Source organism: Oncorhynchus mykiss, chromosome 2, assembly GCF_057628025.1.
Source record: "Oncorhynchus mykiss isolate SJ-2025 chromosome 2, ASM5762802v1, whole genome shotgun sequence".
Lineage (NCBI taxonomy): Eukaryota > Metazoa > Chordata > Actinopteri > Salmoniformes > Salmonidae > Oncorhynchus > Oncorhynchus mykiss.
The window spans coordinates 45,339,796-45,628,153 of record NC_143023.1 but is presented as its reverse complement, the minus strand read 5'-3'; the positions used below and the strand labels follow the sequence as shown (position 1 = coordinate 45,628,153).

The 288,358-nt window shown below is 42.1% G+C and overlaps 5 protein-coding genes across 31 annotated transcripts; 4 read left to right on the top strand and 1 right to left on the bottom strand.

The window, feature by feature from the left end:
• Positions 1 to 40,063: 40,063 nt before the first annotated feature.
• On the top strand, positions 40,064 to 44,755 carry LOC149985118 (uncharacterized). Its single transcript, XM_090200967.1, has one exon. It carries the CDS (start codon positions 42,185 to 42,187, stop codon positions 44,138 to 44,140), a length of 1,956 nt encoding a protein of 651 aa, XP_090057093.1. The 5' UTR covers positions 40,064 to 42,184; the 3' UTR covers positions 44,141 to 44,755.
• A 6,935-nt stretch (positions 44,756 to 51,690) lies between these two features.
• ldha (lactate dehydrogenase A4) lies at positions 51,691 to 74,263 on the top strand. Its single transcript, XM_021564046.3, has 8 exons — positions 51,691 to 51,794; positions 65,969 to 66,094; positions 70,088 to 70,205; positions 70,455 to 70,628; positions 70,971 to 71,144; positions 71,281 to 71,398; positions 73,096 to 73,219; positions 73,791 to 74,263. Exons 2-8 carry the CDS (start codon positions 65,969 to 65,971, stop codon positions 73,953 to 73,955), a joined length of 999 nt encoding a protein of 332 aa, XP_021419721.1. The 5' UTR covers positions 51,691 to 51,794; the 3' UTR covers positions 73,956 to 74,263.
• A 440-nt stretch (positions 74,264 to 74,703) lies between these two features.
• On the bottom strand, positions 74,704 to 99,756 carry tsg101a (tumor susceptibility 101a). Its single transcript, XM_021564034.3, has 10 exons — positions 99,066 to 99,756; positions 98,634 to 98,721; positions 98,453 to 98,518; positions 98,090 to 98,253; positions 93,397 to 93,523; positions 92,676 to 92,733; positions 92,301 to 92,395; positions 82,903 to 83,105; positions 77,554 to 77,793; positions 74,704 to 77,367 (listed from the first exon to the last, which is right to left on the bottom strand). The coding sequence occupies exons 1-10, from the start codon at positions 99,105 to 99,107 to the stop codon at positions 77,278 to 77,280; spliced, it is 1,173 nt and encodes a 390-aa protein (XP_021419709.1). The 5' UTR covers positions 99,108 to 99,756; the 3' UTR covers positions 74,704 to 77,277.
• LOC110490556 (alanine and arginine rich domain containing protein) lies at positions 99,740 to 256,951 on the top strand. 26 transcript variants are annotated; one of them, XM_090200810.1, is made up of 45 exons: positions 155,433 to 155,552; positions 156,844 to 157,158; positions 159,425 to 159,539; positions 177,862 to 178,035; positions 178,618 to 178,724; positions 180,849 to 180,986; positions 183,856 to 184,007; positions 184,224 to 184,250; positions 184,689 to 184,725; positions 184,901 to 184,973; positions 185,062 to 185,122; positions 185,205 to 185,404; positions 188,585 to 188,774; positions 190,486 to 190,547; positions 190,644 to 190,731; positions 199,673 to 199,722; positions 199,812 to 199,890; positions 200,011 to 200,055; positions 205,913 to 206,215; positions 206,363 to 206,467; positions 206,576 to 206,652; positions 207,796 to 208,800; positions 210,894 to 211,138; positions 211,757 to 211,957; positions 212,269 to 212,299; positions 218,536 to 218,677; positions 219,010 to 219,223; positions 219,451 to 219,634; positions 222,889 to 223,035; positions 224,482 to 225,265; positions 227,337 to 227,521; positions 228,309 to 228,461; positions 229,056 to 229,231; positions 231,073 to 231,166; positions 231,573 to 231,599; positions 232,119 to 232,196; positions 232,472 to 232,606; positions 233,236 to 233,348; positions 234,443 to 234,587; positions 235,203 to 235,358; positions 235,541 to 235,675; positions 237,208 to 237,443; positions 243,596 to 243,839; positions 246,819 to 246,864; positions 253,388 to 256,951. In XM_090200810.1, the coding sequence occupies exons 2-45, from the start codon at positions 156,956 to 156,958 to the stop codon at positions 253,543 to 253,545; spliced, it is 7,320 nt and encodes a 2,439-aa protein (XP_090056936.1). In that variant the 5' UTR covers positions 155,433 to 155,552; positions 156,844 to 156,955; the 3' UTR covers positions 253,546 to 256,951. The 26 variants fall into 26 exon arrangements, 24 of the variants coding, with proteins under 24 accessions (XP_090056959.1, XP_090056992.1, XP_090057027.1 ...); XM_090200814.1 differs by having other exon boundaries at positions 155,523 to 156,399; XM_090200833.1 differs by lacking the exons at positions 155,433 to 155,552; positions 207,796 to 208,800 and adding an exon at positions 99,740 to 100,083.
• A 7,335-nt stretch (positions 256,952 to 264,286) lies between these two features.
• LOC149985117 (uncharacterized) lies at positions 264,287 to 269,020 on the top strand. Of its 2 annotated transcripts, none has more exons than XM_090200803.1 (4): positions 264,287 to 264,988; positions 265,367 to 265,456; positions 265,969 to 266,095; positions 267,225 to 269,020. In XM_090200803.1, the coding sequence occupies exons 1-4, from the start codon at positions 264,976 to 264,978 to the stop codon at positions 267,499 to 267,501; spliced, it is 507 nt and encodes a 168-aa protein (XP_090056929.1). In that variant the 5' UTR covers positions 264,287 to 264,975; the 3' UTR covers positions 267,502 to 269,020. The 2 variants fall into 2 exon arrangements, with proteins under 2 accessions (XP_090056929.1, XP_090056928.1); XM_090200802.1 differs by having other exon boundaries at positions 264,770 to 264,988; positions 265,954 to 266,095.
• Positions 269,021 to 288,358: the final 19,338 nt, after the last annotated feature.

The window sequence follows — 288,358 nt, the reverse complement described above, 5'->3', positions numbered from 1 at the left end:
GAAACCCAAGAGCATATTTAGATGAGGAGACTGGGATGAAGTAACCATGGTTTTTATTGAAACACAGGGGAAGATGGAGTGCAGGCCAGGGGAGGCTCGGGAAGGTTGCAGGAAGCCAGGTGCGGAGGCTAAGGCTAGACCGAGAGGAGTTGGGACGGGGTAAGCAGGTCCAGAGGGGAATCCAAGGGAGCAGTAGAGTGGGGAATCCAGGGCAGAGTAGCAGGATGTGGGACTGGAGACAGGGACCATAGTCAGAATGGGCAGAACTGTAGGGGAGAGGAAAACCGTGTCAGGCTAGGAAAACAGGCACAAAAGGATAACAGGATCTAAATAGTAACAAATGGCTACAAATGTAGACTGACTGAGCAGAGATTACGATCTGGCAGTGTGGAAGTGGCAGGACTGAGTATTTGTAGAGGTCTTGATTATGGAACAGTTTGCAGCTGGTGGGGATCTTCTCTGACTCCAGCACACCTGTCTCCGCCCACACAATCATACACAGAGAGAGAGCGAGAGGGGGAGAGGGAGAGGGAGAGGGAGAGAGCACTGGGGAGTGGAGGCAGGTCAAGGAGACACGGGATGAGCAGTAGAGGGCGTGGCAGGAGCAATTCTAACAATGAATACATTTAGTATAGTTTCATTTTAAAAGGATAACTTTTTTATGTTTCTACTGTTTTTATTTTTATGAAATTTCACTAAGGAGTATGGTTCTCTCCTCCCTCCTCTGAAGAGCCTCCACTGGTCTATATATTTTCCCTGTTTGTAAATGTACATTCCAACTGTGTCGGTATGTGCTAAGTTGAGGGTCTTGAATTTGTGTGATAGACTCAACTGTCATTCTAAATTTGGGTTGAATAAGTTATCAATAGTTCTTATGATGATTCGAAAAGGCGAGAAGGGAGGGAGTACAATGTGAGGGGAGGGTGCACTACTCGGATCTATTAAGTCTGGAGATGGTTTCCTCTCAGGAAACCTTATCTTTTCGTGTCCTCCAAGAGGGAGGTTATTAGAGAAACCACTCGAAGGTAGCTTGGGCTAACCATGATGGGGACATTGATAGTAGGGGTTTTCTTTTACCGTGTCATCAGAATCCTGATGTTTAAGCGCATCAATACATATGGCTTTCTGGATGATACAGTACAATTAATTACATAGAAGGCTTATAGTTTGTGTCTTGTTTTGATACCTGAGGATGAGGATGAAAGAGACTGGCATGGAGAATATCATCCCAATAGCATAGAACATAATGGATGGGCGGTTCTTGCCCCAATCATATATACAGTACATCAAGTGTGTTGTGAAATTCTTAAACATGTATTTTCTCTCTTCCCTGTTCAAGTCAATATGCTTTCTAGGTGTCGAGGAACATGAGGGATCATAATTCCAGATGAGGGATTGTTAGAAATTGACAAATTGACTTTAGCATGTTTTAGTATGTTTCTAATGATATCAGTGGCCTAGCAGTAGTGACAAACATGAGTTAGATGTAATGAGTTATGTGCATATGTATTTGAGGCCGGAGGCAAAGTACATAGGGTTTGAGACAGAATGTTTGCATAAAGCAGGGGCAAAAATATACAATCTTTTGAGGGGACAATTACGTTAAATTTTCTCAAGGGCAATTCCTGAGGGGACAGGAAGCCTACGTTGCCTACGTTGTAATATGTTAAATTTAATATTGAGGAACCATAATTACTACTACTGGATAATTGATAGGTACAGTAGTTAACTGAAGGGCTGTCCCAACTTGTTCCAATCATTATAATAATACTACTACTAATAATAGTTATAGCAGTGTTCCTTATCAGTTCAGTATGTATGCAGGTATTTGTATTTACAACCAGCAATACCAAGAAAGGCCAACAGGTGGCAATGGATGGGTGCAGTTTTCGTAAATACATTGAACATGGTGTGATCTCATCTAAAATAATCTCTATTGAGAACCATCACAAAGTTGTTCTCCATATTGAACTGTCCTTTTTATTTGACTTTTTCTGATAAATGTATATAGTCATTAAATATGTGCCACTGGCTTGAGTGTACTACAATAGCTTTACAAGAACAAAAAGCTGCAAATAAGTACTGTTCTAAAACTGAAAGAACTACTTCAATGAATGACCCAAATAAATCAACCAAAATGTCCTTCAAAAAGACGTATTTATTGTTCAGTCAGTGTCTCAAATCTTCAAACAGCAGGTATGGACAAGCATGTCACACAAATATGCAATTTTAAATAAAATAACAAAATAAATAATTAGTAAGTGTACTGTCATGCACTAAACACGGAAAACTACTAAACAAAATAACAAATATCCTACTATACACCAGGGGTTCTCAAACAGGGGTCTGTGGACCCTTAGGGTCAATGGTGTAATTGCAAGGGGTCCGTGAAATAAAAAAGTGTAATGAACGTATTCAGCACCACGACGATTCCAGTAAATTTACACATAATAGGGGGCGGAGGTCCCAGAGTCCCACTCAAAACGTTGCCCACCTTGCCTCAAAATATGCAGGGGTTCCAGTACCCAAAAAAGGTTAAGAACCACTGCTATACAGACTACTGAACAAAAGAACCAAACATATGTTTGCGGGTTTTAATGGAACCAACAAATTGCTGGCAGATATTTTCCCTCTTGAGACTGTCCAGCCTGTCTTTATGTACATTACAGACAACTACCCGGTTCAGTTTCTCTTGGCCCATGCTACCCCGTAGACCAAGTCTTTAACCTGCGGTGTGCACTGAAACTCCTCTCAGCCTCACATGAATACACTGGCACCACAAACAAAATTCTGAACAGCACCTCAACTTGGAATCTATGTTCAGCTCAGGGTGCTGTTCTAGAGACTCATTCAACTCCCCCGTGAGAATCGCTCTTTCCAACTTTTGCAAGAAGTTAGACTGTCCTGGTCAAAAAGGTCGCCAAACTGAACCTCCACACCATCCAACACCTTAAAAAATTCTGCCCTATAGTGATCCACTGCTTTACAAGCAAATCGTCTTGAGTGTGTCCCAATGGATTCAATGGATTCAATGGAGTTAATGCAACCGTTAAGTTTTCAATTTTTTCTTATTTTTTACAGAAAAAGCATAATCTGAGTACGGCGCTCAGAGCCCAATCCAGCCAGAGAAATATCCACCATTTTGGAGTCAACAGACGTTAGAAATAACACCATAAATATTCACTTACCTTTGATGATCTTCATCAGAAGGCACTCCCAGGAATCCCAGTTCCACAAAAAAATTACTGATTGTTCCATAAAGTTCCATAAAGTCCATAATTTGTGTCCAAATAGCCACTTGTTGTTAGCGTGTTCAGCCCAGTAATCCATCTTCATGAGGCACAGGCACTTCGTCCAGACAAAAACTCGAAAAGTTCCATTACAGTCCTTTAGAAACATGTGAAACGATGTATGGAATCAATCTTTCGGATGTTTTTAACATAAAACATCAATAATGTTCCAACCGGAGAATTAATTTGTCTGAAGAAAAGCACTGGAACGAGAGGTAACTCTGTCGGGAGTGCGCGTCATGAGACCAAGGCACTATGCCAGACCACTGACTCAAAGAGGTCTCATGAGCCCCTCCTCTATAGTAGAATCCTCATTCAAGTTTCTAAAGACGGTTGACATCAAGTGGAAGCCGTAGAAAGTGCAACTTTAACCATATCCCACTGTGTATTCAGTCGGCCAAGCTTTGAAAAACTACAATCCTCAGGTGTCCCACTTCCTGGTTGGATTTTTCTCAGGTTTTCGCCTGCCATATGAGTTCTGTTATACTCACAGACATCATTCAAACAGTTTTAGAAACGTCAGAGTGTTTTCTATTAAATACTACTAATAATATGCATATATTAGCATCTGGGACAGAGTAGGGGGCAGTTCACTCTGGGCACGCTATTCATCCAAAAGTTAAAATGCTGCCCCCTATCACAAAATAGTTTTAATCAATGTTGTTGTTTTCTCATACAGGGCAAGGTAGCTTTCGTCATTTCTCTTGCCCCTAAGAGATGACCGCACACACTCAACTGCAGCCTGCATACCAGAGACAGTCTGAGTTGTCTTCTGTAGTGAAATGTTTAGGCATTCAAGCTCTCCAAGAACAGCAGAAGCAAGTGTGAGGCCCAACGCAGTCTTGCCTTTGCTGAAGTGCTCAAATAAGCCACTGGCAGATGAAGCTGTCTTGGTGGCAGTTTTCATCATCTCCTCTAGGCTGATATTGATTCAAACATGCTCTTAAACTTTCCTGACTGGCCATAGAGGACACCTAACTGATGGACCCAAGAAATGGAATCCCGGATCAGTGGCTGAGCAGCCAGCCTGTGTAACCAGATTTACACAGTGTGCTCCACAATGTACATAGAGGGCTAATGGCTGCTGCCTCCTCACAATTGCCTGTGCACCTATGTATTTTCCTGCCATGCTTGAGGCACCATCGTAACTTTGCCCACGTAAGCCAGACATGGGCAAATTGAGCCTCAACAACACATCAGTTGCCATTTTTGCAATGCCCTTGCCTGTTGTCTCCGACACCCTGTATAGCCCAATAATCTCCTCGTGAGGGACAAGGTCATAGTAACGCAGGCAGACACGCTCCTGTTCAGCACCAGAGACATCTTGAGTATCTCAGATCCAATATGCCTCGAATGACTGTATTGGCCATAATGTTAAGAATTTCATTCTGTGCTTTGGGGCCTGTGTACATTGTGGTACGCTCTGTTACTCATCCTCTTCTGCCCTAAGTTTCAAAAGCTGGTATAAATTCCCACTGTCATCCCGTGTGGCCTCTAAAGGCTTGTCCCTGTCTTACTACATGCCACACTGAACTAACAATTTTCATCAAGCAATGCCTTATGTCCTCCTGCTGTTTGCCCCATGTGCTGGATAACTGGGCACTAATTGGATTTAGCTGGTGTGCTGTTAAAGTTACAAAGTGGTGGTGGGTTTGACAGTTTTGATGTGCTGTGAATTTTTCAATGGCTTTTCTCCAGTTTCTAAATCCTGCACTAATGAAGGCAGCATCTGCTCTTTGGCCAAAAGATGACTGTCTTGAAAACCCTTCACTACAGTGAAAACACAACACTCCTTTTATTGATGGATTATAATGTAGCCAAGGGAAATCGTGAAACCACCTCTCTTGAAACGTCAACACTCTGTTGGCAAGAGTTTGCGGTTCTATAAATTGTGGGTGTGGATGATATGGTTTTGTGCCATCACTGAGGTAACTGGACAATGCTGTGCCACTGTCCCCTATACGGGTGCTGCTGGCAACAAGGTTGACACCTGGTCCTGCCGTGGCTGTGACACTGTCCTCAGAAGTCTCTCTCCCTGGCTCTTTCCCTTTCTTCACCCTCACTGACTCACAGTCTGTCTCCTAGAAAATAAATAAGGTGTTTGCCATACTCCTAACTACCGGTACCCAAAACTACACAATTAATCACAACAGCAATACCATTACCTTAAACAAATCTTAGTTCAGTGACCAGTTTAAATTGAGATTGGGAGTATCCATGGCATTTTCCAATTATGTTCCTATTTTACAAATCTAAATAAAGAGAGAACCTTTCATAATGTTGCCGAACAAAGATTCAACAAACTTACCTGAGACTGTGTCTGCCAGTCTGTGTGTCATCTGTTGCCTTCTCTGCCTAATGACATCATTGTGAAACATTTCCATTAGCATTTCACTTCTTTCTTATGAACATTTTATCAACTAGCCTTTGAGATATTAGGCTACTAGGGTTCTTACTTTGCATTTTGGTGTACTAAAAAAATACCCTGATGTCCGTATTCTTTTCTGCCATTTTCTACCTGGCTGACCGCACGCACGCGCATGCACACACACACACACACACGGCAGCCTAGTGGTTAGAGTGTTGGACTAGTAACCTGAAGGTTGCAAGTTCAAACCCCCAAAAATACCCTGATGTCCGTATTCTTTTCTGCCATTTTCTACCTGGCTGACCGCACGCACGCACGCACGCACGCACACGGCAGCCTAGTGGTTAGAGTAACCTGAAGGTTGCAAGTTCAAACCCCCGAAGGTACAAATCTGTCATTCTGCCCCTGAACAGGCAAGTTAACCCACTGTTCCTAGTCCGTCATTGAAAATAAGAATTTCTTCTTAACTGACTTACCTGGTTAAATTAAATAAATAAAATAAACACACACACACACACACAGTGGGCAGGTTATTTACAGTAGGAAATTGGCTTATGTTATCTATTATCTTCTATCATTCTATCATGACATTGGCCTGGGGGATAGGTTTATGACAGTCATTAATACCTCTTCCCCACTTTTTCCTCTCTCTAACCTACTGAGTTTACATAAAAATAAAAAAAACTTGGTTAACATAGAGATTCTGGGAACATCAGTAGGTGGGGGGAAATGACCTATATTCTGGTAATCTGAACAATTGAACATATGCGGTGGTACTTAATGAATATGATGTCAGTTCGGTTGTCATCTGAGACATTCTCATCAATGATAAGATGACATAAACTCTACAGTGGAAAGATAAGATAGGGCTGCTCAATCAGTGGCCCTCCCCTGTGAAGGGACAAGGGCTATAAAACTTTTCAAGCACACCATCCTCTCCCTTCCTAAATAAGCCCTTGACGACAACATAACTTCTTGTTCCGAGGATATGAGGCCGACAGTCCTATGTCAGAATGGTTCAGATAATAACTACAGAACGAAGCCAACATCAGCAAGAGCTTTGGTTGAGAATGGTATGAATTTTGAACTCTTATTCACTACAGAAGTGATGCCTCCTAGCTGTTGAGTTAGCGACCGCAGCTGCAAACGCAGGTTAGGAAGGAACAGACAGAGTATCCCGTATATCACACAATGACGTTACTACAACGTATCCAATTGACAACCAGAGACATTCTTCAAAGGACAGAGGACTCGGTTTGGCAACACGGCCTTCCATCTACCACCAACCTACTGAAGCGCAGCTCAGAGTAAATATTTATTGCATTTTCCTTTTCCAAATGGGCGGTAATTTAGAATGCATAAGATACTGTATTTACGATAGCACAGCTTCGCCTTTGTTCCTGTCTTCCCGCTCTTTCAATCAACCCAGCCCCTTTTCCTTTGTGTAACAAGCTGTCATATCTGTTCCGCCTGCTAGGGACGTTTTTCTTTATGAAGTAATTTCAAGTTATCAAGTTATGATTAATTGTGTGTATGTGAATTCTGTGTGATCAGTTAGGTATTTAGTAAATAAATAATTAAACCCAATTTTGTTTTGGTGATTCAACTTGTTAGCCAGGGTTCTTGCAGATAACCAAGAATGTACAACTTTCAGATGAGACTGAAGTAAGATGAAGGTTAATGTTGACTGCTATTGATGTAAAATATTACTAGGTCTTTAAGAGTTTATTCGGAAGATAACAGCTCTATAAATATTATTTTGTGGTGCCCGACTCTCTAGCTTTTCTACATTGACATGATTAGCTCAATCAGGTGAAATTAATTACGGATAAATTATTTTATAGAATAGCATGTCATATCACTTAATCCAGCATAGCCAAAGACACGACACTAGTCAGCTAGCAAATGTGAAACGGATTGCAGTGACAAGCGTTGACAGCTGTACGAGTTTACCATTTACACAACGTATGCTGCAACCTTTTGTAATTTTAATATAGTTTATGTGTTATATTGGCTGGCTTCCAACAATAGCTGAATTTGCAGACTTAGCGAGCACCAATTCTGTTTCTGTGGTGTTTGCTATAAAATTTGCTATCGTCACTTTACTCCACGATCGGCACACATGCGCTTCGAAGTCCCCTAGCAACAATTTAGCTTTTGCAACGAGACCATTAAAGATATTTAAGACACTGGTAGAAGAGCGTGTAGTTCTGTTCAGTTTGGAGTTCAGTTTATCGCTAACCTTATCACAGGGATTTTGAAGCACTACAGCTGCATGCTAATCTTGGAATAAACTGACGATAGATAGCAAAGATTCCATCTTTGACGACCCCACATAAATGGAATAGGTACTAGCTAGCTTGCTAGCTAATGTTTGCTCGCTAGCTCTGCAAATTCAGCTATCGTGTGTGTGAACCCTCCCAATATAAAACAAAATCACTATGGTGCGATTGATTGGATTAACCTCACGTTAGTTGCGTGCATTGAGTGCCTTTCAGATGGTAGACACGAACCCTCTGTTACCTTGCCAGCTAAGGAATACTACCTTGCAATGCTAGCTTCTCTCATTGACTAAAATAGCTGCAAACACTGGTTGATGTTACGGTAGCTAGCTAGCAAACATCAGCCAACCGCTAGCTAACATAGCGAGTGACCTGTAATTTAATCCAACAAAAATTAATACTGGTGATGGTTATAAATGTGTTTTCTTGTATTGAGTTGTAGAAGTAAAGACATGTCTAACATATCCTTTGTTTGAACTATTTACTGGTCAGCCACCAACAACAGACTCAGTACCTGCATCATGTGCCACTGCTGAGGGCTGAGGGGGTGGGAGGCAGTAGATGAGGTTTCTTCAATTCCCACATACAGTGCCTTGCGAAAGTATTCGGCCCCCTTGAACTTTGCTACCTTTTGCCACATTTCAGGCTTCAAACATAAAGATATAAAACTGTATTTTTTTGTGAAGAATCAACAACAAGTGGGACACAATCATGAAGTTGAACGACATTTATTGGATATTTCAAACTTTTTTAACAAATCAAAAACTGAAAAATTGGGCGTGCAAAATTATTCAGCCCCTTTACTTTCAGTGCAGCAAACTCTCTCTAGAAGTTCAGTGAGGATCTCTGAATGATCCAATGTTGACCTAAATGACTAATGATGATAAATACAATCCACCTGTGTGTAATCAAGTCTCCGTATAAATGCACCTGCACTGTGATAGTCTCAGAGGTCCGTTAAAAGCGCAGAGAGCATCATGAAGAACAAGGAACACACCAGGCAGGTCCGAGATACTGTTGTGAAGAAGTTTAAAGCTGGATTTGGATACAAAAAGATTTCCCAAGCTTTAAACATCCCAAGGAGCACTGTGCAAGTGATAATATTGAAATGGAAGGAGTATCAGACCACTGCAAATCTACCAAGACCTGGCCGTCCCTCTAAACTTTCAGCTCATACAAGGAGAAGACTGATCAGAGATGCAGCCAAGAGGCCCATGATCACTCTGGATGAACTGCAGAGATCTACAGCTGAGGTGGGAGACTCTGTCCATAGGACAACAATCAGTCGTATATTGCACAAATCTGGCCTTTATGGAAGAGTGGCAAGAAGAAAGCCATTTCTTAAAGATATCCATAAAAAGTGTCGTTTAAAGTTTGCCACAAGCCACCTGGGAGACACACCAAACATGTGGAAGAAGGTGCTCTGGTCAGATGAAACCAAAATTGAACTTTTTGGCAACAATGCAAAACGTTATGTTTGGCGTAAAAGCAACACAGCTCATCACCCTGAACACACCATCCCCACTGTCAAACATGGTGGTGGCAGCATCATGGTTTGGGCCTGCTGTTCTTCAGCAGGGACAGGGAAGATGGGTAAAATTGATGGGAAGATGGATGGAGCCAAATACAGGACCATTCTGGAAGAGTCTGCAAAAGACCTGAGACTGGGACGGAGATTTGTCTTCCAACAAGACAATGATCCAAAACATAAAACAAAATCTACAATGGAATGGTTCAAAAATAAACATATCCAGGTGTTAGAATGGCCTAGTCAAAGTCCAGACCTGAATCAAATTGAGAATCTGTGGAAAGAACTGAAAACTGCTGTTCACAAATTCTCTCCATCCAACCTCACTGAGCTCGAGCTGTTTTGCAAGGAGGAATGGGAAAAAATGTCAGTCTCTCGATGTGCAAAACTGATAGAGACATACCCCAAGCGACTTACAGCTGTAATCGCAGCAAAAGGTGGCGCTGCAAAGTATTAACTTAAGGGGGCTGAATAATTTTGCACGCCCAATTTTTCAGTTTTTGATTTTAAAAAAAAGTTTGAAATATCCAATAAATGTCGTTCCACTTCATGATTGTGTCCCACTTGTTGTTGATTCTTCACAAAAAAATACAGTTTTATATCTTTATGTTTGAAGCCTGAAATGTGGCAAAAGGTCGCAAAGTTCAAGGGGGCCGAATACTTTCGCAAGGCACTGTAACATGCTGAGACAGCGACCATGTGTCACGACTTTCGCCGAAGTCGGTTCCTCTCCTTTTTTTTTGTTTTTTTTGTAACCTTTATTTAACTAGGCAAGTCAGTTAAGAACAAATTCTTATTTTTCAATGACGGCCTAGGAACAGTGGGTTAACTGCCTGTTCAGGGGCAGAACGACAGATTTGTACCTTGTCAGCTCGGGGGTTTGAACTTGCAACCTTCCTTGTTCGGGCGGCGCTCGGCGGTCGACGCTGCCGGTCTTCTAGCCATCGCCGATCCACTTTTCATTTTCCATTGGTTTTGTCTTTGTTTCCCACACACCTGATTGTCATTTCGCAATTACTGGTCATGTATTTAACCCTCTGTTTCCCCCATGTCTTTGTGTGTGGTTGTTTGCTTTTCAGGTCGGTACATTTCCGGCTGTTTTTCTCCGGGTGCTGTTTACACCCGTGCTTTGTGGCAACCATTATTGTTCGCACATTGGTATTTTTCCTTTGTGATATTTCTTAAGTAAAGTGAGTTGTTCACTCATCTCTGCTCTCCTGCGCCTGACTTCATGCACCAGCTACACCCACCCCCTGACACCATGTACAATTTAAAAGTGGAGAATGCTTGAAAAGCTATTGAATATAAGGATGTCCTCTCACAGAGCACTAAAATGGAACAAGTTCTTTATCGTGGTACCAGAGATCAAATGCTTTGCACGTATATGCATATTTATGTTGCAATAGTTTAAGGGGGGGGGGCTAGGGTCAGTCTGTTATATTTGGAGAATTTCTCCTGTCTTATCCGGTGTCCTGTGTTAATTTAATTATGCTCTCTGTAATTCTCTCTCTTTTTCTCTCCCTCTCTTTTGCTCTTTCTCTTTTCCTTCCTTAATTCTTTATTTAATTCTCTCTCTCGGAGGACCTGAGCCCTAGGACCATGCCTCAAGACTACCTGGCCTGATGACGCCTTGCTGTCCCCAGTCCACCTGGTCATGCTGCTGCTCAAGTTTCAACTGTTCTGCCTGCGGCTGTGGAACCCTAACCTGTTCACCGGACGTTATACCTGTCCCAGACCTGCTGTTTTCAACTCTCTAGAGACAGCAGGAGCGATAGAGATACTCAGAATGATCGGCTATGAAAAGCCCACTCCTGAGGTGATGACCTGTTGCACCCTCTACAACCACTGTGATTATTATTATTTGACCCTGCTGGTCATCTATGAACATTTGAACATCTTGGTAATGTTCTGTTGTAATCTCCACCTGGCACAGCCAGAAGAGGACTGGCTACCCCTCATAGCCTGGTTCCTCTCTAGGTTTCTTCCTAGTTTAAGGGTTTTCTAGGGAGTTTTTCCTAGCCACCGTGCTTCTACACCTGTATCTCTTGCTGTTTGGGGTTTTAGGCTGGGTTTCTGTACAGCACTTTGTGACATCAGCAAATGCAGCTAGCTAGTTCAACCTACTGAAACACCATGCTCAAACAGAGTTATGCTATGTTAGCTAGCTGGCTATGACTATCCAACACAACACTGGATCTCTTCCAAGTCAAGGGAACCTTTTGGTTTCACAAATTTATTGCCACAGGGCCCGCCAATGTAAAAGCTTATTGACTGTACACTGTAAAGTTATTGCGAGATTGCAGTGGGTTTACTAACGCGTTAGTTCTATTAGCTATGCTGACTATGACGGTACATTAGCAAATATGATGACAACGATGTAGGCTGTGTGTAGTGGTTTGGCTCGGAAAGGTTGATTCACGTGATCAGGGGTGCTATCATTCCGCTGATTCTGTTGAAAAAAAATCTTAAACAGAAGCAAACTGAACAAAATGGCGATAAACATACCTGAATTTGTTCAATAGAAACTCTTGTTTGCAACTGTAGCAACTAATGATTACACCCTAGATCAGTTAGATGCAGGCAAGAGTGTACAAGGGGTCAGTCCATGTTTCACTGTCTGTCACCTCAAATGTGTCTCTCGATCTATGTGCACCTACATTGTAAACTTTCATTCATAGGCTAGTTTGTAGCAACCTCATGATGGGTATAGGGGACATTTGAGAGTCATTTTAGTAGCCTAAACTTATCACTGTTACATTGAACTGGGTGAATGGAATATGAATGACAGTCATCCAATATGCTCTACTAGAAATAAAAACATTTAAAATATATAAAAAGCTGTGCTCATGAAAAGAAAACCGTCCTCCCTCATCTTAAACGGCACTGACCGTCACTTGAGGCTACCGAGTGGCGCAGCGGTCTAAGGCACTGCATCTCAGTGCTAGAGGCACTGGGATTTTGATTTTTTTTATACTTTTTTAGTTAGTAAATTCCAACATGTCAGACATTCCAATATGTAACTTGCAGTCATGTTGCAATTATTAAAATATATACAGTACCAGTCAAAAGTTTGGACACACCTACTAATTCAAGTGTTTTTCTTTATTTCTATTTCTTAACTAACTTGCCAAGTTAAAAGTTTTAAAAAATGTTAAAAAAACATGCATATATGAGAAGTTCAGCTCAGGCGTGCTACCGAGTGGTTAAGGTTATGGCTTAGGGTTAGAAAACAAAAACATACTCAAACAAAACCATGCTTATTCAAACTTGGGGCATACCTGATCTGAAAGAACTGACTAGGTGAAAGCCAACCAAATTAGGAGCTTCCACCATGTATACTGAACAAAAAATAAATGCAACATGCAACAATATAAATTATTTTACTGAGTTACATTTCATATAAGGAAATCAGTTAATTGAAATTAATTCATAAGGCCCTAATCTATGGATTTCAGAAGGGGCGCAGCCATGGGTGGGCTTGGGAGGGCATATGGCCCACCCACTTGGGAGCCAGGCCCAGACAATCAGAATGAGTTTTTCCCCACAAAATGACTTTATTACAGACAGAAATACTCCTCAGTTTCATCAGCTGTCTGGGTGGCTGGTCTCAGACGATCCCACATGTGAAGAAGCCGGATGTGGAGGTCCTGGGCAGGCGTGGTTACACATGATCTGCGCTTGTGTGGCCGGTAGGACGTACTGCCAAATTCTCTAAAATTATGTTGGAGGTAGCTTATGGAAACAGCTCTGTTGGACATTCCTGCAGTCAGCATGCCAATTTACGCTCTCTGAAAACTTGAGACATCTGTGTTATTGTGTTGTGTGACACAACTGCACATTTTAGAGTGGACTTTTACTGTCACCAGTACAAGGTGCACCTCTGTAATGATCATGCTGTTTAATGTAACTACCCATCCCGGATCTGGGAAAATTGTCATCAACTGACAAGTAATATAACGCAACGGACAAAAAATCTTACTAGAAAATATTCATATTCATGAAATCACAAGTGAAATATATTCAAACACGCCTTTTGTTAATCACCCTGTCATCTCAGATTGAAAATATGCTTTACAGCCAAAGCAAGACAAGCATTTGTGTAAGTTTATCGATAGCCTAGAATAGCATTATGCCTAGCTACCAGCAGGCAATCTGGTCACAAAAATCAGAAAAGCAATCAAATTAAGTCGTTTACCTTTACCTGATGAGCTTTGGATGTTTTCACTCACGAGGCTCCCAGTTAGATAGCAAATGTTATTTTTTTCCAGAAAAATTATGTTTGTAGCCAAAGATAGCTCCATTAGTTAACCTCTTTGATCTCTAGGGGCGCTATTTCATTTTTGGATAAAAAACGTTCCCGTTTTAAGCGCGATATTTTGTCACGAAAAGATGCTCGACTATGCATATTCTTGACAGTTTTTGAAAGAAAACACTGAAGTTTCAGAATCTGCAAAGATATTGTCTGTAAGTGCCCCAGAACTCATTCTACATGCGAAACCAAGATGATGCGTCAACCAGGAAATGAGCAGAATTTCTGAAGCTCTGTTTTCCATTGTCTCCTTATATGGCTGTGATTGCGCAAGGAATGAGCCTACACTTTCTGTCATTCCCCCAAGGTGTTAGCAGCATTGTGACGTATTTGTAGGCATATCATTGGAAGATTGACCATAAGAGACTACATTTTCCAAGTGTCCGCCTGGTGTCCTGCGTGGAATTCGGTGCGCAATTGCCAGCTGCTTGTACTTTTCCATTTGATTGAGGCGAGAAACCATGCTTCCACGAACGATATATCATTGAAGAGATATGTGAAAAACACCTTGAGGATTGATTCTAAACAACGTTTGCCATGTTTTCAGTCGATATTATGGAGTTAATTTGGAAAAAAGTTCGCGTTTTGAGGACTGAATTTTCGGGTTTTTTTGGTAGCCAAATGTGATGAATAAAACGGAGCTATTTCTAATACACAAAGAATATTTTTGGAGAAACTGAGCATCTGCTATCTAACTGAGAGTATCCTCATTGAAAACATCAGAAGTTCTTCAAAGGTAAATTATTTTATTTGAAGGCTTTTATGTTTTTGTTGAAATGTTGCGTGCTGGATGCTAACGCTAATGCTAACGCTAAATGCTACGCTAGCTAGCTACTTTTACACAAATTATTGTTTTCCTATGGTTGAGAAGCATATTTTGAAAATCTGAGATGACAGTGTTGTTTACAAAAGGCTAAGCTTGAGAGATGGCATATTTATTTCATTTCATTTGCGATTTTCATGAATAGTTAACGTTGCGTTATGGTAATGAGCTTGAGTCTGTATTCCTGATACCGGATCCGGGATGGGGAGATCAGAGAGGTTAACGTTTGACTGAGAAAACGACTGGAAATTGAGGTCACAACAACGCAGAAAAATATTCCAAATTAGCTCCATAATATCGACAGAAACATGGCAAACGTGGTTTATAATCAATCCTCAAGGTGTTTTTCAAATATCTATTCGATAATTTATCAACCGGGACAGAGCTTTTTTCAGTAAGACCGGGTGGAAAAATGGCTACCTCTGTCTTTTGCACGAGAAATACACAGAGCCATCAGGTGGACACTGACGCAATGTTGTCGCTAAGGCTCATTTTTCAAAATAAAAGCCTGAAACTATGTCTTGTGATACTAGACACATTAAGGAAGCCATAGAAAAAGGAATCTCGTTGATATCCCATTCACTGCTCAATAGGGAAGCATAGGAAGGGACTCTTATTTGGAAACCGCTGCGTTCCTGATTGGATTTTTCTAATTCTTTTGCCTTCAATTTCAGTTCTGTTATACTCACAGACAATATCTTTACAGTTCTGGAAACTGTAGAGTGTTTTCTATCCTAAGCTGTCAATTATATGCTTATTCTATTTTCTGGTCCTGAAAAATAGCCTGTTTACTTTGGGAACGTTATTTTTCCAAAAAAAAAAAAAATGGCCCCTAGATTCAACAGGTTATTAATCAACTTCTTGATATGCCACACCTTTCAGGTGGATGAAAAATGCTCACTAACAGGGATGTAAACAAATTTGTGCACAATGTTTAAGAAAAATATGTTTTTTGTGCATATGGAACATTTCTGGGATCTTTTATTTCAGCTCAGGAAACCTACATGTTGCATTTATGTTTTAGTTCAGTATATATTGTTTTCACGTCTCATATTCTGACTCTGTGTCCTGCGTCCCGCAACCAAACAATCATGTCCCACATTTTATCAACAAATTCAAACTCCACCAATTTAGAATTTGGGGGGGGATTTGTTCCATATTTCAATCAGACATTCCAACATGTATCTTGTAGTCATGTTGCACTTATTAAAATATATACAGTACCAGTCAAACGTTTGGACACACCTACTCATTTAAGGGTTTTTCTTTATTTATACTATTTTCTACATTGTAGAATAATATTGAAGACATCGAAACTATGAAATAACACATATGGAATCATGTACTAACCAAAAAGGAAATAACCAAAGGAAAATGTGAGATTTGCACACTATTAGCAATCAGGGCTCAGGCTAAGACCCAGATGCAGACATAGAAGGCAGATAGTATGAGTCTCAGATCTATTATAGTTCAAGGGGCAGGCAAAAGGTTGTAATCCAAATCAGAGTCAAGCTGTCATAGGACAGCGGGCAGGATCAGGGTCAAGGCAGGCAAAAAGTTCAGAACTGGGAAGACTAAGAAATAAAACTAGAGCACCGGAAACACTCTGGTAGGGCTTGAAGGACAAGACGAACTGGTAACATACAAAAAGAAAACGCAGGTATAAATACACAGGGGATAATGAGGGGAGATGGGAGACACCTGATGGGAGGATGGAGACCAGCACAAAGACAGGCGAAACAGATCAGGGTGTGACAGTACACCCCTCTAGGGACGCCACCTGGCATCCTAACTGGGCGCATACCTGGTTGACCGGGGTGCCGGTGGTGGAACTCAGCGATGAGGGCTGGGTCCAGGATGTCCCTAGCGGGGACCTAGCACCTCTCTTCCGTTCCATAACCCTCCCAGTCAACCAGGTACTGGAATCCCCTGCCCCGCGGTCTAACCTTCACTGTGTATGCCGGTTGGCAGTCAATGAGACGGGGGAGAGGGGTGGGCCTTGAAACATGAGACAAAGGGCTGTGAGACAGGTTTAATCCTAGACACATGAAAAGTGGGATATAATCGGAGAGTGCGGGGCAACAGAAGGCGAACAGCAGAAGGGCTAAGGACCTTAGAGATGGGAAAAAGTTCAGATAAAATGGGGGGAAAGTTTGCGGGACTCCACCAGGAGGGGCAGATCCCGAGTGGACAGCCATACCCTCTGCCCAAGACGGTAGCAGGGAGCAGGGTTCCGGCGGCGGTCCGCCTGTCGTCGATACCTGGAGGTGGTCTTGAGAATCGAAGCACGGGCTCTCTTCCAGGTACGGTGACAGCGACAAACGAACATCTGGGCAGAAGGTATGCTGACCTCTTCCTCTTGCTCTGGGAGGACCGGGGGCTGATATCCGAGGGAACACTCAAAAGGCGAGAGACCCGTAGCAGAACAGGGAAGGGAGTTGTGAATATATTCCACCCACACAAGTTGCTGGCTCCAGGTGGTGGGATTGGTGGAGATGAGACAGCGAAGAGTCATCTGTAGGTCCTGATTGGCTCGCTTCGACTGGACATTAGACTGGAGATGAAAATCAGAAGACAGGCTGGCTGACAACCCAATGAGGGTGCAGAACGCCTTCCAGACCGGAGAGCATGTCAACCGGCAATCCATGGATCCGGAAAATGTGCTGCACCATGAGCCTGGCCGTCTCCTTAGCTGATGGCAACGTAGGAAGGGGAATAAAATAAGCGGCTTTGGAAAACCTGTCCATCACCATATAGATGGCGTTGTTACCATCTGACGGATGGAGGCCATTGACGAAGTCCAAGGATATATGGGACCACTGGCGTTGAGGGACAGGGAGTGATTGAGTCTTGTCCTGCACACACACAATACAGGCAGCAACGAATGCAGAGATGTCAGGAACCATGGTGGGCCACCAAAAACGTTGACAGACGAAAGCCATGGTCCAACGGGTGCCAGGATGACAGGTGAGTCTCGAGGAATGGAAACTGGGAACACTGTGCTTTGTGAGACCAGATTCTTGATTACCCATATGATAGCAGCCGCTAGACAGGAAGTAAGGAGGATGGTCTCGGGATCCGATGGTGTAGTAGCGGGGCTGTACAGGCGTGAGAGTACGTCGGGCTTCACATTATTTGACCCCGGGCGGTAGGAGATAGTGAAATAGAAACAAGTGAATAACAGGGCCCATCTCGCCTGCCTGGAGTTGAGGTGCTTGGCAGTGCAGAGATATTCCAGGTTCTTATGGTCCGTCCACACCAAGAATGGCTGGTCAACCCCTTCTAGCCAGTGCTTCCACTCCTCCAATGCCATCTTGACAGCAATTCATTCTCGATTTCCCACATCCTAGTTCCTCTCAGCGGGGTTTAAGGCGATGAGAAAGGAAGGCGCAGGAATGCAGCTTCCTGTCCTGGGCAGAATGCTGGGAACTCCACCACGAACTGATGGGACGGGTCCAGATGGATTAAGATGGGGGCTGTTGTGAATCTCTGCTTGAGGTCTGAGAACGCCCGGTCAGCTTCTGGAGAGCATATGAACGTAAACTTGGGAGAAGTGAATGCAGAGAGGGGGGAAGCAAAGATGCTGTAACCCCAGACAAAACGATGGTAGAAATAGGCAAACCCCAGGAAACATTGCAGCTGCACTCTGGATATGGGTTGAGGCCAATCCACCACCGCTCTCACCTTGTCAGGGTCCAACTGAATGTTCCCTGCAGCAATTATGTATCGTAGGAAGGAGATGGTGGAGCGATGGAACTCACATTTATCTGCCTTCATGAAAACTGGTTCTCCATGAGATACTTGAGGACCTGTAGGACATGGAGGACTTGCCGGTGAGCTAACCGGGAATAGATGAGGATGACGTTGAGGTAGACAAACACAAATCAGTTTAACTTGTCTCACGTCATTGATCAGGGCCTGGGACACTGCGAGAGCGTTGGTCAGTCCAAACGGCATCACCAGGTACTCGTAGTGCCCGCTAGCCTTGTTGATCTACCCACCGTGTCCAATTTCCAAAAGGCTTTACAGCGAAAGCACAACATATGATTATGTTAGGTCAGAGCCTAGTCACAAAAACACAGCCATTTTTCCAGCCAAAGAGAGGAGTCACAAAAAGCAGAAATAGAGATAAAATTAATCACTAACCTTTGATGATCTTCATCAGATGACACTGATAGGACATCATGTTATACAATACATGTATGTTTTGTTCGATAAAGTGCATATTTATATCCAAAAATCTCAGTTTACATTGGTGCGTTACGTTCAGTAATGTTTTGCTCCAAAACATCCGGTGATTTTGCAGAGAGCCACATCAATTTACAGAAATACTAATAATAAACATTGATAAAAGATACAAGTGTTATTAACAGAATTAAATATATACTTCTCCTTAACTTATTGGTGACAGGAGGCAGTATTTTCACGTCCGGATGAAATGCATGCCCAAATTCAACTGCCTGCTACTCATCCCCAGAAGATAAGATATGCATGTTATTAGTATTATTTGGATGGAAAACACTCTGTCGTTTCTAAAACTGTTTGAATCATGTCTGTGAGTATAACAGAAATTATTTATCAGTGAAACCACGAGGACAAACCATTCAGATGTTTTTTTTTTGAGGTCACTCTCTTTTCAAGGTGTTTTCATTGGGAATCCAGATTTCTAATGGACCTTCTTGATGTTCCTATCGCTTCCAGTGGATGTCAACAGTCTTTAGAAATTGGTTGAGGTTTTTCCTTTGTGTAATGAAGAAGTACGGCCATCTTAAACGAGGGTAACTTGAAGTGTACTGTTAGATAGAGGTGCGTGACCAGAAAGCTAGCTATAGTTTGTTTTCCTACTGTATTGAACACAGATCATCCTGTCTTCAATTTTATCGATTATTTACGTAAAAAAATACCTAAAGTTGTATTACAAAAGTAGTTTGAAATGTTTTGGCAAAGTTTACAGGTAACTTTTGAGATATTTTGTAGTCACATTGCGGAAGTTGGAACCGGTGTTTAACTGGATCAAATGCGCCAAATAAATGGACATTTTGTATATATATCGAGCAAAAGGACCATTTGTGATGTTTATGGGACATATTGGAGTGCCAACAAAAGAAGCTCAGAGGTAAGGCATGAATTATATTTTATTTCTGTGTTTTGTGTCGCGCCTGCAGTGTTGAAATATGCTTCTCTCTCTTTGTTTACAGAGGTGCTATCCTCAGATAATAGCATCATTTGCTTTCGCCGAAAAGCCTTTCTGAAATCTGACATGTTGACTGGATTCACAACAAGTGTAGCTTTAATTTGCTATCTTACATGTGTGATTTCAAGAAAGTTAGATTTTATAGTAATTTATTTGAATCTGCATTTTCACTGGCTTTTGGCCAGGTGGGACGAGTCCCACATATTACAGAGAGGTTAATGCAACTGCTGTGTCAGATTTTTTTTTTACTTTACAGAAAAAACACCCCATGCAATAATCTGAGTACGGCGCTCAGGCAACAAATCAAGCCAAACAGATATCCGCCATGTTGGAGTCAACAGAAGTCAAAAATAGCATTATAAATATTCACTTACCTTTGATGATCTTGATCAGAATTCACTCCCAGGAATCCCAGGTCCAAAATAAATGTTTGATTTGTTCAATAAAGTTAATCTTTATGTCCAAATACCTCCCTTTTGTTCGCGCGTTTAGCCCAGTATTCCAAATTCATGACGCGCAATCACTAGGAGCAGACGAAAAAGTCAAAAAGTCCCGTTATCGTCCGTAGAAACATGTCAAACAAAGTATAGAATCAATCTTTAGGATGTTTTTAACATCAATCTTCAATAATGTTTCAACCTGAGAATTCCTTTGTCTTCAGAAATGCAATGGAACTCAAGCTAACTCTCACGTGAACGCGCGTGGCCAGCTCGTGGCACTCTGCCAGACCACTGACCCAAAGAGCCTTCATTCCCCCCTCCTTCACAGTAGAAGCATCAAACAAGGTTCTAAAGGCTGTTGACATGTAGTGGAAGCCTTAGGAAGTGCAATTTGACCCCATAGGCACTGTATTCGATAGGCCAAGAGTTGAAAAATTACAAATCTTAGATTTCCCACTTCCTGGATGGATTTTTCTCAGGTTTTGCCTGCCATATGAGTTCTGTTATATTCACAGACATCATTCAAACAGTTTTGGAAACGTCAGAGTGTTTTCTATCCAAATATACTAATAATATGCATATATTAGCAACTGGGACTGAGTAGCAGGCAGTTTACTCTGGGCATGCTTTTCATCCAAACGTGAAAATGCTGCCCCCTATCCCAAACAGGTTAACCGTAATGTTATTGAGACCCCGGAAGTTGATACAGGGACGCAGGGTCTTATCATTCTTCTCCACAAAGAACAATCCTGTGCCGACGTGGGAGGAAGATGGATTCATAATCCCTGCTGTGAGAGAGTCCTCAATATACCCTTCCATCGCTTTGGTCTCCGGACCTAACAGGGAACAAAGTTGCCCCCGAGTCGGTGCCTGGGAGAAGCACAGTTGTAGGGCCGATGCGGCGGAAGAGATGTGGCTCGGGCAGAGGTGAAAACCTCCTGTAAATCCTGGTACTCCACAGGAACGGCAGAGAGATCCAAGGTTTTTCCCAATCCAGTAGGGAGACATCCCAGGGCAGGCAATGAGCATGGCAAAACAGGCTCCAACCCATGATGGACCCCATAGTCCAGTAAATAAGGGGATTGTACCTCTGGAGCCATGAAAACCCTAAAACCATAGGTACATGAGGAGACTCCAGGAGCAGAAACTGCATGGATTTACTGTGGTTGCCTGACACTTGCAGGTGGATGGGAACCGTACTATGGTTATAGAGCGTCCATCCAGTGCTCTAGAGCGCCCATCCAGTGCTCTAGAGTGCCCATCCAGTGCTTTACGTCCATCGGAATGGAAAGGGGATGGGTGGAGATGCCCATCTCCAACACCAGGGTAATGTCCATAAAGCGCTCGTTGGGCCAGAGTCATTAAGCACTTGGATGGATTTTGACTGGCCTCCCCACAACAGGGTAGCATAGAGGTGGTTACCAGTAGTAAGGGATTGGAAAAAATCCCTGTATGTCTCACCAATGTACTCATACCTACTGATGAGCCTGGTCTTTTTAATGGGCAGGTAGATGATAAATGTCCAGTAGTGCCACAATACAGACAGCTCTTGGTGTTTAGTCTGCATAAGCACTCAGCTGGAGACAATCTAACCCTGCCAAATTGCATAGGCTCTGGAGGAGTCGGCAGCCCTCGGTGATTCCCGAGAGAACTCGGGTGACGTTGGATTCATTCGGAAATGTAGACTTCTGGGTTTTCCAGGATTTCTCGGAGGCGAGGTGAGAATTGAGAACGAGCGAGGGCGACAGGGAACAGATTCACTCGCCCTCCAACATTCCTGTAGCCACCCATCAATCCAGATCGTCAAGGCTATGAGGGAATCGAGGTCCATGGGCAGCTCCTTAATCACTTCCAATAATCCGTGAAGGAACATGTGGAACAAGGCTTCCGGATTCCATGTACCCTCAGCCGCCAACGTGCGAAAATCCACTGCGTAGTCTGCCAAACTACGGGAGTCTTTACGTAGCTGGAGCAGCTTACGAACAGCCTCGCTCCCGGACAACAGAGAGTTGAACCCATTATGCACCTGTTAGGAATATAATGAATAAATGACTGAACAATATTCTCATTTTAAATGGAACTGTAACAAAGTAAACTTATACTCTGTTTTATTATATCTGATTAACAATATGAGTTCATAAGAAGGGATTGTGTGACACGGACAAGGAGTAATTAAATATAACGAACACCATTCCAAAACTAGTCTGGAGAGGAGTGGGTTAAGTAAGCAGATAGGGTCGTTAACCTCTTGCGACGAGCAATCTCGTATCCGGGAGCGTAATCATAGCCTCAAACGCATTAGCATAACGCAGCGGACATAAATACCCTTAGAAACTTTTCCTATTCATGAAAATCGCAAATGAAATGAAATAAATATATTCAAACACAAGCTTAGCCTTTTGTTAACAACACAGTCATCTCAGATTTTCAAAATATGCGTTACAGCCAACGCTAGACAAGCATTTGTGTAAGTTTATCATGGCATAATGCTATGTTCTGCTGGCAGCATGCAACATTTTCACGAAAATAAGAAAAGCAACCAAATTAAATCATTTACCTTTGAAGAACTTCAGATGCTTTCACTCAGGAGACTCCCAGTTAGATAGCAAATGTTCCTTTTTTTCCAAAAATATTATTTCTGTAGGCGAAATAACTCCCGTTTCTTCATCATGCTTGGCTGAGAAATCGACCGGAAATGCTGCAACTATAACGCCAAACTTTTTTCAAAATTTGCTCCATAATATCGACAGAAACACGGCAAACGTTGTTTAGGATCCATCCTCAAGGTGTTTTTAACATATATATTCGATAATATATCCGTCGAGGCAATTGGTTTCTCATAAGAAGAGATTGGAAAAATGGCTACCTCAGTATTTTACGCAAGATTTTCTGCGGGAGACACCATGTGACCACATGCTATATATGGTCCCTTACGGCCATTCTTCAATGGAAATGCCTAAAAAGACGTCACAATGCTGTAGATACCTTGGGGAATACGTGGAAAACGTAAGCTCATTCGTAGCTCATTCACAGCCATATAAGGAGTCATTGGCATGAGGCGGTTTCAAAAAATGCGGCAGTACCTGGTTGGATTTTTATCTGCCTGTAACATCAGTTCTGTGACACTCACAGACAATATCTTTGCAGTTTTGGAAACGTCAGAGTGTTTTCTTTCCAAAGCTGTCAATTATATGCATAGTCAAGCATCTTTTCGTGACAAAATATCTTGTTTAAAACGGGAACGTTTTTCATCCAAAATTTTAGCGCCTACAAATGCATAACTGGTTAACCTATGGTTGAACCGACAAAACTGAGCTCTGAGGTGTTTTAGATAAGGCAGTGAGTGCATTTCTAGGTTCTCTGTTAATTAGAACTGTCAGCTAAGTGGTGGTCAATAATGGTGAGCGGTCAAAAGTTAATTTAGTTGTGCTGTGTGTCCTGTGTATGTGCTAGTGGGTCAGAATGGACTTTTAAAGTTCCTTTGTCTTGGTCGAGAGGAGGAGATTCATTCTAGAAGCAATGAAATGACCTCATGTTATTGTATGTAAACTGTTGCTCGTGGTAACGTGGGAGCACGCTCCGAGAATAAATTCTGTTACCTTTTATTGATAAGACTGGTCTCCGTCTATTTTATGCAAACAAGAATCTTACAAATTCTCATCAAATAGATTAAGGAAATTCAATTAATGAAAACATATTGGAATAACTAAATTACAGTAACAGTACCTCCGCAACGAACTCCTCCAGACTGAGGCAAATGGCAGACTGATGCTCCCACACCGCTGTAGCCCAGGCGAGTGTCCTCCCGAACATCAGCTTTATGAGGTACGCTATATTCGAGTGGCCAGGGGGGATGAAGAAGGCTGCAGCTCGAAGATGAGGGAGCACTGGGAGAGAAAGGCCAGGGAGGTTCCAGAATTCAAAGCGTAGCGCTCAAGGTTCTTGGGACACCGGGGTAGGCTGGGAAGAAGCGTCGCTAGTGGCGTTGTTGCTGAGAGTCTGGGGATTGCTTGTGTGGCTTGCTGCCTAGTAGGGAATTCGAGGAATTGCTCCAGCAATGTATTGAACGCATGGTCATGGCATTCTGCCAGAGTATGGAGTCCCTACATAAGCATTGTAGTGACTCTTCGTGTCTTCCAATTGTGGCTCCTTGTTGGGAGACAGTGTTGTGGAGCTGGTCTGAGTCTGCTGTGTCAGTCATGGCCAGTTCGTACTATCACGGCTCAGGCAAAGCCAGATGTATGCACAGGAGGTAGATAGTACGAGTCTCAGATTTTATTATAGTTCAAGGGGCAGGCAAAAAGTAAGTCAAGGCAGGCACATGTTTGTAATTCAAATCAGACAGGCATAGGATGGCAGGCAGTTGGTAGATCAAGACAGGAAATGGGTCATAATCCAAATCAGGCAGGTACAGGACAGCGAGCAGGATCAGGGTCAGGAGAGGCAGAAAGGTCAGAACTGGGAAGATTAAGAAAATAAAAAACTAGAGCACAGGGAATACCCTGGTAGACAAACTGGCAACAGACAAACAGAAAACGCGGGTATAAATACACAGGGGATAATGAGGAGAGATGGGAGACACCTGGTGGGGGGTGGAGACCAGCACAAAGACAGGTGCAACAGATCAGGGTTTGACACTGGCATTCTCTCAACCAGCTTCATGAGGTAGTCACCTGGAATGCATTTCAACAAACAGGTGTGCCAGTCCATCAATACTTTAAGATATAAAGGTCAGTCAATGTGTAACATTTTTGCAGTCGCAAAAAACAATACATTCTATGAAGAAACTGGCTCTGATGAGGACCGCCACAGGAAAGGAAGATCCAGAGTTACCTCTGCTGCAGAGGATAAGTTCATGAGAAGTACCAGCCTCAGAAATCGGCAATTAACTGCCCCTCAGATTGCAACCCAAATAAATGCTTCACAGAGTTCAAGAAACAGACACATCTCAACATCAAATGTTCAGAGGAGACTGTGTGAATCAGGCATTCATGGTTGAATTGCTGCAAAGAAACCACTACTAACGGACATCAATATGAAGAAGAGACTTGTTTGACCCAAGAAACACGATCAATGAACATTAGACCTGGTAGAAATCTGTCATATGGTCTGATGAGTCCAAATATGAGATCTTTGGTTCCAACCGCTGTGTTTTTGTGAGACATGATCTCCGCATGAACGGATGATCTCTGCATTGGTGATTCCCACTGAGAAGCATGGAGGAGGTGTAATAGTGTGGGGGTGCTTTGCTAGTGACACTGTCTGTGATTTATTTGGAATTCAAGGCAGACTTAATCATTATGGCTCCCACGTCTCATCTGGTTTGGGCTTAGTGGGACTATCATTTGTTTTTTAACAGGACAATAACCCAACACACCTCCAGGCTGTGTCAGGGCTATTTGACCAAGAAGGAGAGTGATGGAGTGCTGCATCAGATGATCTGGCCTCAACAATCACCCGACCTCAGCCCATTTGAGATGGTTTGGTATGAGTTGGACCGCAGAGTGAAGGAAAAGCAGCCAAGTGCTCAGCATATGTGGGAACTCTTTCAAGACGGTTGGAAAAGCATTCCAGGTGACTACCACCTGAAGCTGGTTGAGAGAATGCCAAGATTGTGCATAGCTGTCATCAAGGCAAAGGGTGGCAACTTTGTTATTGCTAATGACTAATGACAAAACCTTCAGAACCTTCAATATTAATAATTACTATATGATTTGAAGAGTCTTCTATCAGTACCGTCCAAGCTCATTTCCGGTTTGAAGTTCAATGTCCGATTATGAGTTCATGTTAAAGTAACTATAGGCACGGGCAGAGGTTAGTGTAAAATACAATATTATTATATTATGCCATGGCATAGATGGACAGCAGTGATAACTGCCCATTAGAAATGCACCTAACCAGGGTCCATTGACTGAAATCTTGAAAGGATTTCTCTCTTTAATTTGCAGTATACACTTTTCGCTATGTTGGAAGGGATCAGTCTAGACCAGTTAGTGTTTTTGTTCAAATGAAGATAGGTAGAAACTGCAAAACTGTTCTGACTATGAGAGGTGATCAAATGTTATTGTCAGGTGGTGGGTAACTGGTGCAGTGAATCAGGCGCAGGAGAGCAGAGATGAGTGTACAAGGTATTTAATTCCACGACAGCACCAGTATACAGACAATACTCAAGGTGCGGCGAAATACCGGTCAATACATAACCCGGCAAACAATAACCAGCCGTCAAGAACCGACATGGACAATCAATAAACACTGTTACAGGAATTATATTCCTCTATGTTTTAATACCCAATTAAAATTAAACACTGTCAATTCATAAACATTTGTAAGACTCTTATTTGTATAAAATGGACAGAGACCAGTCTTAAAAGTCAACCAGCAGCGTTTATTCTCGAGAGTACAGCACATGATACATTTTATCACAGGTTATAAACTGAAAATGACGTCATTAGTTTTAGTACTAGCCCGTCTCATCTCCGCTCCAGTACAATGGCTGTATGGTTCTCAAGCTTTCTCACATCGTCTCTCCCTATTAAGATAATTTATGAACAGAGTGAAGGTCTGCCTGTGTAAATAAGCATTCTAGCCAGTCTGGCTATAAGTTAATTAATTTCTACCAAGGAACAGACAGTCATTGTTCTAATTCTTGATTATATTTACACACATTATATTCAGTACTAGGATTATAAAGAAATGTCATACATATACAGTAATATAATAGTATTCTGATTAGTCAGTCCTGATTAAAATGTATACATAATTAGTCATTATTGATAAAAAATTCCCTTAACAAACACGCACAATAACAGAGAAACAGAGGGTTAAATAATGAACATGTAATTGGGGAATAGAAACCAGGTGTGTAGAAAATAAAGACAAAACAAATGGAAAATGAAAAGTGGATCGACGATGGCTAAAAGACCGGTGACGTCGACCGCCGAATGCCGCCCGAACAAGGAGAGGGACCGACTTCGGCAGAAGTCGTGACAGTTATCTTAGTAAATACAGTGCCTTGCGAAAGTATTCGGCCCCCTTGAACTTTGCGACCATTTGTCACATTTCAGGCTTCAAACAAAGATATAAAACTCTATTTTTTTGTGAAGAATCAACAACAAGTGGGACACAATCATGAAGTGGAACGACATTTATTGGATATTTCAAACTTTTTTAACAAATCAAAAACTGAAAAATTGGGCGTGCAAAATTATTCAGCCCCTTTACTTTCAGTGCAGCAAACTCTCTCCAGAAGTTCAGTGAGGATCTCTGAATGATCCAATGTTGACCTAAATGACTAATGATGATAAATATAATCCACCTGTGTGTAATCAAGTCTCCGTAAAAATGCACCTGCACAGTGATAGTCTCAGAGGTCGGTTAAAAGCGCAGAGAGCATCAGGAAGAACAAGGAACACACCAGGCAGGTCCGAGATACTGTTGTGAAGAAGTTTAAAGCCGGATTTGGATACAAAAATATTTCCCACGCTTTAAACATCCCAAGGAGCACTGTGCAAGCGATAATATTGAAATGGAAGGAGTATCAGACCACTGCAAATCTACCAAGACCTGGCCGTCCCTCTAAACTTTCAGCTCATACAAGGAGAAGACTGATCAGAGATGCAGCCAAGAGGCCCATGATCACTCTGGATGAACTGCAGAGATCTACAGCTGAGGTGGGAGACTCTGTCCATAGGACAACAATCAGTTGTATATTGCACAAATCTGGCCTTTATGGAAGAGTGGCAAGAAGAAAGCCATTTCTTAAAGATATCCATAAAAAGTGTTGTTTAAAGTTTGCCACGAGCCACCTGGGAGACACACCAAACATGTGGAAGAAGGTGCTCTGGTCAGATGAAACCAAAATTGAACTTTTTGGCAACAATGCAAAACGTTATGTTTGGCGTAAAAGCAACACAGCTCATCACCCTGAACACACCATCACCACTGTCAAACATGGTGGTGGCAGCATCATGGTTTGGGCCTGCTTTTCTTCAGCAGGGACAGGGAAGATGGTTAAAATTGATGGGAAGAAGGATGGAGCCAAATACAGGACCATTCTGGAAGAAAACCTGATGGAGTCTCCAAAAGACGTGAGACTGGGACGGAGATTTGTCTTCCAACAAGACAATGATCCAAAACATAAAGCAAAATCTACAATGGAATGGTTCAAAAATAAACATATCCAGGTGTTAGAATGGCCAAGTCAAAGTCCAGACCTGAATCCAATCGAGAATCTGTGGAAAGAACTGAAAACTGCTGGTCACAAATGCTCTCCATCCAACCTCACTGAGCTCGAGCTGTTTTGCAAGGAGGAATGGGAAAAAAATTCAGTCTCTCGAAGTGCAAAACTGATAGACATACCCCAAGCGACTTACAGCTGTAATCGCAGCAAAAGGTGGCGCTACAAAGTATTAACTTAAGGGGGCTGAATAATTTTGCACGCCCAATTTTTCAGTTTTTGATTTGTTAAAAAAGTTTGAAATATCCAATAAATGTCGTTCCACTTCATGATTGTGTCTCACTTGTTGTTGATTCTTCACAAAAAAATACAGTTTTCTATCTTTATGTTTGAAGCCTGAAATGTGGCAAAAGGTCGCAAAGTTCAAGGGGGCCGAATACTTTCGCAAGGCACTGTATCCACCTGTTTCTGGTCCTGTGTGGCTCAGTTGGGAAGAGCATTACACTGGCTACAGCCAGCTAATTTAAGAGCTGCTTCATGGCTTGAACTGGGCCAGGGGAACGTGTTAATAAAAAATATATAAAAAAAAAAAACTAAGTGCAGAATTTACTCTTAAGGCAGTTTTAACTTTCTGTACTTCAGCATGACACCAATTGTAGCCTTGAATTTTCCTGATACCAGGGCCACGTTCAGTTGACAAACGTTGCAGAAAGAAATTACATGAATAGAGCCGACATGATTCCTTGGTTTACATGTCAGAGGCATGTTCGATCTACATTACATACTTATATCTGAACATTCGAAAAAACATTGTGTCCTACTGAATGCGCGTTTTCATTTTTCTGTGGTGTGGCATTGTCTGTGAATGCATATGCCTCACTTACCAAGCACATAAATAATTAGCAACATGCAAATGAGTTGTGTGGGCCAAAAACTTCAGTTGTTGTGCTGATGATGGAGACATCCACATGCCAATACCCTACTGGGTTTCTTGCATAACCAGTATTTTTGAAATTGAACTGCCTTATGTTACACATATTTTGTACTGCTTGATACTAGATTTGCTACAACAATACATTTGTTGCTTGACTTAACTCTTAGGGAGATACAAGACCTCTTGGCGAGGCAGTGACGGATGATATTTTTTATGAATCCTTGGAGATAAATCAAAACTTCAAGTCGCTGAGCAGAGATGCTGGGAGATTTTAGTATTTTCTCAGTTCCATAATGTGGCCTAAACAGCTACCCTGGGGAATTCCTGATTCTAACTGGATTATATTTGAAAGGCTTCCATTAAAGAACACCCTCTGTGTTCTGTGAGACAAGTAACTCTGTATCCACATTATAGCAGGGGGTGTAAAGCGATAACACATAAGTTTTTCCAGCAGCAGACTATGATCGATATGTCAAAATCTGCACTGAAGTCTAACAAGACAGCTCCCACAATCACTTTATCATCAATTTCTCTCAGCCAATCACCAGTCATTTGTGTAAGCTTGTTGAGTGTCCTTACCTATAAGCATGCTGACATGCTGTTGTCAATTTGTTTACTGTGAAATAGCATTGTATCTGGTCAAACACTATTTTTTCCAGAAGTTTTCTAATGGTTGGTAACAGGCTGATTAGTCGGCTATTTGAGTCAGTAAAAGGGGCTTTACTCTTCTTGTGTAGCGGAATGACTTTAGTTTCCCTCCAGGCCTGAGGGCACACGCTCTCTAGTAGACTTAAATTGAAGATGTGGCAAATAGGACTGGCAATATCGTCTGCTTTTATCCTCAGTAATTTTCCATCCAGAATGTCAGACCCCCGTGGATTGTCATTGTTGATAGACAAAAATATTTTTTTCATCTCTTCCACACTGACTTTACGGAATTCAAAAGTACAATTCTTGTCTTCATAATTTGGTCCGATATACTTGGATGTGTAGTGTCAGCGTTTGTTGCTGACATGTCATCCCTAAGGAAGAGTCTTGGTGGTTCTAAACATCTTCCATTTATGATGGCGGCCACTGTGTTCCTGGGGACCTTCAATGCTGCAGACATTTTTTTGGTTCCCTTCCCCAGATCTGTGCCTCGACACAATCCTGTCTCTGAGCTCTACGGACAATTCCTTCAACCTCATGGCTTGGTTTTTGCTCTGACATGCACTTTCAACTGTGAGACCTTATATAGACAGGTTTGTGCCTTTCCAAAACATGTCCAATCAATTGAATTTACCACAGGTGGACTCCAATCAATTTGAAGAAACATCTCAAGGATGATCAATGGAAACAGGATGCACCTGAGCTCACTTTCGAGTCTCATAGCAAAGGGTCTGAATACTTATGTTAATAAGGTACTTCTTGTTTTATTTTAAATACAGGACAACAACCTTAAGCATACTGCTAAAGCAACACTCAAGTGGTTTAAGGGGAAACATTTAAATGTTGTGGAATGGCCTAGTCAAAGCCCAGACCTCAATCCAATTGAGAATCTTTGGTAGGACTTCATAAAGATTGCTGTAGACCAGCGTAACCCATCCAACTTGAAGGAGCTGCAGTAGTTTGCCTTGAAGAATGGGCAAAAATCCCCGTGGCTAGATGTGTCAAGCTTATAGAGACATACCCTAATAGACTTGCATCTGCAAAAGGTGCCTCTCAAAGTTTTGACTTTGGGGTTGTGAATAGTTATGCACACTCAAGTTTTCAGTTTTTAAAATCTTATTTCTTGTCTGTTTCACAATGAAAAATATATTGCATCTTCAAAGTGGTAGGCATGTTGAATAAATCAAATGATACAAACCCCCCCAAAATCTATTTTAATTCCAGGTGGTAACAAAATAGGAAAAATGCCAATAGGGTGAATACTTTCACAAGCCACTCTACATTAGCTTACATACATTGTGTTTACCAATGCCCCTGGTATAATGTACATTTGGTAAAGCATTATGCTGACTCAGCACACAACGGGATTAGCTGAGCTGGGCTGGGGTCATTTAACTTCTTGACACTACCCATCCCTTAACCTCTTGAAACTAGGGGGCACTATTTTCATTTTTGGAAAAATAACATTCACAAAGTAAACGGGCTATTTTTCAGGACCAGATAAAAAAACACTTAAGTTTCCAAAACTGTAAAAAATATTGTCTGTGAGTATAACAGAACTGATATTGTAGGCAAATGCCTGAGAAAAATCCAATCAGGAAGTGACTCTTATTTAGAAACCTTTGCGTTCCTATGCGTCCCTATTGAGCAGTGAAAGGGATATCAACCAGATTCCTTTTTCTATGACTTCCCTAATGTGTCTAGTGTCAGAAGACAGTTTCAGGCTTTTATTTTGAAAAATGAGCGTGAGCGACAACATTGCGTCAGAGGTCAGCTGGTGGCTCTCAGAGTGATATGTGCGTAATAGACTAATGCGGCCATTGTTTCTCTCGCTCCTACTAAGAAGCCAACTGACCCGGTTGATATATTACCGAATAGATATTTGAAAAACACCTTGAACAAAAAATAGCGGAGTCCTTGCAAAACAAGTTTTATACTTATGTTTAACAAAAATTGGTTATGTTTTATTTAAACTAACAAACTGAATGTGTCCAGTATACAGGGTTCAGCTGCGCACTCTCCTGACGTCTGACTTCAGATGGTTGTGTGTCAGAAGCATAAAACTTTAAATTCAGTCCAAATCTTCAGATTATTATATCAAGTGGCATCATGTACTGTATATAGAAAACAGGAGTGGCCCCAGACAGAGCCCCGTGGGACCCTTTGAGTGATAGGGGCAGGGTTGGATTTGTAATTGCCAAGTGTCACAAATACCTTGTCTGTGAGTCAGATAGGTGCGAAACTAGGTGTGCCAGAGAATCCAAGCGTGTACAGTACCAGTACTGTATCATTCAAAAGTTTGGACACACCTACACATTCCATGGTTTTCTACATTGCGAAATAAACATTTTTTTTTAATCCAAGACGTCAAAACTATGAAACTGTGTTAAGTTTGTCTTGAAGCGTGACGTCGGTGTCCGTGACATGGCTGGTTTTATTTTTGTAGTCCGTGATTTCCTGTAGACCCTGCCACATACGTCTCGTGTCTGAGCCATTGGATTGCGACTCCACTTTGTCCCCGTACCGGCATTTTGCTTGTTTGATTGCCTTGCGGAAGCAATAACATACCTACTAGGATACAACATCTCCAATGCACTTCCAAATAAACTCATTCACTGATTCAGCATATAGGTCGATGTTGTTCTCTAAGGCTGACCGGAACATATCCCAGTCCGCGTGATCCAAACAATCTTGAAGCGTGGATTCCGATTCGTCAGACCAGCATTGAATGGTTCTGGTCACCGATACATCCTGTTTGAGTTTCTGCCTTTAAGACAGTAGGAGCAAGATGGCGGTGTTTTTGGATTTGCCGAAAGGGAGGGCGGAGTAGGTCTTTGTATGCATCAGAGTAGAAGTGATCAAGTGTATTACCCCCACACGTAGTACAATCATTATGCTGATAGAATTTAGGTGGCCTTGTTCTAAAATTTGCTTTCTTAAAATCCCCAGCTACAATAAATGCAGCCTCAGGATATATGGTTTCCAGTTTACATAGAGTCCAGTGAAGTTCCTTGAAGGCCGTCTTGGTGTCTGCTTGAGTGGGAATATACACAGATGTGACGATAACTGACAAGAATTCTCTTGGGAGGTAATATGGCCTGCATTTGATTGCAAGTAATTCTAGATGAGGTGAGCAGAAGGACTTGAGTTTCTGTATGTTGTTATGACTTCACCATGAGTCATTAATCATGAAGCATACACCCCCGCCCTTCCTCTTTAGAGGGAGGTGTTTATCTCTATCGGCACGATGCATGGAGAAGCCCGGTGGCTGAACCATTTCTGACATGTTCCGAGAGAGCCATGTTTCTGTGAAACAAAGAATGTTACAATCTCTGATGTCTATCTGGAAGGCAGCACTTGCTCGAATTTCGTCTACCTTGTTGTCAAGAGTCTGGACATTTGTGAGTAGTATACTCGGGACCGGTGGGCGATGTGCACATCAATGGAACCTGACCAGGAGGCCGCTCCGTCTGCGGCGCCGTTGTTTTGGGTCAGCTTCTGGGATTAGATCCATTGTCCTGGGTGGTGGTCCAAACAGAGATCTGCTTCAGGAAAGACGTATTCCTGGTTGTGATGTTGGTAAGTTGACGTCGCTATTATATCCAATAGTTCCTCTCGGCTGTATGTAATAAGACTTAAGATTTCCTGGGGTGAAAATGTAAGAAATATTACTTAAAAAAACGAAATACTGCATAGTTTCCTTAGGACTCGAAGCAAGGCGACCATCTCTGTCTGCGCCATCTTCCAATTGAGGTTGGCATTTTGTGGAGGCCACGTCATCTGATGCAGCACTCCATCACTCTCCTTCTTGGTGAAATAGCCCTTACACAGCTAGGAGGTGTGTTGGTCATTGTCCTGTTGAAAAGCAAATGATAGTGGGACTAAACACAAACCAGATGTGACGCGCTGGTCACGCGCATTTCACATGAGAGGTATCTCCCGTTCCTTTGGTTTTCTGAAAACAAAGGAATTCTCCGGTTGGAATATTATTGAAGATTTATGTTAAAAACATCCTAAAGATTGATTCCATACATCGTTTGACAAGTTTCTACGGGCTGTAACGGAACTTTTTGACATTTCGTCTGCAACTAGTGAACACGCTTTGTGAGTTTTGATTTGTTTACCAAATGCGCTAACAAAATTAGTAGCTATTTGGACATAAATGATGGACATTATCGAAGAAAACAAATATTTATTGTGGAACTGGGAGTGCATTCTGATGAAGATCATCAAAGGTAAGTGAATATTTAAAATGTTATTTCTGACTTCTGTTGACTTCAACATGGCGGATATATGTATTTGTTTGTCTTAACGCCTTACTCAGATTATTGCATGGTTTGCTTTTTCCGTAAAGCTTTTTTGAAATCTGACACAGCGGTTGCATTAAGGAGAAGTATATCTATATTTCCATGTATGAAACATTTTCATCAACATTTATAATGAGTATTTCTGTAAATTGATGTGGCTCTCTGAAAAGTCACCGGATGTTTTTGGAACTACTGAACATAATGCGCCAATGTATACTGAGATTTTTGGATATCAATATGAACTTTACCAAACAAAACATACATGTATTGTGTAACACGAAGTCCTATGAGTGTCATCTGATGAAGATCATCAAAGGTTAGTTATTAATTCTCTCTCTATTTCTGCTTTTTGTGACTCCACTCTTTGGCTGGAAAAATGGCTGTGTTTTATTGTGACTTGGCTCTGACCTAACATAATAATTTGTGATGCATTCGATGTAAAGCCTATTTGAAATCGGACACTGTGGTGGGATTAACAACAAGATGACCTTTAAAATGGTATAAGATACTTGTATGTTTGAAGACTTTCAATTATGAAATTTCTGTTGTTTTGAATTTGGCGCCCTGCACATTCACTGGCTGTTGTCATATCGATCCCGTTAATGGGATTTCAGCCCTAAGAAGTTTAATTGAAATGCATTCCATGTGACTACCTCATGAAACTGGTTGAGAGAATGCCATGAGTGTGAAAAGCTGTCATTAAAGAGGGGTGGCTAATTTGAAGAATCTCAAATAAAATCTATTTTGATTTGTTTAACACTTTTTGGGGTACTACATATACAGTTGAAGTCGGAAGTTTACATACAATCGTGTTTGGCCATAATGACCATCGTTATGTTTGGAGGAAAATGGGGGATGCTTGCAAGCCGGAGAACAACCGTGAAGCACGGTGGTGGCAGCATCATGTTGTGGGGGTGCTTTGCTGCAGAAGGGACTGGTGCACTTCACAAAATAGATGGCATCATGAGGTAGGAAAATTATGTGGATATATTGAAGCAACATCTCAAGACAGCAGTCAGGAAGTTAAAGCTTGGTCGCAAATGGGTATTCCAAATGGATGACCCCAAGCATACTTCCAAAGTTATGGAAAATGGCTTAAGGTTAACAAAGTTAAGATTTTGGAGTGGCCATCACAAAGCCCTGACCTAAATCCCATAGAAAATGTGTGGGAAGAACATTTTGTGTGTGGGAAGAGTTTTAATACATCTAGCAATCTGAAGATTTATGTTAAAAACAAAAAAAAATTGGGCGGCGGACACACACAGGAGAGAGATCATTTAGTTGTAATCAATGTGGGAAGAGATTAAGATTAAGATTAAGTTACTCAGTTACAACAGCTCTGTCAGGAGGAATGGGCCAAAATAAACCCAACTTATTGTGGGAAGCTTGTGGAAGGCTACCTGAAACATTTGACCCAAGTTAAACAATTTAAAGGAAATGCTACCAAATACTAATTGAGTGTATGTTAACTTCTGCTCCACTGGGAATGTGATGATAGAAATTAAAGCTGAAATAAATCATTCTCTCTACTTTTATTCTGACATTTCACATTCTTAAAATACAGTGGTCATCCTAACTGACCTAAAACAGGGAATTTTTACTAGGATTAAATGTCAGGAATTGGGAAAAACTGTGTTTAATTAATAAATCCTGTTATGGATGATGCAAATATTTCGCAGCTTTTTTTTTTTTTAAATCGCGCAACATTTCAAAGTCCTTCTACTCATGCCAGGAATATAGTATATGCATATGATAAGTATGTGTGGATAGAAAACACTCTGAAGTTTCTAAAACTGGTTAAATCGGGTCTGTGGCTATAACAGAACGTGTTTAGGAGTAAAAATCCCTGGTAAAACTGTTTACCAAAAACAAAACAAAAATATTCGTCCGCCATTCAATGAATTGTTTAAGACGAGAGAAAATATATGCGAACCCCCGAACCCCCAATGTCACCATTGCTATCAATATCAGAATCATTTATCCCTGGTTACAACACGAATAGACCCCTCCCTTCTTCTGACGCACCACAGTATGTTGTGAAACTGAAAAAATGGACGATGTTTTCCAGACTTGCTGCTATCGAATACAGATCGCCCCGTGATCAATTTGATACATCATTTACGTTTATTAATACCTAAAGTTGGTTTAGAAACGTCGTTTGAAGTGATTTGTAAAAGTTTATAGGCGACTTTTGTAATTTTAAAAAGTGACGTTGCGTCTTGTAAATGGACTTTTTGCAGCATCAGACTGGCCTTCAGCAAATGACATTTTGGGTATACAATGACGGATTTAAATCGGGAAAAAGACCCAATTGTGATGTTTATGGGACATATAGGAGTGCCAACAAAGAAGCTCGTCCAAGGTAATGAATGTTTTATATTTTATTTCTGCGTTTTGGGTAGCGCCGGCTACCGCAAAATCTGTTGTTTACGTGTCGTGCTGGTATTTTGGGGGGTGCATGCTATCAGATAATAGCTTCTCATGCTTTCGCCGAAAAGCATTTTACAAATCTGACTTGGTGGCTAGATTCACAACGAGTGTAGCTTTAATTCAGTACCTGGCATGTGTGTTTTAATGAAAGTTTGAGATTTAACGAGTACTAAGTAAAGTACTATAGGTGGCGCTCTGAAATTTCCGCTGAGCTATCCCTGTGCAGGGATCACCTCCATAAGAAGTTTAAATGTATTTTCCTAAGGTGTATGTAAACATCCAACTTCAACTGTACAGTATGTATTATTTAATAATTTGATGTCTTCACTATCATTCTATAATGTAGAAAACAGTACAACTAAACGAAAACCCTTGTATCTAAACTTTTGACTGGTACTGTTCGCAATATAATAGTTCAGTTAAAACATGTACATGCTTTGCAAGAACAATTTCCCTAATAATCATATTTAAATGGACACCTATGAACTCATGCTACCTTATGGCACTCTGATAAAGGTAGAAAATCGTCAATCAAAAAAACTTTATACCACAGCAACCATGTTATTTTTGGGAAGTGTATTTGATTCTGAGTTGGACATAATAGTTTTCACATACAAACTTTATAAGACACAAAAATTCAGTTGTTTCGAACTCACTTCACTCACACAAAAGAGGAAGGCTTGAGCTACCGGTGCTGGCACATGCGCAGATCAAATACACAGGTGAATCGAAAGATTGCTTAGAAATGTCCTAATAATTCGAAAGAATTCTCAGGCCTCAATTTAAAATAAGCAGAGTAAGTTTACGTGACTATTGCATAATCTGCCTACTGCCATAATCAGTTTAATATCAAATTGTTCCTGTTCATGTAAACGTACGCTGTGTCAAGGCAGCTGTCATGTCCAGAAGTAAATGGCTACTACTGTCTCATTCAAGTGCCATTAGCAAGTCATCTGTTCTGTGCCGTGCTTGGAAGACAAACTGGAAGGGTTAACCTAGATTGTTGGTGTAGTTACTGTGTTCTGTAGCTGTGTTGAGACCACACATTCAAGGACCTTTGATAGAAAGTGCAGGTAGGAGGGAATAAGGCACAGGGCCGAAGTTAGTAATTTATGATTTTGGTAATAGTTGAGAAGAATGAGGCTGGAGTCCTGTGGGATTATCGTCCAAGGGGCAGGTAGTTGACCTAATATTTTTTTTACAATTTCAGGGACAGATGTTGAGGTTGTCAATGAGAATTTGGTGAAACTGCAGCTAGGAGGCTCAGTATGAAGCAAAGGGGTCGATTGTACAGTGCAATAGATCCCCTTTGATTTTGAATTGGAAAAATTCAAGAAAACCGTTACATTGCTCAATGGAGAGGTTAAAGGAGGAGTTGTCTCGGGGTTGAACAAATGTCTTGACAACAAAAAAAATCTTGATAAAGGCATTTTCATTATTTGAAGAGTGCCTTGGTCCTATTTGTTTTTTTGAATACTAAAAGTGTATTTTAGAAAAAGCAGACATGATGTCAACTGCATTTGCAAGCAAATGTCACAAGGGGGAGATATTGAGTTAGATTAGACTCCCTCCCATCCCTGGAAGGAGGTGGTGAACTATTAATCATACAGGTGGCAGAGGATGCGTTGATGAGCTTTCCCTCCCCACAGTCAGTTATCTTAAACATCTCACCTCTCATATCATTACACCTCAAACTAATTTGTAGAGAAACTGGAATTAAAGCCAGACCCAAGTCAATGGCTATCCAAGCAGAAGATAATCCCCTTTAAATGTTATTTTGTTGTGTTGACAACCAAACACAATTCAATATCACTTTTGAAATACAATAACTAGCATATTAACCATTCAACAAGTTAATACATTATTTGTTGGATTCAAGTCTCCAACCCAACCAAAAGTGAAAGAATGGGGGTAGCCTAGTGGTTAGAGCATTGGACTAAAAACTGAAAGGTTGCAAGATCAAATCCCCGAGCTAACAAGGTAAAAAATCTGTTGTTATGCCCCTGAACAAGGCAGTTAACCCACTGTTCCTAGGCTGTTATTGAAAATAAGAAAAAATGTGTTCTTGGCTGAGTTAAATAATGGGATGTGGCTCAGGTGGAAATATTCAAGCAGTGCCCATGAGATGATAAAATGACTGAGGTGAAGTGCTGATGGTTAGCTTTAATTTGAGGGTATGTTCATCCATATCAGGAGAACTGAAAGTATTGGGACATATTCACTTATATACAGTATGTATTAAAGTAGTCAAAAGGTTTGCAAATCAATTGTAGCATTTTGCAGTCACTTTTATTGTAAGTAAGAATAGAATGTTTCCGAACACTTTTACACTGAACAAAAATATAGCTTCTGAGCATTTCTCCTTTGCCACCTGACAGCTGTGGCATATCAAGAAGCTGATTAAACAGCATTATCATTACACAGGTGCACCTTATGCTGGAGGCAATGAAAGGACCCTCTAAAATGTGCAGTTTTGTCACACAACACAATGCGACAGATGTCATACATTTTGAAAGAGCGTGCAATTGCCATGCTGACTGCAGGATTGTCCACCAAAGCTGTTGCCAGATAATTGAATGTTAATGCCGCCTCTGTTGATTTAGAGCAGTGGTTCCCGAACTTTTTATAGTCCCGTACCCCTTCAAACATTCAACCTCCAGCTGCATACCCCCTCTAGCACCAGGGTCAGCGCACTTTCAAATGTTGTTTTTTGCCATCATTGTAAGCCTGCCACACACATACTATACTATACATTTATTAAACATAAGAATGAGTGTGAGTTTTTGTCACAACCCGGCTCGTGGGAAGTGACAAATAGCTCCTATAGTACCAAGGCACAAATAATAATAATCAACAACTTTGCTCTTTATTTAGCCATCTTATATATAAAACCTTATTTGTTCACCAAACATTGTGAATAACTCACCACAGGTTAATGAGAAGGGAGTGCTTGAAAGGATGCACATAACTCTGCAATGTTGGATTGTATTGGAGAGAGTCTCAGTCTTAAATCATTTCCCACACATAGTCTGTGCCTGTATTTAGTTTTCATGCAAGTTATGGCCGAGAATCCACTCTTACATAGGTACGTGGTTGCAAAGGGCAACAGTGTCTTAACGCGATTTGCCAAGGCAAGAAACTGAGTGCATCTCTATACAGAAATCAGGCAGTGGCTTCTGATCAGATTCAATTTTCACAGAACCACTTGTTGCAATTTCGATGAGGTTCTCTTGTTCAGATATCGGTAAGTGGACTGGAGGCAGGGCATGAAAGGGATAACGAATCCAGTTGTTTGTGCCGTCCATTTCGGGAAAGTACATGCGTATGTAACAGGGTTATATTGGTGATTCCCCTTGCCACTTTATTGTTAAGCCAATGGGTTTTTGGTTTGAGTTTGTTTTGCCTTCACCTACTCAACATGGCATCTTATTGGCTGGTTTGCGTAGCTTGCTTACGAGGGGGGATGTTCCAGTTAGAATCGTCCCAGTGAACAAGCACCAAACCAGCGTGCGTGAGTGCAGAGTTGGATGGTGAGACGTGCATTGCATGACGTGCAATTTTGTGTCGTTCTTATCAGAATAAAGCTACATGACTGGTGCTACATGTTGGAGTTCCGTGTCGATGACTGATTGTACACAACGCAAGACGAGTACTGTTACAGTGGTGCCGTGACCGTTCTTCTGGATCGGATCATCCTTCGCTGGATTTCCATCTCAGAACTTTGCCGTGGTTGCCGTTGAAGAATCAGATAAGACGTTGCTGGTGCAGTTTATGGCGATATCGCATTTCGCCACAAGAGGGCGCCACTATAATGTTTTATTATCGAAATTGATGAACTTTTGTGTTACTTGTTTAATAGCAATTCTAATGTATATCTGATATAAGTAGGGTGAGTTTTACCAGTGTACTAGATATAGGTTAGATTTTGACGTGAGGTTTAAAATATATATATATATATACATGTTTTGCTATTTACATTTTTATTAGGGTGTTGATTTCCCATTGTTAAAATGGAAGGTGTTGGGAGAGGTAGGGGTTTCCTGTCATTTAATCTATCACCATCTGTTGGTAGGGGTTCAGCCAAAATTCCAGTTACTTCTACACCTATGCCCAAACTGGAGGGTTTTGATGATAGGTTACCCATGGACACGCCCAAGGATGTGTATGAAAGAGTTTTGCCAAATACAGGGAGTGGGGAGGTCTCCATGGATTTGATAGCAGACATAGTACAGCAGATTGGTCATTCCATTGGGGAGAACATTGCCTCCTGTTTGGAGTCAAAGGCAATTGATGGGCATGTTGGGGACAATGTTATGGGGAGTGTATGCAGCTCGAGGGGTATGGATGTGTCAGGCCTGAACCTGGTATTGAAGTCTGATATCAGGGAACCGGTGTACTTTCGGGGGGATGGCTCTGAAAAGTGCACAGTGCATGAGTGGGAGGATATGGTAATGGTTTACATGCGTAAGAGGGGCGTGTCTGTGATGGACCAAGCAGTTGAGGTTATGGGCAGGCTTATGGGAAGGGGCCGCGATGTTGTTAAAGTTGGCATACGCAGCAATCCCTCCATTGATTTATCTAAAGGCCCGAGTCCCATCTTTGACATACTGAAACAACATTTTAGTGACACTGTTTTTTCAAGCATGCCCCTTGCTGACTTTTATGCCACATTACCTCTGACTGATGAACAACCATTTGAATATTGGATCAGACTGAACAGGGCTATGGAGGTTGCTGAAGATTGTCTAAAGAGACAAGGAAAAAGTGTTGAAGACCCATCTCGTGAGCTCACAGTCATGTTTATCAGACATTGCCCTAATGCTGAACTGTCGCTTATCTTTAAGTGCAAGCCATTACAGCAGTGGACTGCTGCAGATGTTCATGAGAGGCTGGATGAATACAGGAGGGAGCGGAGGTACTCTCACTTATCTAAGTTGACCCCAGCCATCGCAACAATGAAGCAGGAAGTTGGTGCTGTCATGCCGATCACCATGCCTGCTGTGAGAACCCACATGGAAGTACCCAATACGTTGCCTGACCCAGCCCAGACTATTCAGGGCTCAGCTGAGCCGATGGAACGTATCCTTGCAATGCTGGAGCGTGTGCTGGAGCAGAGGCCACAACAGTCTGACCGTAAGTTCCAAAAAGGGAATAGGAGCAAAGTGAAGTCTAATGGGCCATGTAACGTGTGCGGGGATGCTGGACATGATACTTACTTTCACTGCAGGGCCAATCACCTCTGCTTTCTTTGTCATGTAGCTGGCCACGCACGCTCTCAGTGCCCCAAGGCCGCAGCTCTGAGCACAGCTGGTGGAGTCCCTACAGTAATCACTGCTCAGCTTCTGGAAAACTAGTAGGCCTGCATGTAGAAGGGGAGAGTGTTGGGCCTTTTGTAGAGTCCCCATCAGTGAGAGCTGTTGATTTGGAGTCTGTATATAAAAGTGTTTGTGACGAAATGGAGACTGAGAAGAGTATCATAATGCAGAACACACAGAGACTTACCCCGTATGATGATTTATTCTATGCCAAGGTAGGAGGAGAAGTAGAAGTGAGAGCTATGCTTGACAGTGGATCCATGGCTTGTACCTTGAGCTCTAGTGTCTTACCTGAACTGTTGCATGCAGGAGTGTTGAAAAGTCCATCATTGAGTCCTACAGAGGTAGTCTTGGTTGGTTGTGGTGGGTTGAAGACGAGGCCTTTGGGAGTATGTGAGCTGGAGATGGAGGTGTACGGATGTAGAGTTGCTGTGCCTACACTGGTGGTGGAAGGCCAGAGTGATGACCTCATCTTGGGCAGCAATCTCCTAAAGCACTTGATTCGCCACCTGAAGACGGATGGAGATCTCTGGAAGAGGGTTTATACTCCTGTGTGTGACGGGGGTGAGGAGAGCAAGCTAATCGATATGATGGCTAATGTGGAGAGATGGAGAGACAGTGAAGTACCTGACAAAGTTGGAACTGTGAGACTAAAAGGGGCTGTGACTCTAGAGCCTATGCAGGAGCACTTAGTCTGGGGCAGACTACGAAACACTCAGAGTCTATCTGCTGGCAGTGCTGTTGTCATTGAGCCCAGCAGTTCAAGGTCAACACCAAGGTCAATACTGGTAGGGAGGACAGTAGCTCTATTGCGGGGGGATGGGTGGCTCCCTGTTAGAGTGATAAACCCTTCTCAGAAGACAGTGACATTGAGACGAAACGCCACTTTAGCCAATGTCTTTCCTTGCATGGCTCTAGAGGACTTTGACTGTTCGTGTGTGAATGATGATTCATCAGCAGTTTTCCAGCAGCAAGTGCAGAGAACGGCTGATATACTCACTGACTGCCAAGATGACTTGACACTGACTGACGGTTCCAGTCAACTTCACGATACTGACGGACCTGACAGTTCAAGCGATCCTGAGGTCTTACGTGACTTAGGTTTGACTGATATTGATGTCTCCTCCTGTCAAGCGTCTCCTGCTGGTAAGAAGAAACTCATCCAGCTCATAGCTGAGTACCAGTCTATTTTTTCCAGGCACAAGTTGGATTGTGGAAAAGCTTCCGGATGTCTTCACCGCATTCAACTGAGTGATGAGAAACCCTTTCGGATGCCCTACCGACACCTTTCACCAAATAATTATGAGAAGCTCAAACAAGCATTGAATGAGATGGAAGAACGTGATATCATAAGGAAGTCAAGTAGTGAGTTCGCCTCTCCCCTTGTCCTTGTATGGAAGAAGTCTGGAGACCTGAGACTCTGTACTGATTTTCGTTTGCTCAATGCTCGCACCATCAAAGACGCCCACCCACTCCCTCACCAGGCTGACGCGCTGGCTGCGTTAGGTGGAAATGCCTTTTTCTCGACAATGGACCTCACCTACTACAATGTGGAAGTGCATGAGGATGACCGGAGATTCACAGCTTTTACGTCGCCATTTGGATTGTACGAATATAATCGAATGCCTCAGGGGTTATGTAATAGTCTGGCAACCTTTATGAGGATGATGCTAAACATCTTTGGGGATCAGAACTTTCTTAGCCTGCTGTGTTACCTTGACGATGTCTTGGTCTATGCGCCCACTGAAGATCTGGCTATACAGCGCCTGGAAATGGTTTTTGAGCGTCTCAAGGCTCACAACCTGAAGTTGGCGCCAAAAAAGTGTAACTTTCTGCAGAGGTCTGTGAAGTTTCTGGGGCATATCATTAGTGCGGATGGTGTAGCTACAGACCCTGAGAAGGTGAGGGCCATTACAGGAGTAACAGAAGCTGATCTGATGAAAGATGGCACTGACATTCCATCTCAGAAGAAATTGAGGTCATTCCTTGGGATGGTGGTGTATTATCAACAGTTCATTGAAGGTTGCTCGACCATTGCAAAGCCTCTCTTTGGATTGACTACTGGACACAAGGCTCCACGCTGGAAAAAGAAGTGAAGCTCACCTGTCAGGAAGTTGACGGCTGCCGACTGGACAACAGAATGCAGACAGGCCTTATTCCAGCTAAAGCAAGCCTTACTGGACCAGGTTTTGTTGGCCCACCCCAACTTCGAAAAACCCTTTCTACTCTCGGTGGATGCATCCAGCAATGGCTTAGGTGCTGTGCTATCTCAGGTGCAGGAACTACAGTGAGACCTATAGCCTTCGCGAGCAAGTCCCTCAGTTATGCACAGTTGAGGTATCCTGCGCACAGGCTTGAGTTCTTTGCCATGAAATGGGCTATCTGTGACAAGTTCCACCACTGGCTACGGGGACAGCAGTTCACGGTATGGACGGATAATAATCCCTTGACATACATTCTGACCAAAGCAAAGCTTGATGCTTGTGAACAGAGATGGGTCGCCAAGCTGGCACCGTACGAGTTTGACATCAAGTACATCCCTGGAAAAATAAATGTTGTTGCAGATGCTTTGAGCAGAGAGCCCTTTGTACGACCCAGTGCACTCCATCGCCTGACAAGGGTTCCGTACGAGACCTTACTAGCTGAAGCCGACGCTGTGCGCACAGACAGAGTGTTTCGCTGGTCCAGCCACCCCTTTGACAAAGCCTCTGACTCCAACGAAGTGGTCATTAGCTGTCAGGCTACTGTTGACCCCCCATCTGGTGCTTTATCAAGACATGAAGTTGCAGCTGTTCTTCATTCACACAGGTGCTGGGTGGGGGAAGTGTGCTCACATGCACTGCTGTTGCCACAGCTCCCACAGGCTGTTATGCCATCAGAGCAGACCGATGTCGATGTTCTGCCACACGACCTACTGATGAGTAAGCAGCGTGATGACAACGTGATCAGCAAAGTCATCTTCTTTGTGGAGAGGGGGAGAAGACCATCCCGGAGAGAGCGTGCCCATGAGAGTGTTGAGGTTTTGTGTCTTCTCAGAAGTTGGGACAAGTTGACCATGAAGATGGGTGTACTGTATCGTGTTTCGAAGAATGTGGTTACAAAGAGGAAAATGTATCCGTATGTGGTTCCTGCCTCCATGAAAGCAATGGTGTTGAAGGGTGTCCATGATGAAGCTGGCCACCAGGGCCAACAGAGAACAGTCTACCTGACAAGACAGAGGTTCTTCTGGCATGGCCTGGAAAGGGAGGTAAAAGCTTATGTGAAGTGCTGCAGGAGATGCGTGGTGAGCAAGACTCCTGATCCGGAAGCAAGATCTCCTCTTGAGAGCATAATAACAACTGAGCCTCTTGAACTAGTGTGCATAGACTTCTGGTCTGCAGAAGATTCTTCAAACAAATCCTTGGATGTGCTCGTTGTTACTGACCACTTTACCAAATTGGCTCATGCCTTCTTGTGTCCGAACCAGTCTGCTAAGTCAGTAGCTCATCAGTTGTGGAACAACTATTTCTGTGTCTACGGGATGCCTCAACGTATACACTCAGACCAGGGAGCCAACTTTGAGAGCGCTTTAATAGCCGAACTGTTGAGTGTTGCAGGCGTTCAGAAGTCTCACACCACGCCGTACCATCCGATGGGGAACGGGTCCTGCGAAAGGATGAATAGGACTTTGGGAAATATGATCCGGGCACTGCCAACGAGAGCAAAGCACAGATGGCCTCAGGCGCTGAAGTCCCTTACGTTTGCATACAATTGTACAATCCACGAGACCACAGGCTTTGCCCCTTTCCTGCTAATGTTTGGGAGGACGCCAAGACTGCCTGTTGACATAGTCTTTGGCTCTGTCATAGAGAACCCAGAAGTTGTCGACTATGACCAGTTTGTTCAGTCTTTGAGGAGAGATCTGAAAGAAGCCATGAATGCAGCACAAGCATCTGCAGCGAAGCAGTTGAAGAAGCATGCTGACCTTTATGACAGAAGAGTCAGAGGAGCACCAGTGGAGATTGGGGATCGAGTATTGCTGGCTAACAAGGGGGAGCGGGGAAAGCGGAAGCTCGCTGACCATTGGGAGGATACTGTCACTGGATTGAATGCTGAAAGTCACACCTTTAAGATTCAGAACAGCTCCACTGGACGGGAGAAGACGGTACATCGCAACCTGATAATGCCAGTCAACTTTCTTCCTCTTCCCCATGCTGCTGTTGAGGAGGGAACAGACATGTCTGGATTAACAGAGTCTGAGGACATGAATGACAGCCTTGTGGTCTCAGCTGCCATGGACACTGCAGTGGATGATGGTGCTGAGTACAGAACCAGAGTGTGGGTGTCAGAGTTGTCTTCTGAAGGTACAGGTGACACAAGCTTGGAGGGTGATGTGCGATCCTTGGATGCTCAGGATATTCCACCTTTGGATTCCGTGGATGATATACTGCAGCTGGAAGGTCTGCCTCGATCAGAGAGTCTTCAAGAATCTGACCGAGACTGTAACAGTGTAGTGAGTGAGCTAATTGACCAGTCTGCTTACGATATCTGTACTGGCCTACCAAACGCAGACCATTCCTTACCTGATAAGTTACGTACTGACTGTGTTGACGGACACACTATTGCAACAGTACACAACACTGTTACCCCTTATACAGTTGAAGGTAGTTGGGATCATATTAGGTCAAGGGCAGGAAGGCTAGTTAAACCAGTGTCAAGACTGATTGAGATTATGAATCAGCAGAAAGTTAGCTCTTGAAGGTTAAATATGTGAATAGAGGGTCAATGGTATTGACATCTTTTATTTGTTTTGCTTTTACATCATTGTGACCATGATTAGAGGTTGCAGGATGGTAATGTGACGGATATGATAAAGTCTCTTATGGTGGTTTATTTTATTACTTGGATGTTTTAAAGTCACCGAGTGTACTTAACATGTGACAGGCATGTTTACCTATGAGGGCTAAGGGGTTTGATCAACTGCTTTTCACTCTAATTCTCAAGGAGAATAGTCTAATGACTGGAATATTTAGTGACTGATTTCAAGCAGGGTCTGCATCCTTGATATACACAGCTTTACCTTTTAGTTTTCTCTATTAGGTATATATATATATTCTCTATTAGGTATATATATATATATATATATATATATATATATATATATATATTTTTTTTTTTTTTTTTTTTTTTTCTTCTCTGGATTATTCTGTACATATGTTGAGTGTCTCCGTATCTGGTATGTTTGCACAGTGCCGTTTTGTATTTTGTTATTTTTCTTGGCAAGTGGAATTCAGTAAGGGGGAGTGTAACAGGGTTATATTGGTTTTTCCCCTTGCCACTTTATTGTTAAGCCAATGGGTTTTTGGTTTGAGTTTGTTTTGCCTTCACCTACTCAACATGGCATCTTATTGGCTGGTTTGCGTAGCTTGCTTACGAGGGGGGATGTTCCAGTTAGAATCATCCCAGTGAACAAGCACCAAACCAGCGTGCGTGAGTGCAGAGTTGTATGGTGAGACGTGCATTGCATGACGTGCAATTTTGTGTCGTTCTTATCAGAATAAAGCTACATGACTGGTGCTACATGTTGGAGTTCCGTGTCGATGACTGATTGTACACAACGCAAGACGAGTACTGTTACACGTAATTGCGCACACAGATTACTCAGGTGCGTCGCTATATCACATTTGACATTGACCGTAAGCTTGAGTTCAATTGCACAAAAAAAAAATCATACAATGATGGAAAGACCGGTGTTAATAATTTGCAAATAAATTCATAAAAAATCCTACAATGTGATTTTCTGGATTTTGTTTTCTAATTTTGTCTGTCATAGTTGAAGTGTACCTATGATGAAAATTACAGGCCTCTCTCCTCTTTTTAAGTGGGAGAACTTGCACAATTGGTGGCTGACTAAATACTTTTTTGCCCCACTGTATAACACTTGTATTTTCATCAACATTTATGGTGAGTATTTCTGTAAATTGATGTGGCTCTCTGCAAAATCACCAGATGTTTTGGAACTAGTGAACATTACGCCAATGTCAACTCAGATTTTTGGATATAAATATGAACTTTATCGAACAAAACATACATGTATTGTGTAACATGAAGTCCTATGAGTGTCATCTGATGAAGATCATCAAAGGTTAGTGATTTTCTCTATTTCTGCTTTTTGTGACTCCTCTCTTTGGCTGGAAAAATGGCTGTGTATTTCTGTGACTTGGCTCTGACCTAAAAATCTTTTGGTTTGCTTTCGCTGTGAAGCCTTTTTGAAATCGGACACTGTGGCTGGATTAACGAGAAATGTATCTTTAAAATGTTGTAAAATACTTGTATGCTTGAGGAATTTTAATTATGAGATTTCTGTTGTTTTGAAATTTGCGCCCTGCACTTTCACTGGCTGTTGTTGAGGTGGGATGCTACCATCCCGAATATCCCAGAGGGGTTAACTAAGTTTTCACTGTAGTGTCCAAAACGTCTTTCAAGCTGTCAGGCATTCCCTTGGCATCAAGAGCCTCTCCGTGGATGCTGCAGTGTACCCAAGTGGCGTCAGGAGCAACTGCTTGCACACAGGTTACCACTCAACTATGTCTCCCTGTCATGACTTTTGCGCCATCAGTACAGATACCAACACATATTGACCTCCAATGTCCATTTGATGTCACAAAGCTATTCAGTAGTTTAAAAATATCCTCTCCTGTTGTCCTGTGGTTTGCAGAAGAGGATGTTTTCCTTAATTGACACCCCATAAAGGTAATGGACATGTGACAGGCCTGGCACAGCTCCTGGTATGTCTGTTGACTCATTCAGCTGTAACGCATAGAATTCACTGGCTTGTATGCAAAGCAGTAATTGTTTCAAAACATCGCCTGCCATGTCACAGATGCGTCATGAAACAGTGTTGTTTGATGAAGACGTTGTCTGCATAATTTTTGGGGGCCTTTTCCCCCAGCATTATCCCAGCCGTATCCGTGGCAGCAGGAAGAATTAAGTCCTCCACAATAGTATGAGGATTGCCTGTCCTAGCCACTCAGTAGCTCACCATATAAGACGCCGCTTCTTATTAACGGTATCTGTTGCTTTTATACATCTTACTACTTTATTCTCGCTCAAAAAACTCCTGTTGCTTATTTTTCAAGTGATCATGTTTCATTTCCGAAATGTCTGCACAAGAGTGAAGGTTTCCGCGAGAGAGTAACGGTTAATGTGATTGGATGTTAATTATTTGACTAGGCTACCTGTATTTGACATTGTGTTATTATACTTATTTCAATTTTTTGGACAGTGAAACGAGGCAACTGAGGCGAGAAAAAAACCTCACCCAAATGTATAGCCCCATTGGAAAATGTAAATGTACCGTTTGAAAATGTGAAAAAAATAAACATATAACTTTTAACCTAACCTACTTACCACGACCACAGAACTACTGACCACAACAACTACTGACCACAAAGACAAAACCATAACTATTGACCACAGATACTGAAAACGACTGACCATAACTACTGACCACACACCTACTGACCAAAACTACTGACCAATACTACCAACCACAACTGCCGCCACAACTATCGACCACAACTATCGACCAAAACGAATGACAATGGCATTTTACATTATAAAGTTATTCAAATAATATAATTAAAGTACAACTTTTTAAACTTCTTCCACTACTTGCAACAATAATTTTAAAGAGCTTTAGCAAGCCCCACAACTTTGCTTGTAAACTTACCATCTTGTTATTATTATTATTAAGCACTCAACTTTAAGCTAAAATCGCAGTGCAAACTTTACAATTAGACTGGTCTGGGTTAAGTTGCTTGTAATATACTTTTTGATATATTTGATAAAAAAGGACCAAAAAACATTTGAACTTAAAATGATACATCTTCTTTCACTTTATAAGCTGAAAAAATTGATTTATTTTAAGATGGTCATACTATGGATCATTTAGCTATTTGACTTTGAATTGTAGTACCCCATTTGGGTATCAAAACAAAAAAACATTTTCCAAATTAATTGAATTTGGATGTTACTACTGTACTCCAAAGAAACACATTGAAAAGCACATTAATAAATGGCAAAAAAAGAAAGTAAAAAAATACATGACAAATAAGATATTTAACTGTCTGTCCTATATCTAGGAGATATACAAAAACGCAGGAAGTACCAGTCAAAAGTTTGGACACTCCTACTCATTCAAGGGTTTTTCTTTATTTTTACATGTTTTTACATTGTAGAATAATAGTGAAGATATCAAAACTATGAAATAACACATATGAAATCATGTAGTAACCAAAAAAGTGTTAAATCAATCACAACTACTGACAACACAACAACAGACCACACATATATTGACTACAACTACTGACCACAACCCGCAACTACTGACCACAACCACATAACTACTGACCACAACTAATTACCACAACCACAACTACTGAACACCAATTACTGGCCATAACTACTGACCACACAACCACTTACCACAACCACAAAACTGTTGGCAACTCAACTACTGAACAAGCAACTAGTGATCATAACTACACAATTACTGACCACAGCTGCTGACTACAACTGCTGACCACACCCACACAATTAGGTAGAACAAAAGATGAGTTCTCCTAATCCTGTGTTGACTACAGACCTTTTTTTCCCCAGAGTTTGTCCAAAAACCCTACAGAAACGCCATTAATTTCCACATCGGCTTTGTCCAACTAAGTATTGTGGAGTTAGTGTCTACAATTTTTTATTTATTTAATTTATTAAGGATCCCCATTAGTTGCTGCCAAGGCAGTCCAAACAACTTCTTGGGGTCCAAACAAATTAAGGTAAAAATGACAATTAAATAAAACATTAGATATTGCATTATCACACCACCACATATGTAAAATACAACATCTGTAATACCAACTTACATACATGTGTGTAGAGTGTGTGTCCTGATGTGTGTGCATATGATTGTTTGTGTGTGTGTCCGCTCACAGTCCGCATTGTTCTATAAGGTGTAGTTTTATCCGTTTTTTTTTTAAATAAAAAAAATCTGTGGTAAACACAGGATTAGGAGGTCTTATCTTTTGTTCTACCTAATTGTATGGTTGTGGTCAGTAGTTGTGTGGTCTGTGTTAATCCAAAAACATAATTCATTTCCACATAGGCTTTGTCCAACTAAGAATGGCGGAGTTAGTGCCTAAAAATTGTTTTATTTTTATTAAGAGTCCCTATTAGCTGCTGCATTTTTTCCAGTATATGCTTTACATTGTTCTATAAGGTGTAGTTTTACAACAAAAAAATATCCGAATTTACTGCTTGCATGAGTTACTTGATGTGGAATAGAGTTCCATGTAGTCATGTCGCTGTGTACTACTGTGCGTTTTTCAGAGTCCGTTCTGAACTTGGGGACTGTGAAGAGACCCTTAGTGGCATGTACGGTATGCATTGGTGTCTGAGCTTTGTGCTAGTCGTTGGTGAGCCTGCCCACAGCTGACCCCACCCCGTTCCTTGTGCCACAGTGAGTGGCTTCTCCATCCCATAGCACATTCGCTCTGCATGGACATGACATTTAACACGAGACACCCGGGACCCTCCCAGTGTGTCATGTAATCACGCAGCGTTTACCGTGCACCGCTCTGCTGCTTAAATACCGGGAACCTCCCTCACACACACCAGTGCCATAGAAAAGCTGCATCCAGCCAGGGAAGAGGCCAGCCAAAGACATTCCAACTCGCATTTCAGTGTTGTTTCCACGTCACTTTCACGAAACCTTACAAGGTGAGACATCGGATTTTGTGATCAAGTAGGCCTAATGGGAAAACGTCAGACAAGATGTTATTTGTTTTGGCGAAATTTGGGGAATAATGGCCTGCAGTAGTTGGTTTATGAAGTGAAATATAAAAGTTTTATAAGGGCATGATCAATGGTCATGTTTTACAGCTGATAGGTTTACGGTGACTTGAGGTTGACTAGGTGGACTTGAACTTGAGAAGTATACTCTGCTTACTTATTGCTACAATGTTAAGTGATGGAGATGCCTTGTGCTCACAGAGAGGGGTGTGTCACATTTATCAATTAGCTAGCAGTTTCTTAAGCATATTCAGTGATTGGTTTCTAGGAAGCAGATGATTGAAAACTAGATTATCACAAATTGTTGTAAAAGTAGGCATACACATTTCCTCCAGTTGCGCAAGTCTTTGAATGTGGAAAGAGTGTGAGAATATGAGGCTCTTGATACAGAGCATTACATGTTTGCCAGACTTTTGTGATTTGTCTTTACGGTGGTTCATTTGGGCAACTTCAGTCTGGTCATAACCAGCGAAAAGGTTAGATGTACAGTAATATTGGTAATTATGGTACCCTAGAGGCAATGTATATCACTCTGAATAGTCTACTGCTCTACCTCAATCTGTATGCAGCCTGTTGCTGTATTAAGCATTTTAATTGTTTATGCTAAACATTTTGAATAAGACTAGTAATAGGCCTTAGACCTAGTAAATATTGATCAAAGGATACATTTGTGAAATGGCCAACTAGGCTACTGTCTAATAGTACAACATGTCCTTATTATGGAAGGTCTTAATTATTATCCAGCTTATTTTGCCAATATTTCTAAGCTCTGTACATTTCCACCTATCCACTAAAGTTGACAAATATAACATATATTACTAATTTGCTAAATTGTTTTATTTCATCTGGGACTGCCACAAACTGACAGATATGAAGAGCTTGCTATATATTTTCAGACAATAAAAAAAGGACTAGATTGTGCCAAGAGCCATGCCCATCTGAGTTGCAATGCATCTTGGTAATGTTAGTTTATTAGCTTTCCTGCACAAGACCACTTTGTTTGATGTGTGTATCCTTAAATCATAGTTCTGCACTGAGTTTATGCCAGACATTGTTTTATAACTTTACTTGGGTAATTAAATAATGGTAGCCATGGAATGTATCCTTTTAAAGAACTCTAGCATCCACGCCATGTTTGGCTTGAAAAATGAGCAAAGAATTTAGCAAGAGCACAAACAGATTTGGGACCCGGCTAAAAATGTTGTCTCTGTTCGAATATGCTAAAATGCATTTTTCCTTCTTTCCTCCAATCCTTACAAAAGTAACTGATCTAACATGATTTTATAGGAATGATATCAAGACTATTTGAACTGGGCCAGTCTCTCATTGCTTTCATGTCAACAAGCGGCGTCATATAGTCTTGTCAGGTGTCTTTTATGACCCACAGCAGAAAAACAAATTAGAGGCTGGGAGATAGGCAAGACTTTGACCCAGATGTTTGGAGCAACAGATTGACAGTCGTCAGACTCTGAGTCAGAACTGGCACACTGTGGCCTGGGGTGGTTCAGTGGGCTAAGCCGCTGCCTCTGGATAACATGTACTGTGCAGTGTACTAGCATTATGAGCATGAGTTTGAATCTCACACAGCACTTTTTCTCTCCTCCTATCTACTTTGCTCTCTATCCAAGAAACACAGAAAAACACAAAGGGAGTGGGAATATCCCACTCCTTAATGACCGGCACTGCCTGAAGACGAGTTCATAAATTACATTTTAATTTGTCGCATACACACTTAGCAGGTGTTATCGCAGGTGCAGCGACAAGCTTAGGTTCCTAGCCCCTATCAATCAATGCAGTAAATGTCAAATAAGCACACAATAATAACAATTTTAATAAAATCAAACATTTAGTACAGTAGTCCACTTGATGTGGATAAATAATATGTCAACCTTATTAAAGTGACCAGTGTTTAGTCCCCAAGGTGCAGGGTAGAGTACCCGATGGTAGCCGGCTAGTGACAGTGGCAAAGTGGCAGAGTACAGTCGTGGCCAAATAGTTTTGAGAATGGCACAAATATTAATTTCCAAAGTTTGCTGCTTAAGTGTCTTTAGATATTGTTGTCAGATGTTACTATGGAATACTGAAGTATAATTACAAGCATTTCACAAGTGTCAAAGGCTTTTATTGACAATTACATGAAGTTGATGCAAAGAGTCAATATTTGCAGTGTTGACCCTTCTTTTTCAAGACCTCTGCAATCTGCCCTGGCATGCTGTCAATTAACTTCTGGGCCACATCCTGATTGATGGCAGCCCATTCTTGCATAATTAATGCTTGGAGTTCATAAGAATTTGTGGGTTTTTGTTTGTCCACCCGCCTCTTAAGGATTGACCACAAGTTCTCAATGGGATTAAGGTCTGGGGAGTTTCCTGGCCATGAACCCAAAATATCAATGTTTTGTTCCCCGAGCTACTTAGTTATCACTTTTGCCTTATGGCAAGGTGCTCCATCATGCTGGAAAAGGCATTGTTCGTCACCAAACTGTTCCTGGATGGCTGGGAGAAGTTGCTCTCGGGAATGTGTTGATACCATTATTCATGGCTGTGTTCTTAGGCAAAATTGTGAGTGAGCCCACTCCCTTGGCTGAGAAGCAACCCCACACATGAATGGTCTCAGGATGCTTTACTGTTGGCATGACACAGGACTGATGGTAGCCCTCACCTTGCCTTCTCCGGACAAGCTTTTATCCGGATGCCCCAAACAATCGGAAAGGGGATTCATCAGAGAAAATGACATAACCCCAGTCCTCAGCAGTTCAATCCCTGTACCTTTTGCAGAATATCAGTCTGTCCCTGATGTTTTTCCTGGAGAGAAGTGGCTTCTTTGCTGCCCTTCTTCACACCAGGCCATCCTCCAAAAGTCTTCACTGTGTGTGCAGATGCACTCACACCTGCCTGCTGCTATTCCTGAGCAAGCTCTGTAGTGGTGGTGCCCCGATCCCACAGCTGAATCAACTTTAGGAGACGGTCCTGGCGTTTGCTGGACTTTCTTGGGCGCCATGAAGCCTTCTTCACAACAATTGAACCGCTTTCCTTGAAGTTCTTGATGATCCGATAAATGGTTGATTTAGGTGCAATCTTACTGGCAGCAATATCCTTGCCTGTGAAGCCCTTTATGTGCACGTGTTTCCTTGCAGGTAACCACAGTCGACAGAGGAAGAACAATGATTCCAAGCACCACCCTCCTTTTGAAGCTTCCAGTCTGTTATTCGAACTCAGCATGACAGAGTGATCTCCAGCCTTGTCCTTGTCAACACTCACACCTGTGTTAACGAGAGAATCACTGACATCAGCTGGTCCTTTTGTGGCAGGGCTGAAATGCAGTGGAAATGTTTTTTGGGGATTCAGTTCATTTGCATGGCAAAGAGGGACTTTGCAATTAATTGTAATTCATCTAATCACTCTTCATAACATTCTGGAGTATATGCAAATTGCCATCATACAAACTGAGGCAGCAGACTTTGTGAAAATTAATATTTGTGTCATTCTCAAAACTTTTGGCCACGGCTGTAGGGTACTGGGCAGAGGGCAGGGTACTGGGCGGAGGCCGTCTAGTGGTGGCTGTTTAACAGTCTGATGGTCTGGGGACAGAATCTGTTTATCAGTCTCTTGTTCCCAGCTTGAATGCACCTGTACTGTGAACAGGCTGTGACTCGGGTGGCTAAGGTCCTTAATAATCTTCTTAGACTTCTTACCATATGGGTGACATATGACCTATAACACGAGTATTCAAACCCATGGGCCTTGAGGGTCAGAGCACATGAATGACCTACTGTGAACATCTGCTGCGACACTTGACACCAATTGGAGCTCGCTGAGTGCTCACTGGCATGTTGGTTGGGTTTTCAAGTGCTCTTGTTACCAGCCACATGCGAGCGACAGTGGCTATGAGATTGTCCCAAATGGTACCCTATTTTCTACATAGTGAACTACTTTTGACAAGAGCCATATGGGCCCTCGTCAGAAGTAGTGCACTATATAGGAAATAGGGTGCCATTTGGGAAATATTCTCATTTTCAAGTAAAGTGAATGTCACAGTATACTGTACCGCGATATATGATAATGTCATCGTGCAACGGTCCTTCACCAGAGGAAGATCAGACCTGAATACCCCCGGCTCATTCGACGAGTAGTGAATTAATAGTATGGTAACAGGTGTGATGGCTTCAAGATTTGAACTTAGACTGATGGTGAAGTTTGGTGCCAGCACATGGATACCCCATACTCTCTCTTCCCCCTCCCTCTCTTGTCCACTTTCTCTCTCGTACAGTACCACTTTCAGTTATTAAAGCTCTAAGTATTATTTTTACTACTGGATACACCTCTTCTCCAATGGGTAATGTTATGTCGACATCAACACTTTGTGCAACACTAAGCAATGTAGAAACAGGAACTTATCTTAAATGCCTATTCTTTTGAAAGTACTGTTTTTCCAAATTGCACCAAGTAATAGCTAAATGGCACCCTGTAGTTACTCTTTTATAAAGCTTCTATTGTAGTGGGCATTTTCATGTTATAAAGAAGCAGGACACAAAATGGCTACCTATATTGCTCAATGATTTCACAGCCACAGAATCTACTGTGTTTTGGTATTAGACTCTCTCCCTTTATATCCACTCTGTAGTCTCTGATATAGGCCTAATCGTGTGCTCCGTGCTGACAAAGAAACAACCAGCCCCTCCAGTGTGTGAGCTCAGTCCTCAGATCTCCAACATAATCTAGGTAGAATCAAGACTTCCAAGGCAGCTGTCTAGGTCTCTTCCTTTTTTCAATATTTCCTAACGACATGCCACTGGCTTTGCTCTGCCCCCGCATGGAGAGAAGGAGAACTATGTTTTTTGACCGTTTCAACATTTGAATTTGCTTTTGCTCAGGAATATTTTCTGTGATAATTAAGATCTGTACATGCCTGTGTCCATATTCACACAATGCTGGAGTGGCTAAGTCATCAAGAACCAGGAAGAATAAATAGTGCCCATGATGCAATCGCCACCCCATAACAGTGAGCCTAGGCAACCAGAAACAGGTCCAGGCAGAGGGTGAGAGACAGATAAGCATTGCTATGGAGACCCAGCATCGCTGTCGGTCGAACGGAAGATGAGGATTGAATGATGGCCTGCAGAGTTGGGCAAAATAACTTACTGTTCGCAACCAAGACATTTTAAATATGATAAAAGGAAAGTCATTGAGTTGAAAATGCCTTGTTACTAAACAATGTGGGGATGCTAACTCCATAGAAAATATAAAAAAGCTCATGCTTTTATTTTTTTAAAGCTAACAATATCCAATTCATAGTAGCCTCTGAAATGACAGAATCTAAGGACTAAAAATACAAAATGAATATATACACTACCGGTCAAACATTTTTGAACACCTACTCATTCAAGGGTTGTTTTTATTTTTACTAGTTTCTACATTGTAGAATAAGTGAAGACATCAAAACTATGAAATAACATATATCGAATCATGTACTAACCAAAAAAAAGTGTTAAACAAATATATTTTATATTTGATATTCTTCAAATAGCCTCCCTTTGCCTTGGCAGCTTTGCACACTCTTGGCATTCTCTTAACGAGCTTCATGAGGTGGTCACCTAGAATGCATTTCAATTAACAGGTGTGCCTTCTTAAATGTAAATTTGTGGAATGTCTTTCCTTCTTAATGTGTTTGAGCCAATCAGTTGTGTTGTGACAAGGTAGGTGTGGTGTACAGAGGATAGCCATAATTGGCAAAAGACCAATGTGACCATATTTATGGCAAGAAGAGCTCAAATAAGAAAAGAGAAACTTGAATGTTTCTTCAAGTGCAGTTGCAAAAACCATCAATGAATGGTTATTGATGCTATGATGAAACTGGCTCTCATGAGGACCACCACAGGAAAGGAAGACCTAGAGTTAACTCTGCTGCAGAGAATAATTTCATTAGAGTTAACAGCCTCAGCAATTGCAGCCCAAGTAAATGCTTCACAGAGTTCAAGTAACAGACACATCTCAACATCAACTGTTCAAAGGAGACTGCATGAATCAGCCCTTAATGGTCAAATTGCTGCATAGAAACCACCACTAAAGGACACCAATAAGAAGAAGAGACTTGCTTGGGCCAAGAAACACATGCAATGGAAATTAGACTGGTGGAAATGTGTCCTTTGGTCTAGAGTCCAAATTGGAGATTTTTGCATCCAACCGCCATGTCTTTGTGAGACACTGTGTGGGTTAATGGATGATCTCCGCATGTGTATTTCCCACCGTAAAGCGTGGAGGTGGTGGTGTTATGGTGTGGGGGTGATTGGCTGGTTACACGGTCTGTGATTTATTTTTGAATTCAAGGCACACTTAACCAGCATGGCTACCACAGCATTCTGCAGCGATACGCCATCCCATCTGGTTTGGGCTTAGAGGGACAATCATTTGTTTTTCAACAGGACAATGACCCAACACACCTCCAGGCTGTGCAAGGGCTATTTGACCAAGAAGGAGAGTGATGGAGTGCTGCATCAGATGATCTGGCCTCCACAATCCCCCAACCTCAACCCAATTGTGATTGTTTGGGATGAGTTGGACCATAGAGTGAAGGAAAAGCAGCCAACACTTGAGTGTGAAAACCTAGCAGCATTGCAGTTCTTGACACAAACAAGATCACCTGCCACTCCTATTTGCCACATCTTCAATTTAAGCCTACTAGAGAGTTCGTCTCCTCAGGCCTGGAGGGAAGCAAAAGTCACCTAACAATAGTAAAGTCCACCTTACTGGCTCAAACAGCCGACCAATCAGCCTGTTACCAACCCTTAGTAAACTTTTGGGAAAAATTGTGTTTTACCAGATACTGTAAAACATACTGATACCACAGTAGCTAAGATGGGGAGAAGTCTGTCCATAATAAAGCGCAGCTCTGCCTTTTAACAACACTATCAACAAGGCAGGTCCTAAAGGCCCTAGTTTTGTCACACCTGGACTACTGTTCAGTAGTCGGGTCAGCTGCCACAAAGAGAGACTAATGAAAATTACAACTGGCTCAGAACAGGGCAGCACGGCTGGCCAGTAAATGTACACAGGGAGCTAACATTAATGATATGCAAGTCAATCTCTCATGACTCAAAGTGGAGGAGAGATCGACTTCATCACTACTTATTTTTGTAAAAAAGTGTTGACTAGCTGAATGCACCAAGCTGTCTGTTTAAACTACTAGCAAACAGCTCAGACACCCATGCATACCACACAAGACATGCCACCAGAGGTCTCTTCACAATCCCCAAGTCCAGAACAGACCAGTGGTGGAAAGTACTTAAGTAAAAATACTTTAAAGTACTACTTAAGTAGTTTGTTGGGGTATCTATACTTTACTACTTATATTCTTGACAACTTTTACTTCACTACATTACTAAAGAAAATATTATACTTTTTACTCCTTACATTTTCTCTGACACCCGAAAGTACTAGCTACATTTTGAATGCTTACAGGACAGGAAAATTGTCTAATTCACACACTTATCAAGAGAACATCCCTGGTCATCCCTAATGCCTCCGATTTGGCAGACTCACTAAACACAAACGCTTAGTTTGTTACTGATGTCTGAGTGTTGAAGTGTGCCCCTGTCTATCCGTAAATTTAAAAAACAAGAAAAGCACTGCTTAATATAAGGAATTAAAAAATTATTTATACTTGTATTTTTGATAGTTAAGTAAATTTTAAACCGAATACTTTTAGACGTTTACTCAAGTAGTATTTTACTCTGTGACTTTCACTTTAACTTGAGTCATTTTCTATGAAGGTATCTTTACTTTTACTTAAATATGACAAGTGGGTACTTTTTCCACCACTGGAACAGACTATGGGAGGCACACAGTACTACATAGAGCCATGACTACATGGAACTCTATTCCACATCAGGTAACTGATGCAAGCAGTAGAATCAGATTTAAAAACCGATAAAAAAAACATCTTATGGAACAGCGGGACTGTTGAAGAGAGACACACACACACACACAGGTACAGACACACACAGGCGCTAGCACGCAGACTCAACACACACATAGTAACATTTTTGTATGGTGGTATTATACATTTTGTATTGTATATTTGAAGTGGCGTAATAACGTTATAGTATGTACTGTTTAATCTTTTATTTTATGTGTAATGAAAGTGCCTTAATGTGTTTGGACCCCAGGAAGAGTAGCTGCTGCCTTGGCAGTAACTAATGGGGATCCCTAAAACAAATACTGCCATACCACTTAAATATTTTGTCTTGCCCATTCACCCACTGAGGCTTAAAAATCCTTTAACCTGTCTCCTCCCCTTCATCTACACGGATTGAAATGGATTTAACAGGTGACATCAATAAGGGATCATCGCTTTCACCTTCATTGACCTGGTCAGTCTAATTCATGGAAAGATATTGTCAGTGTATAACACCATATTAAGGTGTGGGACGTTCACTGTATTAAATGAACAAAGCAAGTCTATTTCGCTCCAGCAGCTGGCATATTATGTCCGTTAACAATTCACCTGTGGGAACATAGCTGCTATCAACAACCGACAACAGAAAGAGTTGCCCACTACTATCCGAGAGATTGTTCGTGAGGAAAGTGCCTCTGCCCTAAACTTGCAATTAAGCCAGTAAATGAATCGCTTGCACTGCTCACTTCTAAAGTGGATACCTACTCAACAAAAGTGGAAAGTTTGGAGACAGCGGCAAATGTGACCGAGTGGTGACTCCATGACCTGGAAATTATTCTCCTAAAAAATTCACCAGAATTACTCAAATCATTCCTGTAAATTCAGTATTCCCGTCACAGGACTTGAAACTGGTGTGGAGGCGGGAATCTTTTCTATGAACTGTTTGGCAGTAGAAGTTTGGTCCAATGCCACTGATAAACATTGCACAACGCACAGGTCCTCTCTATAACCTATCCCAGTGTTTGATTGTACTTATCCACAGTTTAAGTCAAAATGCAAAGTGTTCACCTTGCAGCAGAATCGACGGCTCTGACCTATGTGGAGAAGAGGATTAGCATCTACCTAGATTTGAGTGCCGAACTGTTGAAATAGAGGGCGACTTACAACGAGGTGAGATCCCAGCTACACAAGCTAAACCTGAGATGCGGCTTCATCCACTCTGCAAAATGTATTTTCATCTTTCAGAATACAACACACACACTTTCAACTGCCAATGAGGCTCAAGACTTTTGAGAATCACATCAAGCCCATCACACAAGGGGACGAGCCGACAGATCTAGGTTAACCCCAGTTTGACTGGCTCAATATTCAGGTATGCTATCTATGCACAATCACACAGCCTAGCCTATGGAAGTGATGCTGCCCTCAGCATAAGACAATTATGAAGACACCCCATCAATTGGGTAAAAGGAACACTGTTATTTTTATCGTTATTATTATTGCTGAAATTGGCCTTTGTTTTCATTATATTGCCTATGGTCCAGGACCTTTAGACAATGATGACACCACGCCAATTACTGAACAATGGACATTATATTGATGTGTCATACAGACTGGTGTTGCTTCCTTGTGGGTCTACAGTGCATTGCATCCCTATATGGGCTAAATATAGGGATGCAAAGCTATTCCATTACTATTTTTATTGTACTACTGTTAAGGATAGATGTCCAGTCCCATATGGTCTTCCACACAATTCTTTTTTTATATTAATGGTTGTCCCCCTCCATTTACACTTCATAAGGGAAGGGGGGAATGGTTAACATGGAAGGGTTTCTGGGTGGGGAACGACTAATGTGTGAGTTTCCCTGTGGGTCCTGTTTTTTGTTTCACATCCATGGGCTTATTAACACTAAAGATAACATTTACATCATTAATAATACATTATACATATTTTTTTAAATGGCACCGCCAGCTATTATCTCTTGGAATTTGAAAGGCCTTAATAGTTTGATCAAATATTCCATCAGTCTTGATATCCTAGCAAGAAACCATATTAATATAGCAATGGTCCAAGAAACACACCTGTTCCAAAAGGACACACATAGAAGAAACCATTTGTACAAACTGGCTGCTTTTTCATCAGCCACAATCAAAACTAAAGCTGTAATCATAATGATATATAAGTTACTCAAAATCACCATCTTGGGTAAAAGTGAAAACCACGAAAGCAGAACCACTTTCCTTAAATGTATCCATAATGGAAAGGGTAGCACCATGGTGTAGCTGGAGGAGAGCTAATTTCCATCCTCCTCTGGGTACAATGACTTCAATGCAAAACCTAGGAGGCTCATGGTTCTCACCCACTTCCATAGACTTACTCAGTAATTATGACATCTTCTGGAGGAGGTCCTCCAACCTATCAGAGATCTTGCAGCATGAGTTGACATGTTGTCCATCCAATCAAAGGATCAGAGGATGATTCAAGTACTAAAAGCATAAGCTACAGCTATATAGCACTGCAGTGTATAAAATGTGGTGAGTAATCCACGCTTCAAGATTGTTCTGATCATGCAGACTGGGATATGTTCCGGGTAGCCTCCGAGAATGACATTGACGTATATACTGATATGGTGACTGAGTTTATCAGGAAGTGTATAGGATATGTTGTACACACTGTGCCTACCCTAAAACCTACCCTAACCAGAAACCATGGATAAATGGCAGCATTTGCACAAAACTGTAATCGTGAACCATCACATTTAACCATGGCAAGGTGACTGGGAATGTGGCCAAATACAAACAGTGTCAGTTTCGAGACAAAAAGTCAGTATAGAGACAAAGCGGAGCCGCAATTCATGGGCTCAGACACGAGACATATGTGGCAGGGCCTACAGACAATCACTGACAACAATGGGAAAACCAGCCACACCGACGTCCTGCTTCCGGACAAGCTAAACACCTTTTTTGCCAGCTTTGAGGATAACACAGTGCCACAGACTCGGCCCGCTACCCAATGACTGTGGGCTCTCCTATGTGGTTGACGTGAGTAAAACATTTAAGTGTGTTAACACTCGCAAGGCTGGCGGCCCAGACGGCATTGCTAGCCGCGTCCTCAGTCATGCGCAGACCAGCTGGCTGGAGTGTTTGCGGACATATTCAATCTCTTCCCAAACCAGTCTGCTGTCCCCACATGCTTCAAGATATCCACCATTGTTCCTGTACCCTAGAAAGCAACGGTAACTGATCTAAATTACTATCTTCCCATAGCATTCACTTCTGTCATCCTGAAGTGCTTTGAAAGATTAGTCAAGGATCATATCACCTCTACCTTACCTGACACCCTAGACCCACTTCAATTTGCTTATCGTCCCAATAGATCCACAGACGATGCAATCCCCATCGCACACTGCCATATCCCATCTGGACAAGGGGAATACCTATGTAAGAATGCTGTTCATTGACCATAGCTCAGCATTCAACACCATAGTACCCTCCAAGCTCATCATTAAGCTTGAGGGCCCTGGGTCTGAACCCCGCCCTGTGCAACTGGGTCCTGGACTTCCTGACAGGCTGCCTCCATGTGGTGAAGGTATGAAACAACACCTCTACTTCCCTGATCCTCAACACTTGGGCCCCACAAGGATGAGTGCTCAGCCCCCTCCTGTACTCCCTGTTCACCCATGACTGAGTGGCCACGCACGCCTCAAATCAAATGTATTTATATTGCCCTTCTTACATCAGCTGATATATCAAAGTGATGTACAGAAACCCAGCCTAAAACCCCAAACAGAAAACAATGCAGGTGTAGAAGCACGGTGGCTAGGAAAAACTCCCTAGAAAGGCCAAAACCTGAGGAAACAGGTTATGAGGGGTGGCCAGTCCTCTTCTGGCTGTGCCAGGTGGAGATTATAATAGAACACGGCCAAGATGTTCAAATGTTCATAAATGACCAGCATGGTCAAATAATAGTAATCAATAAACAGGTCAGGGTTCCATAGCCGCAGGCAGAACAGTTGAAACTGGAGCAGCAGCACAGCCAGTTGGACTGGGGACAACAAGGAGTCATCATGCCAGGTAGTCCTGAGGCATGGTCCTCCGAGAGAGAGAAAGAAAGAAAGAGAATTAGAGAGAGAGCATACTTAAATTCACACAGGACCCCGGATAAGACAGGAGAAATACTCCAGATATAACAGACTGACCCTAGCCCCCCGACACAAACTACTGCAGCAGACACTGCAGGAGACACTGTGGCCCCATCCGATGATACCACCGGACAGGGCCAAACAGGCAGGATATAACCCCACCCACTTTGCCAAAGCACAGCCCCCACACCACTAGAGGGATATCTTCAACCACCAACTTAACATCCTGAGACAAGGCCGAGTATAGCCCACAAAGATCTCAGCCACGGCACAACCCAAGGGGGGGGCGCCAACCCAGACAGGAAGACCACGTCACTGACTAAACCCACTCAAGTGACGCACCCCTCCTAGGGATGGCATGGAAGAGCACCAGTAAGCCAGTGACTCAGCCCCTGTAATAGGGTTAGAGGCAGAGAATCCCAGTGGAGAGAGGGGAACCGGCCAGGCAGAGACAGCAAGGGTGGTTCGTTGCTCCAGTGCCTTTCCGTTCACCTTCACACTCCTGGGTCAGACTACACTCAATCATAGGACCTACTGAAGGGATGAGTCTTCAATAATACTTAAAGGTTGAGATCGAGTCTGCGTCTCTCACAAGGGTAGGCAGACCATTCCATAAAAATGGAGCTCTATAGGAGAAAGACCTGCCTCCAGCTGTTTGCTTAGAAATTCTAGGGACAATCATCAAGTTAGCAAACATCACAACAGTAGTAGGCCTGAATGCCAACAATGACGAGACAGCCTACAGGGAGGAGGTGAGGAGAATAACCTCTCACACAATGTCAACAAAACAAAGGAGCTGATCGTGGATTTCAGTAAACAGCAGAAGGAGCAGCCCCTATCCACATCCATGTACTGGTGTTCTCTGGACGTTTTGGAGATGGCAATGAATAGTGATGAATTCAAAAACGGCACTCTGATGATTGGCAGGGGAACCAATGCGTTCCAGAAATTTGCTTTTGGGGAGGTGATTTGACACCCCTGGCAGCTGCGGCAATAGTCTTCCATGGCCTTTAAATGGTTTAACTTGGGTTAAATGTATTGGGTAGCCTTCCACAAGCTTCTCACAATAAGTTGGGTGAATTTTGGCCCATTCCTCCTGACAGAGCTGGTCAGGTTTGTAGGCCTCCTTGCTCGCACACACCTTTTCAGTTCTGCCCACAAATATTCTATAGGATTGAGGTCAGGGCTTTGTGATGGCCACTCCAATACCTTGATTTTGTTGTCCTTAAGCCATTTTGCCACAACTTTGGAAGTATGCTTGGGGTCATTGTCCATTTGGAAGACCCATTTGCGATCAAGCTTTAACTTCCTGACTGATGTCTTCGGACGTTGCTTCAATATATACACATAATTTTCCTTCCTCATGTTGCCATCTATTTTGTGAAGTGCACCAGTCCCTCCTGCAGCAAAGCACCCCGACAACATGATGTTGCCACCCCCGTGCTTCATGGTTGGGATGGTGTTCTTCGGCTTGCAAGCCTCCCCCTTATTCCTCCGAACATAACAATGGTCATTATGGCCAAACAGTTCTATTTTTGTTTCATCAGACCAGAGGACATTTCTCCAAAAAGTAGTCTTTGTCCCCATGTGCAAACCGTACTCTGGCTTTTTTTCATGGCGGATTGGAGCAGTGGCTTCTTCCTTGCTTAGCGGCCTTTCAGGTTATGTCGATATAGGACTCGTTTTACTATGGATATAGATAATTTTGTAACTGTTTCTGCCAGCATCTTCAAGGTCCTTTGCTGTTGTTCTGGTCTTTCTACGAACTGAGGTACTCAAACTGCTTTACATAGTAAGGGGGAAACTCACCTTACCCACCACCATGATGATGCACACAACCATTTTGTGCCAGAATGCTCACCACACATTAGCTAGCATGGTGAAGAGGCGTGGAGTGATATACATTACACCAATGAAAAAAAATGAGTTGTATTAGCAGTTATTCGTATTAGCAGTAGAGAAAAGTAGGTACCAGAGCACAGTGCTGTTTCTTGCTCTGAGAGGATGTACTGAAGGAAAACTGAGGGGATCAGACTGACCCTCTCTCTTCCTTTTTATGTCTCTCAGATGACCACTAAGGAGAAGCTGATCACCCATGTGTTGGCTGGTGAGCCCGTTGGCTCCCGAAGCAAGGTGACAGTGGTTGGCGTCGGCATGGTTGGCATGGCCTCCGCAGTCAGCGTCCTGCTCAAGGTAAGACCGATGGAGGGGGTAAGGTGTGATCAGGGTTGAGTATGTGACTTTGTAAATGTAATCCGTTACAATTACTCGTGTCCCAAATGTTGATCAGTAACATACCTTTTGGATTACACAAATTCAGTAACGTAATCTGATTACTTTTAGATTACTTTCCCTTACGAGGCATTAGAAGAATACAATAATGAATATTACCAATTGAATCACATCTATTGCAGGATAAATCAGTGTTAGAGTTTACATAGCTGGCCATAAATGGATGTTGCATATTAATTTATGGGTTGGTTATGTAGGCTTATTTTAACCCATTGCTTTCTACTACAGATAATATGATTAGGCAATATTTTTACATAAAAAAAATTGTCAGATTTTCAGTCATTCCAATGACTTTGATATCACTTGATCTTTAAGAATAGGTCTTGGAAATATTGAAATATAGATTTGCCATAAGCCAACAATTAAGAACTAAGATCTGACTTCCACAGAGCGGAGTTTTGTCAGCTAAGGGCTTATTAGCCTACTCTGTTAATTTTTTTTGTCATGGAGGACTGATTGGGCTCATTGCTTAAAGTTGAAAAATAAATGCTGCTCTCATGGAATGGCATGCTTTAATTAAGAACTACCGAAAAGTGCAATTTGCACATAAAAATGTATTGATGTCATATGCTGCATTTGCTATAGGCCTATTTTTGACATTTTTTTTGGTGACACTTTGATGTTGCGATAATTTGCAGGTGTTTAAGTCTTTGCAAAAGTGTTTGAGCATGTTATGTTAGGCCTACGGACATATTTTCTTTGAATCATCATGAAATTAGATTGAGCAATTAAAGCCCCACTCGTGGTCTTCTTAAATGAAACTCATTTTTGACAGTATGGAGCACAATATCACAGAGAAGTTTAGAAGAGAGGAACTCCCTGTGATTCACAGCAATGTGCTAGGTAGATAGCAATAATGACTGAATTTGGGGATGATTTTTTGTTGTTATTTAGCCTGGAAGTCACAGAGACCACGGTGTCTTTTGCAGATGAGCCCTGCATGAACACATTAATAAACCACAATTACTCTATAAATATCTATATAATTAAATTACACAATACATGAAAATCATACACAAAACATGAAAACAAGATAAAATCATATAAAACAAACATTCTTCAGTAAAAAGGCCCTCTAATATCTGCCTGGATTACCCAAGAGGCACCAACACCACCAACTTTAAAAGGTCAGACACACCCTTGGGACTGTTAATTGTTTGCATACCGACAGTACTTACGTACCTCTGGACAGAGTGTTAGCAGTCAATCTCTTTAGTTTTCTCAGAGCAAGACTTTTGAAGTCATCAGCCACGCAGACTTGCTAAAATACTTCAAACCAGAATGTGGCAGCATTGTTTGGCAATGCATTTCGGTTCATATTGCTCATGGTCTAGATTCCAAACTATCTGCGCTGTTGTTGCTATTTTGTAGAAAACCCTTGTTGATACTCGTCAGATGGCCACAGCTACATAACTTTAAAAAGAAAAGGAGAGCCGCACACACTAGGAGCTCTGACGCAATAATTTAATAACCTAATAACCAACTTTTCAACAGACAAGCTGTCTTCATCACGGTATAACAACAAACCCTGCAGGTCACTAGTTTATATAGTTTCAAAGGACACACAGGTGTCTGTAATCATGGCCGGGTGTGGCTTGATATCACTGGTTAATTTACAAATAAAAATAGAACATGTAAAAAACATGAATGGATACCATACGATCACAGATACAATTCGGCTACATAGGCCTACAAACATTTACAATGAATAGCAAAATCACAATAATCACAAGAATGGCTTCAGATCAAAGTCTACATTGAGACCGAAGGGAGCAAGGGTCTTTAAATTAAAGATCCAGGCAGCCTCTCGTTTTTACAATTAATTGTCAAGGTCACCCCCTAGAAAGGGTGAGGTGTTCGATGCCGATATAACGTAGGGACAAAATAGAGTGGTTCGCTTCCAAAAAGTAGGCCGCAACTGGATACGTTGAGTTTTTGCACCTAATGGTGCTACGATGCTCAGAGATTCTTACTTTTAATTTGCGCTTCATTTTACCCATATAGCGTTGCACTCCATGTCTGAAATGAACTGTATATTTTATTTGATTAAATATTGTGGTAAAATGGAGTGGATTTGTAGGGCCAGTTTCCCCAGACACAGATTAAGCCTTGTCAGGGACTAACAAGCAGTTTCTGTGAAATTGCTTTTAGGCTAAGATTTAGCCTTCATCTTGTGTCTGGGAATCCTGCCGCTTAATTACAGTGCCTTGCGAAAGTATTCGGCCCCCTTGAACTTTGCGACCTTTTGCCACATTTCAGGCTTCAAACATAAAGATATAAAACTGTATTTTTTTGTGAAGAATCAACAACAAGTGGGACACAATCATGAAGTGGAACGACATTTATTGGATATTTCAAACTTTTTTAACAAATCAAAAACTGAAAAATTGGGCGTGCAAAATTATTCAGCCCCCTTAAGTTAATACTTTGTAGCTCCACCTTTTGCTGCGATTACAGCTGTAAGTTGCTTGGGGTATGTCTCTATCAGTTTTGCACATCGAGAGACTGACATTTTTTCCCATTCCTCCTTGCAAAACAGCTCGAGCTCAGTGAGGTTGGATGGAGAGCATTTGTGAACAGCAGTTTTCAGTTCTTTCCACAGATTCTCGATTGGATTCAGGTCTGGACTTTGACTTGGCCTTTCTAACACCTGGATATGTTTATTTTTGAACCATTCCATTGTAGATTTTGCTTTATGTTTTGGAGCATTGTCTTGTTGGAAGACAAATCTCCGTCCCAGTCTCAGGTCTTTTGCAGACTCCATCAGGTTTTCTTCCAGAATGGTCCTGTATTTGGCTCCATCCATCTTCCCATCAATTTTAACCATCTTCCCTGTCCCTGCTGAAGAAATGCAGGCCCAAACCTTGATGCTGCCACCACCATGTTTGACAGTGGGTATGGTGTGTTCAGGGTGATGAGCTGTGTTGCTTTTACGCCAAACATAACGTTTTGCATTGTTGCCAAAAAGTTCAATTTTGGTTTCATCTGACCAGAGCACCTTCTTCCACATGTTTGGTGTGTCTCCCAGGTGGCTTGTGGCAAACTTTAAACAACACTTTTTATGGATATCTTTAAGAAATGGCTTTCTTCTTGCCACTCTTCCATAAAGGCCAGATTTGTGCAATATACGACTGATTGTTGTCCTATGGACAGAGTCTCCCACCTCAGCTGTAGATCTCTGCAGTTCATCCAGAGTGATCATGGGCCTCTTGGCTGCATCTCTGATCAGTCTTCTTCTTGTATGAGCTGAAAGTTTAGAGGGACGGCCAGGTCTTGGTAGATTTGCAGTGGTCTGATACTCCTTCCATTTCAATATTATCGCTTGCACAGTGCTCCTTGGGATGTTTAAAGCTTGGGAAATCTTTTTGTATCCAAATCCGGCTTTAAACTTCTTCACAACAGTATCTCGGACCTGCCTGGTGTGTTCCTTGTTCTTCATGATGCTCTCTGCACTTTTAACGGACCTCTGAGACTATCACAGTGCAGGTGCATTTATACGGAGACTTGATTACACACAGGTGGATTGTATTTATCATCATTAGTCATTTAGGTCAACATTGGATCATTCAGAGATCCTCACTGAACTTCTGGAGAGAGTTTGCTGCACTGAAAGTAAAGGGGCTGAATAATTTTGCATGCCCAATTTTTCAGTTTTTGATTTGTTAAAAAAGTTTGAAATATCCAATAAATGTCGTTCCACTTCATGATTGTGTCCCACTTGTTGTTGATTCTTCACAAAAAAATACAGTTTTATATCTTTATGTTTGAAGCCTGAAATGTGGCAAAAGGTCGCAAAGTTCAAGGGGGCCGAATACTTTCACAAGGCACTGTATATCCATATCCTTTTCTATATGGATTATATTCCTGAACCCTAACAAGCCTTGTGTTGACCAGGACCTGTGCGATGAGCTGTGCCTGATTGATGTGATGGAGGAAAAGCTGAAGGGTGAGGTCATGGACCTGCAGCATGGCAGCCTCTTCTGCAAGACCCACAAGATCGTGGGCGATAAGGGTGAGTGAGGAGTCATACACTTATGCGCACACACTAACACACACACACGCACAAATTAGTTGTGCACACACACAAAGACACAAACACACATATGCACAAACAAGTTGTGCACACACACTGATTTGTTGTGGAGGTGCTCAGAACCCTAGGTTGTATTTGTGTGTGTTTAATGTGCATCTTACCTTGAGTTGCCCACTGTTATATAATCAATCCCTGGTTACATTGTGTGTGTGTCCTCCCCCACTCCAGACTACAGTACAACCGCCCATTCCAAGGTGGTGGTGGTCACCGCCGGTGCTCGTCAGCAGGAGGGCGAGAGTCGTCTGAACCTGGTGCAGCGTAACGTCAACATCTTCAAGTTCATCATCCCCCAGATCGTCAAGTACAGCCCCAACGCTATCCTGCTGGTCGTCTCCAACCCCGGTACAAGAGGAGGCCGGGAGGGAGGGAGTAATTTGGTTGAACATGATCTAGTGACTTGATCATTACTCTAGAATTGTGCGAAGTCATTGACAGGTTTGAATTAGATGTTAGTGCTGGCCTGCTCACTCCATAGCTCTCCAGGGCCAGGTTACATTATCAGGAACAACTGCATGGTCTTTTTGCATACAACTACAGTCCATACTCCAATTAGCAAAGTCAATGCTGGCTTCATACATATGAAAATGTAATTTAAGGGGTATGGTTAGGGTTTGTTTTCTTATCTCAAATTGTGATAACATTTGTAACCCCCCCTTTCTCCTTTCTCTCCTCTGTCTATCCCAGTTGACATCCTGACCTACGTGGCCTGGAAGCTGAGCGGTTTCCCCCGTCACCGCGTCATCGGTTCCGGCACCAACCTGGACTCCGGTCGTTTCCGCCACCTTATGGGCGAGAAGCTGCACCTTCACCCCTCCAGTTGCCACGGCTGGATCATTGGAGAGCACGGAGACTCCAGTGGTATGTTGGCTATGGCTTCAAATCCACTCCGGAACCGTCTCTATGTCCATACCATATTATGGAAAACCTTCATGGACATTGGTATCTATGACAGAAAGGTAACTGACTGGATACCTGTCTCTTTTCTTACTCCCAGTGCCCGTATGGAGTGGCGTGAATGTTGCTGGTGTTTCCCTGAAAGGCCTAAACCCACACATGGGCACAGACGCAGACAAGGAGGACTGGAAGCATCTCCACAAGATGGTGGTCGATGGGTGAGTCTTATAAAACACACATCGCTATCTGTTCAATTACACTACATTACCAAACGTATGTGGACACCTGCTCGTCAAACATCTCAATCCAAAATAATGGGCATTAATATACATTTGGTGGCCCGTTTGCTGATATGACAGCTTTCACTCTTCTGGGAAGGCTTTCCACAAGATGTTGGAACATTGCGGCAGGGACTTGCTTCCATTCAGCCACAAGAGCGTTAGTGAGGTCAGGCAGCAGATGTTGGACGATTAGCCCAGGGTCGCAGTCTAAGTCAGGGCTCTGTGCCACCCAGTCAAGTCCTTCCACACCGATCTCGACAAACCATTTCTGTATGGACCTTGCTTTGTGCACGGGGGCATTGTCATGGTGAAACATGAAAGGGCCATACTCAAACTGTTGCCAGAAAGTTGGAAGCACAGAATTGTCTAGAATGTCATATGCTGTAGTGTTAAGATTTCCCTTCACTGGAAATAAGGGGCCTAGCCTGAGCCATGAAAAACAGCTCCAGACCATTATTCGTCCTCCACCAAACTGTACAGTTGGCACTATGCATTGGGGCAGGTAGCATTCTCCTGGCATCCGCCAAATCCGTCGGACTGCTAGATGGTGAAGCGTGATTCATCACTCCAGAGAACGTATTTCCAATGCTCCTGAGTCCAATGGCGGCGAGCTTTACAACACTCCAGCCAACGCTTGGCATTGCGCATGGTGATCTTAGGTTTGTGTGTGGCTGCTCGGCTATGGATAGCCATTTCATGAAGCTCCCGACGAACAGTTCTTGTGTTGACATTGCTTCCAGAGGCAGTTTGGAACTGGGTAGTCCGTGTTGCAACCGAGGACACAATTTTTTACACACTATGCGCTTCAGCACTCATCGGTCCCACTCTGTGAGTGTGTGTGGCCTACCACTTCGCGGCTGAGCCGTTGTTGCTCTTAGATGTTTTCACTTCACAATAACAGCACTTACAGTTGACCAGGGCAGCTTTAGCAGGGCAGAATCTCTTATGGAGATAGCATTGCTGGCTGTGTGCTCGATTTTTGTCATCAACAGGTGTGCCTGAAATAGCCAAATCCACTAATTTGAAGGGGTGTCCACATACTTGTACATATATAATGTACATCTGTCGAGGATCGTTTTAAAAAGGAAAATTACCATTTCTTATTGGACAAGTTCCGATAGATACCCCTCCTTCCCCACCGAAAAATATATTATATTTTCAGAATTAGGCCTAATTGGAAACTGGTCCTTAGAGTTTGACTCCAAATGAATCAATAAATAACAATAATGGAAGTAGAGAATAAATTACTTCACTCCCAATCAAATCCGATAGAGTTTGGAGGAATGAGGATGGAATTTGGCCCTAGGCTAAGAGCCAAAAACATACTGGAACTAGCCCAGTAAGTACTGACTACGCCATTGTGTTACATCTTTACCTGGCATCTAGGTCTAAAGCAGATAAGTTGATATGTAATGCTGCAGACTGTAAAGGTATAACTATTAATTACAAGTTAGTACAAGTAATTCACAACCCACTTTAACTAGTTTCAAGGGAATTTGTCCCTGCTGTTTTCTAAATGTATTTTCCTGTAGTAGTTCTTAGCATTCACAATAGGAAAACCTATGCACTTTTCCTACGAAATTACATTTGAAATGTGTTAAACTCTTCTCCTCGTGTCTCTCTCTGTCATATAGTGCCTATGAGGTCATCAAGCTGAAGGGTTACACCTCCTGGGCTATCGGCATGTCTGTCGCTGACCTGGTTGAGAGCATCCTGAAGAACCTTCACAAAGTTCACCCTGTGTCCACCCTGGTCCAGGTAAGAAGTCCATCAGCCATGCTCTACATGTGCCTTGATACCAAACATTTACATTTTATAGCAGTCTTATCCAGGGTGACTTACAGCGAGTGCATTAATTTAGATACTACCATACTACTCATAGCTAAGAGTGTGCTGAATCCATAACACTCCTGGTGGTTCCAATCAGGGGGAAAATACAGTAGAGTAAATGGTATAATATATTACCAAACAGGTCTAAGAGGGTTTAAAGAAGATCGATGGATCTTTGGTTGTTGTAGCATAGCAGTGGGTGAACTCAACTTGAATGAAAAACACAGCCAGCACTCACAAATAAAGTATTTATATGAATGTTTTTCAAGAAAACTATTTGCTACACTGTATACCTAATGTGTGTTATGACTGAAGAGATAAGGATTAAGTTGGCTCTTCTTTACACATAAATACAGACATATCTGATAGCTTTATTTGGGCCAACCATAGTCAAAACAGGTCAAGGTCACAGATGTATGGACTTGACACACACACTAATATTACACCAGTCCACCTGTGATCCATCCCTAATCAGACTCTCTTCTTCCCTCCCTCTCAGGGGATGCACGGTGTGAAAGATGAGGTGTTCCTCAGTGTGCCATGCGTGCTGGGCAACAGTGGTCTGACCGACGTCATCCACATGACCCTGAAGCCCGAGGAAGAGAAGCAACTAATCAACAGCGCCGAGACCCTGTGGGGCGTACAGAAAGAGCTCACATTGTAAAGCGGAGGGTTAATTTTATCAGCAATGAGACAATACTCAATCACCTATTTTTCCCAGACTAAAACCAATGATAATGAGATGTCCTGAAACTATGACAAATGCAAATTACTTTTCATTTTAGTCTACGAAAATGTGACAAGACTTCCACGTGAGGCTATAATGGACATTCATGGTCGACTGATAAGTTACTTATCAGGACGAAATTACAACAAAAAAAACGTTGTAAAGAGCCCCCTGTGCCATCTGGATATACTTACGATACGATTTACTCCAACCAAATAAAACTACCAGGATAATGAAACAACCAATCTGTTTTCTCTCTCCGTGTGTGCGCATGCTATGCCTGTATGGTAGTTGTGTTTACATGTTAGAATTGCATCCGATTCAGTTGTTTGAGGCAGGGTTTTACACATTCGCAGATTAGAGATCTCATTCAATGAGGTGAAATGGAGGTCCCTGGTCTTCCTCTCAACTGAGGTCAGAGGGTGGGATATCAACGATAGGGTCCATATTATGACATAGCAGAACTAAACTGTAGAACTAAAACATGACAGTCTCTTTGCATACAACAAGCATCGGCTGCTCTAGGTTATCAAGTCAGAAAAGTTAGACCAATGTTTGACTTGTCAATGGTCAGCCTTACGAGGCGAATGATTTTTTTGGGAGGGGTGGCTCCGCACAACAGTGTGAAAAGGGTACACGTGTTTTAGATCTACACCATCACCAAAGTGAACCCCCACAGGAGTAATTTTTGGCAAACCAGACTAGTTTTATTGTGCTGATTTACATAAAATTCTACAGATAAAAAGAACAGATGGTCTATTGTTGAAAATGAAAGTAATCTGAAAAAAAACTACAGCATATCATACAATTCAAAGTGCATTTAGTAAAAGCTCATTTAAAAAGAGACCTGTCTACATACATTTCTGATTAGTAAAAAAAAGAAAAAAGAAAAAAAAAACTTCACTTGTTTCTAATTAACAACCTTTATATAAACCGAAAGGGTAAAGACATTGATCTCTTAGAACAGCTGAAAACTTGAAAGAAAACAGAAAATAAACAACTAAGCGAAGCAAGAGAAAAACATTAACATTTTCCTTTTGACGCCTTTGAATAGAAACACGTTAAGTGACACATTCAAACATGAACATACAGACACTGTACAGGGGCTTAGGGGAGTCTTGAGAAACAATGGACATGATCGACTGACCATCATGGTTCTGCTCATTAGGCACCAAACAGAAGAACGGACTATAATTTTCCTTCTCCGTTGCGAAACTTTGAAAACGTTGTTTATTGAGTGTCATAATAAGCACGACACAGCTCAAGACTGAAGGATCATCCTAAACAGCTAACGTGGAAAGCCGTTTCTCAATTGTTCCAGATGCCAATGGGAGCAATAGACAGAATAGCCGAGATAAAGAGTAGGGGGAATGTGAGCACAAGCCAGGGTCACCTGCTCACATCATTCAGCATTGATGCAGTTGGATATGGAACAAATGGCTGCCATTATTCATTTTTTTTAATACAAAAAAATATAATTCAAATTGTACCTCTAAAGGTTTCCAAACAGTTTTGTGCCAACATGAACCCTGCTTTGAGAAAGTATGCTCCGACTAGATGAACCCTTGTCATTTTCTAAAAGTTTGAGTCTAGGGATGTAACAATTCACTGACGCGCATCGGTCCTTGGTTCAAATGTTAAAGACACTTGTGCATCGGTCTGCGGGATTCCAAAGCAATCCAAATTAAGCATCCATCATACATTGGTCAGAAAACCGATTCAAATCGCAAGTTCACAATTTTTGTTTTTACTCCATATTGTTTTATACCAAAAATACCTCTTATCTGTTGTGACAATTGATGCTGCCTCTCCTTCAGTTCAGTAGCCTATCAAACTTTTATGCATGTAACTGCGTATGTGCTGTCATATAACTGTGGCATAGTGCGAGAGACAACTGATCATGCCAACAAAAGGCAGGCCTATCCCTGTTCTAATAGGATACATCTGCGCACACCTTCAGCACTCAGATGCTTGCACAATGGCTTTTACAATGTCAAATCATAGGCTTTATTAGTTGAGTGACAACCAATGTAATTTGCTGGGTCATTGTTACAAGAACATTGTGCTTTACCGGAGTTGTGTAGCCTCTCACATGTGAGTTGTGGACAACTCACATCCAACTGTTGATTGGGGTTTTCATTCAGATTGTATTTCAATTGTTCAGGTTTTGGTAATTTTGCTTTCAACAGTCGGTGTATTTGGTCATTTTTAAACAAAGAAGGTAACTTCATAATGGACAGCAATCATTTTTGCAATCAATGGTCCAATAAATTTGCTTTTTAGACAGGGTAAAATCCAAAACTGCATTATCTTAATTGGCTAAATGCTATGTTCATTTCTAAAGACACATATTGACATAGTACTTACTAGCTCAAACATTTTCTTAAAAAATGACAAGTTAATCAGTGGGTGATGGTGATTTCTGATAAAGTGGGGGGGGGGGGGTACAAAAAGCAGAAATTGCCTTCCATCCCTAATCTGATAGTGGGGTAGTAGATGCTCAGTCTTCCCTATTGCTCAGCTCAGGTGCCTACACACACACACACACACACATCGACTAACACACACACACACACACACAGCCACTCAGCTTAGAGAAGTCATCCCAACAGCAGCAGATATATCTTTAAAATAGAAAATGAAATGTGTTCATGCAAAACATTTGTGCATTGAAGCATATCGTATCTAACCAAATCACATTAATTCGCTCACCTAATCAAAAGGAATCTTTTAAAACAAAAAGGCATCATTCCTGTAGCGTATCAGTGCCCATGTATCTAGAATCTTTCATGAAAGGAGAGATGCACATCCCTAGTTGAGACGTATATTTATATCAGAGTGTAAGCTTTCCTTTACAGTGAGACAAGTAGCACAAACTCACACCAGCAACTGTCACACAATGTCAGAGCACATACTCTCACACCTCTCCTTTGATACCACTCCAACATTGTGACTATGGAAGCATATGGCTGCCAATATTAATAAAAAAAATAAAAAATAAATGCAAGAATCAATGTTGGCAGACATTTGCTCCATATCAAACTGCATATTTTCCACATTAGTTATCCAAAAAGATGCATGTTTAGGAGATGTTCAAAACAAAACAGATTTGTTAGCTCTTTTCATACAATTTTAGGGCACGTCTTTTAGAGAGAAGAGGACAGACCGAGAGAGAGAGACAAAAAGACAGATATAAAGAGGAGGACCTGTACAGAAGGAGAGACTGGGAGAAAGGGAGTGTGTATGGGTGTCCGCGGGGTCAGTAGAGGTCACTAAGGCCGGCGGTCTTGCGGGCTTTCTGCATGAGGGCTCGCAGCTGGAACTGCTTTCGGGAGAGCAGACGCACATGCTGTAACAGGAGAGAAAGATAGGGAGACAGCGCGTTAGAGAAGACATACAAGGGCACAATGCCTAGTTGTGATGATCTTTATGAAAAGGTGTGCGTGCAGTGTGTGGTTTATTTGAGTGAGTTCACCTGTGTGTTTTTGTATGCGTGTGTCCATGCATGTCTGCATGCGTGTTTCCCAACCCTCACCTTGAGGAACACTTCCAGGTCTATGACCCCGCGGCGCAGCGCCTCTCCCAGGTAGAAGATGGTGTCCTCAATGGCATTCTCCTCAGCGTACAGGTTGAGGATCTGCTTGTAGAGTGGCGCCGTGGGCACGATTACATCATCGATGTCGTTGTTCTCCGACTGGTTCTCCATCTTCTCCAGGGCCTCGCTCAGCTCCTCGTCCTTACGCTTCAGTAGGTCAATGTTCCTGTCCACCTCCGCCTTCAAAAAAACACAAGACGAATAAACACATGAACAGTACACCCCCACCTCCCAATGTTCCATTCCACCAAATAATTAAGCTCTGAAGACAGGTAATACTTGAGAGAACTTGGGGACTCACAGGTTAAACTTAATAGAACTGGGGTGAAGAGGGGAGAGGCAGAATAATGAAATTAGAATGACTTATTAGAATGATTATATTTCTATGGACAGAATATTAGTTAGAAAGAGATAATTTTTTAAATTTTTTAAAATTTATTTCACCTTTATTTAACCAGGTAGGCAAGTTGAGAACAAGTTCTCATTTACAATTGCGACCTGGCCAAGATAAAGCAAAGCAGTTCGACACATACAACGACACAGAGTTACACATGGAGTAAAACAAACATACAGTCAATAATACAGTATAAACAAGTCTATATACGATGTGAGCAAATGAGGTGAGATAAGGGAGGTAAAGGCAAAAAGGCCATGGTGGCAAAGTAGATACAATATAGCAAGTAAAACACTGGAATGGTAGATTTGCAATGGGAGAATGTGCAAAGTAGAAGTAAAAATAATGGGGGTGCAAAGGAGCAAAATAAATAAATAAATTAAATACAGTAGGGAAAGAGGTAGTTGTTTGGGCTAAATTATAGGTGGGCTATGTACAGGTGCAGTAATCTGTGAGCTGCTCTGACAGTTGGTGCTTAAAGCTAGTGAGGGAGATAAGTGTTTCCAGTTTCAGAGATTTTTGTAGTTCGTTCAAGTCATTGGCAGCAGAGAACTGGAAGGAGAGGCGGCCAAAGAAAGAACTGGTTTTGGGGGTGACTAGAGAGACATACCTGCTGGAGCGTGTGCTACAGGTGGGAGATGCAATGGTGACCAGCGAGCTGAGATAAGGGGGGACTTTACCTAGCAGGGTCTTGTAGATGACATGGAGCCAGTGGGTTTGGCGACGAGTATGAAGCGAGGGCCAGCCAACGAGAGCGTACAGGTCGCAATGGTGGGTAGTATATGGGGCTTTGGTGACAAAACGGATTGCACTGTGATAGACTGCATCCAATTTGTTGAGTAGGGTATTGGAGGCTATTTTGTAAATGACATCGCCAAAGTCGAGGATTGGTAGGATGGTCAGTTTTACAAGGGTATGTTTGGCAGCATGAGTGAAGGATGCTTTGTTGCGAAATAGGAAGCCAATTCTAGATTTAACTTTGGATTGGAGATGTTTGATATGGGTCTGGAAGGAGAGTTTACAGTCTAACCAGACACCTAAGTATTTGTAGTTGTCCACGTATTCTAAGTCAGAGCCGTCCAGAGTAGTAATGTTGGACAGGCGGGTAGGTACAGGTAGCGATCGGTTGAAGAGCATGCATTTAGTTTTACTTGTATTTAAGAGCAATTGGAGGCCACGGAAGGAGAGTTGTATGGCATTGAAGCTTGCCTGGAGGGTTGTTAACACAGTGTCCAAAGAAGGGCCAGAAGTATACAGAATGGTGTCGTCTGCGTAGAGGTGGATCAGAGACTCACCATCAGCAAGAGTGACCTCATTGATGTATACAGAGAAGAGAGTCGGTCCAAGAATTGAACCCTGTGGCACCCCCATAGAGACTGCCAGAGGTCCGGACAGCAGACCCTCCGATTTGACACACTGAACTCTATCAAAGAAGTAGTTGGTGAACCAGGCGAGGCAATCATTTGAGAAACCAAGGCTGTCGAGTCTGCCGATGAGGATGTGGTGATTGACAGAGTCGAAAGCCTTGGCCAGATCAATGAATACGGCTGCACAGTAATGTTTCTTATCGATGGCGGTTAAGATATCATTTAGGACCTTGAGCGTGGCTGAGGTGCATGACCAGCTCTGAAACCAGATTGCATAGCAGAGAAGGTATGGTGAGATTCGAAATGGTCGGTAATCTGTTTGTTGACTTGGCTTTCGAAGACCTTAGAAAGGCATGGTAGGATAGATATAGGTCTGTAGCAGTTTGGGTCAAGAGTGTCACCCCCTTTGAAGAGGAGGATGACCGCAGCTGCTTTCCAATCTTTGGGAATCTCAGACGACACGAAAGAGAGGTTGAACAGGCTAGTAATAGGGGTGGCAACAATTTTGGCAGATAATTTTAGAAAGAAAGGGTCCAGATTGTCTAGCCCGGCTGATTTGTAGGGGTCCAGATTTTGCAGCTCATTCAGAACATCAGCTGAGCAGATTTGGGAGAAGGAGAAATGGGGAAGGCTTGGGCGAGTTGTTGTGGGGGGTGCAGTGCTGTTGACCGGGGTAGGAGTAGCCAGGTGGAAAGCATGGCCAGCCATAGAAAAATGCTTATTGAAATTCTCAATTATGGTGGATTTATCAGTGGTGACAGTGTTTCCTATCTTCAGTGCAGTGGGCAGCTGGGAGGAGGGGTTCTTATTCTACATGGACTTTACAGTGTCCCAGAACTTTTTTGAGTTAGTGTTGCAGGAAGCAAATTTCTGCTTGAAAAAGCTAGCCTTGGCTTTTCTAACTGCCTGTGTATAATGGTTTCTAGCTTCCCTGAACATCTGCATATCACGGGGGCTGTTCGATGCTAATGCAGAACGCCATAGGATGTTTTTGTGTTGGTTAAGGGCAGTCAGGTCTGGGGAGAACCAAGGGCTATATCTGTTCCTGGTTCAAAATTTCTTGAATGGGGCATGTTTATTTAAGATGGTTAGGAAGGCATTTAAAAAAAATATCCAGGCATCCTCTACTGACGGGATGAGATCAATATCCTTCCAGGATACCCCGGCCAGGTCGATTAGAAAGGCCTGCTCGCTGAAGTGTTTCAGGGAGCGTTTTACAGTGATGAGTGGAGGTCGTTTGACCGCTGACCCATTACGGATGCAGGCAATGAGGCAGTGATCGCTGAGATCTTGGTTGAAAACAGCAGAGGTGTATTTAGAGGGCAAGATGGTTAGGATGATATCTATGAGGGTGCCCGTGTTTAAGGCTTTGGGGAGGTACCTGGTAGGTTCATTGATAATTTGTGTGAGGTTGAGGGCATCAAGTTTAGATTGTAGGATGGCTGGGGTGTTAAGCATGTTCCAGTTTAGGTCACCTAGCAGCACAAGCTCTGAAGATAGATGGGGGGCAATCAGTTCACATATGGTGTCCAGAGCACAGCTGGGGGCAGAGGGTGGTCTATAGCAGGCGGCAACAGTGAGAGACTTGTTTTTAGAGAGGTGGATTTTTAAAAGTAGAAGTTCAAATTGTTTGGGTACAGACCTGGATAGTAGGACAGAACTCTGCAGGCTATCATTGCAGTAGATTGCAACACCGCCCCCTTTGGCAGTTCTATCTTGTCTGAAAATGTTGTAGTTTGGAATTAAAATGTCTGAATTTTTGGTGGTCTTCCTAAGCCAGGATTCAGACACAGCTAGAACATCCGGGTTGGCAGAGTGTGCTAAAGCAGTGAATAGAACAAACTTAGGGAGGAGGCTTCTAATGTTAACATGCATGAAACCAAGGCTATTACGGTTACAGAAGTCGTCAAAAGAGAGTGCCTGGGGAATAGGAGTGGAGCTAGGCACTGCAGGGCCTGGATTCACCTCTACATCGCCAGAGGAACAGAGTAGGAGTAGAATAAGGGTGCGGCTAAAAGCGATAAGAATTGGTCGTTTAGAACGTCTGGAACAGAGAGTAAAAGGAGGTTTCTGGGGGCGATAAAATAGCATCAAGGTATAATGTACAGACAAAGGTAAGGTAGGATGTGAATACAGTGGAGGTAAACCTAGGTATTGAGTGATGAAGAGAGAGATATTGTCTCTAGAAACATCATTGAAACCAGGAGATGTCATTGCATGTGTGGGTGGTGGAACTAATAGGTTGGATAAGGTATAATGAGCAGGACTAGAGGCTCTACAGTGAAATAAGCCAATAAACACTAACCAGAACAGCAATGGACAAGGCATATTGACATTAAGGAGAGGCATGCTCAGTCGAGTGATCAGAAGGGTCCAGTGAGTGGAGAGGTTGGTTGGGGGTCACGGCGATTTAGACAGCTAAATCGGTAGCAAGCTAGCATAGGAGCAAGCTAGCATAGAATTGAGGTCTGTTATTAGCCAACTTGCGTTCCATCAGTAGATTAGTGGGTTTCCGTGTGGTAGAGGGGATTAATCCAAATCACACAACAACAACAAAAATAAAAACACTAGATATAGTTATAGAGGCCCAAGAAGAAAAATAAATAAATAAAAATAAATAAAATAAAAATTGTCCGATTGTCTATTCAGATAGCAGCCGATAAGATAGCCAACGGCTAGCAGGCCGCAGATGGGCGCCCAGGCAACGTTGCGCCGGAGGAGCCAGCCGGACAATTCCCTGGGGTAGACAACGTCGGCAGTCCAACTGTGAAGGCCCGGTGGGGCTCCACGTAGGCAGCAAAACGGGGTCCGGATAGGTGACTGCAGCCCAGGAGTAATTGATGGAACTCTTCAGCTGGCTAGCTCCGGAACAATTGATGTTAGCTCCGGAATCGACGAAAGCCGATAGTCACACGGATAGCAGCTAGCTAGCTGTGAGATCCAGGTATGGATGTCCAGAGCCAGTGGCCGAAATCCGGTATGTTCCGTTCCGAGCCGCGCTGCACCGCGCCGTACAAAACTGGTGATAGATTCTCGAGCCAAAGGACAGCCGATGACCACAAACCGTGGTTAGCTGAGTACTAACGATTAGCCAGTAAATAAGCTAACTAGCTTCTGAACCAGCTTCAGAGTAGCTTCTGGACCAGCTTCTGGCTAGCTCCCGGCTAGCTTCTGGCTAATTTCTGGCTAGCCTCTCGGAGGATTACAGATCTGAGGTAAATAATACTTTTTTATATAAATATAAATTGGTGAAGCGGATTGCAGGAGAGTGTTCTGAAGATGAGTTTTTGGAAAATTAAAAATGTATGTGAAAAAAAAGTTGTAAATATATCTATATATTTATATACACGACAGGACGAGGACAAAAATGCATCTGAACTGCTATGCCATCTTGGGAATGAAGAGAATGAGCAAAGAGGGAATGAAAGAGCGAAAGACAGAGCGAGGAATAGAAAAGGACCTAGAGTCAAAGAGGAAAGAGAGAACAGAAGTGAAATGTGTCTAATATATCCCTATATCCTCCCTCACCACTTCCTGGTCTAGCCGTGAGACCATTTCCTCCAGTTTCTGGTGTCCTTTCTTCAGGTCCTCCTCGGTCCTCTTCAGCGCGTCCAACTCGGCTTGCGCCCGGTCCATCTCCTCCTTCATCCTCCAACGAAGCTTGTCGCTCACCGCCGAGATCAGCGACGCACGGATGGTGTCCTCGCCAATGGTACCATCCCTACTGGGGCCTGGAGGAGGAGAATGATTATATTTAGATTAATATTTTTTAAAAATTTAACAGCCTGTATTGGCACAATTAAACTTACATAGCAAGTTCAAATGCAAATAAAAGGAGGAGAGGGATGGACAGGGAGGAGAGAAGAGTAAACTAGCAAGACGCTACACTAGAAAATCTGTTCCACACACTATATTTGATCATTTATGCAAAAAGACATTTGCTTTTACACAGCATTTACAATCCTTGCATCACAGTGTCCTTGTTCGTGATCTTATATGACCCTTATGATTTCAGACAAACAATGGCGGAGGAAGTTGGGATGCATCATCTCCAGGATGTTCATTTCTCAAATGTATATGGAATGACACCAGCAACATTTTACAGAAAGTTATAAAAACATGTTTCAATGCCAATGAGTTCATGTTATTGTGTTGCTACTACCCTAAAAAAAGCTGAAAGACAAAACTGAGGACATATTTAAAAAAGATCTTGAAAAATCTTTTTAGCTTCGCTTTTCCTTAGGGTGCTTTTTAGTCATTCAGTTGTCATTCTTGTTTTTTTTTGTTTTTTTTTATCTTAAGTTTGTTGTAGTAAATATTTCAGCTTTCATTTCCATTGTTTTTTTCCTGTAAAGCACATTGCGTTGCTTCCATGCCTGAAATGTGCTGTATAAATAAAGCTTGATTTGATACAGGTGATGGTCTGCCATTAAAGTGTATGGAGGTTATTTTCCTCATAAAACAATCCACAGTGTCAAAGCATTCCACCTAGCAGTCTTATACTCACTATATAACATATGAAAACTGACTGTAGTTGTGGAATTTTCCATGGTATTTTCTTTCATGTAAACAAACTGTTTGCCCGAACTTTAGTCTAGCATTTGAGGAAGTAGTAGAAATCTGCTGAAAAGAGAGATGCCTAGATATCATTGCTCTGTACAATATTAGAACTAGCAGGCTGGAGTCAGCAATGTGAATGTATGATTAATCTCATAGTGAACCTCAAAATTGATCAAGTATGTTGCGCAGCGAGAGTTGAGTGGGGGTGAACGGATTCGGTTCAGTCAGTTCCAGAGTTGCCATGTTGGCGGTTTCCCCAAAAATTGGGCTACTTTGAAAACTGTTGCAGGTGAAAATGACGGTTCCAGATATTTGGGCTACTTCTAAAGTTAACCACGGCCTCCATGACATTTCTCTTTCAAAAAAGGTAGATTAATTTCACCGTTACCTGCTGCAGCTAACTATCAAGCAGTGAGGCAGGCTGTTGCGGAACCAGTGCTGGCAGGGAGGGAGGGCCAGAAGGATGTGCGTTTGTGTGTTGAGAGAGCGCTGTAGGCAGCTGAGTCAGTGGAGAGCAGCACCAGCATGCACACACTTCATGACAAGTGATGTGATATCAATGAATAGCACTAGCTAGCTACATCTTTCTCCCTCGTGATAACTCCTCGTTGCGAAACATTCAACTAAAAAATAAGCATTTCAACTAAAAAATTCAACTAAAAAATAAGCATCTAGTGTGTGTATATTATTTTTTTCCCTTTCTTTCCCCATTTGGGGGGGGGGGACGCTAGTTTTCAGGCCTTGTGGCCAGGTTGAGTGGTCATTGGGCTGTACATTTTTGCTAGACTTGGCAAAACTGGTCAGTTCAGTCAGTCATCCTAATGAGCCCTCCCCAGCTAGCTAGATTATGCTTGTGGCTAGAAACTTCAGTGAGAATTTTAAACTTTTCTGCCAAAGTTTTTATCAGAGTAATTGTTAGTGCTCGGCAAGTGGGAGCGAAGGACACTTCAAGCCGGCAACACAACACGCAGCGCAAACTCTCCCCATTGAGCAGTAGACTATATCACGGTGACATTGACATGTTCACTACAAACATTACAAGTTATTTAGTGTGTGAGCTGCTGTCCTACTCAAAATAATAGGGCTCATCAAAATAGGGCTCATCAGGACAACTGACTAAACCGCATCCATTAGTCTACACTTGCCTCTCAGCTGCGCGACGCACATCAATTTGGGCACCAGGAGTGTCCATATAGCCTCTCCTCTTTCACCCCTCCTCTTTTCCCCTCTACCCCTGGTCTAAATAAAGTAGTAGGACAACATTTCCATAAGACACTGATATTTATAGTGAAGTGTATGAGTAAACTGGTCATAGAATAGCACATAAGGGAAATGTCAACCCAGAGGTTAAAAATAGCTGTGTCTGTGCTGAGGGGGTTGGGACCACCACACCACTTGACCTTTCGTCACCAGAGTCTGGTTACGGGGCGACATTTCAGAGGCGACCAGGCAGTGAGGTCACAGAGGGGAACAGACCCCAGCCAGAATGCTAGAGGTCAGGGTCAATTAAAGGTCAACAGAATGGCAGGCAGTATATGCTTAATAAAAACCTATTTGAAACAAGCCATTACACTTTGTTTATAAAATAAATAAAATAAAGATATGCCTATCTTGTCCTTGTCTGTTGGCTTTTCTGCAAAATCAAAAATTCAATTCGGATCCCATTTCGATGGTCTAAACCACTCTAATACCAATGGTCTTTTCCCGAAATAGTTGCATCAAATCAAAACCTTCTACTGCGGTCATTTGAAGGCAGTGGCATTAGCGTATGTTCTTCAAAGAGAGGATGCACTAATTAAATAAATAATGGAGCCTAAGCTACTGAAAACAGGCCTTTTACGAGATGAAATCATGACAGGAGGGTTTGATTCTTATTATAGAGATGGAGTCCAGACATGCTACTTTCACACGCACACCCCGTAAAATGACTCATCATTCAGCGTGTCGGACACAAGAGATAATATTTACTCTTCCCTTAAAACGTATTAAAAAACCTAGACCTACCTTAGGCTTTCCAAAAGTAGGCCATAAGAACGAATTGATAAGGAAAGTATGAAGGGGAGAGACAGCTATGCAATATTTGAAGGTGAAATTGACAATCATTCAAATGGATACAAAATACACACATGTCCATAGCCTATTTATTAACGTTGATTAGTCTATAAATTAAGAAAATATACTGTAGTTCTGAACGTACAACACAACTGCTGACTACTGTTGTCAGCTGTTTTGGTAAATCGTTGAGGTCTGTTGTCGTGTTGGTGGTTCAGTAGTTTGTCATTTGGAGTGTTCTGCACATTTTAAAGTTGGTTTGGAGTGTGTTTCTTAAAAAGTAAATGTACGTACAGCAGTTTCAAAAATTGCATATTTTGGTCACCATAGACCTCCATGTAAAAATAGTTTTGCATGTTTAAGTGCTTATATTTTTAAAAAAGTATTATGTATCAAAAACAAAAATGTAAGCAACTCAAGTTAGACCTCTGCATGTTATAAAGTTGTAAGGGTAGGTTGAGTAAAAGCTGTAGGAGTAGTGTGGGAATAATACATTGAAGAAAAATATATACGCAACATGTTTCATGAGCTGAAATAAAAGATCCCCAAAAAATGTAATGAGCGCTAAAAGCTTATTTCTCAAAATGTGGTCACATACATGTTAGTGAGCATTTGTCCTTTGCCAAGATAATCCAACCCCCACCGGTGTGATTAGCATCGCTGAGGGTTTAGAGCTTAAGGTAGTCAGCTCGTACAAGTATGGCTAGGCAGTACACTGTCCTCTCAACTAATATCCAAGCTGCAGGTTAAGGTTAAATCTAGACTTGGTTTCCACTATTGTGATCGCTCCTTTCACCCCTGCTACGAATCTAACCCCGATTCAGACGACCATCCTACGCATGCTAGATTACAGAGACATAATTTATACATTGCCTTCAGAAAGTACTCACACCCCTTGACTTTCACATTTTGCTACGTTACAGCCTTATTCTAAAATTGATTAAATTGTGTTTTCCTCAATCTATACACAACATCCAATAATGACAAAGCAAAAACAGGTTTTTAGAACTTTTTGCAAATTTCTAAAATTAAAAAACTATCACATTTACATAGGTATTCTGACCCTGTACCTCAGTACTTTGTTGAAGCACCTTTAGCGGAGATTACAGCTTTAAGTCTTCTTGGGTATGACGGTTGGCATACCTGTATTTGGGGTGTTTCTCCCATTCTTCTCTGCAGATCCTCTCTAACTCAGTCAAGTTGGATGGGGAGCGTCGCTGCACAGCTATTTTCAGGTCTCTCCAGAGATGGTCGATCGGGTTCAAGTCCGGGCTCTGGCCGGGCCACTCAAGGACATTCAGAGACTTGTCCCTTAGTCACTCCTGCATTGTCTTGGCTGTGTGCTTATGTTTATTGTACTGTTGGAAGGTGAACCTTCGCCCCAGACTGAGGTCCTGAGCAGGTTTTCGTCAAGGATCTCTCTGTACTTTACTCCGTTCGTCTTTCCCTCGATCCTGACTAGTCTCCCATTCCCTACCGCTGAAAAACATACCCACAGCATGATGCTGCCACCACCGTGCTTCACCATAGGGATGTTGCCAGATTTCCCCCAGACGTGACGCTTGGCATTCAGGCTCGAAGAGACCAGAGAATCTTGTTTCTCATGGTCAGAGTCCTTTAGGCACCTTTTGGCAAACTCCAAGCGGGCTGTTGTGTGCCTTTTACTGAGGAGTGGCTTCCATCTGGCCTCTCCACAATAAAGGCCTGATTGGTGGAGTGCTGCAGAGATGGGAGAATCTTCCAGAACCTACCATCTCCACAGAGGAACTCTAGAGCTCTGTCAGAGTGACCATCGGGTTCTTGGTCACCTCCCTGACCAAGGCCCTTATCCCCCGATTGTGCAGTTTGGCCGGGCGGCCAGCTTAAGCAAAGGGTCTGAATACTTGTGTACATGAGGTGTTTTTTACTTTAATACATTTGCAAAAAAAACAAAAAAATAACTTATCGCTTCATCATTATGGAGTATTGTGTTTAGACCGATGAGGAAAATAAGGCAGTAACAAAATGTGGAAAAGGTCAAAGGGTCTGAATACTTTTTGAATGCACTGTATATCTTGATTACTTAAGTATTCAACCCTCTGAGCCAATACATGTTAGGCTTACCTTTGGCAGTGATTATAGCTGTGAGTCTGTCTTGGTCAGTCTCTAAGAGCTTTGCACAACTGAACTGTACAATAACAGCATATCCTTTAAAAATAATTCAAGCTCTGTCAAGTGGGTTGTTGATCATTGCTAGACAGCCATTTTCACGTCTCGCCATAGATTTAAGACGATTCAAGTCAAAACTGTAACTAGGCCACTCAGGAACATTCAATGTGAACGTGTATATTTGGCTCCATTACATTTATTTTCATCCCAAAATAAAAAAACACTGTCATTGCCGATGACAAGCATAACCATAACATGATGCAGCCACCACCTTGCTTGAAAATATGAAGAGTGCTACTCATTAGTGCCTTACTGCAAACATGCTGCATGTTTGGAATACTGTTATGCTGTATAGGTGACCTTTTCACTGTCATTTCGGTTAGTATTGTGGAGTAACTACAATGTTATTGATCGATCCTCAGTTCTCTCCTATCACAGCCATTCAACTCTGTAACTGTTTTAAAGGCACCATTGGCCTCATGTTGAAATCCCTGAGAGTTCCTCTCCGGCAACTAGTATTCCCGCGTGGCGCAGCGGTCTAATGCACTGCATCACAGTACTAGACTCGCTACTACAGACCATAGGGCAGCACACAACTGGCCCAGAGTCGTTCGAGTTAGGGGAGGGTTTGGCCAGGGTAGGTCGTCATTGTAAATCATTTTTCTTAACCGACTTGTCTAGCTAAAAACATTGAATAAAAAATAAGTTAGGAATGACGTCTGAAGCTTGTAATGACTGGGGCTATTGATACACCATCCAAAGCGTAATTAATAACTTCAACATGCTCAAAGGGATATTCAATGCCTCTAGTTTTTTTTACTCCTTTACCAATAGGTGCCCTTTGCAAAGCATTGGAAAACCACCCTGGTCTTTGTGCTGGAATCTGTGTTTGAAATTCACTGCTCGGCTAAGGGACGTTACAGATGATTACACAGCTGATTCAAATAATCAACTCATCATCAAGCTTTGATTATTTGAATCAGCTGTCTAGTGCTAGAGAAAAGAAAAAAAACATGCTCCCAGGACCGAGTTTGGGAAACACTGCCTTATAGGACACATCAATGCACTCTATACCCCTTTGTCAACTGGCCATCTCTGTATACCCAGGGGAAGACCCACTGGTTGATATTTATAAAAAACATCTTAGGCCTCACTCCCCCCTATCTGAGATACCTACAACAAACCTCAACTTCCACATACAACACCCGTTCTGCCAGTCACATTCTGTTAAAGGTACCCAAAGTACACACATCCCTCTTTTCAGTTTGCTGCAGCTAGTGACTGGAAGGACCTTCAAAAAAAACCCTGTCCAATGTGAGTGTTTTATCTCCATCTCTACATTCAAAGATTCAAATCATGGACACTCTTCCTTACACTTGAGGCTGCTTCACCTGATTGTTGTCTACCTTTTTTTCCCTTTGTGCTGTTGTCTGTGCCTAACATTGTTTGTACCATGTTTGTGCTGCTGCCATGTGTTACTACAGTGTTGTCATGTTGTTACCACCATGTTATGTGGCCATGTTGTATTACTGCCATGTTGTGTTGTCTAAGGTCTGTTGTGGTGTCTATCATAATGTGTGTTTTGTCCTAAATGTTTTATCTCAGCCCCCATCCCTGCCGTTTGCCTCTTGGTAGGCAGTCATTGTATATAATAATAAATTGTCTAGTTAAAGACTACATACAAAAAGTCAAATAAAAACAAGTCCCTGGAATCGAACCCACTATCCTGGCATTGCAAGTGCCATGCTCTACCAAATGAACTACAGAGGATCACCATATGGGTAGTTGACAAGTGCACACTTCAGGAAAAACTGTAGACAATTGAGATGCATAGCCAGAAGTGAGTTCAAACCCTCCAAGAGCCCAAACATATAAATAATGTACTGTTCTCTACATTACTATACTAAACTATTGTTGTCTGTAGAGATAGCCTTGAATTGTACATTTTGTCTCATACAATCATTGGATCCTGTAGGTGCTGGGTAGAGCGATGAAGGGGAGACGGTCATGACCCCGTCAGATCTTTTGGAAGAACGCCCAGAATATGCTATAAGTTAAGAATGGAGACGGTGCCCGTCACATGTAGGAACCAACCCTATGGACCATGCTTAATGTAGCTTTTTTTGTATAGCCGTATATAAGAGAACGGAACTGCCCCGGGAGAGCTCCTGACAGACGTGTTCCTCTTGATGCTTAAAGTTTGTTGGAACCTCTCCGGCTTGCTGATAAAAAAAGGATAAATTTAATATTGTCAGGGGTATCTGGTGGCAATTTCCACAACACTATTGGTAATAGTTCAGGTGGGCCTTCTTGCTTCAGCAAACAAAGGAAAGGAGGGGTGCTCAACAACGACAAAAATCACGAGAAGGCCTTATCAAGACAAACTTCCAAAAGGACTAAATTGAGGCAGAAAGGAGTTGGAGCACTCAAAATGTATACTCTACCTTACTGGGCTGAACTATACTCTACTGTATTGTACTTTACTGAACTATTCTGTACTGAACTATACTTACTGCACTCTACTAGAGTGTACTTGTTGTTTCCCCATTTTAAAAACTTGGTCTGAGTCTCAGAATGTCTGTCTGGGGCTGGATCTAAAGGGTTTCGGTCTTGACTTCATCTCTGGTACTCACATCAATTCTATACTTTTGAATCCATCTGGGTAGTGGACAACCGCACACTTCAGGAAACATTATAGATTATTGAGATGCATGGCCAGCAGGGGGCTCTATTCCCTTCAAGAGCGACTTGAAAGGTCAAGCCCAACCTAACTAAATTTCATTGGCTCACAGCGGTCATGACGTTTAAGATATTAACTTGATTTATAATGAATTTAAAGATCCTGGTCTATAAATGCTGTATAACAAGTTTGAGAAATTACAACTTTTTCAAAATGCCAGATCCATCATGGTGATGTCATCAGTCCTAAATGCAAATGTATTCATTGGGTAGAGTGGAACCTGTTTCAAATTCAGAGACTAGGTCAAATGAGAAGGTAGGGCAGACTTTTTTTAAATGAAATGTTCATTAATAATAATGTTTACAATTATAATAGGTTTCCAGTCAAATGTTCCCTAATTTTTTGGGCCACTGAACAAATTAAGCAGAAACTTGAACATTGTGAGAATTTTGTGCAACTTCCGGCGCAGGTTTAGAGTGAACCTTACAGTTGTGGCTATTTGTGCAGAACATAGGCCTACCAGCAAAGCCAACGGAGCAAATCCCATAACATGTTCAAATAGTTTTGATTTCTATGATATAGCCATGTCTAACAGTAGCCTATATGTGGTGTTCAATGCAGGCCTACATTGCATGAGACTAAACTTCTTTACATTATGAAGGGCTTGACATGAATGATTTGTTACTATTTAACACTATGTGCCAAATAGGTTAGTGTAAATTGCATTGTATGATGCAAGAAACCACTTTCGAAAATAAAATGTATTATTACTATACAGAGAATAAGACAAAGTAGGCTACCGTAAGTAGGCTAGCCTGTCTCAAAATTCAACACTGCCCCTTTAATTAAGACATATGCTTTTTACCTGAATGGCTTTTCAAAGACTGCTGAAAATGTAGCCCTACATGTTTTGTGCTCTTGCAGGAAGCACATTCACTCATGGGTGATTGAAAGACCGCTCATGAGCTACCCCCTCCAATAGAATTCTACTCCGTTGTGCACTGGCTCTGCCTGCAACAAAACCAGACTCAATCTTGCAAAGTTAGATTTGTTTTGGTTTGTTGCATTGAAAAGGGGCTGATATAATGCTGATTCGATCACAGAAAAAACACTGATCTATACAGTGCAAACCAATGGGGCGAACTCAGTGAAGTTCAATCTCCTGCGTCTCTGCGCAGCATTGCATAGGGAATACCTAATAAGTCATTGAAGTATGCAGTATGCTTCACAAGCTTATTCATAAAAAATAATTCAATGGTTATTGTCAGGACGGTCTTCATCCATAACCTTCGGTTACACTTCACAGACCTAAAATTGCTATACAAGGCAGTGTTAGGACTTCATAATGGTGTCCAATATTGTGTATAGAAAACGTTTGTGATTCTCCTAGGGGTGTGTGCATTTTTCCCTTTGATACTTCAATAGCTCCGATTAAGCCAGGCCTTGAGATTACAATATCCAGAAGGCAATGCCGTGTGATACATACCCACAGTGGAGGCAGGAATCTGGGAAGTGTAGTGTGTAGTGCCAGCTGTGGCAGGATACGAGTTTGCACTAGGGTACTGGTACCCTGGATAGCCACTGGAGAGAAAAAAACAAACCATGCATCATCAACCAACAGCCATCTGTTAATCAAAGCTGTAAATCTTTTGAACTATATGGGGCACTGTAAGAGAAGGAACAGCTTCATTCATTTGTTCATTGAGTGTGATGATTCCACCAGACAGACATGCTTATGTGGCTGTGTTGCTTATGTAAACCCAAAGACAAACATGTCAGAACTGGTTTGATGAGATTGAGAGGGACTGGCTGAGAGAGGCAGTGTCAGAGGAAATTGTGGCCTTGAAGACAGACATCTTACCCAGGGGTGGGGTTTGGTCCGTACGGGGAGAGCGCTGGCATACCTGGCATGTAGGATGCTATGGATGGGAGGGAGGGATTGACAGTGTGAGGGTCATATTACATTGGACATGTCATCTCAGTTATCCATCTTTCACAATGTGCGTGGATACCATCTGGAGTCCAATAGGAGGTACTGCACGTGTTTGCAAGAACGATTCAGGGCAACATTTTAGTAGTGCAGAAGAATTACAAAGTGCAAAAATGACCATAAACCTCATAATCTGGAGGCATAATTAAATTTGAAACATTTAACAATGTTCGAGACGATGTATTGCTCAGTTAAAACTCTAGTTCAATAGTCGCTTGCTTATAATGCAGTTAAAGAAATGTTTGAATTTCAATTACAATGCAAGATGACGTTAAGTGTTTTTGCACTATGAAAATGGCGCCCAAAGTCTCACGTATTATATGGAGAAACAGAGTTCATGTTTATGCAGATACAAAATTCCCATTATTACAATGACCAACCTATCCATACAGTGAAAATAACTGACTAATGCTATCCATACTGCAGTGTTCCAAAAATGATTCCTTGAAGACACCCAGACGTTTCACAATTATGTTGTAGGCCTGAACTAGCACACCCGATTCAACTAGTCGAGGGCTTGATTAGTTGACAAGTTGAAACAGGAATGCTAGGTCTGGAATACAAACAATGTCAGACTGAACGGGTAACTTACGGTTGGGGGGTCCTGCAGCCTGGAAGGCCTGGTAGGGGGCCTGTGTGGTGGGGCGGGAGAATACGGGGGGCTCCTCCCCAAACACCACGATCATCACCTGGATCAGACCATACAGGTCCGACTGGGGCTGGGAGGAAGAGAAATCAACAGAACTTTATTGTCCACATGGAGATGGACAACTGTGACAGGCTTCACCTCATACAGATAACAGCGTGATGAAATGAGCTCATGTTAAGTAGGGCTAACATTCCCCCTAGTGGCACTAACCTTGATGGCACCAGCCCAAAAATATTTTTTTATCACAAACAACTAAATTGGATGTTCTACATCCACAACAATACTTACACCACATCGGGAGACAACTTTTGAGGTCTGGAAATTATTTAGAAATGTAGATTTTGGGGCTTAGTTTAATTCCAGTGTGCACCTAGCAAGATGCTGCTGTCAAGCAGAGTTTTTGTGATATTCTGCCAGGTAAGCATATCCTACTTTGTAGTCAACATTTTATTAAGGTTTTTGGGAAAGCCTTTTCATCTACACAAAGTGGTAAACGAGCGCACCGCACATAGACAGGGGAAATTCTTGTTGCCTCCTCAGGAAGTTGCAGGAAATACAAATAACTCATGCATTTTGTTCATGTCTTACCTTGAGCAAATTAATAAATGTTGAATACATTTAGTTGATTCCCTACTTAGTTCAATACGTTTGAATATTGTTGAATTCCATTTTAAAATGTCTGGATTCCATCCGTGTTCTCTGCATCACAGATTTTATAGGGCCCTAGATTGTGACACCCCAAAACATATTTTTCTGTGTCACACAAAATACATTTGACTCATCTTAGAAAGTCATTCACAATACTTTATTAAGAAGGACGCTAACCGTTACATCGAAAATACATTTGATGCTAATCGATCTATAGGTTAATTTGCATGATTTGGGGGAATTTAATTGCCGCATGTATATTTCTGTTAGTCCTCATGCATTTTATTTCACACATACACAGAGCCTAGTTTGAGGACCAGAATAGCCTACCACATGTCAGACAGTGCAAGAGTATCTCCTCAAAAAGCCTCTAGGCCACTGGAGTGAAACCTGCTTTTGTAAGCCCAGTCATTGCGCAACAAATAACAATGCAAAACACAATTGCATGTTAAAAACTTGTGGCCACGATTTCTCAATCTCAACTCAAAGCACGCCGTTCATTCGGCATTCGAAACCGTGCCAATATCATCCAAACACCGGCTTTGAGGGCATTATCACTTTCATACAACAATTTATTCATGCCATTTCATCCTTCCATGCGATATAGTCCCGACACAAATCTGAGGTTGCTGCCCAAGCCGGCTGGTAGTTGTCTATCGGTTCGGTTGCCAAAGACGCGACTCAGTCTTTCAGTTCTGTATCTATGGACAAGACCCAGTCTAAAATGTTCCATTGCCATACTGGCTGGCAACGTTCTCATAGTCACGACAAACAATGCAGCCAGAATAACAGCGAAGTGGCTGCATTTGCAGTTGTTCAAGCAGATTTCAAGTGACATTTATTTGGATGCATCCATAACAATGAACTAATGAGGCGCGATTTCGCCAGGCACAGATACTGTGCTCTCGTCAGGACACTGTTGTTCATAGGAGCTACCCAAAGACACAGCTAACACAATCACTTCAAACTAAAGCTGGAAAGACAGCAAACATGCTGCATTTCATTTTGATTTTCCTGTTATTTTCTATTGACATTTCTTTGTATACACCCAGAAAAATAATGCCTGCTGATTAATTATTTCAATTGGATGAGAAATGCTGCCTGGCTGTCTGCCTATTCTCGACTCCCGCCACATTCATTACTATGGACAGCTGGAGTTCAAATTGCAATATTGAAACAGTGTTGCTGAGATAGACTGCAAGGTTTATACAAATTTTTGCTGTTGAAAACTAAATGTTAGTCTAAAAGAAATGTGAGATAATGTCTAGATGCTCAAGAGTTCAAGTTTATAAATTGCCTGGCTGGGCTGATGAGACAGTGGATTGCGCAGTAAGAGGGAACCGAGAAAATAGGCTTTTCAAAGTCAGATTTAGCCTGTGGTAACTTCTGGAATAAACACTGGCTGGAATGGTGTTTTAACCAATCAGCATCCAGGATTAGACCCACCCGTTGTATAATAGGCTATAGCCTTTTGACTGTAATAAGATATGCAACAATAGCAAGCCTGTTTCTATTAAGCTCGCAATGAAAAATGCCCAGCCCTTGTATGTATACTATCATAGAGGAAGAGACAAAGTGAGAGGTTTCACTCTCGCCAAAATCTGTCCAAAATAAGTCCAATGTGTTTCTATGGGCTTATTTTGGGCCTGCCTTCGCGCCTTGGGACGACTCGCATTGTTAGGGCGGAAACATATGCATCTCGTCATTATATACAGATCTCAGAGTACTTTCTGTTGGTCACATCATTTTACTGTCTAGGAAAAATGTAGCCGTTTGTTGACGGGTTAATGAGGGTAAGTTAGTCGGCAGCAAAATGTACATTCTAAGAAGTGTAATAGACTTCGGACATGATATTCAATAAAAACATTACATTAACACGTGTCGAACTCATTCCACGGATGGCCGGGCGTCTGCAGATTACTAGGCCCTCCATTGAATGAGTTTGACACCCTTGATCTAAAAAGTCCAAGCAGGAATGCAAGGTTCCAAATATTTGTATATGTAAACCTAATCCAGTGATTGTCATGAATTTTCAGTTGACAATTAGGCTATTTTTGTTACTGTCAAAACAGGGCACGTAAAATCTTTACGTGCACTAATATTATGTATAGGTCAAATTCAATTGGTACTAGTTCAGCACCCAAGGAAGTGGAAACGCAAAACACATTAGCTAGATCGCTAACTCAAAATATAACACCTACTGCTAGTGGCCATGTATTAATCTAAGAGTAAATGTAACATCTCCCAAAAACTTTGCAATGAAGCCGAGTGCACTCACGATGGACGATGCGCAAATTTGTGAGCTCCGTACTTCAAACCCATATCAGATATGTTTAGAAAAAGTGTAACTACAGAACACTGAGACCCTCCTCTCTTTAATATAGACAACTAGTTGCTTCCAAAGCTGTGTTTCCCCACAATTGCATTTTTAAATGTTATACAATCACGAGGGGTAAACAAGGGGGGGTGAGAGAGTGCGAGGGGCTCGCTCATTACAGCAGCCGGCCCCAGCGAAACAGGTAGGCACACAGCGGCAGGTCAGAAACTCATTACAGGAATCATGAGGATAATGCACTTTTACTGTTTAACAAATTCGGTTTGGTTTTATCCTCCCCCCCAAAATGGGAAGTTTCAAGGTAACCAGGTAGAATGTGCAGCTCGCACCAGTGCAACCAGTTTTAAAAAGTAATGGGGGGGGGGAATAGTTACATATCACAATATTATTTTGGGACGACGTTGTATCGATATTTATTCAAAGTATCGCTTTGCTACTGTAGGTGGCGTTAGCTAGCGCTAGTCGGTTATACCTGTTCAATCTTTTTAAATAGTGAGCCAACATGTTTTCAGCACTTTTATTTCTCTGACTGACCAAAACACGTATAGAGAGCAGTATGTTTGGAACATCAAATCGCAATATCGAATTGCAATACATATAGAATTGTGAGAATCGCAATACACATCGGCACCCAAGTATCGTGATATCGTAACGGGAGGTCACTGGAAAGTCCCAGCCCAAACTAAAAAATGGAACTTGCACAGCCAAGTTAAAGGGTTGAAAAACGTGACTAAATGGCCACAGTCTGGAGCCCTGTCAAAGGGGCAATCTGCGATAGCTACAAAAAAAATGTTAGGCATTTAAATGAATGATATACCCTTCGATTCTTTAAGAACATAATGTATATAACTCATGCTCCCAAGTGGCGCAGCGGTAAAAGGCACGGCATCTCAGTGCAAGAGGCATCAATAGTCCCTGGTTTGAATCCAGGCTGAATCCCATCCAGGCGTGATTGGGAGTCCCATTGTACGCCGCCCAATTGGCCCTGCGTCGTCCAGGTTTGGCCTTCATTGTAAATAAGAATTTGCTCTTAACTGACTTGCCTAGTTAAATAAAGGTTACATTTTAAAAAATGAGCTTAGTTCAACTGTCATACCCCATCACAAACCAAAATATGATAACTAGTTTTACTCCAATGTTTGTAAACAATGTAATTGTAAACAAACACTGTATAGCCTCAAACTATAATTTTGATATCATGGATGTTGTATCCAGTCCTTGCATCCAGTGGACGGTTTATGAATTTGAGTGGTTACAATTGTGTGCCAATTGGACCAGCGTTGTCTGGGTTAGGGTTTGCCCGGAGTAGGCAGTCATTGTAAATAAGAATTTCTTCCTAACAGACTTACCTAGTTAAATAAAGGTTAAATAAATCAATACTCAAGCCCCATCCCTCAGTTTTTGCCCAAAACAGTGGTGGGGTGGACTATTATTGTTTGAACTGTATATTGCCCCTTTAAAGCAGTCCAACATTAATTTTGTTTACTTAATCCATATTATCTGTGTGAAATCCATCAGAAACTAGGTACAGAGACATTGGTTCAGTAATAAATGAAGAGTAATACAGTGTGCGTCGCAAAAAAATTCACATGCAGAAAAACAGAGGTATAATATAGCCAATGCTAAAATACTGGAGACAACGCTGTTACTGACATGTTTCCACTCGTGCAGATAGGGCAGGTAGATCTTGCCGTTGGCATCAATGTGTTTGCCAGTCTTGATCATCATGGCACTGGTGGGCTTCACAAAACAGATGGGAGGGTTGTATGGGTAGGTGTCCAGCAGCCATAGACACACTGGGATGTTATATATGTTTCCTAGAAGACAAAATTGCTCAAATACTTTAATAGACAAAATCATAGAACACAACAGGAAAGGTTTTGCAACAGACAATGGAAATGTGTGTTTCTTATTGAACAAGTCCAGGTAGTTCCTCTCTGTTTGGTGCCTATGAACACAACCCTTGTCATTACTTTTTTGTCAGATGATAGTGACATACACCCAAACTTAGCCTACCTCTGTAGCTGACTGGCACTGTTCCTGTTAAGCTCACCAGAGTTCTAGTGGAGCCATCATTGAAAACTGAGGACAGAAAATATCACTCAATAAAACAAATCAGACAAGCATACAATAACACATATATCATGTTTTGTGATATGGGCCACTGCGGTGACCCATGTACTGTACACGTTCTTACCATATGAATCCATAACAGGTTTCAGGTCCTTGTACTGGGAGATGACGTTGGTTATCTCACGAACAGTCAGGTCCCTGTATTTGTATTGCTGAACAGTGGACATGGTGATTAATATTGCTGAATGTCAATGTCTTAACACTGATTGGTTCAGCCAGGTACCTAAGGTTAGTTAGTTAACGTTAGTTATCTGGCTAGAAAACACTAGCTAGTTAACGTTATCTAACTATAAGCATACGTTATCAAACATAAGTTATAAATCAGGTCTAACTGTCTAACACTAACACTAGTTATTTGGTAACCGAGATAGTTATCGTTAGACAAATATTTGTAGAGTTGGCTAACATTAGCTAGTTAGCGCGCTTAGCTAGCTGAAAGGCTAACAATGTTAATAAAAACAATTGTTAGCTAACGTTAGGTAAAATCGATGCTTACCTTGAGCATTTTCTTCAATGCGCCTTCGTTGACAACTGCCATGATTGATGGTGTAATATGATGTACTTCAGATGAACTACCTAGGTTTAGCTAACTACTGTAACGTTAACGTTGTTTATTTGAAAACGACAACTTGCTAGCGTGAGCTGGCCCTCGGCGTATGATTCCGGTCAAAGAAAATACTAATTTCGACACGAAGAGTAGCGTGTATAATTGTTATGTTTAGCTAAACGTTACCTGTTTAAAATATATATTTCTGAAGACACAAAGGTAATGCAATAATCAGTAAGCAGTAATGCAATACCGATGAGATTCAAGGATCACTGCTATGAGCAACAGCGTCTCGTCAGCAACAATTAAAAAAAGTACTTCCGGGTCTTCTTCTTCGATGAGGTTTAACGGCGGTTCACATCCAATAAATGTTGCATTACCGCCACCAACTAGACTGGGGCATTGTTGTATCTTCTTGTCTGAAGAAAACAAAGGCTCTTTAACAACGGCCCTTTAAAACCTGTTATGGATGATGCGAATTTTCGCAGCTTCTTGTTAAAAATCGACCTAAAATAAATGAGGACCCCCTGTAAACGCCTACAGCTTCCACACGATGTCGCCATTGCTGTCATTTTCTGATTTATTTATCCTTGGTTACAACACGAATAAGCCCTTCCTTTCTTGAGGCGCACCACAGTATGTTGTGAAACTGAAAAAATGGACGATGATTTCCAGACTTGCTGCTATCGAATACAGATCGCCCCGTGATCAATTTGATACATCATTAACGTTTATTAATACCTAAAGTTGGTTTAGAAAAGTCGTTTGAAGTGATTTGTAAAAGTTTATAGGCGACTTTTGTAATTTTATAAAGTGACGTTGCGTCTTGTAAATGGGCTTTTTGCAGTATCAGACTGGCCTTCAGCAAATGACATTTTGGGTATACAATGACGGATTTAATCGGGAAAAAGACCCAATTGTGATGTTATGGGACATATAGGAGTGCCAACAAAGAAGCTCGTCCAAGGTAATGAATGTTTTATATTTTATTTCTGCGTTTTGGGTAGCGCCGGCTACCGCAAAATCTGTTGTTTACTGTGCTGGTATTTTGGGGGGTGCATGCTATCAGATAATGCTTTCGCCAAAAAGCATTTTACAAATCTGACTCGGTGGCTAGATTCACAACGAGTGTAGCTTTAATTCAGTACCTTGCATGTGTATTTTTATGAAAGTTTGAGATTTATCGAGTACTATACTCGAGTACTATAGGTGGCGCTCTGAAATTTCCGCTGAGCTGTCCCTGTGCAGGGACCACCTCCGTAACAAGTTAAAACATACAGTACTAGTCTAAAGTTTGGACATACCTACTCATTCAAGGGTTTTCTTTATTTTTGCTATTTTCTACATTGTAGAATAACAGTGAATACATCAAAACTATGAAATAACAAAATAATGTAGTAACCAAAAAAGTGTTAAACAAATCAAAATATAACATATATTTTAGATTCTTCAAAGTAGCCACCTTTTGCCTTGATGCCAGCTTTGCACACTCTTGCACACTCTCAACCAGCTTCACCCGGAATGCTTTTCCAAAAGTCTTGAAGTTCTCACATATGCTGAGCACTTGTTGGTTGATTTTCCTTCACTCTGCAACTCATCCCAAACCATCTCAATTTGTTCCGGGACAATATTGCAACTACTACCTGGGCGAAGTGGCTACTCTTAGAAAGCAAGTAGCAAACATACACAAGCTACTGGGGAATCCACGCCCGCCTAGTTTTTATTTTTCTTCCAACCCAGTAGCCGGACGCCGCTCTGGTCTGGTGGAAGTGTCCCCACCTTGTCGGCTCTCCACAGCCGACTTGCCGGTGCTCAGCAGGGTTCCATCCCCGAAGGAGTCTCCCACTTCTCTGGAGAACCGAGCTGTTCTCGACCCAACCAATCAGCCATGGAGATATGTCACTTGCCGTGGAAGTCGAAGACAGCGTCCTCTGGCAATGAGGGTCTCCTTGGAGATGCTGAGCCTTGACCTGACACAGACCAGAAACAGCTTTGCCGCCCTGGATCCAGAGGTTCAAGCACCTTATTCCTTGGGGGCTTCCCATTCACGATCGGATCCAGAGGTACCTGCGTCTTTGTCCTCTGTTCTGTCTCTCTCTCCGGTGGCTTCGACCTCAGGTTCAGATCTTTGGAGCTCCCACCATCATCAGACCATGAGGCTGCCTGAGAGACCGGCCCATTCAACATTGCCAGCTGTCATCATAGGCAGCTCTACGGTGAGAAACATCCCGGTTCCCAAGGCAAAAACCCTGTGATTAGCAAGGAGCACGAGTACAGGGCATAACAAGGCTGCCATTGTTCGACTGTTCTACTACAGATGCCGGGAGCTGACAATGTCGTAGTCCATGTGCGGTCAAACAACATCAGGAGGGCTAGCTCGGAACATCTGAAAATTGATTTTGAAGAACTTATTTTAGCATTAAAAGACTCAAAAAAACTGCCAATCATTTCAGGTCCTGTACCATTGTTGGGCCGCTGGTGTGAAAGATTCAGCAGGCTACTGGCCATACATATCTGGCTTAAATATTATTGTAGCTCTGCTGGAGTCACTTTAATAGATAACTTTGACATCTTCTGGAAACAGAGGATACTCTACAGGAATGACAGAGTCCATCCAAATCTTCTTGGCTACTGGATTATCCAAGACTGCTTTGAAACAATTACTTATCAATGACCCAAGACCAGCTCAGCTATTCCCTACCATTGTGACAATGAGTTGTAATAACGCTGCATTAAATGTACATTATCCTAGGGGTGTTTCAGACACAATATAAGTTAATTAATTTATGTCCACCCAGTAGCGTAGCTTAATCATGACGGGCCCAGGTGCCCCAAAAAATGACGGGCCCCTATCACCACCTATATTTCCCTTAAAATTAAAATATTTTTGTTGGATAAGGCTGTGTATTAATATTACTAAGCATTGTAACAGCAGAGCAGAACCTAATCTACGGGCACATTTGAAGCTGTTACCAGAGAAGCCGCAATATAGCCAATACATTGTTCTCATTCTACCTGGCTTTGGTTCATTTGGTTAAAAGAACAACAACTGGCTAGATAATGATGGATTAACTGAATTGAATGAAGAGAATCTCCCAAGAGTCTCCCAAGATGGCATAGCAGTTCAGACGTATTTTTGTCCTCGTCCTGTCGTGTCCCGTATATATATATATTTACAACTGTTTTTTTCACATACATTTTTTAATTTCCAAAAACTCATCTTCAGAACACTCTCCTGCAATCCGCTTCACCAATTTATATTTATATAAAAAAGTATTATTTACCTCAGATCTGTGATCCTCCGAGAGGCTAGCCAGAAATTAGCCAGAAGCTAGCCGGGAGCTAGCCAGAAGCTGGCCCAGAAGCTACTCTGAAGCTGGTTCAGCGGCTAGTTCAGAAGCTAGTTAGCTTATTTACTGGCTAATCGTTGGTACTCAGCTGACCACGGTTTGTGGTAATCGGCTGTGGTCATCGGCTGTCCTTTGGCTCGAGAATCTATCGCCAGTTTTGTACGGCGCGGTGCAGCGCAGCGCGGCTCGGAGCGGAACATATCGGACCAATTTTTCTCTCCATGTCCCTGGATTTCGGCCGCTGGCTCTGGACGTCCATGCCTGGATCTCGCAGCTAGCTAGCTGCTATCCGTGTGACTATAGGCTTTCGTTGATTCCGGAGCTAACATCAATTGTTCCGGAGCTAGCCAGCTGAAGAGTTCCATCAATTACTCCTGGGCTGCAGTCACCTATCCGGACCCGTTTTGCTGCCTACGCGGAGCCCCACCGGGCCTTCACGGCTAGACTGCCGACGTTGTCTACTCGAGGGAACTGTCCGGCTGGCTCCTCCGGCGCAACGTTGCCTGGGCGCCCATCTGCGGCCTGCTAGCCGTTGGCTATCTTATCGGCTGCTATCTGAATAGACAATCTGACAATTTTTATTTTATTTTTATTTATTTATTTATTTTTCTTATTGGGCCTCTATAACTATATCTATTGTTTTTATTTTTGTTGTTGTTGTGTGATTTGGATTCATCCCCTCTACCACACGGAAACCCACTAATCTACTGACGGAACGCAAGAGTTGGCTAGTAACATAACTTATGCTAGCTTGCTCCTATGCTAGCTTGCTACCGATTTAGCTGTCTAAATCGCCGTGACCCCCAACCAACCTCTCCACTCACTGGACCCTTTTGATCACTCGACTGAGCATGCCTCTCCTTCATGTCAATATGCCTTGTCCATTGCTGTTCTGGTTAGTGTTTATTGGCTTATTTCACTGTAGAGCCTCTAGTCCTGCTCATTATACCTTATCCAACCTATTAGTTCCACCACCCACACATGCAATGACATCTCCTGGTTTCAATGATGTTTCTAGAGACAATATCTCTCTCTTCATCACTCAATACCTAGGTTTACCTCCACTGTATTCACATCCTACCTTACCTTTGTCTGTACATTATACCTTGATGCTATTTTATCGCCCCCAGAAACCTCCTTTTACTCTCTGTTCCAGACGTTCTAAACGACCAATTCTTATCGCTTTTAGCCGCACCCTTATTCTACTCCTACTCTGTTCATCTGGCGATGTAGAGGTGAATCCAGGCCCTGCAGTGCCTAGCTCCACTCCTATTCCCCAGGTGCTCTCTTTTGATGACTTCTGTAACCGTAATAGCCTTGGTTTCATGCATGTTAACATTAGAAGCCTCCTCCCTAAGTTTGTTCTATTCACTGCTTTAGCACACTCTGCCAACCCGGATGTTCTAGCTGTGTCTGAATCCTGGCTTAGGAAGACCACCAAAAATTCAGACATTTTAATTCCAAACTACAACATTTTCAGACAAGATAGAACTGCCAAAGGGGGCGGTGTTGCAATCTACTGCAAAGATAGCCTGCAGAGTTCTGTCCTACTATCCAGGTCTGTACCCAAACAATTTGAACTTCTACTTTTAAAAATCCACCTCTCTAAAAACAAGTCTCTCACCGTTGCCGCCTGCTATAGACCACCCTCTGCCCCCAGCTGTGCTCTGGACACCATATGTGAACTGATTGCCCCCCATCTATCTTCAGAGCTTGTGCTGCTAGGCGACCTAAACTGGAACATGCTTAACACCCCAGACATCCTACAATCTAAACTTGATGCCCTCAACCTCACACAAATTATCAATGAACCTACCAGGTACCTCCCCAAAGCCTTAAACACGGGCACCCTCATAGATATCATCCTAACCAACTTGCCCTCTAAATACACCTCTGCTGTTTTCAACCAAGATCTCAGCGATCACTGCCTCATTGCCTGCATCCGTAATGGGTCAGCGGTCAAACGACCTCCACTCATCACTGTAAAACGCTCCCTGAAACACTTCAGCGAGCAGGCCTTTCTAATCGACCTGGCCGGGGTATCCTGGAAGGATATTGATCTCATCCCGTCAGTAGAGGATGCCTGGATATTTTTTTTAAATGCCTTCCTAACCATCTTAAATAAACATGGCCCATTCAAGAAATTTAGAACCAGGAATAGATATAGCCCTTGGTTCTCCCCAGACCTGACTGCCCTTAACCAACAAAAAAACATCCTATGGCGTTCTGCATTAGCATCGAACAGCCCCCGTGATATGCAGATGTTCAGGGAAGCTAGAAACCATTATACACAGGCAGTTAGAAAAGCCAAGGCTAGCTTTTTCAAGCAGAAATTTGCTTCCTGCAACACTAACTCAAAAAAGTTCTGGGACACTGTAAAGTCCATGTAGAATAAGAACCCCTCCTCCCAGCTGCCCACTGCACTGAAGATAGGAAACACTGTCACCACTGATAAATCCACCATAATTGAGAATTTCAATAAGCATTTTTCTATGGCTGGCCATGCTTTCCACCTGGCTACTCCTACCCCGGTCAACAGCACTGCACCCCCCACAACAACTCGCCCAAGCCTTCCCCATTTCTCCTTCTCCCAAATCTGCTCAGCTGATGTTCTGAATGAGCTGCAAAATCTGGACCCCTACAAATCAGCCGGGCTAGACAATCTGGACCCTTTCTTTCTAAAATTATCTGCCAAAATTGTTGCCACCCCTATTACTAGCCTGTTCAACCTCTCTTTCGTGTCGTCTGAGATTCCCAAAGATTGGAAAGCAGCTGCGGTCATCCCCCTCTTCAAAGGGGTTACACTCTTGACCCAAACTGCTACAGACCTATATCTATCCTACCATGCCTTTCTAAGGTCTTCGAAAGCCAAGTCAACAAACAGATTACCGACCATTTCGAATCTCACCATACCTTCTCTGCTATGCAATCTGGTTTCAGAGCTGGTCATGGGTGCACCTCAGCCACACTCAAGGTCCTAAATGATATCTTAACCGTCATCGATAAGAAACATTACTGTGCAGCCGTATTCATTGATCTGGCCAAGGCTTTCGACTCTGTCAATCACCACATCCTCATCGGCAGACTCGACAGCCTTGGTTTCTCAAATGATTGCCTCGCCTGGTTCACCAACTACTTCTCTGATAGAGTTCAGTGTGTCAAATCGGAGGGTCTGCTGTCCGGACCTCTGGCAGTCTATGGGGGTGCCACAGGGTTCAATTCTTGGACCGACTCTCTTCTCTGTATACATCAATGAGGTCGCTCTTGCTGCTGGTGAGTCTCTGATCCACCTCTACGCAGACGACACCATTCTGTATACTTCTGGCCCTTCTTTGGACACTGTGTTAACAACCCTCCAGGCAAGCTTCAATGCCATACAACTCTCCTTCCGTGGCCTCCAATTGCTCTTAAATACAAGTAAAACTAAATGCATGCTCTTCAACCGATCGCTACCTGTACCTACCCGCCTGTCCAACATTACTACTCTGGACGGCTCTGACTTAGAATACGTGGACAACTACAAATACTTAGGTGTCTGGTTAGACTGTAAACTCTCCTTCCAGACCCATATCAAACATCTCCAATCCAAAGTTAAATCTAGAATTGGCTTCCTATTTCGCAACAAAGCATCCTTCACTCATGCTGCCAAACATACCCTTGTAAAACTGACCATCCTACCAATCCTCGACTTTGGCGATGTCATTTACAAAATAGCCTCCAATACCCTACTCAACAAATTGGATGCAGTCTATCACAGTGCAATCCGTTTTGTCACCAAAGCCCCATATACTACCCACCATTGCGACCTGTACGCTCTCGTTGGCTGGCCCTCGCTTCATACTCGTCGCCAAACCCACTGGCTCCATGTCATCTACAAGACCCTGCTAGGTAAAGTCCCCCCTTATCTCAGCTCGCTGGTCACCATTGCATCTCCCACCTGTAGCACACGCTCCAGCAGGTATATCTCTCTAGTCACCCCCAAAACCAATTCTTTCTTTGGCCGCCTCTCCTTCCAGTTCTCTGCTGCCAATGACTGGAACAAACTACAAAAATCTCTGAAACTGGAAACACTTATCTCCCTCACTAGCTTTAAGCACCAACTGTCAGAGCAACTCACAGATGACTGCACCTGTACATAGCCCACCTATAATTTAGCCCAAACAACTACCTCTTTCCCTACTGTATTTAATTTATTTATTTATTTTGCTCCTTTGCACCCCCATTATTTTTATTTCTACTTTGCACATTCTCCCATTGCAAATCTACCATTCCAGTGTTTTACTTGCTATATTGTATCTACTTTGCCACCATGGCCTTTTTGCCTTTACCTCCCTTATCTCACCTCATTTGCTCACATTGTATATAGACTTGTTTATACTGTATTATTGACTGTATGTTTGTTTTACTCCATGTGTAACTCTGTGTCGTTGTATGTGTCGAACTGCTTTGCTTTATCTTGGCCATGTCGCAATTGTAAATGAGAACTTGTTCTCAACTTGCCTACCTGGTTAAATAAAGGTGAAATAAATAAAAATAAATAAACATTCAGCACCATGGACGGCGGTCAGAAATTAACCTGTATAAATCGATCAGCACCACAGAAAGCACAAAGCGGTCAAAAAACACCCTATTTTAGCTGCAAATAATAGGTAATAGCCAATATTATAAAACACAAATATATAGATCAATCTCTTGACAGAAATACAGCTAATGACCCAGTACATGCTCTCTGTAGTTATGCACGGCGGCAAAACTAACATATCGGTATTTTACATGATCTGCTGCCGCAGAGGCCTATAGCAAAAACACCAGCAAATCAATCAAGTAGAGCAATCAAACAGATTGCTTAAATGGCAGAATGCATTTTAAAAGTATATGATGCGTATGTGCTTACTATTATTCTTATAACCCAGTTAAACATGTAGGCTATGATGACAATGAAATGGCTCAGCAACCGTGCACCAGAACATGGTTTCCAAAGAGTGATCGATTATAGTCGTAGATTGACAAGCAATGTAAATTCATCTCAATAAAGCTTGATTTATATAGGCTGTCTGGGTAGCCTGCCCTGTAAAAAATCTAAGCTTACTCACTCATTTGATTGGCATTCGACAGGCCTTGCACTCTGCAAAGTCATTGACCTTGGCATTCAAATCCATGGTGCAGGCCCTGGTATTTTCAATGGACAGAATGGCCAAACCACTCAGTCTCTCCTGTCCCATGCTGCTCCTCAGGTATGATTTAATTATTTTCCTTTTGGAAAAGGAGCACTCTGCACTGGATACCGTTACAGGCAGAGTCATAAAAAGGAGCATCGCTGTAACAACTTCTCCAAATATAGCAGTGATTGAATTGTAATCCACAATAAGCATCTTGGCCAAGTCTCTCACTGTAATGTGCTTTGCTATTTCCTTCTTAAAACAGACCCTGAAAGAGAGTAATTGGCCAGGGAAGCTTGCTGATATATCTTTTCTGTAATGGTGGCCACGTAGAGTGCATCATCATCTGCATTGGCCAGGGTAGTGGGATGGATGGAGTCAAAAAGACTTGATGTTGCCAGCAGACTTTTAAATCTGTTTGACAGCTGGTGGATAATGATGTCAAGGTTCGCATTAAAGACGTTGATTCTAAAACTTCTCTCCCCATCAGACAGTCGCTCGTCGTCGCCTCATCAAAATGACACCTCCCGTTCCTTCTCGGAGTGTCTTCAAATGCATTCTGAACTCCCCATTTGTCGGCAAGGGTCTTCGCAGTGTCTTTGGTCTTCTCAAAATCCTGTCGGAATCCGGACAGGACCTCTATCATTTCATTGAGTAGGCTAAACACTCTGTGCAGGTCTGTGTCTTTGGCCTGTAACATTTTGGAGATGACGTTCACATTTTCTAAAACCTTAGTCTGCAGGAAGACAAAAAATATATATATACAAATTTTCCTTTTTCTTTTTCAGTGCTGCTGCATCATTCCTCTCGTCCTTCTTGTCACTTAAAAGCACAATGAGGGCCTTCATTACGCCCACGTATCTGTATCTCAGGGCGGCAAGGGACTCATATCTACAGTAGATGACCAGCATGTGGACACAGTCGTTTTAGAGTTACATTTTCTTTTTCTGATGCAAAATGAAATATACCACTCAACATTGACCATCTCTTTATGCTATGCCCGAAGAAGGTGTATAACAGTTCAACAGTATCATAAAACTGTTTAATCTCTGGCACATTTTTGACAGAGTCGTTGAGAGCCAGGTTAATATTGTGCGCTGCGCAATGCCTCTCATGTTAGCAGCTCCATCATACACCTGCCCACAACATTTTGAAATATCCAGTCCATTATCCTCTATTCTGGCCAGGATTTTATGTAGAAGCTCAGCTGCTGATGTGACAGCAGTCTCCAAAAATCCCCAAAACGACTCTGTGATGGTCAGATCTGTGGCGACATTATTTGCGTCCCTTATCACTCTCACATAGCGATAATCTTGGCTTAACTGGTCTACTTTGAATACATCCGGTGTGTTGTCCATAATAATAGAAAAAAATGGAGCTGCCTGCATCTCTCCCTGAATGTCACACTTCACTCGCTTGGCTAAGATATAAATCAGCTCATTTTGGATTTGAGGTCTGAGATAGTTAATTAACGGATCCTGCAGTGTTCTAAAAGTTCTTTCAGAACTGGGTCGTAAAATGACAGCAGTTCAATTGCCCTGACAAAATTCCCACTGTTGGCCTGACCCAGCTTTTCACGGTGCCCTCTGAACACCAAATTACATGATGCAAGTGTGAGAGTTACATTAACTATGCGCTCCAACACCTGTCGCCAGAAATTTGCTGCGTTACGCATGCCTCTCTCCATTTCTGCATCATTAGTGCCATTGAGCTTCCATTGCTCATATACAAAACAGGCACCCATGTGAATCTGGGATGTATCATGACATGCTATTTTGGGTGTTAGATGGCGCCAATCTCTCACCCCATTCACCCACGCATCAGGGAAGAAAGGGGCACTCCAATCTCCGAACAGCCAGCAAGGCAATCTAGCTTGGCCGAATAACATAGCCATGTACGTGGTAATTTGATTCCAGCCTTGGTTGTAGTGGTGTAATGCTACTTGGAAAAACACCGCCTTCCGTCATCTCTTGGGAATGGGCTAGTAGGCTCACACAAGCCTAATGCAATAACGTGCAGTTTAACTTTGGCATCCACATTTGTTGCATAATGCCCCCTGTCAGTTGGATAGGTAAAAAGGCTGTTTGTCCCACTTCCACTTCCTGAGCCGCCATGATTCTAGCCTCGCCTTGCTCCTCTTCCTCCCCGCCCGGCCCGTGGATAGCTTGTCCGGCTTTGCTTGTGTTCAGGGTCGTATCCGCCGATACCTGACAACCTGTATCCTCCTCTGTCAAAGTTGCTTCTTCTGGCATGACGGAACAGCTTGGCCTTGGCTCACCTGAGCCGCTAAAAGCTACTGCTGGCGATGATAAACCTACATCCTCTTCTGGTCCCACCACATTGCTTGTGCTAGCAATGGCTGCACTTGAACTGCATTTGAAAAAGGAATCTAATTTTACTAATTTTGATACCTCCTTTGCTTTCTCATTTTTGGCCTTCCTCTTTTTGGCCTTCCACTTTCGTGTTGATACATTGTTGTAATTTTCTATTCTTGACTTTCTCTCTTTATTTTGTTCTCGGCCGTTGTCTCTTGATAGCTAGCTCAACTGTTGCTTAAAACGATGACAGAAACAACAACGGTTTGGAGAGTATTTGCACAATGAATCCAATAATGTATTTTATTATCTTAACATGGTATTGAAACCATTGATTAATATGATTTATTTAGCAAATTAAATTGATTTATTGTCATCGGTACTCTAAAATATCATGCTGACTTATGTAGTGGCAAAAAAACATTTTGTTGGTGAAACCATCAGTGGGATAATTTATCATATAGCCTACGTTAAAGAAAGATCTTCTCATCAAACCATAGACGTAATGGACCCGTGTCAACAATTAATGCTTGGGCATGGTGGGGCAGTATTCAAATAACATATGGGGCCCGCGGCTCCACAGATCCAGGCCCAACACTGGGCCATGTACATAACGGGCCCTGGTGCAACCACACCGGCTGAAGCTACGCCACTGTGTCCACCTAATTGCCCTAAATACCTTTGTTAGTCCTACAGCTATTGGATGCAGTAATCATGAGCTTATGAACCAGGGTTACACTGTTAGCACCTGAAATGAAATTTTGGGTAAAATAGCCAACTCGACTCCATCATTCATTGAATCAGATTGTCACATCTGCTCCTGCAACGTCCTCTACTACTCATCCTGTGTCTCCTTGACCTGCCGCCACTCCCCCAGTACTCTCTCCCTCTCCCTCTCCCTCTCCCTCTCCCTTTCCCTCTCCCTCTCCCTCTCCCTCTCCCTCTCCCTCTCCCTCTCCCTCTCCCTCTCTCTCTGTGTGTGATTGTGTTGGCAGAGAAAGGTGTGCTGGAATCAGAGCAGATCCCCAACAGCTGCAATCTGTTCCATAATCAAGACCTCTACAAATACTCAGCGATGCCACTTCCACGCTGCCAGATCGTAATCTCTGCTCAGTCAGTCTACACTTCTAGCCGTTTGTTACTAGTCATATCCTGTTGTGCCTGTTGTCCTTGCCTGACACTGTTTTCCTCTCCACTAAATTTCTGCCCGCTCTGACTCTGGTCCCTTCCAAGGCAGCAGCTACTCTTCCTGGGGTCTGGCAAAATTAAGACGGTTAAGAATTAAAAAAATATTCATTACAGAATTCACAACACGCTATGTGCGTGCCCTCAGGCACATACTCCACTACCACATACATAATTTGCAAATAAATTCATTACAAATCCTACAATGTGATTTTCTGGAGAAAAAAAAATAATTTTGTCTGTCATAGTTGAAGTGTACCTATGATGAAAATTACTACAGGCCTCTAATCTTTTTAAGTGGGAGAACTTGCACAATTGGTGGCTGACTAAATACTTTTTTGCCCCACTGTATCTACAAAGGCAAAATCCATGTTTACGAGTGTGTATAGTGCATATCTTAACACGTGTGTGTGTGTGTGTGCATGTGTCTGTGCCTATGTTTGTGTTACTTCACAGATCCCGCTGTTCCATAAGGTGTATTTTTGCCTGCTTTTTAAATCTGATTCTACTGCTTGCATCAGTTCCCTGATGTGGAATAGAGTTCCATGTGGTCATGGCCCTATGTAGTACTGTGCGCCTCCCATAGTCTGTTCTAGACTTGGGGACTGTGAAGAGACCTCCGGTGGCATGTCTTATGGGGTATGCATGGGTGAACGAGCTGTGTGCTAGTAATTTAAACAGACAGTTCGGAACCTTCAGCTTGTCAACACCTCTTTAAAAACAAATAATAAGGAAGTCAATCTCTCTTCCACTTTGAGCTATGAGAGATTGACATGCATGTCATTAATGTTATCTCTCAGTGTACTTTTAAGGGCCGGCTGTGCTACCCTGTTCTGATCCAACTGAAATTTTCCCAAGTCTTTCTTTGTGGCACCTGACCACATGACTGTACAGTAGTCCAGGTGCGACAAATCCAGGGCCTGTAGGACCTTCATTGTTTATAGTGTTGTTAAGTAGAGCAGCGCTTTATTATGGACAGACTTCTCCCCATCTTAGCTACTGTTGTGTCAATATGTTTTGACCATGACAGTTTACAATCCAGGGTTACTCCAAGCAGTCACCTCAACTTGCTCAATTTCCACATTATTCATTACGAGATGTAGTTGAGGTTTAGGATTTAGTGAATGATTTGCCCCAAATACAATGCTTTAGGTTTTGTAAAAATGTAGAACTAACTTATTCCTTGCTACCCATTCCGAAACCAACAGCAGGTCTTTGTTAAGTGTTGTAGTCATTTCAGTCGCTGTAGTAGCTGACGTGTATAGTGTTGAGTCATCAGCATACATAGACACACTGGCCTTACTCACAGCCAGTGGCATGTTATTGGTAAAGACTGAAAAAGCAATGGGCCTAAACAGCTACCCTGGGGAATTCCTGCTTCTATCTGGATTATATTTGAGAGGCTTCCATTAAAGAACGCCCTCTGTGTTATGTTAGACAAGTAACTCTTGATCCACAATATAGCATGTGGTATAAAGTTATAACACAAGTTTTTCCAGCAGCAGACTATGATCGATAATGTCAAAAGCTACACTGAAGTCTAACAAGACAGCCACCCGAAATCATTTGATCAATTTATCTCAGCCAATCAGTCATTTGTGTAAGTGCCATGCTTGTTGACGGTCCTTCCCTATATGCGTTCTGAAAGTCTGTTGTCAATTTGTTTACTGTGAAATAGCATTGTATCTGGTCAAACACAATTTTTTCCAGAAGTTTACTAAGGGTTGGTAACAGCTATTTGCACCAGTAAGGGAGGCTTTACTATTCTTGGATAGCGGAACGACTAGCTTCCCTCCAGGCCTGAGGGCACACACTTTTTACTAGGCTTAAATTGAAGATGTGGCAAATAGGAGTGGCAATATTGTCCGCTATTATCCTCAATAATTTTCCATCCAGATTGTCAGACTCCGGTGGCTTGTCATTGTTGATAGACAATAATTTTCTCACCTCTTCCACCCTGACTTTACGAAATTAAAAAGTATATTTCTTTCATAGTTTGGCAAGATATACTTGGATGTGTATTGTCAGCTTTTGTTGCTGACATGTCATACCTAAGTTTGTTAATCGTGCCAAAGAAAGTCATTAAAGTAGTTGGCAATATCAGTGTGTTTTTTGATAAATGATCCATCTTTGTTAAGCTGAGTGGAACTCAAGAGCAGACTCAGATGAGGAGACTGGGACGAGGTAACCAAGATATTTATTGAAACACAGGGAGGAGATGGAGTGCAGATCGGGGGAAGCTCTAACGGGTTGCTGGAAACCAGGTGCGGAGGCTGGAGCGAGAAGGGTTGAGAGGGTTAGCAGGTCCAGAGAGGAATCCAAAGGAGTAGTAGAGCGGGGAATCCAGGACAGAGTAGCAGGATGATAAGATGTGGGACTGGAGATTTCTCATCTTTCCTGACCAAGCAAGTCTCTTATTATTATTGGTGTCCTTTAGTAGTGGTTTCTTTGCAGCAATTTGACCATGAAGGCCTGATTCATGCAGTCTCCTCTGAACAGTTGATGTTGAGATGTGTCTGTTATTTGAACTCTGTGAAGCATTAATTTGGGCTCCAATTTCTGAGGCTGGTAACTCTAATGGACTTATCCTCTGCAGCAGAGGTAACTATGGTTCTTCCTTTCCTGTTGCGATCTTCATGAGAGCCAATTTCATCATAGCGCTTGATGGTTTTTGTGACTGCACTTGAAGACACTTTCAAAGTTCTTGAAATTGTTCGGATTGTCTGACCTTCATGTCTCAAAGTAATGATGGACTGTCATCTCTTTCTGGTACTGTATATAAATATAAATAACAACAATAGTTATTTGTTTAGTCTGAAACTGTATTCTCTGTCTGTCACACCCTGGTCTTTTTCACCTGTCTTTGTGCTTGTCTTCACCCCGCTCAAGGTGTCTCCCATCTTCCCCATTATCCCCAGTGTATTTATACCTGTGTTCTCTGTTTGTCTGTTGCCAGTTCGTTTTGTTCGTCAAGCCTACCAGCGTTTTCCCCCTTGCTCCTGTCTTTGTTCGAGTTCCTGTTTTGTAGTTTCCCAGTTTTGACCACTCTGCCTGCCATGTCCCCAAGACTGCCTGCTGTTCTTTACTTTATGGACTCTGATCTGGATTACTGGCCTCTGCCTGCCCTTGACCTGTCATTTTTCCTGTTCTAGTAATAAAATGTTGTTACTTCGACACTGTCTGCATATGGGTCTTCATCTGAAATGTGATACTGTCATGTGTGCCAACTGGAGCTGCTTCTTTTTGTTTTCAGCTGAGATGAAAACAAGAGATTCCGTTCTGCACACCACTGATGTCCTGTTTGTGGCAATTCTTGCAATTCTCCTTCGACCTCTCTCATCAACGAGCTGTTTTCACCCACAGGATTGCCGCTGACTGGATGTTTTTTATTTGTCATTCTCGCGAAACCCTAGACACAGTCGTTTGTGAAAAGCGCAGGAGGGCGGCCATTTCTGAAATACCGGATCTGCTTAACTCACTTGTTTTGACAATTTTAATGTTCAATCGAACAGTAACTGAATGCCTCGATTCCTATCTGCCTGCTTTATATAGCAAGCCACGACCATGTGACTCTGTCAGTAGGAGCGATAAATTGTCGCGAAAAGGTGATATACCTTATTTGTCACGCCCTGACCTTAGATAGCCTTTTTATGTCTCTATTTTGTTTGGTCAGGGTGTGATTTGGGGTTGGCATTCTATGTTTTTGTTTTCTATGATTTTGTATTTCTAAGTTTTGGCCGGGTATGGTTCTCAATCAGGGACAGCTGTCTATCGTTGTCTCCGATTGGGAACCATACTTAGGTAGCCCTTTTCCCTCCTTTCAGTGTGGGAAGTTAACTTTGTTTGTGGCACTAATGCCCTGTAAGCCTCACGGTTGTTTTTGTATTGTTTATTGTTTTTGTCGGCATCATCCTAATAAAAATAATTGTACGCTGCACCTTGGTCCACTTCCTTTGACGGCCGTGACATTATTTTCCAAAAAGATTGAAGATGTATCTGATGATTTAATCATTAAATTTGCTTCCTTTATAGGAATAAGGCATGACTTTCAATAAAAGAAAAACAGAAAACAAATCATTCAGTCGACCAGTTACATTCGACCATACCAGTTATAGATTATGGTGAATGTTTATATGAATGCAGCTGCTACTGTATTGAAGCCATTGGACACTGTTTGATGAGTAAGCAATTGCTAAATGTTATACATATTTTGATATAGTATTTACTGTTTCAAATGTAGTACAGATATAGGATCTTAATATGATCACTCTTTTACTGCGGAGAGGTTTCCTGCACAACAGGAAATGCAGTTGAGCTGATTGATTTACATAAATTCACAAAAAACATGCAATAACACATGGTTATATTAACAGAATTGCACTTTTCATGTAGCCTAATTTTAACCAGCTAATAGCCTAACAACTGATAAAACAAGATTATGGACAAAATGTTCAAATCCCGTTGCTGTGACAATACTGGTCAAATTAAGATCATACATCTGTAATTAGTAATTTGATCATAATAGTTGTTACATTGCTAACCCTGCTGCTATTTTGGAGCAGGTCTCTCTTGTCAAATAGATTTTTATCTCAATAAGACATTAAAGGTTGAATAAGAAGACAGCACTTTTATCATGCGAGAATGATGGAGGCCAAATAGACTTGAGACACATGAATTTAATGTTAGCATTTACAATGAATAGGATGGACTGTCCTTAATACATTTTAACTTTATCTAACTGATTCTAACAATAATCACAGTATACAGTGCATTCGGGAAGATGGATGAGGATTTGTATTTATTTAATCAATTTTAAAGTAAGGCTGTAACATAACAACATTTGGAAAAGGTCAAGGGGTCTGAATACTTTCCGAATGCACTGTATACATATGCAGTAGATAGACCATACAATGATTGTGATAGCACAGTGACACTCAATTTTATCACCACATGTAAGAATAATCCCAAAATCTTAAAATGGTTGTCACCACCACTGCCATAGTTACACTGATAATGGCTATCATTTTCTGTTTATATAATTTTATTTATTCATAACATGTCAATGCCTAAAAGTTAGATAGCATCAGAAAGACAACAATTCCCTCTACACGGCAACAGTAGAGCACCAAAGCCAGGACAACTGATTGGTTGCAGTATCTGATAAACCTTATGACCTGCCTGCCACCACTTGCTGAAAAGATTGACCATCTTCTCTGCTCAGGTATAGTAGTCCATACATACAGTACAGGTAAAATAAAAATTGGTCTGAGGATAGGATAGCGTCTTATGGATATAGGGATAGTTATAACCTATCACAAAAAAAACCAAGTGTTTCCACGTTGGAGTCGTGGCCCTACTTTCGAGTACTACTTGTTTTTCAGGCCCAGATCTCAGTGTGTTGAACCTTGCTTCCACACCCTGACAGGTCGGGTGTGACCATGATCAGCATCGTGGATCTCCCTTATCTAACTGGACCAGGGACACTAATGAAGCTGTAATGGTACAACATAGGGCCTTGCTATCAGTTTCCAGACAGAAATAACCTGACTTGAGTCAGTATGTGAGTGAGTGTTTTTGTGTACTGCTTTCTCTCTATGTATTATGTTGTACAAATTTTACAGCATATGATTTCAGATTCTGCCCCAGTCAGATCTTTGCCACCTATTCCTTGTTTTAAAGGGAACCTTTATACCAAACTCCCTAGAAATTGGAATATATTAAATTGAAGAGTAAAATATATAGTGAGAGCAATGTGGTACCTTTGTTATGTTGATAACCTGTGTGTGATAAACAGCGGCTGAATGTGTGTGAATGAGTAATACTTACAAGTAGCCTGGATCAGACTAAACAGGTCACACTCAGTCTGGCACAGAAAAGGGGATAATAAAGGGAAGGGAACAAAACTAGACTGAACTCTGCGCACAAGTGAAACAATGGTCAGCACAGTGTTCAGTCTGCTTCAACCGGGCTAATGTAGCACAATACAAAAGGAAGAAGAGGCATACAGAAAGCAACGCAGAGAAATGTCCACAGCGAACAGTGAGCAGTCTTATTTTACTTTTAATTTTTTTGTAAAAGTAAAACTCAGGGACCTAACAGTGGATAGGCGCTTTATAATCTACTCTTAGAAAAAAGGGTTATTCGGCTGTCCCCAAAGGATAACCCTTTTTGGTTACAGTTAGAACTCTTTTGGTTGCCATGTAGAACCGTCTGTGTAAAGGGTTCTACATGGAACTCCAAATGGTTCTATCTGGAACCCAAAAGGGTTCTTCATAGGCTTATTATTTTGTCAGCAAACAGACTATACAGGTTTTTCATTTACCAGTAAATCTATATTTCCTTATTATAACATGGCTAACATCATAGGATGACAATAAAATTGTTTTTTGCTCAATAATCTACTCTTGTAGAATCTGGCAGCAAATCCATTTTAGAATGGGAACTACTGGGCTCTATATTGTAATGTCATTTTATACAGTGGGTTGGTCTAATCCTGAATGCTGATTGGTTAAAACAGCCTATTCCACAAATGACCACTGTCTTAATCTATGATGTTAAAATTACTATTTACTCTGTTCTATCTGACTGTGCAATTGACTGTCTTATCTGCCCAGCCAAGCAATTTGTAAACTTGATCTCCACTATTAAAAGCATCTAGACATTATATCAAAAATTAAATCCATCACTATTACCCCTACCAGAAATCCAATGTAAATCCAAATATTATGAAAATATTGTCAGATTAACCTAATGAATTCTACATGACGTTTGACTGAAAAAGTGTGTTAGCATACTCAAAATCAAACTCTCAGTCATCTCTTTTTCCCTTCTGACAAAAATATCTAAAGACACTGAAGCAGCAAACTTTGTGAAAATTAATATTTGTGTCATTCTCAAACCTTTTTGCCACGACTGTATATTTAATACTTGATGTTTGCAAAAATAAAAATTCTAAATTCAAATGAAATGTTGTCATTATTTGAAAGGGGCTCATTAATGTTATATCGTACATTTTGCTACAGGTTTGGATTTGAAAGCTTCAGTTGTTGAACGCTTTAACAGAACTTTGAAGGAGAGGATGTGGAAATATTTTACAGCTCATAACAAACATAGATATATCAATATAGTTCAAGATTTAGTAAAGGGTTACAACTACAGCTACCAAAAGAGTATACGGATGAAGCCCATATACTCTTCTGAAAACTCTTTTCAAGTCTTTAAAAATCTGTATGGTTTGTTCCCCCTTCGTCTTAAGAAAAAAATGGATTTTATATTCATAGTGGGGGACTTGGTACGTATATCCAAGTTGAGGGGTGTTTTCGATAAAAAATATCTCTGGCCACGGTCCAATATATAAATATTTCTGGCCACGATCCAACCAGCAGACCATGAAAAGGTTTTCGACCTCGTCTCGTGCCTCACCGGGAAAGCACTGGAGTGGGCCAGCGCCGTGTGTGGAGGGTAAGATGCGGCGCTGGACCATTTTGAGGAGTTTACCTGCCGTTTCTGGTCAATTTTCAACCACCCACCCGAGGGCAGAGCGGCGGGTGAGCGTCTCTATCATCTGAGGCAGGAGACGAGGAGCGCGCAGGAGTTTGCTCTGGAGTTTAGGACCCTGGCTGCCGGCCCTGATCGACCATTACCACTACAGTCTACGCAAGGAAGTCAGTCAGGAGCTGGCCTGCAGAGACACCACCCTCACCTTCGACCAGCTGGTGGACCTGTCCATCCGGCTGGACAACATGCTGGCTATTCGTGGACGTCCAGATCGGCGCCTAGTGGTTCCATCCTCCCGCACCCCCTCTCTGATGTCCATGGAGCTGGGAGGGATGGTGCGCAGGGAGACCGGAGGGGGCTCCCGCTCGTGCACCATCTGTGGCCGCAGAGGGCACACTGCTGGTCGGTGCCGGGTTGGTTCCTCTGGGAATCGAGGCAGCAGCCAGGGCGCTCTTGCGTTACCCCAGGTGAGTCGGCACCATTCTCACCCAGAGCCCTCTGTCGCACATATATTTGTGTCTGTCACTTTTCCTGATTTTTTTCCCCTCGTTCCCAGCTTAAGGCGCTAGTAGATTCAGGCGCGGCTGGGAATTTCATTGATAAAGTGTTATCTCATAGTTTAGGGGCCCCTGTTGTTCCCGTGGATGTACCTTTCCCTATTCACGCCTTAGATAGTCGACCAATAGGGTCAGGGCTTATCAGGGAGACCACCACTCCTTTGAGTATGGTGACGCGGGGGGGGTCACATGGAGTCTTTTCCTTATTGACTCTCCTGCTTATCCAATGGTGCTAGGCCTACCCTGGTTAGCTTACCATAACCCCACTATTCCTTGGTCACAGAGGGCTCTCACGGGGTGGTCGCAAGAGTGCTTAGGTAGGTGTTTAGGGGTTTTCGTTGGTGCTACTTCGGTGGAAAGTCCAGACCAGGTCTCCACCTTGCGCATCCCCCAAGAATATGCCGATTTGGCTCTCGCATTCTGTAAAAAGAAAGCAACTCAATTACCACCCCATCGACGGGGGGATTGTGCGATAGATCTCCTGGTAGACACTGCACTTCCCAGGAGTCACATGTATCCCCTGTCGCAAGCGGAGACGGTGGCTATTGAGACATATGTCTCTGAATCCCTGTGTCAGGGGTACATTCAGTCCTCCACTTCACCAGTCTCCTCAAGTTTATTTTTTGTGAAGAAGAAGGATGGAGGTCTGCGCCCGTGCATTGATTATCAAGGTCTAAAACATATCACGGTGAGGTACAGTTACCTCTTATTGCCACAGCGATTGAGTCAATGCACGGGGCGCGCTTCTTCACTAAACTGGATTTCAGGAGTGCGTACAACCTGGTGCGTATCCGAGAGGGAGACGAGTGGAAGAAGGCATTTAGTACCACCTCAGGACATTATGAGTACCTCGTCATGCCGTATGGGTTGATGAATGCTCCATCAGTCTTCCAATCCTTTGTAGACGAGATTCTCAGGGACCTGCACGGGCAGGGTGTAGTGGTGTATATCGACATTCTGATATACTCCGCTACACGCACCGAGCATGTGTCCCTGGTGCACAAGGTGCTTGGTCACCTGTTAACCTGTATGTCAAGGCTGAGAAATGCTTGTTCTTTCAACAGTCTGTCTCCTTACTAGGGCATCGCATTTCCACGTCAGGAGTGGAGATGGAGAGTGACGCATTGCAACTGTGCGTAATTGGCCGACTCCCACCACGGTGAAGGAGATGGTCAGGTAGCTCCCATTACCTCACTGCTGAAGGGTGCCCCGGTGCGCTTGCATTGGTCAGCTGGGGCGGACAGGGATTTTAGGCACTTGATGGCTCTGTTAACCTCGGCTCCTGTGTTGGCACATCCAGATCCCTCTTTGGTCTTCATAGTGGAGGTGGATGCCTCCGAGGCTGGGATAGGAGCTGTGCTTTCTCAGCGCTCGGTTATGCCACTGAAACTTCGCCCCTGTGCCTTCTTCTCTAAGAAGCTCAGCCCGACGTAGCGGAACTATGATGTGTGGGACCGGGAGCTGTTGGCTGTCGTTAAAGATTTGAAGGTGTGGAGACATTGGCTAGAGGGGGCTAAACACCCCTTTCTCATCTGGACTGACCACCACAATCTGGAATACATCCGGGCAGCGAGGAGAATGAATCCTCGTCAGGCAAGGTGGGCCATGTTTTTCACCCGTTTTGTGTTTACACTCTCTTACAGACTAGGCTCCCAGAACTTCAAGGCAGACGCACTGTCCCGGCTGTATGACAGAGAGGAGAGGTCCATGGATCCCACTCCCATACTCCCAGCCTCGTGCTTGGTGGTGCCTGTACCAAGAGGTACTGGAGCTGGACGCGGAGCTGGACTCGGAAATTGAGCGGGCGTCACGTGCAGAGCCCACTCCCCATCAGTGTCCAGCTGGGCGTCTGTATGTTCCATCTGCTGTCCGCGATCGGCTGATCTATTGGGCCCACACGTCACCCTCCTCTGGTCATCCTGGGATCGGTCGGACAGTGCGCTGTATTAGTGGGAGGTACTGGTGGCCCACTTTAGAAAGAGATGTAAGGGTTTATGTTTCCTCCTGCTCAGTGTGCGGCCAGTGCAAGGCTTCTAGACACCTGCCTAGAGGTAAGTTACAACCCTTACCCGTTCCACAACGGCCGTGGTCGCACCTGTCGGTGGATTTTATAACCGATCTTCCACCTTCACAGGGTAACACCACGATCCTGGTCGTTGTGGATCGTTTCTCTAAGTCCTGTCGTCTCCTCCCTTTGCCCGGTCCCCCTACGGCCCTACAAACTGCGGAGGCCCTGTTTACACACGTCTTCCGGAACTACGGGGTGCCTGAGGATATATTGTCTGATCGTGGTCCCCAATTTACGTCAAGGGTCTGGAAGGCGTTCATGGAACGTCTGGGGGTCCCTGTCAGCCTTACCTCGGGTTTTCACCCTTAGAGTAACGGGCAGGTAGAGAGAGTTAACCAGGATGTGGGTAGGTCTTATTGCCAGGACCGGCCGGGGGAGTGGGCGCCGTTCGTGCCCTGGGCAGAGATGGCCCAGAACTCGCTCCGCCACTCCTCCACTAACCTTTCTCCATTTCAGCGTGTATTGGTGTATCAGCCGGTTCTGGCTCCATGGCATCAGAGTCAGACAGAGGCTCCTGTGGTGGATGACTGGTTCCAGCATGCGGAGGAAACATGGGACGCTGCCCACGTCCACCCAGAAAGTTGGCGCAGACCGTCACCGCAGTGAGGCCCCGGTGCGAACACGGCCTCACTGTGGTGACGGTCTGCGCCAACTTTCTGGGTGGACGTGGGCAGCGTCCCATGTTTCCTCCGCACGCTGGAACCAGTCATCCACATATCCCAGAGAAGTTAAACCACCCTGGCTCTTGACCTGAAACCTTCCCCTCCACCTGCCCTGCCAGAGGCTGGGTCCGTGGTTTGTGGGGCCATTTAAAGTCCCGAGGCTAGTGAACGAGGTATGTTATAGGTTAGAGCTTCCCCCCAATTACCGTATTAACCCCTCGTTCCATGTGTCTCCCCTCAGGTCGGTGGTGGCTTGCCCGACCCAGGAGGCTAAGGTGAGGGAGGTTCTTCCGCCCTCTCTGGATATTGAGGGGGTCCCAGCGTACTCCGTTCGATCAATCCTGGATTCGAGACGTTGGCGAGGGGCCTTCAGTACCTCGTGGACTGGGAGGGGTATGGTCCGGAGGAGAGATGCTGGGTTCCGGTGGAGGACGTGTTAGATCCTTCCCTGCTACGAGAGTTCCACCGTCTCCATCCGGATCGCCCTGCGCCTCGTCCTCCGGGTCGTCCTCGAGGCCGGTGTCGATGCGCTGCTGGAGCAGCGTGTCGGGGGGGGGGGTACTGTCACGACTTCGACGTCACCGGTCTTCTAGCCATCATTGATCTATGTATCATTTTCCATTGGTTTTGTCTGGTCTTCTTACACACCTGGTTCCAATCCCATTCATTATATGTTGTGTATTTAACCCTCTGTTTCCCCTCATGTCCTTGTCAGAGATTGTTTATTGCTTTGTTCATGTTTTATGGATTGGTGTGTGACTTGTTTCACTTTTTTTTATTATGGACTTTGGTTTTGGAGTTTGTGTTTTGAGTTATCCACTTTAGACCCACCAAAACCTCTCTACATATCTAATATATTATTAGTATTATATATATATATATATTTTTTAAATAAATATAATACAAATAAATTAAAATGGTTATGGAACACAACCACCATCTTGACCCTAACCGATATGTCTCATACTATGTTCATTAAGTGGGTAATGGGTTACCCGGCTGTCACAGATCCCCGACCATGTACGGTTCGGGGATAGGAGGCATATTTCGTAACCTCTTTAGGATGGTTTTACCGTTTATGAAAAGAGGCCTCAGCATAGCCAAACCACATTTAAAATCAGCGGCTAAAAATATTGTGAGGTTGTAGCCAATGCTAAGACCAGAAGGGCGTCATTAGATGCCGAGTATCATATGCTGTTGTCTCGAAGACCAAAAAAGAGACCTCAGGGTATAAGACGAAGGCCAGCCCGTAAAAAGCAGGAGTTTAACCGTTAAAAGAAACTCAGTAAGTCAAAGATGAGGTAAAGTGAGGAGGTCTGGACCAAAAATGGCAAAAATAATATTCGGAGGTATTTTCTAAAAGAACAAGCAACATGGCTCTTTTACACCGCATGTTCTCTGAAGCCTTAAAGACAGAGCTCGATCTTTTCACGGCCCCTTTAACCCAATTTTCAATAGAGAGGTTCAGTTATGTGGAGATAGCCCCACTCTCTGCCATTACAGAAAACGGTCCTATATAATTTTTCATACCAGTCCACGGTGACAACTCTCTGGACCTCAACAACACCTTATTGCATTTACGTCTCAAAGTGACCAAAAGAGATAGTACTAATATTGCAAACGATGCCAAAGTGAGTCTCATTAACTTCTTGGTAACAGGGGGCAGTATTTTCACGTCTGGATGAAATTCATGCCCAAATTCAACTGCCTGCTACTAGTAGATTTGGATAGACAACACTCTGAAGTTTCTAAAACTGTTTGAATCATGTCTGTGAGTATAACAGAACTTAAACCCCGAGGACAACCACAGAAACCCAGAGGACAAACCATTCAGTTTTTTTTTTAGGTCACTCTCTTTTCAATGGGTTTTCATTAGAAATCCAGATTTCTAAGGTACCTTCTTGCAGTTTATATCGCTTCCACTGGATGTCAATAGTCTTTAGAAATTGGTTGAGGTTTTTTCTTTGTGTAATGAAGAAGTACGGCAATCTTGAACGAGGGTAACTTGAAGTGTGCTGTTAGATAGAGGCGCATGCCCAGAAAGCATGCTACAGTTTGTTTTCCTCCTGTATTGAACACAGATCATCCTGTCTTCAATTTTATTGATTATTTACGTTAAAAAATACCTATTGTATTACATAAGTAGTTTTGTTTTGGCAATGTTTTGGCAAAGTTTACAGGTAACTTTTGAGATATTTTGTAGTCACGTTGTGCAAGTTGGAACTGGTGTTTTTCTGGATCAAACGTGCCAAAGAAATGAACATTTTGGATATATATCGATATATTAATCGAACAAAAGGACCATTTGTGATGTTTATGGGACATATTGGAGTGCCAACAAAATAAGCTTGTCAAAGGTAAGGCATGAATTATATTTTATTTCTGTGTTTTGTGTCGCAACTGCAGGGTTGAAATATGTTTTTCTCTCTTTGTTTACGGAGGTGCTATCCTCAGATAATAGCATTGTTTGCTTTCGCCGAAAAGCCTTTTTGAAATCTGATATGTTGGCTGGATTCACAACAAGTGTAGCTTTACTTTGGTATCTTACATGTGTGATTTCATGAAAGTTAGATTTTTATAGTAATTTATTTGAATTTGGCGCTCTGCATTTTCACTGGCTTTTGGCCAGGTGGGACGCTAGCATCCCACATATCCCAGAGAGGTTAAACCACCCAGATAGTTGCTACGTGGGGGGTTCCAATCACCTTGTTTGCTTACATAGACCACAGAGTCTGTGTCGTGGTAAAGAACCCGCCTCTGAAGCTGCTCCATGAGGGCGTACAGTTCAAGTCGGCCATATGCCGTGGTAAATGCTGCAAGAAACACATTTACATTACCCGGGGGTAGAACCCACTTCTTGTTACGTCTCCATTGCACCAGGGCAATGTCTTGATGAATGAACATTTTGAAATTTCGCATCGGTACGAAAAAAACATATTCCAAAAGTCTTGATCTACGTTGTTAGCATATTGCTTTCCTGGGAAAGCTTCCCCCAAAGATAGTTTAAGTACAATTTCGACACATTTCTTTTTGTTTTGTTGACCTCTAATCTGTCTGGGTCAAGAAGTATGCCTTCTCTGTCGTGATAGTCTTGAATATACTTGACTTTGCTCTCTTGATCTGTGACCGATGCAGGATAGCCTGAAGCCATTTGCTTGCATCTCAAGAAGGTCTTGATGTACTCTTTAAAAAGAGTGTCTGATTTCCTGGAAAAGTTCCACACTTCAAAGATTTTGGCCACGCAATACCCCATCTCTAGAGCCTTAGAGAATTCAACTGTGACCCATACACCTGTCAGGGCTCTTTCTTGATCTGAGTGATCACAAGGCTTTTCCTGGTTGTTGTTTTCACTGCAGGTGCGTCAAAGGGGAAAGAAAAGTTTTCCTTGAGGTCCCTTGTAAGGCAACACTTGTATAAACAAACGCCTAGGAGGGTAGACAGTTGCTTTGATCAGACCAAAATAGTTTTGGGGTAAGTCAAAGTCGCGGTGAATAATTTCAGGATATCCCATAGGATAGCATGAAGAACTCATTACATGAAGATAAAGGGATGTATAATCTACATATCCTATTGTCTCGTTGGGTTGCGCTACATACCGCAATGTCAAAGCATTGGTAGGGCCTACATACAAGGCCTGTCATGGTTCCGAGGGTTCTGGTGTGTTAAAGCTGGAAAGGAAAGCTTGAACATGAGGATCAGACTTTTTGAGTGCAATCCATACATGCTCCCACATCACATTCACTTTTAACCCGTAAGTGGCCTGTAAAGATTCCAATTTATCTTGGAACTCTTGGAACATTTTCCCCAAAGTCTTTTGGGTTAGGACACACATGGCCTGGGGCACAAAGCAAGATTTACAACTGTGGAAGAAACAATCATTGTACTCAAACACGGTCTCAACACCGTCAATCTGTGTCTATCCATCTACGTGATAAGCCCCAAATGCCTTCTCACTCCTATTCAAAGCATGTTGGGCCAAGTACTCCAACCATTGAATGGACCCACTAGAGTATGACTTGAATTGGCGTTGGTCGTTGTCCGGCGATGGAATAGCTATAGATGCTGCAGGTAAAAAGTGTGTACGATAGGTTTTCACGCCAATTCAATAGTTGTACAACTCCAGGGGTCAATGCCGGCATCTTTGATTACCTCTTCTCTGAATCTGAATCTGAAGCATCCTTCACGAAGTATAACCACATCGTTGTCACAGTATGACTCCATCTCTTTGTGGAAATCAAAGGTGCAATGACATACTGTCTCATACCATGTCATGAATCTCTCTCGCTCTTTGGGAGACATTTGATTCCACCCGTACATTTCGGGGCTAGGATAAGATCCAATATAATGTAGATTCTCCTCAGATGTGAAGAAATGAGGAAACCACCCTTTCACAGAGTTTTCAAAACCCAAGGCCTCATGCATTTGAGCCAATCTCATGGGTAAGAAACTTAAACTGTCAATGTATCTCTGGTTGAAGGCGGGGTCTACAAAACACAAGATTTTACTACATTGAGCTATGACACTGGGTGCAACGCCTTGTTTTATCAGAGGGTTCAAAAGAAGATTGGAGTCATAGGCTGTAGAATTGTGAGCTATAAACGTTAAGTTTCTGTACTGGGGTTTTCTGAAGTGTTTTAGAAATAGTAGTGCACAATTGGGCCCCTCTGCCGACCACTTTTCACCCTTGAAAGTCATGGTAGATACAAAAATAGGCAAATGAACACCTGATTGCTGATTAGTCTCAAAATCATAGAACACATATTTCTCTGAATGTTCATCTTCAGCCAAGGGCTGAATACAACACTCGTGTGGCACTTCTTGTCTATTTTAAGGTTGTAATTGCAATGGCATTTTGGACATTTCTTGTTAATGTCACAACTGCTTACAGATTTACATGCCTTGGGGTGCCCTGTCTCAATTTTGTGTTTTTCGTAGCAGTAGGCCCGAACGACATGTGCGTTGACAATCCGCACAGGGTGTTAGGTTTAAGGGTTGCATCGGACATGTTTCATCCAGACATACTGAACAGTTATAACGACAAGAGCACCCTCCTTTTGGGTGTAGCCTGTATGACATGATGGCGCTCCTAAAAACGCGGTGATGTTGGTAATAGCATAATAATGGGTGTTTTGCACATAAAAGCACAGAATCTGAGGATGAGGTTGTGGGTTGTTCTGGAATTTCAAGAGAGCTGCATTAGCTCTACTGTGGTACAAAACCACAATCTTGATGTTCAGAAATTTTTCAAATTTGACTATGTCAGAGAAAGCCACAGCATCCTGTATACCTAGACCCACTGCATTGAATGTTTATGAGATATGCCCTTTTATTGCTTATGATTTCTGATTGCATGACATTATCAAGTTTCCTTCTCTGACCCCCTCCACCTAAGGGTTGATGTACTATTTGTACTATGAGCTCGAGGCTCCTATCAGCTAGGATGGATTATTTAGATTGAACAAGTTGTTCCAGAAGGGCTATAAATTGTTCAAGATCTGCTGTGCCATTGGGTAAAACAAGAGATACAGTGTTTTGCATGCTATCTCCACAAATTTCAAGCTGTAAGACATCACGAGGTTCGGCAAAATCTGTTGCCCTGTCTAACAGTTCGTTCAGAGTATCCAAGATCATCACAGAAAAAAACTGCATAATCAAGGTTCTGATTCAGCCATGTGAAATTAAAAAACTGTCGAATCTGTATTGCTGAATTTATTTCGGTACCCAACCCGAACACTTCTATCAAGACCATCGCCCCTCTGATTTATTATACAATTGTCAAATTCCTCAAAAACATTGTATTGTGGTTCAGACTCCTTGGATATGGGAGTTAAAGTAGGTGTGTGTGGGTGGTCTGCTGTCAAAGATCTTGTGCTCTAATTCATTTGTTTAATTAAGGATATGAGTTTGGTGGGGATCTGTGATAACAGGTTTTCATCTGTTGGCCCTGCCTCATTCATTTGATTAATTAAGGATATGAGTTTGGTGGGGATCTGTGATAACAGGTTTTCATCTGTCGGAGTTATGGGAGATGTCGCCCAAGTCTCATTCATTTGGTTAATTAAGGATAGGAGTTCTTCTGGGATCTGTGATAACAGGTTTCCAAGTGTCTGAATTATGGGATCTGTCACCCCGGTCTCAATCATTTGGTTAATTGAGGATGTGTGTTCTTGTGGTATTCTGGAAGGATCCATTTTACATATAGATTTTAGCGCTTGTATTTGCGTTTTTTAATCAGATTGTTGTTTAACAAATTAGGCATTGTTCTATGCCAGAAGGATAATCTTGACTGTATTGCCGCTTGAGTAAAGCCACCATACGTTTGTGTAGCAAGACCTTTCTGGATTTTAGAGCCCTGTAAAAGGCTGTGAGAATCCTATCTTGTTCTATTTCAGGATCTGGTGTTTCTACCTCAGAATTGGCTCTATCAATGTGGCTGGCCACAACAGCAAATTTTCTAGCTCAGAATTGTCATTTAAAGCGTTGAAATCATCCCGTTTCAGTGTTTTACTGTGCATGTCCTGGGCGCCGAATTCCTCCACGAACACATGCTCTCGATGTGTTGGGCCTTCTGTGCCGGTATACGCCGGGGAGTCTGAAAGAAAATATTCATACAAATTAGGGTATTAAAAATAAATTATTTTAGATAAAAATTTCAAATACATTTCAGATATAATACTATATATTAACAATATATACATAGTTAAATTACCTCTGCTTTTTGACGCAGGCTGTTCTGTGGAATTATGGATACTGGGGGTTCTAGAATATTTTCACATGGCTTTACATATTCTTCCGGGCGTGTATCGTTGAAGTCTGAAAAAAAAACATTATTTGACATTGTTTTAACATATTCTATCAAAAAATGTATAACTAATAAAAAATATATAACTAATAACAAATGTATACTGGGGTCATACCGTATCCATAGAGCTCCTATTCTTGAATCCGTACGTTTTCAGCCCAGTAGCCCTTCTCGGGCCGGGGTGATTCTGCGCAATGCACTTGGACCACAGTTGTGCGGAGTCGTGAAGGACTGTGATGCGTCGTAAATGCTAGATTATGGCGCGATTGGCTTGAGGTTCCTGGGGGTGTATAACTACCGGTTACAGCCGTGGTTCTTGGAGTGTTTGGAATTCTGGAAAAAACGTTTGTACAAAATGGCAGAATACTGTCTGTTTCATCCATAATGCATCAAGTATCCTTGCTGGGGGGCTGTATGCTGTAAACACAAGATTGTCTTTTAAAATAGGGTACACACTTTTTTGTTTTTAATAATGTATAAATATTATTATGGATTTTATTTTTGGACTTACGTCGAAAATAGCGTGATGGGGACGGGCTTCATAAAGAAGACATGGTCTCGGTTTGAACCTCGGAATTCTCATCTAATGTTGGATGATCCAAATCAATTATTCCCGGTAGCAACTGCGTAAATGACGGGTATCCTATAGACGTTAGATAATATTAACATATATTTATACGAAATATATACATTTTAACTTGTAAAAATACGTGCAATTGTCATAAATACATACCTGAAAAATCGATGTCCACCCGTTTTAGAATATCTGTAAAAACATATATAACACCGGTTTAATATTAGAGAGAGAGAGAGAGTTCCCAACAGGACATTCATTTGGTAAGATCAAACAATTCCCTGAAACTACCTAACGCACCCAAAAGCGAAAATATTAATATCCTCACCTTCGAAATTCTCCATATAGGCTTGCAAAAATGCAGGAAAATAGTTTTCAGCTGGGCCTCTGTGCCCTGACTGAGACAAAGTATGGAATGAATTTACAGAGCGATGGGTAAGTTTAGTGTTTTTCGGGCGACATCCTATTTGCAAAAATGAACCAATAGTAACGGTGTTGTTTAGAAATAAACATTGTTTTTCAACCTTGGGGGGGGCTGTCTAGACCTATTATATGCAGGGATGGCGGCATTGCCTTTTGCTTCCTACATCCTCCTGGCATATAACACCTGCTGTTTTTGGTGACACCCAGTATGCATAATGAACTGTTAGTACCGGTGCTGATTAGAAATAACATTGTTTTTAAAACTTAGGGGATGTCTAGACCGTTTATATTGGGGCTGTGGGGTTTGACTTTTGAGCCCCCACATCCTCTGGGGGGGGGGAATACATTTTATTTTGAGAGGCTTGAGTGCTAATGACACGAAAGTGCCTACCTGGTTTCAAACACCCCCATGCAGACACACACCCTCGAAAAACCCATTGTTTTTGAAACACACGCACACGCCCGCACACGCACACACGCAAGCACACGCACACACACCCGTCTTTCCTGAAAGCCTTTTTTTCTGAGAGAGGGAGCGTGATATTCCAGGACTTAAAGGTGAGATGCAATTTTGAAACCAGTACAGACCTTTTAAAACATGCTATAATTAGTACAAAAATTGTACTATTCCTTTCCTGACATCCATCCGTTTCCAATTCACCATCGTCAAGACAGGCTCTCTTGCTCGCTAGATGTCCAACACCTTCCACATTCCGTAAGTTTTCATTCCATGGATAGATCAAACATTGTGCATGTAGACCCTAGGTATGTCTTAAGGATAGAAGTGCCCAGTGGCGTAATCGTTCACGATTTTGGTAATGATTTCCTGCTTTTCATCATGGCCATAAATATGTAATAATCGGCCCACTTAAAGCTAAAGACAGGCATAAAATAGTTCACATCCTTGCAGGCTTTGGAAAATACATATGAACTAACTGATTTTGTAGCATTTGAACTATCATATTGTTCACAAGCTAAAAATTGTCACTTTGGAGTCGGGGCAATACACCATTGAATAGATTCTTATGGCTTTCAAATCAACGCGCCCACACACCACCTCTTCCAACGTGTAGCCGGGCAGGGATGTACAACTCAGGGCGTGTTCGATCTGACATAGCGCTAGCCGTATCTTAAGCCATTCTCTCATACGCAGCGCAGGAGAAAAACTCCCGGATTTTGCTTGATAAAGGGGACTGGGGCCGCGGTCTGTGAAAATCTTCACAGTTGAATACTCCGGTTGGAATATGTTAGCCATATGTCCATCACTCATATCCAAAACTCCTTTAAAACATTCAGGGGCCTCACATAAACTGTCCTTGATGCTTTTGTCATTGGGTTCTTGACACTAGGCACAAAGTACACCCAGAATTGGCCTAGGAGACATGTCTAATTTTCGGTTTAATGTTCTGGGTTTATTTTTAATTTCTTGTTTAGTGTTCTGGGGCGCTTGTGGTGTTCTGGGGCTTATTTATGCCTCACAAATACCCCCGGACATTCCTGTTTCATAGACAACAGCCCTAAGGTCACTAAAACAGGGTGTGGGCCATACTCTTTGAAATGTTCAAACGAGGTCCCTACACATCAATCCTCATGACAGCTTCAAAGGAACAGATGAAATACAGTGCCTTGCGAAAGTATTCGGCCCCCTTGAACTTTGCGACCTTTTGCCACATTTCAGGCTTCAAACATAAAGATATAAAACTGTATTTCTTTGTGAAGAATCAACAACAAGTGGGACACAATCATGAAGTGGAACGACATTTATTGGATATTTCAAACTTTTTTAACAAATCAAAAACTGAAAAATTGGGCGTGCAAAATTTATTCAGCCCCCTTAAGTTAATACTTTTTAGCGCCACCTTTTGCTGCGATTACAGCTGTAAGTCGCTTGGGGTATGTCTCTATCAGTTTTGCACATCGAGAGACTGACATTTTTTCCCATTCCTCCTTGCAAAACAGCTCGAGCTCAGTGAGGTTGGATGGAGAGCATTTGTGAACAGCATTTTTTCAATTCTTTCCACAGATTCTCGATTGGATTCAGGTCTGGACTTTGACTTGGCCATTCTAACACCTGGATATGTTTATTTTTGAACCATTCCATTGTAGATTTTGCTTTATGTTTTGGATCATTGTCTTGTTGGAAGACAAATCTCCGTCCCAGTCTCAGGTCTTTTGCAGACTCCATCAGGTTTTCTTCCAGAATGGTCCTGTATTTGGCACCATCCATCTTCCCATCAATTTTAACCATCTTCCCTGTCCCTGCTGAAGAAAAGCAGGCCCAAACCATGATGCTGCCACCACCATGTTTGACAGTGGGGATGGTGTGTTCAGGGTGATGAGCTGTGTTGCTTTTACGCCAAACATAATGTTTTGCATTGTTGCCAAAAAGTTCAATTTTGGTTTCATCTGACCAGAGCACCTTCTTCCACATGTTTGGTGTGTCTCCCAGGTGGCTTGTGGCAAACTTTAAACAACACTTTTTATGGATATCTTTAAGAAATGGCTTTCTTCTTGCCACTCTTCCATAAAGGCCAGATTTGTGCAATATACGACTGATTGTTGTCCTATGGACAGAGTCTCCCACCTCAGCTGTAGATCTCTGCAGTTCATCCAGAGTGATCATGGGCCTCTTGGCTGCATCTCTGATCAGTCTTCTCCTTGTATGAGCTGAAAGTTTAGAGGGACGGCCAGGTCTTGGTAGATTTGCAGTGGTCTGATACTCCTTCCATTTCAATATTATCGCTTGCACAGTGCTCCTTGGGATGTTTAAAGCTTGGGACATTTTTTTGTATCCAAATCCGGCTTTAAACTTCTTCACAACAGTATCTCGGACCTGCCTGGTGTGTGCCTTGTTCTTCATGATGCTCTCTGCGCTTTTAACGGACCTCTGAGACTATCAGAGTGCAGGTGCATTTATACGGAGACTTGATTACACACAGGTGGATTGTATTTATCATCATTAGTCATTTAGGTCAACATTGGATCATTCAGAGATCCTCACTGAACTTCTGGAGAGAGTTTGCTGCACTGAAAGTAAAGGGGCTGAATAATTTTGCACGCCCAATTTTTCAGTTTTTGAATTGTTAAAAAAGTTTGAAATATCCAATAAATGTCGTTCCACTTCATGATTGTGTCCCACTTGTTGTTGATTCTTCACAACAAAAATACAGTTTTATATCTTTATGTTTGAAGCCTGAAATGTGGCAAAAGGTCGCAAAGTTCAAGGGGGCCGAATACTTTCGCAAGGCACTGTATATGCATAAATCAACACTCCCTCTAAAGTGTGAGAACGGGAACGAAAGGATGCCCATATATGGGAACTCCCTATGAATTCCCGTGATAACTTCCTGCCAGGATGCCCATATATGGTTAAACACACGTGACCCATGACAAAGGTTCATAAATCACACATTTGACGTGTGCCGTCTACTGAATTCTCTCTCGTGTCAAACCCTTTGGATAAATCTAAAAGCATGCCAGGAGCATATGCATTGTTGTTCAGGGCTATAAAGATTTTATCCACAAGTTGCAAAAGATCCATATCTGTGGTATAGTTTTTACGAAAACCATATTGGTGCTCATATAGTATACAGTGTTGATTTAAACGTTTCGTCATTCTCTTATACACCAATTATTCTAGGATTTTAGAAAGAATATGGTATTACAGATATTGGGTGATAATTTATAAAAGATCTGGGATCCCCAGATCTGCAGATGGGATAACTTTGGCAATTTTCACATTTTAGGAATAATACCAATTTATATTGATTTGGTGAAGATATACGTTAGAGACTCAGTAATCAAGGAAGAAACACTGCTTTCACCAAAGAGGCACCAATCTCATCATGACCTGCTGGTGATATCTTTAAGTTACCAATTACCTCCATCACCTCCATTACATCAGGAGGATAAAACTGAAGCAGAAAAGGGCAATGTCCCTTAATGTAATTTCCACAAAATTTCTATAGGATTGAGGTCAGGGCGTTGTGATGGCCACTCCAATACCTTGATTTTGTTGTCCTTAAGCCATTTTGACACAACTTAGGAAGTATGCTTGGGGTCATTATTCATTTGGAAGACCCATTTGCGACCATGCTTTAACTTTAACTGATGTCTTGAGATGTTGCTTCAATATATCCACATAATTTTCCTTTCTCATGAAGCCATCTATTTTGTGAAGTGCACCAGTCCCTCCTGCAGCAAAGCACCCCCACAACATGATGCTGCCACCCCCGAGCTTCACGGTTGGGATGGTGTTCTTCGGCTTGCAAGTGTTGGGGAATAATCAGAATTGGTTGGTAACATAGGTAAGATGTTTTATATTCATCATATGTTTGTAAGTTACTTCTCATCAAGAATGTTATTTTTGTATAATACTGTGGCAGGGTTGCAGTATCTGTTCTATGTCAAGACTAAGTTGCATGGGCCGCAGAGAGGGGAGAGGTCAAGGTGTCATCATGTGTAAACATATCTTTTGCTCCACTGTGTCTGTGTGCCAGTCACGCTCTACTTTTCCCATCGGGGAGAGGAGGATGGCAGTGTCTGGAATCATTCTATGCTCCCCGTGAGCTTGTCCAGGATTGGTTGTATTTAGAATTGGTTGTATCTAAATGACAATTTGATATATATGCCTGTTGATATGGAGGATTGGTTTATGGTTCTGGGTTTGAGTAAGGAGACAAAGCTGAACGATTTATTATGTCTATGCTGTCTGACTATGTGTGTTTTTTGCTATTAAAGGATCTCAGTTGCAATGTAGAGGGGGCTCTCAGAGAATTCATTGATAGACACTGAATTGATCTGAGAGTCACAGGGTTGTGATAGAGCTCATATAATTAAAGATGGACTTTGATAACTAACTCTGACTTGTGTTGTGGTTTGCTCCCATGATTTGGTAAATAGAGGAAATTTCCACAACATTTGGCGACGAGGAGGGGATGTGAATCTTCACTCGGTGACCGTTCTTACGATTTAGGTAAATAAATTGTGTACGAGGGATCCCCTAAACTTGGGATCTCAAGGGAAACCACACTTTGGGAACTAAGCAGATGGACCAACCTTTGATCTAAGAGGAAGCGAGCCGAGTGGATACCACATCTCGAACTGAGTTTTTTTAAAAGAAAAAGGTGAGCGAACCACACACAGATTTGAAGTCAAGTTTTTTAATTATGCCTGTTACGTATACTCTGAGCCTAAATTCCTTTGTAAGGAAGGCACCTTGGCGGCGTAAGCAGGGCCGAATCAGAGGAGAGTAATCTGGGGGTTTTGTGGACTCAAAAGATACTCTGCACTGTCCGGTTGCCAGTGACCAAGAGCCCTCCTGACACTGAATTGATCACAGTGGGGATTTGGTGAGGTCGTCTGTCGGGGTGAGGGGCCAGGGGGACTGTGTGTTCTAGGTGAAACACGGCACTTGGTGAAGCCCTATTGGAAGAAGGACCTCATTCTGTGCGTCTGTGTGATTTGTCTAAGTGACCCTCAGATGTGGTGAATTCCAATTATTTTAAATGTGCTAGCCAGGTATGCCCTGGGTTACTCTGTGTGAGTATTTTGTTATAGGATCACTAGGTAATAGTTGTCGGACCGTTCTGTGTGAGCGGGGTAGGGTTGACTCTGTGTGGGCAAACCTTTTTTCTGATGTTCTTTGTGGACGTCTGACCAGTTCTATGTGAACATCTGACCAATCCTGTGTGGATGATCCTGAAAGTTCTGTGTGAGTACCTAAGATTTCTTAAGTTTTATATGGATTCTGTGAATTATTTGAAATGATGATAAATTGTATGTGTGTATAATCAATTACTAGAGATTTGATCAAGTAATGCTGAGAATGATTAGATACAATTTAAACCACCCATTTGTAGACATACGTAGGTTTTGAGTTGATATCTTAAATGGATAATTTGATAAAGATTAAGTTTTTAAGCACTATTAAAATAATCTACAAAATCTGGGAAATTGAGCTCTAGAAACTGATTAGAGTGTGTCCACTTTTGGTTATCATACCCTAACGATGTAACGATAAAACGCATATTGGATTATCTCCGTCTGGGTGAAACATTTGAAATTTAACTGCCCTTAAGGTCTGAACATGTTATATTTTTTCTTCCCAGTATGAGAGAAGTTGCGGGATATATAAAAATAAAGTTAAAGATAATTTGAGGGATGCTCGATGTAATTTATAATGTCGTACAAAGCCTAAGGTTTTCCATCAAACTAATTATCATTGCGTGATTAATGTGATGTAGTGAAGTAATTGAAATACGTTGCATAAGTAAACATAATCTACTTTTATTAAAAGGCGCAATATCTGTTTCTTAGTCATTAACTGTCGATTTTATTCTTTGATTGCTAATAAATTCATTTGGAATTTGAGAATCATAGCTGGAGTAACGTTTGCACTATCAAAATTGGGCTATTATTCTTCTGGGAATTACCGATTGTGACTTGTTTTGATTTTACTTAGAAATTGGGTTTATATGCGGAGAATCTTAGTTTTTCGCAATAGCATTCGTGGTTCAGTGGTAGAATTTACACCTGCAATGCGGGAGGCCCGGGTTCCAATCCCAGTCATTGCGCTGGTTGAATTCTGAGTTTTTGATTGTAAATAATCTATTTGAATGTTTTGCCTGGAAAGTTATGGTCGCTAGTGTTTGTATAAGGGATAAATTGAACGTTTTCAATAGATTGTTTAGGTTAAATCGATAGACTAATTCAACTTAAAATAATAATGAAGCGAATTCTGATGAAAGACGATGTCTGTTCAATAAATTATCTGCTGGAATAATGTATTGAGAATTGGGTCGTATTTAAATTACTGTATCAATAGAGAAGACAGTTACCTAAGTTAAAGAAATTCTGAATAATAGCGGGGAGAGAATGGCAATAGAAAGTGGTTACCGAAATGTTTTTCATTCTTATAGATTGACTGACGCATGTTATAATTTTGGCGCTGCGTGTGTTATTTTTAAAGAAATAGGATACATTTCATAAGTGGGCAGAGCAAAGAGAAGAGGAAGTTATAAAGTTGGGTTTTTAATCTTACGATAGAGGTAAGGAAAAACATTGACATGAGAGGGGTTATATATTTTTGCCCAACTGGGGGAAAAAGAAATAGGAAAGTTGGGCTGAAAGTATGGAAGAGAGTTAGTTGCTATGTTGGCTACTAATTGTCAGGGAAAGTTGCTGGAGGCAGGTAGATTGTTGTAGAATAACGTAAATTTGCGTTATTAGTTTGAATATACAATAACCTTACTCTAATTGTTTTGACCGTTGTTCAGGTAAAAACAATATCTGTATTTCTAGCAACTGATTCGCTAGGTGGGCATCATAGATTTGTGGGAGACTGGATGTCTGAATCATAAAACATCGTAAGAATAGATTCTGATGGTTATTGATTCTTGGTTTGATTGTTTAAGTAACACCAGTTAATTTGAGCAGGAAAGTTCATGTAGTCTAACATTATAGTATGTTTCCATTATGTGGAACAATGTCAGGTCATTAAAGGTGATTGCTGGATTGAATAGTATGAGAGCCTGTTGACAGAAGACTGAATGGGTATGAATGTTGAAAAGCAAGCTTGGGCCAAACTAGTAAACTAGTATGTTAAGTGGGGGAGTATCGTAGATTTTAATTATAGTGTTGTTACCGCAATAGTCAAAAACAATTCATATGTTTTGGGAAATTAGCTAGGTTAAATTTGGTATTTGAATTCCTTTATTATTTGCTTTTTAAAAGAAAGGTTGGAATCAAGTATGATGCCTTGGCACTTAAAATCAGATACCACCAGGAGCTTTTTCCATCAGTAGTTGTTTTTTGAGGAACATGCAGACTGTTTCATTTTATTGAGATGTAAACATGAGTCTCTGAGCAATTTTGTCATCTGAATCATTATAGTAGTGAGTTCTTGTGTGTGTTATTTGCTTGAATTTATCACTGTATCATCTGCATACATTGGAACTTCAGACCCTGTACAGACTAAAGGAAGATCATTAATGGATGTGCTGAACAGTATTGACTTTTTGTGGATATCAGTGGGGGGGGAAAAAAAAAAGTGTATTTTTATTTTTACGATGATGAGACGGCACCGATTTTTGAAAGATGTTAGATGTGTTTAAAAAAATCAGGATTGGTTTTTACTAAATTTATATCAACAGGTTGAAATTATTAGGTTGCTGATTAAAAGTTTTTTTAGGAGTTGATTTAACTTAATTAAACATTGTATCATACATATACATTGATGTTGATTAAAACTTATGATTAATGATTTGAGATACAGTGGAATTATCATTAGGTTTGGTTTATAGTTTCACGTTTGAGTATCTGAATCGATGTAGTGTAATGAATACTAAGTGTTTTTGTGTTTTCTCCGGGAAATGGATATTTCACTGTCTCTCTCTGGAATGTTTCCAGGGACTATACTCTGGGGGAGAGTGAGTGAAATTGAGGCCATAAACTACCACATTGGGATTTTAATGAGTTTTTATTTTCTGACTTTTCATTACACACGCAAATTCTTTCGATAAAGGAATGTTCTGGGAACTTGGAAATACAAAAATGTTGGAACTTGTTGATTATTGTTTGCAAATTGTTTTATATAGTGAAAAACACTGCTTTGAAGGGTTTTGTATGACCTATGACCTTCTGATGACTTTCCGTTGTGGCTTGATCACCCGCATTGGAAAGCCATTTGGATAATGAATATATGGTCATTTGTAATACTGCTTTCAAAATAATTTGTGTAATTGGTAAATATGTTTCTTAGCCATATTTGTAATTTGGACCACTGTGAAGGGCATTGCTTTTAACTAAGGGTATGCTGCTTTAATTCTATTTTCCTATGACCATAGGGGTTAAATAATTTTTCTTTGTGGAGTTTTTTTTCAGTTTAGTGATTTTAATTTGATTAGGTTAGCTGAAATTTTGTTTTACATTACTCTCATACGGAGAGATGTGTGTAAAACATGGGGGAGGATCCAGTTTTTTGAGGGTTTGAATTGAAGTTATACAACTTAAGTGATATGTGAAGGAGTGTATTGTATTGTTATTATTACCTATTCCCGAGGGGTATAGGTCTAACTTCTTGATCCTTGGCTCTACGATGGAGTTGACAGTGAGATGGGGAGTATAAACCAATTTGAAAGAATAGTTTCAATAGAATGTTTTGATATTCTCTGTGAAATATGTTTAGATATGTGTGTTAAGAATAATTGGTAAAAGTAATAATTTATCATGTAGTTAATGAACTGAACTGAACTAAACTGTTGTTCTGATCTGTTCTTTCGAGGTTATCATGAAAAGTGACATCAGATGGTATCTTAATGCATGGAAGAGATAATTGGACCATATGGTGTGTGTACCTCAAAACCCCCTCTAACTGGCTGAAGAAGAGTGATAAAGGCGTTGAAGGCTTTCCAAGCCACTTCTACCGAGAGAAAAGAACCAAGCCAGAAATTGGTGTACAGTCTCAGATCTAAGCTAATCTAAGGGGGGGTTGGTCAACTGTGCCATTAAAATTGTTTATACTTTTGTGGTATCAGGTTGATTGAAGAGGTCTACACCATGTAAATTGTAGTAATTTAGATTAAGAATGCATTGAGATACTGATCTGTATTATAATCATGATTAAAAAAGTTAATAGTAGAATTATGGGATAATTATACTGTATGTAAATCTGCTAATATTGATGTGTGTTAAATTGAGGTTTTTACTTTGAGTGATAAGACAAATTTGAATCACTGAGGAATGCTATTCTAAATATTGGTTTGATAAATAGTTGGGTTGTTACTTATGATTTGGAATATGAATGATTTCAATGACCTATTCCCTATTCCTGACTATATCTCTGATAGTGGGGAACCTAATTCTAAGCATGAGGATTTAGAGGGATGACTGTCCTATAGGTTGTTATGATGCCTGTGTTTAGACTGGGTTCTCTTGTAATTTTGGGAGCATTTATATGTTTTGTTATTTTCATTTTTACTCAACAAATGTATTATTCTATATGTTAGTAAGGTGCCATGTTACTATTCTGATTCTTCAGAAGGGACTGAGTCCCTTGAGAGGGGAATGTTGGGGAATAATCAGAATTGGTTGGTAACATAGGTAAGATGTTTTATATTCATCATATGTTTGTAAGTTACTTCTCATCAAGAATGTTATTTTTGTATAATACTGTGGCAGGGTTGCAGTATCTGTTCTATGTCAAGACTAAGTTGCATGGGCCGCAGAGAGGGGAGAGGTCAAGGTGTCATCATGTGTAAACATATCTTTTGCTCCACTGTGTCTGTGTGCCAGTCACGCCCTACTTTTCCCATCGGGGAGAGGAGGATGGCAGTGTCTGGAATCATTCTATGCTCCCCGTGAGCTTGTCCAGGATTGGTTGTATTTAGAATTGGTTGTATCTAAATGACAATTTGATATATATGCCTGTTGATATGGAGGATTGGTTTATGGTTCTGGGTTTGAGTAAGGAGACAAAGCTGAACAATTTATTATGTCTATGCTGTCTGACTATGTGTGTTTTTTGCTATTAAAGGATCTCAGTTGCAATGTAGAGGGGGCTGTCAGAGAATTCATTGATAGACACTGAATTGATCTGAGAGTCACAGGGTTGTGATAGAGCTCATATAATTAAAGATGGACTTTGATAACTAACTCTGACTTGTGTTGTGATTTGCTCCCATGATTTGGTAAATAGAGGAAATTTCCACGACACAAGCCTCCCCCTTTTTCCTCCAAACATAACAATGGTGATTATGGCCAAAAAGTTCTATATTTGTTTCATCAGACCAGAGGACATTTCTCCAAAAAGTATGATCTTTGTCCACATGTGCAGTTGCAAACTGTAGTCTAGCTTATTTATGGCAGTTTGGGAGCAGTGGCTTCTTCCTTGCTGAGCGGCTTTTCAGGTTATGTCGATATAGGACTCGTTTCACTGTGGATATAGATACTTTTGTACCTGTTTCCTCCAGCATCTTCACAAGGTTGTTTGCTGTTGTTCTGGGATTGATTTGCACTTTTCGCACTAAAGTACGTTCATCTCTAGGAGACAGAACGCGTCTCCTTCCTGAGTGTTATGACGGCTGCATGGTCCCATGGTGTTTATACTTGTGTACTATTGTTTGTACAGATGAACGTGGTACCTTCAGGCGTTTGGTAATTGCTCCCAAGGATGAACCATACTTGTGGAGGTCCACAATTTATTTTCTGAGGTCTTGGCTAATTTCTTTATATTTTCCCATGATGTCAAGCAAATAGACACTGAGTTTGAAGGTAGGTCTTGAAATACATCCACAGGTACACCTCCAATTGACTCAAATGATGTCAATTAGCCTATCAGAAGCTTCTAAAGCCATGACATCATTTTCTGTAATTTTCCAAGCAGTTTAAAGACACAGTCAGCTTAGTGTATGTAAACTTTTGTCCCCCTGGAATTGTGATACAGTGAATTATAAGTGAAATAATCTGTCTGTAAACAATTGTTGGAAAAATGACTTGTGTCATGCACAAAGTAGATGTCCGTACCAACTTGACAAAACTATAGTTTGTTAACAAGAATGACTTGTGGTTGTTGAAAAACGAGTTTTAATGAATCCAACCTAAGTGTATGTGAACTTCCGACTTCTTTTTTCAACAATAAATTGAGATGGGATGGTTGTAGAAGTATTTTTCATTATTCAACAGTTGATTGATGATTTTACAAGTTTACCTAATATTATTTGAGGATTCATGGAATTTGTTAGTAAAAGATATTGTTGGGGATATCAAAAGTGAGTTTGTTCTTATACTTTTTGTAATTTACAGAATTCAGAGGAGAGTGATTTGAGAGAATTTTTTTATACAACCTTTTAGACAGGTTCTGGAAACCTTGGTTTCTGCTGTTTATGGGATTTAACTAAGGGAAAGTAGTGGTGAAATACAGAATTGAAAGATGTGAGAAAAATCTGGTGAGCAGACTCCACATCAGCCTGATTATAAACATTTTCCCATGAAATAGCATCAATCAACATCTTAAAGCACTCACAATTACTTTTGTTAAATATTCTACCCTTAATGCTACTAATCATTCCCATCTGTTAATGTCCAGCTGCCAAGGAAAGTTGGAAAATTGAAAACTGGTCAAATGTCAGTATAAAGTATAACTGTATTAGCCACATTATTCAAATCATTTGTACAAATATTATCAGTAAGGGTGTCAGATGAACTGGTCACTCTTGTTTGTCTCTTCAGTCAACCATGTTTCTGAAAGAGCAACAATGGAAAATTCATGATTGAGAGAAGACAGATAATGAACAAGGTTGTAATGATTTTTAGGAAGACAATGTTCAAATGAAAGGAAGAAAATAAGCTTGTCTTGGAATTAGATAAGCTGCTATACAGGTCGTTAAATTGCTTAACATTATAGTTATCTCTGGTAAATCTTAGGAAATTTGAATTTGGATCAACACAATCATTATATTTATAATTTGCTTCATTAATATCTAATGGGTTAAAGACCATGTTATCAGGGTTGATCGTGCTCAACTAAGAGAGATACACAGTGGAACGGAAACATAGAAGTGAAGGTGTCATGTACTGTCATGTTGTGTCTTGTCTCTGTCCTTTCCCTTCACCCTGTCTCCCTCTGCTGGTCGTTGTTAGGTTACCTTTTCTCCCCCGCTTTCCCCCAGCTGTTCCTTGTCTCCTCTAACTACCCATTCACCCCGTTTCCCACCTGTTCCCTTTTTCCCTCTGATTAGGTCCCTATATCTCTCTCTGTTTCTGTTCCTGTCCTTGTCGGATTCTTGTTTGTTGTGTTTCATGCCTGAGCCAGACTATCGTCATGTTTGCTGTAACCTTGTCCTGTCCTGTCGGAATCTGCCGGTCTATCTGAGCCTACCTATGTTTGGTTATTAAAGAAGCTCTGTTTAAGTTAGTTCGCTTTTGGGTCCTCATTCACTCACCATAACAGAAGAATCCGACCAAGAATGGACCCAGCGACTTCGGATCCTCTCCACTCAGCCGTCGGGATCCAGGGAGCGATGCTAGGCAGACACGAGCAGGAAGTGTCTGCTGCTCGACATGCCGTTGAGACCCTGGCCACCCAAGTCTCCAACCTCACAGAACAGGTTCACCATCTCCGCCTCGATCCACCGGCCACTTCCAGGGCTTTCGAATCTCCGGAGCCCAGAATCAATAACCCGCCGTGTTACTCTGGGGAGCCCACTGAATGCCGCTCGTTCCTCACCCAGTGTGATATTGTGTTTTCTCTCCAGCCCAACACTTACTCCAGGAGCACTGCTCGTGTCGCCTACGTCATATCTCTCCTTATTGGACGGGCTCGTGAGTGGGGCACGGCAATCTGGGAGGCAAGGGCTGAGTGTACTAACCAGTATCAAGACTTTAAGGAGGAGATGATACGGGTTTTTGATCGATCTGTTTTTGGGGAGGAGGCTTCCAGGGCCCTGTCTTCCCTATGTCAAGGCAATCGATCCATAACAGACTACTCTATTGAGTTTCGCACTCTTGCTGTCTCCAGTGGCTGGAACGAGCCGGCCTTGCTCGCTCGTCTTCTGGAGGGTTTCCGCGCAGAGGTAAAGGATGAGATTCTCTCCCGGGAGGTTCCTTCCAGCGTGGATTCCTTGATTGAACTCGCTATTCGCATTGAGCGACGGGTTGATCTTCGTCACCGAGCTCGTGGAAAGGAGCTTGCGCTCTCCGTCGCCTCCCTCTCCGCATCACTACCATCTTCCTCTGCCGGCTCGGGTGCTGAGCCCATGCAGCTGGGAGGTATCCGCATCTCGACTAAGGAGAGGGAACGGAGAATCACCAACCGCCTCTGTCTCTATTGCGGTTCCGCTGGTCATTTTGTCACTTCATGTCCAGTAAAAGGCCAGAGCTCGTCAGTAAGCGGAGGGCTACTGGTGAGCGCTACTACTCCTGTCTCTCCTTCAAGATCCTGCACTACCTTGTCGGTCCATCTACGCTGGACCGGTTCGTCAGCTTCCTGCAGTGCCTTAATAGACTCTGGGGCGGAGGGCTGTTTTATGGACGAGACCTGGGCTCGGGAACATGACATTCCTCTCAGACAGTTAAAGGAGCCCACGGCCTTGTTCGCCCTGGATGGTAGTCCTCTCCCCAGGATTCAGCGTGAGACGCTACCTTTAACCCTCACTGTTTCTGGTAATCATAGTGAAACCATTTCTTTTTTAATTTTTCGTTCACCTTTTACACCTGTTGTTTTGGGCCATCCCTGGCTAGTTTGTCATAATCCTTCCATTAATTGGTCTAGTAATTCTATCCTCTCCTGGAACGTCTCTTGTCATGTGAAATGTTTAATGTCTGCTATCCCTCCTGTTTCCTCTGTCTCTTCTTCACAGGAGGAGCCTGGTGATTTGACAGGGGTGCCGGAGGAATATCACGATCTGCGCACGGTGTTCAGTCGGTCCAGGGCCACTTCTCTTCCTCCACACCGGTCGTATGATTGTAGTATTGATCTCCTTCCGGGAACCACCCCCCCCCGGGGTAGACTATACTCTCTGTCGGCTCCCGAACGTAAGGCTCTCGAAGATTATTTGTCTGTAGCTCTTGACGCCGGTACCATAGTCCCCTCCTCCTCTCCCGCCGGAGCGGGGTTTTTTTTTGTCAAGAAGAAGGACGGGTCTCTGCGCCCCTGCATAGATTATCGAGGGCTGAATGACATAACAGTGAAGAATCGTTATCCGCTTCCTCTTATGTCTTCAGCCTTCGAGATCCTGCAGGGAGCCAGGTTTTTCACTAAGTTGGACCTTCGTAACGCTTACCATCTCGTGCGCATCAGGGAGGGGGACGAGTGGAAGACGGCGTTTAACACTCCGTTAGGGCACTTTGAATACCGGGTTCTTCCTTTCGGCCTCGCTAACGCTCCAGCTGTCTTTCAGGCATTAGTCAATGATGTCCTGAGAGACATGCTGAACATCTTTGTTTTCGTTTACCTTGACGATATCCTGATTTTTTTCACCGTCACTCCAGATTCATGTTCAGCACGTTCGACGTGTCCTCCAGCGCCTTTTAGAGAATTGTCTTTTTGTGAAGGCTGAGAAGTGCACTTTTCATGCCTCCTCCGTCACATTTCTCGGTTCTGTTATTTCCGCTGAAGGCATTAAGATGGATCCCGCTAAGGTCCAAGCTGTCATTGATTGGCCCGTCCCTAAGTCACGCGTCGAGCTGCAGCGCTTTCTCGGCTTCGCGAACTTCTATCGTCGTTTCATCCGTAATTTCGGTCAGGTGGCAGCTCCTCTCACAGCCCTTACTTCTGTCAAGACGTGCTTTAAGTGGTCCGTTTCCGCCCAGGGAGCTTTTGATCTCCTCAAGAATCGTTTTACATCCGCTCCTATCCTTGTTACACCTGACGTCTCTAGACAGTTCGTTGTCGAGGTTGACGCGTCAGAGGTGGGCGTGGGAGCCATCCTTTCTCAGCGCTCCCTCTCTGACGACAAGGTCCACCCATGCGCGTATTTTTCTCATCGCCTGTCGCCGTCGGAACGTAACTATGATGTGGGTAACCGCGAACTGCTCGCCATCCGGTTAGCCCTAGGCGAATGGCGACAGTGGTTGGAGGGGGCGACCGTTCCTTTTGTCGTTTGGACTGACCATAGGAACCTTGAGTACATCCGTTCTGCCAAACGACTTAATGCGCGTCAGGCGCGTTGGGCGCTGTTTTTCGCTCGTTTCGAGTTCGTGATTTCTTATCGTCCGGGCTCTAAGAACACCAAGCCTGATGCTTTGTCTCGTCTCTTCAGTTCTTCAGTAGCCTCCACTGACCCCGAGGGGATTCTCCCTGAGGGGCGTGTTGTCGGGTTGACTGTCTGGGGAATTGAGAGGCAGGTAAAACAAGCGCTCACTCACACTCCGTCGCCGCGCGCTTGTCCTAGGAACCTTCTTTTCGTTCCCGTTCCTACTCGTCTGGCCGTTCTTCAGTGGGCTCACTCTGCCAAGTTAGCCGGCCACCCTGGCGTTCGGGGTACGCTTGCTTCCATTCGCCAGCGTTTTTGGTGGCCCACCCGGGAGCATGACACGCGTCGTTTCGTGGCTGCTTGTTCGGTCTGCGCGCAGACTAAGTCCGGTAACTCTCCTCCTGCCGGCCGTCTCAGGCCGCTTCCTATTCCCTCTCGACCGTGGTCTCACATCGCCTTTGATTTTGTCACCGGACTGCCTTCGTCAGCGGGGAAGACTGTTATTCTTACGGTTGTCGATAGGTTCTCTAAGGCGGCTCATTTCATTCCCCTTGCTAAGCTTCCTTCTGCTAAAGAGACGGCACAAATCATCATCGAGAATGTTTTCAGAATTCATGGCCTTCCGTCAGACGTCGTTTCGGACAGAGGTCCGCAATTCACGTCTCAATTTTGGAGGGAGTTTTGCCGTTTGATTGGGGCTTCCGTCAGTCTCTCTTCCGGCTTTCACCCCCAGTCTAACGGTCAAGCAGAACGGGCCAATCAGACTATTGGTCGCATCTTACGCAGTCTTTCTTTTCGTAACCCTGCGTCTTGGTCAGAACAGCTCCCCTGGGCAGAATACGCCCACAACTCGCTTCCTTCGTCTGCGACCGGGCTATCTCCTTTTCAGAGTATCCTCGGGTACCAGCCTCCGCTGTTCTCATCTCAGTTCGCCGAGTCCAGCGTCCCCTCCGCTCAGGCTTTTGTCCAACGTTGCGAGCGCACCTGGAAGAGGGTCAGGTCTGCACTTTGCCGTTATAGGACGCAGACTGTGAGGGCTGCTAATAAGCGTAGAACTAAGAGTCCTAGATATTGTCGCGGTCAGAGAGTTTGGCTCTCCACTCAGAACCTTCCCCTTAAGACGGCTTCTCGCAAGTTGACCCCGCGGTTCATTGGTCCGTTCCGTATTTCTCGGGTCATTAATCCTGTCGCAGTTCGACTTCTTCTTCCGCGATACCTTCGTCGCGTCCACCCGGTCTTCCATGTCTCCTGCATCAAGCCCGTCCTTCGCGCCCCCGCTCGTCTTCCCCCCCCCCCCCCCATCCTTGTCGAGGGCGCACCCATCTACAGGGTCCGTAGAATTTTGGACATGCGTCCTCGGGGCCGTGGTCACCAGTACCTCGTAGATTGGGAGGGGTACGGTCCTGAGGACAGGAGTTGGGTTCCCTCTCGGGACGTGCTGGACCGTGCGCTGATCGAGGATTTCCTCCGTTGCCGCCAGGTTTCCTCCTCGAGTGCGCCAGGAGGCGCTCGGTGAGTGGGGGGGTACTGTCATGTACTGTCATGTTGTGTCTTGTCTCTGTCCTTTCCCTTCACCCTGTCTCCCTCTGCTGGTCGTTGTTAGGTTACCTTTTCTCCCCCGCTTTCCCCCAGCTGTTCCTTGTCTCCTCTAACTACCCATTCACCCCGTTTCCCACCTGTTCCCTTTTTCCCTCTGATTAGGTCCCTATATCTCTCTCTGTTTCTGTTCCTGTCCTTGTCGGATTCTTGTTTGTTGTGTTTCATGCCTGAGCCAGACTATCGTCATGTTTGCTGTAACCTTGTCCTGTCCTGTCGGAATCTGCCGGTCTATCTGAGCCTACCTATGTTTGGTTATTAAAGAAGCTCTGTTTAAGTTAGTTCGCTTTTGGGTCCTCATTCACTCACCATAACAGAAGGCCTCACGTGTCCAATACAACCATATATTTTGTTTGTTTTATCAATAGGGGTACACTTCCTATTGAATGCACATTGACACAGTCCACGTAATACCACTGAAGACTTCAGAGGGTTATGACATTTAGAGCAATGTTTTGTGAAATGCATGAGCAGCATAGAATAAATCTGTGTTTCAAATAATTTGACTATAGCGGAGTCACTTGCCATAGGGCTATGAGAGGGGGGTGAACGACCAGCTGATCATACTTCAGGGATGCAATGTTCCCTTTTTTCCTTCTTCATTTAGTCGTGGCAGCAGTTCTTTTATTTTGAGGCGTACCTTTTTGGAGAAATATTCATTGATTAAGATTTTGGTTACCTTCAGGCGTTTGGCTTTCCTGAGAATCTCCTCCTTGTCTTTGAACCTGAACAGTTTTACCGCGTCTTTCTTTTACCCAACACAGTTAAGCCAATACCAGAAGGGCGTTCTACAATACTTTGAGCGCTCTCCAAGTCCGGAAGTGAATATCACGTAGCGCAAAATTTTTGTCACTGATTAATAACAGTTGCCCTTGTATTTCATGATTGAAAAATATAAAAACATAATGTCGTGGACCGAGCTAGCCATTAACGTCCCTTAACGCTCAAGGACAGATTCAACGGCTGGAGCATAGAGTTTTCGACTGAATGATTAAATAAAAAATATTTGACAAATTATGAACAATAAGTAAATGCTTTTATCTGATAATAGACTACTTATGATAATATAACAACTTCAAATACCGTGCTAGTGATGTTAAGTAGCCTAGGTTAACTTACCTGACCTTCAATTGAGGGAATTCAGCAGAGTTTTCTGAGACATTTTTACAACCCATTGCAACTCTGAAAATAAATACATCGGCAAATGTTACCAAACATTATAATAATAAGCCGGCATTACGATAGGCAGCTAGTTGTAAATGACACTTTCCATCCTTGCATCTTTCTTTTTTACCAACGCAGTTATGACAACACATTTACATCCTTACCTTGGAAGGTCACTGTCTTTGCGCTGATCGCCTGTGAGTGAGACAACTCTAGAAGGCCAATGGGAGAGTAGTAGAACGCCCCTCTGAATAACGGGGTGTAGTTTTGGCGTAACTGCGTTGGGAAAAAGAAAGATGCAGTTTTACCACTATAGATCTGGGCCGTCCATCAGAAAGATGCAGTTTTACCGCTATAGAACTGGGCCGTCCATCGAGGAAGAATGTGCCATTCCTATAAGCCATTCCAATGAGCCTTCTCCATCTCGATGAGTTTAGGGTCCAGCTTGAATTGATCTGCCAGGAGTTTCTTGGCCTTGGCTTCTGTGACAAGTTTCAGTCTTTAATTCCCAATTCCATCTCCCCAATTCCATGCGAAATCCTCAGACATGGTTTTGAATGACTGATTTTTGCTCGTCCTCCTCAGACTGCTCAAATTCCATTACAGCCTTGAACAGATAATCAACCATTCTGTTGGTAGAATCTATAAAGAGTTTCAGGACTTGAAGTAATTTTCCTGCAGATCTAATAAATCTTTATGTAACTATTTGTTGAGTAGTTCATGGAGTGTAGTGCTTGATAAGTATTCTTCGTCCGCATTGAGCTTTGCAGTTTTTGTTGTTGTCTAGTAGCCATTCTACAAGTTTATTGTGAGCTAAAATTAGTTCACACCCGCCTCCAGAACACAAGCTCCGCCAGCGGCAAACATACACAAACAACACACACTTGATGACACATGCACCAGTATGATAAACAGAGAGAAAGTGGAGAACTTGCTCACTGTATGGGGATCCTGGCGGCACATTACTAAACTAGTGGGAGATTACCAACTCCCAAGTTAGTGCTGTGTATACAAGCAATATGCGGGGGCAGTAAGTCAAAACACCAGTCAAAGATGCTTGAGAGAGACAGTGGTAGGAGCATTCGCTTACCCATGGAACGAGCACCATGTGTGAGCGTGTTGTGATCACCACCACCTCATACATGTCAAGAAAATGTTTTTTAATTTAAAATCCATTGGTGACCTATGGTGTGGTGCTACATAATGTGGACTTTACTCAGGGTAGATTCAGGGTTTTTGGAGTCAAACCCAAGGTCATGCTCCTATTCCACCAGACTGTTATATAGAGCTTTCTATTATATGGCATTTTAGCCTGGTTAGTGAAATTATCAGTTAGTTTAAAATTACTGTCCAGACATCAATGAATATGATGGGTGCGAACAATCATGGGACAGCCAAATAAAATAATCTCAGACCCATCCTATGTACTCCACCCAAAGTTTCAACTTCTTTTCTCAGGCAGATGCAACAGTTTCTCAATGTAAGCTGGACAGATAGTTAGTAATACTCCTAAACAGCAATAAGTAGGGAGAGACAATGTGCAATGTGATAAGGACATGTGCAGTATATACTTAAGCAATAAGGCATGAAGGGGTTGTCACGTTCTGACCTTTATTTCCTTTGTTTTGTCATTATTTAGTATTGTCAGGGTACAGCTGTTAGCCGTGGTATATTGGCCATATACCACAAACCCTGAGGTACATAATTGTGATTATAAACTGGTTACCAATGCAATTAGAGCAGTAAAAATAAATGTTTTGTCATACCTGTGCTATGTCAGTCAATCAGCATTCAGGGCTTGAACCACCCAGTTTATAAACATGCATATATGATATAAATCATGATTTGGTGGGCTATATATGTTAAGGACATATCTGGTGCAAAGCATCACTTCTCACATTCTACTTTTTTTAGATTGTCCTTGCCAACTAAACTTAATATCACCTATTCCGTTAAGCTAAAGAAAGGTAAACAATCCTGAAGCACAGGTATTACATAAAGTAAATTAATAATAGAGGGAGTCAAAAACACACAAATATTTATCCCGCTCCGATTGTGTGGTCATGTGGTGTATAACCAGGACTCCCAAAACAGTGCTTGCAGTTGAAATAATCAGGTTTTATTCCCTATTCTTTGATATTCTAAACTTTGGTGAAAGGTGAATTGGAACAATAATCAAAATACCATTTGCCTTTAGGGCTTGAATATCAGCTATATGAGACATCACCCTCTCACTGGGGAGGCCCGAAAGCCTCCTCTACCAAATCCTACTTCTGCCTCTGAATCCTCACCATGTTGTCCTCTACTATATAAACTTAATGATGACAATGTCCCTCTTCTGGCCAAAGTGGTTACAGCGGTCCTCTGTTAAGTTCCAGGCTGGGTCCATGAGGAAGATGAGAGGCAAATGTGAGGTTGACTTTAGGCCCACCTCCCAAGTTTTAAATGAAAGCTGCTTTTTCAATGGGCTGGTGGGTGTGTCTCTCTGGAACTCCTTTCTCTTCTTTCTTATACTGCCATCCAGACGTTCAAACTTGAAATCATCTTCCCTAGAGACCAACCAGACACAGAGAGGAAGAGATTTACAGACAGTGGAAGGAAGTGAGAGAAAAAAAAGACGAGCTATGTCCATATACAATAATTTAAATGTGTTTTATGTGTATGTTACCGAAGTGGGACCTCCGGTAGAGTGAGGAAGTGAACTGAGAGACACGCAGACTTGAGGGTGCCGTCCTCATGGTGTAGTCTGAGTTCCATGTGGCTCAGTTGGTAAAGTGTTGCACTTGTAACACAAGGATTGCGGGTTTGATTCCCACGGGGTGATGCGGTAGCCCAAAAAAGGACTCTGATGACATCTCCTTTGCTGGATCAGCACACACTGTCACCACCGGCTCCGCCTCTTGAGTGGGGGCCGGATAGCTGGCTCTATGAGATGCCTTGCATTCGGGCACTGCCCCAAGAAGGGGGAGAGAGCGGGCCATCAACGGAAGGAAGAAAAGCTAAACTAGCAGTAGAATTTGAATGGGTTAAACTGATGCGAGAGTTGGGGATAGAGGATGCATCTGTCATTAGTAATGTTTCACAGTAACATGTCAAACTGACCCTTTACAGAAAAAGCTTGCCACAAGGTTAGAATATGACTCAGTGCTAAAACTGACCTGGTCCCGAAAAGAGCATAAAAGGCGAATGCCTTCCTTAAGAGGGCATGATAGTGCTACTTGACTTGCAGACAGCTCGTGATACTTCAACTATCATCAACCTAAAAGGTAATATCTGACTTTCATACTCTAGAACAATTGTATCTCTTGACTTCTGATTTCTGAATGAGACATACTGAGACAACTACCCTCCACACTCCTTGTGCTGAGTACATCCACCTTCTAACCGGAGTGGATAAATAGCATCAGTGGTATTGGGTCTTGATCTCGAACAGTTCACTTCACTAATCAGTAAATCATAGTACAACTTCTAGTAGGAGAAACAGATACATATCTGACTTTCGTACTCTAGAACAAGTGTATCTCTTGACTTCTGATTTCTGAACGAGACATACTGAGACAACTACCCTCCACGCTCCTCGTGCTGAATACATCCACCTCCTAACCAAAGTGGATAAATAGCATCAGTGGTGTTATACGTTTTTTTTTTGTCTCGAACCGTTCTCTTCGCTAATCAGTAAATCATAGTTGTAATGGCATTCTTCCTCCTCTTCTGAGGAGGAGTAGCGAGAAGGATCGGAGGACCAATGCGCAGTGTGGTAAGTGTCCATGACGTTTATTTTAAGACATAAACTGAACACTATGAAATACAAAACAATAAACGTGAACATGAACGAAACCGAAACAGTACCGTGTGGCAACAAACACTCACACGGAAACAAACACCCACCAACCAAAAGTGAAACCCAGGCTACCTAAGTATGATTCTCAATCAGAAACAACTAACGACACCTGCCTCTGATTGAAAACCATACCAGGCTGAACTCAAAACCCCAACATAGAAAAACACACATAGACTGCCCACCCCAACTCACGCCCTGACCATACTAAATAAAGACAAAACAAAGGAAATAAAGGTCAGAACGTGACAATAGTACAAACTTCTAGTAGGAGAAACAGATACTGAGTGATTGGATAAACCTCTAGAGCAATTGTAAGTGGAAGAACATACTCTTTGGGAACCAACCAGGTCAGCCTACGCTAAGTTAATTAACCACTTGTTGTAATAAGGCATTAATAGTAGTAATAGTAGTAAGTGTTTTGATGATTGTTGATGTTATATATATTAAGGACTAAAAAGAAACTGTAATGACGTGTACAACTGTGAATTGCAAACATTAAATAAAAATTTGAAACTAGACCCAAAACCCTAGGGGAGAGAACACCTCTGACAGTCCCAGTCTAGGCGAACAAGTATTTTTTCTACACTAAAGACAATATGATGGTTTGGACAGAATAATCATGTTATTGTAACAGGTATCCTCTATATTAATACTCAAGTAGTATTAGTCGACGGACATAGACTGTAAATCATAACCAAGGTATAGCTTGCGTGAGTCTAGATATGAGCATACAAAGGGAAAGAGAAAGTAAAACAAGAGGTACTCTAAGTCTGATTGATATTATCTAAGATCCCGAAACACGCCTAACGGCATCACATAAGGCCAATCTCCGAATAAAAGGGCAGGATACATAACCAGGTCAGTCCGCCCCGCCGGGTGACATAAGAACTTGAGTGAGACGACTTGTATCACTCTCGACGGGGGTACCTTAACGGTCCTATAGCAAAATGCCCTACCGCGACAGGGGGACCAGTATGAAAATGTATGCATTCCCTGCTGTAAGTTGCTCTAAAAGGAGTGTTATATCAGCATTGTCTCCAGATGACTATTCATGAATGAGCCTAATAGCATAGCATCTTTTTTTCTCATGTTTTTTCTTATGTAATGTCAAATTACAGTACAAAAACAGTTCAATAACAAAAACATAGGACATCACTACAAGTATATTTTCTCTCTAGAAATATAAAATAACATTAATGTAAAGCAAATGAACAAAAACACTAAATAAAAATCATTAGACATAGTATTACCAGTGACAACAGTGTTTTTAAAGTACTTCAAATAAAATAAACAGAAAAATGTCAGGAGAGTAGCAGAGCATCTCTCTCTTGAATACAGGAGGTTGATGTCAACAACCATGATCAAATATTCAAAAAAAAGATAACAATAATGAGATTAATACAATGGTGGGTCTAATCCTGAATGCTGTTTGGTTAAAACCGCATTCCAGACAGTGTCTATTCCACAAGTTACCGTCTGCTAAATTTAGGACGTTAAAATGTCTATTTACTTTATTGCATCTGATCCACTGTCTCATCAGCCCATTTAAAAAATACTTGATCTCCACGATAAAAAGCATCTAGAAATTATCTCACATTTCTTTTAGACTAACATTTAGTATTCAACAGTGGAGTTTTGTAGTAAACTTGCTGTCCAGCTCTCCGACATTTGCAACATTGTTTCAATATTTAAATTCGATCTCCAGCTGTCCCATAGTAATGAACTTGTTGGAAGAGACAGATAGGCAGCTTTCTCATCCAATTGAAATCATCATTTTGATGGATATATACAAAGAAATGTCAATTGAAAAAAAGATAAAAATGAAACGAAATGCAGCTAGTTTGCAGTCTTTCCAGCTTCAGTATGAAATTATTGTGTTACAGTAGATGTGTTGTTGGCTAGCTGTTAGTTAGATTTGCGTCAATTTGAATCTGGTATCAGGATAAATATGACAATGAGTCACCGATTGTATACTATGTATTTTTTATTAGCTAAGCAATAAGTGGTAAATGCAATTTTCGTATATACGGGCACTCTGTCCCACCTCGCAGGGCAAACAGAGAACTGACTTGTTCTTGACAAAGATATTATAAATATACCCTGACAGAAATAGTTCCTGCTTCCGAGCCGGCCTGTCAGAGTAGAGACTGGGCGTGGTTTAAACTCACCCAGCCTATCGTTGATTGTTGGCGCAGAGGCTGGTCCCAGCCCCCTAAGCGCTTCAGTTGATAGATGTAACTGTTGCTGTGAAGAATATCTATGCTCTCATGCTCGATACCGTTATCTCGCACCTGGCTCCTGTTATCTAACAAAAGACCGTTTGTTCTCGCAACACTACGTTCTGAATGTGCCCCCCCAACTCATTGCACAGGTCCTGTCTTCATGTTATTCTGTATTTTTCCATCATGAGAAAGGCCCATGGCCCTGAAACTGTTAACAATGTTTCAAGTCAGCTATGTTGCAAAACACATACATACATCCACACAAGCCAACAGCAGATAATATTCAATCACATATATGGTAACGGGCTATAGTGCATAACACAGAATCCTCATATAGCTCATCTGAGCAAAAGTGTTCTGACAAGAGAGCACATTTTCTATGCTTAGCGAAATTGCGCCTCAATTAGCTCATTATTATAGATGTATCCAAATAAATGTCCCTAGAAAACAGTTTAAACAAATGCAGCTATTTTGTTGTTATTCTGGCTGCACTGTTTGACGTGACTGTAAATTAGTCATAGTTGGCTCGTTATGGCAATGGAACGTTTTGATTGAACGACTGAGTCACATCCATATTCTCAGAACGACTGGGACTGGGACTCCACTCTGGCAACTGAACCGATAAAACGATTGACCAGCCGATTTGGGTAGTAACCCCAGATTTTCATCGGGAATATACTGTAAGGAAACAGTCTCGAACCCTCCACCGTCTAGACCTAAATCCAGCGCGCTATCGACTGTGCCACAATAGCATGCTCGAGCGGCAGAGTCGATATCCGCGTTTATAAACCCAGGGTCGATACAATATCTTGTGGAAGGATTAAATAATATGAATAAATTAATCAAAATAAAGTTTTTAATTAAAATATGTGAACCATTATTTCAATATGTTGGTAACCCGTTGTATAAAAGTGATAATGCCCTCGAAGCCGGTGTTTGGAGGATATATTGGCCCGGTAAGAACACTGGGCATTATCAACAAAACAGAAAGAAAGGCGGGATCTAGAAAGCCATCCGTGCTGCTTTGTGGACGAGGACTCTCATTGTTAGGGCGGAGAGACACGTAAATGTTGTTAGTTTATCCATAATCTTTGGTGCTTCTGCTCATTTAGGCGACACGATCTCGATAAACAGGCGCATTGGTAGAGCATCTATCTGACATCACACACTCACGAATGCTCAACCAATCACCCGACGAGAAACTATGTCAACAAACATGGGTATTCATGATTTTGTACAGTAGGTGGCGTTGTTTACAACTTTCAGTTGGCTGCGGTCCGCCAACCCGATCCCGAAGAAGAAGCAGCTGGCAGCAGGAGCGATCAACAGGTCAGCTAGCTAGCTATCTAAATTAGACCTATTTTCTGCATGTACATTTTGTAGTAAAATTTATTATAGCTACCATGCGACAGCCAAGATAGCGCACAGGGCATTCTGCTAACTAAATACACATTAGCTAACCAGTAACTGCCTAGCTAGCTACTGTAGACATAACGTTACATTTTTACAATCACTTCTCTGTCGGAACTAGCTAACGTTAGCTTGTTAATTGTAGGTTGTTTAGCTACCTTATTAGCGCAAAACAATAATGTAATTTAGTGATTTAGTTAGGGACCAACTACCGGATTAATCTAAAATTTTTTGCTTTGCCTGTGCTGACTGTTACAAATTTAAAAGTCGCGGTTGCTTCACGTTTGGGAGGTGACGACGTTGGCTGCGATTACGGGTTACCAACACGTTAATGATAGTTTGCATAGTTAACTAGTGTAACTAGCCAGCTGAATTGCTTCTTTAGACTCCAGGAAAAAAAATGTGAATCGGTTTTTACTTGATTGAATATGTTATTATGGGTTAAAACTGTATGAATCGACTTGAAATGGCTAGATATGTAATATTTGCTCATATGAAATGAACAATAATATTAGAATTTGAACGTAACGTTATTTGTTTTTCTGATACTTGTTACTGATATTTGTGGGTAGCCGCCTTGGTAACAGACTGGATCAACGTTTCTTCCTGACTGTAATGACAGTGAGCGAGTGAGCCATCCAAAATAACATCGGTTCTAGTGAATTATCTTCCTGCAAGCCATGCTCTGTTAATATGGCTTAATGCCGGTTGAAACATGTTATATTAATATTGGTGTTTTGGCATTCTACTAAAGTTACTAGTCAAGGTAAGGACGGATCTATATGCTTGATCTGTCAACGTGTGTGAGCGTGTGTAACCACAATCTTATAGCCAGCTGTTAGCTAACGTTAGCTAGCTAGCCTTGGTTATAGAATATATCAACTGTGTTGTTGTGCATGATGCCATTATCGTATTATTTTAGCAGTACATTATTTGTCATGGCCAATGTGTACTACGATCTCCTGTCAATCGTATGCAGCATACGAATAAACATAATCTGAAGACCAATATGGTGACCTATTAATGATAACCCATGCACCAAAAATCGCCATGGCTTTTTAGCTGCTAATTGATCCGAAATGTACTGTAGCTATATACACAGTACGTTTGATGCGAGTTCCTCGTCTGTCTTTGCAACGGCGATGGTGCAGCAGCAACCTTCTCTCGACTTTGACATGACTTAATCCGATTTGCTGTGCTTTATTTTTAGGGATGGGAAAGACGCATGCTGTGGTGATCCTCCGGCGGCACCTCAGTGTCAGGTAGTGAAGGCCAAAGGCAATGCAGTCTGCTAACTGTCATCTGGGCATCCACCATATACAATGAAGAAGATATTCAACTTCACCAAGAAAAAGAAAGGATTCTCACCTAACACCTCAGACACTGGGAGTGTGCTGTCTGTGGGCTATGACTTGAAGGAGAAGGACCTTGGAAAGGTACACAAGGCTGCTTATGGGGGTGACTTGGCCAAACTGAAGCATCTGGCCAAGAAGAATGACATCAATCAGCTTGATAAGGAGAACAGGTATGAAAGATGAGACTATTACCAGTTAGTAGCTGGTATTGCCACTGTTACTTTCTGAGGTCTGTACTTAGACAGTCCTTGTGTAATGTACTGTATGTGTGACAAGTGTTGGAGTATGACTTCTCCAGTCTCTACCAACCTGTGATAGACTACCGTTCTTTCCAGGGCAGGGGGTGCACTTGTGGATCAAGGTACTTTGCGCCACAGATACTGGATGAGGCTACTTAGACTACTTACTCATACTGCCACCCTATTTTAGTTGGCTAGCTTTAGAAAACCCTTTCTGTCACTGTCCTTAAACTTTAGGATACTTCTATGATACTTCTATCCATATCCCTGTGCTTGCAGCAGGCAGCACAGTTTATCCTTTATATGCTATTTTTGACCTTTTAAAGGTCATGAACAGTCAAAATCATGTTTTTCATGAAATTGGATGATATTTGAATAAAACCAAATCAAAGTATGATGGCCAAAATATGGGTGGCTACTTTAAAGAATCTCAAATATAAAAACATCAAAAGTGAAGAGGTGACTCCGGGATGCTGGCCTTCTAGGCAGAGTTGCAAAGATAAAGCTGTATCTCAGACTGGCCAATAAAAATAACGTTGACAAACGGGCAAAAGAACACACACTGGACAGAGGAACTCTGCCTAGAAGGCCAGCATCCCGGAGTCGCCTCTTCACTGTTGACATTGAGACTGGTGTTTTGCGGGTACTATTTAATGGCGCTGCCAGTTGAGGACTTGTGAGGCGTCTGTTTCTCAAACTAAACACTAACGTACTTGTCCTCTTCCTCAGTTGTGCACCGGGGTCTCCCACTCCTCTTTCTATTCTGGTTAGAGCCAGCTTGCGCTGTTCTGTGAAGGGAGGAGTACACAACGCTGTACGAGATCTTCAGTTTCTTTGCAATTTCTTGCATGGAATAGCTTTAATTTCTCAGAGCAAGAATAGAGTGATGTTTTTTGTCATTTTAATTGACTTTTGTGTGCTTTTCTTTCAAAAACAAGGACATTTCTAAGTGACCCCAAACTTTTGAACAGTTGTGTGTGTGTGGTGTAGGCTAAGTGTAGCTACAAATCAAGCTGGAGTGATAACATTTCGTGGCTTTTGCAGGGCTCCAAATTAACATTTTCCCCTACTTTTTCAGTTGGTGGCACCAGCCCAAATTTTGGTGGCACACCAAAAAGTAAAAAATCTGCAGCGTCGCACAATATAATACATTTTAGTAATCTTATAAAGTCATTATAGTCATTCATAATGCTTTATTAAGAAGTGTAATAGACTTTTGAGATTAGTTATGTATTGAATATCATGTCCAAGCAGAAGTGCATGATTCAAAATAGTTTAATATGCGACCTAATCCAGTGATTGTCTTGAATTTTGGGTTGACAATTAGGCTGTTTTTATTTTATGGTCAAAATTGGGCTCCAGAATTTTCAGATTTTTTTGGTTAAATATATTTATTTTCCTTCATCTTTATGTGCACTAATAATATTTATAGGCCTAATTCAATTGGTGCTAATTCACCACTTTAGGAAGTGGAAACAACACATTAGCTAGATCGTTTACTCTAAATATAATACTTACTCTTACTACTCTCTTTATGTAGTGTTGTGGTGTCTCTTGTTGAGATGTGTGTTTTGTCCTATATTTTTATTACATTTTTATTTTTAATCCCAGCCCCTGTCCACGCAGAATACCTTTTGCCTTCTGGTAGGCTGTCATTGTAAATAAGAATTTGTTCTTACTTGCCTAGTTAAATTATAAAATTATAAACTGCTAGTAGCCATTTAATATCCTAAAAAAACTTTGCAATAAGACCTAGTACACTCGCGATTGCCGATGTGCAATTTCGTATTTGAAAGCCATATCAAATATCTCGATTGTAAATCAGTGTGGTTTGAGCTCAATATATTTATACCTACACAAAGCTGAGACCCTCCTTTTTAATATAGACTTTTAGTTGCTTCCAAAGTAGTTTTTACATTTTGAAATGTTATGCAATCATGAGGGGGAGAGCGAGTGTGAGGGACGAAACAGGCATGCACAGTGGCAGGACAGACACTTTTATTACAGGAATCATAATGCACTTTACTGTTGAACAAATTCAAGGTTTTATCTTCTTAATAATAAGTTGTTTTGATTTGATGGGGACCAGGTAGAATGTGCAGCTCGCACCAGTGTAACCGGAAATTATGATGCAATGACTTGAAATGGAGGGCCAAAGGACTGTTTGCCACTTATGTCACCCTTGTTCACATTTCAGAACAGCACTTCACATTGCCTGTGCCAATGGACATACAGATGTGGTCCAGTTCCTGGTTGAGAGCAAAGCCAAGCTCAACCTATGCGACAATCAAAACAGATCCCCGTTGATGAAGGTACTGTGTCCTATTTTTGCTTTGTCAGTGGGTGGAATTATCCATCATTTTCAAAAAGATTTGAGGATGGAATATGATAGTTGATTGGCCATCTCAATTCAGACATGTTGCTGAGATTATAGGCTTATGTGTAGCCTAATTCTTATGTATTACCTGTGAGTCTTCCATATACATTTACACCTGGGTGGTATTCATTAGGTCACACTGGGAAGTGAATCGTTCCTTTCAAGCACAATTTGATATGCATTTAGATACAGTGCGCTCAGAAAGTATTCACACCTGTTGACTTGTTTCACATTTTGTTTAATTTAAAATTGAGTCACTACAAAGATACAGGTATCCTTCCTAACATGGTTGCCGGAGAGGAAGGAAACCTCCCATGAATTTCACCATGAGGCCAATGGTGACTTTTTAAAACAGTTACAGAGTTTAATGGCTGTGGTGGGAGAGAACTGAGGATGGATCAACAACATTATAGTTACTCCACAATGCTAACTAATTGACAGAGTGAAAAGAAGGAAGCCTGTATAGAATACAAATATTCCAAAACATGCATCCTGTTTGCAGCAAGGCAAAAAAAATGTGGCAAAGCAATTCACTTTTTGTCCTAAATACATAGTGTAATGTTTGGGGCAAATCCAATACAGCACACTAATGAGTACCGCTCTCCATATTTTCAAAGTGGTGGCAGCATCATTTTGTGCGTGTTCTTGTAATTGTTCAGGACTATAGAGTTTTTCAGGATAAAAAAAGAAATGGAATGGAACTAAGCACAGGCAAAATCCTAGAGGAAAACCTGAATGTCTGCTTTCCAACAGACATTGGGAGATGAGTTCACCTTTCAGCAGGACAATAACCTAAAAAGCCATGTAAGGGCGTTCGTCTGTAGGAGGAAGAGAAGCGGACCAAAGCGCAGCGTGGTGGTTATTCATGCTTTAATAAATCACTACACATGAACAAACTACCAAAAACAAGAAATGTGAAAACGCAAAACAGTCCTATCCTGTGACAACAAACACAGTGACAGGAACAATCACCCACAAACACACAGTGAAACCCAGGCTACCTAAGTATGATTCTCAATCAGAGACAACTAATGACACCTGCCTCTGATTGAGAACCATACTAGGCCGAAAACATAGAAATGCCCCAAAACATAGAAAAACAAACATAGACTGCCCACCCAACTCACGCCCTGACCATACTAAATAAATACAAAACAACAGAAATAGAGGTCAGAACGTGACAGTACCCCCCCCCCAAAGGTGCGGACTCCGGCCGCAAAACCTTGACCTATAGGGGAGGGTCTGGGTGGGCGTCTGTCACGGGTGGCGGCTCTGGCACGGGACGCGGACCCCACTTCACCATTGTCTTAGTCCGCCTTATTGTCCGCCTCCCTGGCTTACTCACCATGGCCACCCCTCTCAATGACCCCACTGGACAGAGGGGCTGCTCGGGACAGAGGGGCTGCTCGGGACAGAGGGGCTGCTCGGGACAGAGGTGAAGCAGCTGCTCGGGACAGAGGGACAACTGCTCGGGACCAAGGGACAGCTGCTCGGGACAGAGGGACAGCTGCTCGGGACAGGGGCGGCAGCAGCTTGGGACAGAGGGGCGACAGCTGCTCTGGACAGAGGGGCAGCTGCTCGGGCGGCCCCTGGCTTACTGGCGGCCCCTGGCTGACTGGCGGCACTGGCGGCCCCTGGCTTACTGGCGGCCCCTGGCTTACTGGCGGCACTGGCGGCCCCTGGCTGACTGGCGGCACTGGCGGCCCCTGGCTGACTGGCGGCACTGGCGGCCCCTGGCTGACTGGCGGCACTGGCGGCCCCTGGCTGACTGGCGGCACTGGCGGCCCCTGGCTGACTGGCGGCACTGGCGGCCCCTGGCTGACGGGCGGCACTGGCGGCTCCTGGCAGACGGGCGGCACTGGCGGCTCCTGGCAGACGGGCGGCACTGGCGGCTCCTGGCAGACGGTCGGCACTGGCGGCTCCTGGCAGACTGGCGGCACTGGCGGCGCTGGGCAGACGGGCGGCGCTGGGCAGACGGGCGGCGTTGGGCAGACGGGCAGACGGGAGGCTCAGCTGGCGCTGGGCAGACGGGAAGCTCAGCTGGCGCTGGGCAGACGGGAAGCTCAGCTGGCGCTGGGCAGACGGGAAGCTCAGCTGGCGCTGGGCAGACGGGAAGCTCAGCTGGCGCTGGGCAGACGGGAAGCTCCGGCAACGCTGGAGAAGAGGAAGGCCCTGGTAGCGCCGGAGAGGCGGGAGACTCCGGCAGCGGCGCCGGACAGGCGGGAGGCTCCGGCAGCGGCGCCGGACAGGCGGGAGGCTCAGGCAGAGGCGCCGGACAGTCGGGAGGCTCCGGCAGCGGCGCCGGACAGGCGGGAGGCTCCGGCAGAGGCGCCGGACAGGCGGGAGGCTCCGGCAGCGGCGCCGGACAGGCGGGAGGCTCCGGCAGAGGCGCCGGACAGGCGGGAGGCTCCGGCAGCGGCGCCGGACAGGCGGGAGGCTCCGGCAGAGGCGCCGGACAGGCGGGAGGCTCCGGCAGAGGCGCCGGACAGGCGGGAGGCTCCGGCAGCGGCGCCGGACAGGCGGGAGGCTCCGGCAGAGGCGCCGGACAGGCGGGAGGCTCCGGCAGAGGCGCCGGACAGGCGAGAGGCTCCGGCAGAGGCGCCGGACAGGCGGGAGGCTCCGGCAGAGCTGGAGAGGAGGAAGCCCCTGTAAGGATGGGCCGGAGAGACAGCCTGGTACGGGGGGCTGCCACCGGAGGGCTGGTGCGTGGAGGTGGTGACGGATAGACCGGACCGTGAAGGCGTACTGGAGATCTTGAGAGCAGGGCTTGCACCAACCGCCCTGGCTGGATCTTCACCCTAGCCCGGCAGATGTGGGGAGCTGGGATGTAGCGCACCGGGCTAAGCACGCGTACTGGGGACACCGTGCGAACAACTGCATAACACGGTGCCTGACCAGCACCATGCCCGCCACAGTTAGCACTGCTAGGAGCACTGTAGTGCTGAGATGGCACAGGACGTGCAAGGCTAGGGAGATGCACAGGAGGCCTGGTGCGTGAGGCTGGCACAGTCTTCACCAGACCCCTCGCACGCACCTCAGGATGAGTATGGATAGCTGACCCCGGTGCCATTAAATCCCTGACACGCTCCGTCGGGCGAATGTCGTGCCTCATGCACCAAACCAGCAAATCCCTCATATCACTCTCCTCCAATTTCCCCATTAACTCCTTCACAGTCTCTGCTTCGCTCACCTCCAACACCAGCTCTGGTTCTGAGCTCCTCCTTGGCTCCTCACGATAAACGGGGGGAGTTGGCTCAGGTCTGACTCCTGACTCTGCCACACTCCCCCTGTGCCCCCCCCCAATAAATTTTTGGGGCTGACTCTCGGGCTTCCGTCCGCGCCGCCGTGCTTGCTTCTCAGAATGCCGCCTCTCTGCTTTTGCTGCCTCCAGCTCGGCCTTGGGGCGGCAATATTCTCCTGGCTTAGCCCAGGGTCCTCTCCCGTCGAGGATTTCCTCCCATGTCCAGAATTCCTTACTACGTATCTCCTGCTGCCGCTGTTGCTTCTCCTGCTGCTCCTGCCTGTTGACACGCTGCTTGGTCCTGTTGTGGTGGGTGATTCTGTAAGGGCGTTCGTCTGTAGGAGGAAGAGAAGCGGACCAAAGCGCAGCGTGGTGGTTATTCATGCTTTAATAAATCACTACACATGAACAAACTACCAAAAACAAGAAATGTGAAAACGCAAAACAGTCCTATCCTGTGACAACAAACACAGTGACAGGAACAATCACCCACAAACACACAGTGAAACCCAGGCTACCTAAGTATGATTCTCAATCAGAGACAACTAATGACACCTGCCTCTGATTGAGAACCATACTAGGCCGAAAACATAGAAATGCCCCAAAACATAGAAAAACAAACATAGACTGCCCACCCAACTCACGCCCTGACCATACTAAATAAATACAAAACAACAGAAATAGAGGTCAGAACGTGACAAGCCAAGTCTACACTGGAGTTGCTTACCAAGAAGACAGTGAATGTTCCTGAGTGGCCGAGTTACAGTTCTGACTTACATAAAATTTTATTTGTCACATACACATATTTAGCAGATGTAATTGCAGATGTAGTGAAATGCTTGTGTTCCGAGCTCCAAAAGTGCAGTAGTATCTAACAACACACAACAATACAGAAATGTAGATGTAAAATAATGGAATTTAGAAATATATAAATATTAGGGTGATCAATGTCGGAGTGGCATTGACTAAATACTGTAGAAAAGAATACGGTATATACAGTTTGCATACACCTTAGCAAAATACATTTAAGTTTTTCACAATTCCTGACATTTAATCCTAGTAAAAATTCGCTTTCTTAGGTCAGTTTGGATCACCACTTTATTTTAAGAATATGAAATGTCAGAATAATAGTAGAGTGATTTATTTGAGCTTTTATTTCTTTCATCACACTCCCAGTGGGTCAGAAGTTTACTCAGTATTTGGTAGCGTTGCCTTTAAATTGTTTAACTTGGGTCAAAAGTTTTGGGTAATCTTCCACACGCTTCCCACAATAACTTTAGTGAATTTTGGCCCATTCCTCTTGACAGAGCTGGTTTAACCTAGTCAGGTTGTAGGCCTCCTTGCTCACACACGCTTTTTCAGTTCTGCCCACAAATTTTCTATAGGATTCAGGTCAGGGCTTCGTGATGGCCACTCCAATACCTTGACTTTGTTGTCCTTAAGCCATTTTGCCACAACTTTAGAAGAATTGTATTTATTTATTTTTATTTCACCTTTGTTTAACCAGGTAGGCAAGTTGAGAACAAGTTCAAGAATGCTTGGGGTCATTGTCAAGAATGCTTGGGGTCATTGTCCATTTGGAAGACCCATTTGCGACCAAGCTTTAACTTCCTGACTGATGTTGCTTCAATATATCCACTGAATTTTCCTTCCTCATGACGCCTTCTTTTTTTTGTGACGTGCACCAGTCCCTCCTGCAGAAAAGCACCCCCACAATATGATGCTGCCACCCTCGTGCTTCACGGTTGGGATGGTGTTCTTCGGCTTGCAAGCCTCCCCCTTTTCCCTCCAAACATAACGATGGTCATTATGGCCAAACAGTTCTATTTTTGTTTCATCAGACCAGAGGACATTCCTCAAAAAGTACCATCTTTGTCCCCATGTGCAGTTGCAAACTGTAGTCTGGCTTTTTTATGGCGGTTTTGGAGCAGTGGCTTCTTCTTTGCTGAGCGGCCTTTCAGGTAATGTCGATATAGGACTCGTTTTACTGTGGATATAGATACTTTTGTACCTGTTTCCTCCAGCATCTTCACAAGGTTGTTTGCTGTTGTTCTGGGATTAATTTGCACTTTTCGCACCAAAGTACGTTCATCTCTAGGAGGCAGACCCACTTGAATTGTGATACAGTGATATTTGTAACTTATTTTGTACATAATGTTTCTGCAACCGTAACTTACGGCAAAAAAATTGCTTCTGGATATCATAATAGCGATCACTCACCTCGGATTAGACAAAGATTTTTTCTTCAACAAGCAGGACGCACAGGGCATTCTCCGAACACCCGACAAGGCCAACATCCCAGTTATTTGCAAGAGGAAGAGACGCAGGTACAGAAGACACAGAGCGGGGTGCCTCGTTAGGACCCGCAGAAAGTGAGTGGGAAAGCTGCCATTACTGTCAATATTACTCGCCAACGTGCAAACATTGGATAATAAATCAGACGAGATACGATCATGAATATTCTACCAACGGGACATCAAAAACTGTAATATCTTATGTTTCATGGAATCGTGGCTGAATTATGACATGGATATTCAGCTAGTGGGATATTGTCTTACCGGAGTGTGCCGTTCCATCTTGCCGGTGCAGAGGAGGTGGGGCGGTCTGTGCATATTCATAAACAACGGCTGGTGCACGAAATCTACGGAAGTCTCTAGATTTTGCTCGCCTGAAGTAGAGTTTCTTGTGATAAATTGCAGACCACACTACTTACCTAGAGAGTTTTCAGCTTTACTTTTCGTGGCTGTTTAATTACCACTGGCACTAAGACCGCACTCAGTCAGCTGTTTAAAGAAATAAGAAAACAGGAAACCGCTCACCCAGAGGCTGCGCTCCTAGTGTCTGGAGACTTTTTAATGCAGGGAAACTTAAATCAGTTCTACCTAATTTCTTTCAACATGTTAATAACCTCTTGGAACTACTCATCCCGGATCTGGGAGTATTGTCATCAACTACACTAATTAGCATAGCGCAACGGTCAAAAAATATTACTAGAAAATATTCATATTCATGAAATCACAAGTGAAATATAGTGAAACACAGCTTAGCCTTTTGTTAATCACCCTGTCATCTCAGATTTAGAAATTATGCTTTACAGCCAAAACAAGACAAGCGTTTGTGTAAGTTTATCGATAGCCTAGCATTATGTCCAGCTAGCAGCAAGAAGCTTGGTCACGAAAATCAGAAAAGCAATCAAATTAACCGGTTACCTTTTGATGATCTTCGGATGTTTTCACTCAGGAGACTCCCAGTTAGACAGCAAATGTTCCTTTTGTTCCATAAAGATTATTTTTATACCCAAAATACCTCCGTTTGTTGGTCACGTTATGTTGAGAAATCCACCGGAAATAGCGGTCACGACAATGGCGAAAAAAATATTCCAAACTATATCCATAATATCGACAGAAACATGACAAACGTTTTTTTATATAATCAATCCTCAAGGTTTTTTTCAAATATCTGTTTGATTTTTTAACATTTTATTTCACCTTTATTTAACCAGGTAGGCTAGTTGAGAACAAGTTCTCATTTGCAACTGCGACCTGGCCAAGATAAGGCATAGCAGTGTGAACAGACAACACAGAGTTACACATGGAGTAAACAATTAACAAGTCAATAACACAGTAGAAAAAAGGGGAGTCTATATATACATTGTGTGCAAAAGGCATGAGAAGGTAGGCAAATAATTACAATTATGCAGATTAACACTGGAGTGATAAATGACCATATGGTTATGTATATTGGTGTGCAAAAGAGCAGAAAAATAAATAAATAAAAACAGTATGGGGATGAGGTAGGTGAAAATGGGTGGGCTATTTACCAATAGACTATGTACAGCTGCAGCGATCGGTTAGCTGCTCAGATAGCAGATGTTTGAAGTTGGTGAGGGAGATAAAAGTCTCCAACTTCAGCGATTTTTGCAATTCGTTCCAGTCACAGGCAGCAGAGAACTGGAACGAAAGGCGGCCAAATGAGGTGTTGGCTTTAGGGATGATCAGTGAGATACACCTGCTGGAGCGCGTGCTACGGATGGGTGTTGCCATCGTAACCAGTGAACTGAGATAAGGCGGAGCTTTACCTAGCATGGACTTGTAGATGACCTGGAGCCAGTGGGTCTGGCGACGAATATGTAGCGAGGGCCAGCCGACTAGAGCATACAAGTCGCAGTGGTGGGTGGTATAAGGTGCTTTAGTGACAAAACGGATGGCACTGTGATAAACTGCATCCAGTTTGCTGAGTAGAGTGTTGGAAGCAATTTTGTAGATGACATCGCCGAAGTCGAGGATCGGTAGGATAGTCAGTTTTACTAGGGTAAGTTTGGCGGCGTGAGTGAAGGAGGCTTTGTTGCGGAATAGAAAGCCGACTCTTGATTTGATTTTCGATTGGAGATGTTTGATATGAGTCTGGAAGGAGAGTTTAGAGTCTAGCCAGACACCTAGGTACTTATAGATGTCCACATATTCAAGGTCGGAACCATCCAGGGTGGTGATGCTGGTCAGGCGTACGGTTGAAAAGCATGCATTTGGTTTTACTAGCGTTTAAGAGCAGTTGGAGGCCACGGAAGGAGTGCTGTATGGCATTGAAGCTCGTTTGGAGGTTAGATAGCACAGTGTCCAAGGACGGGCCGGTAGTATATAGATTGGTGTCGTCTGCGTAGAGGTGGATCAGGGAATCGCCCGCAGCATGAGAAACATCATTGATATATACAGAGAAAAGAGTCGGCCCGAGAATTGAACCCTGTGGCACCCCCATAGAGACTGCCAGAGGACCGGACAGCATGCCCTCCGATTTGACACACTGAACTCTGTCTGCAAAGTAATTGGTGAACCAGGCAAGGCAGTCATCCGAAAAACCGAGGCTACTGAGTCTGCCGATAAGAATACGGTGATTGACAAGAGTCGAAAGCCTTGGCAAGGTCTATGAAGACGGCTGCACAGTACTGTCTTTTATCGATGGCGGTTATGATATCGTTTAGTACCTTGAGCGTGGCTGAGGTACACCCGTGACCGGCTCGGAAACCAGATTGCACAGCGGAGAAGGTACGGTGGGATTCAAGATGGTCAGTGACCTGTTTGTTGACTTGGCTTTCGAAGACCTTAGATAGGCAGGGCAGGATGGATATAGGTCTGTAACAGTTTGGGTCCAGGGTGTCGCCCCCTTTGAAGAGGGGGATGACTGCGGCAGCTTTCCAATCCTTGGGAATCTCAGACGATATGAAAGAGAGGTTGAACAGGCTGGTAATAGGGGTTGCGACAATGGCGGCGGATAGTTTCAGGAATAGAGGGTCCAGATTGTCAAGCCCAGCTGATTTGTACGGGTCCAGGTTTTGCAGCTCTTTCAGAACATCTGCTATCTGGATTTGGGTAAAGGAGAACCTGGAGAGGCTTGGGCGAGTAGCTGCGGGGGGGGGGGAGCTGTTGGCCGAGGTTGGAGTAGCCAGGCGGAAGGCATGGCCAGCCGTTGAGAAATGCTTGTTGAAGTTTTCGATAATCATGGATTTATCGGTGGTGACCGTGTTACCTAGCCTCAGTGCAGTGGGCAGCTGGGAGGAGGTGCTCTTGTTCTCCATGGACTTCACAGTGTCCCAGAACTTTTTGGAGTTGGAGCTACAGGATGCAAACTTCTGCCTGAAGAAGTTGGCTTTAGCTTTCCTGACTGACTGTGTGTATTGGTTCCTGACTTCCCTGAACAGTTGCATATCGCGGGGACTATTCGATGTTAGTGCAGTCCGCCACAGGATGTTTTTGTGCTGGTCGAGGGCAGTCAGGTCTGGAGTGAACCAGGGGCTATATCTATTCTTAGTTCTGCATTTTTTGAACGGAGCATGCTTATCTAAAATGGTGAGGAAGTTACTTTTAAAGAAAGACCAGGCATCCTCAACTGACGGGATGAGGTCAATGTCCTTCCAGGATACCCGGGCCAGGTCGATTAGAAAGGCCTGCTCACAGAAGTGTTTTAGGGAGCGTTTGACAGTGATGAGGGGTGGTCGTTTGACTGCGGCTCCGTAGCGGATACAGGCAATGAGGCAGTGATCGCTGAGATCCTGGTTGTAGACAGCGGAAGTGTATTTGGAGGGCCAGTTGGTCAGGATGACGTCAATGAGGGTGCCCTTGTTTACAGAGTTAGGGTTGTACCTGGTGGGTTCCTTGATGATTTGAGTGAGATTGAGGGCATCTAGCTTAGATTGTAGGACTGCCGGGGTGTTAAGCATATCCCAGTTTAGGTCACCTAACAGAACAAACTCTGAAGCTAGATGGGGGGCGATCAATTCACAAATGGTGTCCAGGGCACAGCTGGGAGCTGAGGGGGGTCGGTAGCAGGCGGCAACAGTGAGAGACTTATTTCTGGAGAGAGTAATTTTCAAAATTAGTAGTTCGAACTGTTTGGGTATGGACCTGGAAAGTATGACATTACTTTGCAGGCTATCTCTGCAGTAGACTGCAACTCCTCCCCCTTTGGCAGTTCTATCTTGACGGAAGATGTTATAGTTGGGTATGGAAATCTCAGAATTTTTGGTGGCCTTCCTGAGCCAGAATTCAGACACGGCAAGGACATCAGGGTTAGCAGAGTGTGCTAGAGCAGTGAGTAAGACACACTTAGGGAGGAGGCTTCTGATGTTGACATGCATGAAACCAAGGCTTTTTCGATCACAGAAGTCAACAAATGAGGGTGCCTGGGGACATGCAGGGCCTGGGTTTACCTCCACATCACCCGCGGAACAGAGAAGGAGTAGTATGAGGGTGCGGCTGAAGGCTATCAAAACTGGTCGCCTAGGGCGTTGGGGACAGAGAATAAGAGGAGCAGGTTTCTGGGCATGGTAGAATATATTCAGGGCATAATGCGCAAACAGGGGTATGGTCGGGTGCGGGTACAGCGTAGGTAAGCCCAAGCACTGGGTGATGATGAGAGAGGTTGTATCTCTGGACATGCTGGTTGTAATGGGTGAGGTCACCGCATGTGTGGGGGGTGGGACAAAGGAGGTATCAGGGGTATAAAGAGTGGAACTAGGGGCTCCATTGTAAACTAAAACAATGATAACTAACCTGCACAACAGTATACAAGGCATATTGACATTTGAGAGAGACATACAGCGAGGCATACAGTAATCACAGGTGTTGAATTGGGAGAGCTAGCTAAAACAGTAGGTGAGACAACAACAGCTAATCAGCTAGCACAACAACAGCAGGTAGAATTGCGATTGATTAGGCAGAGAGGGTCGGATTAACTACACACAGAGCCTAAGTGCGGCTGGGGCCGACAGATAAAACATAAACAAGCAGAATGGATTACCGTGATTAATGGACAGTCCAGCATGCATCAGCTATGTAGCCGAGTGATGAGTGTCCAAGGGGCAGCGGTGGATGGGGCAGGGAAGCTGGACTGGCGAGTGTTATCCAGGTTAGAAAACTAACAATGACTAAATAGCTTGTAGCCAGTTAGGTGGTTAGCTTCTGGAGGTTCTTGAGTGTGTTCTAAAAATGTAAAGATAATAGCGGTTCCGTATCACATTGGGTGAGGCAGGTTACCGGAAGGTATAAACAAATTAAAAATCGAAAAGGGATAGAAAGTAAATATGGGTTCAGTGAGTGTTTGGGACGCGGCGATTCAGACGGTTAGCAGGCCTGTGCTAACAAGCTAACAGTTAGTAGACGGTGCTAAACACGGTAGCAGTTAGTGGACCGGGCTAAACAAGCTAGCAGTTAGCAGGCCGAATTTGCAAGCAAGGAGATAGCAAGGGCTAGAGAGTTAGCCTTTGGGGACGTCGCGATGGGGGGAGTCTGTTTATTCCTCTTCATGCGGTGACATCGATGGACCGGTCGTGGGTCTGGATATTGTAGCCCAGGAGCTCAAAATGTTCCGTTTGCGATGGGAATCCGGGGATGAAAAATAAAAATGAAATAATAAATAGGTCCGTTATGCTCTGGTAGAGTCGCGTTGTTCGAACTGGCGAGAGCTTTCCGAGCTAAAGGTTAGCTGATGACCGGTTAGCTGAAGACCGCTAGCAATGTTTTGCTGAAGCTGGTAGTTAGTTGGCTAGTTGGCTAGCTTCAGTTGAGGGGTTCCAGATCCGAAGTAAATATAAATACTTTAGGAAAAATAGCTACGTTGGGTGAGGCGGATTGCAGGAGAGTATTTAGAAGAAGTTGAGGTTCAGCAAAAGGTTTTAAAGATATGTGAAAAAAATAAAAATAAATAAATAAATAATAAAAAATAAAAAAATAATAATAATAATATATCAACTGACTACCTCTGTCTTTTACGCAAGAATCACTCTGAGCCCTCAGCTGGCCACTTATGCAATGTAGTCGTTTACGCTCATTCTTCAACATAAAGGTGTGAAACTACGTCTAAAGGCTGTAGACACCTTAGGGAATACGTAGAAAAAAGAATCTGGTTGATATCCCTTTCATTGGCTATAGGGATGCATAGGAACACAACGGTTTCAAAATAAGAGGCACTTCCTGATTTGGATTTTCCTTAGGGTTTCGCCTGCAATATCAGTTCTGTTATATCCACAGACAATATTTTTACAGTTTTGGAAATGTTAGTGTTTTCTATCCTAAGCTGTCAATTATATGCATATTCTAGCATCTGGTCCTGAGAAATAGGCAGTTTACTTTACGTTATTTTTCCAAAAATAAAAATAGTGCCCCCTAGTTTCAATTAAATGTGCAACCAGAGAGCGAGAAATTCTAGGTCTCATGTACTCTACACACAGAGACGCGTACAAAGCTCTCCCTCGCCCTCCATTTGTTAAATCCGACCACAAATCTATCCTTCTGATTCCTGCTTACAAGCAACAATTAAAGTAGGACGCACCAGTGACTCGTGAGAAGCACCAGTGAGTCTATAAAAAAGTGGTCAGGTTAAGCAGATGCTAAACTGCAGGACTGTTTTGCTATCACAGACTGGAACATGTTCCGGGATTCTTCCGATGGCATTGAGGAGTACACCACATCAGTCACTGGCTTTATCAATAAGTGCATTGAGGACGTCGTCCCCACAGCGACTGTACGTACATACCAGAAGCCATGGATTACAGGCAACATTCGCACTGTGCTGAAGGGTAGAACTGCCGCTTTCAAGGTGCGGGACTCTAACCCGGAAGCTTATAAGAAATAGTGCTATGCCCTCTGACGAACCATCAAACAGGCAAAGCATCAATACAGGGCTACGATTGAATCGTACTACACAAGCTCCAACGCTCGTCTTATGTGGCAGGGCTTGCTAACTATTACAGACTACAAAGGGAAGCACAGCCGTGAGCTGACCAGTGACACAAGCCTACCAGATGAGCTGCATCACTTCTATGCTCTCTTCGAGGCAAGCAACATTGAGGCATGCATGAGAGCATCAGCTGTTCCGGAAGACTGTGTGATCATTCTCTTCGTAGCCGACGTGAGTAAGACTTTTAAACAGGTCAACATACTCAAGGCTGCGGGGCCAGTTGGATTACCATGACATGTGCTCCGGGCATGTGCTGACCAACTGGCAGGGGTCTTCACTGACATTTGTGACCTGTCCCTGACAGAGACTAATACCAACATGTTTCAAGCAGGCTACCATAGTCCCTGTGCCCACGAACACAACCTGCCTAAATTACTACAGACCCGTAGCACTCACGTCTATAGCCATGAAGTGTTTTGAAATGTGAGAGTGGTATTCATTGACAACAGCTCAGCTTTCAACACCATAGTACCCTCATAGCTCATCACCTAGCTAAGGATCCTGGGACTTAACACCTCCCTCTGCAACTGGATCCTGGACTTCCTGACGGGCCGCCCCCAGGTGGTAAGGGTAGGCAACTACACATCTACTACACTGATCCTCAACACTGAAGCCCCCCAGGGGTGCGTGCTCAGTCCCCTCCTGTACTCCTTGTTCACCCACGACTGCATGGCCAGGCACGACTCCAACACCATCATTAAGTTTGCCGACAACACAATGGTGGTAGGCCTAATCACCAACAATAATGAAACAGCCTACATGGAGGTGGTCAGAGATTTTGCAGTGTGGTGTCAGGACTATGACCTCTCCAACAACGTGAGCAAGACTAAAGAGCTTATCGTGGACTACAGGAAAAGGGGGGCCAAGCACGCCCCCATTCACATCGGTAGTGGAACGGGTCGAGAGCTTAAAGTTCCTTGCCGTCCACATAACTAACAAACTATCATGGTCCAAACACACCAAGACAGTTGAAAAGGTCCTATTCCACTTCAAGAGACTGATATGATCTGGCATGGGTCCCCAGATCCTCAAAAAGTTCTACAGCTGCACCATTGAGAGCATTACCTCTTGGTATGGCAACTGTTCGGCTTCCGACCGCAAGGTTCTACAGAGGGTAGTGCGTACGGCCCAGTACATCACTAGGGCCAATCTTGCTGCATCCAGGACATCTATACATGACGGTGTCAGAAGGCCAAATCGGAATGGCCTATTTCAAGATTTCATAACAATCGGTAATCAGCATTTCTGGATGCCGATTATGGCCGATTATATTGCAATCCAACGAGAAGACTGCATGGCAGGCTGACCACCTATTACGTGAGTGCAGGCAGCAAGGAGCCATGGTAAGTTGCAAGCTAGCATTGAACTTATCTTATAAAAAAACAATCAATCTTAACATAATCACTAGTTAACTACACATGGTTGATATTACTAGTTTAACTAGCTTGTCCTGCGTTGCATATAATCAATGCGGTGCCTGAAACTGTCACTTCTATTGCGTTCAGTGTAAGCAGAGTCAGGGTATATGCAGCAGTTTGGGTCGCCTAGCTCGTTGCGAACTGTGTGAAGACCATTTCTTCTTAACAAAGACCGTAATTAATTTGCAAGATTTTTACATAATTATGATATAACATTGAAGGTTGTGCAATGTAACAGCAATATTTAGACTTAGGGTTACCACCTGTTCGATAGAATACAGAACGGCTCCGTATTTCACTGAAAGAATGAACATTTTGTTTTCTAAATGATAGTTTCCGGATATGACCATATTAATTACCTAAGGCTCGTATTTCTGTGTGTTTATTATAATTAAGTCTATGATTTGATATTTAATAGAGCAGTCTGACTGAGCGGTGGTAGGCAGCAGCAGGCTCGTAAGCATTCATTCAAACCACACTTTCCTCCGTTTGCCAGCAGCTTTACGTAATGCTTGAAGCACAGCGCTGTTTATGACTTCAAGCATATCAACTCCCGAGATTAGGCTGGCAATACTAGAGTGCTTATACGAACATCCAATAGTCAAAGGTATATGAAATACAAATGGTATAGAGAGAAGTAGTCCTATAATTCCTATAATAACTATCATTTATCTTCTTACCTGGGAATATTGAAGACTCATGTTAAAAGGAACCACCAGCTTTCATATGTTCTCATGTTCTGAGCAAGGAACTTAAATGTTAGCTTTCTTACATGCAAATATTGCACTTTTACTTTCTTCTCCAACACTTTGTTTTTGCATTATTTAAACCAAATTGAACATGTTTCATTATTTATTTAAGACAAATATAAATCTATTTAATGTATTATATTAAGCAAAAATAAGTGTTCATTGAGTATTGTTGTAATTGTCATTAATTACAAATATACATATATATAAACAAAAATAGGCCGATTTAACCAGAATCTGCTTTTTTTGGTCCTCCAATAATCGGTATCAGCGTTGAAAAATCGTTATCGTTCGACCTCTAGTTGACAGTACATGTTAGAGCAAAAACCAAGCCATATTGTTGAAGGAATTGTCCGTAGCGCTCAGAGACAGGATTGTGTTGAGGCACAGATCTGGGGGAGGGTACCAAAAAATATCTGGAGCATTGAAGGCTCTCAAGATCACTGTGGCCTCCATCATTCTTAAATGGAAGATGTTTGAAACAACCAAGACTCTTCTTAGAGCTGGCCGCCTGGTCAAACTGCGCAATCAGGGGAGAGGGAGGTGACCAAGAACACGTTGGTCACTCTGATAAAGCTCTAGAGTTCTTCTGTGGAGATGGGAGAACCTTCCAGAAGGACAACCATCTCTGCAGCACTCCACTAATCAGGCCTTTATGGTAGAGTTGCCAGACGGAAGCCACTCCTCAGTAAAAGGCACATGACAGCCTGTTGGGAGTTTGCCAAAAGGCACCTAAAGACTCTCAGACCATGAGAAACAAGTTTCTCTGGTCTGATGAAACCGAGATTGAACTCTTTGGCCTGAATTCCAAGCATCAAGTCTGGAGGAGACCTGTCACCATCCCTACGGTGAAGCATGGTGGTGGCAGCATCATTCTGTGGGAATGTACACTACCGTTCAAAAGTTTGAGGTCACTTAGAAATGTTCTTGTTTTTGAAAGAGAAACATTTTTTTTTGTCCATTAAAATAACATGAAAGCAATCAGACATATTGTGGAGACTTTGCTAATGTTGTAATTGACTTGTTGCTGGAAACGGCATTTTTAATGGAATATCTACGTAGGCGTGAAGAGGCCCATTTATCAGCAACCATCACTCCTGTGTTCCAATGGCACGTTGGGTTAGCTAATCCAAGTTTATCATTTTACCCGCAAAGCACCAGTCTCAATGTCAACAGTGAAGAGGCGACTCCGGGATGCTGGCCTTCTAGGCAGATTTGCAAAGAAAAAGCCATATCTCAGACTGGCCAATAAAAATAAAAGATTAAGATGGGCAAAAGAACACGGACACATGGCCAGCATCCTGGCGTCGCTTCTTCACTCTTCACTGTTGACGTTGAGACTGGTGTTTTACATGTACTATTTAATGGAGCTACCAGTTGAGGACTTGTGAGGCATCTGTTTCTCAAACTAGACACTCTAATATACTTGTCCTCTTGTTCAGTTGTGCACTGGGGCCTCCCACTCCTCTTTCTATTCTGGTTAGAGCCAGTTTGCTCTGTAACACAGCGTTATGAGGTCTTCAGTTTCTTGGCAATTTATTGCATGGAATAGCCTTAATTTCTCAGAACAGGAATAGACTAATGAGTTTCAGAACAAAGGTCTTTGTTTCTGGCCATTTTGAGCCTGTAATCGAACCCACAAATGCTGATGCTCAACTAGTCTAAAGAAGGCCAGTTTTATTGCTTCTTTAATTTTGGATGACTGGCTGCGAATGTTTATTGAATAGTTTTATTTCTGCCTTTTCTATTCCAGACATTCTGAAATTCACTAAAGTATCCCATGTATGTAACTTTAGTCTTTCACTTTTCAATGATTTCTAGAGCCATATTGTTGAAGGAATTGTCTGTAGCGCTCAGAGACAGGATTGTGTTGAGGCACAGATCTGGGGAAGGGTACCAAAAAATATCTGGAGCATTGAAGGCTCTCGAGATCACTGTGGCCTTCATCATTCTTAAATGGAAGATGTTTGAAACAACCAAGACTCTTCTTAGAGCTGGCCGCCTGGTCAAACTGCGCAATCAGGGGAGAGGGAGGTTTTCAGCTGTGCTAACATAATTGCAAAAGGGTTTTCTAACGATCTATTAGCCTATCAAAATGATAAACTTGGATTAACTAACACAACGTGCCATTGGAACATAGGAGTGATGGTGGCTGATAATGGGCCTCTGTACGCCCATGTAGATATTCCATAAAAAAATCTGCTGTTTCCAGCTACAATAGTCATTTACAGCATTAGCAATGTCTACACTGTATTTCTGATCAATTTGATGTTATTTTTATGGACAAAAAAGGGAGGTGGTCAGAGACCTGACCGTGTGGTGCCAGGACAACAACCTTTCCCTCAACGTGATCAAGACAAAGGAGATGATTGTGGACTACAGGAAAAGGAGGCCCGTGAACGCCCCCATTCTCATTGACAGGGCTGTAGTAGAGCAGATTGAGAGCTTCAAGTTCCATAGGGTCCACATCACCAGCAAACTATCATGGTCCAAGCACACCAAGACAGTCGTGATGAGGGCACAAAACCTATTCGCCCTCAGGAGACTGAGACTGGTTGCATCACTGCCTGCTATGGCACCTGCTTGGCCTCTGACCTCAAGGCACTACAGAGGGTAGTGCGTACTGCCCAGTACATCACTGGGGCCAAGCTTCCTGCCATCCAGGACCTATATACCAGCCGGTGTCGGAGGAAGGCCCTAAAATTTGCCAAAGACTCCAGCCATCCTAGTTTCTGCTACTGCACGGCAAGCGGCACCGGAGCGCCAAGTCTAGGTCTGAGAGGTTTCTAAAAGGCTTCTACCCCCAAGCCATAAGACTCCTGAACAGCTAAGCAAATGGCTACCTAGACTACCCCCCCCTTTTACGCTGCCGCTACTCTCTGTTATTATCTATGCGTGTATCTATGTATCTTCCTAAATTGCAAAGTGTTCTAGCCTGTATGGACATTGTTTTTTGAACAGTAACAGTTTCAACATTTTTACATGCTGTGTCACAAGTGTATTAGCCTCCTACTCATGCTACAAAGAAGTTAACATGATGCAGCCCAGACTCCCATTGCAAGCTAGCAATGATTAAGTGGCGCAGGCACGGTGCTTACTATAATAAAGGGTCGGCTGAGCTGATAGATATGCGTGATCTGTGAGACACATTTGACTGAAGTTTTTAATATCCTGGTATCGAAAAAGTACCACCGTTTCGGTATACTGAGCAGCACTATTTAGTAGGCAATTTGTTTGTCAATTTATTTATAATTAGATACATGCAGCTTCTCTTCTGTCCTTACTTGATGCTCTACAATACTGATAAAGCCTTGCTCACCAGAATGTCATATATCCATATAGCGAATGCATCATCAACAATATAGTTAACATCTGTAAAGTTCTCTTTAATTTCTGCTTCCCTCGAAGAGTGGTAGTGGCAGCTGCAATTTGATAAATTAGTATCACTATAATCTTCAACTTGTCCATCTACCTTTAAATTTTGCAAAACTCTTGCAATGGCAAACGTTGTGGATTGTTGCAGATAGAAATGTCATGAATGGAACTGATGTGATTCCTAATTCTATATGTCAGAGTGATGTTTTTTGTGCATAATGTTCCTCTCCTCCGTACCCCTGGCAGGCAGTGCAGTGCCAGCAGGAACGCTGCGTGGCCACGCTGCTGGAGCATGATGCCGAACCTAATCTGGTGGACATCAACGGCAACACGGCCCTGCACCTGGCCTCCTGCATACCTGCCTTCTCCACCGCTATGCTGCTGCTGGAGCACGAGGCCAATGTTAACGCCCAGAACAAGGTGAGCCGTGGGTCCATAAGTGACAATATGGTGGTAGCTCCAACTTGTAGTAGGAGCAATATGGTGGTAGCTCCATCTTGCACTATGATAGGCCAGGTTGAATTGTCTCTCTGTTGGTTACACCAGAAGTGCCAAACTCAATTATTTTAGGGCTGAGCATCTGCGGGTTTTCGCGCCTCCCTTGTACTTAATCTACTAGTTAGGAATTCCCCTCATCTGGTTGTCTAGATCTTAATTGGACACACATTTTAAAGGAAATAATAAAAACCAGAAGACACACAGGACACGGCCCTGCAGGATTTGAGTTTGACACCCCTGGCGTACACCAACCCAATCCTACAGATGAGTCAATTTGTTGCTCACAGATCCTCTAGCACCACTCAGGACTGTCACTGCTAAGGCACTGGTCCGAGAGAGAGATCTTAACAAGGCCCCAGATTGCTGAAGAGTAATCCTGACTCATAGGTTGATAGAGAAAGAGGATGAAGCTGAGGGTAGGAGAGCTGTTACTGTGGTACAAACATGACTAAGCTATGTGGATATACAAGATATTTGACAATGCATGTTTGGATGATCTTGCAGGAGGGATACTCCCCTCTGACTATGGCAGTGAAGGAGAATCATGCCGAGATGGCCGAGTTCCTCCTCAAGGAGGGGGCCGACGTCAACACTAAGGACCAGGGACACAGGTGGGTTTGTGTGATGCTTTTAAAGATCAAATCCATTTTCCTGAGATGGAGAGATCTGGTTGAATAGTAAACAAATAAATGATATCAAAGAAATTCATTATTTGACCCATTTTTAAAAACACAAGCACAAATGTGGATACAATGCATTTAAGCATTTGTCGAGGATGAGCCAAAGAAGTTAAATGTAAAGGTAGGTGGACACCTGCTCGTCGAACATCTCATTCCAAAATCAATGTCATTAATATGGAGTTGGTCCCCCCTTTTGCTGCTATAACAGCCTCCTCTTCTGGGAAGGCTTTCCACTAGATGTTAGAACATTGCTGTGGTGCCTTGCTTCCATTCAGCCACAAGCATTAGTGAGGTCTGGCACTGATGTTGGGCCATTAGGCCTGGCTCGCAGTTGCTGTTCCAATTAATCCCAAAGGTGTTCGATGGGGTTGACGTTAGGGCTTTGTGCAGGCCAGTCAAGTTCTTCCCACACTGATCTCAACAAACCATTTCTGTATCTACCTCTCTTGTGAACGGGGGCATCCTGAATCAGGAAAGGGCCTTCCCCAAACTGTTGCCTAAGAGCTGGAAGCACAGATTTGTCTAGAATGTCATTGTATGCAGTAGCGTTAAGATTCACCTTCACTGGCACTACGAAAAACAGCCCCAGACCATTATTCCTCATCCACCAAACTTTACTGTTGGCATTATGCATTTGGGCAGGTAGCTTTCTCCTAACATCCGCCAAACCAAGATTTGTCTGTCAGACTGCCAGATGGTGATGCGTGATTCATCACTCCAGAAAACGCGTTTCCACTGCTCCAATGGTGGTGAGCTTTACACTCCTCCAGCCGAGGCTTGGCATTGCCCATGGTGATCTTATGCATGGAAACCAATTTCATCAAGTTTTCGACAAACAGTTATTGTGCTTACATAGCTTCCAGAGGCAGTTTGGAACTCGGTAGTGAGTGTTGCAGCCCGAGGACAGACAATTTCTAAAAGCTACGCGCTTCTGCATTCGGCAGTCCTGTTCTGTGAGCTTGTGTGGCCTAACACTTTGTGGCTTAGCTGTTGTTGCTCCTAGACCTTTCCACTTCACAATAACAACACTTACAGCCAACCGGGGCAGCACTAACAAGGCAGAAATTTGACAAACTGATTGTTGGAAAGGTGCTGTCCAATGACGGTGCCACGTTGAAAGTCAGAGCTCTTCAGTAAGGCCATTCTACTGCCAATGTTTCTCTATGAAGATTGCATGGCTGTGTGCTCGATTTTAAAGACTTGTCAGCAACCTAAATACATTTGGCCAAACTTCAAACATGTTACACATTCACAGCTAAAAGCTAAATTGCAGTAAAAGTCGCAGCCAAAATAATTTAACTGCAAAACACAACACATTTGTATAGTCCTCCAGATGACAATGGTTGCTGTCCTTGGGTATAGATGGCAGAACTAGCCAGCCAGCATCATTCACTGTCCAATCCGTTTTGGTTGCAACGACTTGCAAGTAGCCTGGCTCCGCCTTGCCTTGCACATTTTGTCATTGTCTCGCCATCCTCGCTGAGTCGAGTCGGATCAGTCATTACTCTAAACCTTCCCAAGTGATCTCCAGTGGCTGAATGGTCTCCCAGTCCCGGTGTAGCATGCTTCCATTACAGCGCCACGGCATGCGCCACGGCATGAGCTCCCCTAAGACAGTATGTTCAAATGAAAACCGCATTGGCAAAGCTAGCAGCTATCTTAGCAGTCCAATAGCTCTAATACATTTCCTGCTGCTATTGAAAATAACAGATCCCAGATTTACTTGATCTCTGTCTACAAATAGCTTGCAGAAAAATAGTTGAACATAAAAACACTAAATATAATAACATTTGCTAGCTCTTAACTGCCCAGCTAGGCTCCCCCCTAGGGCACCATGGCAACTCTTCCTTCTTTCTTCCCTGCCTTGATGTAATCTGTGGTCTGACACACATTATTAGGTGACGGCAAGGGTTCCATTACTTAGCTTTTGTCATATCTGTGATTAGGTTACTTCAAGAAAGGGAATGGAATTTTGGAATGCTTGATTCCGATATTGGAGAATGCACAGACAGATATGTGCACGTTTATGTAACCTTCATCTTATGCTACCTTTAGGTCCCCATTGATGATCGCTGCTTGCAATGGACAAATCAGTATGGTGCGACTACTCCTGCAGTACGACGCAGACATCACCTTAAAGGACAATAATGGATGGTCGTCCGATGACTATGCTGTGATGAACGGACACCACGCGTAAGTACTCAAACTGTCAATTCCTTACACATGGTGCGTGGTGTCATGTAGTAACCAAAAAAGTGTTAAACAAATCAAAATGTATTTTATATCTGAGATTCTAAAAAGTAGCCACCCTTTGCCTTGATGACTGCTTTGCACACTCTTGGCATTTACCTGGCATTTAACTTCAACAGTCTTGAAGTTCCCACATATGCTGAGCACTTGTTGGCTGCTTTTCCTTCACTCCGTGGTCCCACTCATCCCAAACCATCTCAATTGAGTTAAGTTAAGGTCGGGTGATTGTAGAGGCCAGGTCATCTGATCCATCAGTCTCCTTGGTCAAATAGCCCTTACACAGCCTGGAGGTGTGTTGGGTCATTGTCCTGTTGAAAAACAAAAGATAGTCCCACTAAGCGCAAACCAGATGGGATGGTGTATCGCTGCAGAATTCTGTGTTAGCCGTGCTGGTTAAGTGTGCCTTGAATTCTAAAAAAATCACAGACCGTGTTACCAGCAAAGCACCATCACACCTCCTCCATGCTTCACGGTGGGAACCACACATGCAGAAATCATACATTCACCTACTCTGCGTCTCACACAGACAGCGGTTGGACGCAAACATCTAAAATTAGGATTCGTCAGACCAAAGGACAGATTTCCACCGGACTAATATGCCAAGCGTCACATCTGGAGGAAACCTGGCACCATCCCTACGGTGAAGCATGGTGGTGGCAGCATAATGCTGTGGGGATGTTTTTCAGAGGCAGGGACTAGGAGACTAGTTAGGATCGAGGCAAAGATGAACGGAACAATGTACAGAGGGATCCTTGATGAAAACCTGCTCCAGAGCGCTCAGACTGGGGCGGAGGTTCACCTACCAACAGGAACAACGACCCTAAGCACACAGCCAAGACACTGCAGAGTGGCTTCGGAATAAGTCTCTGAATGTCCTTGAGTGGCTCATCCAGAGCCCGGACTTGAACCAGATCGAACATCTCTGTAGACACCTGAATATAGCTGTGCAGCGACACTCCCCATCCAACCTGATAGAGCTTGATTGGATCTGCAGAGAAGATTAGGAGAAACTCCCCGAATACAGGTGTGCCAAGCTTGTTGCGTCATACCCAAGATGACTCAAGACTCTTCGCTGCCAAAGGTGCTTCAACAAAGTACAGAGTAAAGGGTCTGAATACTTATGTCAGTGATATTTAAGTTATTTTATATTTAATAAACTTTCTAAAATGGCTTAACCTGTTTTTGCTTTGTCATTGTGGGAGATTGTGTTTAAAATGAGGGGGGGGGGGGGGGGATAATTGGATAATTTTTGGAATAAGTCAAGGAATATTGTGTAAAAAGTCAAGGGGTCTGAATACTTTCCAAATGCACTATGTACTCTACATGGTCATCAGTATGTGGATCCCTGCTTGTCAAACATCTTGTTCCAAAATCATTGGCATTTTATATGGAGTTGGTCCCCCCCTTTGCTGCTTTAAAACTTCCTAAAGTTAGGGGGCACTATTTTCTCATCCGGATGACAAGTGTGCCCAAAGTAAACTGCCTGCTACTCAGGCCCAGAAGCTAGGATATGCATATAATTGGTAGATTTGGATAGAAAACACTAAAATTATGTCTGAGTATTATGTCTGAATATACTCCCTGTTCACCCATGATTGCGTGGCCAAGCACGCAATCATGGGTGCGTGGCCAAGCACGACTCCAAGACCATCATTAAGTTTGCTGACGACACAACAGTGGTAGGCCTGTACACCGACAACGATGAGATGGCCTATAGGGAGAAGGTTCGAGACCTGGCCGGGTGATGCCAACCTATCCCTCAATGTGAGCAACACAAAGGAGCTGAAGGTGGACTAAAGGAAAAGGAGGGCGGAACAGGCCCCCATTCTCATCAACGGGGCTATAGGTCGATAGTTTCAAGTTCCTTGGTGTCCACATCACCAACAAACTGTCATGGTCCAAACACACAAAGACAGTTGTGAAGATGGCACGACAACACCTTTTCCCCATCAGGAGACTGACATGATTTGGCATGGGTCCCCAGATCCTCAAAAAGTTTGACAGCTGCACCATGGTTGCATCACCCCCTGGTATGGCAAGTTCTCGGCATCTGACCATAAGGCGCTACAGAGGGTAGTGCGTACGGCCCAGTACATCACTTGGTCCAAGCTTTCTGACATCCAGGACCTATATACTAGGTGGTGTCGGAGGAAGGCCCTACATTTTGCCAAAGACTCCAGCCACCCTAGTCATAGACTGTTCTCTCTACTACCGCTCGGCAAGCGGTACCAGAGCGCCAAGTCTAGGACCAAAAGGCTCCTCAACAGCTTCTACCCCCAAGCCATAAGACAGCTAAACAATTAATCAAATGGCCGCCCGGACTATTTACATTGACACCCCCCCTTAGTTTTTACACTGCTGCTACTCGCTGTTTATTATCTATGCATAGTCACTTTACAAATGACCACGACTAACCTATAGGCCCGCACATTAACTTTTTATAGAGGCTCATTATTGATATGTAAGTTTCTTGTTACTTTTAGATTATTTATTTTTTTACTTTAGTTTATTTAGTTAATGTAACTGTTTCTTGAACTGCATTGTTGGTTAAAGCCATGTAAGTATTCGTTGCATGTGGCAAATAACATTTTATTTGTTGTCCGTTGTCTTTTCTTAGTTGTTTAGCACAGTTAACAGATTTTCTATTCTTGTTCCACCAGCCATATTTTCTGCTTGTTCTGATGTAAGCCTGTGATTATGTCTTGTTTTATTTGTGACTTATGCTGGTGACGAATCCAATTTCCTCTTTGGGGATCAATAAAGTTTATTTAACAGTAGATGCATTTCCAATCCTGTGTCATCCTTGTTTCAGTTGTTCCCATCTCATTATTGAGCATGGCACCAAGAGGAAGTCCATGCCGTCTCCCGCCCACGCCCCTGCCAAAAAGAAGCGAGCTTCCATGTTGTGCAGCCCTTCCGAAGAAGCAGGCTTCTCTCTGGGGGGACCAGCAACTGACAAAGATGGTACATAAAGGATTCCATTTCATCTCATAATGTTACATTGATTTATGTGTGTTGTTTACTAATGACTATAATGCAAATGTAAGTTACTGTATGTATTGTCTTCTGTAACAGGTTAAGGCAATGTGCAATTTTTCATGTTCATTTCCATGTTAATATTATTCATTCACCTCGATTGTTTCATTTACCCCTCATGCAATACCACTTGGCTGGATCTAGAGCAAGGAGCGAGTGAAGGAGGGAGAGGTATTGCCAGCAGTGAAAATAGCACAACAAGATCAGACAAACTTGTAAAGCATTGTGTAATTTCAGAGATGAAAGGAACGTGTTTGTGAGGCATTTAGGCTAAAGTATCTTCTATCTAAGGTCTAACTTTGGTATTTAACTGACTAATTTGTGTTCAGCTAGTGTTGGCCTTCTTGATCCCAACGAGGATAGACATCTGAGCTTGTTGTTCTATACACTTGATTGCAGTGTTTTGTAGTGAGCTTTTCTCCCGGTGGCTTTTTTCATGTAAGATAGTTAGGGTGTGAAAATCTGCAGTGTAAGATTAATCATTTCATGGTGAAGCTGTAGATGTATGTATTTTGTTATTTGTGATCATCAGCTGATTTTAAATGTTATCACACCTAGAACTGTTGAAAGTGATCCTTGACAATACTAATTTGGCTTACCGTGTTGCAGATGTTGAAGACAATTCGCAAACGGAGTCAATAAGTCGGTAAGCAATGATCATCTTAGCCTCGTTCGACCATCCTTATCTCGCGAGCTTACATTCTGTATCAAGCGCAGTGGTCAGGATGGGGGAATAGGCTACATCTTCTCTGATATAGTAAGTCAATTTGCACAACCATGAACCTCATTACTTCTCTGCATCAAATTGACTTACATTTTAGGGCGTCAAAAAGTGCGGCAGACGATTCCTGGCCATCCTCAGATGAAGAGGACGAATTGGATATAACCCAAAAGGTCTTTATGATGAATCCATTATTTGCACAACCATCTGTTGATTCATTTTGAGTTTGACTAGCTGTATGATTTTCCTTGTATCTTACAGAAACATCCAAAGCTAAACCTAAAGAATCTGATGAATGCCTCCAAAAAGGGAAAGAATGACGGTAATAATTTAAGTTTGTTCACTTATTAGTAACCCTCCGTTAGTCTGTGGCTGTGTAGTAACTTATCACCCCTGCCCTGTAGCTGTAACCGATGTCGAAAAGCCATGGAGCGGCCCTGAGGCCAAGCGTGAGAGCGAGAACCAAGTCCAGAGAAATCCATCCCTCCCCAAGGCTTTCCCACCCAGCAGTGCCCCCCAGCACCTAGTCTCCCCCTCACCCTCTGCCTCCTTTACCTCCAAACCTGCCCAGATGATCTCTACCTGTCTCCAGAGTTCCAGAAAGGTAATGTAGTGTAGCTAACACTGTTAACTTGAGCTTCTGTGTGACACCCTTCTCTCTATTCTCTCCCTTTTCTCCTTTTACTCATCCATTAACACATTTACAAGCAGAAGGCGACGGAACGGAGCTGGAGGAGACTCAGGGGAGTGAGCTGCTCTCCGAGCAGCCATCTGGTAGTCAGGCGAGAGGTAGAGACTCACCTGAGGAAAGCCCTGAGGGAGATAATGAGGATGATGAAGAGGAGGACGAAGATGATGACGAAGACGATGAAGATTACGAGGAGGAAGATGATGATGACAATGACGATGAGGATGAGGAGGAAGATGAGGATGATGAAGATGACTATGAAGAAGAGCAGGAAGGCGAAGAGGAGGAAGAGTGTGACGTTGCTGCAACTTCGGTCAAGGCAGAAGGAATTGGAGCAGAGGAAGTGCCCAAAACGTCCAGTGCTGAAGCTGTTCATATTGTTGATGAGGATGATCAAACTATTCCCGGTATTAAGGTCTCTGATACTGTAGTAGCTGATTCAGAACATGTCGATACAGCTGGAGAGATGGGGGCTCCTAAGAAGGTTTTCAATGCGGAGAGCCAAGCCAATGAGAGAATGGTTCTTGAGATTCTATTTGGAACATCAAACTATGGTATCCCAGCAACTCTAGATGTAGAGGAGGACTGTGTGGTGTCAGCCATCAGGGTAGAGTCCAGGTTTTCAGATGAAGAGGACAGTTTAGGTTATGAGCTAAATGGGACATCAGATCATAATTTTGTTCCAGAGCCAGGTTTTCCGGCAGTGCCCAAGACTCCCCCACACAGCACAGGAGTTCTTCCATCACAGAGAAAATTAGATGATTTTGATGATGATGATGAAGAAGGGATTGGTGATGAAGATGCACCTCCAGACTACTGGAGTGATGAAGAAAAGCTTATTGCTGATGATGAAGATATCAGAGAAGCTTTAGATCATACCTCAACTCTTGGGGAGCCAAAAAACACGAGCACAGTTTCTCATGGTGAAACGCATAGGCCAAGTTCTTCAGACGATTCCTTTGATTCCAAAGATGATGATGACATTGCTAAACCAAAGGTAGATAAATGCAAATCCTCATGGTATTCCCATTCAGATGAAAATGACGAAGACAATGGCCCCTCATCCACTAAAGATGATTATGATGAGCTAAATGAGGATTGCATTCAATCGAAGGTAGATAAATGCAAATCCTCATGGGATTCCACATCAGATGAACATGATAAAGTCAATGGTGCCTCAACAACTAGAGAAGATGAGATAATTGATGAGATTCCCCATCTTGAAGGAGAAGATCTAATATCAGATTTCCAACTAGAACCGTTGACCTCCCCCGTGCAAAGCATATCACCAAAGTGCATCTCACTAAAACCAAAGGTAGATGAACCCAAGTCCTTCTGGAATTCTTCATCAGATGACAATGTCAAAAAAGGTGCCTCACACATTAGAGATGGATGTTTAGAGGTTCATGTTTCAGTAGAGGCAGGTAAGTTGTCACCAAGCCTGAGTGTCGCATCACCAAGAATCCGGGCCGAGGACCAACAGTGTTCTGATGATTCATGGGAAGACGAAGATGTGGTAGATGAAGTTGAGGAGATGCCAAATGACGATGCCTCTCCTGCAGAGTCTCCAGAACCAGGAGAGAAAAAGGCTGCCATTAAAGAATCATTTGATGATGATTTACCAGGAAATGGTGAACAAGTTGAGGATAAAAATATGTATGATGATGATGGTTCGGATGATGATTACTATGTGAATAGGGATGTAGCAGCTACAGGATCTCCTGAACCCGAAGAAGCCATTGCTCCCATTCAACACAAGACAGATGAGAACTCTCCTCGTAAATGGACAAGCCCTCCATGGTCCCCCAGAAGAGAGATAAAGGACATGGACAATTTGGAGAGAGGGCCTTCAACTCCAAGAGATTTGCTATCACTAATATCCAGGCCTCCGAGTGCAAATGAGCAGAGGTTGACATCAAGAGACTTGCTATCACCAATATCAAGGCCTACGAGTAAAGTATCTAGGCCTGCCATTACAAATGAGCGGAAGTTGACATCAAGAGATTCACGATCACCTATATCCAGGCCAGAGAGTGCAGATGAGCAGAAGTTGAAGCCAAGAGACTCACGATCACCAATATCCAGGTCTACAAGTGCATTATCCAGACCTACTACTGCAAACGAGATGTTAAGTAAAGCGGCTGATGAACTGGATCTCTCTCAACCCCAAAATTGTGTTGTGTCAGACGAGTCAGTTCCTGTGTCAATGATTGATGATTGGCAGGATGAAAAAGAGATGGCATTATCCTGTCCCTTGTCGTCTGCTATGAGTGACAAAGACAAAGAGAGAAGCGAAGACCCTGACAGCCAATACCAAAAACTGCAATATGATTTTGCCAGTGGTACTATCAAAGTTCCTGATGAGGGAAACGATTCTGATAACACACAAGAAATTCTAGGAGAAGAGGACATTGAGAGCATTGGTGAAAACTACAATGTGAAATCAGGAAGACTTCCAGTGACACCAATAAAACATAGTCTTGAGACTCGTAAAATGTTTGGAAATACTTCAAGTGAAGACGAGGCTGCCTCAGACCTTGATTCCGAGGATGACCCAACGCCTGATGCCATGAATGCTGCTCACACTCCAATAGAGAATATACATGAAATCTCTGACGGACAAGGTGGACTTGACCAGGAGACTATTGACCAGAATGACCCTGGTGAAACTCATGAGGACAAACCTGAGAAGGATGATGTGGAGCTACAGAGTACCCACAGCAAAGACCATACTTATGTCGCTGCTGTTCAGCAGCATGAGTCTGACATGAGCGATGGATTTTCAGATCAAGAGGAAGAATTGCCTCAAACAGACATTGATGATGTTGATGTTGATTCGCCCTTTGAGGACGAGCCAGAGTACATTGAAAGGGCAACGTTAGAGGTTAGAGACAATGAAGACCCAGTCAAAGGCATCAATCTGCCTATCAAATGGGTAAGAGTTATAGGTGGTGAGTTATAGAATAACAACTAGGCTTTAGGCATGTAGTTCAATGTTTTCACACACAAACACAAACCAATATTATAAACTAATCATCATCGAAAAGGTGCTTGTTGCAGTTAACAGAGCCTGAACAAATTATTTTCTCCACTCAGGAAAAAGATTCCACAGAGGATGAAGAAGATTATGATGAAGACAGAGGTGGTGATGAAGAAGATGAGGAAGAGAAAAGCTTCGAGGAGATGGGAAAGACAAAATATCAGACAGAAGAGGAGAAAGATGATTCCCTTGTTGATGATTCACCAGTCCCTGGAAGTCAAGACACCTCCAAAGAAAAACAAAGAGGTAACTTGCTAAATCTAGAGATAAAAATCTGTCTGTCCAGAGAGTACTTTACTTGAAATATACAGTGGGGAGAACAAGTATTTGATACACTGCTGATTTTGCAGGTATTCCTACTTACAAAGCATGTAGAGGTCTGTAATTTTTATCACAGGTACACTTCAACTGTGAGAGACGGAATCTAAAACAAAAATCCAGAAAATCACATTGTATGATTTTTAAGTAATTAATTTGCATTTTATTGCAAGATATAAGTATTTGATACATCAGAAAAGCAGAACTTACTATTTGGTACAGAAACCTTTGTTTGCAATTACAGAGATCATATGTTTCCTGTAGTTCTTGACCAGGTTTGCACACACTGCAGCAGGGATTTTGGCCCACTCCTTCATACAAGACCTTCTCCAGATCCTTCAGGTTTCGGGGCTGTCGCTGGGCAATAAGGACTTTCAGCTCCCTCCAAAGATTTTCTATTGGGTTAAGGTCTGGAGACTGGCTAGGCCACTCCAGGACCTTGAGATGCTTCTTACGGAGCCACTTCTAAGTTGCCCTGGCTGTGTGTTTCGGGTCGTTGTCATGCTGGAAGACCCAGCCACGACCCATCTTCAATGCTCTTACTGGGGGAAGGAGGTTGTTGGCCAAGATCTCGCGATACATGGCCCCGTCCATCCTCCCCTCAATACGGTGCAGTCGTCCTGTCCACTTTGCAGAAAAACATCCCCAAAGAATGATGTTTCCACCTCCAGGCTTCACGGTTGGGATGGTGTTCTTGGGGTTGTACTCATCCTTCTTCTTCCTCCAAACACGGCGAGTGGAGTTTTGACCAAAAAGCTCTATTTTTGTCTCATCAGACCACATGACTTTCTCCCATTCCTCCTCTGGATCATCCAGATGGTCATTGGCAAACTTCAGACGTGCCTGGACATGCGCTGGCTTGAGCAGGGGGACCTTGTGTGCGCTGCAGGAATTTAATCCATGGCGGCGTAGTGTGTTACTAATGGTTTTCTTTGAGACTGTGGTCCCAGCTCTCTTCAGGTCATTGACCAGGTCCTGACGTGTAGTTCTGGGCTGATCCCTCACCTTCCTCATGATCATTGATGCCCCACGAGGTGAGATCTTGCATGGAGCCCCAGACCCAGGGTGATTGACCATCATCTTGAACTTCTTCCATTTTCTAATAATTGCGCCAACAATTGTTGCCTTATCACCAAGCTGCTTGCCTATTGTCCTGTATTCCATCCCAGCCTTGTGCAGGTCTACAATTTTACCCTGATGTCCTTACACAGCTCTCTGGTCTTGGCCATTGTGGAGAGGTTGGAGTCTGTTTGATTGAGTGTGTGGACAGGTGTCTTTTATACAGGTAACGAGTTCAAACAGGTGCAGTTAATACAGGTAATGAGTGGAGAACAGGAGGGCTTCTTAAAGAAAAACTAATATGTCAGTAAGAGCCGGAATTCTTACTGGTTGGTAGGTTATCAAATACTTATGTCATGCAATAAAATGCTAATTAATTACTTAAAAATCATACAATGTGATTTTCTGGATTTTTAGATTCCGTCTCTCACAGTTGAAGTGTACCTATGATTAAAAAAATTACAGTCCTCTACATGCATTGTAAGTGGGAAAACCTGCAAAATCGGCAGTGTATCAAATACTTATTCTCCCACTGTATATATGTTTTTAAATGCAACATTTGAAAACAATTCCTTCTTAGATTTCCTTTCTGAGTTGGGTTTGGAGAAGGGAGATGATGAGGAAGACTCATGGGACACTGAGGTACTGTAAAAAAACAAGGAATTTTTTTGGACTCCCTGGTAGCATTGGCCAATGGCCATACTGTCAGATTTACTAACATACAAACTCCTCTTCCAGTCTGGCTCTGTCAGTCCCAGAAAACATCATGGCCGAGATCCTGCAAAGGTGCCACATGTTTCCATTATTTCAGGGGAGAACAAAGAAGGTAATTCTCATTCCCACATTTATCTGTAAAATGTTTAACCCCATCAGCACTTGATGATCTCTTAGCAAATGGATGGATGACTGCCGTTATAGCTTTGCAATCATTCTAGCTATAATTTGACTCCAATTATGACTATCCTTCAAACAATATAGACTTTTTTGTCGACCAGCCACCGTGGCAGGTAGATTAAAAAAATTACCAGTCACAAAAGATTTTTAACAGACAAAATATTTTTTGTTGCATTAATTACAACAAAAAAACACAACAAAACGGATTATCATGTTTAGTAATGTTTCTAAAACAGGGAATGTCTTTCTATTAAGAACTGATGTGGTATATTGTTGTATTTATTTTAATATTTTGTGACCTGAGTCTTTTAACCAAAATATCACAGATGAGACCAAACATTTCAGCTGCCCCTTTATGGTTACTGTGGTAACAGGGCCACTCGAGTCTTGAGTTGTGCCTGTGCGAATCTGACTAGTAGAGGCCTACGATGTCTCTTTTCTTCGCTAGCAGTGGTAGCAGACTCCAACAATGAAAAACAACCTAACTTGTGAACAAATAATGTAAATACCCAAGAAACACGAGGATAAAGTCTCACTTTAGTAGTTAGTCCAATGTTTATGCCTGTGCCCATAGAGCCCCACAGTGGAGGTGTCATATTACCCATATTAAACATGGAAATGGTTCCTATCGTTTTTCCACCATTTTAGAATAAGGGCTGTGTTTCGTGTAGGCTTACCCTCGGGTGACGTTTTAATAACCATGTCAATCCCCGACAAGTTGACTTTTATCAATGTATTTGGCCCTATATACTCTTCAGATTCGAAAATGCTCAACAGCATCAAAGTAGACATGCAAGACTACAAATCCCTGCAAGCTCCTGCACGTCATCTCTATCTAACATCTTTGCTAACAGGTATTGTGTCAATTTAGTTGCTCAAGACCGTTATATGGCATTTTCAATTCAACAAAATTGAGCTAACATTAGATAGTTAATCCAGAGATTCTTACCTTTGCCACAATTTGTCAGTCTCATCCAGAGCATCATGGCGTTTGTAGTTATTTATGATATCCACATTAGCAGCTAATTAGCATTTCATTTTTGAGGGGTAAATACAGGTAAATATATTGCCGTCATTTCCTGTCATAAACTCTTATACCTCCTGCTCATCTACCTGTTACTTCCAAAGTTTTTTTTACTTGGTGTTATTTTAAATTTTATAAGTGTTTGTGTCAACACCTGCTACCAACTAGCCAGCTAGCTAGCTAGGTTGCAATGGAACACCTGGAATATCTAACAAACATTTTCAGCGCTGTAGAAGCTGTGTTTTATTATGCGCTGGTCCGGGACAGTAATGACAATCCAGAGTGCCAATGTGGCAATTGTTTGCTCGTGGAGGATTACGGGAATGAGGTGGCTATGCTTAGCAAGCAAATCTCAATTTTGCATGAATTTGAGGAAAACGCAAATTAGAACGTTTTCGTTCTCAACTCCTATGGCTTGACGCCATTCGGGCCTGACTTGTCATCTGTCCCTATCCAAATGGTCTGTGCTGCCTGGAATTTGTGTTCCAAAGAAGTCGTCTCCATTTGCTTCTCCTCCTCAATCTTGTAATGAAGACTGTTCCAATCAGCGCTGGTCCAATGTCCCAAGTTGTGGAAACCAAACGCAGCGGCATGCTGCTAAGTGGACAAGATTGACTGCAATAGGTTCGGAGCAGATTGACATAAGAAGTCGTGTCGCTGCACTGGTGCCTGATCTACCTGCACTTTCATTGCTGGGATTGCCTGTGTCTGCAACGACGGTGCTGACTCCAAGTACACTGACTCCAGCAGAGGCTTCGTCATTGCCAACTAGTCCAACGCAATAACGACCTGTCTCTCTCTCGTTGCACTCCACAAGGAGACTGCCTGTTACGCGAATGCAGTAAGCCAAGCTAGCATTAAACTTATCTTATAAAAAACAATCAATCATAATCACGAGTTGGTGGCTGTTGTCGTTGTGTTGCTGTTTCGAGCCCAGGGAAGAGCGAGGAGAGGGACGGAAGCTATACTGTTACACTGGCAATACTAAAGTGCCTATAAGAACATCCAATAGTCAAAGGTTAATGAAATACAAATGTATAGAGGGAAATAGTCCTATAATTCCTATAATAACTACAACCTAAAACTTCATACCTGGGAATATTGAAGACTCATGTTAAAAGGAACCACCAGCTTTCATATGTTTTCATGTTCTGAGCAAGGAACTGAAACGTTAGCTTTCTTACCTAGCACATATTGCACTTTTACTTTCTTCTCCAACACTTTGTTTTTGCATTATTTAAACCAAATTGAACATGTTTCATTATATATTTGAGGCTAAATTGATTTGATTGATGCATTGTATTAAGTTAAAATACTTGTTCATTCAGTATGGTTGTAATTGCGGTTACTGGCCCAATGCTCAAACCACTAGGCTACCTGCCACCCCATCTGCTTCACATAAAGCCCATTCTTGTGGGACGCTGCTATTGACCACCAAGTGCTAACGGTCATTATCTGGAAAATATGTGTGAATTTCTTGATAATTTATGTGATATCAAGAGTTATATTTTCTCGGTGATTTCCAATATTGATTGGTTTCATCAGGCTGCCCACTCAAGAGAAAGTCTCAATCTGTAACCAGTGCCTGCAGCCTGGTTCAGGTTATCAGTCAACCTACCAGGGTTGTTCCAAACGGCACAGGAATGAAATCATCAACATGTATTGATAACATATTTACAGTGCCTTGCGAAAGTATTCGGCCCCCTTGGACTTTGCGACCTTTTGCCACATTTCAGGCTTCAAACATAAAGATATAAAATTGTATTTTTTTGTGAAGAATCAACAACAAGTGGGACACAATCATGAAGTGGAACGACATTTATTGGATATTTCAAACTTTTTTAACAAATCAAAAACTGAAAAATTGGGCGTGCAAAATTATTCAGCCCCTTTACTTTCAGTGCAGCAAACTCTCTCCAGAAGTTCAGTGAGGATCTCTGAATGATCCAATGTTGACCTAAATGACTAATGATGATAAATACAATCCACCTGTGTGTAATCAAGTCTCCGTATAAATGCACCTGCACTGTGATAGTCTCAGAGGTCCGTTAAAAGCGCAGAGAGCATCATGAAGAACAAGGAACACACCAGGCAGGTCCGAGATACTGTTGTGAAGAAGTTTAAAGCCGGATTTGGATACAAAAAGATTTCCCAAGCTTTAAACATCCCAAGGAGCACTGTGCAAGCGATAATATTGAAATGGAAGGAGTATCAGACCACTGCAAATCTACCAAGACCTGGCCGTCCCTCTAAACTTTCAGCTCATACAAGAAGAAGACTGATCAGAGATGCAGCCAAGAGGCCCATGATCACTCTGGATGAACTGCAGAGATCTACAGCTGAGGTGGGAGACTCTGTCCATAGGACAACAATCAGTCGTATATTGCACAAATCTGGCCTTTATGGAAGAGTGGCAAGAAGAAAGCCATTTCTTAAAGATATCCATAAAAAGTGTTGTTTAAAGTTTGCCACAAGCCACCTGGGAGACACACCAAACATGTGGAAGAAGGTGCTCTGGTCAGATGAAACCAAAATTGAACTTTTTGGCAACAATGCAAAACGTTATGTTTGGCGTAAAAGCAACACAGCTCATCACCCTGAACACACCATGCCCACTGTCAAACATGGTGGTGGCAGCATCAAGGTTTGGGCCTGCATTTCTTCAGCAGGGACAGGGAAGATGGTTAAAATTGATGGGAAGATGGATGGAGCCAAATACAGGACCATTCTGGAAGAAAACCTGATGGAGTCTGCAAAAGACCTGAGACTGGGACGGAGATTTGTCTTCCAACAAGACAATGATCCAAAACATAAAGCAAAATCTACAATGGAATGGTTCAAAAATAAACATATCTGGGTGTTGGAATGGCCAAGTCAAAGTCCAGACCTGAATCCAATCGAGAATCTGTGGAAAGAATTGAAAAAATGCTGTTCACAAATGCTCTCCATCCAACCTCACTGAGCTCGAGCTGTTTTGCAAGGAGGAATGGGAAAAAATTCAGTCTCTCGATGTGCAAAACTGATAGAGACATACCCCAAGCGACTTACAGCTGTAATCGCAGCAAAAGGTGGCGCTACAAAGTATTAACTTAAGGGGGCTGAATAATTTTGCACGCCCAATTTTTCAGTTTTTGATTTGTTAAAAAAGTTTGAAATATCCAATAAATGTCGTTCCACTTCATGATTGTGTCCCACTTGTTGTTGATTCTTCACAAAAAAATACAGTTTTATATCTTTATGTTTGAAGCCTGAAATGTGGCAAAAGGTCGCAAAGTTCAAGGGGGCCGAATACTTTCGCAAGGCACTGTACTAATGCAGCAGAAATGTGCTTTAAAGCAGTATCCAAATCCATCTGATGTAATGATCACAATATCGTAGCCATATCTAGGAAAATGTTGGGCCTAATATGGTTATGTTTTTTTGTGATTTTTATGTTGAGGATTAAAGAATATTTGCTGGTCTGTGGTGTGTAATGAGGAGCAGCCAGACACTGCATTTGACACATTTATGAAATTGCTTATTCCAGTTACTAAATAAGCATGCCGTCATTAAGAAAATGACTAAAAGCTGTTCAATCCCCTTGGATTGATGAGGAACCTATTGGCAAATGCACTGAAAATGTAGAAATCATGTGACTAAACTGAATAAAAAGAAGAAACTACACTATGAAACAAAGATAAGTCATATAAAGAATGATAGTAAAACATTTTGGAGCACCTTAAATGAAAATTTGGGTAAAAAGACAAACTCGGTTCCATCATTCATTGAATCAGATCACAAAACCCACTGATATTGCCAACTATTTGTTTAGATTTGTTAGTTGACAAGATTAGCAAATTTAGGCAGAACATGCCAGCAAACAAAAGCTGACACTACACATCCAAGTATATCTGACCAAATTATGAAAGACAAGCGTTGTAATTTAGAATTCTGTAAAGTATGTGTGGTGGAGGTTAAGAAATGATTGTTGTCTATCAACAGTGACAACCAACCGGGATCGCCTACTAGAAAGTGTGTGCCCTCAGGCCTGGAGGGAGGCAAAAGTCATTCCGCTACCTAAGAATAGTAAAGCCCCCTTTACTGGCTCAAATAGCCGACCAAACCTTAGGAAACTTTTTGAAAAAATGGTTGTTTGATCAGATACAATGCTATTTCGCAGGAAACAAATTGACAACAGACTTTCAGCATGCTTATAGGGAAGGACATTCAACAAGCACAGTACTTCCACAAATGATTGATGACTGGTTGTGAGAAATTTATGAACAAAATATTGTGGGGGCTGTTTTGTTTGACCTCAGTGCGACTTTTGACATTATTGATCATAGTCTGCTGCTGTAAAAACGTATGTGTAATGGCTTTACATCCCCTGCTCTATTGTGGATAAAGAGTTACCTGTCTTAACATAACATAGAGGTTATTCTTTAATGGAAGCCTCTCCGACATAACTACGAACTGTTATTCAGGTCCTGGACCTCTCTGGTCAGGTTGTCTATTCTTTTGTTAGTGGAATCCACAAGTATTTGGACAAAACACTTTAAGCTATTTTCTTGTTCTAACAACTGCTTGCAGGTCTCTTTTTGTTCATTTAAAAGATCCTTCACGTGTGATACAGAGACACCACTGTCCTCAATGGTACTCCCCCCGACTTTGGTCTTTGTCATGGTAGCTAGCAACGTAGGTTACGCTGTTACTCCTCGCAGTTCCAGACAGGGCAGGTCACAGAGAAGATTGAAAACAACAAACAGCCGAGATCTAGACAGCCACAAACCTGGTACAATCCGCAGACCCAGCCACAATGGCTAACCGCGTCGCAGGCTGCGTTCAAGATAAACCCACTAGCTTGATATGCAGCTAGGCTTGCTGTGACACCAAATAGCTCCTCAGACCCGCCCTTGGTCGGCAGGATCACTGGACAGAGACTAGCAGTCCCAGCAACAAATCCCAACTGCGTCATGGGATCCAAACTAAGAAGTTGTACCCTACCAAGAACTTTCAATACACTTTGTAACAACAAACTTTTCAAAACTTCAAAACCGAGCTCTTCCTCATTCCGTGTTCAAAAGGAAGTGATGATTTCTCCACTTTGAGCTAGGAGAGATTGACATGCATTTTATTAATGTTAGCTCTCTACGTACATCAAAGGGCCAGTTGTGCTGCCCTGTTCTGAGCCAATTGCTTTGTGGCACCTGACCACGACTGAACAGTAGTCCAGGTGTTACAAAATTAGGGCCTGTAGGACCTGCATTGTTGATTTGATAGTGCTGTTAAGGTAGAGAAGCACTTGATCATGTACAGACTTCTCCGCATCTTAGCTACTGTTGTCAATGTTTTTGACCATGACAGTTTACAATCCAGGGTTAGTCCAAGCAGTTTAGTCACCTCAACTTGCTCATTTTCCACATGATTTATTACAAGATTTAGTTGAGGTTTAGGGTTTAGTGAGTGTTTTGTCCCAAATTCAATGCTTTTAGTTTTTGAAATATTTAGGACTAACTTATTCCTTGCCATCCATTCTGAAACTAACTGTAGCTCTTTGTTAAGTGTTGAAGTCATTTCAGTTGCTGTAGTAGCTGACGTGTTGAGTAATCCGTATACATAGACACATCGTCTTTACTCAAAGCCTAGACAGCTGCCCTGGGGAATTCCTGATTCTACCTGGATTATGTTGTGTTAAAGAACACCCTTTGTGACCTGTTAGACAGATAACTCTTTATTCTCAATATAGCAGGGGGTGTAAAGCCATAACACATACGTTTTTCCAGCAGCAGACTATGATCGATAATTTTAAAAGCCGCACTAAAGTCTAACAAAACAACCCCCACAATATTTTTAGCATCAATTTATCTCAGCCAATCATCAGTCATTTGTATAAGTGCTGTGCTTGTTGAATGGCCTGCCCTATAAGCGTGCTGAAGGTCTTATCAATTTGTTTGCTGTAAAATAACATTGTATCTGGTCAAACAATTTTTTTTCCAAAAGTTTCCTACGGGTTGGTAACAGGCTGATTGGTCAGCTATTTGAGCCAGTTAAGGGGGCTTTACTATTCTTAGGTAGCAAAATGACTTTTGCTTCCCTTTCTACTAGGCTGAAATTGAAGATGTGGCAATATCGTCTACTATTATCCTCAGTAGTTTTCGATCCAAGTTGTCAGTCCCAGGTGGCTTGTCATTGTTGATAGACAATAATAATTTTCATAAGCTGTTCTAACCAGTTAAGAGTTACCAGCAGATGTCTTGATAATAGAAAAATGCAACGAGTCAGTGGTTCCTGCACCACATGCAGTTGCTTTGGAGTATATTTATATGTTCAACCCATAAATATTCTAGACCTACATGTAAGGGATAAACGCCAAAGTTCTGTACCTTACAGTGGAAGTAATGGACAAGGCTGAGCCGAGTCTCTCAGATGAGTTCATTAGATCCAAGGTAATGTACATAACAGAGACGTTTATCCCGCTTATACCACAGTTGCCAAGGAAAACAATACGAAAGCACACCTTTATCGTTAGAAATTAGGTTATAAATTATATTTTCATTTTAAAGTAAATTCTTAATTTTTCATACTCCTTGTTGTTAGTTCTATTGGTTTGGTTGCCAGAGAAGCAGTTGGTTATACTTTTTATTCTCTCTCTATGGACACGACCCAGTCTTTCGTTCTTTTTGTTCCGTTGCCATTGCAGGCTGGAAAAGTTCTTATCCCTTGCTTGCTAACGATCAGGTCAAACAGTGCAGGCATAATAACGGCAAAATAGCTGCATTTGCGTTTGTTTATGCTGTTTTCTAGTGACATTTATTGGTATACACTACCGTCCAAAAGTTTTGGGTCACTTAAAAATGTCATTGTTTTTGAAAGAAAAGCCCATTTTTGTCCATTAAAATAGCATCAAATTGTTCAGAAATACAGTGTAGACATTGTTAATGTTGTAAATGACTATTGTAGCTGGAGTATTTACATAGGCTTTACAGAGGCCCGTTATCAGCTAATTGATTGTTAGAAAACCCTTTTGCAATTATGTTAGCACAGCTGAAAACTGTTGTGCTGATTTAAAGCAGCAATAAAACTGGCCTTCTTTAGACTTAGTTGAGTTTCTGGAGCATCAGCATTTGTGGGTTCAATTACAGGCTCAAAATGGCCAGAAAGTAAGCACTTTATTCTGAAACTCGTCAGTCTATTCTTTTTCTGAGAAATGAAGGCTATTCTATGCGAGAAATTGCCAAGAAACTGAAGATCTCGTACAACGCTGTGTACTACTCCCTTCACAGAACAAGGCAAACTGGCTCTAACCAGAAGAGAGAAAGGAGTGAGAGGCTTCGGTGCACAACTGAGCAAGAGGACAAGTCAATTAGTGTCTAGTTTGAGAAACAAAGTCCTCAACTAGCAGCTAAATAGTTTGTAGGAAATCTGCCAATATGACAACCAAATTCAACAATACCAGTGGCTGAAAACAGCTGGTTGTACAAGAAACACCTGGGAGGATTTGACAACCTTGCTCCACTTGTCATGATTGCAACATTGAAGGACATGATAAATTAATGTTCATCACTCACCACATTGTCATAAAAAAATATTAAAGTTTTAAAACAACAGGAATCCTAGGACCTTTCGTGAGACTGTGGATACGGACCCAGATCTGTTTTGTTATGATCGTCCATTCCCCTAACCACCTACTGTCTCTCAGTGTATTAACCATGATCTCATCTGCATGAGAGACAAAACTGTTCTGGCTTCATTTAGCATGGCCAAGCCAGCTCATCCAACTGGCCTTGTGCTGTCCTCCTGACTGTTGAGGCTGAGAGAGCACAGGAGCCAATCACAATGTTTCACCACATTCCCATTTGTTCTCTTGCAGTTTTAAGAAATTATGATAATGATGCCGACAATGACAATGTCCCAGAAAAGGTGAGTACAGATGTCGGGAAAACACTCAAAGTTAAGGGCCACTATTCTTGGTGTGAAATGTAACAATGTTTTCCTCTCGGTCTCAACAGCCAGAGAAAATCAAAAGGGAAACTCTGTCCATCTTGACCAAGCTTGAACTGTCCAAAAAAGATGCTGACAAAAAGACTGGTAAGGAAACATTTTTTATTGTGTGCTTTAGTATTTATTTATTTGTCAATTTTATGTATTATATACTTTAAAAATAAGCCCTTCTATTTGTGCAACGTTTTCCCATATTCTCTTCCACAGACATAATGGAGGAGCTTGGGTTGGGTGATGTTGATGATCTTGAAGGTAATTTCACAACTAAATTAGTAAATTTACCAAGTTCAATACCTTGAATCTACCATATAATTAATGTTAACAATTTCTTTCTTTCATTTAAACACTTTTAAGAAGCTAAAAAAAATATTGCAGGTCAGTGCATACCTCCAGTAGGAATAGATTCAATGTTTTGTGATTCTATATAGTTTTTCTACTTGTAGTGCTACTTCATCGTCTGAAATGATTGACACTTGATGAAGATGAGCAATAATGACTGTATCAAATAAATTATTCAAATACTGAGCTATGTGGTATGCAAAAAAAGGTGCAATTATAATAATTATTAATGTGGATGCTACTATGATTACGGATTATCCTGAATGAATTGTGAATAATGATGAATGAGAAATTTAGTGTCAAAGATAATACCCCCCAAGTAATGCTATCCTTCCCTGTCATTGGTAATGGTGAGAGGTTAGCATGTCTTGGGGGTATGATCTTTGACCCTCTGTAACTTTCTCACTCATCATCATTATTCATTCAGGATTATCTGTAATCAAGGTAGCATCCATATTAATGTATGAGTGTTTAGAAACGTATAGCTTTCTTATTTACAAAATGACAATCCATTATTTACCATTCATTTCTTTTGGGCCCGAAATAATCTGAAACGCAACCAAAACGAACTGCAAATGCATCCAACAAGTTAACAACCTCTTTAGGATCGGACCCTTTTTTTAAATGTTTGCTTAAAATGACATACCCAAATCTACGGTTCAAGTCGGAAGTTTACATGCACCTTAGCCAAGGTACATTTAAACTCAATCTTTCACAATTGCTGACATTTTAATCCTCGTAAGAATTCCATTTTAGGTCAGTTAGGATCACCACTTTATTTTAAGAATGTGAAATGTCAGAATAATAGTAGAGTATAATTTATTTCAGTTTATTTCAACAACTGTTTACAGACAGATAAGTTAAATTATCATTCACTGTGTCACATTCCTAGTGGGTCAGAAGTTTACATACACTCAATTAGTATTTGGTAGCATTGTCTTTAAATTGTTTAACTTGGGTCAAATGTTTTTGGTAGCCTTCCACAAGCTCCCAACAATAATTGTGGTGAGTTTCAGCCCATTCCTCCTGACAGAGCTGGTGTAACTGAGTCAGGTTTATAGGCCTCCTTGCTCGCACACACTTTTTCATTTCTGCCCACACATTTTCTATTGGTTTGAGGACGGGGCTTTGTGATGCCCACTCCAATACCTTGACTTTGTAGCCCTTCAGCCATTTTGCCACTACTTTGGAAGTATGCTTGGGGTCATTGTCCATTTGGAAGACCCATTTGCGACCAAGCTTTAACTTCCTCACTGATGTCTTGAGATATTGCTTCAGTATATCCACATCATTTTCCTTTCCTCATGATGCTATCTATTTTGTGAAGTACACCAGTCCCTCTTGCAGTAAAGCACCCCCACAACATGATGCTGCCATCCCCGTGTTTCACGGTTGGGATGGTGTTCTTCGGCTTGCAAGCCTCCCTTTTTCCTACAAACATAATGATGGTCATTATGGCCAAACAGTTTCATCAGACAAGAGGACATTTCTCCAAAAAGAACGATCTTTGTCCCCATGTGCAGTTGCAAACCATAATCTGGCTTTTTTTATGGTGGTTTTGGAGCAGTGGCTTCTTCCTTGCTGAGCGCCCTTTCAGGTTATGTTGATATAGGACTCGTTTTACTGTGAATATAGATGCTTTTGTACCTTTTTCCTCCAGCATCTTCACAAGGTCCTTTGCTGTTGTTCTGTGATTGATTTTCACTTTTCGCACAAAAGTATGTTCATCTCTAGGAGACAGAACGCGTCTCCTTCCTGCGCGGTATGACGGCTGTGTGGTCCCATGGTGTTTATACTTGTGTACTATTGTTTGTCCAGATGAACGTGGTACCTTCAGGCGTTTAAAAATTGCTCCCAAGGATGAACCAGACTTGTGGAGGTCTACTTGTTTTTCTGAGGTCTTGGCTGATTTATTTTGATTTTGCCATGATGTCAAGCAAAGAGGCAATGAGTTTGAAGGTAGGCCTTGAAATACATCCACAGGTACACCTCCAATTGACTCAAATGATGTCAATTAGCCTATCAGAAGCTTCTAAAGCCATGACATAATTTTCTGAAATTGTCCAAGCTGTTTAAAAGCACAGTCAACTTAGTGTATGTAAACTTCTGACCCATTGAAATTGTGATACAGTCAATTATAAGTGAAATAATCTGCCTGTAAACAATTGTTGGAAAAATTACTTGCACAAGGTAGATGTCATAACCGACTTGCCAAAACTATAGTGTGTTAACAAAAAATGTGTGGAATGGTTGAAAAATGAGTTTTAATGACTCTTAAGTGTATGTTAGCTTCCGACTGTATTTGCCTGTAGCTCAGGACCTGAAGCAAGGATATTCATATTGTTGATACCAAAGGATACACCTTGAAGTTTGTGGAAATGTGAAATTAATGTAGGAGAATTTAAGACATTAAGTCTGGTAAAAGATAAAACAAAGAAAAAAAAACGTGTCGCGCCCATCTTTGAAATGCTAGAGAAAGGTTGCAATGTACTGTTCCAGGTTAGGCGCGTTTTCGATTTTGGTCACGAAAATTTTGGCAGCAAAGTTCTGCACAGTTTTAGTCTGATCCAATGAACCACTGCATTTCTGTTCAAAATGTTTTATCAAGTCTACCCAAATATGCCTAATTTGGTTTATTGATACATTTTCAAGTTCATAACTGTGCACTCTGCTCAAACAATAGCATGGTTTTCTTTCATTTTAGTAGCTACTGTAAATTGAACAGTGCAGTTTGATTAAGAAGAATTTAAGCTTTCTGCCCATATCAGATATGTCTATGTCCTGGGAAATGTTCTTGTTGCTTACAACCTCCTGCTAATCACATTAGCTCAACCGTCCCGTGGGGGACACACTGATCCTGTAGAGATTTTAAGAGCCACAAGCTTATTCTAGTCATTGCGTGCAAGAAATATGGATCCAAATACTAAACCTTTGACTACTTTATAAGAATCGGGGGGTGTCAATAAATTAGACTTTTACATTTTTGACTGAAAAAAGGTACTACTTGTTAACTTCTTACGGATTAAATCCCGTTAATGGGATCGATTTGACAATAGTCAGTGAAAGTGCAGGGCGCCAAATTCAAAACAGAATTGAAATTCCTCAAACATACAAGTATTATACACCATTTTAAAGAAACGTGTTGTTAACCTCTCTGCAAGGGAAAATGCAGAGCGCCAAATTCAAATAAATTACTATAAAAATCTAACTTTCATTAAATCACTCATACAAGATAGCAAATTAAAGCTACACTTGTTGTGAATCCAGCCAACATGTCAGATTTTAAAAATGTATTTTCTGTGAAAGCAAACGATGCTATTATCTGAGGATAGCACCTCCGTAAACAAAGAGAGAAACCATATTTCAACCCTGCAGGCGCGACACAAACGCAGAAATAAAAATATAATTCATGCTTTACCTTTGACGAGCTTCTTTTGTTGGCACTCCAATATGTCCCATAAACATCACAAATGGTCCTTTTGTTCGATTAATATATCGATATATATCCAAAATGTTCATTTCTTTGGCGCGTTTGATCCAGAAAAACACTGGTTCCAACTTGCGCAACGTGACTACAAAATATCTCAAAAGTTACCTGTAAACTTTGCCAAAACATTTAAAATTACTTTTGTAATACAACTTTAGGTATTTTTTTACGTAAATCATTTCTAAAATTGAAGACTGGATGATCTGTGTTCAATACAGGAGGAAAACAAACTGTAGCTGGCTTTCTGGTCATGCGCCTCTATCTAACAGTACACTTCAAGTGACCCTTGTTCAAGATGGCCGTACTTCTTCATTACACAAAGGATAAACCTCAACCAATTTCTAAACTGTTGACATCCAGTGGAAGCGATAGGAACTGCAAGAAGGTCCCTTAGAAATCTGGATTCCCAATGAAAACCCATTGAAAAGAGTGACCTCAAAAAACAACATCTGAATGGTTTGTCCTCTGGGTTTCGCCTGCTAAAAATGTTATGTTATGTTATACTCACAGACACGATTCAAACAGTTTTAGAAACTTGAGTGTTTTCTATCCAAATCTACTAATACTATGCACATCTTATCTTCTGGGGATGAGTAGTAGGCAGTTGAATTTGGGCATGCATTTCATCCGGACATGAAAATACTGCCCCGTCACCAAGAAGTTAATCCAGCCACAGTGTCCCATTTCAAAAAGGCTTTACGACGAAAGCATACCATGCGATTATGTTAGGTTAGCACCTCATCACAGAAAAACACAGCCATTTTTCCAGCCAAAGAGAGGAGTCACAAAAAGCAGAAATAGAGATAAAATGAATCACTAACCTTTGAGGATCTTCATCATATGGCACTCATAGGACTTCATGTTACACAATACATGTATGTTTTGTTCGATAAAGTGCATATTTATATCCAAAAATCTCAGTTTACATTGGCGCCGTTATGTTCAGAACATGCAGTGATTTTGCAGAGAGCCACATCAATTTACAGAAATACTCATCATAAATGTTGATTAAAATACATCTGTTATACATGGAATTAAAGATATACTTCTCAATGCAACCTCTGTGTCAGCGCTCAGACACCAAAACAAGCCATACAGATATCCTCCATGTTGTGGAGTCAACAGAAGTCAGAAATAGCATTATAAATATTCACTTACCTTTGATGATCTTCATCAGAATGCACACCCATGAATCCCAGTTCCACAATAAATGTTTGTTTTGTTCGATAAAGTCCATCATTTATGTCAAACTACCTCCTTTTTCTTCGCACGTTTAGTTCACACATCCAAATTCATGAGGCGCAGGCACACTTAGTCCAGACCAAAAGTCAAAAAAGTTATTTTGCAGTTCATAGAAACATGTCAAATGATGTATAGAATCAATCTTTAGGATGTTTTTAACATAAATCTTCAATAATATTTCAACCAGACAATTCCTTTGTCTTTAGAAATGAAAAGGAACGCAGCTAGCTCTCACGGCAGCGCACATGACTTAGCTCATGGCATTCTGCCAGACCCCTGACTCAAACAGCTCTTATTCGCTCCCTCTTCACAGTAGGATCCTGAAACAAGGTTCTAAAGACTGTTGACAGTTAGTGGAAGCCGTAGGAAGTGCAATCTGACCAAATTTCCACTGAATATTGGATAGGCAAAGACTTGAAAACCTACAAACCTCAGATTTCCCACTTCCTGTTTGGATTTTTTCTCAGGTTTTTTGCCTGCCATATGAGTTCTGTTATACTCACAGACATCATTCAAACAGTTTTAGAATCTTCATAGTGTTTTCTATCCAAATCTACTAATCTAATCTAATTTTCTATCAAAATCTAGCTTCTGGGCCTGAGTAACAGGCAGTTAACTCTGGGCACCTTATTCATCCAAGCTACTCAATATTGCCCCCCATCCATAAGAAGTTAAACAAAATATCTTTCTCTGAGCATTTGTATTAGAATTAAAATAATATAATTTCCAATTTTTGGTGTACAATATAGCTAAGTATTTGAATTATTTATTTTATACAGTCATTATTGCTTATCTTTATCAAGGGTGTCAATAATTTCAGACCCCACTTTAGATTTGGGGTAAGGCCCTGTGTTAGACTAGCGTCCTGTCCAGGGGGTGTACATAAAGCTGCCTCACGCTACAGAAACAGGAGATAGGCTCTTGCTATGAGCTGTTCTGGCTCAAACAAGCCAAGGCCCGTGTAAGGCTACTTACTTTGCGAAAATTGATCCCCTCAGACATGCTGATTTTCTGACTTTTGTCTCCGTGTTGCTGATGCAGATGCCTCTGATTGGGACACGGCCAGCACCTCCAGCAGGAGAACCCTCCCCGGCCACGGAGTGCCTTCCCCCGGTGGCGAGGAGCTGAGGGAGGAGGCCTCTTCCCGATCCCCCGTCCCTCTGCCAGCTGTCCAGGAGCAGGAGCCAGATGCATTAATAGCGGAGAGGAGCGGTCCTGAGGAGAAGAGACACTTTCTTTCGGAGAGACCCCTGCCATTGGCCAGCCCGCGCTCCCTTACCCCTCAAACCCAACCCCAGCCCTGTGCTCGGAAGATGCTGCTCCAGAGAACAGAGAGTGAGGAAGGTAAGGGAGTAAGGAGATTATAGATACTGCATGTACTTTTGAGTGTACTTTTGAGTGTATTTCTGGCTAACTTTAGATGGGCTTTTTGTCCATTGGTGCCAAGGATGTAAGCAGTGCATAAATTCACTTTTTCTTCCTTGTTCTTAGACTTTAATTGGGATTCCAACCACGTGAATACCTCCACCCCCAGCCCAGTCAGGACTGGGAAGCAACTACCAAACGTAACAGAGACCGTCGCAGTGTTGAAACCTAGTGAGTAACCTAAAGTTTACCTAATTAATTAGCGTTGATTTAAGACTGACTATTTGCAGACGTACATCCACTGCTGCCCTTGTTAAAACAGGTTCTATCTCCCTGCAGATAACCCTCTGCGTGAGCCCTCGCCAGTAAAGCAAGAGAGCGAAAGCAGTCCAGAGCCTGAGGAGCAGGCACAGGAGGTGGGGGCCTTAGTCAGGGAAAACCTTCTCCAGCTTACCTCATCTCATCCTTCCGCCAAATCACTACATATTCCCTGCTTTAAAATATATCTAACGTTTTTACTTTACCACCTCTAACCTACCTCGTCACATTTGCTACTTCACAGTAGTGTATAATCCCCATCTTACAATATAGCCTATCATACCCACGGCATAGTTACAAATAATCTACATCACCTCTACAGCATCTCGTCTCTCATGACCCACTACACCACAAACTGCCTTATGAACACCCTATGTAGCCCCTAACTGACACAGTAGGCAAAACTATACTGAACACAAATATAAATGCAACATGACCTGACTGCAGTTCGGCGTCGTAACGGTATTCAGTGGGAAGATGTTGACATTCGATGGCCACTGGCAAGTTGGAGAAGTATGATGAAGATGAAGCTCGGTTTCAACTGTACCGGGCAGATGGTAGACCGCGTGTATGATGTCATGTGGGCGAGTGGTTTGCTGATGTTAACATTGTGAACAGTGTCCCATGTTGGAGGTGAGGTTATGGTATGTGCAGGCATAAGCTACGGACAACGAACACAATTACATTTTATCGATGGCAATTTGAATGCACAGAGATACTGTGACGAGATCCTGAGGTCCATTGTGACTATATGCGTAGGCCCTCACCGGCAAAACTAATTGCAATGACATCATTGAGTTCATTGCTTGTATAAGGACATTTTGTGGACGTCTTTTTAGCATCCAAAAAATACATATTTATCTGGTGTAAACTAATTATCTGAACAGATAATAACCAAAATATATATGTTCTCTCTGGTTGTATTAACGGCTATATGACTTCCCATCTTTTCAACCAGAACCCGTTTAAAATCAGAAAATGTATATCATTAGTACATAATGTTCCAAATTTTGACTGCTGGCCACTGACTATTTTATGAAATGTATGAAATATTAGTCTTGTTATTGTGGCAAAGTGGTACAAGTTTGAATGTTACCTGCATGCCCCTACACACAATTGTTTTTTAATGTTGCCGTTTTCAGTGTTTTTGTGAACATTCATGCTTTGTATACCCTAATTGTAGATCCCATTGTAGGCGTCTGTGTTAACACCATTTCCTTTGTCTACTCATGCCATCAAAGGAGAAAGACGTTGCATCAGAGTTAGACGTAAGTAACCCGTACCACCTTGTCCCTGTCGGGTCCCAAACTGGGGAGGAGGAGGACAAAGAGAAAGAAGGGAGATATGTAGTTAGAGAAAGAGAGGGAGACGGTAAAGAGGAAGAGCCAGGCTGGGAGAAACGTTATGGGAAGATCTGGGTGGAGTTAGAGAAGAGGGAGGTTAAGTCCTCCTACAGGAACGTGGCGGCCGAACTGAAGCAGAAATTTGGAAAACTTCCAGCTGAATCCGCCTCTGACGAAACTACAGAAGAAGAAAAACAGGAGGAGAACGTAGAGATAGTTGAATCTCCCGCCAGAACCACTGAGGAAGAGTCGAGCAACGAAGAGGTGGGGGAGCCTAAAGTCTGTCTGTTGAGCAGGGCAAGGAGGAGTAGCAGCAATGCAGTCCTGCTGACCATTCTTGAGCAGAGGGGGTCCGGGCTGGAGGACTCTCTGACCGAGTCGGCTGACAACTCCCTATGCGAAGACAGGACTCAGCATGGTGACACCCCCGGGAGTCCCGACCTCTCCCCCAGTGCCGAGGACAGTGAGATGGGGGACCTGGAGCTCCTCTGTGGCATTGAGCCAGACAACAGGTCTGTTTTGCCTCAACTGTTTGGGGAAATCGACAGAGAGCGAGAAGTAGACTACAATGTCGATGATGTCACCAAGACTTTCACAGATTGCAATGCAGCCTCAGTGGAACTCAAATCAGACAATGTTCATATGGATTTGTCCTTGAACAAAGGAGAGTCCAACCCTAGGCCAGACAAAGATGCCACTACCAAACCAACGCCTGCCGCAGAGGAACGTTGGCCAGGGCAAGTCCAACAGGGCGATGAGACGAGCCCCTCCATGTACGAAGAAGAACCCGAAGTGTGTCCCTCCCTGTCTCAGCCCTCCTCATTGAGCAATGTGTGTCCCCCAGCTCCTTTACTTCCCTCAGACGAAGAGCTGGAAGAGGACCTACAGAGGTTCAAGCATGAGGTAGGGATGCTGAAGGTTGTGTTCCTGGATTTGGAGAAAGAGAAGGCCCTGCTCTGGAAAGAGGTAGAGGATTATGACTGCCCTCGCTCCCGTTATAGTCCCCCCAACTCTTTCTTGTTCTGTCTCTCTTTTTCTTTCTCCGCTTTTTCCATTCCATCACCTCAGCTGAGTCTATGTGAAAAAAAAAACAATGCCAGGGAAATACCTCTTGTAGACAACCTATTTCACTCTTTTTTTCTTTTTTTTCTACTTCCTGCCATTCCTCTTTTATTTGATTGGAAATTGTCGACATTTAATACTTTTTTTCATGAAGCAAAGTGAGCGTTATTTTTCTCATTGTTCGCGCCAGTTCTTCACTTCATCAACCACTCCCTCACCTAATGAGGTGCAGAGTGACATTTAACACCGCATTGGCCTCGTTTAAATCTCCTCTCTCCTTTCCTGCTTTAAGCTGATTGACATTAAAGATCAGCACTATAAATGTCAGTCATACACAGGCCTCAGGAAGCTTTTTATTTTTTCTCTTTCCTTCTTTTTTCTTTCTTTCTTTTTCTCTCTCTCTCAGCTGTAGTAGTGTGTACTCCCACGATTTCACCAACGCCTCATCATCCACACTCAAAGGGGCATCGTCCATCCATCTTCTCTTGTAGTGATTTGTTTTGTTTATTGTTGGGTCTTTTTCTCCATCGGTGTGCTTTGCATGCAGCCACATGTTGAGAAAACAGTTGTTTGCTACTCTGGTCATTTCTCATTTGCTTATTTTCCCTAGCTGGTGTGATTTGAAGTGGTAAAAGTTTACCTATAGAAACACCTTTCTTTTCTATGAAAAGAAGCCAAGTTGGACTGATGTTTTGGTGTAGCGGTTGTTTCATTTGTGCATGTTTTTGTGATGACATTAAAGCGTTAGTTCAGCCAAATCTGCAAATATTAGCTAATGTTACATTTTCGAACAAAGCCCAATGTAAGCCAATGTCCCCTAGATGGCATGCTCCAATCATCTCAAAGTATCTTCAAACCACGTTGTTGAGTTAATAAATCATTAAAAAAAATAAAAAATAATGTTTGATGATTTGGGCATGCTAACTGGAGGACATTGACTTACATTGGTCAAATGCTAATATTAGCGTTTGGGGCAGTGGCTAGTTTAACAAAACCAAAGCATGGATTGCTTTCTGTCCTTATCCGTTTGTTTTTGTATGAAAATGCTGATGATTTCTAGGTAAGGAAGTTTACACATGTTTACACAAGTACATATATTTATATGTTTTTATTTATTTACACCCTCCTTCGAGGCTGTGTCCTCCTTGCCCATCTGGACAGCCAATACATCTGTTGCTAGGCAGGACTTTAGTGGTGATTGTTCTTTCTCACTTCATCTGACCTCGGACCGAATTCCTCTCTCCCCCCTAACTCATTGCTGTTCTACCTTATCTGTGACTGAAACCAGACCGTTGCCCTTTCTGCACTCCCCTTTCTCACTCAGTAGATGCAATAAATCAATCAATCAAACGTAAATAAGGCTTTATAAATACATCAGCCGATGTCACAAAGTGCTGTACCGAAATCCAGCCTTAAACCTCAAACAGCAAGCAGTTCCATCCACTCAGTTCTAATAGTGTAAGGTATTTCAAGTTAGAATTTCAAATCCAACTAAATTAATTTGAATACACCCTTAACTAAAACATTTTGGCCAGCCTTTTGAATGTGTTTTTCCAGGCATTTTGGATAATGTCTGCTCTGTGAAAGGTTAACGTAGCTGTATAGTATTGCATAGGAATGGAGCTGCCTGTAAAGCTGTGGCATCCCTGTAATTAAGCCTAACTAATAGTTGCATCCAAATGGAACCCTATTCCCTACGGTGCACTACTTTTGGTCTAAATTAGTGTACTATCTAGGGTATATGGTGCTATTTGGAGCATATTACATGAAGGTGTTAGGTCTCTCAGGAGAGGGGTGACAGACTCAATTATGTTTGGTAGTATACCTGCTCCAAAACACATTTTAAAGGCCTGCTTAAACTTACCATTCTCAAATAGTATGTGTTATGTTAATTCTGCAGCTTTGATCATTAAACATTTACCCTGTCTTTTCAGGTGGGCGAAGACAAGACAAAGGCCAACATGGAGGTGCTGCAAAAATCAAGTGTCTCACGGGTTGCTGGAGGATCAATGAGCAGGCGATGTGAACGTGAACTAGACAAAGAAGAAGAGGAGAAACCTGAGACCAGTTTAGGACACCCTAAAGTGTCACGCAGTGGAAATGGAGCAACAGACAGTGTACATCAGCTCAGAGCAACAGACCGTATTACCCAAAGACACGGGTCCAAAAGTCCAAAGAGGTATGCGTCTTTGTTTAGATTTAGCCCCACCCCAATTAATACCCTTTGCTTTGTTATTGTGCATAGATTTAGGAGCCAGGCAATAAGGTTCCTGAAGGACAGAGGACAATCAAAACATAACTGACAGAATCAAGAGGCCTATAAGGCTTGGAGCAGTTATTTGCAAGAGTGGGATCAAATGAGCTCAGATATTAGTTGTAATTGTCACCTAAAGACCAGCAGTCCAAAGGCAACCAAAGACATTCGGTTACAATTATCTCCCTACCGCTCACCCTTGGCCCAACCCATTTCGATAAATGCAGCTCTGTAAGGTGAAAGCAATATAGTGGAAATACTGCCACTTCCTTGCTTATACTCATCCAAGGGTCGAATTGATACCAGCTGGCAGACGGGCATCTTCCATTATCATACCCTGGTCCACTCTAAGACAATCCCTTGTTACAGCTGTACTTTGGTTTAGTTTTGATTCCATCCCCTGTCCTTTACCTTGCTGCCACTGCTTAAATGACACCTCCCACTTCAGAGCAATCAACCATATTCCCAGCTATTGGCTACGGCTACATGGCATGGGGCATGACGTTCACCGCTAGGTCTATGCTCTCCCTAATGCGCTGACAGGGCCCTGGAGGACCAACTACATCAACAGCAGAAGAAGGAGGAGGGGAGAGCTGTATCTAACGAGGCCACCTTACAGTGTCCCTTTCTGGGGGGAGCCAGGCATGGCCGAGCCCCCCAGACAGCTAACCATGTTAACGCAGGAGACCCCCTCTCAGTGTTTGACGATAGTACTTTAAGTGAAGTGTCGGACGATCATGGAAGGTATATATGCAGTATGCCATTTTATATAACTGATGATGTCACTAACTCTGACAGTTTAATGATTGGTGGTGGGATATGATCTGGACTTTTCTTTTGACTTAATCTGTTATCGCTCTATCTTCTGCTTTCAAATATGTTGCATGTCAAACTCTTAAACTGATCATTTTGAAAGGTTTACTGTGTTATACCATCGCGCTTCTACGAAATAAGTCATGCTGCTCGTCGGAGAGCTTGAGGAGCGAGCATTCGTGACATTTTCCAAAATAATCTTTCCAACTCTTGTTCTGTTTGTGTTTGTTTGTCGTTGTCAGGGCTCTATCTGCATGGCATCAGAAAGACAAGGTAAACTTCTGGCATCGTCATTTTTCTTTTGGTCTTTTTTCCCCTCCACTATTACCATGGCTTTCTTTGTGCACCCGAATGTTCATTCATTGAGAAAATGTTATGATTTTTTTTTTTTTAAGGTACATTACACTCCAAAATCAAAGGTTGTGAATTCATATCTAGGCTATCTGTTTTGTAGATCTACCACAGTACAAAATTAATGGAAATGATAAACACTTAGTTCACTAGAGCTGGGACGATTAACCAAAAATTACAGACACCGACACTGCCTTCCTCTTACCAAATCATTTTGCTTACGTTGGTAATGTTCAGTGATTTTGCTACAGAACGTTCCTGTAGACTGTTTAAAACCATTATTTGGTCAACAGTAATAGCCTATGCATGATGTTGATTCCTACTATAAAAGTATCAGCCTGTCCCCATTTCCCTTTTGACTGCTGTGTGTTCGAGGCACTCTCACTCCCTCTACCCACTAGAGTGCCCACGGAGGGAGAGCTGTATTTTGATATGCACAAGCATATGACCGTTGCTCAAAATAGAATTACAGGAAAAATACAGTATTCAAAGCAACTACTGTTGTTCTAGTGACATAGAGGAGAGGCACAGCTTTCTGTGAGTATATCATTTATCAACTCTTAATTAATATTGAAGGAATGGCACCACTTTAGGCTATGTAGTATGGTTTTGATGTGCCCGCAGAGTGGAGCGCGTCATTTACGGTGAATAGGCCTCATCAAGTATTTGTATTTATTATGGATCCCCATTAGCTGCTGCCAAGATGATAACAGCTACTCCTCCCGGGGTCCAGCAATATTAAGGCAGTTATACATTTTTTTAAAAACATTACAATACAGTCATAACAGATTTCACAACATATTAAGTGTGTGCCCTCAGGCCTCTGCTCTACTACCACATATCTATAACACAAAATCCATTTGTACGTGTGTGTATAGTATAAAAGTGTGTTTGTATGCATGTGTCTGTTTGTGTTGCTTCATAGTTTCGCTGTTCTATAAGGTTTTTTTTAAATCAAATTTTACTGCTGGCATAAGCTACTTGATGTGGAATAGAGTTTCATGTAGTCATTACTCTATGTAGTACTGTGCGCCTCCCGTAGTCTCTTCTGGACTTGGGGACTGTGAAGAAACCTTTGGTTGTATGCCTTGTGGGGTATGCATGGGTGTCCGAGCTGTGTGCCAGTAGTTCAAACTACTGTTGGGTGCAATCAACATGTCAATACCTCTCACAAATACAAGTAGGGATTTAAGATTATCTCTCCTCCACTTTGCGCCAGGAGAGATTGACATGCATATTATTGTTTGCTCTCTGTGTACATCCAAGAACCAGCCATGCTCTGAGCGAATTGCAGTTCTCCTAAGACCCTCTTTGTGGCACCTGACTGAACAGTAGTCCTAGTTTTGTAGGACCTGCCTTGTTGATTGTGCTGTAAGAATGCACAGTAGCACTTTATTATATACAGACTTCTCCCCATCCTAGCTACTGTTGTATCAATATGTTTTGTCCATGACAGTTTACAATTCAGGGTTACTCCAAGCAGTTTTGTCTCCTCAACTCCTCAATTTCCACATTATTCATTGTGACTTGCATTATTGTGATGACTGATTGTTATTTATCGAATCAACCAACTACGTTTAATTGTTAACCGATTTTAAATTAATAATTTAACAATTAACCCATTGTTTAACGAGTTACCATCTCCCGAATTAAACTCAAGAATATATATATATGTATGTTATATATTTATGTGTGTGTGTATATACAGTGGGGAGAACAAGTATTTGATACACTGCCGATTTTGCAGGTTTTCCTACTTACAAAGCATGTAGAGGTCTGTAATTTTTATCATAAGTACACTTCAACTGTGCGAGACGGAATCTAAAACAAAAATCCAGAAAATAACATTTGTATGATTTTTAAGTAATTCATTAATTAAAATAATTTCAAGCACTGTACACGAAAAGGGCGGTTCCATCACACTGATACACTCTTCTGACCTCATTTGTGACGTGGCTTAGTTAATGTGCAAAAGACATGAAAACTAGGATCTCGTTAGAAAACTAAAATCACATTCCTATCTTAACAAAAATAGTTTAATCGTTAACCTGACATACACAGTGTGAAAGCTCTTCAAGTTACAGTATTTTCGTGATAGTTTTTAATGACATCACAAAATGAAAAACAATATGACATGATTATTCTGTAGATCACCACCTGGCGGCGGCCCGTCAGGAAGTCCAGGACCCAATTGCACATGGTGGGATTGAGCTCCAGGGCATCAAGCTTAATGATAAGCTTGGAGGGTACTATGGTGTTGAATGCTGAGCAAAAATCAATGAACAGCATTCTTACATTGGCATTATGATTATGATTTTTCAACTCCGATACCGATTTTATTGGAGGACCGATTAAAGCGGCCAAATGTATTTATTTTTTCATTGAACAAAAAAATTAAGTTTTATATACATATATTTGTAATAATGGTAATTACAACAATACTGAATAAACACTTATTTTAACTTAATACATCAATAAAATCAATTTAGTCTCAAATAATGAAACATGTTCAATTTGGTTTAAATAATGCAAAAACACAGTGTTGGAGAAAGTGCAATATTTGGCATGTATAAACGCTAACGTTTAAGTTCCTTGCTCAGAACATGTGAAAGCTGGTGGTTCCTTTTAACATGAGTCTTCAATATTCCCAGATAAGAAGTTTTAGGTTGTAGTTATTATAGGACTATTTCATATACATTTGACTATTGGACGTTCTAATAGGTACTTTAGTATTGCCAGCCTAATCTCGGGAGTTGATAGGCTTGAAGTCATAAACAGTGCAATGCTTGAAGCAAAGTGAAGAGCTGCTAGCAAATGCAGGAACATGCTGTTTGAATGAATTCTTACGAGGCTGCTGCTGCCTACCACTGCTCAGTCAGACTGTTTTATGAAATTATAGACTTAATTATAATATAATAACACACAGACATACGAGCCTTGGGTCATTAATATGGTCAAATCCGGAAACTATCATTTCGAAAACAAATGTTTCTTCTTTCAGTGAAATATGGAACCGTTCCGTATTTTATATAACGGGTGATATCCCTAAGTCTAAATGTTGCTGTTACATTGCACAACCTTCAATGTTATGTCATAATGATGTACAATTCTGGCAAATTAATTACGGTCTTTGTTAGGAATAAATGGTCTTCACACAGTTCACAACGAGCCAGGCGGCCCAAACTGCTGCATATACCCTGACTCTGCTTGCACAGAACGCAAAAGAAGTGACACAATTTCCCTAGTTAAAATAAATTAATGTTAGCAGGCAATACTAACTAAATATGCAAGTTTAAAAATATTTACTTGTGTATTGATTTTAAGAAAGGAAGTGATATTTATGGTTAGGTACACATTGGTGCAACGACAGTGCTTTTTTTGCGAATGCGCTTGTTAAATCATCACCTGTTTGGCGAAGTAGGCTGCGATTCAATGATACATTAACTTGTTATGGCTGCAATCCCACTATCGGGATAAGTGTCATCAACAACCGCTGAATAGCATAGCGTTACATTCAATAAATATTACTACAAATATTTATATTCATGAAATCACAAGTGCAATATAGGAAAACTCAGCTTAGCCTTTTGTTAATCCACCTGTCGTGTCAATTTCACATCTGTCGTGTGAAATTATGCTTTACAGTGAAAGCAATCCAAGCGTTTGTGTAAGTTTATCGATCGCACAACAAAACATTAAGTACACTTAGCATCAGGAAGCTTGGTCACGAAAATCAGAAAAGCAATCAAATTAATCGTTTACCTTTGATCTTCGGATGTTTTCACTCACGAGACTCCCAGTTACACATTTTTATATCCAAAATACCTCTGTTTGTTTGTTGCGTTATGTTCAGAAATCCACAGGAAAAAGGGGTCACGACAACGCAGACGGAAATTCCAAATAATAAAATATATCAATATATCAACCGCAAATGTCTTTCACTGTAGGAGAGGGAAAAACTCATGTGACCACTTGATGCGATGTTATCGTTCTGGCTCATTTTTCAAAATAAAAGCTTGAAACTATGTCTGAAGACTGTTGACACCTTGAGGAAGCGATAGGAAAAGGAATCTGGTTCATATCCCTTTAAATCCAGCAAAGGGAGGCTATGAAACATGGAGTTTTCAAAATAGAAGCCACTTCCTGTTTTGATTTTCCTCAGGGTTTCGCCTGCAATATCAGTTCTGTTATACTCACAGGCAATATTTTGACAGTTTTGGAAACTTCAGAGAGTTTTTCTATCCAATACTAATAATAATGTGCATATATTAGCAACTGAGACTGAGGAGCTGGCCGTTTACAATTGGGCACCTTTTCATCCAAGCTACTCAATACTGCCCCTGCAGCCATATGAAGTTAACAGGCACCGCATCGATTATATGCAACGCAGGATAAGCTAGATAACCATACATGGTTGATGATATTACTAGTTTAACTAGCGATTATGTTAAGATTGATTGTTTTTTATAAGATAAGTTTATTGCTAGCAAGCACCTTCCCTTGGCTCCTTGCTGCACTCGCATAACTGGTAGTCAGCCTGCCACGCAGTGCAATGTAATCGGCCATAATCGTATTCCAAAAATGATGATTACCGATTGTTATGAAAACTTGAAATCGGCCCTAATTAATTGGCCATTCCGATAAATCGATCGACCTCTCATTGTTATTCCTTTTGTCCCGATGGGTTAGGGCAGTGTGATGGCGATTGCATCGTCTGTGTACCTATTGGTGCATTAAGCAAATTGAAGTGGGTCTAGGGTGACAGGTAAGGTGGAGATGATCCTTGACTAGTCTCTCAAAGCACTTCATGATGACAGAAGTGAGTCTATTAGTGATAGTCATTTAGTTCAGTTACCTTTGCCTTGGGTACAGGAACAAGGAACATCTTGAAGCATGTGGAGACAGCTGTAGCCTATAGCCTATGCACAAAGATGTAAGCAAATTAATCTCTAAAGAGATCAAAGGAAATCTGATAATTCTGGATCCTATTTTGACAGGTTGCACATCAAAATATCAATCATGCATTCCCTGGTTATATTTTTTTACATTTTGTATTATTAGGTACTTTAATTATAGGCTATCATCTACATTTTCTTACTTGGCACAGGGAATTTTTTATTTTCTTTTTTTACATTTTAGGGTTTGTGGCAAAAATCCAATGCAAATCAGTAGTACCTTTTGGGGAGAGTTGGGTAAGTTGTGCCAAAGGGTAAGTTGAACCACCCCTTGTTTCTAGGAAATCATACACAAAATGAATCATGTGACCAAATATTTAGAAGACTTAGTCATTTCATGGAGTCTGAAGGAATAAACCACATGGAATAAGTTGTAAGCAAGTTGGGTCCAAAAAACTGATGTTCACAATGTGTAATTTATTTATTGTGCGATAGGTTTGATGATGGGAAGTTTTTCAGGATAAAGAAACGGAATGGAGCTAAGCACAGGCAAAATCCTAGAAGAGAATCTGGTTGTCTGCTTTCCATCAGACGTTGGGAGATTAATTCACCTTTCAGTAGGACAATAACCTAAATCCCAAGGCCAAGTCGACACTGGAGTTGCTTACCAAGAGACAGTGAATGTTCCTGAGTGGCCGAGTTACAGTTTTGACTTAATTCTGCTTGAAAATGTTTAGCAAGACTTGAAAATTGTTGTTTAGCAATGATCTACAACAAATTTGACAGAGCTGGAAGAATTCTGAAAATAATAATGGGCAAATATTGTACAATCCAGATGTGCAAAGCTCTTAGAGACGTACCCAGAAAGATTCATAGCTTTAATCACTGCCAAAGATGATTCTGACACTCAGGGATGTGAATACTTATGTAAATGAAATATCTCTGCATTTCCTTTCCAATTAGTGTGCTATATTTTTTTTACGTGACTTTAAGTGACTTCATTGAGTTACACAATCAATTTTAGATACTTGAGAGTTTAATGTCAAACCCCTCAGTTCTAAACTGATGACTTGGGATGTGGACTTTTGAGGTCTGAAAAAATCTGACAAATGTTGATTTTGGAGTGCAGTGTCCCTTAAAGAAAATATCATGAGTTTAGTAAAGAATTAACAAATTACATTCAAACATACGCTATATCCATGTGTAAAAGTTAGTATGTAGTGTAAATCTTTGATCTGTTTTATGTTGCGTCCCCAACCTCAGACTGCTGGTGAGATTGAGATGGCGGAGGACTTTGATGAGCTCACACAGTCATCGGACACGGCCACATCTGACCTCGAAGACCCCACCTCTGGCTACCGTCACGCCTCTTTTCTCATCAAACAGCTCGATTCTGCCACTTTAGGTACACATGGCCCAAAACCTACCACTTTAACCAAGTCTTTTTTGTGATGATTGGGGACTAAAGTTTATGTTTGGGGGTAGTGCAGTGCCTAAATTGCTGTAACACATGTATGTCTAAATCCATCTCTGTAGATAATATCAGCTGATATGTTATAAGCACAATGTAGACTTTGTATCCTAGGCTCTATCTCAAACTGTCTTTCCATGATTCCTCGCATTCTATCTCCTTGCCTCCTTCATATTTGAGGAGAAGGCGAGAAATCTAGGAAAGATGAATTGAGGAAGACCCCAAGGCTCTAACCCTATTCCCCTCCCACCCCTCTGTCCCCTCAGACTCTGTGAGCATCGTGAAGCTCCAGAACATGTTCCACGAGTATGAGCGCACAATCCAGAGGGAGCGGGGCCGCCATGGGCACCTCTCTGACAAGGTGAGCCAGCTGGAGGTCGAGAAGCGCGAGCTGATGGCCTCACTGGAGGAAAGCCGGGACAGCAAGCAGGCCCTGGATCACCGGCAGCTTGAGCTGGACACGGACCTCAACAACTTTAAGTAAGTTAGCCAAAGAGTTGAGGTCTTTTTTGTCGTTCTGTGAGACAATATGTTTTTTTTCTCTCCCTCTCAATTAACCTTTTTCATATTTTTATGCTCTTTCAAATCTTTCTCTCTCACCTTAATTTTTATCATCTCTCCTCTCACTCTGTCTCTGCTAACACACTAAGTGTAGATGTGACCCACTGCTTTCTCTGTGTTCCATCTCTCTGCCCTATGTGCTGTAGGTTCCAGCTGAAGCAGGAGCAGGAGAAGCACCGGAACGCCTCCATGCTGTATGACAAGAACCGGGAGATGCTGCGGAGGAAGGAGGAGGAGCTACGGGCCGAGGCAGAGGAGAAGCACAAGGTGGAACTGGCCATGAGGAACCTGGAGCTGGAGATGAGGGCCATCCTTAACAACATGAAACAGGTAGAATGCACTCTGACTCTTTTTCTCTAAGTCCTCCTCTTCCTATTTAAATTATGATAATAACATAATTGTTTTATACCTTGATTACACTATGTTGTACTTTGTAGATGACCCCTGACCTAGCGCTTTATATTGGTCAGTGGTAAAACGTCAATAAGGACTGGTCTACAACATCTAGTAGTGTACAACCTTCTGTATTACTTTGTTGGTTACCACGAGCAAAGACGACCATCACCATCAATCATAGTTAACAAGTTTTTAATGTTATTCAGCCATTGCCACACATACCACAGGTTAGAGGTCGACCGACTATGATTTTTCAACGCCAATACCGATTATTGGAGGACCAAAAAAAGCCGATACCTATTAATCGGCCAATTTTTATTTTTTATTTGTAATAATGACAATTACAACAATACTGAATGAACACTTATTTTTAACTTCATATAATACATTAATAAAAATCTATTTAGTCTCAAATAAATAATGAAACATGTTCAATTTGGTTTAAATAATGCAAAAACACAGTATTGGAGAAGAAAGTAAAAGTGCAATATGTGCCATGTAAAAAAGCTAACATTGAAGTTCCTTGCTCGGAACATATGAAAGCTGGTGGTTCCTTTTAACATGAGTCTTCAATATTCCCAGGTAAGAAGTTTTAGGTTGTAGGTATTTTAAGAATTATAGGACTTTTTCTCTCTATACCATTTGTATTTCATATTCCTTTGACTATTGGATGTTCTTATAGGCACTTTAGTATTGCCAGACTAATCTCGGGAGTTGATAGGCCTGACGTCATAAACAGTGCAATGCTTAAAGCACAGCGAAGAGCTGCTGGCAAATGCAGGAACGTGCTGTTTGAATGAATTCTTACGAGGCTGCTGCTCGCTACCACTGCTCAGTCAGACTGCTCTATCAAATATCAAATCATAGACTTAATTATAATATAATAACACAGAAATACAAGCCTTAGGTCATTAATATGGTCAAAACCAGAAACTATCATTTCGAAAACAAACATTTATTCTTTCAGTGAAATACAGAGCCGTTCCGTATTTTATCTAATGGGTGACATTCCTAAGTTTAAATATTGCTGTTACATTATACAACCTTCAATGTTATGTCATAACTATGTACAATTCTGGCAAATTAATAACAGTCTTTGTTAGGAAGAAATGGTCTTCACACAGTTCACAACGAGCCAGGCAGCCCAAACTGCTGCACAGAACGCAACAGAAGTGAGACAATTTTTCCTAGTTAAACTAAATACATGTTAGCAGGCAATATTAACTAAGTATGCAGGTTTAAAAATATATACTTGTGTGTTGATTTTAAGAAAGGCATTGATGTTTATGGTTAGGTAAACATTGGTGCAACGACGGTGCTTTTTGTCGTGAATGCGCTTGTTAAATCATCATCACCACCCATTTGGCGAAGTAGGCTGTGATTCGATGATAAATTAACAGGCACCGCATCGATTATATGCAACGCAGGACAAGCTAGATAAACTAGTAATATCATCAACCATGTGTGGTTAACTAGTGATTATGTTTGATTGTTTTTTAAGATACGTTTAATGCTAGCTAGCACCTTACCTTACCTCCTTGCTGCACTCGTGTAACAGGTAGTCAGCCTGCCACGCAGTCTCCTTGTGGAGTGCATTGTAATCGGCCATAATCGGTGTCCAAAAATACCGATTATGAAAACTTGAAATCGGCCATTCCGCTGAATCACTCAACCTCTAATTTGAAGCATCCAATTTTCAGAAATAGTGTGCACCCGCCATTTCACATACTGTCCTCCCTCTTAGGTATCTGAACATGCTCCTTTTTGATGCATTTATTAAGGTCCTTGGGGTCCATACAGACTCTCAGATCTCCGTTCCTTTTCCGAACACACAGCATGGAATTGACCCCGTCTGTTGGCTCCTCTGTTTTCACGAGCACATTGAGTTTCACTATTCTTCCCGATCTCCGTCTTTAAATCCTTCCGTATTGGCACTGGAACTCTGCGTGGTGCATGAATCACTGGCTTGGCATTCTCTGTGAGAGTAATAGAGTAAATGAGAGGCATTGCTCCAAATCCTGTGAACACATTAGAATATATTTGTGCAATCTACTCACCATTTTGATTACTTGTCACCTGTTGAACACTGTGCAGCCAGTCAGAAATTAATGGTGTACACTCGCTTACCCACTCCCAACGACCCACATGCTTTATCCCCCAAAAGAGAATCATGCCCCTCTGGTACAATCAAACATAAGTGTGTGGCTTCTTGTTTTCCCTCTTTACAGTTAGCCGACACAAACCTTTAGTCTCAATTGCTTGGCCAGAGAGACATCCTTTTGCATGATTTCTGGTTTGTGCTTTAGCTCATGAAAATCCCTCATTGATCAGGTTGGCTTTAGCCCCTGCATCCAGCTTTAAGGTCAAAATTGTACCATTGACCACGAGTGGTACAACCAAGTGGTCACTAGCTACAGTATGGACCTGTGATGGTTCTTGCACATCCTCCATGCAATCCACAGTGCCCACAAAGTCCCATACTTGTCCTTTGCTAAACACATTTTTCCAAAATTACTTCCCCTTGCACTTGTTGCAACATTTTCCAACAGCAGGGCACTTCATGGCCTGGTGCCACACCTATTACAATCATATTGCTTGTGACTTCTTTGGTCAAAGTCATATTGCTTGTGGCTCCTTTGCTCATTGTGCCCCCTCGTTTCCTTGTCTACAAAATCCACTGCTCCGCTTTCTACCTCCATAGCAGTGTTTGCTGGTGTGGAGCAAAAGGTGTTAATATGTATTTGTGCCAGCTCATTTGCCTGACATTTTTACTGCACTGTCCAAATGTAACTTACTTTCCCGCAGAAATCTTTCTCCAACTCTGGAGTAATTTATATCAAACGCAATCTGATCTCGACATATATATGAGGTTAGGTCTACAAAATTAAATTAAACTCCAACATTCACAGAAAAAACATGATTTCCACTCCTGTTACCATGTATTATTTTGTTGGTTACAGCGAGCAAAAATGACCATCACCATCAATCATATTTAGCGAGTTTTTAATGTTATTCTGCCATTGCCACACACATACCACAGGTGTCATAAGAGTGTTATAAACAATCACTCAGAACCACATCAATACACCTTTCTCCATATCTTCTCTTTAATAGTCTGTTATTGAGCACACATCATTTATGACGTGAATGAGTATGAATGTAGCCTATGTGTTTGTGTCATCCCCTAGTCGGAGGAGGACCGCAGCGAGACCCATAGGCTGCTGACCCAGGAGCGAGGTGCCCGAGCTTTGTCGGAGACCCTCCTCAACAATCACCTCCGCAAGCAGCAGCAGATCGAGGAGGAGAACAGGAGGACCATCAGTAAGAGCAACGAGGTAACATACTGTAATGAAATGGGCAGGGAGCAGGCCTCGACCCCTTGACCTTCTAGCCCGAAGTCCAGCGCGCTATCGACTGTGCCCCAAAAGCATGCTCGAGCGGCAGAGTCAATATCCGCGCTTATAAACCCAGGGTCGGATTGGGGGGGAGGGGGGAATAACGAGCTGTTATTTGGATCTCTCTTTGGTGTTAGTCTATTAACCATTTTTTATTTATTTTATTTAACCTTTATTTAACTAGGCAAGTCACTTAAGAACAAATTCTTATTTACCCCGGCCAAACTCTAACCCGGTTTACGCTGGGCCAATTGTGCGCCGCCCTATGGGACTCCCAATCACAGCCGGTTGTGATACAGCCTGGAATCGAACCAGGGTCTGTAGTGACGCCTCTAGCACTGGGATGCAGTGCCTTAGACCGCTGCGTCACCCAGGAGCACAATTTACTGCATGGTGATGTCACCATTGAAAGCTGAAACTGCCGCCCATGCAGACCTGCTGATTAGAAGGTCCTGTGTAGATTGTATTTTCAACCAGCAACTATCAGGAAATAAAAATATGACACAATACACAGCAAAACATTTATTCTGACTGCACTGGGCCCTTAACTATATATTCAAATTAACATAATTGAAGAACATTTACATGATAACCACAAAAATACGAAAGTTAATACAAAACACTAAGTTCTACCTAAGAAGGTAATCTAAACTAAAAATGTTTTCATCTATGGCAGTGGATTAGATTTATGTGGAAATGTTTGATCAAACACAAGCACACTAATTAACAAGAATGGGGAGTCTGCTGGCTGAATGAATTAAACTTAGTCTTAAAGTAAATCTGAAACTGCATTGTTCACAATCTATCTGTATTGCAGTAACATGCAATAGTCATTTACAACATTAACAATGTCTAGACTTTATTTCTAATCAATTTGATGTTATTTTAATGGACAAAAAAAATTGTTTTTCTTTCAAAAACGAGGACATTTCTAAGTGACCCCAAACTTTTGAACGGTAGTGTACGTCAATGTTATTCTCAGTGGCAACCCAGAACATATCCCAGTCTGGGTGATCAATACAATCTTGAAGCAGAGATTCCGGTCCGGCTCTAATAGCAGAGGTGCATAAAGATGGCGGCCCCATGCAATTTTCCAAAGTTCTCAGTATTGTACCGTTACACTTTTTTTTTTTTTGTATGGTCATTAGCAAGGTTTACATGATCCCAATTTTAGCTTCAAGATGACGGCAATTAAATTCAACTAAAGTAGATGGAGATCATTTTATTGGCACATTGAACCATATCATGTGCTTTAGTTTTAAAAACTCATTGGATAATGCTAGAACAATGATGTCATAACTGAATTCTGCCGTCTTTTTTCATGTTCGCCATTGAAAGTGATGTTTAGTGTGCTGTGTCACCTCTGCTGCTGTTCTCACTTGTCAGGCCCTGTCCCAGTTGACGGAGGCCACTGACCGAGAGAGGGAGCTGCTGCAACAGAGCTCTGTGCTCCAGGACGAGTTGAGCTCCCTGAGAGCTGAGCTGGAGCGCTCCTGCTCCCACAGTCGCCAGGAGGAGTCCCGCCGCTCCGAGAAGAGCGAGGCTTTGAGGGAGCGCCTAGAGGATGCCCGGCGCGACCTCAAACTCAACGAGGAGGCGCTGGCCCAGACAGTCTACCAGTACACCAGCCAGGTGACCGCCGTCAAGGCCGAACTGGCTGTGGCTTCCACACGGCTGGAGCACGAGCGCCAGGTGAGGGAGCAGCTGGAAGCCGAAGGTGAGTCAGCGAGGACGCGGCTGACTGGCGCTCTTCAGGAGGCAGAGAGATGCCAGGTGGCACGCGCTGACGCCGAAAGAGCTCTTCATCGCGAGCGTGAGGGGCACCAGCGTGCCCAGGACAAGCTTACGGGCGAGGCAGCGAACAAACGCGAGGCGGTGGGTGGGCTGTCGCAGAAACTCGCTAAGGCAGAATCACGTGCAAACGGCCTCGAAAATGAGGTGCACCGCGTCACAATGTCGCTTGCCGAGATGGAGCATGTGGTCGCCACGCTGCAGAGGGACAAGGAGCAAATAGGGGGGCGAGTGAAGGAGCTTGAGGCAGCTCTACAGACGGAGAGGGAGCAGGCTGGGAGAGTGTGCGCCCGGCAGGAGACGCTGCAGGAGAGGCTGGCGGCGGCACAGAGCGAGGCCATGCTGCTGAGGCAACAGCTGGAGGAGGCCCAGAACAAAGGTGCATGCAATTGCAGAGTTTTTAACCAATGTATTTTAGGTGTATCCTAAGGTGGACCATGTCTTTTAGGAGTGGCAAGCAATTGAATTCACCATCCCCTAGCTCAAGACCAACAATTTTGAATAGACTTCAATAGTTATTCCAGTAGTCCATTATTGAAAAACTCCCTGATCTCTCTTGCCTGCCTCAGCCTGTGTCTTGATTTGTGATGGGAGGAGACAGAGGTCCAGACATCATTCTGCCAACCCCTAGCTTCAGCTGACATGACACCACTGACTGGGAAGAATGTGTTGATATTTAATGTGTTGATATTGTATTGTACAGTTCCCTTGCTTTTTAATGCATATTATCCAGGTGTTGCTATAATTATGTACTTGCACTTTGCATCGGTACTGGTTACTTTATATGAGCTGAGATCCCTGATGATTTTCTAATGTATTGATCTAACTTATTCAATTTAATTAATTTGCTTGAAGTTTATCCTATTGAATCTATTGGCAACATCATGTATTGTTCTTGTTTCATCAGCCGCCAGTGCTAAGTCTTCTGACACTAAGTGCCTTGAGAAACTATTCACACCCCTTGACTTTTACCACATTTTGTTGTTACAGGCTGAATTTAAAATTAATTACATTTAGATTTGTAGAAGCAAATGAAAAACTGAAATGCTGTGAGTCAATAAGTATTCAACCTCTTTGTTATGGCAAGCCTAAATAAGTTCAGGAGTAAAAATGTCCTTCACAAGTCACATAATAAGTTGCATGGATTTTAGCATAATTTTTTAACGACTACCTCATCTCTGTACCCCACACATACAATTATCTACAAGGTCCCTCAGTCGAGCAGTTAATTTCAAGCACAGATTCAACCACAAAGACCAAGGAGGTTTTGTAATGCCTCACAAAGGGCACCTAGTGTTAGATGGGTAAATATTAAAAAGCAGACATTGACTATCCCGTTGAGCATGGTGAAGTTAATTACACTTTGGATGGTGTATCAATATACCCAGTCATTACAAAGATACAGGCATCCTTCCTAACTCAGTTTCCAGAGAGGAAGGAAACCGCTCATGGATTGACTTTAAAACAGTTAGAGTTTAATGGATGTGATAGGAGGGAACTGAGGATGGATCAACAACATTATAGTTACGCCACAATTACCAACTTAATTGACAGAGTGAAAAGAAGGAAGTCTGTACAGAATACGAATATTCCAAAACATGCTTCCTGTTTGCAACAATGCACTAAAGTAATACTGCAAAAAATTTTGGCAAAGCCATTAACTTTTTGTCCTGAATACAAAGTCATATGTTTGGGGCAAATCCAATACTGGTTACCACTCTCCATATTTTCAAGCATAGTGGTGGCATTAACCTAAAACACAAGACGAAAACTATGCTGGAGTTGCTTACCAAGAAGACAGTGAATGTTCCTGAGTGGCCGAGTTACAGTTTTGACTTAAATCTACTTGAAAAATCTATGGCAAGACCTGGAAATGGTTGTCTAGCAATGATGCATTCTGAAAAGAATAATGGGCAAATTTTACACAATCCAGGTTTGGAAAACTCTTAGAGACTTACCCAGAAAGACTCAGATGTAATCTCTGCCAAAGGTGCTTCTACAAAGTGTTGACTCGGGTGAGAATACTTTTGTAAATGAGAGATTTCTGAATTTCATTTTCAATAAATTTGCAAAGATTTCTAAAAATATGTCTTCACTTTGTCATGCTGGTGACACATCCATGTTCCCATTTGGGGATTTACAATAATAATGAAATGGAAAAAGTGCTTTTCCACCTAGGTGCTCAAAATTATTGAGATTAACTCGACTCATCCACTACCAATATGTGGCACCCACTTGGGTGATGCATGGCAACCATTTGTGCCAGAACACTCACCACACAGCTAGCATGGTGGAGAGATATATGCCAATTAGGAATGAGGGGGATGATTAGGTGGCCATGATAAAAATGAAGCCAGGTTGGGTTGGAAATTTAGCCAGGGCACCAGTGTAAACACCCCCTACTCTTACGATGAGTGCCATGGGAGTAATACAGTTTATTAAATTCAAAGGGATGGCGAAGGAGAAGGCGGTGACGGACGCCCAGGAGCGCTTTGGCGACCTGCTGGCTAAGCTGCGCTCGGACGGGGAGGAGCGTGTGCAGCTGGTAGAGGAGAGGAGCAAGGAGCTGGCCACCAAGGCTGCCGACCTCCGCGACCAGGTCTACAAGCTGGAGGAGGAGAAGAACGACAGAGAGGTGTGATATAGGGGTGGGGTGCATTCAGCAAGGCACAATGTTGTGGAACGGTTTAAATCTATAATGTAGAATAAAGGCTCTTTCTCACTTCATCTTTCCTGGGTTCCTCACATTCTCTCTCCTCACATCAAAAAGGTATTGGAGAAGAATAAGGGGAGGGACCTCAAACTTTCCTCCTACAATACGGTTGAGAAGGAGGCAAGGAGATAGGATTCAAGGAGTCACAGAAAAACGCTTTGATGTAAAGCCCTAAAAAATGCATCCTTCCTTCATTGAAATAATCACTGATTAGATATTAGATTGGTGAATGCAAGGCCTCCAAACGCATGGTTTTCACCTGTTCAGTAATTTCTAATCAGTGACCACGTCAAAATGGAGGAAGGATGCAGCTTGATAGAATTTGAACAGGGCCCAGGATAGAGAACAGGATAGCATTCAGCAGGACACTACGCTGTGGAATGTACAGATATAACTATTTCATGTAGAACAAACATGCCTCAGACATGTAGAATAAGTAATCACGTCACCTCTATAACATCCACTACAAACTGAAGCTAACTTTAGCCACTAATAGCTGCAAGTCAAAGAGCACCTTCAACCTACGCTTCTCATGATCTACTAGTGTAGTTTTGTGGCGCTTCCCATCCTCCCGTTTTCTACTACATAAGAGGATTAGCTTGTCTTAATCACCCCCCTGCACTCTCTCTCTCTACCAGCCCGGAAAAGTTCAGTCTCTCTGTTTCACAAAGAAAACGTTATTTTGCTCTTACTTTTTCATGGCCCACAGACCAGTTTGAGGCAGCTGCAGCAAGAACTTGCCGACTCACTGAAGAAGCTGTCAATGAGCGAGGCTTCCCTGGAGGTGAACACACGCTACCGCAATGACCTGGAGGAGGAGAAGGCGCGACTGCTCAAGGACATGGACCGCCTTAAGGGGAAGGTGGGCGAATACAAATGGTTTAGGTTATGATCAGGTGACGGGAATATGATCCTAGATCTGGGGAAACGTCACCCCGGAGAAGGTTGGAAGCATTGTAGAACCAGACTTACTAGAACTTACATCCCCATTCAAGTTCAAGTCTAGTAATTATATTTCTAAAGGAGCCATATTGGTAGGAGTGAGACAGTGCCTCCCTGTGGCAGGTGATGGTATCTACAGTCTCTCCAATGTAGACTGGCTGGTGGTGGATGCTGTGGCATCAATCAACCTGTCTTAGATTAGACAGCTCACTGATGAAGTTGGATTTTTTTGTGTACAGCTGGCTACTGACCGGGTTAGGGTTACGGTAAGAACTATGGTTCAATGTATAATAGGTTAAACGATGTTCACAGTGATGCTAGTGACCTGAGATTGACCTTCTGAAAGATTGACCTTGATTGAAAGTATTGTATAGAATAGATATGACAGATATAATAGCATGATTCCCTATTCTATCAGAATGTTCAGATATAAATATATTGTGCAGAACAAATGTCATTGTCTGTCAAGTAGAATAGGGAATCACGTTAACTCTGTGAACTTGCTACCTCACAGCTGGAGGAGAGCGAGGACCAGTACGTTCAGGCGGAGCGGCGCATCAAAGCTCTGAAGAGCAGTCTAGATGAGAAGGAGCGAGAGGTGGTCGCCGCCTCTCAGAAACTGCAGGAGGTGCTGTCTGCCTTTGCAGGCTCAGACACCACCATTAAACAGCTGGAGGAGGCAGTGCAGAGGTATACACGTGCATGCACACGCGCACACACACACACACACACACACACAACAGCATGCAGGAACACAGGTACACTTGTACTTACACACACAAGCAAACACTAAAGTACAGTCGTGGCCAAAAGTTGAGAATAACACAAATATACATTTTCACAAAATCTGCTGCCTTAGTTTGTATGATGGCAATTTGCATATACTCCAGAATGTTATGAAGAGTGATTAGATGAATTACAATTAATTGCAAAGTCCCTCTTTGCCATGCAAATGAACTGAATCCCCAAAAAAACATTTCCACTGCATTTCAGTCCTGCCACAAAAGGACATCATGTTAGTGATTCTCTCGTTAACACAGGTGTGAGTGTTGACGAGGACAAGGCTGGAGATCACTCTGTCATGCTGATTGAGTTCGAATAACAGACTGGAAGCTTCAAAAGGAGGGTGGTGCTTGGAATCATTGTTCTTCCTCTGTCAACCATGGTTACCTGCAAGGAAACACGTGCCGTCATCATTGCTTTGCACAATAAGGGCTTTACAGGCAAGGATATTACTGCCAGTAAGATTGCACCTAAATCGAACATTTATCGGATCATCAACAACTTCAAGGAGAGCGGTTCAATTGTTGTGAAGAAGGATTCAGGGCGCCCAAGAAAGTCCAGCAAGCGCCAGGACCGTCTCCTAAAGTTGATTCAGCTGCGGGATCGGGGCACCACCAGTACAGAGCTTGCTCAGGAATGGCAGCAGGCAGGTGTGAGTGCATCTGCACGCACAGTGAGGCGAAGACTTTTAGAGGATGGCCTGTTGTCAAGAAGGGCAGCAAAGAAGCCACTTCTCTCCAGGAAAAACATCAGGGACAGACTGATATTCTGCAAAAGGTACAGGGATTGGACTGCTGAGGACTGGGGTAAAGTCATTTTCTCTGAATCCCCTTTCCGATTGTTTGGGGCATCCAGAAAAAGCTTGTCCGGAGAAGACAAGGTGAGCGCTACCATCAGTCCTGTGTCATGCCAACAGGAAAGCATCCCGAGACCATTCATGTGTGGGGTTGCTTCTCAGCCAAGGGAGTGGGCTCACTCACAATTTTGCTTAGGAACACAGCCATGAATAAAGAATGGTACCAACACATCCTCTGAGAGCAACTTCTCCCAACCATCCAGGAACAGTTTGGTAATGAACAATGCTTTTTCCAGCATGATGGAGCACCTTGCCATAAGGCAAAAGTGATAACTAAGTAGCTCGGGGAACAAAACATCAATATTTTGGTTCCATGGCCAAGAAACCCCCCAGACCTTAATCCCATTGAGAACTTGTGGTCAATCCTCAAGAGGCGGTGGACAAACAAAACCCCACAAATTCTGACAAACTCCAAGCATCGATTATGCAAGAATGGGCTGCCATCAATCAGGATGTGGCCCAGAAGTTAATTGACAGCATGCCAGGGTGGATTGCAGAGGTCTTGAAAAAGAAGGGTCAACACTGCAAATATTTACTCTTTGCATCAACTTCATGTAATTGTCAATAAAATCATTTGACACTTATGAAATGCTTGTAATTATACTTAAGGAATTCCATAATAACATCTGACAAAACATATCTGAAGTCACTGATGCAGCTAACTTTGTGGAAATTAATATTTGTGTCATTCTCAAAACTATTTGGCCACGACTGTACTCTCACATAAAAGCGTGAGCGCACGCACACAAACTCAGTCACCAATTTAGGGTTGTATGAAATTTAATCTGTCATTTTTTGGGGGAAAATGTTAAATTAAACTGTTTCTGAATATGACTACATACTATAGGAATGTGAACGTTGTGACTTTCGTATTAATGTTGTGTGACTGCAGATTGGAGATTGAGAATGCCAGGCTGGAGGCAGCAGCAAAGCAGCAGACCAACAAGATTGAGGCACTGCAGAAAGGAGTCCAAGACTCTGCCATGGTGAGTCTAGTCAATCTGCATCCAAACATTTTCATCCCCCAGTCAGTTTTCCATATGGTCTTTGCATAGGGTTGGGAAAAAGCACCATGTTTAGATATAATGTGCCATGTTAAAGGGCTATTTCAGAGAATGTATGTATTCATATTGTTGACTTATCTTGAAAGTAGTCTATGGACAAGGGGAGACTGCCTTTCAAGGTAAATAAACATTGAGTAACTTTGCAGAACTATACTTTAGTGCTGATTTTAATCTTTATAAGCCCTGGCTGTCTTTTTGTGGTCTTACTAATGCTATGACATGAAATTATAATTTACAGTAGAGAAGTTACTGTTTTACAGGAGATATAAGGGTAAATTAGTTGTAATTAAATTAATATTGACTTTAAAGGTATTCAATCTCTTCACAGCCATCTGACTCTGCAGCAGGAGGAGGGGTTGGTATTTCAGACATAGTAGCTGTATACATTTCTTTGCGTTTGATTTTCTTCTCTGAAGAAAGATCCCCTCAAAAGGAAAAATAAATTAATGATCAAGACTCCCTACACTTTAGCCACTGCTTTTAGATTTGATCTGCCGTTTGGGCACTATTTCTACACCAGAAATTCAAAAACATTGCTTGAATGAGTTGTTTTTTTATAAATGTCTTTGAGTTTTCTTCTGGTTGTGTTGTTTTTGATTGGTGGTGGTCTCTTTGCAAGTCGGAGGTCTTTTGATCTCTTTTTTCTCCCTATACCGGTATATCATCTCGGTGTGGTCTGGGACCTATTTTTTTGTTTCTCTCTAGAGCTGCATGGTGTTACATGCTTTGGATGTATTTATTTATTTTCTCCCTCTTGTGTCTTTTCGGGATTGATTCTTCCTCTGGGACAATTAAGTTGATCCTATCTTATTTGGATGAGGAGCCGCATCTCTTGTCCACATGTTGCATCACTCTTCTACTCTTCAACCCTCAGGTCAGGAACCGTCTGGAGGATTTGGTGACTGGCCTGCAGTGCAGCAAGATGACCCTGGAGGACCAGCTCAGTCAGGAGGTTGGTTGATTACTTTACTACTTCCTCTGTTGAAATTTGTATTGTGTCTTCATCGTCTAAAGATGCTTCCACATACCACATCTCTCCGTCATTTGCGCTAATATGTCAACGCTGCAAAAATATTAACTCAATATGCCAGGTGCCCCGCAATATATCTTTACGTGTTTAGCTTCACAAATTCAGAGACGGGCAAAGGGTTTTCGTTTTTAGTCTTGATATGGACCACTAACATTCAGCTCTACATTAGTAGCGTAACCCTACCCCTCTACCCTCAGGTGCAGAAGCAAAGCATGCTGTCCCATAACGCCCAGGACTCCCATGCGCTGTGGGAGGAGGAGCTGAAGAGCCGCTCCAAGCTGGGTCTGCGTCTGGCTGAGCTGGAGAAGGAGAAAGGAGAGCTCAGCAGCCAGGTGACCAATCAAGACGACCACTGGCATACACACAAACGCACAGCTGGCCATTAACACCTCACCTGTGAACATAAAAAGCACTGCCTTAAACCAAGGCCCTGTTCAGAAACAATCCCCAGCATCGCTTCTATTGAATGTTTTATGTCGAAAGTCACAATACTACCGTCTAATTCAACAGGCCATATAGAAAAAAAGCCACAGATAAAGGGATCTACCATAGGGATTCACCAATTTGCATTGCTCCCCGGTTCAAATGTTTAAGATATAAGTGATTTTCTACTATTCTACTATTTTAACGCTCAACAGTAAGTTGAGAATCCGACTGAGTTCCAAAAAACTGGATTGATCCGCTGGCCTACAAAATGGGGCCGGCCCGCGGGCTGCCAGTTGACCAAACTGAATCACACCGAGTCGTTTCAAAACTTATCGTATCGGAGCCCATGTATCTAGATACGTATCGAATCGTCTTGAAAAGGAAAGATGCACATCCTTAATCTACCTTATTACACTGTAGGGGTGTGTGAAGACGTCATTGTTGACAGGTCGAATCTGTTCTTAATTGACTTATCTGGATGAAGATTAAAAATAAGACTTCAGTATTTCATCCCTGTTTGTCCTGTGTGTTCCAGATGGAGTTAGAGAAGAAGAAGGCCAAGAAGATAGGGGAGCAGAAAAAGTCAGTGGACACCAGATTGGACCAGGAGATGAAGAGAAACACAGAACTACAGAAAGAAATGTACAGGTGACAGTACAACCTCCCTTCTTCACAGCACCCTCCTCAGGACGGTAGTACTACTATAGAGCCCAATTAAAGTAGACCCAGCGCATTCATTCCCGGCTTTTGTCTGGTGCACCTCTCTGTGGGTGTGTTGTGAGTTAGCCGATGCCTTGTGTTTATGGGTTAGATGTGTTTTGCTGTCTATAGGTTTGTGATATGATTTGTGTGTCTGGGTTTGTGAGTTAGATGTGGGGGTTTTTCCCATCAGTGGTGTGATGTTTCGGTGTCTGATCAGTCAGACTGATCTAGTGCATCTAGGTCGTTCTATGAAATTAGTGCCTTTTGATCTTTTAAGTAGACATTTTAAATGCTTGTTATATTAAATGTAGTGCCCTTTTTAATATAGACCGCATGGAAAATTCAATCAGATTTTTTATATGAATAAAGAATTGCTAAAGTGCAAAAATGTAGCATTTTGACATGTCCCTCTGTGTGACTTCTAGGTTTTCACTTTCATTGGAAAGCATTGACAGTCATTTCTGACTATTATTTATTTAATGTAATAAGTGGTAACAAAAAACACCTGTCCCTCATTTTAAGTTTAACCCTCTTACTGAACTCTTGTTTTAATACGATGAAACTATTCCTTAATTATTTTTAAAAAGAATAGTCAAACCCTAGTGTAAAAGCAGGTGAGCTGGTTCTACACTCTTTCACCGTTTTGTGGTGGAACACGGTCGAGCATAATACTGTTGCAGGCAAGAAATGTTTTAACAATCAACATTTTTTTAACAATTGTGAAGCTTTCATTCAATTGCCCCTCCATGCTGTTGCAGACAACAAGCTTCTATTCCCCTATCACAAGAGGATTTATGGCTGATTTTAAGATTAAATCGTCAATCCTGTTTCTTTACTTGGCACTTAATAGTATAGTAAGAGATGGGATGGGATGATATATTTTTATTACGTTGTGTTCTTTATACAATGTTAAAATAAAGTGAAACAAAGAAAAATATTTTTCTCCAAGTTACAGTACTCAAGGAACCAAATTGGTGGAACGACCCATGTGTCATTAAGATTATATGTGTGTATCTGTCTCTGTGTGGAATGTTGTACAGGCTGCGGACACTGGTGAAGACGGCTAAGAAGAAGCTGCGGGAGCAGGACGGTGCCGGGGCTGAGTTTGGATCGCCAATGAGCAGCATGAGAGGGGAGATGGGCCACAGACAGACTGAGGCTGACATCAGCAGGATGAAGGACAAGGTACTAAGCCCAATTGATCCTGAAACCAAGGATGTGTACCGAATGGCACCCTATTCATTATAAAGTGTGCTACTACTTCACTTCCAAGGGTGCTGCACTGCTGCTGACTCTCGAATCTGTGCTCCTCTGGAAATGTGTGCAATGGACATAATAAGTAAAGTACTAGTGCACTATATAGAGATTAGGGTGCCATTTGGGACGCATTGACGACTCATCAAGTTAAGTTTAGACCCACACAGATCCTTATCTTCCTCTTATTTGACATCTTATCTATCTTATCTCATGTTCTACAATTTCCTGGGTCGTGTTTATTAGGGCACGCTACGGAAAACCTTTTTAAATGTTTTGCAACTTAAAACAAAAATGTGTCTTATTAGAGAAGTCCAGGTAGTCCTCCCTGTTTCAGGTTATTTTCTTCTGTTTGGTTCCGAATGAACACAACCCTGTACTTCATACAGCTCTGGGTTCAAGTTTCCCCAAGGTATAGATCTAGGATCACCTTCTGCTCTCCCAATCTGGAAAATGCAAAACCGGTCCAAGATCAGCATTTAGGGACAACTTCACCCTACACCACTTCATACACATCCTCTCATCTCAATGACCCTCTGTCCCCAGGTGGATGACCTGTCGGTGCAGCTGGAGAAGGAAGTGTCTCGCTGCAGCCAGCTGGAGAGGGTCAACGGGGAGCTCAAGGAGAAACTGACCTCCTTGAAGGGCCTGGGCCGCAGCAACGAGCGGCTCGAGCGTAGCAAGAGGCACCTGGAGGAGGAGGTGGGTAGCCCCAGAGGTTAGAGACGATCCAGTAGCCGGAAGGTCGGCGGTTCATATCCCAGGGGGGTCAACAAAAAAAACAAAAAGGGCTGTGCAATGAAGTATTTCATTTTAATATGTAAAATATTCAGTAAGTAAAGCATTTACAAGGTCTATTAGTAAAGTAATATTCTGTATTGTAGTTGTTGGGCCTGCGGCGGCAGGTGGAGTCGGGGGTGATGGACCAGACCCTGGTGGATCAGTACCGACAAGACGCAGAGGAGAGGGCGCGCCAGGAGATCAGACAGAAACTGGAGGAGGTCAACCTATTCCTACAGGTGGGGGGGGACACAAGATACATTCTAGAACTTGGCCTAGTGGTTAGAGCGTTGGACTAGTAACCGAAAGGTTGCAAGTTCGAATCCCCGAGCTGACAAGGTACAAATCTGTCGTTCTGCCCCTGAACAGGCAGTTAACCCACTGTTCCTAGGCCGTCATTGAAAAGAAGAATCTGTTCTTAACTTCTTGCTCCTACCTGAGACGCAGATTTCTCAACTACACACCTGGAAATGCAAATGCACTACGCTAAATGCTAAATGTACTCGTTAAAACTCAAACGTTCATTAAAACACACATGCAGGGTATTGAATTAAAGCTACACTCGTTGTGAATCTAGCCAACAAGTCAGATTTTTAAAATGCTTTTCGGCGAAAGGATGAGAAGCTATTATCTGATAGCATGCAACACCCCGAAATACCTGAAGGCGACGTAAACAAAATAATTAGCGTAGCCGGCGCTACACAAATAGCAGAAATAAAATATAAAACATTCATTACCTTTGACAAGCTTCTTTGTTGGCACTCCTATATGCCCCATAAACATCACTATTGGGTCTTTTTTTTCGATTAAATCGGTCCATATATACCCAAAATATCCATCTATGGAAACTGTGTGATTCAGAAAAAAACACAGTTTCAAAACGCAGCGCCATTTTTTTAAATTAAAAAAGTCGACGATAAACTTTCACTAAACACTTCGAAATACTTTTGTAATCCAACTTTAGGTATTAGTAAACGTTAATAATCTATCAAATTGAACACGGGGCGATGTGTATTCAATAGCTCCATGTCTTCAAATCATGTTTGGGAAATCTCTCTTCCAAGACGTCCTGTCGGAGAACGGATGGAATGGAATCTCTATCCTTTGTTTGACCAAGAAATGACTCCCAGGAAATTGACAAGACTGGCGACATCGTGTGGAAGCTGTAGGAATTGCAATCCCCATTTAATTTGGTGTCCCTTAAACAATACATGCAAGTGGCGCATGGATATTCTTTTCAGTTTTCAGTGACCAGTTTTTCTTGCGCTTTTCGATGAAACACACGCTCTGTTATAGTCACAGCCGTGATTTAACCAGTTTTAGAAACTTCAGAGTGTTTTCTATCCACACATACTAATCATATGCATATACTATATTCCTGGCATGAGTAGCAGGACGCTGAAATGTTGCGCGATTTTTAACAGAAAGTTCGAAAAAGTAGGGGGTAGACTGAAGAGGTTTAACTGACTTGCCTAGTAAAATAAAGGTAAAATAAAAACATTTATCCTTCCTCCCTCCCTCCCTCCCTTGAAATAATGACGTGGAAAGGTTTCAACATGGTTTCTAGCCTGTGACTATCATCAGCCTTACCGTGTTAGATCAGTGATTTCCTCAAGGAAGGAAGTTGTCCTTGAGGGCTGCTAGTCCTGCTGGTTTTCCATTTCTGCCTGGCAGTTAATTAACAGATGAATGGCACTCACTTGGTGAGAGTGTGTATACACATTTTTTTACCCATTCCTGTTGCTGCCTGTTGAACACATCCCTCCTTCAGACCCAGGCGGCGTCCCAGGAAGCGTTGGAGCAGATCAAGGCAGCAAACGAGGCCAGCTTGCGCTCCACGCTGGAGCAGCGTATCCGGGAGCTGGAGGGCGAGCTGGGCAGAGCGCACTCCACACAGCACGACAGCATGAGCCTGCGAGACTCCACCCGCACAGAGCTGGATCGCTACCGGGAGCTCTACACTGAGGAGCTGCGTCTCCGCAAGGCCCTGGCTGTCAAACTAGAGAGGTGAGACCAAGTACTGGCTGCATATATCTAGGTCCTAATCCCAAAATGACCCCTAGACGCTACACCCTATGTACTTGTGGCAATCTGAGAGGATTTGACAGGTGTAAGTATCATGGAGAGACTATTTCCTAGCCCATCAGCGAGCAAGTGGCGCTATTACCATATTGCTTACACCTGTCAAATCCTCCCAGATTTCCACAAGTGCGTAGTAACTAGGTGTTTATTTGGGATTCGGCCTAGATAGGTTAAGAGGGAAAGCAAGGTGATGTAGGTCGTGTTTATTTATGCCAGAACAGGGGAGGGACAACCTGGACTTTTTCACTGTTTACCTAATGAACACAACCATAGTGTAGCTCTGTGGCAACCAGACAAATAGGACATGTTATCATTTCAAGCTTAAAAGGATAGATTGCCTGAATGAAAAAATTACTTACGTTTCCCTTCCTCTCCTGCCCCGTAGACTACTTTCAAGGTAAGGATATGTGCATTTGTTATTTAGGTGAACTCTCCCTTTAACTTCATTGTGGTTATGTGTGCTTAGTTTGGGTGTGTCATCTCTTTGATAACCGTAGAGATGTGATAGATCATGGCTGTGTGCTGTTAGTATGTATGGAGTTACCTGTGCAGTTGGACCTCAGAGATACCAAATGGAGGTCATTGTGACTTTGAAATGGTCTGTATTTTAATTGCAGATAATGTTAATGTCTGACATGATTTGAAGCACATGAACGCAACTGTTATCTGTCTGCAGCCTACAAAAGTTTTGGTAACACTTTACTGGGGTAGCAGGTATTCTCACGGTGAAGAGCATTGGGCCAGTAACCGAAAGGCTGCTGTTTCAAATCCCCGAGCTAGGTGACAAATATGTCTATGTGCCCTTGAGCAAGGAACCTAACCTTAATTGCTTGATCCAGTCGCTCTGGATATGACTAAAATGTACTGTATGTGTCCTTATACAGGCATTCATAAAGCCTTTATAACAGCTATATAACATAACATTTTGTCAAAAGCTGTCATTAGTAGTTTTAAATAGTTATGAGTCACGGCATGACGTTATAAAATCGGTTGTAATGGGTGTTAAAATTACTGTTCATCCTATTTTCATATGCTCTGTCAACTGTTACTAACAACTGCTATTATGAAGTCTTCATGACAACTTATGTAACTACATGCTAATTAAGAATCTGCGTACTAGTGATGGCAAGTTCGCCTCCTTTTACTCTCTCAGATCTTTTCAACTTGTTCAGTCAAAACAATGAATCTTTCGACTCATTTTGTTCATTTGATTCAGTAACGCCCAGAGCACGCAGGGTCCCCTATCGGCGAACAATGAACTAAAAACGTAGATTCTACAAGTCTCTCATTCGCCATAGAAGGCTTGTTATTGGAGCTGTTCTTTGTGACTGAGACTAATAAAAGTGTTCTTCAAGCATTGTACATTTGTGATTGGTAGGCATACAAATAAGATTATTTATTGATACCTTTGAAACGAGGTCTAGTTGTGGCCGCAACCGGACTAGATTGTAAACGGCTCTTGGCGGAATGACACTGCTTGACTGCAGCGAGGCAGATCAGCACAATTTCAGTCGCGAACTGCAGCTGCCCCGGAACGATTTGTTCTCTAGTTCGAGTGTTGAGCAGAGGCAGGCTGTGTATGTTTCGGTTCTAATAAACGCTGTGTCCATCGAGTAATATTCAATAATCAATTAATTGTGTTCATTCTTTTACTATGCGATCAACTATCAATTCTAAACATGTATTTTCCTCCTCTCTGCTGCTTACAGTCTGACTATCATCAATGTGATGACATGCTATTTTATCAAATCGATTATCTAACGTTTAATTGATTACGTGATTGAATTCAATCATGCAACAATTAACTCATTAATAACCTGGGGCACCACAGACAAGTTTATTTAAGGAGTTCCATCTTCCGAATGAACTCTTAGAGATCTAAAAATCTCTTACATTTCAGTCATCAATCAGTCATGAATTTTTCTTTCCCTCTATCAGTCTCATCTGAACGTCGTAAAATTCTTGGTTAATGCACAAACCCTAATTTCCATTATGAATCAGCAATATAAACATTGGCTTAATTATTTATTTACTAACTAAATAATCACAGAAATACATCACAAACAGTAGATATTGGTTACTAACAGAGATAGAAAAGTCGCTAGTGGGCTATGCCTATATGACAGCTTGGTAGACAAAAGGAGAGTGGTGGGGACTGAGAGAGCGGTATAGACAAATGTATTCACTACACAGTCTATAATTATATTCATTGAAATGCTAATCCTTTGCACATGAATGGCCACTCATTCAAGAATAATTGCAATATAAACTCAGCAAAAAAATAAATGTCCTCACTGTCAACTGTGTTTATTTTCAGCAAACTATTTTCAGCAAACTTAACATGTTTGTATGAACATAAGATTCAACAACTGAGACATAAACTGAACAAGTTCCACAGACATGTGACTAACTAATTATTATGGAATAATTTGTGCCTGAACAAAGAACAAAGGGGGGGGGGGGTCAAAATCAAAAGTAACAGTCAGTATCGGGTGTGGCCACCAGCTGCATTAAGTACTGCAGTGCATCTCCTCCTCATGGACTGCACCACATTTGCCAGTTCTTGCTGTGAGATGTTACCCCACTCTTCCACAAAGGCACCTGCAAGTTCCCAGACATCTCTGTGAGGAATGGCCCTAGCCCTCACCGTCTGATCCAACAGGTCCCAGAAGTGCTAAATATGATTTAATTCTCCCATTTTGGGGATTTAGCAGTTTGGCCAAGTGAAGTCCTTTGTTCTCTCTCTCTCAACACTCTCTTACCACCTGTCGTTCAGTCATAAAACGAGAGAGACCTATGATACCCCCCAGGGCACGTCATGACAACAGCATGATCTATTCCCCTTTGGTGCACATGATAGACTAAACAAGACAGTTGCTGGACTGAGCACGTGCCCGGAGCTGCTGAGCCGGTGGAGCATGTATTAATCCTGCTGAAGTATTCATTGTGGTCCGCAGGTCAAACGAACGACTGAAATGAACTAGTCACTCAGAAAAACTAATCGTGACACTCAAGTCAGTAAAAAGAGTTGAGTGAATCGTTCATGAACTGCACAACACTACTACATTACAATGCTATAACAAGGTGTAATTTACAACCTCCTGTGTCACATTATTACATTGAATGGAATGATGAGCATCATAACCATATAATTTGGCTAAGATGACACCGACAGAGGGCCCCTTGCCTCGAGCTCCGACATAACATTGCAGGTTTCTACTTTTTTGTATTTTTTTCTGGTGTTTTTCTCTAATTTTCTTAATCTGATTGTTTTGTGCATTATTACACACACCCGGGTAGAACTTTTGGAATACGAATTGCTGGGTACTCACCGTCAGTTGAAGGCAGTTTAATTTGGGCATGCATTTCATCCAGATGTGAAAATACTGCCCCCTGTCACCAAGAAGTTAAACACCTTTTTACTCAAGATTCGAGTACAATGACCCTAAGCTGCCGAGGAGAGCCCCCGATGGCTACACACCCAGTCTCCACTGAGGATGTGTGTAAGTCATTCAAATGTGTTAACCCTCGCAAGACATTTTAAATCTCTCCTTAGCTCAGACCTCTATTTCCACCTGCTTCAAGATGTCCACTATCATCCCTGTGCCCAAGGGAAAGTAACTGAATGACTACCAACCAGTAGCACTTATTTCCGTCATCATGAAGTGCTTCAAGAGGCTAGTCAAAGACCATATCACCTCCTCCCGCCTTGACACACTCAACCCCCTCCAATTTGCCTACCACCTTACAGATCCATGGATGACACAATCACCATTGCACTGCACACTACCTCTACCCACCTGGACAAAATAAATGTTTGTGAGGATTCTGTTCATCGACTACAGTTCGTCCTTCAATACCATATAAGCTCATTACAAAGCGCACAGCCCTGGGTCTGAACTCCTCCCTATGCAACTGGGTCCTTTACTTCCTGACAGGTTGCCCCCAGGTGGTGAAGGTAGGCAACATTACCACCTCGACACTGATCCTCAACACGGGGACCCCACAAGGATGTGTCCTCAGTCCCCTCCTGTTTTCTCTGTATACCAATGACAAAGTGGTCTCACACAGTTCCAACTCCATCAAATTCGCTGACGACACGACAGTAGTAGGCCTGATCACCAACAACGATGAGACAGCCATCATGGAGGAGGTAGGCACTCTGACGGCATGGTGCCCGGTAAACAACCTGTCCCTTAATGTTAGCAAAGCAAAGGAGCTGATTGTGGAATTCAGGAGGAACCAGGCTGGAAACTCCCCCATGCTCATCAATGGCGTTGCCATGGAGATGGTCAATAACTTAAAATTCCTTGGCATAAACATCTCAGCGAAGCTGAAATGGTCTAACCAATCGGACACTCGTGAAGAAGGCACGACAGCGACTCTTCAACCTCAGGATAATGAAGAGATTTGGCCTGTCCCAGAGGGCCCTCGCAGTGTTTTACAGGAGCACCATCGAGAGCATACTGTCGGGCTGCATCACGGCCTGGTATGGCAACGGACACCGCCACAGACTGCAAGGTTCTTTAGAGGGTGCACCGTTGGGTGCACACTGCCTGCTCCGCAGAACAACTACAACACCAGGTGTCGCAGGAAGACCAAGAAGGTCATCAGGGACACCAGCCACCCAAGCCCATGCCCTGTTCTCCCCGCTTCAGTCACTCAGATGCAGGCAGTACAGGAGTATCATGGAAAACAACTAAGACTGGCCAATATTTTCTACCATCAGGCTGCTGAATACCACCCTCCACCCCAACGACATTCATCACTGTTGTGGTTGTTAATATGTATGTTATTACCTTTTTACAAATTCACAAACTTCTTTGTGAATAAGGCTGTATCATAACAAAATGTGTAAAAAGTCAAGGGGTCTGAATACTTTCCGAATGCACCGCACTTTGAGGGAATTATTTTAGAAATACTTAATATGCCTTTGAAACAAGCATTTTTCTCATCTATTGGTTTTCAAATCAACATTCTTTTTTTGTACTGCTGCCAAAGGCTTAATTCTAGCCTACACCCATGTGTGCTTTATTGAGCTGATAATATGAATAAATAAAACTTCAATATTTTAAGATAAAGGGTCTGATCTGTTTCATCAGCCTTTTGCTTTTCTTAAATATTTTAATGTGCAGTGGTTGTATGAATTTTAGATCTGTTCTTCCAGAACTGTCCCAGAGTCTGTTTTGAACCGTAGACATACTTTGTTTCGCCCGATCGATGGCGGGACGCCCTTAATTTCGAGGTTGTAATTTAAATGTTGCTTTTTTTTGTAGGCTACCAATTGTAGCCAATTGTTCTCCAGGGGAGCCTTAATCTAATAGCCATGGTGTAGCCTACATTTTTGTCTGATTATGGTATGAAAAATAAAAATAGTAATGCATTTCATTTTGTAAAGTGGTTCCTTGCATCCTACATTGATGTAAAAATGCTGTTACAAAACATTTTGTATTTTTGGACAAGTGAGGTGAGATTTTGGAAAAGTAAAAAATCTCTCCTACTTTTCCGAAATACTGAAATTATCATTATGGGTTAAAACTCATGAATGTCTAAAACTAGATGCCCTTTTTTTGACAAAGAGATCAGTAAAAAAAAGTATCTGTACGGCCCTCCGTTGATTTTCTAAATCCTAATGTGGCCCTCAAGCCAAAACGTTTGCTCACCCCTCTTATGTGTTATATAGATGTTATAAAGGCTTTTATAAACGTGTGCATAAGGACACCTACAGTAAAGTGTTTCCAAAGTTTTTTGTTGTTGTTGCACTGAATAGGCTTAATGTCCCGGGTTGAACTGCCTATTTGGTTGACCTGTCAGTTCGTTACTCACCCACTCACCCTCTGACACGCTGCAAAACCACAGTTTTGTCTCTGAGGTTGTACTGTATTCCACAAACTTTCCCCAAATTACAGTTTTTTTTGGGAAATCCCGGTTGAAGGTTTCCCTCCTGATTCGCAGGAATCCTCCAACCAGGATTTCTGAAAAACCTGGGAATTTTGGGAACATTTCCGGAATTTTGCAACCCCAAATCTGAAAGCTGAACCCCCAGTCATGGTGCTTCTCTGCGTCATCCCTCCCAGGTCCAATGAGCGGCTGGCGGAGGCCAACACCAAGCTGATGAGCGAGCGCCACCGCAGCAAGTCCCTGATAGCCAGCAGCATTGTCAACGGCAGCCTGGGCGGACCTCTGGACATGGGCTCCCTGGGGCCGGTGGGGGCCTACGGGGCAACGCTGGGGCCCCTCAACAGGAGCCTGGGAGGGCCTCTCCTTAGCCCCCTGGGGGATGGGGGTCAGAGCAGCAGGGTGGAGGCTTACCTGGCTAAGGTAACAGGCTGTCTGAATTTTTAATGGCAATATCAAATATACAGGGACTGTGCTCCACATTGCTTAAAGGGATAGTTTACGTTTTTGGAGATTTAGTATATTTTTGACTTGACTTAACTAACCTTTTTGACTTGCAGGGATGTTGCATTGGGTTTCCATGCATTCAGGTTGCCTTGGTTTACTTTTGACCATTTTTGTAACATATCCCATCTCCATGGTGTCATAATTGTTAGTTAGCAGTGTACTTTTTATGTTGTTTTTATGTAACATGCAGTGTAGTTACATTGTAATTTAAAAAATGTATAAGTGTCTGTCGTTAAATGAAGCTGAATGACAAAACTCTTCTAATGCTTTGCTTACATTTTTTTCCAAATGCTGTCTTTCTTCCTTTTCTCACTAGACCTATATATGACTAAATGTCCATCCTGTATCACCTCTATTCTTCTCTTGCCATCTTTCCTTCCTATTCTTTTAGAGTTTTCTTATAGTGGGACTTTGTGCCTAACCTCTCTATTTCTCAATCCTTCAGCTTCTAGCTCAAAAGTCTGTCTCTCATCTCTCCTCTCTTCAGCCAGACTCATGACCAGGTGTGTAGGTGTGTGTTAGCTCATGCTGCTGCTTCACTCTCCTCTGACCCTCCCCTCTCCCCCTCACATTGGGCCTCTCCCCTCACCTTCCCATTGGCCCAAGCTTGCAACACTCCACACACAACCGTGGTTTCACAGCATGTGAGAGCGGGTAAATTTGTTTTAGCTTGGCCAGTGCCCCAGGTGGGGGGAGATTTCTCTATGAGAAATAGAATGGTCAAAAATCTGGGGCACCGGGTGGGTGACAGTGTATTCACCCAGTGCTAGTTCAGTTAGCTTTAGGGCTACCCATTGCAGCTGCACCAGGGTCCAATCAAGTAATACAGGGTCACGTTCAGTTTGGCAAACGTTACACAGAAATGGCATGTATAGACCAGGTGTAATTCCTTATTCTACATGTCAGAGAGGCATGGTTGCTCTACATCAGGGCTCTCAACCCTGTTCCTGGAGAGCTATGCTCCTGTAGGTTTTGCTCCAACCCCAGTTGCAACTAACCTGATTCAGCTTATTTATTAGAATCAGGAGCTAAAACCTACAGGATGGTAGCTCTCAAGGAACAGGGTTGGAGACTCTGCTCTACATTATAGGCCTATATTTGAAATCTGAACCTCCCGCAGCGTTGTCCCACTCAACGCAGGCCAGTTGTCACAGATGTCAATACTACTATTCTTTAGTAACGATTTGATGGTTTGGGATATCATTCATTTGCACACAAATGTTTCAGAAACAATTGACTAGATTTAAATTAAATACAATGTGTTCTGTATCTGTTAAATAAAACTGCAGCAAATGCAGCTACTGTATTGTCTTGCTGAGGTGTTGTGCTTGTTGAAATTATCTAACGAGAGGCTCCTCAGACTTTTTATAAAATAGTAAAACATTAGTTATCGTTTTTATATAAAACTATACTAAATATATTCATGTCACCAAATAATTGATTAAAACACACTGTTGCACAATTAAAGTCTACAGTAGCCTCAACAGCACTCTGTAGGGTAGCACCATGGTGTAGCTGAAGGACACCTAGCCTCTGTCATCTGGATACATTGACTTCATTACAAAACCCATGAGGCTCATGGTTCTCACCCCCTTCCATAGACTTACACAGTAATTATGACAACTTCAGGAGGATGTCTGCCAACCTATCAGAGCTCTTGCAGCATGAAGTGACATGTTGTCCACCCAATCAAAGGATCAGAGAATGAATATAGTACTGAAAGCATAAGCTACAGCTAGTTAGCACAGCAATATATTTCTTTAAAATTGTAGAAGCAAGAGTGAGAGAGCTAGCTATATTTAGTTATAAAAAAACATCTTGCTTAGCTAGCAAATGCAGCTAGCTAGTTTAGCTTATTCAAACACCTGTATCAAATGGAGAGGGATGCTATCTTAGCTAGGTGGCTATGGCTATCCAACACTGGAACTCTTACAAGTTAAGGTTTTGGTTGTATTAATTTCTTGCCACCGGGGCCCGCTGTTGCAACTGCAAAACTGCAGGACACTGTACTGTGTGATTGTAGCGGGTTTACTAACGTCTTAGTTCTAGTAGCTATGTTGACTATGACGTTAGCTTATATGTTTTGGCTTGGAAAGTATTTTTTTCCTGGTCACAGCTGATGGGTTGTGTACTGAAGTCCAAAAGCGAATGGAAAAGGTAAAAGGAGGAGAGTGCTTAGATGCGAGAAGGAATTACACAACGGCAAAATGATCATGCTCTTTGTATGTGGCTGCTATGAAAACTGTTTGTGTGTAATCAGGGGTCTATTCATTCCTCCGATTCTGTTGAAAATCCTTTTTTAAACTGAAAATATCAGTATCATGTTCATAGCCTAAACCTATCGATGTTACATCGAGCTTGGTGAATGGAATATGAGTGACAGTCATCCAATATGTTGCAATAGAAATAAGGCCATGCTCATAAAAACAATGATCATCTTCCCTCATCTTAAACGTCACCGACTGCCACTGACATCCCAGTAATAGAATCTAACAGTGAACACTGTTCAGTTGGCGTAATTCAATCACTATAGAAACACCATTCGGTTTCCATTTAGGCTGAAGCAGAGCTTTGCTTGCATGCTCTGTTGTGTTGCTAAATTGCAGTGCTTTTTCTCATGCAGTTCTGTATGCCTTTTTTCATCAAGCACAATTTACCAACATTAGCTTATGTTAAGTGGATTTAATACCAACAAGTAAAGCAAACAATTTCCCTCTTTTTATGGAAAGTGGTCTTCTACTTTTCAGATGGTACAAGTTATTTTTGTTTTATAAGGATATCCATTATTAAAAATTTAAAAAATGTGAACTTGTTTCTTGTTTATAAGCCCACAGCAGTGATAAAGATTTTGGTTATACCACAATATCTCAGAATATGCTTCCTCTTCTTTTCTAGATGCAGAATGAATTGGAGAGAAACATATCAAAGGAGTTGGACCATGGTAAGTGTTTATGCAGGGACTTAATTAAGCTCATATCATAACACAAAATAACAGGGTTGTATTTTCAGATCTGGAAATTATGTATTTGTTTTTAAATTATAATACTAGAAGAACAAGTCCAGATTATTGCAAAAAATATAAATTTTACACACTAGCTTCCCGAACAGTCATTCTGATTTCCATGTAAAATAGCCTTTTGAGTGACTAAAATATCACCTATAAATATCAAGTACATTCTCTCATGGCTAAATGCCAGGAAGTTTGCAAAGACTGGCTTAGTGGGTGGGGAGCCAATTTGGTGATACACTAAGCAACTCAAACTCAAACAGCATTAATATTCCATCAATAGCTAGGTTTCAATCCAATTGGCAACAGAGTTTCATGCAAAAATCCACATTAAAAGAAAATGTGCCTACGCTGGACAAGAGCTCGCAGATACGGTGTGTGTAGGATCTGCGGGTGGATTGTGGTAAAGAGCAATGATGTTTTTATTTGTCAAAATGGCAGTAAAGCATTGATCATCATGTCACCAGAATAAGACCCTAAAACATTTATTGGAAATGAGCATCAAGCTCCGTTTGGTGCCACTTTCACCACCCTGTGAAGTTAATCATATTTTATTTGATCTGTAGCCTAATTTAAACTACATGGATTCCCGAGTCGTAGTGGAAGGATCACAGACAGCATGTCATTGCGTGACTCCAAGTTGACTTCGATATGATGGTTATTATATCAATGTCTGCACATATTCGGCGTTTCCACCTCCATTTCTTGCATTATACGTTTTACCGACACAAAGATCCCACCATGTCGAACGAACAAATTCTGTCCCCGTTTTTAAAATTGCACCGAAACTGAAGTATTTTTTTATACTTGCATAAAAACTGTGGATGAAAATGTGGTTATTGATGTCAATTTGTTTATACGTCTCCCGTTTGGCATGTCTATTGTGATGCGGTTCACAGCAACACTGACAGATGTGTTGACATGACAACTGCGTCATAATTTTGAACTGCTGTCCCACTCATCCCAAATCATCTCAATTGGGTTGAGGTCTGGTGATTGTGGAGGCCAGGTCATCTGATGAAGCACTCCATCACTCTCCTTCTTGGTCAAATAGCCCTTACACAGCCTGGAGGTGTGTTGTAATTGTCCTGTTGAAAAACTAATGATTGTCCCACTAAGCGCAAACCAGATGGGATGGCGTATCGCTGCAGAATGCTGTGGTAGCCATGCTAGTTAAGTGTGCCTTGAATTCTTAATAAATCACTGACCGTGTCCCCAGCAAAGCAAAGCACATCCACACCATCACAACTCCTCCTCCATGCTTCACGGTGGGAACCACACATGCAGAGAACATCCGTTCAACAAAAAAAATCTCAAATTTGGACTCATCAGACCGACGGACAGATTTCCACCAGTCTTATGCCCATTGCTCGTGTTTCTTGGCCCAAACAAGTCTCTTCTTCTTATTGGTGTCCTTCAGGATTGACTGACCTTCATGTCTTAAAGTAATGGACTGTCGTTTCTCTTTGCTTAGTTGAGCTGTTCTTGCCATAATATGGACTTAGCCCTATTTGGTGAAAGACCATCTTCTGTATACCACCCCTACCTTGTCACAACACATCTGATTGGCTCAAACACATTAAGAAGGAGATCAAGTCCACAAAAATAACTTTTAGCAATTGAAATGCATTCCACATTTTTTTATTTTATATTTATTTAACCAGGTAGGCCAGTAGAGAACAAGTTCTCATTTACAACTGCGACCTGGCCAAGATGAAGCAAGGCAGGGCAACAAAAACAACAACACAGTTACAAATAAACAAACGTACAGTCAATAACACAATTGATAAATCTATGTACGGTGTGTGCAAATGTAGAAAAGTAGGGAGGTAAGGCAATAAATAGGCCATAGAGGCGAATTAATTACAATTTGGCATTAACACTGGAGTGATCGATGTGCAGATGATGATGTGCAAGTAGAGATACTGGGGTGCAAGAGGGTAAGTAATCATTTGGGGATGAGTTAGTTTGGTGTGCTATTTTCAGATTGGCTGTGTCCAGGTACAGTGATCAGTAAGCTGCTTTGACAGCTGATGCTTGAAGTTAGAGAGGGAGATATAAGACTCCAGCTTCAGTGATTTTTGCAATTCATTCCAGTCATTGGCAGCAGAGAACTGGAAGGAAAGGCGGCCAAAGTGAGTGTTGGCTTTGGGCATGATCAGTGAAATATACCTGCTGGAGCGTGTGCAACGGGTGGGTGTTGCTATGGTGAGCTGAGAAGGTGGGGCTTTACCTAGCAAAGACTTCTAGATGACCTGGAGCCAGTGGGTTTGGCGACTACTATGTAGTGAGGGCCAGCCAACGAGAGCATACAGGTCGCAGTGGTGGGTGGTATATGAGGCTTTGGTGACAAAACGGATGGCACTGTGATAGACTACATCCAGTTTGCTGGATCTATAAGTCCTCAGAGCAGTGGGCAGCTGGGAGGAGATGCTTTTATTCTCCATGGACTTGTGTTCGGAAACTTTTTGGAATTAGTGCTACAGGATGCAAATTTCTGTCTGAAAATGCTAGCCTTAGCTTTCCTAACTGACTAAGTATATTGGTTCCTGACTTCCCTGAAAAGTTGCATATCGCGGGGGCAATTCGATGCTAATGCAGAACGCCACAAGATGTTTTTGTGCTGGTCAAGGGCTGTCAAGTCTGGGGTGAACCAAGGGCTTTATCTGTTCTTAGTTCTACATTTTTTGAATGGGGCATGCTTATTTAAGATGGTGAGGAAAACCCTTTGGAAGAGCAACCAGGCATATTCTACTGACGAGGTTGGTATGTATTCAACACAGTTCCCATTGAAATCCCCTTGGGATATTAATGAAGTTGCACTTCCTAGGGCTTCCACTAGATGTCAACCATCTATAGAAATTTGAATGAAGCTTCTATTGTGTTATGGGACTGAATGACAGCAGAATGAATCAGGTGTCTGCCAGTCAGCCATTTCCTAGTCATGCGCATTTCACATGATAGCTACCTGCGTTCCATGGCTCCGGAATACTCTGGTTGGAACTTTATTGAAGATTAATGATAAAACATTCTGATTGTTTCTTCGACCTGTAATATAACTTTTTGAAGTTTTTGTCCGACGTAACTCTGACCAGAACAAGCGTTTGGATATGTATACCAAATGCGCTAACAAAAGTAGCTAATTGGGCATAAATAACGGACATTATCGAACAAATCAAGCATTTATTGTGGTCCTGGGAGTGCATTCTGATGAAGATCATCAAAGGTAAGGGAATATTTAGCATGTAATTTATGGTTTATGTTGACTACAACATGGCGACTATTTTGACTTGATTATTCTGAGCGCCGTCTCAGATTATTGCATGGTTTGCTTCTTCCGTTTTTATTTAAATCTGACAGCGGTTGCATTAAGGACAGATAAATCTATAATTCCATGTGTATAACTTGTATTATCATCTACATTTATGATGAGTATTTCTGTTGAATCGATGTGGCTATGGAAAATCACTGGATGTTTTTGGAACTAGTGAATGTAACGTGCCAATGGAAATTCTGATTTTTTTTATATAAATATGAACTTTATCAAACAAAACATACATGTATTGTGTAACATGAAGTCCTATGAGTGTCATCTGATGAAGATCATCAAAGGTTAGTGATTCATCTCTTTGGGTGGGAAAATGGCTGTGTTTTTCTGTGGCTTGGTGGTGACCGAACATAATCGTTTGTGCTGCTTTCGCCGTAAAGCCTATTTGAAATCGGACACTGGTGGGATTAACAACAAGACTACCTTTAAAACGGTATAAGGTACATGTATGTTTGAGGAATTTTAATTATGAGATTTCTGTTGTTTTGAATTTGGCGCCATGCACTTTCACTGGCAGTTGTCATGCAATCCCGTTAACGGGATTGCATCCCAAAAAGGTTTTAACCAGCGGCAACGGTGAGCGACTTGTTTCTGGAAAGGTGTATTTTTAAAAGTAGAAGCTCAAATTGTTTGGGCACAGACCTGGATAATATGACAGAACTCTGCAGGCTATCTCTGCAGTAGATTGCAACTCCGCTCCCATTGGCAGTTCTATCTTGACGGAAAATGTTATAGTTAGGGATGGAAATGTCAGGATTTTTGGTGGCCTTCCTAAGCCAGGTAGACAAGGCATATTGACATTAGGGAGAGGCGTGTGTAGCCGAGTGATCATAGGATCCAGTGGGTAGCTAGGCGAGCTGGAGACACAGCGATTCAGAGATTCAGACAGCTAACAGGCTGGGGCTAGCAGATGGGCCTGCGGGGGACGTCGCAACGGAAGAGCCTGTAGAAACCCCCTCGGACGGTTACGTCGGCAGACGAGTCATGATGGATCGTGTCGGCAGTAAAGGTTCCAGGCCAATTGGCAAGAGAGGTATTGTAGCCCAGGAATTGTCTGATGGAATCTCTTCGGCTATCTGGGAGATGGGTCTAGCTTGAGGCTAGCTCCAGGGTAACTGGTGTATGCTTTAGGACAGAGGCGTTAGCCAGGAGTAGCCACTCGGATAGCAGCTTGCTAGCTGCGATGACCCGGTGTTAAGGTTCAGAGCTTGCAGTATGAATCCGGAGATGTGGTAGAGAAAATTGTGAAATATCAGAAGAATAGTGGAGAATTATTTATTTCAGCTTTGTTCTTTCTTCACATTCAAAGTGGGTCAGAAGTTTACGTACACTCAATTAGTATTTGGTAGCATTGCCTTAATTGTTTAACTTGTGTCAAATGTTTCGGGTAGCCTTCCACAAGCCTCCCACAGTAAGTTGGGTGAATTTTGGCCCATTCCCCCGGACAGAGATGGTGTACCTGAGTCAGGTTTGTAGGCCGCCTTGCTCGTACACGCTTTTTCAGTTCTGCCGACAAATGTTCTATAGGACTGAGGTCAGGGCTTGACTTTGTTGTTCTTAAGCCATTTTGCCACAACTTTGGAAGTATGCTTGGGGTCATTGTCCATTTGGAAGACCCATTTGCGACCAAGCTTTAACTTTGTGACTGATGTCTTGAGATGTTGCTTCAATATATCCACATAATTTACCTCCCTCATGTTGCCATCTATTTTGTGAAGTGCACCAGTCCCTCCTGCAGCAAAGCACCCCCACATGATGCTGTTGCTGTTCTTGGATTGATTTGCACTTTTCGCACCAGAGAACGTTCATCTCCAAGAGACAGAACGCGTCTCCTTCCTGAGCGGTATGACAGCTGTGTGGTCCCATGGTGTTTATACTTGCGTACCAACATGATGCTGCCACCCCTGTGTTTCATGGTTGGGATGGTGTTCTTCGGTTTGCAAGCCTCCCCCTTTTTCCTCCAAACATAACGATGGTCATTATGGCCAAACAGTTCTATTTTTGTTTCATCAGCCCAGAGGACATTTCTCCAAAAAGTACAGTCTTTGTCCCCATGTGCAGTTGCAAACCGTAGTCTGCCTTTTTTATATCGGTTTTGGAGCAGTGGCTTCTTCCTTGCTGAGCGGCCTTTCAGGTGGTCCAACATCTTCACAAGGTCATTTTCTGTTGTTCTGGGATTGATTTGCACTTTTCACACCAAAGTACATCTCAAGGAAACAGAACGAGTCTCCTTCCTGAGCGGTTTGATGGCTGCGTGGTCCCATGGTGTTTATACTTACTATTGTTTGTACAGATGAACATGGTACCTTCGGGCGTTTGGAAATTGCACCCAAGGATGACCCAGACTTGTGGAGGTCTAAAAAAAATGTATGAGGTCTTGGCTGATTTCTTTTGATTTTCCCAATGTCAAGCAAAGAGGCACTGAGTTTGAAGGTAGGCCTAGAAACACATCCACAGGTACACCTCCAATTGACTCAGGCTAATTGACATCATTTATCAGAAGCTTCTAAAGCCATGACATCATTTTCTGGAATTTACACAGTCATGGTGTATGTAAACTTCTGACCCACTGGAATTGTGATACAGTGAATTTTATGTGAAATAATCTGTTAGCGATTGTTGGAAAAATTACTTGTCATGGACAAGGAAGATGTCCTAAATGACGTGCCAAAAATACAGTTTGTTAACAAGAAATTTGTGGAGTGGTTGAAAACGAGTTTTAATGACTCCAACCTAAGTGTATGTCAACTTCCGACTTCAACTGTATCTAGCTTTATAAACCACACCCCTCTGAAAACACACCTTCGATGTTGGTTACATCTTTATTTAAATTAGGTAATAGAATATGATTTTACCGTTGGTGTATTTAAACAAGCATTAGGGAGATGCCACTCTATCCCCTTAATAATCCCGACTCCTGAATCCAAGTGTTTGACATGGGGGAGGGGACCAGTAACTTTATGATCAAACTTTAGTAATGTAGAAACAGTCAATTTTCATACTTTGATCTGGTTTCATCCAAATATCATCCAATTCCATGAAAAACATGATTTTGACATTTCATTACCTTTAATAATTTCTTTCTCTCCTTGTTTCTCTCTCTCCCCTCACTGCCTTCTCTCTCTTCAGCAACAGCAGAGCTTGAGTGCTCTGCCCGGATGTCTCCGGTGGGCTCTGCCTCGGGATCCCCTACTAGCCTGGGTTGGGGTCTCAGTGTGGTGGAGGACCCGGTCAGCAGGGCCACACAGCAGTACCTGGAAGTGCTCAAGAAAAACTATATGATTTGACCAACCCATAGCAGGGCCAGGCAGCTTCTGGGCTACCCAAAGGGAGCCACAACTGTCCGCTTTACCATGACCTTGGTGGTGTTTATTAGGGCACGCGGTGGGAAACGTTTTGCAATCGAAGGCAAAAATGACATTTTTAGGTCCAGGGTATTCCTTCCGTTTCATTCTGTTTTCTCCCGTTTGGTGCTCTAATGAACATCACCCTGGGCCTCATCAATGCATGCTTATATAAAAAGAACATGCACATTGAGAAAAACACTAAAGGGTAAAGCCACTCCACTATAACACATTCCCCCCCAAAAATGTTTACTCTTTATTCTACGTCTTTTAAGAAAGGAAACAGACGTTTCACATTGCACTTACAGTGCATTCGAAAAGTATTCAGACCCCTTGACTTTTTCTACATTTTGTTAAATTACAGGCTTATTCTAAAATGGATTGTATCGATTTTTTTCCCCCCCTCATCAATCTACACACAATGCCCCATCATGACAAACCAACAACAGATTTTTAGATATGTTTGCATATGTATTAAAAATGTAAAACTGAAATATCACATTTACATAAGTATTCAGACCCTTTAGTCGGTACTTGTTGAAGCACCTTTGGCAGCGATTATGGCCTCGAATCTTGTTTGGTATGACGCTACAAGCTTGGCATACCTGTATTTGGGGAGTTTCTTCCATTCTTCTCTGCAGAACCTCTGAAGCTCTGTCAGATTGGATGGGGAGTGTCGCTGCACAGCTATTTTCAGGTTTCTCCAGAGATGTTAGATCGGGTTCAAGTCCGGGCTCTGGCTGGGCCATTCAAGGATATATCTAGAGAATTGTCCCAAAGCCAGTCCTGCGTTGTCGTTGTACTGTTGGAAGGTGAACCTTCGCCCCAGTCTGAGGTCCTGAGCGCTCTGGACCAGGTTTTCATCAAGGATCTCGCTGCACTTTGCTCCATTCGTCTTTCCCTCGATCCTGACTAGTCTACCAGTCCCTGCCGCTGAAAAACATCCCCACTGCATGATGCTGCCACCACCATGCTTCACCATAGGGATGTTGCCAGGTTTCCTCCAGACATGACACTTGGTATTCAGGCCAAAGATTTAAATCTTGGTTTGATCAAACTAGATATTCTTGTTTCCTTTCAGTGCCTTTCGGCAAACTCCAAGCAGGCTGTCATGTGCCTTTTTCTGAGGAGTGGCTTCCGTCTGGCCACTCTACCATTAAAAACCTGATTGGTGGAGGGCTGCAAAGATGGTTGTCCTTCTGGAAGATTTTCCTATCTCCACAGAGGAACACTGTCAGAGTGACCATCAGGTTCTTGGTCACCTCCCTGACCAAGGCCCTTCTCGCCTGATTCCTCAATTTGGCTGGACGACCAGCTCCAGGAAGAGCCTTGGTGGTTTCAAACTTCTTCCATTTAATAATGATGGAGGTCACTGTGTTCTTGGTTATGGTCAATGCTGCAGAAATGTTTTGGTAACCTTCCCCAGATCTGTGCCTTGACGCAATCCTGCTTCGGAGCTCAACTGACATTTCGACCTCATGACATGTTTTTTGCTCTGACATGCACTGTCAACTGTGGGACTTATATAGACAGGTGTGTACCTTTACAAATCATGTCCAATCAATTTAATTTACCACAGGTGGACTCCAGTTAAGTTGTAGAATCATCTCAAGGATGGTCATTGGAAACAAGGTACACCTGAGCTCAATTTCGAGTCTCATAGCAAAGGGTCTTACGTAAATAAGTTATTTCAGTTTTTTATTTTTCATACATTTGCAAACATTTCTCAACTTGTTTTCACTTTGTCATTATTGGGTATTGTGTGTAGATTGAGATGTTTTATTTAAACCATTTTAGAAGGCTATAACCTAACAAAATGTTAGTCAAGTGGTCTGAATACTTTCGGAATGTACTGTATACATGAGAAAGATGGCATGATATTTTTTTTCAAAGCCATATTTTTTTACATATTTGTTATTAACCTCCTGGAGACAATGTCTGCGCCCCTTTGGACATATAATCTAAACATCTTCATAAAAATATCTGTTTTTTTTCATGGGCTACTTCTCAATCCAACATTCACCGATGTCAGCCTTCATCATCTACGGTGAAAGATGGCAGCGCTACAGCTGTGTTTGTCAAACCATGAGACATCCCTATTATGACCCCTCTATGTAAAGGTGAGACTCTAACGAAAACATATATGATTTGCTCTGAGATGCCCACATACCTCACAAGACTCGTCTGAAGACTCACCCGGTACCACAAGACTCGCCCGAAGACTCACCCGGTACCACAAGACTCGCCCAGTAGCAGTTTAAAAAATGCCTTCTACACCACTTGACAACTGAGGAGTGGAAAAACATTGCATGGAACATGACAGTGAGTAGAGTTTACTTGAGTGGCCTGGCTCAGTCCCCAGACTGAGCATCTTAGAGCACCCAATAGAGCATCTTTCGGATGAGATGGAACAGGCTGTTGGGCAGTATGAATGTATCGCCGTCCAATCTGCAGCTACTACGTGATTCCGTCGCATCAGCATGGACCAACATCCCTTTGAAGAATACCCTAAAGAATTCGGTCTGTTCTGGAGGCAAAGGGCGGTCCGACCCGGTACTAGATGGATGTACCTAAAATAAACTGTCCAGTGAGTATATGGAAGTAGTTTAGTGTGTAAAAAAAGGGGTTAAATATTTGCTGAAAGATATTATAATAATCTTATATCATAAATAGGACAGACACTTCAAAACAAGCTTCCTTTAAAAAATGTTTTACCTTTTTCCATATACAAATCTGTTATTCAATGCGTTTCAATGGGCTAGTAGCAGACGTGTGTGTATATATAGACATGTATACATATATACATACATATAAGTTCTTAAGTATTGTTACTCTTGTATGATCTGTTTTTTTCTATGGTTCAGTCCTTTTCAGTACAGTGTGTATACACTATAGGTTCCTGCGTACAGATTGTCTTGAAAATTGTTTGCCATTTACTTTATGGTATTGATTTATTGGATATTTTATAGTATTGGATGTATGTACCATGAGTAACATTACCAAGATATCACTTTTTTTGGTATGTGCCGTGTAATGGTTCAATATGTTTTTTCCTGTTTTTTTGTTGTTGTTGTTGTAATGCACAACATATACTTGAATGAGACAAACGAGGATATTCTGTAGTTAAACAGGGTACCCATATTTTGTTGTACCTCGTTACATTAGTTTTTGTTTGATCTTAGTTACAAAAAATATTACATGGGAGAAAAAAATTAACATTTCAGTATTTTTTTAAGGTCAACAGTTGCTATAAAAAAAATATATTTAAGGAAAAAGAGAATAGCCATCTGAACCCTTGTACAGTACATTACAGAAGATCTGTAAATTTATGAATAAAAGTCTACAAACATTTGTTCATTTTTCATGTATAGATTGTACACACATTTGTGATCCCAACTTTCGTTAGCTCATTTGACATATTTTACACCCTCCCCACTCCTAACACACACACCACAAATCATTCATGTCTGAAACTTGATGTTATACACCTAAAACCGCATTCCCCTCTACTTCTTAAAATTAGGGTCTGTAGTGTGTTTATGATGCCCCCATCCCGTGTGTCTCTCTCCTTTGATCAGTCCTCTGTCATCTTCTGATGTTGCTATATTCAAATTTGGTTACATTTACTTGTTTCCTTTACAGTTTGATGGGCACATCTGACAGACTGACTGCTTTATAATTATTTTTTTCATCCTTTTATAGACACAACTTCAAACATTATTATCAAGTTGGAGAACAGGGAGCCATACAAATAGAGACGGAATGTGATTAAGACATGTTGGAAAGATTGTTTTGAAAATAATCGCATGCATAAAACAAATAATTTCCACAGTCGGTCATTCTGTTTCTATAATGCCGTTCTGTTGATTGCCACTCTGTTCTCTCCGCTTGCCAGTCAAACCAATAATAGACTTCGGGAAAACTAAAAGATATCTATTTCCCACCCAATGGCCCCATAACGAGCTAGCAAGTCGATAGGCAAAAGTCACAAAAGTTTTTTTTGTTTTGATTAACATCTTCAACTGGTCTACCTCAATACTGTGCAAATATATATATATATTTTTTAACATTGATAGACATTCCCCTATCTTGTTGGTAAATTAATAATGTGGCCTCAAATTAGTCAAACCTGGACTAATTAAACACTTTTTTACAAATAAAGAAATGTGGCAGTGCCACTGTACATAATTCATAGTGTCTGCTATAGACAGCTTCAGACATGGCCGGCATTGCCTACACAGTTCAAGTATATGTAATGCTTACTGGGACTGAACATGACAGAAAATAATTTACTTCCTCATTAGTCTGTTTTTTTTTTTTTTCCATATCAGTGGATCTTCCTGTATATTGTATGACAGACAAGCAATGCATTGCAGTCAGCTCCAGGGGGTTTGATAGTAGTGCTGTCACAATACTGTACCATACTCAATTTTCCATGTCAAAAGAAAAAGGAAACCGCACACTGCTCTTTATAGTATCACTGATATTTAATAAGCTTACGTATCGGCCTCACGGCCTTGTCAGAGCTTTTGTGATTTAAAAAAAAAATTAGCACCCTTATTATGTAGACCTAGCCCCACCCACATCCGTTCCACACATCGAATGGGGTTGGAGGCAAAGGAAAAACAAATAAGTGCTGCCAAATATAACAATATGCATTTCATACATATTACAAAAGTGTATAAATAAGACTTACACGTCTGTAAAACCACAATGAGGACATAGCAAGTTTTCATTAATCATTGGGTACATCGTATGAAAAAAATCAGTGTAATCTTAAATAGGGACATAATTCATGTTCAAATTCACAACATAACATACATAGGCATTTCATCATTAAGTCCTTTAGGAAATAATGTCTGGATGGTGAAAATCCAAAAACATTCTCTTTTGCTAGGAGTATTATTAATATCACCTCCCCTGTCTGTTTAAGATTACTCTGTTTTTCGTACGATGTTCCCAATGATTAATTAAAACTTGCTATGTCCTCATTGTGGACACTTATTTGTTTTTCCTTTGCCTCCAACCCCTTTCGATGTGTGGAACGGATGTGGGTGGGGCTAGGTCTACATAAGGGTGCGAATTAAAAAAATTCACAAAAGCCGTGAGGCCGATACATAAGCTTATTAAATATCAGTGATACTATAAAGAGCAGTGTGCGGTTTCCGTTTTCCTTCATCTTGTTCAACTGTTGCCATGCACCTGCAAAAAAATTGCTCAGATGTGCAAGTGCCTTTTGAATTTTGTTTTCCATGTCAAAAGAAAGAAAACGGGAGAATAGGGTACTTTAACACTGTGGGGTGTGAACTTAGTCTATACCCTCTACAGCCTTCTCTTCAAAACCAGACAAGGGGGTCTTCACTCTGTTGTGAAAAGTGTTATGAAATGTAATGTCACCTTCTCTGGAGTGATGAATCACGCTTCACCATCTGGCAATCCGAGGGATGAATCTGGTTTTGGCGGATCCCAGGAGAACACTACTTTGCTCCAAAGCAAAGTGCCAACTGTAAAGTTTGGTGGAGGGGGTATAATATTTTGGGGCTGTTTTTCATGGTTGGCCCGTTAGTTTCAATGAAGGGAGATCTTAACTCTACAGCATACAATTCCATTTTAGACGGTTCTGTGCATTTGGGGACAGTTTGGGGAAGGCCCTTTCCTGTTTCAGCATGACAGTGCCCCCGTGCACAAAGCGAGGTCCATACAGAAATGGTTTGTTGAAATCGGTGTGAAAGAACTTGACTGGCCTGCACAGAGCTCTGACTTCAACTCCATCGAACACGTTTGGGATGAATTGGAACGCCAACTGTGAGCCAGGCCTAATCATCCAAAATTAGTGCCAGGCCTCACTTATGCTCTTCTGTCAGGCCTCATTTACATGCTGCCCAGACCGGACACGTCGTGTGCGCAAGCGTCGCAAAATAAATGTAAAAATCCATGTTCTTCATGGATTTAGAAGTCATTCCTATTTCTGACACAGATCACGCTGCAAGTCATGCCTCTCCCATCTCCTCATTGGTTTATAGAATCAGGTATCCACGTGCCATCTTCTCATTGGTTATCCCCTCGTGGGTGATTGAAAGACTAACTGTTGCCGGTTGTCGTGGTAATACTTTGAAAGTGCCAATCACCATATAAGTTCAAAGATGAAAAAGCCTGGAAGGAGGAGCGATGACTAGAAACGATTCGGTTGGCTGTTTTATGTGTGGATTCATTGTCGGAGTGGAGGACCTTGTGCATTTCAGGTAAAATAACAGCTTAATGTTTATATCCCAGGACAAATTTGCTAGCAACAGCAAGCTAGTTAAATAGGACAAATTAGCTAGCAAGTGCAAGCTAACTAGCTAAATTGCCGTACCTGTTTAATGCTTTTCGACCTGTTCCCAAATGAATGTCATTGGTTCAGAGTTTGTTTTGATATTTTAACCTGTGTGTCGTGATCGCGTTTGGTGTACGGGGACAAAATTAATTTATGCATGATAGCTCACGATGGCACACGCCAAATTCCCTGTCTTAGGTCAGTTAGGATCACCACTGTATTTTAAGAATGGGAAATGTCAGAATAATAGTACAGAGAATTATTTATTTCAGCTTTTATTTCTTTCATCACATTCCAGTGGGTCAGAAGTTTACTCAATTAATATTTGGTAGCATTGCCTTTAAATAGTTTAACTTGGGTCAAACATTTCAGGTAGCCTTCCACAAGCTTCCCACAATAAGTTGGGTGAATTTTGGCCCATTCCTCCTGACAGAGCTGGTGTAACTGAGTCAGGTTAGTAGGCCTCCATGCTTTTTCAGTTCTGCCCTCAAAATTTCTATAGGACTGCGGTCAGGGCTTTGTGATGGCCACTCCAATACCTTGACTTTGTTGCCCTTAAGCCATTTTGCCGCAACATTGGAAGTATGCTTGGGGTCATTGTCATTGTCATTTGGAAGACCCATTTGCGACCAAGCATTAACTTCCTGACTGATGTCTTGACATGTTGCTTCAATATATCCACATAGTTTTCCTTTCTCATGAAGTCATCTATTTTGTGAAGTGCACCAGTCCCTCCTGCAGTGAAGCACCCCCACAACATGATGCTGCCACCCCAGTTCTTCATGGTTGCGATGGTGTTCTTCATTTTTTTCCTCCAAACATAATGATGGTCATTATGGCCAAACAGTTTCATCAGACCAGAGGACATTTCTCCAAAAAGTACGATCTTTGTCTCCATGTGCAGTTGCATTCTGTAGTCTGGCTTTTTTTATGCAGGTTTTGGAGCAGTGGCTTCTTCCTTGCTGAGTGGCCTTTCAGGTTATGTCGATATAGATACTTTTGTACCTGTTTCCTCCAGTATCTTCGCATGGTTCTTTGCTGTTGTTCTGGGATTGATTTGCACTTTTCGCACCAAAGTAAGTTCATCTCTAGGACACAGAATGCGTCTCCTTCCTGAGCAGAATGACGGCTGCGTGGTCCCATGGTGTACCACGTTCATCTGTACAAACAATAGTACGCAAGTATAAATACTTGCGTACTATTGTTTGTACAGATGAACGTGGTACCTTCAGGCGTTTGGAAATTGCTCCCAAGGATGAACCAGACTGGTGGAGGTCTTGACTGACTTCTTTTGATTTTCTCATGATGTCAAGCAAAGAGGCACTGACTTTGAAATACATCCTCAGGTACACCTCCAATTGACTCAAATTATGTCAATTAGCTCAGAAGCTTCTAAAGCCATGACATCTTCTGGAATTTTCCCAGCTGTTTAAAAGGCACAGTCTTTTTTTTGTAAATTTCTGACCCAACTGGAATTGTGATACAGTGAATTATAAGTGAAATATTCTGCCTGTAAACAATTGTTGGAAAAATGACTTGTGTCATGCACAAGGTAGATGTCCTAACCGACTTGCCAAAACTATAGTTTGTTCACAAGAAGTTTGTGGAGTTTTTGAAAAACGAGTTTTAATGACTCCAACCTAATGGTATGTAAACAATCAGACTTCAACTGTAGATATGTAGTGACTTTTTCCACATTTTGTGACTTTACAGCCTTATTTTAAAACAAATGAATATTCCTTATTAATCTACATACTACCCCATAATGACCAAGCAAAAAACAGGTTATTAGAAATTGAAATAAATCATTTACATAAGTATTCAGACCCTTTGCTATGACTCAAAATTGAGCTCAGGTTCATCCTGTTTCCATTGATCACCCTTGTGATCAATGTTTCTACAACTTGATTGGAGTCCACCTGTGGTAAATTCAGTTGATTGGTCATGATTTGGAAAGGCACACACCTGTCTATATAATGTCCAACAGTTGATGGTGCATGTCAGAGCAACAACCAAGCCATGAGGTCGAAAGAATTGTCCGTAGAGCTCCGAGGCAGGATTGTGTCAAGGCACAGATCTGGGGGAGTGTACCAAAACATTTCTGCAGCATTGTAGGTCCCCAAGAACACAGTGGCCTCCATCATTCTTAAATTGAATACGTTTGGAAATATGAAGCCTCTTTCTAGAGTTGGCTGCTTGGCCAAACTAAGCAATCGGGGGAGAAGGGCCTTGGTCATGGAGGTGACCAAGAACCTGATGGTCACTCTGACAGAGCTCAAGAGTTCCTCTGTGGAGATGGGAGGACCTTCCGGAAGGACAACCATCTCTGCAGCACTCCACAAATCAGGCCTTTATGGTAGAGTGGCCAGACGGAATCCACTCCTCAGTAAAAAGGCACATGACAGCCCGCTTGGAGTTTGCCAAAAGGCACCTAAAGGACTCCCAGACCATGAGATACAATATTCTCTGGTCTGATGAAACCAAGATTGAACTCCTTGTCCTGAATGCCAAGCGTCACAGCTGGAGGAAACCTGGCACCATCCCTACGGTAAAGCATGGTGGTGGCAGCATCATGCTGTGGGGATGTTTTTCAGTGGCAGGGACTAGTAGACTAGTCAGGATCGAGGTAAAGCTGAACGGAGCAAGTACAGTGAGATCTTTGATGAAATCCTGCTCAGGACCTCAGACTGGGGCGAAGGGTCACCTTCCAACAGGACAAGGACCCTATGCACACAGCCAAGACAACACAGGAGTGGCCCAACCAGAGCCCAGACTTGAACTTGATCAAACATCTCTGGAGAGACCTGAAAATAGCTGTGCAGCGACGTTCCCCTTGTAACCTGACAGAGCTTGAGAGGATCTGCAGAGAAGAATGGGAGATACTCCCCAAATACAGGTGTGACAGGCTTGTAGCGTCATACTTAAGACATTAGGCTGTAATCGCTGCCAAAGGTGCTTAAGAAAGTATTGATTAAAGGGTCTGAATACTTATGTAAATGTGATATTTCATTAGTTGTTTGTATACATTTGCAAACCGTTTTTGCTTTGTCATTATGGGGTATTGTGTGTAGATTGATGAGGGGGGGGGGGGGGATTAATCTATTTTTCAATACCGCTGTAACGTAACAAAATGTGGAAAATGTCAAAGGGTCTGAATACTTTCTGAATGCACTGTATAGTGTAATTGTTGTTTATTGATGTATTCATCAGGGCTCATCTGCGGAAGAGACTGTAGTCTCAGCATGACTCTTCTTAAATGAAGGTTAGATAAAATAAATGTTCAAAATGCACTTTTCTTTTATGAGTACTCAAATATTATTTATGATTAGAAAAATCATGCATTATATATAATATTGTACTCTGTTATTTATTCAAACGGCACATTTTCTATTGTTTTGAAGAATACAAAAAATATCATCAATACAGTATGATTGACTCAAAGAAGGGGTAGGTGTGAGGCTGAAGGTGTCTTAAAATGTACTCCAGGTTGTAGGATGAAATAAATTAATCATTTCAAGAATTGTGCCCACCAGGGCGTACATGTTATTTGAAGCAGCAAACCAATATACAACCGGCTATGAAGTGTGCAAAATATAGGCTATGTAGACATCCTCTTTTGAACATGGGTCTTGGAAGATTTTTTCCTAAATTCTCACCTTGCCCTACTTTTGTCTTCTGCTGGCCGTGTAACATTCGTAGCTGTGACAAGCATTGTTAGTAACGGTAAAAAGGACTGGCCTCAATGTTTTGTTTTCCCACCAACAGCCAGCCCTTTTCTGTTTGAAGATGTCCGGTGAGCTATAAATATCATAAGCTAACTTAAAAGATTCATCATTTAGTCCACTTAACCTTTGCAGTACTGTTTGTGATGCTGTGACCTGTCGTGATTCTAATGATGAAATCATCCACATTTTGTTTCTAACCCATGAAAAGCTCTAGTCTTTCTTATGATAATGACAGTGGTTTATCAACAGGAAGACTGACATTACAGAAATAAGTATATCATCATTTTTTTAATGAAAAGTTTGTAGGTGTTGATTGTTATTGCACGTATCTTTCCATTTGTGTTCAACTGTTTGCGATGCTCTGGAGAGGTGAGTGAGGTTGGGTGGGTTGAGTGAGGGTTTGGGCGCTCTTGCTCTACTAACAAGACCATGGGGTATAAGTCTGCATTGTGTTAGATGACTTAAAGCAGAACGGTGAAGGAATTATTGTTGGTCATACATACAGTTGTACCTTCGCTGTCCTCCCTATTCCATGATCAAGCTGTTCTGTTATTGGGGCCCAAATGAAGTTCACTGATTGTAACTACAAATACTTCACAGCCTTTTGTAATCATATCAGTAATGTTAATTAATAATTTCACAGCTGTAGCTCCGCCCACTGGTGAAGCGATCTCCAGCTCAGAGAAGATCAGCTCAAGAGAAGTCAAGTGAGAGAAAGTGTTTTCTCACCAGGTACCTTTCATTGTGTTAGACAAGGCCAGTGTGCGTCCTTGTTGATATTTACCAGACCACTAAGTGCCTTAGCCCATTCATACTACATACACTGTGCGGTGCTGTTCCGTGCCTGTGCATAGTCAGCGTTATTAAACCACCTCAACAGGAATCCTACCTGTCTGTTATCTGTGCCCTTACCAGCACACAGGAGCGAACACATACAGTAAAACCTAACCTAAAGAATATACAGTCTTCAGTTACACTGATCATTTACTAAATAGGAACCAAAGGCATGTTACCCCAGTGTCTATGAAAAGTGACAGACACGTACAGAAGTCATACACACGCACGCGGGGCAGTTCAGTTATGACTCACTCTAGTTGGCTGGAAGCATTGAGTTGTGAAGAGGTGCACTGACTTCTTGTCTGTGACTGATAGAGAAAGAGAAAAACTTAATGGGAAGCATTGCAGGGACATTACTCATTTTAGTTTGAATATCTTGAATATTGTCTTCTTTAAACCTGTTAGAAAGTGTGTTTGTGAGCTACCAGTCATGAGAAGACATGTCCATAGATAGAAGAACATTCTCCTGTGGACGTGACAGTTGAAATACCTTCAATGGAGGAACACGGTAAGAATATATTATAAATGTGTACATTTACAAATTAACAAATAGTGTCAAATTCAATACGACGATGTTATGGTAACATGGTAATTATATTTTTACGGAAAACATAGCTCTATGAATTAGAATGGTATTATGAAGTAATTTACTAGCCAAAGTGACAGTTTATTTCTGCTTTAGTAAAATGATTTGTCGCTGTCTTGGTGAGATGGCAATATAGCGTTGTAATACAGAAACAGTCCAGCACCCAGGCTGATATTTTGCAAAATGGAAACAAATGTGTTCACGGACAATGGATAGTGAACTTATCAAATATCCATAATTGTGTACTCATTGTACTGTCCATACATTTTTAAACATTTTTTTTGTTGGCTCTCCTTCAAGTTAACACACTTCCGATCCCACTGCAGAGGAAAATTCCAGCACAAGGTCGCATGACCAGGGAAAACACCACCAACAATAACCTCATCACAAGTAAGTGACATATTGGCAGTAGGCATGTAGACAAACCAACTGCACTTTCAATGAATAAATCTCCATTGTATGCTTTTAGACTAGGTCTAGCACTAGCCTTAATCAACTGTTAAATTATGATGTTTCATAAATCATATCGATGTTAGACAGGTTAATATTAAAGTGGCCTTTCACCCTGGGCTGAGGTTGATTGAAAGGGAAGTAATTATCATCAGTGTGTCAGCTCAGTCAATCAGTGAGAAAAATGTGAGGGAGGCTTCCAATTCATTCATATTCTAAAACTGCTCAGAGATTTAGTCATTAACAAGACTGAGTAGTGACTCAACTCATACCATTCAGATCTAATGGAAGACCCATAGGAAAAGGCTGTTTTGACCATATGGATGGTTAACTTAACTCTGCAGCTTGGGGAACCATATGTCTCCTTCCCGTCTTACTCCACTAAATCTGCCATAAAAACAAATGAAAAAGGCATGTTTCTTATCGTAATGTGACAGATCTCTCCACCCCAGCCTCAGGCCTTGGCTCTACCGGCTGTAACCTCCACTCTGGGGTCCTCTGGAGGAGAGAGGGGCTACCACCAGGAGCCACAGTGATCTCCATACAGACTTCCACACTGGGCCTGCAGCCTCCGCTCTGGTGAAAAAAACCTACTCGCCCTTCATATAGCCCCCAGTTTCCTCAGTCATCAGGCAGTATTGGTTTTAATTTCATTCAGTATGCATCTCCTGTTTTGTAACAACTTCAGGTTAATTTTTTTATTAAAACCTTCTGCACCTGCTGCCAGACTTGCCTGCTTATACGTCACATCCCCTGTGCCACAATGAAGATGCCAGAGACACACTAATCATTTGAAACAATAATTCTTACATAACTATGAAAAAGTCTGTTGTAGTCAAGGTCTTGTTTACCACTGTGTTCATGTTGTTGTTTTTATAGAGTTATGTACTAACAAGTATTTTGTACAAAATCAAAACTGTAGCCTCATACATGAGCCCTTTTCATGTTCATAAGCATCATTACCATAACTGTGTGTGTGTGTGTGTGTGTGTGTGTGTGTGTGTGTGTGTGTGTGTGTGTGTGTAAAGCAGTGACGAGCTAAACTCCCTCTCCCAGGAGTGATCTATTATCATTTCATTTATTCACTTGAGTAAACAGTATAAAATGCCTTAATTTGCATAACCCCGCTCCTTGTAGGGATAAAACAGCAATACACCAACAATACAGTGGATTTGCCAAAAACGGACGCACTATTATGATAATTACAGAGGTTAATATATGCAGTTTCATATGTACTTAGTTTAAATTTTGTAGCAATTATTCCATGACAGCACCAGTGGCTCATTACCAGTGCACTTTTATTTTTTTACTCTCCCTGTGGACTAATCAAGCACTGAGTTTATGTAAATACAATCACACTCTGGTAAAATCTCTTTTAAGTTCTGGATGGCATATATATTGTTAATACAATATCATATTAATTGGGAATAATGCAGTTGTTAACCCCAGTACTGACATTTATGCATGTCGGTGGATTTCAAAGGATTCTATTTGTAGTTTTGTATGATTATATTGCAATTTTGTATGAACACAGAATATGACCTGTTCTACATTGGATTCTACTTTAGATTATATTGTAGATTTGTATGCATGCACTCAATCTGACCTGATCTACTTTGGCTCTCCCACTGGATGTACTGTATGTCACTAAATCAAAGCCTTTTCTTTCTCCCTCCCATTCTCTCTCTCCCTCGCTGCCTGCCTGTAGGCTGCTGTCTGCCCCTGGTACTGGCCTGTCTGTCCTGCCAGTGCTCCACACTGATCCTGGGCCTGTTAGAGGCCTGCTCCTCCTGCCTCCACACCTTCTGCTCCTCCTGCTTCTGCTGCTGTTCCTGCTGCTGTGCTGCCCTCCAGGAAGCACCTGTGTAAGGCCTTACACTGCCACGCCCACTGCCACCAGATCCTGTTCGAGTCCTGCTGCGAGCCCACCGAGTGTCTGGAGTTCTTTCTGGAATGTTGTGAGCTCTGCCACAAGAGTTAGTTAGTCTTGAACCTCAATTTCCGGCTTTCTCACGTGACATAATGTAGACTTGGAACTAGTTATTAGCTAGCTACGTACAATCATACACCCAGTTCAACCAATTCACTATGACTTCACTTAATTTCAAGAGGACAGATCAACAAAAACTTAAATGGTCAGAATCTATTATTAGTGGCACTGGTCAACGTGTGGGTAGTGGTCTGAGATTTAACTCTACAGCTAAAGTGAACGTACAGCCAATGTATTGAACTATGAGTAATTGCTATAGGTAATTGAGTCAGTGGACAAATTTACTTAGAAAATGGTCTATATGTCCGCATCACAGAGACATTGGTCATTACAGTGACACAGACCTACTGGTGGGGTACATGACAGGGCTTCCCAACATCTACAATTTTTGAGTCAGTTTATGTATGTCAACAAGGAAATACCCTCTCATTAATGTTCTCTGCCATTTGTTAAGGTCACTTGATATACACTACATCACCAAAGGTTTGTGAACACCCCTTCAAATGAGTGGATTTGGCTATTTCAGCCATACCCATTGCTGACAGGTGTATAAAATCATGCACACAGCCATACATTCGCCATAGACAAACATTGGCAGTACAATGGCCTTACAGAGCTCAGTGACCTTCAAGGTGGCACCATCATAGGATGCCACCTTTTACAACAAGTCAGTTTATCACATTTCTGCCCTGCTAGAGCTGCCCCGGTCATCTGTAAGTGCTGTTATTGTGAAGTGGAAATGTCTAGGAGTGGCAATGGCTCAGCCGCGATGTGGTAGCTCACAGAACAAGCTCACAGAACGGGACCTCCAAGTAAGTAGCGTGTAAAAATCGTCTGTCCTCAGTTGCAACCCTCACTACCAAGTTCCAAACTGCCTCTGGAAGCAACGTCAGCACAATAACTGTTCATCGGGAGCTTCATGAAATGGCTATTCATAGCCAAGCAGCCACACACAAGTCTAAGATCACCATGCGCAATGTCAAGCGTCGGCTGGAGTGGTGTAAAGCTCGCAGCCGTTGGACTCTGGAGCAGTGGAAACGCATTCTCTGGCAGTTTGACGGAAAATCTGGATTTGGTGGTTTCCAGGAGACCTGCCCGAATTGACAATGCCCCCGTGCACAAAGTGAGGTCCATACAGAAATGGTTTCTCGATATCGGTATGGAAAAACTTGGCCTGCACAGAGCCCTGAACTCAACCCCATCGAACACCTTTGGGATGAATTGGAATGCCAACTGCGAGCCAGGCCTAATCGTACAACAATCAGTGACCTCACTAATTCTTGTGTCTGAATGGAAGGAAGTCCCCGGAGCGATGTTCCAACATCTAGTGGAAAGCCTTCCCAGAAGAGTGGAGGCTGTTAAAGCAGCAAAGGGGGGACCAATTCCATTTTAATGCCCATGAATTGTGAATGAGATATTCGACGAGCAGGTGTCCACATACTTTTGGTCATGTAGTGTATATGTCAATATCTGTATTCACTATGGGTAAAATGGAGTATAAACACTATCAATCAAACATACCGTGTGACTTTGTGGAAAGTTATTGTGAATAATGTTATTTACCTCCCACGAACATCAGCCACTGGAATGTTCTAACTGTTGTGGGATCAACTGAACATCAAGAAATATGCATCTTGTAATGCTGATTAAATAATGTTGGGGCAAATTAGCAATTAAAATATTGTAATGATTCTGACCCCAATGTATCCCAGTAGAAAGAAAGGGCTCCCTTCACTGTGGTTCAGTCTGGGTTCTCTCCATATACGATACCTGCTTTGACTCCTACCTTCACAATCCTTAACAGCTATGGGATGGAGCAATGTCGAACGTGTCAGCTCAGTTTTTAATTCCTTTTCATGTGTCAGATAAAGCACTTAAAACATGAAAGGACGCCTTGCGTCAACGCAAAAGGCTGACAAGAAGCAGCAATAAATGTAATATTTATCCTGTGTGTGATTTTTGGGAGATCAATTCCTAAACATCAAGGGGTCTTTTGAAAATGCGAAAGCTTGAAGATCGATGTCAGCTCCTTTAAGCTCTTTGCAAATGATGACAGCCAAGAGGCAGGTGTAAATAGCCAAAAATACAACAAAGCCCAACCAAAAGACAACACTGTCAAGCTGTCCCAGGCTAGCTGAAAGAGGCTCATTTAAAGGCACGTTAGAGCAAAAATATTGAATCAAAGCATCCCTTTTACACACAACACATCTTAATTCTGCTTTCTGCCAATGACAAATAACAGTGATGACATTTAATTTAGAGCTTGGTGACCATATACAAGAAAATAAACACTCATGTTTGTTTCACTTGTCCCCTTCAATTTGTCTCACCCATGGTCCAATGGTTTATGAGAGAGAATAAAGTAGACGGCACAGGTCAACATTTTGATTTATGGCCCTGTGTCCAGATGATGCGTACATGTCCAAATATGGGCATCCGGACAGGACATCCTGTTCCTGTTGTCACGTGTTAGAGGGTGTGTTATTTTATATCTATATTGCATCTATTCCTTTGAAGTTGTCATGCTGATTGATGTCTAGGGACCTGGTTGAACTGGGGGTTCTGTGTTTGAACTTTTGAAAGAGTATGGCCCCACACCCCCAGTTTTATTGCCCTTATGGTTGCTATCTATGAAGCAGGAATGTCTGGGAAGGTGATTGTGTGGGTGGGTGGGTATGTGTGTATGTGTTAGAAACAAGGTCCCTTGGCATTGTGTACATTTCAAGCTTTCAACAACAATAAAACAGCCATCTAAATAATGTTTCTCAGCCTAACACACTGTTGAGCTTCCTATTTAGTTCTCTTTATATGTACATGCACAGAGCTTCCAGATGGCTCCAGCCTATGGATGTTCGGTGCATGTACACCGGGGAGATTAGAACCCCAAAGAAAAGATCCTAAAGGTAATTTCAGATTCAGGTTTAGGGTGTAATAACTTTAGGGAAACCACATTTCACACTATGTACAGACATAGAGAGCCAACACATAAATGTGTAACAGGGATGAATGGATATTCAATGTATAACAGTAGTCTTCAGTAACAAGCAATACGTGTTAAATATGTGTCACAGTCAATCATGACAGCCTCTTTATGAAAGGGCTTTCATAAGTCATATGCAAAACCATAAAACTCTGACAAGAAAACAATGAAAACCTTAACACGACTACACGCATTGCCATTATTTTAGTTACCATCCACCAATGGTTGAATTTGGTAAAATTGTGTGATGGCGATTGGCTGCAGAGGTTTTGCTTCTGAGAATCCCCGTCTAACAGTCGCTTCCCAATCACTTGTGTCCATTTTTAAAACCAATGATTTAATTCAAAATATTTACTACATACATTTTAACACACGTTATAATTCAACATTTTTACTATTTCTTACAGATAAAGGGTCTGGTTAGCCCTGACCATTATCCGTTTACAATTCACCATCGCAAAGACGCTTGCCCGCTCCATCAAAGCTCCGGACGTTTTTGCTCCGGACGTTTTCGCTCTAATTGTTCACGATTTTGGAAAAGACTGTCCAGCTCATTCATCACGCCCTTTAAAACTGAACACAGGTATAAAAAAGTTGACATCCTTGCATGCTTTGGAAAATACATATGAACTGACAGATTTCGTCGCATTTGCACTATATCTGTCATGTTACTGTGGTCTTTTTAAAAGTCAATAAACGTGTGTAAAGTGTACACGTTTGTTTCACTGTAGATTTGTTTAAGCCCACCTAGAAGCACCTGATTTATCCCACAGCATTAATTAATAAGCTGGGTAGAAACTGTTTAGCCATAAGTAAAGGCCTTTCATGAAGAGGCTGTCATGATTGACTGTGACACATATTTAACACGTATTGCTTGTTACCAAAGACTACTGTTGTACATTGAATATCCATTCATCCCTGTTACACATTTATGTGTTGGCTTTCTATGTCTGTACATAGTGTGAAATGTGGTTTCCCTAAAGTTATTACACCCTAAACCTGAATCTGAAATTAACTTTAGGATCTTTTCTTTGGGGTTCTAATCTCCCCGGTGTACATGCACCGAACATCCATAGGCTGGAGCCATCTGGAAGCTCTGTGCATGTACATATAAAGAGAACCTTGCATGTACATTGCTCTGTTTGTTCTGCTTGCTCTGTGCATGTACATATAAAGAGGACCTTGTTTCTAACACACACACACACACAATCACCCTCCCAGACATTCCTGCTTCATAGATAGCAACCATAAGGCAATAAAACTGGGGGTGTGGGGCCATACTCTTTCAAAAGTTCAAACACAGAACCCCCCCCAGTTCAACCAGGTCCCTAGACATCAATCAGCATGACAACTTCAAAGGAATAGATGCAATATAGATTTTAAAATAACACACCCTCTAAGACGTGACAACAGGAACAGGATGTCCTGGCCGGATGCCCATATTTGGATATGTCACCTGGACACAGGGCCATAAATCGACATTTTGACCCGTGCCGTCTACTTTATTCTCTCTATTATGGTACCAATTTGGCCTAATGCATAGGTCTCATATGCCCAACTTGCACACAACCCTTTTGGTCATTAAAGCCCCATTAATACCTGGTTCTAACATATGTCTGTTGTCCTGATCTTGTCCACATTCTGATTGTGCCCACATTTTACAACAGGTGTAGACAATCAAAAGATGTGATAGAGCTTCCTGACCACCTCTGGATGTAGTTGAAGACGCATATAGCATTTCGCATCACCCGCAATAGCATCTGCTAAACGTGTATGTGACAAATAAAATTTTATTGGAGTAATTATGGACAATGACACCTACAATTCCTCCAGAATTAAGATCATGTCTTCATTAGAAACCAAGTACCTACTGGCACTGTGGTCGGATGCCTCAGTCCAATCGAAATACTGAACAAAAACATATAAAGCAACATACAACAATTTCTAAGATTTTACTGAGTTACAGTTCATATAAGGGAATCAGTCAATCGAAATAAATAAATTAGGCCCTAATCTATGAATTTCACATGACTGGGAATACAGATATGCATCCGTTGGTCACACAAAAAAATGCATTTGCCTAATGCAGCACGGCACATCTTCATATAAAGTTGATCAGACTGTTGATTGTGGCCTGTGGAATGTTGTCCCCCTCACATTGATCCAGTGCATCCCAAACATGCTCAATGACATGTCTGGTGAGTATGTACGCCATGGAAGAACTGGGACTTTTTCAGCTTCCAGGAGTTTTGTACAGATCCTTGCAACTTGAGGCCGTGCATTATCATGCTGAAACGTGAGGTGATGGCGGCAGATGAATGGCATGACAATTATGCCTGCCCATACCATAACCCCACCGCCTGTTATTGTCCCCAGCACAAGGTGTAATGATCATGCTGTTTAATCAGCTACTTGATTGGCCACACCTGTCAGGTGGATGGATTATCTTGTCAAAGAAGAAATGCTCACTAACAGGGATGTAAACAATTTTGTGCACAACATTTTGAGAATTAAGCTTTTTATGCATACGGAAAATGTCTGGGATCTTTTATTTCAACTCATGAAACATGGGACCAACACATGTTGCGTTTACATTCTTGTTCAGTGTTGATCACGCATATAGAAAATAAAGATATTAATGAAGAGATATTGTCTCGAATGAGAGAGAAATGGTTCCCAAATCCAATTCCAGCGCAAAATCTAATATTTTAAAGACATTGTACAGAAAGGCCAACTAACATACCGAACATGCCGCCCCAGGTGTGGAAAGCTCTTTATTTAGAAAGACTCACAGCTGTAATCGCTGCCAAAGGTGCTTCTACAAAGTTTTGACTCAGGGGTGTGAATACTTATGTAAATTAGATGATAGTTCTGTATTTCATTTTCAATAAAATTGCAAAAAAATTAAAACATGTTTTCACTTTGTCATTATGGGGCATTGTGTGTAGATGGGTGAGAGAGAAATATTTAATCAATTTTGAATTCAGGCTGTAACACAACGACATGTGGAATAAGTTGAGGTGTATGAATACTTTCTGAAGGCAAGTTGTTACTCCTTGTGTATAATTACTTTTATTATTTTGTGTTAATTTTTATATTATTTCTCTATTTTCTTTCTCTTAATTGATGGGAAGGGCTCGTATGTAAGCATTTCACTGTTCGTCCACACCTGTTTACAAAGCATGTGACAGAGAAACATTTAATTTGAACTGATGCGTAAAGTCCATAGCTTTCTGTAAGCATGATTTTGAGGCCACTGTCCAATATGATGTTGTACAATAAGATGGACACTTTAGGCTACTTTCATATTTACACGTACACTTTATTCCTTTATATTCCTTTCCTTTATAGCCATGGTATTTGCTTTACATGCATGCACCTTTCAGCTTTTTATCCATTGCCCCTTTTATACATTTTCATAACCTATCGCAAGACGCATGGTTATTATCATATTAGAGATTCTTTGAAAAACAAACATTTGGTATACCTTTTCTTAAGACATGCCTGAACACAACCAATGCACCTAGGCCTTGTGATGGAAAATGTTATCCTGTGAAAAGTCAGCCTTCAAAATAATCCTTGGTTCCTGCCTGTGCTTGGTAAAGATATGGGGGGGTGACATGACCCCCTACATAGGACCATCTGGCAGAACGCCCAGAATATGTTCTTTAATTTAAGATAGGAGACGGTGCCGGACACATGCCGGAACCAACCCTATGAACTATGCCTATGTCATGTGTCTGTGAGCAGTATATAAGAAAACTAACGAGACTGACCAGATTCATGAGGAATGCTTTTCAGTATTTAAGGTGTTCCCACATATGCTGAGCACTTGTTGGCTGCCAGATCATCTGATGCACTCTCCTTGGTCAAATATCCCTTAAACAGCCTGGAGGTGTGTTTTGGGTCATTGTCCTGTTGAAACACAAATGATAGTCCCATGAATCACAGACCGTGTCACGACCAAAGCATCATCACACCTCCTCCATGCTTCATGGTGGAAACCACTCATGAGGAGATCATCTGTTCAGCTACTCTGTGTCTCACAAAGACATTGCAGTTGCAAGCAAAAATCTCAAATTTAGACTCATCAGACCAAAGGACAGATTTCCACTACTGGTGTTTCTTGGCCCAAGCAAGTCTCTTATTATTGGTGTCCTTTAGTAGGGGTTTCTTTGCAGCAATGTGACCATGAAGGCCTGATTCACGCATTCTCCTCTGAGCAGTTGATGTTGAGAAAGGGTGGCTACTTTGAAGAATCTCAAATCTCAACTTTATATTTTGATTTGTGTAACACTTTTTTGATTATTAGATGATTCCATATGTGTTATTTCACAGTCTTGATGTCTTCATTATTATTCTACAATGTGTAGAATAGTAAAAATAAAGAAAAACCCTTGAATTAGTAGGTGTGTCCAAACTTTTGACTGGTACTGTATATAACAATCACTATAATTGCCAGATCTGCATACAGTGCTATTTGTCCTTTAGTGTCATGCCCTGACCATAGAAAGTCCTTAGTTCTCTATGGTGTAGTAGGTCAGGGTGTGACTAGGGGGTGATCTAGTATAGATATTTCTATGTGGGTGCTAATATGGTTCCCAATTAGAGGCAGTTGTTTATCGTTGCCTCTGATTGGGGATCATATTTAGGTAGGTGGTTTCCCCACCTGCATTTGTGGGATATTGTTTTGTGTATGTGCACCACGTCGACGTTTCGTTATGAGTTATTGTTTTGTTCTTGCTAAGTTTCACTTTATAATAAATATGTGGAACTCAACATCCGCTGCGCCTTGGTCCGTCTCTCCTCACGTACGTGACATTTAGGGTCAAGTGCAATTAGAAAATTAGGATTATGTATTATTTTCAAGGGTTTTGTGATGTGTAAATCAGATTCCCATCATCAATTATTGCAGGTTCTTCAAATTATATTTGTAATGCTAGAATATAAGAAGGATAACGTGGATTTTTTAATTTATATTTATGTTCTGCCAAATTGGAAATGTGTGAGTTATTCAAGAACTTTTCTTGTTGTTAAAAAAATAAAAATCTGGTTTTACTGAAATTCTGATCTAAAGAAGTTAACAAATTATTTTACCTCTATTGTGATTGTAGGAATGGGAATAAGTGAGCCTAATGTTTTACTGAACTTTTAAAGAAGAATTGCAAACGGATCTAATGAGCTGAACGAAATGGCTCGACATGCCTTTCTTTTGTTGAATTTGACAACTGACAACTTGCAAAGTGAGACAATAATGAGCCGCTGTATATGGATATTTGCACATGCCTGTTTTTGCAACAACAAAAAAATCCAGTGATGAGGATGATGATTGGATTGTTGTTATTATTCTTTTTACAATTTATTACTATTTTTGTAGCTATTAATATGATAGTGTTTATGATTAATACCAATATAAGTATCATTATCATAAATATTGTTATTATTACTAATTGACGAAGATCACAAAGGAATAATTGGTAGGATCTTGGTGTCTATGATTGTTATTGTCATTGTCAGTATTGGAATTGATCTAACAGCAGTAATGGTGATATGTTTATTGTTATCATTATTGCTATTATTATTATTGAAATTGCTGTAATTGGTGAAAACCATAATTGGATGTTGTTGAATATTGGGAAGGTGAGTACTGTTATATTATTGTTGGTATATTTCTTTAATGGCTAATATTGTTAGTATGATTATCACTATTGATACAATTAGTTATTGTCATTAGTATTATGTTCCACTTTTTGCTGATATCTGGTTAACTTGTTGTCCTCAGTACTATCTAATTGATTTATCCATTTCTTTATTTCGTTTTTTTATTTTTATTTCCCATTTGTTTTGTAGCTAATTCCAAAAAAATGATACTCCCCTCATGGTCATGCCATGGGCTTACGTTTGAGGGGTGGCAGCATTGAAAAAGCTTTTTGGGACAGTCACAATTTCTTACTCGGGCCACGCCAATTGATGGTTGAAGGTGTGCTTTAGGACGCTAAAGGCATGTTCCGTGTACGTGGGTGGTATGATAGTATCAGGGACAACACCCCTATTTGGGATGGGGGAGGCTATGACGGGAGAGATATTGCAATACAATTGGAGGGTTACTAATTTGCAGCTACATAATGCTTAGTAGTGTATATATTAAGGTACAGCTACATGGATAGATGTCAGACATTGATTCTGGTAGTATTGGTAAGTATGGATACATTCAGGGTGTCTACCAGCTTGATCATCATGGTACTTGTCAGTAGTAATTTTACAGGCACATATTACAGTAAGCATAATTGAAACTCATTATGGTAAGTGGTGAAATAAGTATAGCTACAGTAGTTATAATTGTAAAGGTTTTTGATCCGAATGGGCAATCTGTCCAAACAGATCCGCAAGGAAGGTGAATCCCTTAAATATGCTATTGGACTATAAACATATTTGGCTAATTATCTATATGATCCAAATAATGATGATGCACACTGATTCGAAAATATATATACTAATCTATCGAGCTCACAAGCAACAAATTACTATTATGGTGGGAGATAATACAGGTTTAAAAGGAAGTCACACTAGAAACTATCACCCACATGAAATAATGAATTTCATGGACACATCAGAACTAGTGGATATATGGTAGCATAAAAATCCAGACCTAGTTATGTATACAGTACATTGATTACTTTCTTGTACTCCTTCGTGCTGGCACCAAAAGTAAAACACGTTTTGATAGGGGACAGAATGTTGTCGGACCATCAAATAATTGGCATCCACATCACTCTTACAGAATTTCCACATGGGCGAGGATATTGGAAATGTAATAAAAGGCTACTGAATGACAAACTGTTTTTAACCAAGACAAAGGATTTTATAAATGACTTTTTCCTGCGTAACATACTGTAGGTAGAGCAGATTCCCTTATTGTATGTGACACTTCTAAATATGCCTTCAGATGTAATGCAATTCAATAGGATTGCTCAGTTATACATTTGTGTACTTTTTCATACTGGTCCCCCATATCCCCGGCATTGAAAGCGCCATGCTCTACCAACTGAGCCACACGGGACCATACTACTTAATGGACAACTAAAAAATACAACTTTTACATTAGCATGTTGTTTCCCAATAAAATAGTCTGATGGTGAAGTTGACATACTCTGTATTTATATCCCTAAAGAAATAAATGAATTTACTTAAACAAATTTCAATAGAAAGTTAGCAAAAAAAGGTAAGATCTTGCTACCATGGGAAGCTCTATTTGTTGAAAAATCACCCTGATGAATTCTTTAGTCATATCCCTGTTTTCCATATTTGCTTATGGCCCTGCCGACACTGAATTATTTGTTTTTGAAATTATTAGTGCAAAATATATTTCACTTTTATTTGGAACGGCAAACCAGACAAAATTAAACATGCTTATTTATATAATGAATATGAGTTCGGGGGGCTAAAATGATTCAATTCAAATATTAAAGCATTAAACCTCTCACTAAAAACATCAGTCATACAAAAGTTATACTGTCCATTAGATTAGTAAGAATGGCTCACCCCTTGTTGAAAACGTGCCTTTTTCCTTTTATCCAGATTACAACCTCTCACTTTAATTTAATTGAAAATGGAACCTTTTTCTAAATATTGCCCTTTCTAAAAGAAGCCATAGAAAGGCAGTTTAATCCTCCAGAAGTCAGAACAAATATTATGGTTAAATTTAAATATACTAATTGATTAAAAAAAACATTATTTATGGAAACATTGAAAAAAGGAATTATCTTTGTTAATGATATTATGAATAGGAAAAGTGGTGTTATGTCACGTGCAGTTAACACAAATATATGGAAATGTTAGCTCTATACAAAATTACAACAAAAATGGAGCAGGCAAGTGGAACGGGGAGGAGGTGGAGAACTTGTATGTCTGCCCTTTATTGAAGACAAATTGGCATAAAAAAAAATATACCAATTTTACTTGGACCAAAATGTTGACAGCGGTGCCATACAGGTTGCAAAATAGTTGGGAAGAGATTTTCGATGTACCAATTCTGTAGCACATGGTTTATAAACCGACACAAAAAACAATGAAATTATTATACAAAATTCCTGCCACATAGATAATTATGTGTATGGAGCAAAGAACCATTTCATCTCTGCAGATTTTTCTACGAAGAGACAGAATCGTTATATCACTTATTGTGGTATTGGCACTATGTAGTTTTTTCTGGTCACAGGTTCAGGAATGGTTGAAAAATTAACATTTATCTAAAATTACCCTACAAATAGCAAGGTTGGGAGGTTTGGAAAGACTCCGTCAACAAAATAATAACACTTTTAGTACAAATATTTATCTTTAACTTACAATCTGTAGATATAATGCAATTAGAAAGGTTCAGAATTTATGTGAAACATCACAGCACAGTTGAAACATACATGGCACATGGAAATTATAAAAGGGTGTTTTGCAAAGGTACAACACATAACCAAAAATACAGTGCCTTCGGGAAGTATTCAGAACCCTTGACTTTTTCCACATTTTGTTACGTTACAGCCTTATCCTAAAATTGATTAAATAGTTTTTTTCCCCTCATCAATTTACACCCCAGAATGACTAAGCAAAAACAGGTTTTTAGAAATGTTTGAAATTTTATTACAAAACTGAAATATCATATTTACATAAGTATTCATCACTGGACATCAGCATCACTGGACAGCTAATTTTAGGTCTCTCCAGAGATGTTCAATTGGGTTCAAGTCCGGCCTTTGGCTGGGACACTCAACAACACTGAAACTTGTCCCGAAGCCACTCCTGCGTTGTATTGGCTGTGTGCTTAGTGAATACATCAAAACTATGAAATAACACATATGGAATCATGTAGTAGCCAAAAAAAGTGTTAAACAAATTGTGGTTTATATAGCTAGATCGCTACTCTACTGGTGCCCAAAAATTGCATTTCAATTGACAAGTGTGCCTTGTTAAAAGTTCATATGTGGAATTTCTTTCCTCCTTAATGCGTTTCAGCCAATTAGTTGTGTTGTGACAAGGTAGGGGTGATTATGCAGAAGATAGCCCTATTTGGTAAAAGACCATGCCCATATTATGGCAAGAACAGCTCAACTCAGCAAAGAGAAATTACAGTCCATCATTACTTTAGACACATGAAGGTCAGTCAATCCGGAAAATTTCAAGACATCAAGCGCTATAATGAAACTGGCTCTCATGAGGACGGCCAGAGGAAAGGAAGACCCAGAGTTAACCCTGCAGCAGGGGATAAGTTCATTAGTTACCAGCCCAAATATATATTTTTTAAATTGCAGCCCAAATAAATGCTTCAGAGTTCAAGTAACATACACATCTCAAGATCAACTGTTCAGAGGAGACTGTGTGATTCAGGCCTTCATGGCCTGCTTCAAATTGCAGTAAAGAAACCACTACTAAAGGACACCAATATGAAGAAGAGACTTGTTTTGACCAAGAAACATGACCAATGGATTGTAGACCAGTGGAAATCTGTCCTTTGGTCTGATGAGTCCAAATTTGAGAGTTTTGGTTCCAACCACCGTGTCTTTGTGAGACGCAGAGTAGGTGACCTGATGATCTGTGTGGTTCCCACCATGAAGCATGGGGGATGAGGTGTGGGGGTTGCTTTGCTGGTGACATTATCAGTGATTTATTTAGAATTCAAGGCACACTTAACCAGCATGGCTCCCACAGCATTCTGCAGCAATACTCCATCCCATGTGGTTTGCGCTTAGTGGGACTATCATTTGTTTTTAAACAGGACAATGACCCAACACACCTCCAGGGTGTTTAAGGTCTATTTGACCAAGAAGGAGAGTGATGGAGTGCTGCATCAGATGACCTGGCCTCCACAATCACCCGACCTCAACCCAGTTGAGATGGTTTGGGATGAGTGGGACCGCAGAGTGAAGGAAAAGCAGTCAACAAGTGCTCAGCATATGTGGGAGCTCCTTCAAGACTGGTTGGAAAAGCATTCCTTGTGAAGCTGGTTGAGAGAATTACAAGGGTGTGTAAAGCTGTCATCAAGTCAAAGGGTGGCTACTTTGAAGAATCTCAAATATAAAATATAGTTTGATTTGTTTAACACTTTTTTTGCTTCGTGACACAACGCGAAGTGACACAACGCGAAGTGCCTGGTTACGGGCCGTGGTGTGTTGGCAAAATACCCAAAACCCCTAAGGTGCCTTATTGCTATTATAAACTGGTCACCAATGTAATTAAAGCAGTAAAAATATGATGCTTTGTCATACCCGTGGTAAAAGGTCTGATGTGCCACACCTCTCCGACAATCAGCATTCAGTGCTCGAACCACCTAGGTTATTACTCTATATAAGCTGTTTAAACTACTTTTTATTTTCTTGATCCTAATGACATAGGCCTAGATGTAAAACAGCCAAGGTGATAAAGCAACGACCCTGGAATAAAAACAAAATGTGTGTGGGTGGAGAGAGGATTGTTTTTTTACATGTTTATTCGCTTTGGATTGTCATAACTCCATCTCTTCTTGGCTATTGTGCCATGGCTGTGTCTGGGTTGGTTGTAAGTTAAACTTACGTATTCCTTTATAAGTAGTGTGATGCTTAAGACACATTTCTACTGGCAGTCATTAGTGGCCAGTAGAATCTATGTTCCTTTTTCCTCCTTCCTTTTTTTGTCGAAATAAAACAGGATATAATGAGGACTACATGACATATTCCTTGCATGTAATCAACATAAAGAACTGGTCTTGTGATATACAGTATATAGGTAGTTTTCTCTTAATTGGATCCACTGAAATGAGCAGGCTGGGCTGACATGCCTAAAGGCTTGCTTGGACTTTCTAAATATGAGCATGAGTTTATAATATTGTGCTGTTATTATTTCTATGAATCTAATCTATTGTTTTTTGTTGTTTTTTCAGACTTTTCCCCCAAGCTTGGCACACCTGTATTTGAGGAGTTTCTCCCATTCTTCTCTGCAGATCCTCTCATACTCTGTCAAGTTGGATGGGGAGCTTTGGAGCACAGATCTTTTCAGGTCTCTCCAGAGATGTTAGATCGGGTTCAAGTTTCGGCTCCAGCCGGGCCACTCAAGGACATTCAGATACTTTTCCCAAAGCCACTACTGCATTGTCTTGGCTATGTGCTTAGGGTCATTGTCCTGTTGGAAGGTGAACCTTCGCCCCAGTCTGAGGTCCTGAGCGCTCTGGAGCAGGTTTTCATCAAGGACCTTTGTGTTTTGCTCCGTTCATCTTTACCCCAATTCTGACTAGTCTAAAACCTTACCAAGTGAGGAGAAATTAGCTCACAGTTCAGTCTTTGTGCTTGCTATGGGGCTTTCGAGTCATCACACCGCTGCCACTGAGAAGGCAGGCGCTTGAAGAACTCCATTCAGGGCACTGTGGCATGGTGCGAATGAAGGAGATCGCACGCAGCTACTTTTGGTGTCCAGGTTTGGACGCAGCTATCGAAGACAAGGCTAAGTCAAGTTCCGCATGTCAACAAAAAACATTTGTATTATTATTTATTTTTTATTTCACCTTGATTTAACCAGGTAGGCTAGTTGAGAACAAGTTCTCATTTACAACTGCGACCTGGCCAAGAAAAAAGCAAAGCAGTTCGACACATACACCAACACAGTTACACATGGAATAAACAAACATACAGTCAATAATACAGTAGAAAAAAATCTATATACCGTGTGTGCAAGGTAAGGCAATAAATAGGCCAGGGTGTCGAAGTAATTACAATATACCAATTAAACACTGGAGTGATTGATGTGCAGAAGATGAATGTGCAAGTAGAGATACTGGGGTGCAAAGGAGTAAGATAAATAAATAAATACAGTATGGGGATGAGGTAGTTGGATGGGCTATATTACAGATGGGCTATGTACAGGTGCAGTAATCTGTGAGCTGCTCTGATAGCTGGTGCTTAAAGTTAGTGAGGGAGATATGAGTCTCCAGCTTCAGTGATTTTTGCAGTTCGTTCCAGTCATTGGCAGCAGAGAACTGGAAGGAAAGGAGGAATTGGCTTTGGGGGTGACTAGTGAGACATAACTGCTGGAGTGCGTGCTACGGGTGGGTGCTGCAATGGTGATCAGTGAGCTAAGATAAGGTGGGACTTTAACTAGCAGAGATTTGTAGATGACCTGGAGCCAGTGGGTTTGGCGATGAGTATGAAGAGAGGGTCAGCCAACGAGAGCGTACAGGTCGCAGCGGTGGGTAGTATATGGGGCTTTAGTGACAAAACGGATGGTACTGTGATAGACTGCATTCAATTTGTTGAGTAGAGTGTTGGAGGCTATTTTGTAAATGACAACATCGAGGATTGATAGGATGGTCAGTTTTACGAGGGTATGTTTGGCAGCATGAAGGAAGGATGCTTTGTTGTGAAATAGGAAGCTGGTTCTAGATTTAATTTTGGAGATGCTTGATGTGAGTCTGGAAGGAGAGTTTACATTCTAACCAGACACCTAGGTATTTGAATTTGTCCACATATTCTAAGTCAGAACCGTCCAGAGTAGTGATGCTGGACGGGCGGGCAGGTGCAGGCAGCGATTGGTTGAAGAGCATGCATTTCGTTTTACTTGCATTTAAGAGCAGTTGGAGGTTGTATGGCATTGAAGCTCGTCTGGAGGTTAGTTAACACAGTGTCCAAAGAAGGGCCAGAAGTTTACAGAATGGTGTCGTCTGCGTAGAGGTGGATCAGAGAATCACCAGCAGCAAGAGCGACGTCATTGATGTAAACAGAGAAGAGAGTCGGGCCGAGAATTGAACCCTGTGGCACCCTCATAGAGACTGCCAAAGGTCCAGACAACAGGACTTCCGATTTGACACACTGAACCCTATCAGAGAAGTAGTTGGTGAACCAGGTGAGGCGGTCATTTGAGAAACCATGGCTGTTTAGTCTGCCGCTAAGAATGTGGTGATTGACAGAGTCGAAAGCCTTGGCCAGGTCAATGAATACAGCGGCACAGTAATGTCTCTTCACGATGGCGGTTATGATAACGTTTACGACCTTGAGCGTGGCTGAGGTGCACCCATGACCAGCTCTGAAACCAGATTGCATACTGGAGAGGGTATGGTGGGATTCTAAATGGTCGGTCATCTGTTTAACTTGGCTTTTCGAAAACCTTAGAAAGGCAGGGTAGGTCTCCCCCTTTGAAGAGGGGGATGATCACAGCAGCTTTCCAATCTTTGGTGATCTCAGACAATACGGAGGAGAGGTTGAACAGGCTAGTAATAGGGGTTGCAACAATTTAGGCAGATAATTTTAGAAAGAGAGGGTCCAGATTGTCTAGCCTGGCTGATTTGTAGGGGTCCAGATTTTGCAGTTCTTTCAGAACATCAGCTATCTGGATTTGGGTGAAGGAGAAATGGGGGAGGCTTGGGCGAGTTGCTGTGGGGGGTGCCGGGCAGTTGACCGGTAGCCAGGTGGAAAGCATGGCCAGCCGTGGAAAAATGCTTATTGAAATTCTCAACAGTAGTGGATTTATCGGTGGTGACGGTGTTTCTTACCCTCAATGCAGTGGGCAGCTGGGAGGAGGTGCTCTTATTCTCCATGGACTTTACAGTGTCCCAGAACTTTTTGAGTTTGTGGTACAGGATGCACATTTCTGCTTGAAAAAGCTAGCCTTAGCTTTCCTAACTGCCTGTGTATATTGGTTCCTAACTTGCATATCACAGGGGGCTACTGCAGCACCCCACAGGATGTTTTTGTGCTGGTCAAGGGCAGTCAGGTCTGGAGTGAACCAAGGGCTATATCTGTTCCTGGTTCTACATTTTTTGAATGGAGCATGATTATTTAAGATGGTGAGGAAAGCAATTTTGAAGAATAACCAGGCATCCTCTACTGACGTGATGAGGTCAATATCATTCCAGGATACCCTGGCCAGGTCGATTTAGAAAGGCCTGCTCCCTTAAGTGTTTTAGGGAGCGTTTGAGAGCCAATTGATGGTTGAAGGTGTGCTTTAGGACGCTAAAGGCATGTTACGGGTACGTGGGTGGTATGATAGTATCAGGGACAACACCCCTATTTGGGATGGGGGAGGCTATGACGGGAGAGATATTGCAATACAATTGGAGGGTTACTAATTTGCAGCTACATAATGCTTAGTAGTGTATATATTAAGGTACAGCTACATGGATAGATGTCAGACATTGATTCTGGTAGTATTGGTAAGTATGGATACATTCAGGGTGTCTACCAGCTTGATCATCATGGTACTTGTCAGTAGTAATTTTACAGGCACATATTACAGTAAGCATAATTGAAACTCATTATGGTAAGTGGTGAAATAAGTATAGCTACAGTAGTTATAATTGTAAAGGTTTTTGATCCGAATGGGCAATCTGTCCAAACAGATCCGCAAGGAAGGTGAATCCCTTAAATATGCTATTGGACTATAAACATATTTGGCTAATTATCTATATGATCCAAATAATGATGATGCACACTGATTCGAAAATATATATACTAATCTATCGAGCTCACAAGCAACAAATTACTATTATGGTGGGAGATAATACAGGTTTAAAAGGAAGTCACACTAGAAACTATCACCCACATGAAATAATGAATTTCATGGACACATCAGAACTAGTGGATATATGGTAGCATAAAAATCCAGACCTAGTTATGTATACAGTACATTGATTACTTTCTTGTACTCCTTCGTGCTGGCACCAAAAGTAAAACACGTTTTGATAGGGGACAGAATGTTGTCGGACCATCAAATAATTGGCATCCACATCACTCTTACAGAATTTCCACATGGGCGAGGATATTGGAAATGTAATAAAAGGCTACTGAATGACAAACTGTTTTTAACCAAGACAAAGGATTTTATAAATGACTTTTTCCTGCGTAACATACTGTAGGTAGAGCAGATTCCCTTATTGTATGTGACACTTCTAAATATGCCTTCAGATGTAATGCAATTCAATAGGATTGCTCAGTTATACATTTGTGTACTTTTTCATACTGGTCCCCCATATCCCCGGCATTGAAAGCGCCATGCTCTACCAACTGAGCCACACGGGACCATACTACTTAATGGACAACTAAAAAATACAACTTTTACATTAGCATGTTGTTTCCCAATAAAATAGTCTGATGGTGAAGTTGACATACTCTGTATTTATATCCCTAAAGAAATAAATGAATTTACTTAAACAAATTTCAATAGAAAGTTAGCAAAAAAAGGTAAGATCTTGCTACCATGGGAAGCTCTATTTGTTGAAAAATCACCCTGATGAATTCTTTAGTCATATCCCTGTTTTCCATATTTGCTTATGGCCCTGCCAACACTGAATTATTTGTTTTTGAAATTATTAGTGCAAAATATATTTCACTTTTATTTGGAACGGCAAACCAGACAAAATTAAACATGCTTATTTATATAATGAATATGAGTTCGGGGGGCTAAAATGATTCAATTCAAATATTAAAGCATTAAACCTCTCACTAAAAACATCAGTCATACAAAAGTTATACTGTCCATTAGATTAGTAAGAATGGCTCACCCCTTGTTGAAAACGTGCCTTTTTCCTTTTATCCAGATTACAACCTCTCACTTTAATTTAATTGAAAATGGAACCTTTTTCTAAATATTGCCCTTTCTAAAAGAAGCCATAGAAAGGCAGTTTAATCCTCCAGAAGTCAGAACAAATATTATGGTTAAATTTAAATATACTAATTGATTAAAAAAAACATTATTTATGGAAACATTGAAAAAAGGAATTATCTTTGTTAATGATATTATGAATAGGAAAAGTGGTGTTATGTCACGTGCAGTTAACACAAATATATGGAAATGTTAGCTCTATACAAAATTACAACAAAAATGGAGCAGGCAAGTGGAACGGGGAGGAGGTGGAGAACTTGTATGTCTGCCCTTTATTGAAGACAAATTGGCATAAAAAAAAATATACCAATTTTACTTGGACCAAAATGTTGACAGCGGTGCCATACAGGTTGCAAAATAGTTGGGAAGAGATTTTCGATGTACCAATTCTGTAGCACATGGTTTATAAACCGACACAAAAAACAATGAAATTATTATACAAAATTCCTGCCACATAGATAATTATGTGTATGGAGCAAAGAACCATTTCATCTCTGCAGATTTTTCTACGAAGAGACAGAATCGTTATATCACTTATTGTGGTATTGGCACTATGTAGTTTTTTCTGGTCACAGGTTCAGGAATGGTTGAAAAATTAACATTTATCTAAAATTACCCTACAAATAGCAAGGTTGGGAGGTTTGGAAAGACTCCGTCAACAAAATAATAACACTTTTAGTACAAATATTTATCTTTAACTTACAATCTGTAGATATAATGCGATTAGAAAGGTTCAGAATTTATGTGAAACATCACAGCACAGTTGAAACATACATGGCACATGGAAATTATAAAAGGGTGTTTTGCAAAGGTACAACACATAACCAAAAATACAGTGCCTTCGGGAAGTATTCAGAACCCTTGACTTTTTCCACATTTTGTTACGTTACAGCCTTATCCTAAAATTGATTAAATCGTTTTTTTCCCCTCATCAATTTACACCCCAGAATGACTAAGCAAAAACAGGTTTTTAGAAATGTTTGAAATTTTATTACAAAACTGAAATATCATATTTACATAAGTATTCATCACTGGACATCAGCATCACTGGACAGCTAATTTTAGGTCTCTCCAGAGATGTTCAATTGGGTTCAAGTCCGGCCTTTGGCTGGGACACTCAACAACACTGAAACTTGTCCCGAAGCCACTCCTGCGTTGTATTGGCTGTGTGCTTAGTGAATACATCAAAACTATGAAATAACACATATGGAATCATGTAGTAGCCAAAAAAAGTGTTAAACAAATCGTGGTTTATATAGCTAGATCGCTACTCTACTGGTGCCCAAAAATTGCATTTCAATTGACAAGTGTGCCTTGTTAAAAGTTCATATGTGGAATTTCTTTCCTCCTTAATGCGTTTCAGCCAATTAGTTGTGTTGTGACAAGGTAGGGGTGATTATGCAGAAGATAGCCCTATTTGGTAAAAGACCATGCCCATATTATGGCAAGAACAGCTCAACTCAGCAAAGAGAAATTACAGTCCATCATTACTTTAGACACATGAAGGTCAGTCAATCCGGAAAATTTCAAGACATCAAGCGCTATAATGAAACTGGCTCTCATGAGGACGGCCAGAGGAAAGGAAGACCCAGAGTTAACCCTGCAGCAGGGGATAAGTTCATTAGTTACCAGCCCAAATATATATTTTTTAAATTGCAGCCCAAATAAATGCTTCAGAGTTCAAGTAACATACACATCTCAAGATCAACTGTTCAGAGGAGACTGTGTGATTCAGGCCTTCATGGCCTGCTTCAAATTGCAGTAAAGAAACCACTACTAAAGGACACCAATATGAAGAAGATACTTGTTTTGACCAAGAAACATGAGCAATGGATTGTAGACCAGTGGAAATCTGTCCTTTGGTCTGATGAGTCCAAATTTGAGAGTTTTGGTTCCAACCACCGTGTCTTTGTGAGACGCAGAGTAGGTGACCTGATGATCTGTGTGGTTCCCACCATGAAGCATGGGGGATGAGGTGTGGGGGTTGCTTTTCTGGTGACATTATCAGTGATTTATTTAGAATTCAAGGCACACTTAACCAGCATGGCTCCCACAGCATTCTGCAGCAATACTCCATCCCATGTGGTTTGCGCTTAGTGGGACTATCATTTGTTTTTAAACAGGACAATGACCCAACACACCTCCAGGGTGTTTAAGGTCTATTTGACCAAGAAGGAGAGTGATGGAGTGCTGCATCAGATGACCTGGCCTCCACAATCACCCGACCTCAACCCAGTTGAGATAGTTTGGGATGAGTGGG

Coding starts and splice junctions, on each gene's coding strand:
- LOC149985118 (XM_090200967.1), top strand. CDS start 42,185: ATGGAGACTGAGAAGAGTATCATAATGCAGAACACACAGAGACTTACC.
- tsg101a (XM_021564034.3), bottom strand. CDS start 99,107: ATGGCAGTTGTCAACGAAGGCGCATTGAAGAAAATGCTCAAG. Junction 92,734..93,396: donor GGCTGCAGGACCCCCCAACC/GTAAGTTACCCG, acceptor TCCCATCCATAG/CATCCTACATGCCAGGTATG. Junction 77,368..77,553: donor ACCTGGAAGTGTTCCTCAAG/GTGAGGGTTGGG, acceptor CTCCTGTTACAG/CATGTGCGTCTGCTCTCCCG.
- ldha (XM_021564046.3), top strand. CDS start 65,969: ATGACCACTAAGGAGAAGCTGATCACCCATGTGTTGGCTGGTGAGCCC. Junction 66,095..70,087: donor CAGTCAGCGTCCTGCTCAAG/GTAAGACCGATG, acceptor TGTGTTGACCAG/GACCTGTGCGATGAGCTGTG. Junction 70,629..70,970: donor GCTGGTCGTCTCCAACCCCG/GTACAAGAGGAG, acceptor TGTCTATCCCAG/TTGACATCCTGACCTACGTG.
- LOC149985117 (XM_090200802.1), top strand. Junction 265,457..265,953: donor CAACAATAACCTCATCACAA/GTAAGTGACATA, acceptor GTAATGTGACAG/ATCTCTCCACCCCAGCCTCA. Junction 266,096..267,224: donor GGCCTGCAGCCTCCGCTCTG/GTGAAAAAAACC, acceptor GCCTGCCTGTAG/GCTGCTGTCTGCCCCTGGTA.
- LOC110490556 (XM_090200810.1), top strand. CDS start 156,956: ATGAAGAAGATATTCAACTTCACCAAGAAAAAGAAAGGATTCTCACCT. Junction 211,139..211,756: donor GGGTCCAAAAGTCCAAAGAG/GTATGCGTCTTT, acceptor ATGCGCTGACAG/GGCCCTGGAGGACCAACTAC. Junction 232,197..232,471: donor AGGACCAGCTCAGTCAGGAG/GTTGGTTGATTA, acceptor CTCTACCCTCAG/GTGCAGAAGCAAAGCATGCT.